Source organism: Giraffa tippelskirchi, chromosome 6 (genome assembly GCF_054371585.1).
Source record: "Giraffa tippelskirchi isolate mGirTip1 chromosome 6, T2T-mGirTip1v1.2.pri, whole genome shotgun sequence".
Classification (NCBI taxonomy): Eukaryota; Metazoa; Chordata; class Mammalia; order Artiodactyla; family Giraffidae; genus Giraffa; species Giraffa tippelskirchi.
Genome location: NC_137280.1, coordinates 117,654,501 through 117,898,293, shown reverse-complemented (window position 1 = coordinate 117,898,293; position 243,793 = coordinate 117,654,501). Strand labels below are relative to the sequence as shown.

Here is a 243,793-nt window from a genome sequence, read left to right as displayed (position 1 = left end):
ACTACCCTAATGGCAGAAAATGAAGAGGAGCTAAAGAGCCTCTTGATAAAGGTGAGAGGAGAGTGAAAAGCACACTAAAAACATAACATTCAAAAAACTAAAATCATGGCATCTGGTCCCATCACCTCATGGCAAATAGAAGGGGGAAAAGCAGAAGCAGTGACAGATTTTATTTTCTTGGGCTTCAAAATCATTGCAGATGGTGGCTGCAGCCATGAAATTAAAAAATACTTGCTACTTGGAAGGAAAGCTATGACAAACCTAGACAGTGTGCTAAAAAGCAGAGACATTACTTGGCTGAGAAAGGTCCATAGAGTCAAAGCTATGGTTTTTCCAGTACTCATGTACAGATATGGAGAGTTGGGCCATAAAGAAGTCTGAGTGCCAAAGAATTCTTCATTTTGAATTGTGGTGCTGGAGAAGACTCTTTAGAGTCTTGGACTGCGAGATCAAGCCAGTCAATCCTAAAGGAAATCAACCCTGAGTATTCATCGGAAGGATTGTTGCTGAAGCTGAAGCTCTAATACTTTGACCACCTGATGAGAAGAGCTGACTCATTGGAAACAACCCTGATGATGGGAAAGATTGAAGACAAAAGGAAAAAGAGGAGGCAGAGGATAAGATGGTTAGGTAGCATCACTGACTCAAGGGACTTGAATCTGAGCAAACTCTGGGAGATGGTAAAGGACAGAGGAGCCTGGCTTGCTGCAGTCCATGAGGTAACAAAGAATCAGACATGACTTAGCAGCTGAACAACAACAACAAACCAGCAAATCCTGGACTCACAAGCACACAGCTTTATATCACAGCAAGTCACTGCATCAAGGCCCAAGGATTTAGTTTTCAAGCCCTCTTGGGAAGTGGAAATAATCAAAGAATGTAGTTCTTACCCCTTTCCAGGGGGCCTTAGGCACCACTCTCACCCCCAAACCCAGAGGTGAATGGAATTTTTTTTTTTTTTTTTAAAGAAAAGAGCTTTTTCATTTGGAGAACCAGAGCTTCATATCCACAGAGGCCCAAATGCCTTTCCACCAATCCCCTTGCATGATCATTCCCCTTTACAAAACAAATCATCTCCTATTCTGAACCTTTCCCTTACTTAGCCAAGTTAGTCAAATTCTCTTGTCTGACTAGAAGGAGAAGAGCTCTTTTTGTTGTATGCAAAAGCATGTTAGGAAGAACCCACATTTGATTTTGCACCAGAGTCCAATCTTACAACACTAAAATTTCCTGAATAGTTACAATAACTAGTTGTAAAGCATAATTAAAGAGCAAAAAACTTAAAAGTGTATCCATTCTCTCCCCTCTTCTCATGCTGGTGGAGCTAGTTTCCATTGTGGTTAGTCTCACAATCTTGTGAAAACACTTTCACCAACTTCTGGTGCCAGATCAGCTATATATTGTATAGGACCCAGGGCAAAATTAAAATGTGCACTGTTCAAAAGTTATTAAGAATTTAAGGACTTCCCTGGTGGTCCAATAGTTAAGAATCTGCCTGCCAATGCGAGGGACATGGGTTCCCTCCCCGGTCCAGGAGATTCCACATGCCATGATGCAACTAAGCCCATGTACCACAACTGGAGAAAGCCCACTTACAGCAGTGAAGACCCAGTGCAGCCAAAAAAATAAATATATAATTTTTTTTTTTCAAAGTTTCAAGACAGCAATAGCAGAACATTAACCCAAGTGTGGCATTTTTCTAAGGACAGGGCCCTGTGGACTGTATAGTTTGCCTGTTCATGTTCTGTGCTCAGCTCTCTAACCGCAGATGCTTACCATCAGGGCAGGAAACAACCATCCTGACCAAAACCAACTCAGTTCAGAGAGATGCAAATCTCTCTCCAGCACATGACTTTTACATCCATCTTTCCCCATGTGTAATATAAGTGGAAGACACTTGACAGAAGCTTTCCTAGAGTAAAAGAATAGTCTGCTTAAGTCTTGGTATTCATTTTTAAATTTTTTAAATTGAAGTATAGTTGATATACAATATTACATGTTACAGATGTACAGTATAGTGATTCACAAATTTTAAAGGTTATATTCCATTTGTATTTACAAGTATTTACTTATATTCCCCATGTTGTATAATATATTCTTGTAGCTTATCTTATACATAATAGTTTGTGTCTCTTAATCCCCTACCTCTATCTTGCTCATTCTTCCCTCCTTTCCTCCTAAAGCATTCATTCTTGCCAGTAGAAATTACTTGCAGCTTTCACAAGAGTTTTAATTTTTTTTCAGCTCGTATCCATTAAGGTTTACAATACTTAGTGTCCGAATTTTAGCCTGGTCCCTACAGACAAAGTTGAGAGGCTCACAAGCCCATGGGCCTCAACGGGAAAAAGCCACATTGGCCTGGTCTTACCATTGAAAAAGCAAGATATTATTGTACTGTGTGTGTTTGTATCTGTCTCCTATGTCTAGATGCTTTAATTAGCTCTTGTAGGTTTTCCAGGTGTCCAAACCAAATCACAAAAAAATGTCATGTGCTTTCTCCTTTCTGTTTGTTATATATTATCCTGTCTCTTGACATTCCACATTTACTATAGTGCATTTCTTTTAAAATTAACCGACAAATGGGAATTCCATGGCACTCCAGGGACTCCATGCTTTCATTGCCAGGGGCCTGGGTTTTCTTTTTTTCCTTAAGATTTATTTATTTATTTGGCTATGTCAGGTCTTAGTTTCAGCATGTGAGATATTTTTTAGTTGTGTGATGCAAACTTAGTTGTGGCATGTGGGATCTAGTTCCCTGACCAGAAATCAAACTCGGGCTCCCTGCACTGGGAGTCTTAGCCACTGGACCACCAGAGAAGTCCAGGGAGTTCAAGGGTCTGGGTTTGACCCCTGGTCAGGAAACTAAGGTCCTGCAAGCTGCATGGCACAGCCATGAATAAATAAATAAATATTTAGCTGACAAATACATCTTAATATTTCTTTGTGGGAAACTTGAAAGTTTGAGAATAAAGTTCATCTAGAAAAATAAATGCCTAGGAGCAATAAAGAAAACTGAGAAAAAGAAGAATTATTTGGGAGGGACTGGCCCTACCAGATATCAAGATATTCTATAAAATCATTGAAATTAAAGAAATACAAATACCGGGACAAATAGATCTTTGGAAGAAAATAGAATATACAAATAAATTAAACTTGTACCTATTTAGTTATAGTTCAGTTCAGTTCAGTCACTCAGTCGTGTCCGACTCTTTGCAACCCCATGAATCGCAGCACGCCAGGCCTCCCTGTCCATCACTAACTCCCGGAGTTTACCCAAACCCATGTCCATCGAGTCGGTGATGCCATCCAACCATCTCATCCTCTGTCATCCCCTTCTCTTCCTGCCCTCAATCTTTCCCAGCTTTAGGGTCTTTTCCAATGAGGCAACTCTTCGCACGAGGCAGCCAAAGTATAAGGGAGTGGCAATTCAACTCAGTAAAGAAGTGATTAATTATGTAGTAAATGGTGTTTCAAAAGTTAAAAATTAGTATTAAAAATATAACCATAATTGTAATGGAGGAAATGCAATAAAATACAAAATACATTTTAAATAATTTGGGGATTCTAAGCATGAGCCAAATCTAGGAACCATAAAGAAAACGACTGTTAAAAATGCCTATGTAACAGGAATTCACTGGGGATCCAGTGGTTAAGACTTGGTGTTTTCACTGTGGTGGCTTGGGTTCAACCTCTGGTCCAGAAACTAAAATTCTGCAAATAGCATGATGTGGCCAGGAAAAGAGAAAAGACAACAGACAAAATAGGAAAAAATTAGTAAAATATAAAACAAAAGTTTTATATTAAATAGTCAAAGTTTCCACAAATAAGTGTTAAAAAGATAAAAATCCAATAGAAAAATAAAAGTTGAACAATTTATGAAAGAAGTACAGTCTTCAATGATCACATGAAAGACACTTAACTTCATCAATAATACATCATATTACCTTATTAGGTATACAAAAGTTTAAAATTTGACCATTCTTAGCTCTGGTGAGGAAGTAGGTTTGGGTACTACCTATTTAAGGAGCAATAGGTATAAATCTAGTCATCTTACAGAAACATGAGTTAATGCTAGAAAAATCTATTCATTCCATTTTTGTACTCATTGCTGTGCATGAGCTTTCTCTAGTTGCAGTGAGCAGGGGCTTCTCTTATTGCAGAGCATAGCCTCTATGGCACTCGGGCTTCAGTAGTTGGGGCAAACAGACTCAATAGTTGCAGCTCCTAGACTCTAGAGCACAGGCTCAATAGTTGCAGCACATGGGCTTAGTTGCTCTGTCGCATGTGGAATCTTCTCCCATCAGGGATCAAACCCATGTCTCCTGCATTGGCATGTGTATTCTTTACCACTGAGCCAGCAGGGAAGCCCCGGTCTTTTTCAACTGATAGTCAATCTTGTTCAACTTATTCCTTTAAACTTTGCTATCCAGACTACTTATAGTTTCTGAAAACTGCAGTGGGGCTTCCCTGGTGACTCAGACTGTAAAGAATCTGCCTGTAATGAGGGAGACCTGGGTTTGATCCCTGGGTTGGGAAGATCCCCTGGAGAAGGGAATGGTTACCCAGTCCAGTATTCTTGCCTGGAGAATTTCATGGACAGAGGAGCCTGGTGGGCTACAATTCATAAGGTCCCGAAAGAGTCAGACGCGACTGAGCAATTAACTTTATTCGTTCATGTATATAAAAATGGATTCGTATATAAAGATGGATAGATAGATCCCTCATTCTACAATGTTCTTCCCTGCTTCTCCAAGCAATATACGTGGACTCGTCCTTCAAAACCCTTGTTCAGACTAGTCAACTGGCTTCATTCCTCTCCCTCAAACTATAGACTATGCAGGAAACACAACACACCAGGCCCCAACCCACTGTTGCCCCAAAAGCAGCTCCAGAGCCTAGCCAGGACCACTGGCTCCGCCCACGCCTACGCCCTTCAGGGTTCGAAGTCCCCGCCCACTTCGAGGAGTTTCCCAAAACCCAGCGCGGCCGTCGCCAGCCGCGCTAAGATGGCGACTCCCATGCATCGTCTCATAGCCCGAAGACAAGCGTAAGTTAGGGCCGGAGTTGGGCGGCGGGGCGGGCTGGGGGCGGAGAGAAGCGCGTCAGCGGGCTAGTGAGCGGTGCCGGCAAGCAGGGTCGGTGTCGGATCCTCAGCTTGATCTGGCGGAGGGTGGCCGTTTTTCTTACACGTCGCCTGCCCACAAGGGGCTCGGGCCGGGGCGAGAAGTTTGATGTCTGTGCACTAGCGATTTCGTGGAAGACGGCTGTGTAAGGCCGCTGGGCGGGACCTAGGGGTGACTGAAGAGAGTCTCGCGTTTGGTTCCCGCGAAGGGGACGTCCAGGAATTGGTTACTAAGTGATTTATGCCGATTTGCCCAACCCAGCCGGTGGGCAGCGGTGGGCGCACCCCACGAGTAACCAGGCGAAGCTTGTAGCCGGCGTCCATCACCCCTTATTCTCGCCGACGTAAACCTTCAGATTCCTGTTCAACCTCCAGGCCAGCTGGCTTTTCCTGCCCCATTGTAATCGCCTTACCTAGGAACAGCCTGACTTTTCTCCCAAGCTATCTTCTCACATTCTGCCATTCATTCTCTAACAGATAGTAATGTATGCATTACCTATCGCTTTATTGGGGTGTAAGAAAGTGTTCAAGACAGAATATCTGCTTTCAGGAAACTTACATTCTGTTGGTGGAAAGAGTCGATAAACGAAACATTTTAAGCAAATGCAGTTGATAGTAAGAGCTTTGAAGGAAATGAGATGGTGGGAAAAGAGAACGGTCCTGGTTAGGTTGGTTGGACTGGAAAGGCATCTCTGAAGAGGTGAGATTTGAACAGAGATGAAAAGTGTGAGAAGGGAGTCAGTCGTGAGAAGATTGGGGGAAAGAGCATCCAGAACGGCATAATTAATTTGAGACAGGAGAGAACTTACTTTCTAAGAACTGAAAGATACCCATTGTGGCGGCTAATGAGCGAGAGAAGGGAACAAGAGGTTTGCTGGGAACAGATAATGCAGGAGTTCGTGTCATATGCCCCTTTATTGTACAGCCTTTTTTTTTTCTTCTACCAATCTGCACACCCAAACAACATTCACCAGTTATTCACTCTCAGCCTTTCATGCCATCACTGTTTGCCTTTTTATAATACATCACTCAGTCTGCTCCAGTGTGTATATTTATATTCCTTTTTGTATTTATAGTTTTATTTTGGGGGGCTCCAATCTGCAGATGGTGTTTGCAGCCATAAAATTAAAAGACGCTTACTCCTTGGAAGGAAAGTTATGACCAACCTAGATAGCATATTTAAAAGCAGAGACATTACTTTGCCAACAAAGGTCCATCTAGTCAAGGTTATGGTTTTTCCAGTAGTCATGTATGGATGTGAGAGTTGGACGGTGAAGAAAGCTGAGCGCCAAAGAATTGATGCTTTTGAACTGTGGTGTTGGAGAAGACTCTTGAGAGTCCCTTGGACTGCAAGGAGATCCAACCAGTCCATCCTAAAGGAGATCAGTCCTGGGTGTTCATCGGAAGGACTGGTGTTGAAGCTGAAACTCCAATACTTTGGCCACGTCATGCGAAGAGTTGACTCTTTGGAAAAGACCCTAATGCTAGGAAGGATTGGGGGCAGGAGGAGAAGGGGATGACAGAGGATGAGATGGCTGGATAGCATCACCGACTTGATGGGCATGGGTTTGGGTAGACTCTGGGAGTTGGTGATGGACAGGGAGGCCTGGCGTGCTGCAATTCATGGGGTCGCAAAGAGTCTGACACGACTGAGTGACTAAACTGAACTGAACCGAACTGATTCTAGGAATCCTGATCCTTTTCTTCTCTCTTTGATCAGACTCTGCCTCTCATGTTGGATGAAAAGAGTTCCTTGATCATAAAGATAAAGACTTAGGGAATCAGAGTGAAGTAGTAGTATGCTTGGTGGAGGAAGAAGGCTTTTCCAAGATGGTTCTGAGATCAAGAATGGAGTAACAGTTCTACTTAAAGAGATATCCATTAAATGGTGTTACCAGGGTCTAATGTCTCTCAGGTTTGCTCTTTAGGATGTTGGTTCCATACTTGGATAGATCACTCCTTTGGTCCTAAAATGGCTGCAATATCTAGGGTTCTTTATATCATCTCAGCTTCAGGTTGATAGCATCTCATTGTCTAGATTGGATTACATGCCCTACCCTAAACCATGCCTATGGGAATATGAAGTTCTGATTAATTTGGATCTCATTCTCTTCCCTTGTGGCTCAGCTGGTAAAGAATCTGCCTGCAATGAAGGAGACCCCGGGTTGATTCCTGAGTTGGGAAGATCCCCTGGAGAAGGGAAAGGCTACCCACTCCAGTATTCTGGCCCGGAGAATTCCATGGACTGTATAGTCCATGGGGTCCCAAAGAGTGTGACGCAACTGAGAGACTTTCACTTTCCCTTTCTCTTCCCAGCATAATTGAATGGGTCTTTATAAACAATGGGTGGATAGGTCAGAGGAGGTGATGATGGCTAGATTGACTAAATCAGTGTCCACTTTTGAAAGTAAGACTTTTAGTGCTTTTAGCATAAGTTTTAGAGTATCACAGAGTTAAACAAATGTTCCATTTCTTCAGTATGCTTGGATTCCATACATGAGCTACACAGAAGTAAAAAACAAAGCTTTAGGGGCTTCTGGTGTTACTGGGAAGAAAACATGGTGTGTAACAAAACCTGTCATGGTTTAAAGGCTGTCAGGACAACTCCCAGGGAGTTGGAGACCGAGGGCCATTAGCGGCAAGGAGAGTGCAGGAAAATTTAGGGAATATTTTGGGAGAGAAGATAAAAGAGGAGGCTTTGCTTTTTATTTTATATTCATCAAAAAAATTTGTTTATAAAGAGCAGATAGCTCTTCCATCAGAACAATTTTTAAGCTACAAGTTATGAGAAGTGAGAAAGTACTATTGACATTGTTTTTAAAAGTCTTTGGACCAAAGGAGGAAAGGGGAGAAATTTGAACTTCCCATTCAGCAGATCTTTCAGGGACTTAACTCTGAATCATATTTAACTCAAACCAATTATATGCAGAATGAGAAGAGTAGAACTGATGCCCAGGATACTTGAGGAGTGGGTATTAGAGCCCTAAGCCACTCTGAATGTGTTTAAGGCACTTGACCCAGGTGATTTGGTCCCCAACATAACAGAAAATTTCCAAGTGAAATGGCTGTAGTGCTGCTGGTAATCTGAGGACCTCTGGCCAACAGGAGTGACGCTAAAGGACTGCTGCTGCTGCTGCTGCTGCTAAGTCGCTTCAGTCGTGTCCGACTCTGTGCGACCCCATAGACGGCAGCCCACCAGGCTCCGCCGTCCCTGGGATTCTCCAGGCAAGAATACTGAAGTGGGTTGCCATTTCCTTCTCCAGTGCATGAAAGAGAAAAGTGAAAGTGAAGTCGCTCAGTCGTGTCCGACTCTTAGCGACCCCATGGACTGAAGCCTACTAGGCTCCTCCGTCCATGCGATTTTCCAGGCAAGAGTACTGGAGTGGGGTGCCATTGCCTTCTCCGGCTAAAGGACTAGAAGTAGGCAAATGTTGTTTTGATTTTCAAAGTGAGAAGGGTAGATTCCACAAACTAGACTTGTGAACTTGGTATCCATTCCAGGCAAAATTCTGACTGGATATATTAAATCTGTTCAGAAATAAAAGCCAAGTTCATCAGGTATCAAATCATTACAGACTGATACCCTTATTGCCTTTTTTAGGTATTTGGATTTCAATAAGGCATCTTGGAAAGTCTCTCACAGTATCCTTGTGAACAAAAGAGAACTATTAGGTACATCAGTTGAACATCATGAACTAAGAGTATTGTTTAATGGGTTTAAGTAAATATACAGAGGTATCCCATGGTGGCTTCAGTGTGGTACTCAGTTTGATCTTGTCAACAATTTTTATAAATGACTTGGATGAGGACACGTGTGTGTTTATCAAATCTGCAGTTAACACAAAGCTAAGAGGGGTGACTTAATACAATGGATAACGAGATCCCAATCCAGAAAGGTCTTTACAGATGAACTCTATGTTGAGTCTAATGGGAAGAAATTTAACACGGGCAAAATTAAGTATTGTAGTAGTATTTTTTTATTTCAATTTCCAGTTGTTCATTGCTAGTATATTGACTTTTGTATACTGACCTTATATCCTATGACTTTATTAAACTCATTTATTAGTTTAATAATAAATGGAACTCTTGGGGATCCTCTAGATAGATAATCATTATTGATATTATATTTTTTGTTTATTTGATATGTACATTTTTAAGATTTTTGTTGCATGTTACCACATAGCCCTTCAGAAAGTTTCTGCAACTTACATACTCACCAGCATTTAAAAATGTATATTTTACTATATTCAGAGAGCCCTTCTCCACCTCTGTCAACCATAGGCTTAAAGTTTTGCCAATCTGGCAGACATGTCTTAATATTTCAGGTATCAAAGAAGGTTGTTTCACATAAAAAGGCTGTACTGTTAAAAACACTTCCTTAAACCTTAGCTTAAGCTATAGAAAAGGAATGTTATTAAATAGGGTATTCATTTGAAAAGAAATGCTTACTGGTCTTGTTTATGTTGAAATTATAGGTCTGTCTCAGCATTCTATATAGAATAGAAGATAGCATTCTATATAGAATATATAGAAGATATAAGTATTTTTAAGAATGATTAGTTAGTAAATGTTGATCTATTTACTTATTTTTGGCTGTGCCTCATGACATGTGGGATATTAACTCCCTGACCAGAGATCGAGTCTGTGCCTCTGTCACGGAAGCTTGGAGTTTTAACCACTGAACTATCAGAGAAGTCTCTAGTTAATGTTTAGAACATCATAAGTGGGCTTCAGATATTAGTGAAAGTTCTGTTTATAACAACAAAAAACAAACCCCACAGTGCTGGCCAATAATATTTTTAATAACAGATTCCATGCTATAAATTTCTTACAATATTGGGAAAACAAACTGTAAGTTGGAGAAGAAGACTTTAATTCCTTGATTCTGAAAGGATTCCATCCTCCCCCATAATTTCATTATTATGAAATATTGTGAAAGACTTTGAAATGGATTAAAAAAAAAAATAGATTACTGGCTCAGTTGTCTAATTCCCTATCCTGGCTATGTGACCCTATCAGGGCCTGTGCCTCATTGTCTTTGACCTATTTTAAAACTCTGTAAATTGGAGAAAAATCGAAGAGAAGATTCTTACCCATGCAAAGCAGTACAACTGATTCTTGTCCTGTGACTGTTGACCAGTTTTTAACTATTAGTAAATTTGTTTCCTGCATTTCTGACTACCCATATATGTGTGTTGTTTCGGTACTGTTCTAAACCAGTTCCACCATCTTGATTCCAACTGTCATGATTTTACATTTTTTACTAATTATCCTTTAATGTTTTTGATTTTATCATTTCTGGGATGCATATTACAATAGTTGTTGTTTAGTCACTAAGTCATGTCCGACTCTTTTGTGACCCCATAGACTGTAGCCCTGGAGAAGGCAATGGCACCCCACTCTAGTACTCTTGCCTGGAAAATCCCATGGATGGAGGAGCCTCGTAGGCTGCAGTCCATGAGGTTGCGAAGATTCGGACATGACTGAGCGACTTCACTTTCACTTTTCACTTTCATCCATTGGAGAAGGAAATGGCAGCCCACTCCAGTGTTCTTGCCTGGAGAATCCCAGGGATGGTGGAGCCTGGTGGGCTGCCGTCTGTGGGGTCACACTGAGTCGGACACAACTGAAGTGACTTAGCAGCAGCAGCAGACTGTAGCCCACAAAGCTTCTCTGTCCATAGGATTTCCCAGGCAAGAAATACTGGAGTGGGTTACCATTTCCGTTTCCAGGGGGTCTTCCCGACACAGGAGTTGAACCCATGTCTCTTGCTTGGCAGGTGGATTCTTTACCACTGAGCCACCTGGGAAGCCCTACATTACAATGTGTGTGCTAAGTCGCTTCAGTCATATCCAACTGTTTGCCACCATATGGACTGAAGGCTGTCAGGCTCCTCTGTCCATGGGGTTCTCCAGGCAAGAATACTGGAGTGGATTTCCACGCCCTCTTCCAGGGGATCTTTCCAACCCAAGGATCAAACCTATGTGTCTTACGTCTCCTGCGTTGGCAGGTGGATACTTTACCACTGGCACCACCTGTATATGTTAAATGTTAGTGATTCTTTTTACCTGAAAAGTGGGCAACTTAATATTAAGTCCGTAAAGTCTTTTATTATAGAAAGCCTTAACAATTTGCTGCACTATTACATATTGAGATAAACTCTGAAGTTATAGTCATGGTACTAGCAGTTGTTTACGGAAATTTATGAACTATTACTAGGCAAAAAGCTGACTCTTCTTTATTATCTTTTAATACTACTGCTGGATCTTAGTTCCTTACTTGAAACATTGATTTTTCACATTAGGATTGGCTTATTTTGGACAGGTGCTAAAAATAAGTTTTTTTAAATTAATTAATTTATTTTTGGCTTCACTGGGTCCTCCTTGCTGCATGTGGACTTTCTCTAGTTGCACTGAGCGGGGACTGCTCTCTAATTGTACACAGGCTTCTTATTGTGGTGGCTTCTCTTGTTGCAGAGCACGGGCTCTGCAGCACTTGGACTTCAGTAGTTGTGGTGTATGGGCTCAGTAGTTGCGGCTCCAGGGCTTAGTTGTCCCAAGACATGTGGATCTTCCCTGACCAGGGATCAAACTGTGTGTCCCCTGCATTGGCAGGCAGATTCTTAACCACTGGACCACCAGGGAAGTCCAAAATAAATTATTGTCAAAATTACAGAAGCTGGCCCACAATGTGGGAATTAATTAATGAAAAGCATACTATAAACAATATATGTTCTCTTAAACCCTTGCCTACTTTAACAGTCATTCATTTTACAAGCATTTACTGAACACCAATTATGTGTCCTCCAGGGATAAAAAGGTGACTGCTCTATGTCGAAATTAAAAGTCCAGCATCTCATGATGCACCCATGTTTGAGGAATTGCCAAGTATCATTAGTCCACATAGTTGATTAGCCTAATATGTAGACTGATAGTCACAGCTCCCATTTTTATATTATTTTATGCCAGATTCCTTGTTGCTTGCTATACAAACATCCCAGTTTGTAGAATGAGGATATTGTTCTCAAACTCGTTGGGTTGTCATGGGGATTAGATGTATTTATGCATAAGTAGTATTTAGCTAACTTCCTGACACACAGTAAGTATAAACCATGGTTATGGTCTTGTCTAATTCTCATAATAATCTAGTGAAGTAGATATTGTCCCATTTTTTAGAATAAGAAACTTAAGTTCAAAAATCAGCTTTCTAAAGAGCCTAAAACTATGTAGTGAAAGAGCCAAGATTTAAAAAAAATTTTATTGTGACCTATAACACGATCTACGAAAAAGTTCAGACAACATAAATATGTCCTTAATAAACGGTTATAAAAAGAACATCTCAAGCTACAGTAATAAAGACAGTACTGGCACAAAAACTGAACTATAGATCAGTGGAACAAGATAGAAAACCCAGAGATAAACCCACGCATCTACGGACACCTTATCTTTGACAAAGGAGGCAAGAATATACAGTGGAGAAAAAACAGTCTCTTCAATAAGTGGTCCTGGGAAAACTGGACAGCTACATGTAAAAGAATGAAATTAGAACATTTCCTAATACCATACACAAAAATAAACTCAAAATGGATTAAAGGCCAGAAACTATAACACTCCTAGAGGAAAGCATAGGCAAAACACTCTGATGTAAATCACAGCAATATCCTCTTTGACCCACCTCCTAAAGTAATGGAAATAAAAACAAAAATAAACAAGTGGGACCTAATTAAACTTAAAAGCTTTTGCACAGCGAAGAAAGCTATAAACAAGATGAAAAGACAACCCTTAGAATGGCAGGTAATAATTGCAAATGAAACAACTGACAGAAGATTAATCTCCAAAATATACAGTTCATATAGCTCAATACCAGAAAAACAAACAACCCAATCAAAAAGTGGGAGGAAGACCTAACAGTCATTTCTTCAAAGAGAAGTTTGCTGATCCCAATATAAAACCTTTCTAAACTCACTTATGAAAAAGTTGGCTTAAAACTCAACATTCAGAAAACCAAGATCATGGCATCCGGTCCCATCACTTCATGGCAAATAGCTGGGGAAACAACGGAAACAGTGAGAGACTTTATTTTGGGGGCTCCAAAATCACTGCAGATGGTGGCTATAGCCATGAAATTAAAAGACCCTTACTCCTTGTAAGAAAAGCTATGACCAACCTAGACAGCATATTAAAAAGCAGAGACATTACTTTGCCAACAAAGGTCCATCTAGTCAAAGCTATGGTTTTTCCAGTAGCCATGTATGGATGCGAGAGTTGGACTATAAAGAAAGCTAGCGCCGAAGAATTGATGCTTTTGAACTGTGGTGTTGGAGAAGATTCTTTTTTTTTTTTTTTTAAATACTTTATTTATTTATCTGACTGCACCGGGTTGTAGTTGCAGCACGCAGGATCTTTTTTCGTTTGTTTTAGCTGCAGCATGTGGGATCTTACTTCCCCAACCAGGAATTGAACCCAGGCCCCCGAATGCAGGCCCCCTGCATTGGGAACGCAGCATTTTAGCCACTGGACCACCAGGGAAGTCCCCGGGAGAAGATTCTTGAGAGTCCCCTGGACTGCAACGAGATCCAACCAGTCCATCCTAAAGGAAGTCAGTCCTGGGTGTTCATTGAAAGGACTGATGCTGAAGCCGAAACTCCAGTACTTTGGCCACCTGATTGGAAAAGCTGACTCATTGGAAAAGACCCTGATGCTGGGAAAGATTGAAGGTGGGAGGAGGGGGGATGACAGAGGATGAGATGGTTGGATGGCATCACCGAGTTGATGGACATGAGTTTGAATAGGCTCTGGGAGTTAGTGATGGGCAGGGAAGCCTGGCATGCTGCAGTCCATGGGGTCGCAAAGAGTTGGACATGGCTGAGTGACTGAACTGAAACTCACTTATGAATTCTAATTATTAAAAAAAATATTTGTGGACTTCCATGGTAGTCAGTGGTTAGGACTCCACACTCCCAATGCAGGGGGCACAGGTTTCAATCCTAGGTTGGGGAACTAAGATCCCACATTTCACACAGCATGGCCAAAGAATAAAATAAAAATTTATCTATAGAGTCTTTTGGATTTGCAATGCACATGATACATCATCAGTAAGGAATGACAGTTTTATTTCTTCCTTTCCAATTCTTTTATCTGTTTTTCTCCACTTGTCAATCTTAATTCAATCTCAGGGATTGAGATTTTTCTTTATCTCCTAGGTGACTAGAAGTTGGGCAGCACTTTAAACACCATTGCTTTATTCTTAGGGTAAAGCTCTTCAGAGTCCTAACTCTGAATGCATAATTTGTCTCCCTTGCTTGTTATAAGTGATGCTTGCTTACTCTCCTGAGTTGGGAGAAGGCCCCAGGACAAGAGTTGAGCTGACCACTCTGGGTTTCCCTCCTCTTCCATATCTTGGCTTGGTGATTTTTTAACCTCTTTGCTCTCTGATCCTTGAGCAGATTATTAAAAATGTTTTGGCTGTCTTTTCTAATTCTAAGCTGAAGAGTTGGTCTGAATTACCTAGTCTGCTGTTACTGGAATGGAATTGAGGAAACAAGATTTGAACTCAGTTCTGTCTAACTCTAAGGTCCAAGCCCTTAACCACTTACTATATTGCCTAGCAATTAAATCTAACAAATAATTTAAAGTGTAAAATGATGTTTATTTTTGAATTGTACCTTAAACATAAACATCATTTTATGCTTATATTGTTTATGTTTCTCACAGCAGAAAATGTCAAGTCAAAAATTTAAGGCCTATATTCTTATTTTTTATCCTGTAGTGAAGCAAATAAGCAACATGTAAGATGTCAAAAATGCTTGGAATTTGGACATTGGACTTATGAATGCACAGGAAAAAGAAAGTACCTACATAGGCCTTCAAGAACAGCAGAACTAAAGAAAGCTTTAAAAGAAAAGGAAAACAGATTATTATTACAACAAAGGTAAGGTTACATATGGTGTCCAAAGGAATATTTATTTTTATTTATAAAATTTATTAAGGGACTAAATATCTTATGATGGTTATCCAGATTTAGATTATAAATACTAGCTAATGTTTAATGAGTGTTACTGATGCAAGGCACCATGCTAAGCTCTTTGCGAGACCCAGCACAACCAAAATAAATAAAATTATTTTTAAAAACTTATTTCAAAAAGTGTATTTTAATGATACATCATTATGTGACTTGTGGAATTTATTTAGCATGGGAAGAATTCAAAGAACTAAGTGACATTGCTACACCATCTATCTGTCCAGGTTAACAAGCTTTCTCGGGGTTAAATCTGTAAAAATTAAATATAGGAATTAACTTGATACTGAATTCTGTCATAGTCAAGCAGTAAGATCCATGGATACAAAAACTAGAAAAAAAAGTGATGTCTTTAAAAGATACAGTTCCAGTAGAATATTTTATGTATGTGTGTGTGTTAGTTGCTCAGTCGTGTCCAACTCTTTGTGATCCTATCAGCTGTAGCCCGCCAGGCTCCTCTGTCCATGTAATTCTCCAAGCAAGAATACTGGAGTGGGTAGCCATTCCATAATAGTTACTAAAATTTATAATATATTTTACATTGTTTTAATCAATTTGCATAGTAGTAGTGATGATGGTAATTCAGCTCAGAATTTTTAAGCACTTTTAAAACTTTATGATCACATGTAATTAAAAGATACAATTTCAAGTTATGTTATGTCTGTTTTTACTGTAGACAAATATAAATGATCACTAAAATTTTCAGACATAAAAATATATTAGGATACATTCTGTGGGGAAAGGAAAATAAAAACACAGGTTCAAAGAGGAAAAGGGATAATGTAAAAGTACCAGTTGTTTAAAGATAAGCTTGTTCATATTTTTTAAAATTAATTATTATAGGTATCAAATTTTGTGGTATTTACAATTACCAAAATTATATAACAATTTTCTTTTTAAAATGTCAATATTTTATATAATATGCCAGAGTTTATACCCTCTGCAAATATTGAAACTTAGGATAGAAAAAAGATGAGGAGAAAACATAATTTTTTAAAATTCATTTGTTAGGAATGTAAGCAAAAAATGATAAGAGTTATGAATAATTTCATTTCAACATCTACTTTTGTTTTTCTAGTTGTATTACACAAGTATCTTGGTCTTAAAAAATACACACAACTGCATGAATTTGAGTTTTGGCTCTGTTACACAGACTGCTAATTATTTTGGTTCAGTGATAAAATTATGGAAGTGTGTGAATTTTAGTGATCTTGAATTCTTGTGGTATGACTTAACAAATGTACTTCTACCATTTATTTTAATTGCAAAAATGACAATTCTTTAGTAAGTAATTCCATCGTGTGAAACAACTTTACGTAAATACATATTTATATTTGAAGATCTGGGAAATAAGGATAGAAGCATTATCTAGGATATGCAGAGAAGTTCAGAATATAACAATGTTAAATATATAGGACAGTGTAGAGTAATAGAAGTAATTCTGTAATTTGAAAGCCTGATTTAGTAGGCATGTTGTTTGGCAGCTGTGTAGCAGCAAGCCATTTGTATATTTAAAATCACTCAGAAATCACCAGACTTTTTTCTTTATAAATAATGTAAGGGAGCATAATCTTAAAGTATTAAGTCTCTGGTTTTAAAACTGAACATTTGGAGGACATGCAGAAAAATCAATGGTTTGGGAGGTTTTTTGGTTTTCTGTTTTTAAAATTTTTTTGCCTGTGCCTAGTGGCATGTGGGATCTTAATTCCCCAGCAAAGAATAGAACCCACGCCCCCTACAGTGGAAGCACAGAGTCTTAACTACTAGACCGCCAGGGAAGTCTCAAGAAATGGGGCTTTTTAATTTTTATTGGAGTATAGTTGATTCGGGCTTCCCTGGTAGCTCACAGTGGTAAAGAATCTGCCTGACAATGCAGGAGACTTGAGTTCGATCCCTGGGTTGGGAAGATCCCCTGGAGAAGGAAATGGCAATCCACTCCAGTATTCTTGCCTGGGAAATCCCATGGACAGAGGAGCCTGGTGGGCTATAGTCCATGGGGTCACAAAGAGTCAGATAGGACTTAGTGACAAAGAACAACAATTGTTGATTTACAATGTTGTGTTAGTTTTAAGTATACACAAAATGAATCATTTAATAAAAATTTTTTTAATTAATAGTTGCTTTTCTTTTTATATAAAATGACCACTTATAATACCATTCTAGAAAACCAAATTATGAATTACAATTGTTCTGCTATTATTTGCTTTGTTCTATTGTTCACTGAGTAGTTGATTTAGCTGTGTCAACCTAAGTTCAAAATTAAAAAAGAAGCAAATTAGTGTGTTTGCTCATCTTAACTATTAACTTACCTGACTTTTAAAATACAGTTGATACCATCAGTCTTAAGAGCTAGTTAATTTAACTGCATGTATCACACATGCGTGCTCATTTGTGTCCTATTCTTTGTGACCTTATGGCCAGTAGCCCACCAGGCTCCTCTGTCCATGGGATTTTTCAAGCAAGAATACTGGAGTGGGTTGCTATTTCTTCCTCTAGGGGATCTTCCCAACCTAGGGATAGAACCCCCATCTCTGTGTCTCCTGCATTGGCATGCAGATTCTTTACCACTGAGCCACCTGAGGAGCTCATGCATGTACCGTATACACCCTCAGTAGAAAACTTTTCTCTTGGTTATAATAAGAAACACTGGACTCTCAGTACATGTTACAAAAGACAAAGTTTTTCTCCAGTGTAAGACAGTTTTGGGGATATCAGAAGGGTTTGTCTGAGCTGTTTATAATCACTCTATTAACAAGAGCTCCTCCCCCCTTTCCCTGTTGCTTATCAGCATTGGAGAAGCTAATGTAGAAAGAAAGACCAAGAAGAAAAGGTATGTGTGGCTTTAATATTATATAGGTAATATATAATAATAGTTGGAGGGATAGGGTGGTTGATTTTAAAATAATAGTTACAAGATTTGGATCTGAAGTCTCTTGTTTGCGATTTATGATTAAACATCATCCTGTTTTCTGATACCGTCCTCTGTTTACTTGTCTCGAGTTTCTTCCTTTGTTTCTCCTTTTTCTCCAACTTTCCAGGGTCCTTATACCTGGGAATTGTAAGTAATTTCTCTTGTCTTAGATTAGGAAATGTTATTAGAAATTATTGGTGAGAAATTATTGACCAGCTGTATCTTGTCTAAAATAGTTAAGGTTATGAAACATTTACCACTGTACATGAGGTTTAAATAAACCCAGTTGTTAAACTGCAACTGTATTCGAACATTCACTCTGAAGCATAATATATTATGTTCACTTTTCTCAAATTGCATCCAAGAGATTTAAAGACCTTGTGGTTGGAGTGAAAGGGTGGACACGTTAGAGTTACTAACAGTTAGGCAATCCATAAAGCATCAAATCTTAGAGATACCATACTGGCAAAGCTTCAGTATACATATATATATGCATAACACTCAAGTGAAATTGCTTTTAAACATTCTATTAAATGTCGTCTTCTCATGTATATAATTGTTTAATAGGTCTAAGAGTGTAACCAGTTCCAGTAGCAATAGCAGCGACAGTTCAGCCAGTGATTCTTCATCAGAGAGTGAAGAGACATCTACCTCATCTTCCTCAGAGGACAGTGACTCTGATGAAAGCTCCTCCAGTTCATCATCTTCCGCTTCCTCCACAAGCTCCTCCTCATCCTCTGATTCAGACTCAGATTCCAGCTCTTCCAGTAGTAGCAGCACCAGCACAGATAGTAGTTCTGATGATGAACCACCAAAGAAGAAAAAAAAGAAATAGAATTGCTCCATCCATATTGGACTAATGGACTGAAAACAATGTGATTCTCAGAAGGGAATTCAGAATGTGTTATGGCCAAATAGGTTAACTGGCCAACATTTCTAGAGTTCAGGAGTTTCTAAATGTTTTACATTGTAAGAGCATAAAAAAGTATTAATAATGGATTTTATATATATATATATATATATATATATATATTAAAAGACTTTTTTTATTTTAGGGGTGAATCTTGTTTTTCTTTTTTATCTTTAAAATATATCTCTAAAATTAAAAAAATAAAATAAAATAAAAATAAAATATATCTCTAAAATTAATCAAAGCTAAAATCTAGTAAATCTGTTTTTGTGATGAAACCTATCTTTTCTCCCTGTGAAATAACGCCATACTCTGTTCCATGTTAGTGCTGTGTATCAGACATTTTTCAGGATAATGCATCAGAATATCTGGCAGTGAATTTCTAATGGTTTTGGCTGTATGTTATTATGTAAGATTTAATACATTAGAAGCTTAGGAGTTTTCCTACTGTTACTAAATGTGCTCTATTTTTGTGTTTATGTTCGGAAAGTTGTTCTGACTTCTTGTCCTAAATGAAAAGTTAAAGAAACCTATTAATAAATTTATACCTTTTGGATGGTACAAATTTCAGGTTACTGTGTTTTATCATTCATTTTCTTCTGGTTCTTAGAGTTACCCTTTTCTGAAGAAAATTATTCTAGAGGAACTTAAAAAAGAACAAAAATTCTGAAACTACATAGGAGTCTAGTCTTGGTGCCTTTGGATAAATTCAATGTGTCAGAAAAGAAAACCGTCATTTAAAAAGCTAACTTATGTAAAAGGGATATAAATACTTTTGTGTGTCAATATACTATAAAAGATACCATTCAAAGGGGTAGGAGGAAGAGATGTAACTTTTACAGAAAATTAGAGTAATGTTGGCTGCCTTTTACTAAATTTTTTTATAAATTTTTCATAACGATTGCCTTTTACCATTTTGCAATTGTGGTATGATTGCTTATATGATAACTCATCATATATGAGTCTACTGCATAAATATGAGTGACTTGGATTAATCTAGTGTGTTTACATAGCATATACACAGTTGAAATCTAGCATGCAAGTCTAAAAAGAAATACTGTCAAGTATTTCTTAAAAGTAAAATACTCTGTCATGATGAAATTATTTGATTTAACATCACATTATTTTGTGATGTGGTTTAAACTTTTTGGAAAGATGTATCATTTGTAGAAAAATCTTGATTTAGGTTAAATATAGGTTTTTAAAACTACAGATGTTGTCTTTTTATATTTTTATGAAAAAGCAGTAGAAAATTACTTTTGAAGGAAACGAACTTCTATTTAAAAGTTTAAATATATGTATGTTGTCAGTTTAAAGATCTGTTATTACCTGTTTTACAGAATCATCTGCTTTCAGTGATTATAAATACTCTCAAAACATCATTTTAAGGCTCTATACAGAATGTGTCAGTTGACAGGCAGATTTGATGAACTACTAATGAAATGCAGTTTACAATGTTTGTAATCTCTGTAAGGGCAATTTTAGCAGTGAAAAAACTTGGAAGGGAAACGTGTACATAGATTATATCACTTGCAATTAAATAAAACTCAGTTTGTGCTGATGAGCTTAAGCTTCTTTAATGTCTCTGTTATTTTTCTTAATGCCATTTCTTATCCATTTAGATAGTAAGAACATTTAAATTCTAATTATTTTTACTATTACAACTATTCAAAGGCATACCTGGAAAAGTATAGAGGTCAGGATCCTTACTCCAGTCACACAGTTTACTCAAAAAAGGAGACTCAATGGCACAGTGGAGAGTAACTTCCAAAGAATTTACTCTATCCTGCCTAAAAGCAGAGCTCTGGAAGTTGAATCCTCGGAAAACGTAATAAATGTATTATTTCTCAGAACCATATCAAAAGGAGTCATAATCAGATCATAGGTTTTTACTCCTCAAACGTTTGTTGTATGACTGTACAATGTAGTAAATTTGTCTTGACATTAGGCCACAAGTTAGCACTGGAAGTGGAAAAAAAGTACAGAGAAGGTGTACTTCATAGTTATGGTTTTATTTATTTTTTTAACTTGCTAATTTGAACTAACCATAGGTTTACAGAAAATCTATAAAATTACAATTTCCTTGTATACCTCACCTAGGTTCCCCTAATGTTAGCATCTTACATAACCACAGTACAATGATCAGAACCAAGAAATTAATATTTGATAAAATAACTGTTAGTTAAACCAAAAACTTTACTCACATTTCACCAGTTTTCCCAGTTGTGTACTATTTCTGTTCCATTATATTATCCAAAAATGCATTTAGTTACTTCTAAATCTACTACTGTCTCTAAGTTCCTTTGTCGTTCCTTATCTTTCATGCCCTTGTCACTTTTGAAGAGTATTGATCAGTTATTTTGTCTAATGTCCCTCAATTTGGATTTGTCAGATGTTTTCTCATGGCTGAACTGATGTTATGCTTTTTGAAATAATATCACAGAAATGAAAAATTCCCAATGTTGATAGTCATTTATTATTGGTGATACTGACCTTGATCGCTAGGTTAAGGTGGTTTCATCAGATTTTGCCATTACAAAGACTGTCTTTCCATTTTTAATTGATAGATATCTTGGAGGAGATACTTTGAGACTGCAAATTGTCCTCACAGTCACCCACTACTTTTAGTGTAGATAACAATAGTTATTACTGTGATGTTTGACAAATAGTAATTTTCCACTTTCATCTTTACTTCTACACTAATTGGAATTATACTATAAGGAAGAGCTGTTTCTTCTCTCCCATTCATTTAATCGATGGTACTGTGGACTCGTGAATGTTTCTTCTGTGGGTTAAAATTCAATAATAGCATTGGTTTTTGGCTCAGATTATTCCACCTTTGACTATTAGAAGCATTCCTTCAGGTTGGCTCCTTTGTTGTTGTTGTTTTTTTAATCCTCATCTTTTTGTAAGTAAGTAGTAAGTACTCCCTTACTTTTTGAAATCACAAGATGTTCTGCGTTCCATCTTGTGATCTCCTTGCCCTGTCTTTGAACCAACCACTTCTCAAAGAGACCTAGCCTGATTTTTAATTGGAGAATGATGTTTAGAATCCATGATCTGGGTGCTGTCTTTGTAGATTTTTTATGCATTTTGAATAATAGTGCTCTAAGGTAGTTAAGACATGAAGACCTGCCATTAGTAGGAAGAAATTAGGTTTCATCACCTTCAACATTTCTCAGCCTAGCTTTCCTTAATTTCACAGTACTCTTCAAGCAGCAAAGTTCTTTGGCAACAAATGGAAGAGACAATGTCTTTAATTAAAAATTGTCATTACATCCTCCCTTCCCCTTTACAGTATATCTAAATTGATAATAGGCCAAATATATATTCAGACCTTGGATTATGGTGCCTTAATTGAAAGGGGTCGCATGGTGTCTGTCCGTGGGGTCACAGAGTCAGACATGGCTTAGTGACTAAACAATGACAACAAATTGAAAGAAGTTGGCCCAAAGGAATATTTCAAATTGTATTTTTGTATGCTGTCCTTCAGGTTTTTACATCTTGGTAAAACTATGCCATAAAAAGGTGTAGGTGTGGTGGTGATGGTGGTGATGGTGTGTGTGTGTGAGAGAGAGAAAGAAAAAGATAGTATGAAAGAGGAAGAGAGAAAGGAAAGCCAGGATGACACCTCGGCAGCAGACATTCCTCAGATGCATTTTAGGAGAGGGTACGGATGGAAGCTGAGGACCTGGAAACTGCCAATGTCCTTGGAAAGTCTTTTGTATCCTCCCAAGGATACTTGTGCATGCTTTTCAAGGTTATCAGTAATAACCACAAACATCAGTATAACTCCTATTTGGAAGGTGCTATACTACAATATATAAAAACACTTCAACAGTGATTTCCTTAGAGTTCACTATCAGCTGGGGAGACACACACAAAAACACTACGAACAAAGGAAAAAAGGCTTTCATTAAAGTATAGCAAACTGAAACCATATTTATTACCATTCCTCCTGACACCTAATAAAATGGTAGAAAAGAAACAGACACAGTGCTCGCTTTGGCAGCACATATACTAAAATTGGAACGATACAGGGAAGATTAGCATGGCCCCTGCGCAAGGATGACACGCAAATTCGTGAAGCATTCCATATTAAAAAAAAAAGACACAAAAGTATAAACCCATAAGGCAAAGAGAAAAGAAAAGAAGATGAAATATGAGAAACTGCAATTCTTTTGGAAGCTGGAAAAATTGATGGAATCGTGGATGCCTACTTAAACAACCAAATCATTTTAAGGGCCCAATCGTAACCCTACGGTGAAGGAAAGTCAATAGGAAGCAAGTGAATTTATGCCATGGAACTCTGCAAAGGCTCCAAACTCGATGACAGCATGCACTCATCAGCCAAGGTCAGGGAGGGCTCAAGGACAGAAAGAGTGATGGTAAGTTTATGTAAGAAGCTACGCCCCTGTGTACTCCTCTCCCATTTGTGCTGTCTTAGAGGGTTTATGATTTTTTTTTTTCATTACTTGAATGTGACATTTTGCGAGTAGTAGTAAACACCTGTGTTCAACCCTCTATGATTATGAGTATTATGTTAATTTAAAATTAAGTAAGACACAGTACAAGTTGCCATGTGCTACAAGCTACTTCAGTTCAGTTCAGTCGCTCAGTCGTGTCCGACTCTCTGCGACCTCATGAATTGCAGTACGCCAGGCCTCTCTGTCCATCACCAACTCCCAGATTCTACCCAAACCCATGTTCATTGAGTCGGTGATGCCATCCAACCATCTCATCCTCTGTCGTCCCCTTCTCCTCCCGCCCCCAATCCTACCCAGCATTAGGGTCTTTTCCAATGAGTCAACCCTTCGCATGAGGTGGCCAAAGTATTGGAGCTTCAGCTTCAACATCAGACCTTCCAATGAACACCCAGAATTGATCTCTTTTAGGATGGATTGATTGGATCTCCTTGCAGTCCAAGAAACTCTCAAGAGTCTTCTCCAACACCACATTTCAAAAGCATCAATTCTGCGGCGCTCAGCTTTCTTCACCGTCCAACTCTCACATCCATACATGACCACTGGAAAAACCATAGTCTTGACTAGATGGACTTTTGTTGGCAAAGTAATGTCTCTGCTTTTAAACATGCTATCTAGGTTGGCCATAACCTTCCTTCCAAGTAGTAAGCATCTTTTAATTTCATGGCTGCAGTCACCATCAGCAGTGATTCTGGAGCCCAAAAAAGTAAAGTCTGACACTGTTTCCACTGTTTCCCCATCTATTTCCCATGGAGTGATGGGACCAGATGCCATGATCTTAGTTTTCTGAACGTTGAGCTTTAAGCCAACTTTTTCACTCTCCTCCTTCACCTTCATCAAGAGGCTCTTTAGTTCTTCTTCACTTTCTGCCCTAAGGGTGGTGTCATCCGCATATCTGAGGTTATTGATATTTCTCCCGGCAATCTTGATTCCAGCTTGTGTTTCCTCCAGCCCAGCGTTTCTCATGATGTACTCTGCATATAAGTTAAATAAGCAGGGTGACAATATACAGCCTTGACGTACTCCTTTTCCTATTTGGAACCAGTCTGTTGTTCCATGTCCAGTTCTGACTGTTGCTTCCTGACCTGCATACAGGTTTCTCAAGAGACAGGTCAGATGGTCTGGTATTCCCATCTCTTGAAGAATTTTCCACAGTTAATTGTGATCCACACAGTCCAAGGCTTTGGCATAGTCAATAAAGCAGAAATAGATGTTTTTCTGGAACTCTCTTGCTTTTTCGATGATCCAGCGGATATTGGCAATTTGATCTCTGGTTCCTCTGCCTTTTCTAAAACCAGCTTGAACATCTGGAAGTTCACGGTTCACATATTGCTGAAGCCTGGCTTGGAGAATTTTGAGCATTACTTTTCTAGCATGTGAGATGAGTGCAATTGTGCGGTAGTTTGAGCATTCTTTGGCATTGCCTTTCTTTGGGATTGGAACGAAGACTGACCTCTTCCAGTCCTGTGGCCACTGCTGAGTTTTCCAAATTTGCTGGCATATCGAGTGCAGCACTTTCACAGCATCACCTTTGAGGATTTGAAATAGCTCAACTGGAATTCCATCACCTCCACTAGCTTTGTTCCTAGTGGTGCTACCTAAGGCCCACTTGACTTCACATTCCAAGATGTCTGGCTCTAGGTGAGTGATCACACCATCGTGATTATCTGGGTCGTGAAGATCTTTTTTGTACAGTTCTTCTGTGTATTCTTGCCACCTCTTCTTAATATCTTCTGCTTCTGTTAGGTCCATACCATTTCTGTCCTTTATCGAGCCTATCTTTGCGTGAAATGTTCCCTTGGTATCTCTAATTTTCTTGAAGAGGTCTCTAGTCTTTCCCAATCTGTTGTTTTCCTCTATTTGTTTGCACTGATCGCTGAGGAAGGCTTTCTTATCTCTCCTTGCTATTCTTTGGAACTCTGCATTCAGATGAGAATATCTTTCCTTTTCTCCTTTGCTTTTCGCTTCTCTTCTCTTCCCAGCTATCTGTAAGGCCTCCTCAGACAGCCATTTTGCTTTTTTGCATTTCTTTTCCATGGGGATTTTCTTGATCCCTGTCTCCTGTACAATGTCATGAACCTCTGTCCATAGTTCATCAGGCATTCTGTCTATCAGGTCTAGTCCCTTAAATCTATTTTTCACTTCCACTGTATACTCATAAGGGATTTGATCTAGGTCATACCTGAATGGTCTAGTGGTTTTCCCTACTTTCTTCAATTTAAGTCTGAATTTGGCAATAAGCAGTTCATGATCTGAGCCACAGTCTGCTCCCGGTCTTGTTTTTGCTGACTGTATAGAGCTTCTCCATCTTTGGCTGCAAAGAATATAATCAATCTGATTTCGGTGTTGACCATCTGGTGACGTCCACGTGTAGAGTCTTCTCTTGTGTTGTTGGAATAGGGTGTTTGCTATTACCTGTGCGTTCTCGTGGCAAAACTCTATTAGCCTTTGCCCTGCTTCATTCTGTACTCCAAGGCCAAACCTGCCTGTTACACCAGGTGTTTCTTGACTTCCTACTTTTGCATTCCAGTCCCCTATAATGAAAAGGACATCTTTTTTGGGTGTTAGTTCTAAAAGGTCTTGTAGGTCTTCATAGAATCGTTCAACTTCAGCTTCTTCGGCGTTACTGGTCGGGGCATAGACTTGGATTACCGTGATATTGAACGGTTTGCCTTGGAAGCGAACAGAGATCATTCTGTTCTCGGCGGCCGAGAGGGCCTAGGCCAGGCCGGGCCGGGGCCCGGGGGCCGGGGGCGGCGGCCGACAGGGGTTAGGGCGGGCCGGGGCCGGCAACCGAGAGGGGCTAGGCCGGGCCGGGGGCCGGGGGCCGGGGGCCGGGAGCCGGGGGCGGCGGCCGAGAGGGCCTAGGCCGGGCCGGGGGCCGGGGGCCGGGGGCGGCAACCGAGAGGAGCTAGGCGGGGCCGGGGGCCGGGAGCCGGGGGCGGCAACCGAGAGGGGCTAGGCCGGGGGCCGGGGGCCGGGGGCGGCGGCCGACAGGGGCTAGGCCGGGCCGGGGCCTGGGGGCTGGGGGCAGCGGCCGAGAGGGCCTAGGCCGGGCCGGGGGCCGGGGGCGGCGGCCAACAGGGCCTAGGCCTGGCCGGCGGCTAGGAGCCGGGGGCGGCGGCCGAGAGGGCCTAGGCCGGGCCGGGGGCCGGGGGCGGCGGCCGACAGGGGTTAGGGCGGGCCGGGGCCCGGGAGCTGGGGGCGGCGACCGAGAGGGCCTAGGCCGGGCCGGGGGCCAGGGGCGGCGGCCGACAGGGGCTAGCCCGGGCCGGGGGCCGGGGGCAGAGGCTGACAGGGCCTAGGCCGGGCCGGGGGCTGGGGGCTGGGGGCTGAGGGCCGGGGGCGGCAGTCGAGAGGGGCTAGGCCAGGCCGGGGGCTGGGGCCGGCGGCAGCGGTGGCGGCGGCAAGAGGAATTACCCAAGGCCCAAGGTAAGAGAAACCCAAGTAAGACGGTAAGTGTTACGAGAGGGCATCAGAGGGCAGACACACTAAAACTAAAACAACAGAAAACTAGCTAATCTGATCACACGGACCACAGCCTTGTCTATCTCAATGAAACTAAGCCATGCCGTGTGGGGCCACCCAAGAGGGATGGGTCATGGTGGAGAGGTCTGACAGATTGTGGTCCACTGGAGAAGGGCATGGCAAACCACTTCAGTATTCTTGCCTTGAGAACCCCATGAACAGTATGAAAAGGCAAAAAGGATAGGACACTGAAAGATGAACTCCCCAGGTCAGTAGGTGCCCAATATGCTAATGGAGATCAGTGGAGAAATAACTCCAGAAAGAATGATGGGATGGAGCCAAAGCAAAAACGATACCCAACTGTGGATGTGATTGGTGATAGACGCAAAGTCCGATGCTGTAAAGAGCAATATTGCATAGGAACCTGGAATGTTAGGTCCATGAATCAAGGCAAACTGGAAGTGGTCAAACAGGAGATGGCAAGAGTGAACGTCGACATTCTAGGAATCAGCGAACTAAGATGGACTGGAATGGGTGAATTTAACTCAGATGACCATTGTATCTACTACTGTGGGCAAGAATCCCTTAGAAGAAATGGAGTAGCCATCATGGTCAACAGAAGAGTCCGAAATGCAGTACTTGGATGCAATCTCAAAAACGACAAGCTATTTAGGTTATAGATAATAAATACTATGAGGCCACATTGATAAATCCCTAGCACTGGATCTTACTCTCCCCAAAATTCTGGACAAAATCAAGAATGAAAAACCAGCAACTATTGGGTAATATTTTTACACGAACATTTTGGTATACATTTGATAAAACAATTCCCTTCCTTAAGAAGTCCTGAGGGCATTCTGAGATTATTTCTGTACTAGGCAAATCCATAGGGTCACTAAACAAGTAAGCCAATGTAACTAGATACTTGTACAAAGAAAATCATCCCTAACTAGTTAGCTGCCCTGAAAAGAATCAGTGAGTATGTGGACAAAGGAGAAAACACTCATTTATGCAAGATTTAACAGCCAGTATTAAGTATCTGTCTTTGTCCTCTGAGGATTAATAGGCTATTAATAAACACTTATAGACATGTGTTAAGTAGTACAAGCTTAAGTCACTAGAGAGCTTAGAGTCTTAACCACAGGGAGAGTTTGGTAAAGCCTTCCAAGGGAGATGTACATGGCTGAGAAAGAGTTGTTGAACCCATGTAAACATATATATAGATGTGTAATTAATATTCAGATATATAAAAGTTATTAAATTAATTGATCAGCTTGTAACAACATATAAATGTTCAAGAAAATTGTTTTTTCACATTTTAGATTTATTGCTTTAATTTACATTTAGATTTATTGTTTTAGTATCTTTAGCATAAAGATAAAAAAATGAAATATTTCAATTTTTTCAGAAGAGAAATGAGGGTCACTCTTGGTGACGTTGGTCCCCAGAGCTTTGACACAGTGACTCATCCCCATCACTCTTTGCAAGGCCGGAGGGAACACATCTCCTTACAGCAGATCATATGTTGTGTGATTTTTGTGCAAGCCTAACACAATTAGACTAACTTAACACATTAAAGATGGGAGTGGAAAGGAGGTGACAAATATGAGAGATACTGAGAAGGTAGAAATGACAGAACTCAGTGATCACTTGATTTTGTGGTGAAAGAGGTGAACCCAGGAAGGTTTCAAGATCTGTTGTTTGGATGATTGGTAATAAAAGTATTCATTTCAGTATAATTATAACAATAGTAGCAACCACTACCTTGGCAAATATAAATTGACCCTAGAAATTAGAGAAAGGTAAAATAATTTTTAACACAATGGAATACTACAGTTTTTGAAAATTTTCAGATACCACTTGGGGTGTCTGAAAATTTGTCTGTAGAGTTTGATAGTGACGAAATTGCTAATAGTTATCATATTTGGGTGCCAAGATTGTAATTTACACTTTTTATTTCCCTACTTTCTAATTTTCTTTTTTCTTTGCTTTCTTTCATCCTTTTTTCTTTTGGCTACAGGGCTTGCAGATTCCTGACCAGGGATTAAATCCCAGCTATAGCAGTGAAAGTGCCGAGTCCTAACCACTGGACTGCCAGGAAATTCCTGCCAATATTTTCCTTTTAGAACTTTATGAGGTGCCATTGACCTACAATGATCTTCACGTATTTAAAGTATATAATTTGATGGATTTTGACATCTATATACACCCATGAAGTCATAACCACAAGCAAGATAATTAAACCTTGCCCCACAAAGCTTCCGTGTGCCCTTTCATAATCCTTCCCACCCATTCCTCTTTGCTTACCCTATCTGCCATTAGTCCCCAGGAAACTACAAATATAGCTTACTTAACTATAGAATAGTTTGCATTTTTTGAATGTATATAAATAGAATTATATAGTATATACTTTCTTGGTCTGCCTTCTTTCCACATAATTATTTTGGGACTCATTCTTGTTTTTTCTTTTTTTAAGATTTTTTTTATGTGGACCATTTTAAAGTCTTTATTGAATTTATTACAATAGTCTTTCTGTTTTATATTTTTGTTTTTTGGCCATGAGGTATGTGGGATCTTAGCTCCCTGACCAGGTATGGAACCAGCACCTGCTGCATGGGAAGGCAAAGTCTTAACTGCTGGACTGCCAGAGAAGTCCCTCATTCTTGTTGTCATGTTTATCAACAGTTTATTCCTTTTTACTAATAGTAGTATTCTACTGTATGGATATACCAAATTTGTTTATCCACTCATGTATTGATGGATATTTAGACTATTCCCAGTTTTTGGCTACTACAAATAAAGCTGCTATGAACATTCACATATAGGTCTTTGTGTGGATATGTGCTTTCATTTATCTTGAGGAGAGTCCTAGAGGAAATAATCAAATATACTATGAACCCTCTAAACCAGCAAAATAACAAAACAAATCACTAGCTAATAACACAACAAGGGAAATAAATGGAATTTTTTTAAAAAAGTAAAAGAGAAAAAAAAAAAACAAAATGGGACAAATAGACAATAAATATCAACATGACAGATTTAAACCAAATCATGTCTGTAATCTCATTGTTCAGTCACTAAGTTGTGTGTGACTCTTTTTGACCCCATGGACTACAGCCTGCCAGGCTTCCCTGTCCTTCATTATCTCCCTGAGTTTGCTCAAACTCATGTCCACTGAGTCGGTGATGCCATCCAGCCATCTCATTCTCTGCCATCCCTTTCTCCTCCTGTCTTCAATCTTTCCCAGCATCAGGCTCTAAGTCGTTTCTTTGCATCAGGTGGCCAAAGTATTGGAGATTCAGCTTCAGCATCAGTCCTTCCAAGGAATATTCAGGACTGATTTCCTTTAGGATTGACCGGTTTAATCTTGCAGTCTAAGGGACTCTCAAGAGTCTTCTCCAATACCACAGTTTAAAAGCATCAATTCTTCAGCACCCAGCCTTCTTTATGATCCAACTCTCGCATCCATACATGACTACTGGAAAACCAGAGCTTTGACTATAAAGACTTTTGTCAGCAAAGGGATGTTTCTGCTTTTTAATAGGCTATCTAGGTTTCTCATAGCTTTTCTTCCAAGGAGCAAATATCTTTTAATTTCATGATTACAGTCATCTTCCACAGTGATTTTGGAGCTCAAGAAAATAAAATCTGTCACTTTTTCCACATTATACATAATCTCATTACATATAATCTATTTTTTGACGTATATGCACTGCTTTATTTATTTATTTATATTTGGCTACACTGGGTGTTTCTCTAATTTTGGTGCACGGGCTTCCCATTGCATTGGCTTCTCTCGTTGTGGAGCACAGGCTCTAGGACCACAGGTTTCAGTAGCTGGGACTTGCTGGCTCTAGGGTGTGGGCTTCGATAGTTGTAGTACACAAGCTCAGTTGCTCCACAGCGCTGGGAGCACATGGAATGCTCCCAGACCAGGAACTGAACTTGTGTCCCCTTCATTGACAGGTGGAAACCTAACCTCTGCACCACCAGGGAAGCCCTATACATAAAAAATCAAAAAGCTTCAATTAAAAGTTAAGGATTATTGGATTGGATAAAAGAGTAAGAAGTACTGCCAACCAGAAATGTACCTTAAATAAAATAGGCACACAGGTATACTAACACTAATAAAAAGAAAACTAGAGAGGCTATATTAATATCAGACCAGTAGATTTCAGAAAAAAGAATATTATGAGGATCAAAGAAAGCTCTTGAGTATGATAATGTAGTCAATTCATCAGGAGGATATAATGATCCTAAACATTTATACATAATAGAAGATTTTGAAAATAAGTGAAGTAAAACTGATGGAAATAATAAAATGAGAAATAAATCCACAACTATAGTCAGAGAGTTCAATACCCATACTTGTTAACTGGCACAACAAGTAGACAGAAAATAAGTAAGGGTATAGAAGACTTGAACAACATAACCAACAAATTTGACAAAATAACCACTTACAGAACAATTTACCCAACAATAGCAGAATATACATTCTTTTGAAAGTGCATCAAGAATATTTACCTAAGTAGCCCATATTCCAGATTGTAAAACAAATCTTAATAAAGGTAATAGAATTTAAGTCAACTGATAGAAAAATTCATGATATAAGAGCTTTAATTTTTTAATTCATTTTTATTGGAGTATAGTTGATTTACAAGGTAGTATTAATTTCTGCTGTACTGCAAAATGAATTAGAGCTGTGAGTTTTATTCAGGGTCTTACTGAGGACTATAGCCCAGCGGATAGTCACTCAATGAAAGTGAAAGCCGCTCAGTCGTGTCCAACTCTTTGTGACCCTATGGATCATATAGTCCATGGAATTCTCCAGGCCAGAATACTGGAGTGGGTAGCCTTTCCCTTCACCAGGGGCTATTCCCAACCCAAGGATCAAACCCAGATCTCCCACATTGCAGGCAGATTCTTTACCAACTGAGCTACCAGGCAAGCCCAGGGAAGTCATTCAGTAGTTCTGAGTAAACTGCTCCCAAGAGGTGGGAGAGAATCCAGTTTATATGTGACAGTTTTGGCAATCAGGTATATATCTTGGTAAAAGATTTCTAGAGCTTCCCTGGTGGCTCAGTGGTAAAGAATCCACCTGCCAATGCAGGAGATGTGGATTCAATTCTTGGATTGGGAAGATCTCCTGGAGAAGGAAATGGCAACCTAGCCCAGTATTCTTGCCTGGAAAATCCTGTGGAGAGTGGAGCCTGGTGGGCTACAGTCCATGGAGCCACAAAAAAGTTGGACATGACTTAGCAACTAAAGAACAACAACAGAAGATTACTGCTCAGTTCAGTTCAGTTGCTCAGTTGTGTCCGACTGTGACTCCATGGACAGCAGCATGCCAGGTTTCCCTGTCTATCAGCAACTTCTGGAGCTTACTGTCCCTTGAGTCGCTGATGCCATCCAACCATCTCATCCTCTGTCCTCCTCTTCTCCTCCCATCTTCAGTCTTTCCCAGCATCAGGGTCTTTTCCAATGAGTCAGTTCTTCACATCAGGTGGCCAAAGTATTGGAGTTTCAGCTTCAGCATCAGTCCTTCCAATGACTATTCAGGACTGATTACCTTTAGGATGGACTGACTGGATCTCCTTGCCCTCCAAGGGACTTGCAAGAGTCCACAGACTTAACTCTTTAACCACAGTTTAAAAACATCAATACTTCGGTGCTCAGACTTCTTTATGGTCCAAATCTCTCATCCATACATGACTACTGGAAAAATCATAGCTTTGACTAGATGGACTGTTGTTGGCAAAGCAATGTCTCTGCTTTTTAATATGTTGTCTAGGTTGGTCATAGCTTTTCTTCCAAGGAGCAAGCGTCTTTTAATTTCATGGCTGCAATCACCATCTGCAGTGATTTTGGAGCCCAATAAAATAAAGTCTCTCACTGTTTCCATTGTCTCCCCATCTATTTGCCATGAAGTGATGGGACTGGATGCCATGATCTTAGTTTTCTGAATGTTGAGTTTTAAGCCAAATTTTTCACTCTCCTCTGAAAGAGGAGAGGCTTTCATCAAGAGGCTCTTTAGTTCCTCACTTTCTGCCATAAGGGTGGTATAATCTGCATATCTGAGGTTATTGATATTTCTCCCAGCAATCTTGATTCCACCTTGTGCTTCATCCAGCCTGGCATTTCAAATGATGTACTCTGCATATACATCAGGTATTCCCTGTAGCTCAAATGGTAAAAAGTTTGCCTGCAATGCAGGAGACCTGTGTTCAGTCTGTGGGTTGGGAAGATCCTCTGGAGAAGGGAATGGTAATCCACTCTAGTATTCTTGCCTGGAGAATCCCATGGACAGAGGAGATTGGCAGGCTACAGTCCGTGGGGTCGCAAAGAGTTGGACATGACTGAGCAACTAACACTATTACTACTACTTTGCATATAAGTTAAATAAGCAGGCTGACAGTATACAGCCTTGACATATTCCTTTCCCGATCTGGAGCCAGTCTGTTGTTCCATGTCCAGTTGTAACTGTTGCTTCTTGACCTGGATACAGATTTCTCAGGAGGCAGGTCAGATGGTCTGGTATTCCCATTTCTTTCAGAATTTTCCACAGTTTGTTGTGATCCACATAGTCAAAGGCTTTGGCGTAGTCAATAAAGCAGAAATAGATGCTTTTCTGGAACTCTTTTGCATTTTCAATGATCCAGCAGATGTTGGCAATTTGATCTTTGGCTTCTCTGCCTTTTCTAAATCCAGCTTGAATATCTGGAAGTTCACAGTTCACATACTGTTGAAGCCTGGCTTGGAGAATTTTGAGCATTACTTTGCTAGCATGTGAGATGAGTGCAAGTGTGCAGTAGTTTGAACACTCTTTGGCATCGCCTTTGTTTGGGATTGGAATGAAAACTGACCTTTTCCAGTCCTGTGGCCACTGCTGAGTTTTCCAAATTTGCTGGCATATTGAGTGCAACACTTTCACAACATCATCTTTTAGGATTTGAAATAGCTCAACTGGAATTCCATCACCTCCACTAGCTTTGTTCCTAGTGGTGCTACCTAAGGCCCACTTGACTTCTCATTCCAGGCTGTCTGGCTCTAGGTGAGTGATCACACCATCGTGGTTATCTGGGTCATGAAGATCTTTTTTGTATAGTTCTTATGTGTATTCTTGCCACCTCTTCTTAATATCTTCTGCTTCTGTTAGGTCCATACCATTTCTGTCCTTTATTGAGCCCATCTCTGCATGAAATGTTCCCTTGGTATCTCTAACTTTCTTGAAGAGATCTCTAGTCTTTCCCATTCTATTATTTTCCTCTATTTCTTTGCATTGATCACTGAGGAAGGCTTTCTTATCTCTCCTTGCTATTCTTTAGTCACAAAGAATAGATATCTCAGGTTAATGATTTCAGTGGTTTCCTATATGGGGAAAGAGGCAAGAATCTGAGTTCATTAAAAATCTTCCTGAGATATACATCTAAGGGGCCTGCTTGTCCAAAGCACAGAGCATCCTTAGATCATCCTTTCCTCTGTGTGAAGCAGAGTGCACTGTTGGTGAGCATCCGCAGGTTATTCCCTGTAGAATTGGCTGGTGAGCAAAAATGCAAAAATGCTCTTTTGCTCTTTGTTTACAGTACATACAAGGTATATCTGACCACAGTGAAGTTAAACTAGAAATCAGTATCAGAAACATCTCTGGAAAATCCCTCAACATATGGAAGCTGAATAACAACACTTCTATATAACTCACAGATCAAAAATGAACTCAAAAGGAAAATTACAAAATATTTTTAACAAACTAAAGATGGAAGCAAAATATTTGTGGAATGTCATGAATGAACACTTTGGGAAAATTAATAGCACTAAATATTAGAGAAAAATGTCTCAAAACAGTGACTTCAGCTTGCACCTTAATAAACTAGAAAAAGAAGAGCAAATAAATCCTGAAACAACTGGAAGAAAGGAAATAATAAAGATCAAGGGCAGAGATCAGTGAAATAGAAAACAAATAATAGAGAAAGTCAGTGAACCTAGAAGGTGGTTCTATGGGAATTTTCTGGTGGTCCAGTGGTTAGGACTCTGTGCTCTCACTGCTAAGGGCCTGGATTCAGTTCCTGGTCACAGAAATAAGAACCCATAAGCCCCATGGCACAGCCAATAAATAAATAAAAAGTAGTTCTATGAGAAGCTTAATAAAAATCAGTAAATCTCTAGCCAGACTGCTCAGGACAAAAGAGAGGAGACAAATTACCAATATCAGAAATGAGTGAGATGCTATCACTACAGATTCCACATATATTAAAAAGATACTAGGAAATAGCAAGACAACTTTACTCATTTAATAAAATAGAAAAATTCATTGGAACCCAAATGAACAAGTTTCACTCGAGAATAAACAAATGACCCAAAGGCCTGTATATTTATAAAGAAATTGAATTTTTATTTAAAAATTTTCCCACAGAGAGAACTCACATTTTCAAAACTATGATTTTATACTTTTATAAACATAGAAACTTATAAACTGAAAAGGTAAATATTATCTAGTTTTTCCTTTGGAATTCTTCTTTGACCAATGGGTTATATAGATATGTATTACTCAGTTTCTATATATTGAGGGATTCTCCAGAGATGTTTCTATTACTGATTTCTACCTTACCTCTGCCGTGATCAGATATACCTGGAGCCCCAAGGCCAGGTATATGGGTGTTCATGAATGAATAAGATACCATATTCAAAACCTTATATGCCTTGAATCCTTCTACCTTTATTGAGACTAATTTTATGATCTGGAATATGGGTTACCTTAGTAAATACACCCTAGTGAATGTTCTGAGTGCACTTGGAAAAGAATGTGTATTCTGCTATTGTTGGGTGGAGTGTTCTGTGATGTTAATGTACACAGGTTATCCATGTAAATAAGGACTAGAAAGGAAATTGAGCCACTATTTTAAAAGTAGATTTTACTGTTCGTTAGTGGAGTTTTTTTTTCCTATGTAAACTGCTTGAGATCACGTGAAGGAAAATTATGGTTTGGATTGGTGTAACTACCCTTCCAAGATAATTCTTAAAGATCGTATTCCCTGTTGTTTATGTCCTTGTATAGTCTCTTCCCACACTGCATATGGGCTAACCTCTGTGATTTGTAGAATAATACAGAAGCAACTGTTTGTGACTTCAGATGCGAGGTCATAAAAGTTTCTGCCTTGTCTCTTGAAACATTCACTCTAGGATGACCCAGCCTCTGTGGTATGAGCAGCCTTGTAGAGAGACCCCTGTGGAGAGGAACTGAGTCCTCCAAACAACAGTCAGCAAGCAGCAACCTTCCAGGTACATCAGGGAGCCTCCTGGGAAGGAGAGCCTCCAATCCCAGTTAAGTGTTCATATGACTACAGCCTGTTAAGAGACCCAAGCGAGAACTGCCTAGCAAAGCCACACCTGAATTTCTGACCCATAGAAATTGTGAGAGACAATAAATGGTTATTGTTGTGTTAAGCCACTGAGTTTTGAGCAATTTGTTATGGAATAATTTTAAAAACCTCATGCTCATATGTTTTAAAGTATATGTTTATTAAAAGATCTCATTCAAGCTTCTTCTCAAAGTTAATCTTCTTTGAGAAGTTTTTCCTAGCCAACCTAGTGGAAATAGCCCCTGAACTGATTCTATCCCTTTGCTATGCTTTTTCCTCTTAATGTTTATACCTGGAAGTAGTTTAGAGTTGTATGTGTGTGTGTATCTTTCTTCTCTTTCTTTTACACTAAAGTGGAAGCTCCATGAGAATAAGGACCATTTGTTCATTACTGCCTAGAACCTAGATGTTTAGAATACTACCTGGTATATCAGTGGCACTCTACCAATAACTGCTGAAAGAGTGAACAAATTAATAATAACAAAATCATTAATATTCTCATTTGCATTAATAGTATACTTGGATTTTATTTCAAGAATGTGGGTATGTATAGAGACTATGAACCACGTGTGGATTTGTACTAACTACTTTTCTTAATGTTTGCATTAGAATCATTTTTATTATAGCAACAGTTTTTGTTGATTCCTTTCTCTTAACAAGGCATTGTGGTAGGTAGCCTCTAAAATGGCTCTCAATGATTTCTGAGTCCTGGTGCTCGTGTCCTTGTACAGTCCCCTCCCACACTGAATAGGGTTGACTTGCGCAACCAATAGAATATTACAGAAACGAATGTGACTTCTGAGGTTAGATCATAGAAAACATTGGAGATTTTGCTTGTTTAAAAGACATCTGGAATTTGATAGACAATACCTCACTACAAATTAATTTCTTCCAAAAATGTTTAAAAATGAAAAGGAGGCTGTAACTAAAGTTTCTGAGTGATTCATTACGTAAGTGAGGAAAGTCATTTAATGATGACAAGTTCATTAAATTATGTTTGACAGTAGCAGCCAAAGAAATATATCCAGAGCAAATAAACTTGCTTAAGAGTATTAACCTTTCTGTGAGAACAGTTGCTCAGAGTTAAAGACATTGAGAGCAATATCAATAGTCAATTAAAAAACAAAGGGGTATCAAATGGTTTTCCTTGACTTTTATTTTTTGTAATATTAATAGCTTCTTGAGTTATAAGGAATATACCATATAATTCACCCATTGAAAGTGTACAATTGAGAGTTCTACAACCCCCACCAGAATCAATTCTTATTACCCCCTAAAGAAATCTTGTACTCATTAGCAGTCATTACCCATTCCCCATCAAGCATCCAGCCATAGGTAATCACTAATTTCTATCTATCTCTATAGATTTCCATATTATGAACATTTCATACAAATGGAATCATACTGTGTATTGTCCTTTGTGACTGACTTCTTTCAGTCAGCATAAGGTTTTCAAGGTTCATTTACAGTGTATCATATTGCCAAATAATATTCTATTGTATGGACATGCCACAATGTTTATCCATTCACCTGCTGGACTTTCACATTGTTTTCCATCTTTTGGCTATTACGAATAATGCTACTGTGGATATTCATGTGCAAGATTTTGTGAGGACCTTTTTTTTTGTAATTTTCTTGGGTGTATACCTAGGACTCTGGGTTATATGATAGCATTATGTTTAAACTTTTGAGGAAGGCAAGAAAAAAAAAGAACCTCTATTTATATTTTAAAAATTGGGATTTGTCTTTTGTCTTTTCACTTTCTTTTTATTTATTTTTTTAATATCTATTTACTTATTTATTTATTGGCTGGCTGGGTCTTTGTTGCTGCAAGAAGTCTTTCTCTAGCTGCAGTGCACTGGCTTCTCATTGCAACGATTTCTCTCATTGAAAAGCACAGACTCTAGGCACATGGGCTTCAGTAGGTGCTGCATATGGGCTCAGTAGTGGTGGAGCATGGACTCCAGAGCAATGGCTCACTAGCTGTGGTGCATGGGCTTAGTTGTTCCTCGCCATGTGGGATCTTCCCAATCCAGGGGATCAAATCCATGTCTTCTGCAGCTCCTGCATTGGCAGGCAGATTCTTTACCATTGAGTCACCAGGAAAGTCCTGTCTATTCACTTTCTTGATGTTGTCTTTTCAAAGCACAAAATATCTTAATTTTGATGAAGCCCAGTTCATGTTTTTCTTTTGTTGCTTGTACGTTTGGTGTCATATCTAATGAACCGTAGCTATTCCAGATCTTGAAGCTTTATGCCTTTGTTCTCTTTTAAGAGTTTTATAGGTTTAGCTCTTACAATTAGGGCTTGGATAATTTTGAGCTGATTTTTGCTGTGTTGTGAGGTAGGAATCCAACATAATTCTTTTACATATGGATATCCAGTTGTCCCAGAACAATTTGTTGAAAGACTATTGTTTGCCCATTGAAAATTGTCTTAGATCCTTGTTGAATTTTTCAACTAACCATAAATATCAGGATTTACTTTTAGACTTTCAATGCTATTCCATTTAGATATACGTACTTGAATCTTGATGAATAGACAGTTGTCACTGATATCAGTCTATTGTTTACTTGAGGAATCAATATTGAGTTTGAAGTGACTAAAGAATTACCACTAAGAGTAGTCTGTGTGGAACAACTACAAAAGAGAATGTTTTCAAAGAAGTTGTGAAAACCCTAATTCCCTACAACCTGCAGCTGAGTTGAATAAGATATGTTAAATTGATGGTGGTACTGGTGGCTCAGTGGTAGAGAATTCACCTGCCAATGCAGGAGACATGGGTTTGATCCCTGGGTCGAGAAGATCCCCTGGAAAAGGAAATGGCAACCCACTCCAGTATTCTTGCCTGAGAAATCCTATGGACAGAGGAGCCTGGCAGGCTACAATCCATAGTGGCACAAAAGAGTCAGAAACGACTTAGTGACGAAAACAACAACAACAAACGAACATGTGTGGGGGAGAAAAAACTTATTTGAACAGATTTACAAAGATTTGGAAAATGTAAGGTGTTTAAAGCCTTGTTGTAAATATTTGAATTTGCCGTGTATCATCTTACTAACAGCATCAAGAGTGAACTTTATTTCCTCTTCTGGATTTAACCATCATGTGTTCCAGGAATTTTTTTTCAGAAATATACCTGAATATCCTCACTTGCTATACCACATAGCAGTTTGATGGCTTAGTAATGGTAAAGTATTATTGTGATTATTTGAGCTCTGGACTGAGACGGAAACTTTTTTTAATGGTGGTAAAATACATATAACATAAAATTTAATATTTGGCCAATTTTTAGTGTACCATTCAGTGATACTAAGCACAATCATCACCCCTATTCATTTCCAAAATTTGTTTCATCTTGCAAAATTGAAATGCTATACCCATTAAACAATAATTCCCCATTCCCTTCACTCCAGCCCCTGAAAACTACATTGTACTGTCTCTGTGAATTTAACTACTTTTGGTATCTCTTATAAGTAGAATCATACAATATTTGTCTTTTTGTGACTGGCTTATTTCACTTAGCAGAATATCCTCAAGTATCATTCATGTTGTAGCATGTATAAATTTTTCTTCCTTTTTAAGGTTGAATAATATTTTGTTAATGAATATACCACATTTTGCTTATCCATTCATCTGGGTTGCTTCCACGTTTTGGCTATTGTAAATAATGTTGTCAGATGGATTTTTGTGAATGAGAAGTGCCCTCAGCCACTGTTGAACACTAAATGGCTTGGAAATCAGCTTTTACTGAAGACTCAATCACGTTTCTTAACAAGTTCAACCTAATTACAAAGCAAACTGTATATATGTGAAATTTTACTACAGTCAGTTCATTTCAGCAACAATAATTTTTTTGAATCACAAATAATATCAAGTTGCTTTATATACTTCCTATGTTGTCCAAAGATACAAGTAAAATGTCTATTACCATACAAATTTGTAGCATATGTCTTTTCTGAGCTCAAACTACAGTGCCTATGGAAGTTTCTGGACTTTACAGCAGTGAAGCACGGAGTCCTAAACACTAGACCATCAGGGAATTCCCAGTAATTAATATTCTTAAGTAATATTACCTATCTATATTTGGCAATACCTACCTGTGAAAAGATGGTTTTGAAAATGAAATACATGAAACTTTACTACAGCTAAGCTCTAACAGAAGTATATCTGGCAAAGTAGAAGTGGGGAAAAAAAATATCTGAAATCACATTTGATGATAGGAAATAACAACTTTGAATTCCAAGTAAATGAAATGTTACCCTCATTCCCTGCCCAAAAAGAAAAATTATTATTCTCATTGCAAATAATTCTTTATAATTACTTGAATTACAGAGCTTAATTACTACATTTTGAATTTCATGAAAAATTTATGGAAAAACTTTTAATCTACTATTTTCTACCTACACAAAATCCTTGATTTTGCCACTTGGCCTGTAAAGCCTGAAGTATTTACTACGTGGCCTTTACAGAAAATTGCCAATCCCAGAAAGAAAGAGAGAGAAAAGAGCTAAAGATCAAGTGTTCAGACATCTTGGAGAGTGTGGCATCTGAAAAACCAACAGAGGAAAGTGTCTCAAACAAGAGAAAATGGTTCATTGTGTAAAACACAAAGGTAAAGACAAAGATTCAACTTTTGGATTCGACAGTATGGGAATTGATGGTTACATTGGTGATTGGTTTCAGCATGGTGGTAGCACACAAGATAGAGAACACGAGGTAAAAAAAAAGTAAATAATGCATCTCAAAATGTTTAGCATTTGCCTGATACATAATGTGTACAGTAATTATCACTGAAGCAGAAATTGTTGGTGCCCACCCATGTCCCTCACCTCCACTATTTCAGAAATGTCAGTGTAACTTTAGTCATGCAGATGTTCCTGATTTTATTTGCCCCCAAAACATTTCTGGCTGCTATAGTTTGCTCTACTTACATACAACAGGCCAGAGTTGCTAGAAAGCCTTCAACAGTGATCAACAGGAGTAGTTATATAAATAATTCCCCAGCTCTCAGGCCTCTCAAATGCAGTAACTAGTATAAGTGTTCTCTAGTTTTCCTGAGCATTCCCCAGAAGGATCAAGAATGGGAAAACCTGGTACTTGTGCAATCTGAAACAACCACTCCCCAGAAATTTGATTCTTAATCATGATGATGCTGGGAAAGACTGAAAGCAAAAGGAGAAGAGGGTGGCAGGGGATGAGAGGGTTAGAGAGCATCACTGACTCAATGGACCTGAATTTGAGCAAACTCTGGGAGACAGTGGAGGACAGAGGAGCCTGGCATGCTGCAGTCCATGGGGTCATAAAGAGTCTGTCACGACTTAGCCACTGAAAAACAAAAATCATGATACCACAAGTGACAGTGAAGATTTGGATTGATCATGGCCAGATGTTAACATTCTCCAACTCAGACTGAAAAATGGCTCCAAAGTGAGACACAGAATTGAAGCTATCTGTGGAAAATTCTTAAAGAGATGAGAATACCAGACCATCTGACCTGTCTCTTGAGAAACCTGTATGCAGGTCAGGAAGCAACAGTTAGAACTGGACATGGAACAACAGACTGGTTCCAAATAGGAAAAGGAGTACATCAAGGCTGTATATTGTCACCCTGCATATTTAACTTATATGCAGAGTACATCATGAGAAGTGCTGGGCTGGAGGAAGCACAAGCTGGAATCAAGATTGCTTGGAGAAATATCAATAACTTCAGATATGCAGATGCCACCACCCTTATGGCAGAAAGCGAAAAGAACTCAAGAGCCTCTTGATGAGAGAGTGAAAAAGCTGGCTTAAAGCTGAACATTCAGAAAACTAAGATCATGGCATCTGGTCCCATCACTTCATGGGAACTAGATGGGGAAACAGTGGAAACAGTGTCAGACGTTATTTTTGGGGGCTCCAAAATCACTGCAGATGATGCTTGCAGCCATGAAGTTAAAAGACGCTTACTCCTTGGAAGGAAAGTCATGACCAACCTAGATAGCATATTTAAAAGCAGAGACATTACTTTGCCAACAAAGGTCCATCTAGTCAAGGCTATGGTTTTTCCAGTGATCATGTATGGATGTGAGAGTTGGACGGTGAAGAAAGCTGAGGGCCGAAGAATTGATGCTTTTGAACTGTGGTGTTGGAGAAGACTCATGAGAGTCCCTTGGACTGCAAAGAGATTCAATCAATCCATCCTAAAAGAGATCAATCCTGGGTGTTCATTGGAAGGTCTGATATTGAAGCTGAAACTCCAATACTTTGGCCACCTCATGCGAAGAGTTGACTCATTGGAAAAGACCCTAATGCTGGGAAGGATTGGGGGCAGGAGGAGAAGGGGACGACAGAGGATGAGATAGCTGGATGGCATCACCGACTCGATGGGCATGGGTTTGGGTAGACTCCAGGAGTTGGTGATCGACAGGGAGGCCTGGCGTGCTGCAATTCATGGGGTCCCAAAGAGTCGGACACGACTGAGCGACTGAACTGAACTGATACCCACATAGATTACTGTCAATATTGACATAATTTTATTATTTCATTGTCATCTTCAACATTACTACTATTCCAGAACCATTCAACCAGGAACAGAAAAATTGCAACTTTCCATTTCAGAAATTTCTCAAAGTCCCATTTTAATGAACATTGAACTATTCAACTTTTCAGCTTAATTTTATTTGTTTATTTGCCATGCCACTTAGCTTGTGGAATCTTAGTTCCTCCTCCAGGAATTGAATCCCAGGCCCCTTGAAGTGGAAGCTTGGAGTCCTAACCATTGGACTGCTGGGGAATTCCCTATTTATTTATTTTTACTGAGGTATAGTTGATTTAAAATGTTTGTGGTAATTTGTTAAAGCAGCAATAAAAACTAATACACACTCAAGATTCTTAAAAACCTTTGCCTTGCTATGTCTGCTAATCCTAACCTACTATATCATGATTCTTACCCAATCCCAATCAAGCCTCCTAAACTGAAAAACCCCCTTAGTCCAGAACCCAAAATCTTATAAATATCCCGAATTCCCCTTGGAAATGCTACTGAAACCATCAAGGTACCAGTCTCTTTTACTAGTAAGCTATAAACTCAGCTTTGACTTATCAACACATCATTTTGGTGATATTTTGAGGGATGCCAACATTTGACAATTGTTTTATTCATTGCCTAGAACAGTACTTGGTATAAAGTAGGTGTTTAATAAACAAAGTTTGATAAATAATGAATAATTTATTTGAGTTTCTTAAATAACGCAGAATAATATTTATGTAGGTATATTTATGACTTAGCAATTCGTATATCTAGAAGTGCCTTTCAGAAAATCAGTTTAAAGACTGAATGCAATCTTGTACATAGGTGTTTATATAAATTTTATTGTCATTAAAGTAGAAACCACCCAAATGCTCTTCAACTGATGAATGCCTAAACAGTCTCTGTCATATAATAGAATACTACTCAGCAATCAGTTCAGTTCAGTCACTCAGTCGTGTCTGACTCTTTGCGACCCCATGAATTGCAGCACGCCAGGCCTCCCTGTCCATCACCAACTCCTGGAGTCTACCCAAACCCATGTCAATCGAGTCAGTGATGCCATCCAGCCATCTCATCCTCTGTCGTCCCCTTCTCCTCCCGCCCCCAATCCTACCCAGCATTAGGGTCTTTTCCAATGAGTCAACCCTTCGCATGAGGTGGCCAAAGTATTGGACTTTCAGCTTCAATATCAGACCTTCCAATGAACACCCAGGATTGATCTCTTTTAGGATGGATTGATTGGATCTCCTTGCAGTCCAAGGGACTCTCAAGAGTCTTCTCCAACACCACAGTTCAAAAGCATCAATTCTGCGGCGCTCAGCTTTCTTCACCGTCCAACTCTCACATCCATACATGACCACTGGAAAAACCATAGCCTTGACTAGACGGACTTTCGTTGGCAAAGTAATGTCTCTGCTTTTAAATATGCTATCTAGGTTGGCCATAACCTTCCTTCCAAGGAGTAAGCATCTTTTAATTTCATGGCTGCAGTCACCGTCAGCAGTGATTCTGGAGCCCCAAAAAATAAAGTCTGACACTGTTTCCACTGTTTCCCCATCTATTTCCCATGGAGTGATGGGACCAGATGCCATGATCTTAGTTTTCTGAACGTTGAGCTTTAAGCCAACTTTTTCACTCTCCTCCTTCACCTTCATCAAGAGGCTCTTTAGTTCTTCTTCACTCTCTGCCATAAGGGTGGTGTCATCCGCATATCTGAGGTTATTGATATTTCTCCCAGCAATCTTGATTCCAGCTTGTGTTTCTTCCAGCCCAGCGTTTCTCATGATGTACTCTGCATATAAGTTAAATAAGCAGGGTGATAATATACAGCCTTGACGTACTCCTTTTCCTATTTGGAACCAGTCTGTTGTTCCATGTCCAGTTCTAACTGTTGCTTCCTGACCTGCATACAGGTTTCTCAAGAGGCAGGTCAGATGGTCTGGTATTCCCATCTCTTGAAGAATTTTCCACAGTTAATTGTGATCCACACAGTCCAAGGCTTTGGCATAGTCAATAAAGCAGAAATAGATGTTTTTCTGGAACTCTCTTGCTTTTTTGATGATCCAGCGGATATTGGCAATTTAATCTCCGGTTCCTCTGCCTTTTCTAAAACCAGCTTGAACATCTGGAAGTTCACGGTTCACGTATTGCTGAAGCCTGGCTTGGAGAATTTTGAGCATTACTTTTCTAGCATGTGAGATGAGTGCAATTGTGTGGTAGTTTGAGCATTCTTTGGCATTGCCTTTCTTTGGGATTGGAACGAAAACTGATCTTTTCCAGTCCTGTGGTAAAAAGGGATAAATTACTGAGATATGCAATGACAATAGATAGATCTCAAAGGCATGCTAAGCAAAGGAAGCCAGATTTAAAAGGCTACTTACTACATGATTCCATTCACGTGATATTCTGGAAAAGGTGAAGTATAGGGACAGAAAGTACATCAGTGGTTGACAGGAACTGGGATTGAATTGAGGGGTTCATTATAAAGGAGCAAGAGGAAATGCTTCGGGGTAAAGGAAATGTTCTATATCTTGATTAGAGTGGTGGTCACATAGCTGCACACATTCGTTAGAACTCATAGAATCAAACATTGAAAAGGATAAATTTTACTGTATATAAATTTTATTATTTAAAAAAAATATTTGATTGATTGATTTGTAGCTGCGCTGGGTCTTCATTGCTACACTGTGTCTTCATTGCTGCGCTGTGGATTTCTCCAGTAGTAGAGAGTGGGGGATTTGTTGGGATTTCTCTAGTTTCAGCAAGCAGGGGCTACTCTTCCTTGCAGAGCCCGGAATCTAGGCACATGTGAGGGCTCAGCAGTTGTGGCTCAGGGGCTTAGCTACCCTGTGGCATGTGGGATCCTCCCCATCAGGGATCGAACCCATGTCCCCTGCATTAGCAGGGAGATTCTTAACCACTAGATCACCAGAGAAGACCCTATTTTTTCAACTTTCTTATTGAACTATAGTTGATTTACAATGTTGGGTTGGTTTCTAGTGTTCAGCAAAGGGATTCAGTTTTATATATATGTTTTTTCACTGTATGTCAATTATACCTCCACAAAAATCTGACTTAAAAAACCCCAGACCTCTACTAAGAATTGCTATTGCAACAATGTATACTAAATACCTTGTTCAGATATTGCCTGTGAATAAAATAGTCATATTTTTCTCAGAGATTTTTTTCTCTTAAAGCTTTATGGTTGGTGTTTTCTGCTATTACGCCAATCAGTGCAGTTGACTTACATTGCTCTAGAATATGAAGTTAAAGACAGAAAATTCATTTTGTTAAAATGGATGCATCTGATTAAAATATTATGAGTTGAGAAATAATTTTAGGAATGTTTTGTCTCACTGCTAAACGGGACGGACATCCTTATTTGCAGAAAAATGCCAAAGATAAGTCATTTTTTCCACCCCTAACCCCCCTTTTAGTAAGGTCTCATTTATATCATAAAACTGTCATGATACTTTATGGAACAAAAAGCATATTATCTTTTAATTTAGCCAAACATTTACTCCAAAATAAATAAAGGAATTTTCTTGTAAAATTTTATTGTCAGTGCTTTAATACTTCTTAAATTATTGTATAAAATGATAATCTTTCTTGTTGTCATTCTTCATCATTACTCCTTTCCTATACGGACTTGTAAAGTCTTCCTAGGCAAAATGAAATTGGCACTGCATCTATGGAGGCAATTTAACAATCTCTATTCAAATTGAAGGGACTTCCCAGGTCCCTCAGTGGTGAAAGAATCCTTCTGCCAAAGGCAAGGGGCTCAGGAGACTTAGGTTCCACCCCTCAGCTGTGAAGATTCTCTGGAGGAGGAAATGGCAACCCACTCCGATATTCTTGCCTGGAGAATCCCATGGACAGAGGAGCCTGAGGGCTACAGTCCACGCGGTCCCAAAGAGTCAGACATGACTTAACGACTGAGCATGCATGCATTCATTCAAATTGAAAATACCTTTCCATCTTAAGATTGTGGTCTAATGAGTTACTGGTATAGTTGTCTATCTTGTGAGATTATTAGTTGCAGCTTGGTTTGTAATTTAGTAATGGCTTGGCAGCAACCTAAACGTCCACCTGTAAGGGATTGATTAAATTATTATATTTTCATATAATGAAATATTATACTGTCCTTACGAAGAATGAGGCAGTTCATTATGTAGTGACATGAGAAGATATCCAGGATATTTAACTGAGGAAAAGAACTTAACAGTATATACAGTATGTTGTCTTTTGCATAAAAAGAAGTACATGTAAGTGTATTTTAATATGTAATTATGACACATCTTGGGAGGGTTAAGGGATTGCCTCCAGAAATGGAGTAGTTGAAGAGACGCGAATGCTAATTATTTTTCACTCTACTTTATCATAGTTCATTTTGGGTTTTGCATGACTACATTTCCTAATTTATCTATATAAATAAGATTTTATCTAGATAAAATCTATATAATAGCTTAGCTTAAAAGAATATGTGGTCATTTCAGAATTTTATAAAGAAAAAATAATGACGCTGATGAATTTAGGACTAATAAATTCATTAGTCCTAATAAGTTTAGGACCAGCTTTTAGGACTAATAAAAACATTTTCATATGCACATTCTTTATAGTTTATCAAAAACCTCCTCAAAATCCTTGAATTTTATTTTAAAAAATCTTTAAAATGCTTCCTTCAAAATTAGTAGAAAGTGAAAGGAAAAAAAAACCCAGCTTTCCATGAAGGCCCTTGGTGGAAAGAAAACAGAGAAGAATCAGGAAGTTATAAAGTGTTTTCCAAATAATCAACCCAAAGTAGTTTCTCTGGATAGTTACCATATTGATGTAACTATGTGTTGTATGAGACGCTTTGAAAATCCTGTCTAGTCTCAAGTTGGATTTAGAAAAGGCAGAGGAACCAGAGATCAAATTGCCAACATCCGCTGGATCATAGAAAAAGCAAGAGAGTTCCAGAAAAACATCTACTTTTACTTTATTGACTACACCAAAGCCTTTGACTGTGTGGATCACAACAAACTGGAAAATTCTTAAAGAGACAGGAATACCAGACCACCTGACCGGCCTCTTGAGAAATCTGTATGCAGGTCAAGAAGCAACAGTTAGAACTGGACATGGGACAACAGACTGGTTCCAAATCGGGAAAGGAGTTTGTAAAAGCTGTATATTGTCACCCTGCTTATTTAACTTATATGCAGAGTACATCATGAGAAACGCTGGGCTGGATGAAGCACAAGCTGGAATCAAGATTGCCTGGAGAAATATCAATAACCTCAGATATGCAGGTAACACCACCCTCATGGCACAAAGCAAAAAAGAACTAAAGAGCCTCTTGATGAAAGCCTCCCGTTTTTCAGAGGAGAGTGAAAAAGTTGGCTTTAAACTCAACATTCAGAAAACTAAGATCATGGCATCCAGTCCCATCACTTCATGGCAAATAGATGGGGAAACAATGGAAACAGTGACAAACTCTTTTTGGATGGGGCTCCAAAATCACTGCAAGATGGTGACTGCAGCCAAAAGACGATTGCTCTTTGGAAGACAAGCTATGACCAACCTAGACAGCATATTAAAAAAGCAGAGACATTACTTGACCAACAAACCTTCCTCTAGTCAAAGCTACAGTTTTTCCAGTAGTCATGTATGGATGTGAGAGTTGGACTATAAAGAAAGCTGAGCACCGAAGAATTGATGCTTTTGAACTGTGATGGAGAAGACTCTTGAGAGTCCCTTGGACAGCAAGGAGATCCAACCAGTCAATCCTAAAGGAAATCGGCCCTGAATACTCATTGGAAGGACTGATGCTGAAGCTGAAACTCCAATACTTTGGCCACTTGATTGGAAAAGCTGACTCACTGGAAAAGACCCTGATGCTGAGAAAGATGGAAGGCGGGAGGAAGAAGCGGAGGACAGAGGATGAGATGGTTGGATGGCATCACCGAGGCGATGGACATGAGTTTGAGTAGTCTCTGGGTGTTGGTGATGGACAGGGAAGCCTGGCGTGCTGCAGTCCATGGGGTTGCGAGCAGTCGGACACGACTGAGCTACTGAACTGAACTGAGTCTGTAACTATGACTTTACTCTCAATAAAATTATAGCTTGCCCTGACTGGCACGGATGTTAAGAACTGAAGGAAAGTGTTTGGAATGTCCTGAAAAAAAGTACTACTGGTAGAAGCTGTTGAGATGACGAAGAAAAAAGGGCTGGCTTGGCTTCGAGGGAGTTCACGCAAGGTTCTAGGCGGCCTCGTGCACAGAAACTCCCGGCAGACTTCCCTTTTCGGCCGGAGCCGTGGAGGATCTTGGAACTGACCCCGGGCTTAGACGTCAGCACCTGACAGAGGGTCTGGGGGCTTCAGCCACACCCTTAGCAGGGGCTGACAGACTGCTCTCCAGAGCCCCAGAACCGGTAGATCCGGCTCGGCCCGGCCCCGCCCTTCTGAACCTCACTAGCGGCTAGGCGCCGGGGTGTGCAGCCAGGCCCTGCCCAGCTCGACCTGTCAGACGCGGCCGCCGGCCTCGGGACTCTGGCCTAGGCCATCTGAGCCAGTACCCGGCTTGCCCCGGGTCTTCGGATCCGACCGCCGCGCACGTCACCACCGTCAGCGTCACCCCCAGCGCAGCAGGCCCCGTAGCCCTCCGTTTTTCTGGCGGAGAGGGGCGCGGCGTCCCCACGTGACGCTGTTGTCCCCGCCCGGCCCTGGTCACATGGGTGGCGCGGCCGCTGCGTCAGTCACAGTCCTGGCTGCGGTAGTCGAGCCGCCGTCGCCAGCGGACGGGGCGGGGGAGCCTGGTGCCAGGTCCTCATCAGCCTGCCCCTGTCGCCTCAGCCGGCCGTCGGGGGCTAGGCCCGACAGTCATGGAGCTGGGCGGGACCTCCGCCTGTGGTGTGTGAGGTGCGTCGCCGCCGCCTGCGCTTTTCGAGACCTCTCAAACCCCCGCCGCCGCCGCCGCCCGGAGCTCCTCGCCCTTGGCAGCCTGTCGCTGCCCCCCCGGCGGGCTCGAATGCGCGTCCCGTGAAGGTGCAGGCTCGGCGCCGCCTCTGCCGCAACCGGGAAATGGTTCGGGCCTAGCGGAGCCGGGACTGGAGGTGAGAACAGCCGACTGACTGACTTGAGGGCCGGGCCGGCCGCGGGGAGGGAGTGGGGGGAGGGGAGAACAGGGTTCGCCTGGGGGCTCGGAGAGACCTTCCAGGCTACGGCTGCTCGATCCGGCTTCTTCCCTCGTCTCCGCCTTGCACCCCCGACCCTCAAAAAAAAAAAAAAAAGAAAGAAAAGAAAAGATATTAATTAAAAAGGCTAACCCAATCCTAACAAAAATTCCCAGAAATCCATCTTTTCACCGTTTCTCCTTTCGTCCCTTAATCCGTTCCTTCCCTCAGAAATTCATCATCGACTGATCTGTTACTTTTTAATATCTTCCTCAATTTCAAGTTATTTCTAGTTAAAAGAGAGAATAGGCCTAGGTTCTGGCTATCATTACCCAACTAGTTCTCGCTTTCCTTCTCGCGATCCTGCGCACGTCCTCCTCCTCCTCCTCCCCCGCCCCCCCCGCAAAAAAAAAAAAAAAAGGAAAAAAAATTTCCGCCTTCGACTGGCGGAGGGGATTGACTAAAAATGGGAATATGGGGGTGTAATACTTGAATACCCCCCATAACTTCTGAATCGCTCTGCTAGCTAGTTACCCCGATAGCTTGTATTTAGGTATTGATGTGTAGGCCTTTCCCTCCAGCTGCCTGTGCCCTGGGTTAATCTCGTAATTGACGTCAGTGCTTTGTTCCTTCCACTTTGCTGTTCCTTCCACTCTTTGAGGATGGATCATGGGGTATAAGAGTTTGAGGAGTATCCTTATTGTCTTTTCTTTCACAAACGATTCATTTATAGGAAGTTGAAGGTACAGATGTGAAATACTTGCGTATAGAGTTCAACCTAGGACGAAGAGTTCGATTTAGGGTTCTCAGACACTTGCAATTCAGAATTGTGCGATTTCTTTTCTGCTGACCTGTTGGAGATTTTAAACTAAGGCCAGTCCCTTTTCCAGTTACCAGTACTTTTCCTGACGGAATTTAGGCTATAGTTGTTTGTGAATAGGATGTTTGTAAATGTGACGTTTAAAATGTGTCTTGTGTTTGAGGGCTCAGATGTTAAAAGCACAGAGCTTTGTTTCCATATTGATTCTGCAACGCTTAGTAAAGTGCTCCTTTTATTTAACTATTCTTTATCTTACTAAAATTTAAATATTTATGAGGACTTTCTTGATTTTGTGTTTAATAAAGAGCCTCTGTGGCCTGTGAATCTTGCCTAGAATTGTCTTTGGTCTTATGTTCCTGAAGAAATGTTGGCAAGTGGCCATCTGGTTTTTAACAAAGCTGGCTTCTTTAAATTGCTCAGGTTTATTTTACTTTTTCATCACTGCCTCTTTCAGTGTCCAAACACACAAAAAAATCTTAAGCTATTTTAAATTCTCTTTTAGCCTTAACTTACCTGAAGCAGTTAAAAAATTGTGTGTGTGTGTGCTTTTTTTTTTAACACCAGCAGTTTCATTTAGTTTATGGTGGCTTGCAGGCTCACGACTTTGGTTTTTGTTAGCTCTACAGGAACAGTAGCCAGATTTTGCTTTAAATAAAATTCTGTGTCAGATGGGGACAAGATAGGATGTTTGTGAATGACCAAACCGTTATCGTTTGATTAAAAAAAGAACTTAGCTGTATTCATTGGAAAATAGTCTACCATTTTGAGGTGTAAAGGTGATTCTGCAGTGCTCTGAAGCTGTGTGATTAAGAATTCTTAAAGATAGCACATTTTCATTTAGATTCAGTTTCTGCTTGTCAGATGATGTACATTCCCTTCTCTGTGCTCTTAAGATGTTGTACCTCTTTGTGACAGTTGATGCATTCTGCTGTTTATTGTAATTTTTTTATAGGTCTGTCGTGTTTTTAGAGCAAGGATTATATATCTTTGTGTCCTCCGCAATATTTTATACAGTTATTAGGTTGAATTTGAATGGGATATCCAACCCAAGATTTCACAAAAGGGTACTCCTAAAAAAATCATATGAGCAAGTGACCAGTATTTGAAGGGGAAAAAGTAACTATCAGCTACAGAAGATGACAGAAGGTGAAGACTTCTAAAATTATGTATCTTTTGTTTTTAAGTGTTAAGGTAAATGTCATAGTTTTATGTGTACCTGAGAGGAACAAAGAAAACAGGTGTTTCTTTTGTGGCCATCTACTGGTTTAGAATGGAGTCCAGAATGTATGAGGCCTTCTCTTCAAATTTTTTTTCATAAAAATCAAAGAGGTGTTCTTAAGTATCAAACGAAGGTATACCTGGACAGTGACCCAGAAGTGAAGTGTGTATTATAAGAATAGATGACTTAGATTTTATTTGATTTTATTAGTTTTTAAAATTTATTTTTTATTGTAGTATGTTGTGTTAATTTCTACTGTATAGCAGTGCCTCAGTTATACACATACATACATTATCTTTTTATATTCTTTTACATTATGGTTTACCCCAGGATATTAAATATACTTCTTTGTGCTGTATGGTAGGACCTTTGTGCTGTACAGGAGGATAAACATACAGAATGTTTAGCCATTCTGTATGTAATAGCCTGCATCTACTAACCCTAAACTCCCAGTTCATCCCCCACCCTAACTGCCACCTCCCCAACCACAAGTCTGTTCTCTATGTCTTTTGAGTCTGTTTCTGTTTTGTGGATAGGTTCATTTGTGCCATAGTTTAGATTCCACATAAGTGGTATCATATGTTATTTGCCTTTCTCTTTCTGACTTCACCTAGAATGATAACCTCTAGTTGCTTCCATGTTGCTGCAAATGGCATTATTTTGTTCTTTTTTATGACCAAGTAGTATTCCATTGTATCTGTATGCACTGCATCTTCATCCATGCATCTGTCAATGGATGTTTAGGTTGTTTCCGTGTCTTGGCAATTGTGAATAGTGTTGCAGTGAACATAAGGTGCCTGTATCATTTTGAATTCGTTTTTTGTCAAGAGTGTGGTTGTTGGATCATATGGTAGATTTTATTTTTTATTTCAGCTTTATTCTATAGGTATCTTACTATAAAAACTTTTCTGTATAATATAAAGGTTTTTCAACTTTTTAACCCCCCAGTCTTCATTATGCTTTTCCCACTTCCTTTTTTATTTCCTCTAAGTTGGAACAATTATATTTGATCTCTGGGATGGTGTTTGCCAGTCTCAGTTATTGTGAAATGAGGTGTAGTCAGTGACTGAAAACCGCTTAAAGCTAACTTGACTTGTTACCTTGCTACCTTTCCCTTTGGCTTAAGAAAAGTACCCCTACACTTGTGGTTAACTCCTCACACCCAGAAATTGACTATATAAATAGATTGCTCTGGATAAAGCCAGTATGGTTTGGCTACCCAGATACTGTCGTGATCTGTCCTGGAACTGGGCTTCCTCAGCTTTTTTGACTTTTTCTTTTTGTCATCATTAGGGTGGGGACAATTTTATGGAAAGGTGAGTACAGTCAGTGCTCTTCATAGATAGGTCTTCCCACCTCTTTCCAGTTGCTATCATTTCTTCTATCTGGAATATCACTTTTCCTCTCTTATTCCTACCACTTTACATTTCACCATCTTTTAAGGCACAATGCAAATACCATTACCTTAAGTTTTGCTTGACTCCACCCTACCCTAATTGTGCCCTATCTCCTTTGAGTCTTTGTGTCACTTTATATCTCTCTTAATTATGTGTTATACATTAACTATGGAACTGTAGCATGTTGGATGACTTCAAGCACAGTCAGGGAAGACTCACTAGTAGAATAAAGACTGTTATACTGTATTATTGTGTAGCTCTTTAAGATTTTACTTAAAAAATTAATACTGATGCTAATGCATATATATGGAATTTGAAAGATGGCAACGATAACCCTATATGCGAGACAGAATAAGAGACACAGATGCATAGAACAATTTTATGGACTCTGAGGGAGAAGGTGAGGATGGGACGTTCTGGGAGAATAGCACTGAAACATGTATATTATCATATGTGAAACAGAACACCATTCCATGTTCAATGCATGAGACAAGGGCTCAGGGCCGGGGCAATGGGATGACCCAGAGGGATGGGATGGGGAGGGAGGTGGGTGGGGGGTCCAGGAAGGGGAACACAGGTAAACCCATGGCTGATTCATGTCAATGTATGGCAAAAACTATTACAATATTGTAAAGTAATTAGCCCCCAACTAAAATAAATAAATTTATTAAAAAAATAAAAATAAAAAAAATAAAGCAGCAATTAAAACTTAAAAAAAAATAAATAAAGCAAAGGTAAAAAAAAAAATTAATACTGATTGCTTAATGTCATCACATATTGTAGTCATTGTTCAAATTTCCCTTATTGGAGTTTTTGTTTTAAAGAGCTTGTCTGAATTAGGATCCAAATAAGATTCATACATTATATTGGATTGATGTGTGTCTCAACCCTCTTTTCTTTTTTCCTCTATGGGTTCCTTACTGTCTTTTTGTTTTTATTCCTATGCAATTGGTTTGTTAAAGAAACCAAGCCTTTGCCCATGAGATTTCTCACAGTGTGGATTTTGCTGATTACATCCCTGTGGTTTCATGTAATATGTTCCTCTGGCCACTGTTTTTCCTGTAAATTGGTAGTTACATCTAGAAGCTTGATCCAGTTCAGACATGAATTTTCTTTTTAATGGGAAGAATACTTCGTAGGTAGAGTTGTGTACTTCCCATGTATTCTTGAACTCTCAGCCTGGCTTCTCATCCTAGCATGCCAGTAAAATTGCTCTTACCAAGGCCACCTGTAACTTCTGCATTGTCAAATTGTATAGTCATTGCTTACTCGTTTACCTCTTTCTATACTTGATATTGTTACCCATTGTCTCCTTGATAGCTATTTTTTAACTTGACTTTTATGACTCTGTCCCTTTCCTGCCTTTCTTAGTACTAGCTGCCTTTTTGCAGATGCTTAGTTCTCTGCTAATCATATTGATAGTTACGAATTTTCACCTTGACCTGTTTTCACTTTTCTGGGTGATTTCATCCATTTTTATTGCTGTAGCTACCATCTTTAAGTGTTTTAAACTCACCAGAACTCTTTGATCCAACTGACTGTCCCTCTTTAGATTGTCCAATAGTTACCTTGTTTTAGTCAGGAAAGTGACACATTCCTAACTTAAGCAAAAAGAATTTATTGGAATTCACATGAATTCTCAGGAAGGCAGTCAAACCATAGAAGGACAGCTGGAAGTCAGGAACAACTAGATCCAGAGGCTCCATGTGAGGTCAGGAGTATCGTCTATATCTCACAAGATACTCTTTTTTTTTTTCTCTCTCTACAAGATGCTATTTGTGTGTTCAGTTCTCTTTTGCTGCAGATCAACTTTAATACTTACTAGTATCTTTTGAATTTTAAATCTTGTATCTTCTGCCATCAGAGAGGCTGACCTTTAATCTCAGATCTCAATAAAGGGACTCCTTAGGTTATATGTCCATCTCTGGACCACAGCTTTGGCTACGGGGTTGCATCCTGCAGAGAAGAGGAGTAAAGGACATGCTAAAACAGTTGTCCAGTTCATTCATTCCATGGCTATTTAGTACACACAAAGTCCTACTTTTCTTATATATATTTAATATTTTCTTTAACATAATATCACTATATATACCAGCAAACACTCTCATCTCTGCTATGGAAATAACCCAAATCATATCTACTTACCACATCCAGAGGTCATTGTTCTCTGAGTCCAGATTCTAAAGGTGATACTCTTTGTTAATCAGGCCTAGATAGGCTTTGTCACAGGTCTGAAAATTGTGGACTAAATACTAAATTTAAGCATTCCTAACATAACTGATACACAGTGATAGGGGAAAAAAAAAAACCACTGAAACTCTTAGGAGGGGAAAGGAAAGGAAGGTATCATTGTTCCAAAACTTACACTATGTCTTGCTGGACAGGTACAGTATAAGGTGAATGATAGAACCAGCAAATTACATGGGCCTTCATTTGTTGACTTATTTCCTTGCAAATGAAGTGAGTTCTTTGATGAGCCAAATGAAGATTTTCAGTTCTGTCACTAGAAAGATTTTCCTTTTCTATTGTTTTAGGTTGAGGCTTATACTTAGAGGGCATTTGAAAGAATTTTAGGAGAGGGCAGTTCTGTTGCCTTAGCACAAGGATTGACACATTATGGTTGGTAGGTCCAGTGCTGCCTGCTCTTGTATGGCCTGAGAGCTAAGAGTGGTTTTTACATTTTTAAAATGGTGAGAAAAAAATCAAAAGAATATTTTGTGGTATATGGGAATTATAGGAAGCTCAAAATTCAGTGTCCATGAATAAAGTCTTCACAGACAGCACACCCATTTGTTCATGTATTATATGTAAGTGCTTTTGCTACTACAGTGGCAGAGTTGAGTAGTCCTAACTTTATGCCTGTAAAGCCAAAAATATTTACTTTAAAAAAGTTTGTCAACTTCTGTCTTAGCAGATCAAATGGCCCTTAGTGGATATTTTAGTCTGAGGATTGCCTTAGGGTTAAGCAGTTAATTACAAGGTCCTATTTACTGTGATGACTGTTAGCGTATTTTTTGTTTGATTGTATGTATATGTATCTATTTGTATGTATGTATGTGTTTAGATATATGTATATGTGTGTATACGTGTGTGTTTATACACACACACTTACATATATAGATAGATATTTAAATAAAACAGGTGAGGTCTGCACATTGGCCTAGCTTTAGTTAAAAATTCAAACTTGACCTGTCAACTGTACCCTGAAGGTAGGATCACACTCTAGCTTATGTTGTAACATGGTTGCTCTTAGTACATCTGTGTGAATGGGGGAGAGAATTTTGAGAACAACTGGGTGTGAGTGAGCTTCTAGGACTAGAAGCTGATCAGATAGTCCCCATAAGTGTTGATTATGTTGAAATTAACTATTCTACTACTTCTCAATCCCCTCACTCCTAAATTCTGTTTTCCTTGCCTTAGAGATTATACCACTATCATTGTTTTTTTCTAGAAACCTGCAGGCTGTCCTTGATTCCTCTGTTTTACTACTCACATCTGTCTATCCCCAAGATTCTACCTCCTTAAAATCTTTGAATACAAACCCTTTATCTACATTATCAACACTCCTACCATTACTGTCTTAATCCAGGCTTTCATTTCTTACCTGGGTTATTGCAATAGTCTTCTCATTTGTTACCTTGTAACCTACTTCATCCTGTACCAGGGTGATTAATTTTTTTCCCTCAAATTGCGAATTCACTTCTCCTTGAACTCCTTAATAGTGTGGCATTTTCTGTAGTATTCTCCTAATTGGGGATTCTTGTACGTTAGTGAATTTTATGTTAACTTTTAAAGGACTGATTTATAGCCAAGTAATCACTTGGGAGTTTAGATTTTGTTTATTTATTATGTTTTGTTTATTAACGTGTTTGTGCCAAGTTATAAAGCATTATACTAATGATGCTCAGGCAGGGCAAGACATTGGATCATGTATATGTTAATATAAACCTGGGCTAGTAGTTAGTATTATATTTTCACTGTGAGGTGTGTCTGGTAGATCCCATCTTGTAATTAATCAATGTGAAACAGTTTATTTGCAGTATGAGTGTTTTATTCAAACTTCAGCAGTCATTATACTAAATACACATTTAACATAGTTTTCATTAAGGTGCATGCATGCTCAGTCATGTCTGACTCTTTGCGACCCCATGGACTATAGCCCACCAGGCTCCTCTGTACCTGGGATTATCCCTTCAAGAGTGCTAGAGTGGATTGCCGTGAAGGTACTAAACCACAAATGAATGAGGAAGATTGCCAGAGTTAACAAGTAAGGCCTCTTTAAAATTGACATTTAAGGATTACTAGCTTGTATGGTAGTATGTTGTTGTATTTGCCTCAATTAGCAAATAAACAGTTAAAGTTATTAAGTCTACTTAGTATGACATATTTATAAGCATTTTCTACACTATGTTCTTGTAGTCAAATTACAGAAATGGTTTAAAACTGTAGAAAACTGTGGGAATTCCCTGGTTGTCCAGTGGTTAGAACTGTGTACTCTCATTGATGAGAGCCTGAATTCAATCCCTGGTCATGAAACTAAAATTCCACAAGCTCTGTGGTGCAACTAAAAAAAACAGTATCTCTGTATCTACCTGTATATCTATATCTATCTATCTATCTGTTGTTGTTTAGTTGCTATGTCGTGTCCAACTCTTCTGCAACTCCATGGACGATAGCCCGCAATGCTCCACTGTCCATGAGATTTCCCAGGCAAGCATATTGGAGCGGGTTGCCATTTCCTTCTCCATCTATCTGTCTGTATATCAAACTAAACCTGAGGCTACATATTTTCAGGATCGAATACATCATTGGTTTAGTTTATGTAAAATAGCATAATCTGTAACAATAGTGTTATGCAGGATGTGGGATCCTAGTTCCCCAACCAGGGATTGAACCTGTGCCCCCTGAAGTGGAAGTGTGGAGTTCCAACCACTGGACCACCAGGGAAATCCCACATTAGTGTTATTTAAAGTTGTTTTAGTGTTACAGTTCCATAGAGCTATAAACAAAATTAGTTCATACCTAATTTTATATTCATACCAAATTCTTAGTATTATAATTTTTAAAAGGTCATCACTCAAGATCTGAGAGATATAATTTTTTCTGAAAAGATATCTTTATGTCTTTCAGATTTCAGAAACAAACCCACAGGTCTAGTCTGATCCCATGTATTTCTCCAGTCTTATCTTTCATTTTCACTCCCCCAACCCTATTATCCAACTACTCTTGATCCTATCTCTCTTCCTTGGGTGTATGCTGTCTTCACTCTTCAGGGCTGTTCCACAAGATGTTCTTTCTGCTCAAAACTAACCTTTCTCCCTCCCTCTTCTTTCCTTCCTTCCCTTCTCCTGCCCTTGTGCCACTTTTCTGTAGTTAATCTAGCTGCAACCAAATCTTAGGAAATGATGGCTAACTTTTGTTTTTATATCCTTAGCCTTAGTGCAGTGTCTGATACAACATATGCCCTGGTTAACTACAATGTTAATGTACCTTATAAATAGTATTGGTTTATACCGAAGAGACATTTTAAAATCAGAGTTATAAACCTTCAGAATTCCTTCTGAATTCTGTTTAAATATGTTACAAGTCTGAATTAGAGAATATTTTGAAAGTACATTTACTCATCCCTTTATACATTGATTTTTCAAAGTAAATATGCTCTGTGTCATAATAAATAACTAATTTATAGTTTGTAAGTTTACATTCCAGTGATTTAAGAGAAGTAACCTTAAATGACCTTGCTACTGCTAAGTTGCTTCAGTCGTGTCCGACTCTGTGCGACCCCATAGACGGCAGCCCATGAGGCTCCGCCGTCCCTGGGATTCTCCAGGCAAGAATACTGGAGTGGGTTGCCATTTCTTTCTCCAGTGCATGAAAGGGAAAAGTGAAAGTGAAGTCGCTCAGTCGTGTCCGACTCTTAGCGACCCCATGGACTGTAGCCTACCAGGCTCCTCCATCCATGGGATTTTCCAGGCAAGAGTACTGGAGTGGGGTGCCATTGCCTTCTCCGTAAATGACCTTAGCTACCTTTAAAAGTAGTATTCTTATTTACATTTTTAAAAAATTTATTTGATTGCACTAGGTCTCAGTTGCAGCATGTGGGCTTAGTTGTGGCATGCAGGATCTAGTTCGCTGACCAGGGATGGAACAGAGGCCCGCTGCTTTGGGAGCTCAGAGTCTCAACCACTAGACCACCAGTGAAGTCTCCTTATTTACATTTTAATAGAACCTATTAAACAAGAATTTAGGGTAATTAGGGTAGGGGCTGATGTAAGTTCACAAGCCTTGAGTATATACCTTCATTCAGTATGTTAGCATTTTTTCTCTCACCTTTTTTTTTTTAAAGTATTCTAAGGCACTAAATGGACTTCCCAGGTGCAGGCGGGAAGTATAGAACCCGCCTGCCAATGCAGGAGACGTAAGAGACACAGATTCGATCCATGGGTCCAGAAGATCCCCTAGAGGAGGGCATGCAAACCAATTCAGTATTCTTGCCTGGAGAATCCCCACAGACAAGAGGAGCACGGTGGGCTACAGTCCATGAGGTCGCAAAGAGTCGGACATGAATGAAGCAACAGCACTCAGACAAAGCACTAAAATATATTTCAGGAAATTCAGACACTTTTTTACCACTTGTCTTTGAAATAAGCAAGTGAAGATGAAATTGATTAGAAAGAATTTCTTCTTAGTGTTAACTCTAAAGAACCTTTGCTATGTAATGCTTTTTAACTTTTGCTGAATTTGCTATATGCATTTTTAAGTAATAAAACTTTTATTTAGCCTTTTGGACCTGTGTTATTTTCTCTTGGCTTCCTCAGTTCCTATAAATGAAAGCAGTCTTGCAGTACTTTTGAGCTGATCATTTCTTTCTGAGTGTTGTTACTGAAACACTCAGTTTTCATACTGTCTCAGTTTGCCAAGTATGATGCTGAGATTTTATAGTCTAGCACTTATATTTGGTGAACATTTGAGAGTACAGGGTTTAAGTAAAAATAGAAATTAATTATTTCTATACTTGTGGTTTTTTTTTCTCTTTTGCATATGTTGTTTTTTCTTTTAGAGAAATTGCTTTAAAGAAAATAGAATTCGTTTAGTATCAATCAGTTCAGTTCAGCCGCTCAGTCGTGTCCGACTCTTTGCGACCCCATGAATCGCAGCACGCCAGGCCTCCCTGTCCATCACCAACTCCTGGAGTTTACCCAAACTCATGTCCATCGAGTCGGTGATGCCATCCAGCCATCTCATCCTTTGTCGTCCCCTTCTCCTCCTGCCCCCAATCCTTCCCACTATTAGGGTCTTTTCCAATGAGTCAACTCTTCGCATGAGGTGGCCAAAGTATTGGAGTTTCAGCTTCAACATCAGTCCTTCCAATGAACACCCAGGACTGATCTCCTTTAGGATGGACTGGTTGGATTTCCTTGCAGTCCAAGGAACTCTCAAGAGTCTTCTCCAACACCACAGTTCAAAAGCATCAATTCTTCGGCACTCAGTTTTCTTCATTGTCCAACTCTCACATCCATACATGACCACTGGAAAAACCATAGCCTTGACTAGACGGACCTTTGTTGACAAAGTAATGTCTCTGCTTTTTAATACGCTATCTAGGTTGGTTATAACTTTCCTTCTAAGGAGTAAGCGTCTTTTAATTTCATGGCTGCAATCACCATCTGCAGTGATTTTGGAGCCCCCAAAATAATGATTTATTGGGTTTATAATGTATTGAATGTGGGAAAAAGAAAACCTACTGTCTTATTGTTGTGAAATGTAAGCAGGTCTTAGAGACTATATGGGTGAAAAAATAATGGGAGACATATCTGAAACACAACTTTTAGTGAATACTCTCACTGACTCTGACTCTTGAGGATGTAAGACTTTAGTGTTACCTTTATAAAATTTATCAAGTGTTTTGAGTATATATGTGTTGTATGCCAGCCATTACCTTAAGTGCTGGAGAGGAGATGGGGAAGTTAAATGATATCTTTAGTTCTTTCTAGAGGCTTATAATATGGAGATGAGTAGAGAAAGCAGGTAGAAGAATAACAATAATGTGAGGCAAGTGTTAGTGCCAAATAAAATACAAAGAAATGCTTCGGGAAGTAAACGAGTTTAGTTCCCAGAGGGTTCTTAGAGACCTCCTTGGAGGAAGGGTGCTACATGATAAACTCTCAAATGGATGTATTTGGAAATGGAGAGAAGGAAGGACGTTATATGTAGAGGGACTAGTTTGAGCAGAGACCTGGATCTGAATATATGTACGTTATTTTCGGGCTCAGATAAGTCCTGAAGTCTTTATAAAAGTAGACAGAAATTGGACTTTGGACAGCTTTGCAACCTGAGATAAGATTGTTAGATTTCCATAGAGAGGACAGTTATTAATGACTTTTAAGCAGAAAATGTCTTAATTAGATCTGTTTTATAAAGTTGTGAAGATAATTATTGGTTCATATCTTACATAAGTTTCCAATAAGACACTTTTGCAGGTTTTAGATATTTGTATGCTTTCAAAGTAAGAAACTGAGTCAAAAGATTTTCTTCTTTATAAAGAGATTTCTAAAATTTGACTTTTAACTATTTCCACCCATTTATTTATCTTTAAAGATAAAGGTGGACTTCTCAGTTTGATTTGTTTATATGCTTTTAGAGTTTGGTAGCACAGTTTTTTGAGATAAATTTAAAGGAATTAAGTATGGTTTAAACATTTCTCAAGTATTAATAAATGCCCAAGAAGTATAATTTTATTTCATTATGTTTCTAAAACAGCTTCAGGGCATGTAACCATGCAGGATTACTTACTAAGGGAAGCAGGAGCATTTAGTTTTAGTACTGAGAGAAACATTATCTAAAGAAAGGCAGCTGGCTACAAGTAATATGAATACTCATATTCTAATGCTTACCACTTAACTGTGAGCATACTTGTGTATGTAATAAGCATTTCTGCTCTTCTTTTAAATTGTCTAATATTTTAAAAAGAGCAACTCAGTTAATCAGTAATCAGTTTGGCAAATAGTGTTTCAGACTGGACACTGCTTAATAACATAATAAACCTTGATTGTGATACTGTTTGATTTCTAAGGTGAGAAAGTAAAGTTTTGCTTTATCAAAAGAAGCTTCACAGAGAGGAAGTGAATTGAGTTATCATTAAAGTATCAGAGTTGTATATATAGCTTAACACATTAGTAAAGAAATACATTTCAGTTCTTGTCAATCTGAAATCATTAAATGCAAATGTTAAGAATCTACTAAGTTAAAATGTGTTGCAGAATAGTGTCTGATTTTAGTGTGATACAAAGTACTAATTGTTTCAATTTTGAAATGTTAGTATTTTAAAAAATTATTTATTTGGCTGCATCAGTCATGTCTTAGTTGCCGCACCCAGGGTCGTGTTACAGTGCACAAACTCTCGTTGTGGCGTGTGGACTCGGTAGTTGCGGTGCTCTGTCCTCGTTGCGCCAAGGCATGTGGGATCTTAGTTACCTGACCAGGGATTGAACCTGCATCCACTACACAGCATGGTGGATTCTTAACCACTGGACCACCAGGAAAGTCCCCAAATAATAGTATTTTGTGGTATTAGGTAAAGGATATCATGATCTCAAGATACTATCTCCTAATAAATGAGATAATCACTCCTTTTTAATCAGGTTGTGAAGTTCATTAGCTTACTTATTTGATTGTCTGCTAGGTTATGTTCAGGTATGTGATGCTGAAAAACACATTCACAAATTATTGTCTAGTGGAAGAGGAAATACTAATGAACATCAAAATAAGTTTATACTTAATTGTGATTGGGTACTTTAAAGAATGGTCTGCATGAATTTCCTCAAACTGGAAGGAGTACCACAAGGTCAAGAAACCCGAAAACAGCCCTTGGTGGGAGCTGGGAGGGGAGGGTGTCAGGATATAAAATGAATCTGATCATATAGATAGGCAGGAGTCACATCAGGAGAAAGTCAAGTCCTGGCTTTGCAGGCCGATGTTAAGTACCTTAAAGTTTATCCTACAGGTGAAAAGCTTACTAAAAGTTTTTAATCAGGGTTTGAGTGACATAATCTAGTTTGTATTTTAAAAAGGTCAGTTTGCTGTATAAAATATGGATTAGAGAGAGAAGAGGAAAACTAGGAGTCCCAATTAGAAGGCTCTAGCATTTGTCCAAGTCAGAGATAAAATGGTGGCTTGTTTAAACAGTGGCAGTAGAGGAGGAAGTGAACTGATAAATATAAGATATATTTTGGAGGCTATGATTATGGATTGGATGTGGGGAGAGATTGAAGGGAGGGTTCAGCAAGAGCAGTTTGTTGGTAGAATGAGGATCACTGGAGCAGGAGTTGTTGAGGTTAAGTAAGGGAAAAGAGATCAAGAAATCAGTTTTAGATGTACTGAGATTGATATTCCTCAGACAAAGGACATGATCAAATAGGTCCCTGAATTTGTGGTTCTCTGTCTCAGAAGAGAAAGGTGTGATGTGGAGCATATCTTGGTATTTGTAGTGTAGGCATATAGTTGGTATTTTAAGCCATGAGAATGTAGGAAAAGAATGTAAACTTAATCAGACTGAATAAGACCCACGACTAAGTGCAGAGGAGCACCAGTGTTTAAGAGGGTCTGGTAGATAGAATGGTAAGAACCTGATGCTAGGAAAACTGGGAGGTTATAGAGGCCAAAAGTATGTTAAGGAGCCGTTGGTGGTAGGTCAACTAAAATGATACGGTGTCTGTTGAATTTAGCAACTTGCAGGTAAGTGTGATCTTGGCAAAGGAGCATAATGTGGGAAGCTGGAAACAGAATGTTGCAAGGTTGGAAACAGAATGTGGAATAGTGATTGGATACATTTTGGAAAGCAGTTTGTGTGTATCAGTTAAAATAGGAGATACTCATTCCCTGAAACCTAGCAATTCCACTTGTAGGTATCTGTTCCAGAAAAACTCACTCAGTCATTGGTACAAAGAGAAGTGTATAAAAATGATCATTACAGCATTGTTTGTAATGGCAGAAAAATAGGAAACAAATATCTATCATCTGGAGAATGGGTAACACAGTAGTGGAAATAAATGAACTACAGCCACATGTGTCAGGATGGATTAACTTCAACATAATATTGAAAATTTAAAAGGCTCAGAGTCTTTATAGAGTGTACCATTTTTAAAGGTTGAAAAATATGGATAACAATTCAATGTCTTATTTAGGGATTCATACATATATAGTAAAAATATAAAGAAATTTATGAGAAAATGATTAACACCAAAATCAGAGTAGTGGCTGTCAGGAAGGGTGGGGTACACAGTAGCCTTCGTTGGCAATGCTGTATTTCCCAGGCAGTTCGATAACACAGGTGTTCATTATATTGCTCCGAACACCTTTTGGGTAACTTTTAAATAAAACAAATGGTTGCAGAAAAAGTGGAGAATCACCAAGAGTCCTGGCCATGGAGGATATTAGAGGAGAGGTAGAATGGCCTCTTGAGAGGTCTATGGGATCAGGAAAGACTTTCTTTTTTTTAAAGAAAAATAAGTTTGAATGATGATAGAAAGGATTAATTAAAGAGAGAAAAGTTGATGTTGCTGTAGAGAAGTCGGTTACTGATAAAAGTCGAGAAGATAGCAAAATGGGCATAATTGTTCTTTGATAGACGCTTTTTCTTTTTTAGCCAGAGGAAAGAAGAAAATGGGTGCCGTGCTGATAGTTTGAAAGTTGATGGTTGATTGATGAGAAGATTTCTCTCTGATCTTTAATCTTTTTCATCTTTGTTCAGTAAGATAAGGTCATTTGTGGAAGGGAAGTTAGGAGGAAGAGTCATAGAACTCCATGAAAATTCCTGTGAGGAATAGGAAAGAGCATTTGTCAGAGAAAGATAGTAAAATTTCTGGGAAGCTTTGAGGGCCTAGTTGAAAGTGATTTATGAAACGTTATTATGAGAAGTTAGATGATATGTAAAGATATGATAAAGAAAGCAAAAATGGTATGGAATTGTCTTTGCTTCCTTTTTTTTTTTTTTTACTATGTTATTTTTATTTTTTGGCCGTGTGGCATGGCATGTGGGATCTTAGTTCCCTGGCCAGGGATCGACCCCTCTTACTCTCCCCCCCTACGTTGGAACTGCAGAGCCCTAACCACTGGAACACCGGAGAAGTCCCTGTACTACGTTAATTTAAACCTGGAGGCTATAGAAGTCTCTTCAGGTGAAAGGTCCTTTCATGCAAAATTCTATTTTGGTACCTGATTTTTTTTTTTTTTTTTTTTTTAATGTGTGCTGGGAAGATAAGCCCAGCTTAGTTTTTATTTATTTTTAAATTGAAGGATAATTACTTTAGAGAATTTTGTTGTTTTCTGTCAACCATCAACATGAATCAGCCTTAGGTATACATATGTCCCTTCCCTCTTGAACCTCCCTTTCATCTCCCTCCCCATCACAGGTACCTGATATTTTGTTATTGTTGGCTTTGATCTCCACGTATACAACCTGTTTCCCTTGCTTGTAGCAAATGACCTCTTCAGACTCTGGGTGGAGAAATCCTGTCAAATGAGGCAAGAGGAGTTTCTTCACCAGTGAGGCTTTTTGCTTTAACATAAAGTTACAGTTTAATATCAGTTGTAATAAACTGGATTCTGAAATAATTGAAATCTTAGCTCAATTCTCATTTTGACTTTTGAAGTGTAAATCATTTAATAATCGACACTAGTTAAAAAAAATTGCAACATTGCAGACGCTAGTTCTGAACATTTGAAAAAGGCAAGTTAAAGGTCACATTTTACTCTTTCAACCATTTTTGAGGTTTTAAATTTTAAAAGGTTATAAAGCTACATGTTTTTATTTAAAAAATTAGAGGTGATGAATTTCTGGTTCACTGGGAATGCACCCTTTTTTAAACTATGAGTACTGTATTTTTTATTGTGGTTATATATATATATATATAAAATGAGATTTATTTTAATCATTTTAAATGTACAGCTCAATGGCATTATGTACATTTATAGTGTTGTGCAACCATCACTACTGTCCATTTTCAGAACTTTTTCATCATCTTGAACAAAAGCTCCATACCCATTAAATGATAATTCCCTATTCCATTATGCCCAGTGTCTTGCAACCACCATTCTGCTTTCTGTCAGTTTGCCTTTTTTACATACCTCATGTAAGTGACTGGCTTATTTCACTTATCCTTGATATCCTCAAGCTTTATTCACGTTGTAGCATGTGTCAAAATTTCTTTCCTTTTTCAGGCTAAATTACATTTCTTTGTATGTGTATACCACACTTTGTCCATTCATCTGTTGGTGAGCACTTGGGTTGCTTCCACCTCTTGACTTCTGTGGCTAATGCTGCTATGAACATGGGGTGTACAAATACCTATTTTGAGTTCCTGCTTTCAGTTCTTTTGGCTGTATACGTAAGCGTATGATTGCTGGATCATATGGTAATTCTATGTTATACTCTTTGAGCAGCAAACTTTTCCACAACAGCTGCACCATTTTACATTTTCTCCAGCACTGCTCAGGGTTCTAATTTCTTCATATTCTTGCCAACATTTTTTAAACAAGATTTTAAAATGTTGATAATAGCCATCCTAATGGGTGTGATGTTGTATCTCTTAGTTTTGATTTACATTTCCTAAAGACTGATGATGTTAGGGGTCACTTTATGTGTTTATTGGCCATTTGTACATTTTCTTTGGAGAAAAGCTTGTTCAAGTCCTTTCCCCATGATTTGGTTGAGTTGTCTTGGCATTTTTGTGGAAAATCTGTTACAAATGTGAAGTATTAATATATTTCCGGACTCCTGGTTCTTTTTTGAGGTTTTTAGTAAATTTTGAAATTGAGAAGTGTATGTCTTCCAGCTTCTTTTGCAAGATTGTTTCGACTATTCTGGAACCTTTGAATTTCCATGTGAATTTTAGTATCATCTCATCAATTTCTGTAAAGATGTCAGCTGGGATATTGATAGGGACTCTGTAGAATCTGTGGATCAATTAAAGGAGTATTTTCATCTTAATAAATTCTCAAATCCATGAATAAGATTATTCCCATTTTTTTAGATCTTCTTTAATATCTTTCAATAATGTTTTGTAGTTTTCAGAGTTTGAATTTTGCTGTTCTTTTGTTAATTTTTTTCTAAGTATTTTTGTGTGTGTGTGTGTGATATTGTAAATGGAATTGTTTTCTTAATTTCATTTTTGGTTTGTTTATTGTACTTTATAGAAGTGGAATTCATTTTTTTGTGTATATTGATCTTATGTCCTACAACTTTGTTGAGCTCATTTATTAGCTCTCACAGATTTTTAGTGGATTCTTGATGGTTTTCTACGTATAATATCATTATTCTACTTTTCTTTTCCAGTTCAGAGCCTTTTATTTTTGTTTCTTGCCTGATTGACTTGACTAGAACCTCTATACAGTATGAATTAGAAGTGGTGAAAGGAAATCCTTGTCTTGTTCTTTTCTTGATCTTAAGGGGAAAGCATTCAGTTTCTCACTATTAAATATGATAGCTCTGTTTTCCTTGTAGATATACCTTGTTAGCTTTAGGAAATTTCCTTCTATTCCTAGTTTGTTGAGTGGTTTTATCAAGAAGGGATGTTGCAGCTTGTCAGATGCATTTTCTACATCCATTGAGATGGTCATCTGGTTTTTGTCCTGTATTCTATTGTTATGGTGTGTTACTTGAACTGATTTTGGGATGTTAAGCCAATCTTGCAGTCCTCACTTGGTCATGGTATATAATCCTTTGTAATATTGCTGGATTTGGTTTGTTAGTATTTTGTTGGGGACTTTTGTATAAATATAAGGTTTGTATTGATCTGTAGTTGTTTTTTTTTTTAGGTAAACTTGGACATAGCTGGTAGTAGTGGATGGATAAGACTTACAAAAACTGCAATGAGTAGCAACTCTATTAAAGGGCTATTAAAGCCAACCCTTTCCTTTGTTGAGTACCCCAGTCCCATGTAGTCCATAATATAGTTCACTTTTAGTCTCTCAGTACAGGTAACTGAGAAGTAAAGATACAGATAGCACATAGTCTATAGTAAAAATATTTAAAACTATTTATTTAGATTGATTATAGTTACTCCATTGATATAAAGAATGGAAAACTCCAGAGAGGTTGAATGAATGCAGATCAAGGTGAAAGTCAAAAAGACAGAAAGAAATCAAGAGACTTGGAGAGAGTATTGACAAATTTCAAAAACTGCAGTGTAAGGTTTGCATTTTAGATTGAGGAGAGTGTAGGCCTGCCTGTAGAGTTTGGAAGTAGTCCTGAAGGAGGAGCCAGAAGATTTGAAGAGGTGGTCAGTAGAGTTAGGATGCAGTTTAGCATAAGATTTAATCCTAACCTCATATTTCTCAGCTAAGATATAGTGCAGATTGGAAAAGCATTGTTCTTATGTAATCAAAAGACTATCACTCTAACAGGAAAATGGACAAAAGATGTAAATAGGCAATTCACAGAAAAAGAAATATGAAATATGAATGGCTAAGCAGCTCATGAAGATGTGCAGTCTTAACTACCAGAGAAATTGAGTAGAATGCAACTATGAACTTTCAAGATCAAGGACCATCTAGGAGTCATTCTTTATTTTTTCCCTGGCTTCTCGAACAGTGCCTAGAAGTAGCAAACAGGTTCCTGTATTTGTTGAATAAATAAAACAAGTAACGTTGGAATAATTTTTTTAAAATTTCTTAGGTGATTCAATTAAAAAAGACTCATAATGCCTGGATTGAAAATGGCATGGTTAAAGGGCAGTGTCACACTCTATTAGTAGGCTGTCAATTAAAACAATCGTTTTGAAAAGCAGTTTAGTGGTATACATTAAAGTGGTGTAGCATATATCCTTTCACTCAGCAATTTCACATGGAGAAATTTATCTGAAACGAAAATAGTGTGCACACACATGTACAATCATAATGTTTGTCATACAGAATTCCAGATACAACCTCTTCAGGGGCTTTCTGGTTAAATGAATACTATTCAGGCAGTAAAATAATGAAATTGTTATGGAACTATGTTCATTACTTCTTAAATGAAATAAGAATTGTATGTGTAATAATTTTCACCTTTACTCTCTGTGACTTCTTGGAATATGATTTATTTCAGGGAAGTGAAACTATTGGTGACTTTACTTTCTACTTTATAGTGATCATATTAGAGTTTTGGGGCAAAGAGCAAGTATTACTTGTGTAATTGGAAAAACAGACCCATCAAGGTTTATCTTTTTGAAAAAGGAACCCTTTTACACTGTTTGTGGGAATGTAAATTGGTGTAGCCACTATGGAGAACAGATGGAGGTTCCTTAAAAAACTAAAATAAAAGTTACTGTATGATGCAGCAGTCCCACTTGTGAGCATATATCTGGAGAAAACTATGGTTCAAAGAGATACATGTGCCCCGGTGTTCATAGCAACACTATTTACAGTCGCCAAGACATGGAATGTCCTCATGGGCTTCCCTGGTGGCTCAGACGGTAAAGTGTCTGCCTACAAAGCAGGAGACCCGGGTTCAATCCCTGGGTCTGGAAGATCTCCTGGAGAAGGAAATGGCAACCCACTCCAGTATTCTTGCCTGGAAAATCCCATGGACGGAGGATCCTGTTAGGCTACAGTCCATAGGGTCTCAGAGTCGGACATGACTGAGCAACTTCACTTCACTCACTTCTTCACTCACTCAAGACATGGAAGCAACCTGTGTCCATCAACAAATGAACGGAGAAAGATAATGTGGTATGTATACACAATAGAATATTACTTAGCCGTAGAAAATAATGAAATAATGCAATTTGCAGCCACATGGATGGACCTAGAGATTATCATACTAAGTAAAGTAAATCAGAGAAAGACAAATGTCATATGATAGTGCTTATATGTGAAATCTAAAAAAAAAAGATACCAAGAACTTATTTATAAAACAGAAATAGATTCAAAGACATAGAAAACAAACTTACAGTTACCAGAGGGGAAAAAAGGGAGGGATAAATTAGGAGTTGGGGTTTAAAATATACGAACTACTGTATATAAAATAGATAACCAGCAAGGACCTACTATATAGCACAGGGAACTATAGTCAGTATCTTGTAATGACCTATAATAGAAAGAAATCCAAATATATATATGTCTATAACTGAATCACTTTGCTGTATACCTGAAACTAAAACAATGTTGTAAACAACTATATTTTACTAAAAAAATTTATTTTAAAAGGTTTGTCTTTTTTGGAAAATACATAGGTGGAAGACTATTCCCTATTAACATTTGCAGGAATGGCAAAATATTTACTGAGGGATAAGAAAGATTTAACTAAATAGGGAGACTTCTTTCACATTATGCATGAAAACTGGATATTCAGATTTTCAGTTTTCTTGTGTTTAGCTTATGAGAATGGTGGTGGGCATGTTTTCCTATTAGTTGAGTTAGTTGTATTTCTATATACTCAGCACTTAACAATTCTACTTCCAAGTTTAAGCTGAAGAAATAATGAGGCTGTCAGTCATATGGCATACATTGTGTTGTATCTACTTTTCCCTACGTAACAGCATTTATGGAAATTCCCCAAGTTAATTGGAAATTATCTACTTCATTTGTTTTAATAAATCATGGTTTATTTAACCATCTCTTTGTTCTTGGGCATTCGATTATTTTAAATTGTTTTACCACTAAAAACAGTGCTGCAGTGAACATCTTTGTAGCCTATAGCTGTGCTTTTAGTTCTGTGGAATACACTCCCACAAGTAAGGCTACTGGGCTGAAACGTTTGTCTTTATTCTGGCTGAGTTTGAAATGTCTTCACCATTTTAATAGCTGTCATTTTAGAAAAGTACATGGCTCTTAACTGTTATTAAATAAAACATTTTATTATTGAATTGGGCTTTTTAAACTGTTAAAATCCCACATGTTGGGGGATTTATTTCTTGCTTCTGTTTTACTGATCAATTTGTTCATTTCTTTACCATGCTATTTTGATAATGGTAATGGATTATAAGTTTTAATCTAGTATGGCAAGTTATTCTTGTTCTCCCCAATGCTAAGTATGTAATAGACGCTTGTTGCATATTAATAGTACACTTAATAATAAATGTTAAATTTTGCTTTAGATAAATTTTGTATGTTCATTTACTTTTATTGAACTCTGAAGCTTGGCCTGTGGATGTTGTCCCCTTCTTGCAAGTAATAAGTGTAGTTTTTTTCTGAAATGTGATAAATCATGACACAGAGGAGTTGAGGAGAACTGTATATCAGAGTGGATTTGGAGGTACACCTTAGTCATGAGAGAAATACTGTAAGCCCTAGAGGAGAAATAGTTTGATGGTAGTCCCAAGGCTGAAAAATGTTGGAAAGCACCCATCGTGCTCTAATATTTTAATCACTTTTAACCTTTCATATTTTATTTTTAAAATCTCAAACCTAAGAAAAGTATAATACAGATCTCTGTACCCTTCACCTAGATTAACATTTTTACTGTTAACATTTAGTTGCTGCTGCTGCTGTTGCCTGACTCTTTCCTTTACCTCTCTCTTTCCCTCCTTCCTTTGTCCATCCCTCTCTGTCTTGTCTCTCCCCCCAACACCACATACAATACTTTCTATAGACATACTATCTATACATACTAGGTATAGATTCCAATGGGCATTGAACCATTTGAGAGTTGGCAAACATAACATTCCGCCTGTGTGTTGTATATGTCCTAAGTAAGAATCAAGGCTTTTCTCCTACATAATGAAATAGAGTTATCACAGTTGAGGGACTTAGTATTGCTATGTTATCTGAAATACCATCCATAAAAACAGAACTACCATATGATCCAGCAAACAAAAGAAAACAAAAACACTTGAGATATATACACCCTTATGTTAGTTGTGGCATTATTTGCAATAGCCAGGATATGGAAGCAGCCGGAATTCCACTGGTAGATGAATGGATAAAGAAGATGTGATATATAAATATGTATAATGGAATATTACTCAGCCATCACAAAGAATGAAATCTTTCCATTTGCAACAATATGGATGGACCTAGAAGGTATTATCCTAAAAAGTTAAATAAGTCAGACAGAGAAAGACAAATACTACATGATCTCACTTATATGTGGAATCTTAAAAAAAAAAAAAAGAGCAAGCACAATAAAACAGAAACAGTTTTCGATACAGAGAATGAACAGATGATTGCCAGAGGGGAGGGTTTGAGGTTGAAGGAAAGAAACAGGTGAGGATGATGAAGAGGTACAAATTTCAGTTAGGAAGTAAATGAGTCAAGGGTTTGAAATGTACCGTGTGAGGAATATGGTCAGTAACTATGTATTATCTTTGTATGGTGAGGCATTCTTACTAGATTTATTGTGGTGATCAGTTTCAAATGTATAGAGGTAAATCAGGTTGTATAACAGGAACTAACATAATGTTGCAGATCAATTACACTTCAGAAACAAACTCAGAAAAAGGCAGCGTTAAGATCTGTGGTTACGAGAGATCAGGGGGGATCAGGGTCAGGGGAAATGGATGAAGGCAGTCAAAAGGTACAAACTTCCAGTTATAAAGATAAGTGCTAGGGAGGTGCTGGACAATACAATTTAATAAAATTAACAGTGCTGTATGTTTTACTTACAAGTTGAGAATCAACCATTGAGTTCTCATCAAAAATGATGTTTTTCTATTTTTTTAATTTTGCATCTGTATGAGATGATGCATGTTTACTAAACTTAATGTGATGATGACTTTATGATACATATCAAACCATTATGCTATTAACTTTCAACAGTGCTGTGTATTAAATCTCAATAAAACTAGAAGAAAAAATTTGTAATTAGTATATCAACTTAAAATAAGTACTAGATAGATACTTAAACAATTTACCTTAAGTAATTAAAAATTTTAGAAGAAGAACCTTCTTTCTACTTACTAATTTTCTTTTAGAAATTATTTTTTCTAGTAGATTGGCTGTGATATAGCAGTTTGTTATTTTTTACTGAATTCCGTTTCAGTATAGTAGTTGCAAATATGGAAGGAATATAGTTTTGCCTATACAACAGAAATATACTTCAAATTGAGTCATTTGAATTTCATATTAATTTTGGGTCAGCTCAAGTGGAATTATTGGAATTACTGCTTTAGGGAAAACTTTATTTTGGGCAGAGATACTGATATTGAAAGACACAGAAGGAAAAAAATAAAACCAATGTATCAGATGTGAAAATAAGTCAAATCAGAAAAAAGCTAGAGAATAAGAACTGTAACTGGGATATTAGTTCTTATTAGCAATCATTTAATTTCATCATGAGCTTCTTGGCAGTTTTGTTAAAAGAGAAAATATTCAGTGTGATGACTTTTACTGTTTAAGAAAACAAAGTTTTATTATTGAATTATAGGAAGAATTTTATTGTGGGAACAAAACATTTTTGCAGTAAATGTTCACATGTTTCTTGCATGATTATGTTAGTGCTGTTGAATACATAAAGTTAAATTATAATTTAAATAAGGCATGTCTGTTGTTTTCTGCAAGAATTTGGGGGTGGGGACTGCTCTGGGTCTCCATTGTGTTGAGCAGGCTTTCTCTAGTTGTGCACAGGCTTCTTGTTGCAGTGGGTGAGCTTCTCTAGTTGGGGCACATGGGCTTAGTTGCCCTGCTGTATGGGATATTAGTTCCCCAACCAGGGATTGAACCCGCGCCCCTTGCAGTGGAAGGTTGGAGTCTTAACCGCTGGATCACTGGAGAAGTCTCTGAGCTTTCAAGAATTAAACTTAGGAAATTAGAGGAAATTGGTAGTTAATGCAGAAACGGATATAGACAAGTTCGTGTGTTGTGGCACCGTAGCTCTAGAGGTCTATTTGAAGTTTGATTGTTAGTGATACACAGTTATTAGTTGGCACAAGTGTGCTAGGGGATAATAAATGTTCTTTTGTTTTAATTTCTGAATACCAAAGTGTAGATGATTTGTGGTGTTTATTAAAGAAAGAATGAAATACTTTTTGTAGTACTGATGGGAGACCAAAGAAAGCACACACTGTTCCCATAACCTCAAAATAGTTTATATTCTTTTCTAAGTTTATTATACATAAAAGAAAGAACTTGAATATACATTTGGATACCTGGAACACATTTTTAAACACTGCTGCTAAGTCACTTCAGTCGTGTCCAACTCTGTGCGACCCCATAGACGGCAGCCCACCAGGCTCCGCCATCCCTGGGATTCTCCAGGCAAGAATACTGGAGTGGGTTGCCATTTCCTTCTCCAATGCGTGAAAGTGAAAAGTGAAAGTGAAGTCGCTCAGTCGTGTCCGACTCTTAGCAACCCCATGGACTGCAGCCTACCAGGCTCCTCCGTCCATGGGATTTTCCAGGCAAGAGTACTGGAGTGGGGTGCCATTGCCTTCTCCTAAACACTAAGTTGCTTTATTTGAATGATAGTAAATTGCAAATCAGGAAGTTTTATATTTAAATGTTTATTTGTGCTTATAAAAGTCCTTATATTGGTTTTGCTGTCCTTTGTCATTTTACAATTATAGTTTCTACCAGTCTTGATTGACTTTAATTTTCTGATTTAATTTAATTTCTGAATCTTATCATAAGGCTGGAAATACTCCACTGTATAACCTGGTCTTTCTGTTTGACCTCCAACAGAACTTTCAAAACAAAACAAAGCATAACTAGGACAGATGATTAAATCTATCTCCAGGGAAGAGTGTGTTGCAGAGTCCCTGATAATCCCTTGTCCCAGGATTAGACAACAGTTTTCATTATTATCTATTAACCAAAAATCCCACTGATATAAACTATTTTCCTTGGTTTCTTCTTAGTGAAAACAGAACTTACTGTCATGATTATAGAAATGACACCCTCATTTACCCCTTCTCCCAAAAGACTTTTTCTTTTTCTGTAAAATTTCAACTACTGTTACTAACTCAAGTTAATTTTAGATTCTGCTGCTGAAAGCCTCAGTTTTGGCATTTATTGAGGTGTTAATTGAAATATTAATGTATTTAGAGCAGAAATGTCGTTTTTTAGGGAATCTAGAGCAACAGCAAAGCTGAGATCAAACTGCCATAAGGATGGACACCAAGGAAGCTGTGTTTGGGACAAAAAGAAATCAAGATAAGGTAGATGGAAAGTAGAGAAAAGCACTGGACCCTGGGGGGAGGGGGTGGTAGGTAGGAGTGGGTTGTATGTTTCTAATGACAAAGAATAGTTAGATTTCTGAAGAAGAAGCCACAGAAGGCTTATAGGAAATACTAAGAATTATGGGTTTAAGTACTACTTTCCCTCTGAATACGTAAGTTTTAGCTGACTTTTAGCTAGCAGAAAACTTAAAAAATTCAGAAGGCTAAGTGTTTAAATGGGATGGATCCTAATATCCTGGGCCAGTGTTTCCTATCTGGATAGTTGTGGGAAGACACTTGGTTTTTAGTTGATAAAACCATTGCCAAAACCCAACTTCAGTGCTAATGCCTGTTATCACTTGAAAGTTAAAAGGGAATCTCCGATTGAAGCATTAAACTGACAAAATGAGTACAGAACATTTAATTTTTCTTTTTTTTGTGTGATGCAAAGGTTGTGTTTCTCTTCATAGCAACATGAACCGTGAAGACCGGAATGTGCTGCGTATGAAAGAACGGGAAAGGCGGAATCAGGAAATTCAGCAGGGCGACGACGCCTTCCCACCTAGCTCTCCTCTCTTTGCTGAGCCATACAAAGTTGTAAGTTGTCCTTGGAATGTTTTTTCCCCTATAATGTGACATATTTTGCTTTTAAAATGTTTAAACTTGAGTTTTTATATTAGAAAGAGTTACTATGTTATGCCCTTTAACATTTTTGCCTTTCCTCATAATAGAATGTACTTCTTTGGTATAAATTTTTCATTGCTATATAACATACGTACAGAAAAGTACACAAGGTAAGTGTTATAGGTGAAAGAATTTTCATTCACCATATGAGCAACCTCACATAATTAATACCCAAATCAAGAAATATAACATCACTAGTGCCCTAAAGTCATCCTCACAACCCCTCACTCCACCACCATCCCATCTCTGTCCTATAACTCCTTAAGTATGGATAAGCTCAAACATTCCTATCTTTATTCCTAGCTCTACCACTAGCCCTTAGCAGGCATTTTACCTTTCTGAGCCTTGAACTAAATTAAAAGTTTCTTTATCAATGCACATCATCTGCTGTTTCCTTGGCTGTTTGGGTATAACATGAATCAAAGAGAAATATTTCATAGATTCTTTTTTTCCCTGTTTCTTGCCATTTGCTTACTAGTTTATCAAGTTTCAGTGACTATTAGTATATTTGAATAAAAGTGTTTTCAGTATCAGTCTGATTCTTTTTCTGTTATCATATGCTAGATTCTCTGATTTTCTTTTTATATGTTTAATGCTTAATTAACCATGTCAAATTTAGATTAAAGCATGTTGCCAGATGTGTTCAATAAGTTGAACTAATTGCCTTTTTTAAAAAACTATCATTATATTTGATTTGCATGGTGTGCATGCTCAGTTGCTTTAGTAATGTCCAATTCTTTGTGACCCTATGGACTATAGCCCTCTAGGCTCCTCTGTCCATAGACTTTTCCTGGCAAGAATACTGGAGTGGGTTGCCATGCCTTCCTCCAGGGGATCTTCCAGACCCAGGGATCCAACCTAAACTGAATCTGATGACTTTAATGTAACTGTAGTGGCCACAAATGTTTCTCTCATATTTGATTTGGCTTTGGATTTCATTGGAAGTAAGCTTTCCTGATGGCTTAGTGGTAAAGAATCTGCCTGCAGTGCAGCAGATGCAGGTTTGATCCCTGGGTCAGGAAGATCCCCTGGAGAAGGGAATGGCTTCCCACTCCAGTGTTCTTGCCAGGAAAATTCCATGGACAGAGGAGTTTGACAGGCTATGGTCCATGGAGTTACAAAGAGTTGGACACAATTGAGTGACTAACACATTCACACTTTCTAACACTTTCATTGAAAGTATTACTACAATTTAAAGGCTTATATTGTGTAGAATAGCTATAATAATATGTATTACAGCACTAGTGATCATTGTTGGCTTTATCATATGATGTGGAAAGTATGTTAGATTTTTTCTCATGAAATACAAATCAACAACATATCCTGGGTTTACTCTTACAACATTTGGTGTTTGTAGAAACCATTTGTGAGATCTATAAGTAGCCATTTATTCAGAGCTTTTAAGATTTGTCCAATGAAGGGCAGTTAGACTGACATCATTTATGAGTATAACCCAATACTTTGGGATTAAAGACATTTTGAAAAGAACAGGAGTTGGTCCAGAATCTTTGACCCATACTACCATTTATTTTGTAGTATGGTACGTAGTATGTAAATATCCGATGGATAGGATTTGATTTCTGACCTTGATGTGAATAAATTGCTGTACGTTTACCTCTCAGACTGATTTTCATATAATCTAAAGTCCTTACTGATTCGTACCAACCTCAGAATAAATACTGGTGCTTCGGGATCTTCTGTTTGTTTTTCAGTTTTGATTTCCTTTTTATGTAATCAGTTAACTTTTTTCTTTCACGTATATGAATGTGAAAGAGTCCTAAAGCTTGTAGACCTCTTGGATCTTATTATTCAAAAATAATTTTTGAAACTCAGAGTATACACTTTTGACTTCAAAAGATGGAGAACTTTATGGTCACAATTAATAGCCAAAATTTAAAAATTTATCACTGGATCTTCCATGATTAACTTATTGTTGACTTTTGTTAACTTGATGTGTCCCAGTAACAGAAGGAATTATTAATTAAAAAAAGACAGTTGCGTATATATAGCTTGTTTCATTCGGCCTTTTACTTCTGCGTCTAACTATAACATTGAATTGTAAGGAATATGTTGTTTTCCTTGACTGCCAAAAGTATGAGTATTGGCTAATCTGCTGATTTGGAACTTAATTACATAACGGCATAATTACTTTTCCTGCTCTTCAAAATATTTTTACTACAGTTCTAGTATATTTATTAGTGAAATTTGGATTTTTAAAAGATCTCCTATAGTCTATTGTATATATATTTCTCAGTGTACTCTAGAATATTAGTGTTTTAACTTGAAGGTTTTTCACTTCCAGTGCATTTTTTTTCACCATAAAAAAATATGTATTTGGAGTTTACTTTGAGATTTTAACCCTAACATATGAGACGAGACCTCCTTTTGAAAAGTCCCTTTCCATTTAAAGTTTGTGAAGTTAGTTTGGAAGCATCTTTTATTTCTAGTTATGTTAATTTTACAGTTTTTTTTTTTTTTGTAGACTAGCAAAGAAGATAAGCTGTCAAGTCGTATTCAGAGTATGCTTGGAAACTACGATGAAATGAAGGATTTCATAGGAGACAGATCTATACCAAAGCTTGTTGCAATTCCCAAGCCTACGGTACCGCCGACAGCAGATGAAAAATCTAACCCAAATTTCTTTGAACAGAGACATGGGAGCTCTCATCAGAGTAGCAAATGGACTCCAGTAGGACCTGCACCCAGCACTTCTCAGTCTCAGAAACGGTCCTCAGGCTTACAGAGTGGACACAGTAGCCAGCGGGCCAGTGCAGGTGCCAGTGGTGGCACTAATAGTAGTGGTCAGAGACATGACCGTGACTCATACAGCAGTGGTGGGAGCAGTAGCCGAAAAAAAGGCCAGCATGGATCAGAACACTCCAAATCACGCTCTTCCAGCCCTGGAAAACCCCAGGCTGTTTCTTCGTTAAGCTCCAGTCATTCCAGGTCTCATGGGAATGATCACCATAGCAAAGAACATCAGCGTTCCAAATCACCTCGGGACCCTGATGCAAACTGGGATTCTCCTTCCCGTGTACCTTTTTCAAGTGGGCAGCACTCAAATCAGTCTTTCCCACCTTCATTGATGTCAAAGTCCAACTCAATGCTACAGAAACCCACTGCCTATGTGCGGCCCATGGATGGACAGGAGTCCATGGAACCAAAGCTTTCCTCTGAACACTACAGCAGCCAGTCTCATGGCAACAGCATGACTGAACTGAAGCCCAGCAGTAAAGCACATCTCACCAAGCTGAAAATACCTTCCCAACCATTGGATGTAAGTCACACATTTAGAGCTTTTTAACATTGTAACTATATGAAACAATTCACCCTGAAATTATGATTGAACTTGAACTCTTTGTCTTAACAGTAAGGAATGTAAAAGTTTAAGGAAAAACTTGTGACTGACTCCCAAGTGAATCCATAGAGCTCTTAGATACTTCTCTTGAGCAGTAGAAAAAAGGTCATTCGTTGTTCTCAAATATTAAAATGACAAGTCAGTTCTAGATCTAAAACATGATCTCTCAATACCTTAGGTTTGCTCATTTTGGTTTTGTGGGATAATACATTTTGTTTCTTTTGTTTAAAAAAAATTACTTCTCATTGCAATACTCATCAATAAGATGTGGGCATGGTTCATTGTGGTAAATGTTGAAACTTTTTTGGTTGCATGGAGATGGTAATGTTTTATGATTTGGATGCCACGATCCTTTTCTCTGGGTACACTTAAAGGTTTGTGGCGACTGCTTCAGGGATAGTGGTGGCTTGAAATTTAAGGTATTTAGAACTATGTACCAAAACATTCTGTTCAAAATAGTGAGCATTCTTTGTGAAATAGATGAAATTTTATCCTTTCATCTAGTTTTTGCAATAAAAATTTTTTAAGCCATATCAGTAGCTGAAAATTACACCTCATAGCTTAAAACAGTGGGGGAAAGGATGGGGGGGTAGGTAAAATGCTGTTTTGAGGACATTTAAAAATCTTTCTTGTGGCCTTGGGAAATGCATTGTTCCTGGCATTTGTCATCTAATTACTCCTCTCAAGAGAACAGTAAAGTGGTGATTTGTTCTTTCTTTACACATTATAATGTGATCCTTAGAGCTAGACTTCACCATAACTCTTCAATTGTTGTTTGTGCTTCAGAATAAACTTAACTTTCATGATTTAAGAAATGTTATGTAAAATGTCCATTGTGTTCCAGACAGCTAATCTTTCAATAATACTGGTTTTATTCTGTTTGTTAGTTTATATGAAATTATGATCTCAGTATCATAGTATATTTTGTATATAAATCGACTTTTAAATTTTGACATCTTGTTCAGCTGAAAAAACTACATTTTAAAAGTTATTTCTAATCCAAGTGTAAGAAAGATAAGATTTCTTGGAAAACTTTTTAAAAAATTTCCTATCATGTACAGTTTGGTGATTAAAATTTTTTAGTGCTTGAAATTTTGTATTTAAGGAAATTAGTCCAAAGATTCTAATTAGTGTTCTGGCTTTGAGTAGTGGGATACCAAATATATCTTTAATATTAGTTTTATTTCTAATAATGTTAAATCTGTACAACAAATGATAAAAACCTAATAAGAAATGACTTCAGACCTAATATATGTTTTCCTCTTTTTTTAGGCATCTGCTTCTGGGGATGTGAGTTGTGTGGATGAAATTCTTAAAGTAAGTTTATGGTTTTTTTTTAAATAGTTTGTCTCTTCAATTATGATGCTCTGCTACCCTCTTACCCTCCTCCCCCCTGTATTTCACAAAGTATCTGAAGCTGTAGCAGACTGATGATATGTATAACCTGATTGTGTCCATCAAAAATAACTGACTCTTTTCTGTTTATATTCATCCTTAAGTTCTGAACTACTTGGTTTGTTTACTGTTTGCCCTCAAAAAGCTGGGGGTTTTGTTTGTAAGTAAAAACAAATTCTGGTCTTAACAGTTTGCTTTGAAAAGAGGAAGAAACCAAATATAGCTATACCTTCTTAGGTTTATCAGTTAATAATTTGAAATGCTTAAAATCTCAGTAGTTATCAAACCATTGTGTTGAAAATAGCTTGCTTTGTAGTTCATCTGTATATACTGGTCAGATATACATAAAAAGTCTTCTCTGAATACTACACATTTTGAGTGTTTAATGGAATATGTTTAAACTTGACACTTGACTAAAGAATACATTCTTCTGTTGGGAAAAGAAAATGTCTGTTGGAAAAAGAAACTTTTTGGCTCAATAGACAAAAACCATCAGTCACATATTAATTGTACTTTTTGTGCACACCTGAATTTTTGTGTCTATACTTGTATTTCACTGTATGTACTTTTTTAAAATTTTTATTTATTTATTTTTGACTGCTCTGGTTCTTTGTTGCTTTGCACAGGCTTTCTGTAGTTGTGGCGAGTGGGAGCTACTCTTTGGTTTGGTGCATGGGCTTCTCTCGTTGCAGAGCACAGGTTCTAGGGCACGTGGGCTTCAGTAGTTGCAGCTCTAGAGTGCGGGCCCAGTAGTTGTGGCACATGGGCTTAGTTGCTGCGAGGTATGTGGGACCTTCCTGGATCAGAATCAAACCTATGTCCCCTGCATTTTGGCAGACGGACTCTTATCCACTGCACCACCAGGGAAGTCCCCTTCACTGTGTATACTTTTGAAAGACTGCTTGCATTGGCTGCTGCCACTTATTTTCTCCTTCTTTTCTTTTGTTGTTTTTCAGCCGCTAAGTTGTGTTTGACTCTTTGAGACCCCATGGACTGCAGCACACCAGGCTTCCCTGTCCTTCCATTAGCCTACTAAAATCTCTTTTACCTCCGCCATTCTCCTGAACTTGTTTCTCCAAGGTCATTACCTCCCATGCCATTAGAGGCTTCATTTGAGTTCTCTACTCTTTCTGCTGTTTTAAAGAATTTTTATTTTTTCCTTCTGGAAACACCATTTTTTTCTTCCTTGACTGTTGTTACGTTGTTTTTATTTTCTACACACCTTTTCTTGTCTCACATTCTCAACATTACAAAGTTGCCCTTTGGGAAAGTTTGTGTCTTCTTTTATCTCTTAAACTTGAGTGCATTTTTTAAGCCAGTGCTCCTCTCTTCTTTTTCTTCTTTGATGAGATTTTCCTCCATCCTTTGGGCTTTAGCTGTTAGACAGCTATTCAATCTTTCTCTCCTGCCTTGGCCTCCTTTGGGTTTTGGTTTTTGTCTCTTCATTGCTTCTTAGGTGGGTCTCTGTTTGGGTTTCTCGCTGCCTCTTCAGATATGTCTGAAGCCATATTTATCAGACTTAACTTCTGTTAGTAGTATCACTGTTCTTCCTGGCTAATTTTAGAATCCTAATTATCTTTCACTTTTTTCTCTCATGTTTAACCACAAAACTACATGCAAGACTTTGAAAATTTCTTGCAAATGTTTGTTCCTTTGTTTCCATTTCTGCCACTTTGAGCTTCAGTAATTGTAATATACAGTCCTTACCCTGCCTTTCTGGAGTCTCCCTGCTCATCTGTCTTCTGTATTGACACCATATTCTTTGCTTTAATCCTTTGTCTTCATAATATCCTTCTAAGAAGTTTTCAGGCTCTTTAAGGCCCCTGAAAAGAACAGTGTGCAAATTTAACATTTTAAATGTTAGTCTGTATACAGGCCAGTTTCAGCCTCTCCCACTACAAATTGACCACTTTTCCCAAACTGATTTCCCTAAGCCATACACTTTCTTATTCTTTCATCTCTGTAAACATTCATAGAATGTGTTTCTCCTTCCTCTTCAGTTATATACAGATTCTGTTTTTTCTTAGAATCCCACTGAAATCCTTTTCCCCCCTGTATCAGGTCATCAGACCACAATGATGACTCATTGCTTCCATTTTTCAGTTGCCATGTACGTAAAAAGTCTAAGAGAGCATATATCTTTACTCTTAAATCCTCAGAAATGCATGGCACGTAAATACTTGGAAGAAATCTTAAGATTTTCTTGTGTTTAATTATTTCTATGATGTTACTCACCATTTATTATAGTGAGTGAAAGTCGTTCAGTCATGTCTAACTCTTTGCGACCCCATGGACTATACAGTCCACGGAATTCTCCAGGCCAGAATACTAGAGTGGATCTTCCCAAACCGGGGATCGAACCCAGGTCTCCTTCATTGCAGGCAGATTCTTTACCAGCTAAGCCAAAAGGGAAGCCATTTATTATATATTTTATGTATGTATAAGACTTGGCACATGGCCTTGGGTGTAATAGATGCTCAGTCCTTTGACAACAGGGAGTTAAATAGATTTTTTATTGAGAGGATTTTGGTGTTTAAGGTGTCAAATGCCAACATGGAAAACCTAGGGCACACAAGTGTCTGTTTCTTTTCCCTCCCCTATGTGCAGCATATAAGGAAGTTCAGGTTCACATTGCCTTCGTGTTTTCTTCATACTTGTAGCCATATTTTTTCTGGGAACCCCATCACAAACTTAAAGGAAATAAAAAGGTTTTTTTAGTCGAAAAGTAATATATTTATTGTAAAAAAATGATTTATTAATGCAGAGCTTACTGTGTACCTACTGTGTGTCAAGCACCAGGGATATAGTGGTGATAATAGTGTTAGTGTTGCACCCTTTGAGCTGACATTTTCAAGCACAATGTAGGAAATAATCAACTATATACAAGTACTTCAGAAAGTGAAATACTATTAAAGACATGAAGCATTGTAAGAGGATAAAGAGTAAGCTGAGTGCAGGTGACTATTTCAAGAGATTCAAGTGGTAGAAGCTGTATCAAGTGTTCTCGTCTCTTTTTCCTTCAGTCATTCTGTTGTCCAAAGGTTAACTATCTCTCAGATTTTTCCATAGATAAACATTTATGAGGACATACACTGATTTGTATTTGGCATTTAACAGTAACTGTGGGTATCATTTCATTTCAGAAGGTAACTTTCTCATTTTTCTGTTTGCTTGGTGTTCCATTGTATGAGTGTCTGGTAATTTAATTAATCCTATGTTGTTGATGTTTAGGTTGTTTTCATTTTTTTAGTGTGAATCCCTTGAACATGTATCTTTATATAACTGTGTGGGTATAGCTATAGGATAAATTCCTAAAGGTTATACCACCTTTAATTCATTGTATTTTCTCAATCTATTTGATGGCTGGCTTTGAACTACATGCCAGAGATAAAACACTTCTTTCTTATTCTGGGTCTGATACCTGTTTCCTGCTTCTCTATCATATACATTGTGATTGTATCCAAACTTCCACTTGGACATACTTGGCATATGATTAGACAGAAGGCATTGAATGAAATCAGACATGTAGTCTTACTTGTCTGTCTTCCTCTATGTGTGCATTTGATACCTTTCTTCTGATTTTCTCCACTTGACCAAAATTTCGTATCAGTGAATGGATTCTGTAGAGAGACTACCCAGGATCAAATTCTGTGTCCATTACTTACTAAGTGTATGACCGTGAGTAAGTAGCTTAATCTCTGTGCTTCAGTTTTATCCTACAAAGAGTCAGGATAATAATGGTATCTACCTCATAATGTCATTATGACTACTAGCTGAGTAACAGACATAAAATAGCACAGTATCTGCCCATTAAAGGTACACAGTAAAAGCTGGCTGCTTTTCTGCTGTTATCCCCCTTTTCCCACTCCCACAGCAAGCTCTTCCTTAATAGCATTTTACTGTGTGCCCTGTATTTGGTTACAGGCTGATTTCTGTAACTATTCACAGGTCTTATCACCTTAAGTATAACCTCCTTGAAGTCAGAGTATAAACTATCTTCCTGTTACCTACCCCATAGTGCCTTGCACACATTGTGCTTAATTAATATTTATTGATTAAATATGTACAACTTTGGAGGAGCAGTCACAAAACCAGCATTTATAATACAGATCTGGTTTTTAGCTGTGTAATTTTTATCCTTGACCTGCTTGAAAACAAACTGTAATAATTACATTTCAGGAGATGACGCATTCATGGCCTCCCCCTCTAACGGCTATTCATACACCATGCAAAACAGAACCTTCCAAATTTCCTTTTCCAACTAAGGTAAGTAAATAAAATGTGTCTTTATACTGTAAGAAAACTCTAAATGGCTTGACTAAAATCATGTGAATTCAGAATTATCTTGCCATTCCCATTTTAGTGGGAGATAGGTAAATAAATAAGTGAATGAATAGGTAACTTCAGATAGTGATAATTACTATGAAGAAAGTAAAACTAGACCATAGAATTGAGATTGACTTAGATTGAGAGAAACTTGGAAAATCTTTGAAGGCAACTTGTGATAGAGACTTTGAGGTCATCACTGCTTGTTGTGAACTATTATGATGTTCTCGGCCACAGATGGTAAGGGTTTCCCAAACTGTTTGTATGAGGAACTACTTTCCAGAGGGTGCAACAACCATACTTATAGCCTGTGGTAACAGTTCTTAGACGATAATTCTAAGCTCATCTAAAATCAACAGATTTGTTTTTTTAAACATTAATTTATACTTACACCAATCATGCAAAAAGGACCCCTAATAATAGCCTTCTCCATATTCTGCCTCCTCCATCTCACCAGAGCTACTTCATGCATACCTTTACAAGTCTTTTCAAATGCATTTGTATGTACATATAATAGAATCATTACATAAAAACATTTTCTCGTTTAATTTCTGTACAAATATATTATTCTATATTTTTAATCAGTCAGCAATAGATCTTAGATACTTTTTCATGTTATTATATATAATATATTACATATAGAGGTATTCAGTTCTTTTAATTGCATCCATTTTATATCTTAACTTAAATTCATTTAGCCATTTCTCTTTGATATTTATCTTGTTGCCAAGTTTTCATTTCTGTAAACATTGCTGTAGTGGATAACTTTTATTCATGCCTTCTTGTGTGCATATGAGTTTCTTTTGTGTAAAAAGCAAGAAATAAAATTGTTGAATATTGAGAGTATATAGTTAATATATATTCTCAAATTCCCTCTATGGTAATTGTGCTAGTCAAAATCTGCACTTGTATTTCCTTTTATTCCTTACATGCACACTGCAATTTGTTATTTTAATCACCAACCTTTGAGTAGGAAATAGTATTCTATTGCCTAGATTGCTGGGGAGGTTCATCATCTTTGCAGATTTGTCATCCATTTAATGTCTATGTGGATTAATTGGCCTATTTCTTCTGCCCTTTAGGCTATACCTTTTGCCTAATGAGTTTTAGGAAAATTTCTGGTTTTGTTTTATGTTGTTTTGTTTGAATTCTTGATTTGAATAATTTATTCCACATACTGCAAATGTTTCTCCCCCTTAGTGCCCATATAAGTTTTATGGTCTAAAAGATTTTGTTGGTGAATAAATTTATCTTTCTCTTGTATAAAGCTTTTGATCTTTAATGTCTTGTTAAAGAAGGTTTTTCCATCTCCAGGATCATAAACATAACTTCTTATTTTTCTTTTAATGTGATTACAGTTTTATTTCCTTTGTTTATATTTAGCTCCATTTATTTTTGTGAGTGTTATGAGGTAGAGATAAAATTTGCTGCATGTATGTGTGTCATACCACTTTTTTACTTTGTAAGTCAGCTATGTTTACACATAAAAATGCACATTTAATGTACAGCCTGAGTTTTGATAGACATATGCACCTTTGTAATCACCATGTTAATTAAGAATTAGAACATTTCCTTCAACCCACAAAGTTCCCTCAAGTTCCTTTCCAGTCCGCCTCCCCCACCACTGGCCCCACACAATTGCTCTCTGTTCTGTGTCACTATAGGTAAGTTTTGCTTTCTCTTGAATTTCATATAAATGTAATCCATACAATGTATATATATTTTTGGCATATATATTTGCATTCTTCTGCTCAGTATATACTTTTGGAATTCTTCCATGTTCTTGAATGTATCAGTAATGTTTTTCTTTATATTCATAGTTCATTTTTATTTCCATTGTATAAAAATACCAAAATTTATTCATTCATTCACCTGTTGATAAACATTGAGTTGTTTCTAGATTTGACCTATTAAGAATTGAGTATTTGTAAACATTGACTAACAGTTCTTTGTGTGAACTTGTATTTTCTTGTCTTACGGGTATACTGAGTCATACAGAAAAAAGTAGAATTTCTGGATTATGTATCAAGTGCGTGCTAAATTGGTTGTATCACTCCTACCTTACCCACTCCCATTTCCCAGCCAAGTGTGATAGTTTCATTTGTTTTCAGTTCAGTTCAGTCGCTCAGTCGTGTCTGACTCTTTGTGACCCCGTGGACTGCAGCATACCAGGCTTCCCTGTCCATCACCAACTCCTGGAGCTTACTCAAACTCATGTCCATTGAGTCACTGATGCCATCCAACCATCTCATCCTCTGTCGTCCCCTTCTCCTCCCACCTTCAATCTTTCCCATCCACAGAGTCTTTTCTAGTGAGTCAGTTCTTTGTATCAGGTGGCCAAAGTATTGGAGTTTCAGCTTCAGCATCAGTCCTTCCAATGAATATTCAGGACTGATTTCATTTGTTTTACATCCTACATTTGGTATTGTCATTCTTTTTAGTTTCACCCATTTTACTGGGCATTACCAGTATCTCATACTGGTTTTAATTTATATTTCCCTGATGTCTAATGATGCTGAACCTCTTTATGAGCTTATTGGCCATTCTTCTTTTTGAAATATTAGTTCAGATTTTTCACCTTTGCCCTGTGGGGGTGTGGGGGGGCGGTGATGCCAGCGTTGAGTGGGTGATGTTTATAGGTTTCTTTTTTCTTTTTTTTCTAATAGTGTCTTTGGTTTGATATCAGGATAGTGCAGGCTTCTTAAAAGGAGCAAGGAAATGTTCCCTTCATCTCTATTTTCTGAAATAGTTTGTGAAATATTAACATTAATTCTTCCTTGTGTGTTTAATATAACTCAACAGTGAAGCTATCTGTACCCCTAGTATTCTGTACTGGAAGATTTTAAATTACAAATTAAATTTCCTTATTATTTCTTTATTAAATATAAAGCTATTCAAATTTTCTATTTCTTATGTCAGTTTTGGTAATATTTTTCTTTTCAGTCAGATTTATTGGCACAGTGTCATTAATAAGCTATGCTTATTCTTTAATGTCTGTAAGATCTATAGTAAAGTTCTCTTTCCCCTGCTATTGGTTATTTGTAGTTTCTCTTTTTGTTTTCCTTGATCTGTCTAGCTAGTCATTTATCAGTTTTATTGTCAGTTCCATCGTTTAGCTTTTTCAGTTTTCCTATTTCTTTGATTTTTGCTTTTATTGTGATTATTTTCTTCTTTCTGCCTATTTTGGGTTTCACTTGCTTTTCTTCTGACTTATGAATTTGGAAGCTTAGATCATGGATTATAAACATTTCTTTTTTTAAGTGTTTAAAACTATCCATTTCCCTCCAGTTCAGTTCAGTCACTTAGTCTTGTCCGACTCTTTGCGACCCCATGAATTGCAGCACGCCGGGCCTCTCTGTCCATCACCAACTCCCGGAGTCTACCCAAACCCATGTCCATCGAGTCAGTGATGCCATCCAACCATCTCATCCTCTGTCGTCCCCTTCTCCTCCTGCCGCCAATCCTACCCAGCATTAGGGTCTTTTCCAATGAGTCAACTCTTCGCATGAGGTGGCCAAAGTCTAAGCCCTTTTTTAAAATGTATCTCACAAATAGTGATATACTGTGTTTTTATTATCATTCAGTGCAAAATATTTCCCTAATTTCCTCTGTGACTTCTTCTTAGACCCATGGGTTATTTAGAACCATGTAGTTTTATTTTCAAGTATTTGAGGATTTTCCAGGGGGGAAATGGCAACTCACTCTGGTATTCTTGCCTAGGAAATTTCATGGATAGAGGAGTCTGATGGGCTACAGTCCAAACTGATTCAGTTTTATATACATTCATCTTCATATTCTTTTCCATTATGGTTTATCATGGGATATTGAATATAGTTCCCTGTGCTATACAGTAGGACCTTGTTGTTTATCCATTCTGTTTATAATAGTTCGTATCTGCTAATCCCAAACTCCCAGTCCATCCCTCTCCTGTCCCCTCCCCCCTTCCCCTTGGCAACCACAATGCTGTTCTTTATGTCTGTGATTTGGTTCCTGTTTCTTAGATAAGTTCATTTGTTTCATGTTTTAGGTTTCACATGTAAGTGATATCATACAGTGTTTGACAGTGTATTCTTTTTTAAAATTTTTATTCATTTGACTGCATCTGGTCATAGTTGTGGCACGTGGGACCTTTGTTGCAACATGCGGTGCTTGGACTCTATTAATTGTGGCGGGAGTGGGGGGCTCAGTAGTTGTAGCACGTGAGCTTAGTTGCCATGCAGCATGAGGGATCTTAGTTCCCTGACCAGGGATTGAACCCATGTCCACTGCTTTGCAAGGGGGATTCTGAACCTCTGGACCACCAGGGAAATTTTGACAATGTATTCTCTATTGGTGATATTTTTAGTTAACAAAGATGAGGGCAAGAGAAGGTTGCAGTGGGCTAAAAAGGTATTAGAGGCAGTGATTATATAAACGAAGATTTTATGTTGAGGCACTATCTGTAGAAGGGAGCAGAGAAATGTGGTGGTGCCAAAAAAGGGTATGATGATATTGTCTGGGGAGTATTTTTTATAAGATGAGGGCATTTTATCATACTTAGATGCTTATGAAAGTGATTTTGTTAAAAAGGAAAAGCAAGCGATAAGTGGGAAAGAAAGAAGGTAATCTTAGGAAATCTTCACAAGAGGAATTGAAATTTGTGCCCAAGTAGAGAATATTTGCCTTGGAGCACAATTAGAACTTCCCAGGTGGCTCAGTGGGTATAAAATCCACCTGCAATGCAGGAGATCCCTGAGTCAGGACGATCCCCTGGAGGACAGCATGGCAACCTGTCCTCCAGTATTCTTGCCTGGAAAATCCCATGGACAAAGGAGCCTGGTGGGCTATATAGTGTCCATATGGTCGCAGAGTTGGACACAACTGAAGTGCCTGAGCACGCATGCACAGAGCATAATTATGTCATTCTTTTTCAAAGGAGGGAAAGCAGAGTGAATGAGTGTGCTTAGGGATAAGTTGGTAGATTTTCCAGTAATAGTTTGAAGTGAACTAAAGCTTTTGACTACCTTTACTCATATTCAACTGTATGTTTTGAACAATCCCTGGCAATGTTCTTCGTGCTGTAAATATACCACTGAGCCATTTAGATGGTACCAATAGAATAGTTTCTGGCACATAATAGCTATTCAGTAAATGTTCGCTGGGAGAAGGCAATGGCACCCCACTCCAGTACTCTTGCCTGGAAAATCCCATGGACGGAGGAGCCTGGTAGGCTGCAGTCCATGGGATCACTAAGAGTCAGACACGACTGAGCGACTTCACTTTCACTTTTCCCTTTCATGCACTGGAGAAGGAAATGGCAACCCACTCCAGTATTCTTGCCTGGAGAATCCCAGGGACGGGGGAGCCTGCTGGGCTGCCGTCTATGGGGTCGCACAGAGTCGGACACGACTGAAGTGACTTAGCAGCAAATGTTCGTTGACTGAATTTAGATATATTAATATATACTCAGGTAACTCTATTTACCTGAGTAAACAATGAAAACAGTGGGAACAGTGAGAGAGATTCTTTTCTTGGGCTCCAAAATCACTGCATATGGTGACTATAGCCATGAAATTGAAAGACGCTTGCTCCTTGGAAGAAAAGCTATGACAAATCTAGACAGCATATTAAAAAGCAGAGACATTACTTTGCCAACAAAGGTCCACCTAGTCAAAGCTATGGTTTCTGTAGTAGTCATGTATGGATGAAAGAGTTGGACCATAAAGAAAGCTGAGCACTGAAGAATTGATGCTTTTGAACTGTGGTGTTGGAGAAGACTCTTGAGAGTCCCTTGGACTGCAGGGAGATCCAACCAGTCAATCCTAAAGGAAATCAGTCCTGAATATTCATTGGAAGGATGATGCTGAAGCGCCAATACTTTAGCCACCTCATGCGAAAAACAGACTCATTAGAAAAGACCCTGATATGGGAAAAATTGAAGCCAGGGGTCGAAGGGGATGACAGAGGATGAGATTGTTGGATGGCATCACCAACTTGATGGACATGAGTTTGAGCAAGCTCTGGGTGTTGGTGATGGACAGGGAAGCCTGGCATGCTACATTCCATGGGGTCGCAAAGAGTTGGACACAACTGAACTGAACTGAACTGTGTTTAGATTTTTTATCTTTCTGAAACAGCTCAGTTAGCTACTTACTGATTATTGCTTTGGCTAAGTTGCTTATACAGGGTTTTGCTTTTTTTTTTTGGCCCCACCACGTGACATGCTGGATCTTAAGTTCCCTGACCAAGAATCAAACCCTCACCCCCTGAAGTAGAGTCTTAACCACTGGACCACCAAGGAAGTCCAGGGTTTGGCTTTTTTGTAGCATGTTTCATTCTCTGAATTTTCAGTAGTTTCATGTGTAATATAGCTTAAAGCTTTATGTGAAGCTTCAATAGGTATTTATTCTCCTTGTGTACTAACCATATGGGCTAGGTCTAATGAAAAGACAGAGAAGGGACAAGTGATGGCACTTGAGAAGGTGACAATAACTGGGGTTACAAAGGAAGTAAGTGCCGAAAGTAAGTTCCCATAATCACATGGGAAGATGAGGAGTACAACAGAGAGGATTTCCTACCCATTAACAGGTCTCCGGTGGCTTAGTGGGTAAAGAATCTGCCTGCAGTGTAGGAGACACGGGTGATGTGGGTTCAATCCCTGGGTCAGAAAGATTCCCTAGAGGGAGAAAATGGCAACCCACTCCAGTATTCTTGCCTTGGAAATTCCAGGACAGAGGAGGCTGATGGGCTATAGTCCAAAGAGTCAGACATGACTTAGCAGCTAAGCAACAGGTCTGAACAGCTTCCCAGGTGGTTTAGTGATAAAGAATCTACCAGCCAGTGCAGGAGACTCCGGAGACATGGGTTTGATTCCTGGAGCAGGAAATGGCAGCCCACTCCAGTATTCTTTCCTGGAAATCCCATGAACAGAGGAACATGGTGGGCTGCATTCCATGGGGTCACAAAGAGTTGAACACAACTGAGTGACTGAGCACACATACAACAGTTCTGAAAGAGCAGTTGATGGTGATGGGTGAGAAGCTGAATTTAAGAACATATTTGGAGAGCTCGTTTATTAGTGAATCACTGTCATTTACTTGTTAAGTTAAGCTTAACTAGCCACTCCACTTATTAATGGAGAAGACAGTGGCAACCCACTCCAGTACTCTTGCCTAGAGACTCCCAGGGACGGCAGAGCCTGGTGGGCTGCCACCTATGGGGTCGCACAGAGTCGGACACGACTAAAGCGACTTAGCAGCAGCAGCCACTTATTAAGTTAAGCTTATTAAAGAGTGTTTCATATTTGCTGTCTGTTTATTAATACTTTCCTTCTCTCAATCCTCAGTCCGATCTGATCTTGCTTTTCACTCTCAATGCCTTACTAAAGCCATTAAGATCATCAGTGGCCCATTTTGGAAGTTCCTGTTAACATTTTTCATTTTTTATCTTCATTGGAATTTTTGTGAGCATTGAATATTGTTTAACTATTTCTTGTCTTCCACTATACACTACTCATCCAGATCAAGAAATTACATGTTAGTTGGTGTTTAATTGGAGGCATAGTTAAACATGAGGAGAACTCTTGATTCTCCCAATCAAAAAGCAGAGAGAACAAACATGGTTCTCTTCTACTGTTCCATATCTTAGTGAAGCTAGAAAGGATTATATGAGTTATGTTTGACATTTCCCTCTTTATCACACCTCACAGACTGTCACCAAGTCCTAATGATTTTAACTCCTTTAATGTGTTTCAATTTCATTCATTTTTCTCTCTTTGTTGTTACCACTGTAGTAAGTCAACAGTCTCCAGAGTGGAAAATATATATCCCAGTGTTGTGTGCATTGGAGAATGGGAGGTGGGAGATGAAAACTTTATTCTTATATTTTAGTTCTAAAAACCCAATTTTTTTTTTGTCTCAAAAATGAAATAAGTACATATTTCTATTCCTTGATCTGAATGACAGATGATCACATTTTATGTCTGGTATATGAGGAATCCAAAGAGAAATTTAGGTCTTTTCAATGTGGAAAAGTTGATAGAGTTATTCTTGTTCATTTGTTCTTCCTAGCTGTGGCATATTGCAGTTTTAAGTGTGCTCTGTTAAGATTATTTATGGATTGTGTTAACTGATTTTAATTCAGGTAATCTTCACCAATGCACAAATGGCTTAAAAGACATACCTGCAGTGAAACTATCAAAAGGAAATAACACACAAATCCTTTTCTGACCAAACAAGAAAATGGCAAAGTTGAGATTGTCCATCTCCAAGTATGAGCTCTTTATCTGCCACTGCATAGTGGAAACAAAGATGCCATAAGCAGAAAAAAAAAGAAAAAATCCAGATTATCAGCAGTAATTTGACACGCATTTTTATCATTTATCTTGCTTTTAGTGTATATAGCATATACCTTGAGATAGTAACTGATAAAATGATGAAAGCATCATAATTTGTACTTAGTGACATTTTGAATTATGTGGTATTCAGTACAACCTTTAACATAAATCAAGTCTAATAAGATTTTATTAAAAACCTCTTTTGTTGTTTCTCCCAGTGTTCTCCCTTTGTTTAAAAACTTGGTCTTTTTATTGCAAAGAAAATGACTGAAATCCAGTACAGAGAGAGCACAGAGAAAACATACTAAAATGCATTCCTTTGTCAGGAAACACTATTGAAACAGACTTAGAAAGCAAAACTAAAGATTTAAGAAACAAATATTAGAAGAAACCATGTAGTGTACAAAGTTATCTCTATATAGATGGATGAAAGTGTAGGTGCTTCTAGTAGTAGTATCAGTTTAAGATATTGTTTGCTTCTCTTTTCAGTTACGTGTGTGTGTGTTAGTCCCTTAGTTGTGTCCAACTCTTTGCGACCCCATGGATTGTAGCCCGCAGACTCCTCTGTCCATGCAATTCTCCAGGCAAGAATACTGGAGTGGGTTGCCGTTTCCTCCTCCAGGAGATCTTCCCGACCCAGGAATCAAACCTGTGTCTTCTGCATTGCAGGCATATTCTTTACCATCTGAGCCACCAGGCTCCTGGTAACTTCAGTTATAAAATACTTGAAAAGCTATTTTTGTGTGTGTACTTATATCAAAGAAAGATACAACAGAGAAAAGTTAAGTCCTAAAGTATAGATAATTTCTCCTCCCCTTCCTTCATGGAGAACTGGTGTGGCACTCCTAGATACCTTTTATATTAACCCAGAAGTTCACTGATTATTTGTTTAATGACAATAAGAGTTGGCGCACTTAAAAGTGAATTAGATACCTCTTTCCCTTCCTTTCTATCCCTCCTTCCCTCTTCTCCTTCCCTCCGTCCTTCCTTTTTCCCTTTCCTTCCCCTCCCTCTCTTTCACACATAAGTCCCAAATAGATTAGATCTTTTCATAGCATATTTAAAATGATAATAATAAATTAAACCCTCTTCTTAGAATAAAAGTGATGTCCTAACAATGAATGAAAAAGTAACTGCCTCAAGTTAGGAAGGCAACGTTTTAAAAATAATGTCATTACTATGTGTTTCCATTGTTATTTATTTATAGCTGCTCTGGGTCTTTGTTGCTGCACAGACTTTCTCTAGTTGTGGTGCATGGGTTTCTCATTGTATTGCTGTGGCTTCTCTTTTTGCGGAGTACAGACTCTAGGGTACATGGGCTTAAGTTGCATGTGGAATCTTCCTGGATGAAGGATCAAACCTGGGCCACCTGCATTGGCAGGCGGATTCTTAACCACTGAACCACCAGGAAAGTCCTGTATTTTTTATTGTTGTTGACAAAAACTGTGATGATTGTCATATGTGCAAGCTTTAAAGACTTGGAAACAGAATTTTCTAACTTCGGTGAGTTTTGAACCCATTTCCTAAAAATACTAAACCATAACCTTTTATTTTCTTGTGAAATTGTTTTGTGTCAGTGACCATTGGAAATCTGTTAGCTAAATTTCAACAGAAACTTTTGCATATTAATCTACACAATTGAAATTTTGGTATCATGATTTACTCAGTATAGCACCTCTTCCATTTGTCTAGCTGTATCTTTGTGATACCCGGTGGAGCAATTATCAAACCAGTTTTAGTGTCAGACTGTATTTTTGTGTGTATGTAAGGAAAGCATTGTTGCCATTGATAAATATAATTTTTAATTACTCTAGAATATTATTTTATCTGAGCCCTTTAAAATTTTAATATTTTGGTCTTACATAATATATACTAGTTAAATAATAATGCAAATGGCAACCCATTTCAATATGCTTGTCTAGAAAATTCCATGGACAGAGAAGCTTGACGGGCTATGGTTCATGGGGTCACAAAAGTCAGACGCAACTGAGCACACACATACTTGGGAGATACAAATGCAAGAATGTCTTGGTGGTGGGGAGTACATGATCAAAAAAGCTTGGAGACCAGTATCTTTAAGCTGTAGTCATCTCCTATTTGTACTACTGCAGTTATCTCCTAACAAAAATATCTTTACTTCCATTCTAGATTTCTCAAAGCTGTTCTCTACTTAATAGCCAAGGTAATCATCACAGTATGCAGATGTACTTGTATAATTCTTCAGCTTAGTAAACTGCACACACACCCACACACACACAAATCTTTAATATGGTCTGTAAAAATCAGCTATGTGATTTAGCCTCTCTGGTCCTGAGTTTAATTTCTTAACCCTCTTCCTTCTATACCTTTTCCTCTCATGGGCTGCCTTGAAGTTCTTTATACTAGCTATGCTCCTATTCTTTCTTGCCTTTACACATGTTTTTCTGTCTACCCTGAACACTTATGTTTTTCATCCTTTCCCAGTTTACTTCCTACATATTCTTCAAATTTCATCCTGAGCAGTACCTACTCAGGGAAGCCTTTGCTCATTTTCCTGGTCAGGGGTGTGTGTGTGTATGTGTATCTGTATGTTTGTTTCTCATGTGCACGTGCATGTACACACACATAATAATATAATTGTTATTTTTATATTACTTTATAATACTGTGTAAGCATTTGCCCTTTGTTGTACTTAACACAGTTGCTATTTTATCTTGATTTGCATGAGTAGTTGTAAAAATACTCATTGATATTAAGTTCCATGAAGACAAAGGCCGTGTCAGTTTTTGCTTATTGTGTTTTTCCAGTTCTTAGATATGTGAGTGAATGTGTATCAAGGAGTTTGGGTTTCAGCCTTAGGAAAAATGAAGAGCCATTGTACACTCTGTGAAAAATAGGGGAGTATTAATAATATATACTAAGACTTGGACTTTAGAAAGGTCAACTAGAGGCTATAGTTGAGTGAAAGAGAGAAAAACTAGAGCCAGGAAGATCCGTTAGATGACCATTGTAAATGAAAAAAGGTAAGAACCTATGTCTTTGCAGTACAGATGGAGAGGAGAAGGTGTTGCATATAAGTAGATAGTCTAGACATAACCCAGTCATATTTGCTTATTTATTTGATAGTTTTTGTGTTTTTTTTTAGGCCACCTGTGTGGCACATAGGATCTTAATTCCCCAAACAGGGATCAAACTCATGTCCCCTGCATTGGAAACATGGAGTCTTAACCGCTGGACCACCAGGGAAGTCCCTCCAGTTGCTTTTGGTCACTAGCTGACTGACTATTGTCAGAGGTGAGAAAAAGGAATCAAGTGACTACTTAAAAGCTTAGGTTATTAAACTGTTAGACCATTTACAGGTAGATGAGTATAAGACAATTAGTCATTCAAGGCCAGGTAGAGAATTCTTTACATATAAAAAAATAAATGTTTGGCTGCGCTGGGTCATAGTTGGGACATGCAGGATCTAGTTTCCTGACCAGAGATTGAACCCAGACCCCCTATATTGGGAGCACAGAGTCGTAGCCACTGGACCACCAAGGAAATCCTTCTTTTCATTTTTAATAAGATTCACAGGAATGACCTCTTGGTCACTGATGTATTTAAAGACTTTTTTAGAATAGCTTTGTTGAGATAGAATTCACATATCATGCAAATCACCCATTCAGAGTATACAGTTAAATGGTATTGAGCATATTTATAGATATGAACAGCCATTATAGCAGTGAATTTTTAAACATTTTGGGAAATCTGTGGTGATCCAATGCTTAGGACTCTGCACTTTCACTGACAAGGGCCCGAATTCAATCCCAGGTCAGGGAACTAAGATCCCACAAACCACGTGACATGGAGAAAAAGAATTTTTTTTTAATGTTTAGAACATTTTTATCACCTCAAAAGGAAGCTCCCTAAATTTAGCTATCAACCTTTTTCCTTCTGTTCCCCTCCCTGTCCTACCCAACCAATATGTCCTCTCTGTTGATTTCCCCTTTCTGGACATTTCATGTAAATGAAGTCATATCATATATGGTCTCTTGCAACTGGATTCTTTCTCTTCACATAATGTTCAAGGTTCTTCCAAGTTATAGCACGTATCAGTTCCTTCATTTTTTTTTTATGGTCAAATAATAATCCATTGTTTAGATGTATATCATTTTGTTTATACATTCATCACCTGATGGAGGGCTTCCCTAGTGGCTCAGACAGTAAAGAATCTGCCTGCAATGAAGGAGACCCAGGTTTGATCCCTGGGTTGTGAAGATCTCTTGGAGAAGGAAATAGCAACCCATTCCAGTATTCTTGCCTGGAGAATCCCAGGGACAGAGGAGCCTGGTGGGCTGCAGTCCATGGAGTCACAAAGAGTCGGACACGACTGAGTGTCTAACACAACAACAGCTGATGGAAATTTGGGTTGTTTTGGGCTTTTGGCTACTATGACTATTACTTCTGTAAACCTTTGGGCACAATTTTTTGTGTGGACATGTTTTCAGTTCGCTCGGTTATATAGCTGGGGCAGAATTGATGGATCATGTTGTAACTCTTATGTTTAATTATCTGAGGAACTGCCAGAATGCTTTCCAAAGCAGCTAGATGTACCATTTAGTATTTCCCATCAGGCTTTCAGTTTCTCCACATTCTTATCAACACTGTGGTTATCTATCTTTTTGATTCTAGTCATCCTAGTGAGTGTGAAATGATATTTCATTGTCAATTTGATTTGCATTTCCTCCCAATGACAAATGAAGTCAAACATCTTTTTATATGCTTTCTGGCCACATTTCTTGGGAAAATGTATAGTCAGATCCTTTACCCAATTTTTTCATTGGGTTACTTGACTTTTAGCATTGAGTTATAACGGCTTTTTATATATTGTAGATACCAGTCTCTTATCAGATGTATGATTTGCAAATATTTTCTCCTCAATTTGTTTGTTGTCTTTTCACTTTCTTGATGGTGTCCTTTAAAGCACAAAAGTTCTTAATTTTTATGAAATCCAATTATCTATTTCTTTCATGTCATGCGCTTTTGGTGTCATATATAAGAATTCTTTGCTAAATCCAAGGTCATTAAGATTTGGCACTGCATTTTGTTCCAAGAGTTTGTAGTTTTATCTCTTAGATATAGGTCTTTGATCTATTCCAGGTTAATTTTTTTAATATTGTCTGTGGTAAGGACCCGACTTCATTCTTTTGCTTATGACTATTCACTTGTCCTAGCACCTTTTGTTGAAAAGAGTATTCTTTCTGTGTTGGAAGATCTTCACACCCTTGTTGAAAATCAGTTGACAGCTGATGTAGGTTTAAAGTATTTTTAAACAGCAAAACTATATGTTAGGTTTGATACTGCTTGGATTTCTCTTTCACAGATAATTCTGTCATTCTTAGATTATACTTATTTTTAAGTAAGCTTTTGAGGAGATTAGGGATGTTTGTGTAATCTTCGTGTGCTGCACTGTGTACCACAGACTTAACCTAGAAAAATGTACAACTTGCACTTGTGAAACAGCTGTTCTCATCTTGAAAGTTGAGTTTGAAAAGTTTCTTTCCTGGACATTTTGGCTTTCTTTTTACTGATGCTTGCTGAGTACCAGGCACAGTGCTAGTATAGGGCTTACAAAGAAGTATGTAAAATGAGTATGGCAAATCTCTTCCTCAAGTTGCTGATTATGAGATATTGGGAGCAGGGAGGGGGAGTAAAATGACATGGAAATAACTGTGAAGGGGTTACTAGTTCATAATAGTGGTATGTTTTGAGTATATGTAGTTTGCATAACTATTTTCACTTTAATATATCATTATTAGTATTCTTTAAAAAATAACATTTTCTTAAGACCAAGAATTAAATTAGGATATGAGTGCTAAGGATGCTGCTAAAAACAAATGACTGTTACATAGATTGGTACTTTTCTGTATTAAGGCTCTGGGAAGCTCTGCTACTGACCATTGAATTGGTGAAGCTGATCAGATGGGATCATTAAATTCTTTCGGTGTTTTTTTTTCTTTTATGCATTCTGTTTTTGTTTGTTTTGTTTTTGCTTTTGTATTTTATGCATTCTTAGTAACTCAACAGAATCTTCCATTGAATTAGTTGGAATTGAGTAGTTTAATGTGAAGTATTTTTCTCTAATGAACCTTTTTCTCTTAATGTCACTATATAATTTTATGTCCCTTTTTCGCAGGAGTCTCAGCAGTCCAGTTTTGGCCCTGGAGAACAAAGTGAGTATTTCTTTTCCTCTTGGTTTTTATGTTAAGCTGTTCATTGCACATTCATTTCTTGTGGTCACATCATATGTTTCTTTAATAACTCTTTTGTGTATCTTATCCCAGTGTTTATGATCTGATGATTAGTAATGGGTTGAACTGAATCTTAGCTTAAAAAATGAAGAATTATAAATCACTTGGTATCAAATAAGCTATGTTTATTAAGTATTTGAACTAATAGTTCAGACCTCATGAGTTCAATTTGATGGCCACCTCATATCCCCAAGAGCCATTCTATTCTTTCTGGGTCTTTTTAGCTGGGAAGAAAGTCTGATGTCTGCTACAAAATCCCTGTCTACCTCCACTCTCTTGGTCTCTCAGAAGAACTTGAGGGGAAGATAGCTTTGGGGAATTTCAGTGTGGTTCCACAAATTGATGGCTGTATGAATTGGTAGTGGTAAGGTCAGGAACCTTGCAAATGTCTGGGCTTCACCATAAAGCTCTCTAAAAAAAACCAAATGTTCTTTTGCCAAGAGCAGTAACTTCTCAGATACATTTACTCTGGTAATAAGCTATTTAGAGAGATTAAAATGTGGAGCTTTTTAGTCCTTAGTTTGTTGACTTTAGTGATCTTAAAGCAGAGGTTAAACTAGAAGAATATCCATTTTAAGGTTAACAAATCTTATGTAACTATTTCTTTGTTCTGTCTTAAAGCTACAAATAGGAAAAAAGGACCCAGCATTATAAATATATAGTAAATAACTAACTGTAGGCCAGAAAGTATTCATTTTCTCTTAAAATCTTTTAAAAGTATCTCTTTTCTTCTACTCCTCTTCCCCCATTCTCTCTGCCCATAGCTAACTATGGGCAAATGGGACCATAAGCTGCACCTACTCTTTATTACCTGTGTTTTTCACTTAATTTGTTTTAAAACTGTCTTTATATCAGTATGGGCTTCCCTGGTGGCTCAGACAGTAAAGAATCTGCCTGCAATGCAGGAGACCTGGGTTTTTGATCCCTGGGTTGGGAAGATCCCCTGGAGGAGGGCATGGCAACCCACTCCTGTATTCTTGCCTGGTGTCTCCCTATGGATAGGGGAGCCTGGCGGGCTACAGTCCATGGGCTCACAAAGAGTCGGACATGACTGAGTGACTAACACTGTCACTTTTTTTTTTAATATCAGTATAAAGCTCTAGTTTATTCTTTTTAAAAACAAAAAGGTGTTATATTATTGAAACTATCCTAATGTATTTATGTAATCCCCTGTAGATGGGCATCGGTTTCCAGTTTTGCTGTTGCAAACCATACTATAATAAACTGTGTGAGTGTTTATTTGTGTGTATGTATTCCTCCAGATGTACTTGTAGTGTAAATTCATTTCCTTTTAACCACTAGGTCAGTGGATATGTGCATTTACAGTATTGGTAAGATAATATTATCAAATTGCCCTCCAGAAAGATTGTATGAATTTACAGTCCTACCAATAACATGTGACAAGCCTGTTTCCACCAGTATTGCATATTATGTACATTACTACTACTACTACTAAGTCGCTTCAGTCGTGTCCGACTCTGTGCGACCCCATAGACGGCAGCCCACCAGGCTCCGCCGTCCCTGGGATTCTCCAGGCAAGAACACCAGAGTGGGTTGCCATTTCCTTCTCCAATGCGTGAAAGTCAAAAGTGAAAGTGAAGTCGCTCAGTCGTGTCTGACTCTTCACGACCCCATGGACTGCAGCCTACCAGGCTCCTCCGTCCGTGGGATTGTCCAGGCAAGAGTACTGGAGTGGGGTGCCATTGCCTTCTCCTATTATGTACATTAAAGTGTTACCAATTTCATGGGTGAAGAATTATATCCCATTGTTTTGATTTATATTTCTTTGAGGTTATATAGGTAGACATTTTAAAATATAAGTAGCCATACTATAGTTGCTGATGTCTGCATTTCTTTTTGCTCCAGAAAGATATAATCCTTCTTCTAAAACTTCAAATGCACACCAGTCTAAATCGTAAGTTTATTGCTTAATAAGTTTAATGTTTGTCTTTTTTTTGCTCAAAGTCTAACTAGTAGTATCTGGATACCTAGAACACTTAGAAATATGTGTTTAATCTTTTAAGGCATGGGTAGGCAAACTTTTATGTAAAGGACCAGATAGTGAAATAGTTTATTAGACTTTAGGGTCCAGATGGTTTCTATCTCAACTACTCAACTTTGCTGTTGTACCATAAAAGCAGCCAGAGACTGTGGCTGCAGTTATGTTCCAGTTAAAACTTTCTTTACAAAACAGGCCTAGATTTGGCTTGTGGGGCCATAGTTTACCTACCCCTGCTCTATGATTACACTTTTTTCTTATCTTTCAGAAGTGTTCATGTTGATAGTTTGTTTAAAAAAACAAACAAAAAAACACGTGAAAAAATACAGGATTCTTCTTAGTAAAGCCCTCTATTTGACCACAAAATGTAGAATGTTAAAGTAGCGTAGTTCATACTGTCTGTGTTGTTTTCCTACTTTTATTTTATAGGTAGACCCAGAAATATGTATCAAAATGTAGTAGAGTGGTATATTGGATGAATAAATTCCAACTTAAAGAATGAACTTCTACTGAATTCCTGAGACCACAAGTTAATCCAGTGATTGAAACAAAATTCTAAAGGAAGTGAATAAACAGTATAACCACAGTCTATACTGATAACTTCAACCTCTTCAGCTGAACATAGTGGGAATTGAGTGAGAATGAAAATACATGAATGCAAGAAATTTCACCTGACTGCTGAAGAGTTCAAATTATGTAAATTTCTATTTATCATATTTATTCATATGCAGAAAACCGATGTGAGCTTACCATATATGTGTAGATTACTTTGGTTTCTGAGGGAACAAGAGCATCCAGTACCTTAAGCAGTATGGTAAAAGCTTTGACATATTCACATGTGTAAACAGGTTCATTGACCTGCCATTATTAAATCATAAGGGCTGAGAGAATTCAGAGTAAGTACATTTCTTTATAGGAAATCAGTCATAGAGATGTACTGAGACCTTGACCAAATGAAGACTTTTTTTTATCTGTCCCACTTATTTGGTCATCCTTAGAACAGATTTCATTGTTCTATAATCATCTGGTTACTTTGTATCAAGGTGGTCTTTTATGTGAAACTCTGAATTTGGGATCAGATTTAGAAACTCAAATTAAGCTTTGAGGGGAGAGTACTAGTAGTAGTAGGAGTGAAAGAAGAGCTCCTTTCCATTCATTGGAGACTGTCAGGAAATTTTGAGAAGAAAGGTAATGTAACTAGTGGTGATAGAAATCAAACATTTTCTAGTTTTCCCTAAGGTTTGTGTTAATTTTTCCTTTCTTATAAAAAAGCAAGGAGTGTTTTGTGATTCATTACTCAGTTTTTAATTTTGATTTTGATTCTGTGGCCTTAAGGAAAATTTAAATTTGTAATTTTACTTTTAAAAATTAATTCCAGGAACTGTTAACTTAAAATATTTATTTGTGTTTTTTTAATAGTTGATTTGAATTTTGATTAAGAAAGATTTGGACTGTGGAGTTATTTTTAATTCATACATGGTTATTTCTCTTGTATAACCAAGGTTCTTACCCAAAATTGTACACCTCTGAAGAGCACTCATCTTTCATAGCAAGGCATTTATGAACTAGCACTTTGTGTGTTCTGATTTTCACAATTACCCAAGTGTACATATCTCTTCATAAAACATTGGGGATAGTGAAAGAGAATTGCTGATGCTTTCATTTTATCTTCCTTCTTTTTGAGAGTCATATTCCTCTAGTGGACTATTGGGTATGAGTACGGTAATTTGTTTTAATAATGAATGAGTTTGTATATAAGCAATTAGAGAAAAATTAGAGATAACAGAAGTGAGTATAAGAGTTTTATTTAATTAGAAAAGAAAGATGAATTTTTACTTATGGAAAAGTTAGAGCTTCCAAAATTGAAATTGTTAAATTTCATCTTTCTCAGTTTTTTACTCTGGATATAAACCAAACCAGACAGAGTAAGATTTACTGGGTCTTTTCTTTATTTTTCAATTAAATCTTTGGCTACCATGGTGATTATTTCTAGAATTATTGTTGAATATCTAATACTCTGCTATGCCATGATGAAATTCCCAAAATAATTATCCTTTCTGTCTTTTCCTTCTAGTATGTTAAAAGATGACTTAAAACTAAGCAGCAGTGAAGACAGTGATGGGGAACAGGTATGTCTACTTATGATTTACTAGTTTCATACAGTGTTTGTTTTTATTGTATTTTACAAGAATTATAATTGAATAATATATTTATGATCCAGGTATTTAAAATAAGTTCATTCCTGCTCTTCTAACACCAGAATGTTACAGTTTCCCGCTCTGTCTTTAAACCTCCATTTTTTCCCCTTATTTTTTTTCAAAAATGGCTTTTCTTTATTACTTACCATATATCAGAACATCCTCATGAAGCATGAGATTGTTGACAAGAAGAACTATTAACACAGCTTTTAATCTTATCCTGGCAATTCGTTATTCTTCAGGTAAATACAGTGTTTCATAAGTGTTAAGTGACCATTGATGCATATATTAGAGAAGAAAGTTTTTCTATTAAGATTTCACGTATTGTTCACATTAAGCAGATAAAGTACTATTGATTCATTTATAGATTTCCTCTCATGTTTTAATTTTAGGATTGTGATAAGACAATGCCAAGGAGTACACCAGGAAGGTAGGCATCCTTTTATTTTTTGTTTTATTTAGAGTGGAAGGGTCAATCTAATAACAGTGTGTAGTGATAAAGTAATTGACCTTATAAAGTAAATATTATTATTACAACTCTGTAAATTAACTAAAAATCATTGTGAGTTGTGTGCTTAAAATAAATGGATTTTAGAGTATTTTGTACCCCAGTAAAGCTTTTTTTTAAAGGTGAGTACTAATGGCTAATGCTGCATTTCAGAAACTTTTTAAGGAAGTATTTATTTCATTTATAATGAAGTTCTAGAATCATAGAATTTGAAGAGCTTAACAAATAGTAAACATTTTAAATAAAGTGGAGTGTCAACTTTGAATGCTTACCTGTTGTCATTCTTAAAAAAAATATCTTTTGGTCATTTATATTTTTTATTTCTTTTAGTAACTCTGAACCTTCACACCATAATAGTGAAGGGGCAGATAACTCCAGGGATGATTCTAGCAGCCACAGTGGATCTGAAAGCAGCTCTGGATCTGACTCAGAGAGTGAAAGTAGTTCCAGTGACAGTGAGGCAAATGAGCCATCCCAGAGTGCATCTCCTGAGGTGAGAGGGAAGCAAGAGGGTCCCTTCTGTAGGCACTCTGAAGGCCCTTGGTGATGCCCAGTATTTACTTTGAGCTTTATTTTTGTTTCAACCTGATGACTCATGTTATTTAGTTATGGTGAAAAGAAGTCTTAAATAGTATAAATTCACTATAGCTTGATAAAATGTGGTTTAAAATCTCTGTTGGTGCCTACATCGTTTGTTTGCTTTCTGGAATTAAATGTACTGTATGGTTCCTGACAGGGCTATTTAATATTAAAGGCTATATATATAATAATTAGCTTATCTTCTCATTCAAGTGATTAGAACTATTATTATTATTAGCCTTTTGCTTTGGTTCAGTTAGAACTATGAAAAACAAATGCTTTTGTGGTATTAGGCATTATGTTTTTTCCTCTTCCTTGAGATTATAAAGAAAGGAGAAAGTTTCAGTACTGAAAAAGCATACTTCTTTCCCTGTTTTTCAGCCTGAACCACCTCCCACAAATAAATGGCAACTTGATAACTGGCTGAATAAAGTAAATCCACATAAAGTGTCACCAGCTTCTTCTGTGGACAGTAATATCCCATCATCTCAAGGCTATAAAAAGGAAGGCCGAGAACAGGGCACAGGGAATAGCTACACAGATCCAGGTGGTCCTAAAGAAACAAGTTCTGCTACTCCTGGACGAGACTCCAAAACTGTCCAAAAGGGATCAGAAAGTGGGCGTGGGAGGCAAAAGTCTCCTGCCCAGAGTGACAGCACAGCACAGAGGAGAACTGTAGGAAAAAAACAACCCAAAAAGACTGAGAAGGCAGCTGCTGAAGAGCCCCGTGGAGGCCTGAAGATAGAGAGTGAAACTCCTGTAGACATGGCTACCAGCATGCCCTCCAGCAGACACAAAGCAGCCACCAAAGGCTCAAGAAAACCCAATATAAAAAAGGAGTCCAAATCTTCCCCTCGACCTTCAGCAGAGAAAAAGAAATACAAGTCAACAAGTAAATCTTCCCAGAAATCAAGGGAAATTATAGAAACAGATACCTCATCCTCAGATTCGGATGAAAGCGAGAGCCTTCCTCCTTCCTCACAAACTCCTAAGTACCCTGAGAGTAATAGGACTCCCGTTAAACCCTCCTCGGTGGAGGAAGAAGATAGCTTTTTTCGGCAACGAATGTTCTCTCCTATGGAAGAGAAGGAACTTCTTTCACCCCTCAGTGAGCCTGATGACAGGTATCCACTTATTGTGAAGATTGACCTGAATCTCTTGACTAGAATACCAGGAAAGCCTTACAAAGAAACAGAGCCACCCAAGGGGGAAAAGAAAAATGTGCCAGAAAAGCACACAAGAGAGGCTCAGAAACAAGCCTCAGAGAAAGTTTCCAACAAAGGCAAGAGGAAACATAAGGTTTGTAATGGGTTTTTTGTTGTTCTTGTTGTTGTTGTTGTGTGAATATCATCCTCTAAAATGCATTGGAAATCTCATTAAGCCAAAAACTAGCTAGTTGATTCATAGCTATGAGGGAAAATAGAGGTGAGCCTAAAGCCCTGATGAGGCAGTAGACATAAGAGTCTCTTGAGGACCACTGTCCCTCTCTCTGTCTCCTTTAGTAAAGAATTATAGTTTCTAATCAGATAAGAAATGAACCAGTGCATCTGTTCATAGTGTGTGCTGGCCAGTATAGAGGTGAGAATGAAGCAAAGATTGCAAACTGGCCTTCTCAACATTCTTAAAATTTTGGTTTTAAATGTCTTTAGTTGGGATATGTACTCTCCAGGTTGTCACACTTCATAACACTTTCTTCTGTCTTATATGCAGACCAAGTCACATGTTTTAGATCACAAATTCCAGCTAGTAAATTGATTCACCAATGTTAACATGTCCTTAAGAATTTCACCAATCCATTGTACATAGCTGTGCCATAGCTTTTCTGCTTTTTCAGATACCCATATATGCAAGTTCAGAATTAAAAACATCTGCTGGCACATAGCCAGCTCTCATCCCTAAATAATTCCAAGATAATTTGGATTTACAGACAAAGCTTGGTATATACTTTTAAGGTCAGCTTTTTTTAGACCTAGGAAATGTGAAAATTCATGGATATTTGTGCTGGACAATAATGGACATATAACGGAGCTGAAAAACTTACGTATAGAGACAGATTTTTTGGAAAGAAGTGTGATCTCTCAACTTTAGTGAGAAATCTTTAGAGGAGAGTACATTTTACTAATTTGTATTGAAGAATAGTATAATTTCCCTTGATACACATGTGTGAATGCGATTGTAAGAGATTGAAAACATGAGCAGGTGAACGGGATACCAGGTGGACTCAGAACAAAATCCCAGTCCCAGTTAACCTTGAGAACCTCCTATAGGAGGACAGGAGGAATGTAGCATTTTCTTAAAATGAAATGAGCCTGTGATTTTCCCTCTTTTTTCCTTAAAACCACAGTACTGTGTGCTGTTGCTGATATATTTGGACAAATGAGAATAACACTTCTGGTTTTTTTGCATCTTCAAAAGTTGAAGATTTTTTAAAATTTGAATTTCTAGAAAACTGAAGCTTCCTACTTTCAGTACTGTAGCTAAGAGCTTCCATTATTGTAGTAAAGGGATGCTTTATTCAACTGGTAAACTCTTCAGGGCTGCTGGATTCTAGAGCCCACAGTCTCAGATTGCTGGACTTAGTTATGAGATTTTATATTATTCTATATAATTCATAGAAATTATACGACATAAGAGCTTGTATATGATAGATTCTGCTCCTTAAAAAAATAAAATGTTTCTTATGGAATAAAAAAAACGTTTTTTTTATCTTTTAAAAGGTATTACAAATTCTTTGTAAACTTTTTCAGATATTTAAAACATAATATACTGAGTGTATTTTACTCTTGTTTAAAATTTTACAATATGCATAACTTGTAATTAAAAAAAAATCCCCTTCCTCTAAAAGGAGTGTCCCGTATCTCCTTTGGAGAAGGAAATGGCAACCCACTCCAGTATTCTTGCCTGGAGAATCCCATGGACAGAGGAGCCTGGAGGGCTACAGTCCCATGGAGTCGCCAACAGCTGGACACAACTGAGCGACGAAGCATATCTCCTTACCTCCCCCACATCTCATTGGCATATAGTCCTCACAAGTTTTTTTATAGCAATACCTGTAAATGAAATTTTGATTTTATAAAATGTATATCACCAGGAAACTTGGTGATGATTATTTTTTTCCCCTAGAATGCCATACAACTTGCAGGATCTTAGTTCCCTCACCAGGGATTGATCCCAGGCCCCAACAGTGAAAGCACTGAGTCCTAACCACTGGACCACCAGGGTATTTCCCAGTGATCATTTTTGAGATTTGTTGCTTTGGTAAAATTATTCTTGAAGATAAAGCAGATAATACTGAGAAAAAGACCAGCCAAGGATAATGAAAGATGTGGATTCCTTTTTCTCATGTTCTCACATGTCCAACTCTAATCATTTGTGTATGGGAACTAATTCTTTTGTTTGGCAGGATGTTTGCAATATTTGTGCCCTGATATTTAAATCAATAGGAAAACTTAAATTCCCCAAGCATAGTAGCTTGGTGATTATAGATAGGTCCATAGCTTTTGTTTCAGCAAAAAAGTTTTTCAAAAATCATTAGTCTTGGCTAAAAGCAAAAAGATGGACAGTAACAAGTGTTGGTGAAGATGTGGAGAACAACAGTGCCGGTGGGAATGTAAAGTAATGTAGCCACTTTGGGACAGAGTTTAGCAGTTCCTCAAAAAGTAAATAGACGGTATTACCTTATGACTCAGAAATTTCATTCCTACGTACATACCCAAGAACAATGAAAACATGTCCACACAAAAACCTATACTTGAAAAGTAGGAAAAATTCGAATGATGAATGGATAAATAAAAGGTGGTATATCCATACAAGGGAATATATTCATTCATTAAAAAGAAATAAAATATTGACAAATAATCTTACAACATAGATGAATTTTATGGTATGTGAATTATCTTAATTATCTCATCCCCCCTCCTCAAATCATTAGGCTGAAAAGTTGCCATCTAAAAGACTGTTTCAACATTTCAGCTCTTCTTATCTAAAATAGGAGACTTCTCAGACTTAAAAACCTAATTTATTTAACACTGTTTAAATGAGTTCTTTCACTTCACATTTATCTTCTTTCTGAAGTATATCAGAGATAAACTGTTTGAGGGTGACTAACACTGAAAACTGAAATTAGATGAGTAAAAATCAAAACCTAACTGCTTTTTTCCCTATTTTTCATCCAGAATGAAGATGATAACCGAGCCAATGAGAGCAAGAAACCTAAAACAGAGGACAAGAATCTGGCAGGCCACAAGCCATCCAGCAACAAAGAGTATGTCTGCAAAACATGTAACATGTGTGTTGATCTATGTGTGTTATTTGCTGCTGGGTACTTTCTAATGTGCTCTTAGAATATTCCATTTAGTATGTATATGTTATACATTTCTGTACACAGTAATATACCAAATAGTGGGAGCTTTTGCTTTTAGTTAACTGGGATGAAAAGCAAGATTCAGTCACTTTATCTCTCTTTTTAGGAGAATAGAAAGTATTCGTAGGATAAGAATTAAAGTAAAGCGTTACCACTTTCAGGCTAGATGGCAAGCTTATGTATAGCTTGCAGGAGACATATGAGCATTAGTATCTTCATTCACCATTCCTCTTTTTGTTCTTTTATTCAATCACTATTTATTGAATACTTCTGTGTGGCAGACCAAGGTTTAGGCACTGAGTATACAACCATAATGGGGAGGAAACACTGGAGAAGATATCTGCCATAGTGAAATATATAGTTTTATTTTGTTTTATAGAAATCATATGTTCTAATAATCAAATAGGGAAAAACAAATTTGTCTTGAAATCAGGCAAAGTCAAATGGGAAAAGTCCATCACTCTTACATGACTGTGTGGAGAAATGAGGGCATTTGTTTGGTTTGGCAGGTCATCTAAACAGAGTGCTGCTAAAGAAAAAGATTTATTGCCTTCTCCTGCTGGGCCTGTTCCTTCAAAAGATCCAAAAACAGAGCATGGCTCTCGGAAGAGGACTATTAGTCAGTCTTCTTCCTTAAAGTCAAGTAATAACAGCAACAAGGAAAATAGTGGCAGCAGCAAAAACAGTTCCTCCGCATCAAAGCAGAAGAGGACTGAAGGGAAGACTTCCAGTAGCTCTAAGGAGGTCAAGGTAAGGCACTGGGGGACCTGAGCCTTTTGAAAAAAACTCCTTGCCATGTGACTTCTCCAGGGTAACTATGCTTTGAAAATTTTGTAAGCATCTTACTAATCTTACAGACCTGTTCCTATTTATTCTCAAAATGTCATAGTCTGATAATAAACTTGTGCTGTGATCTGAGACCATGAAAGGAATGAAGTCATCTGGACACATGCATATTAGTTAAGGTAGAAATTGGAAAAGTTGGTTTTCCATAATTGGAAAAATTAGTTATGGAAGAACAATTGATTATGATCAAATTTATAAATAACTCCAGTTGTTCTGATTGAGTTCTTATCTATGGTTTTAAATTGTCTTTGGATCATTTAGAGTTAGATTTTACAAGCTAGTTATACTACATAAAGTGCTAAAGCAACCTTTTGGCTTCATGAAGAAGAAAAATATTCTTTAGCTGAGCTAGCACTAGAATTAGCCCTAGGGCATGATCACCAGGTAGGGGAATATTCTTAATGTTTCTGGGTGCATAACTAGATCAGGGAAGTTTTTTCAAGGCTATACTTAGGCTCTAATCCTGAATTTATTTATCAGGTTTTTTCATTGCTTTCTAAAGTGATCTGATCAGGAGCAAACTCCCTGACAAAATTAAGAAAATACCTAGATTTTTAAGCATATAATTTACTGCATTATTATCTGTGACTTAAAATAAGCAACTGTTTAACAGTTGAAAAAATTGACAAAGGCAGTGCCTATTAAATGTGGTGATTAAATCTTTTAAATTTTGAGGTAATTTAAATTGTGAACAATGTCTCAAATTGAGATATACCGAAAGCTTTTTCTCCAGCTGGACCACTTCCATAGCAGTTTAGATAGTGTTAGTGTCCTTGAGGAACCTGTTCTGTGGGCCTCCTTCACTGACCCAGTTCTCTGTCTACCTGTTGGCTGGCTCTTTCTCCATTTCCCATCCTTGAACTATAGGATTTGAGACTTGTATACTTCTTCTTTTAAACCTCTTCTCTCTCTTTCTTTCTTTTTAAAATACACTCATTAAGTGAGCTCTTCTGCTCATTTGGTTTCTGTTATCTCATAGGTAAAATTCAATGTCTATGTCTCTTCTCTTGTCAGCTTCTTGAAAGCAGGGATTTGTATCTCACTTGTTTGCACTTTATCCAGTGTTTAACTTACTGGATAAAATTAGATAATATGAAAAACTAAAATTACGTATAATTTTTATTTTCTGTTTCTCCAGATATTTGCTGATACCAAATTTTTGAAATATGTTGGCATAAATTTTATTCAGTACAGTCTTTTATTTTTAATATCTTTAATATTGCTTCTTATATTGTCTTTTATTTTTAATTTTAGTTTTCTGTACTGTCTTTCTCTTTTCTTTCATCAATTTCATGAGAGGCTTATCACTTTTACTTGTCTTTTTCAAAAAAAACAGCCTTTCTTTGTTTTTATTCACTATAGTTTATTTTTGTTTTCTATATCATTTAACTTATACTCTTTCTAATTTCCGTTCTTATGTCTTTTTGTTTTGCTGTTCTGTTTATTAACTTTTAAAGATGGATACTAAGCTCGTTTTTCAAAATTAATTGTAAGCCCTTTTTCTCTAATATTCAAATATAAGCAGTTAGACTATATATTTTCCTCTAATTACTGCTTTAGCTGCATCTTCAAGACTTGGTATGTAGTATTTTTATAACTCAGTTCAAAATGTTTTTTAATTTCTTATATGATTCCATCTTTGATCCAAGAATTACGTAAGTGTGTTACTCAGTTTCCAAACATACAGAGATTTTCTGGTTGTCTTTTGATGAGTACTTCTCCTTTGTAGAAGGCACTAGAAAGTGATCCTCATGCAGTGCTGTAATCTTTTGAAATTTGTTGAGCTGCTTTGTAAAACAGCATAGTATATGGTATATTTTTGTAATGAAAAGACTGTGTCTTCCACATGAATTAGAGACAGCGACCTGTATAATTCAGTTAGATTAATGATATTTTCACACCTTCTGTATGCTGACTAATATTTTGTTAGTCGTTTTCTACCAGTTTTTTTAATTAATTGAGATAAAGTTGATATATAACATTGTATCAGTTTCAGGTATACAACAGAATGATTTCCTATATGTATATATTACAAAAACTTCCTCAACCACAGTAAGTCTAGATAGCATTTCTTACCACACATAGCAATTTTTCTTTACTTTCAGAAACTTCAGTATTCCTTCAATAAATTTAAACTTAGGCACTTATGATTAAGTTGGTGCAAATGTAATTGAGGTTTTTGCATTGTTGAAATTTGCCACTTGATATTGGAATACATTCTTAAATTATGATTATGTTATACATTATTTTAATGCACACTTCTCACTCTATGTTTTTTTGCTAGTGACTTTTATTACTTGCTGTTCATTTTAAACTTATTTTATGCTATGGAAATGATGTTAGACAAAAAACAAATTCGAGTGATTTTCTTATTTGAGTTCAAAATGGGTGGTAAAGCAGCAGAGACAACTCACAACATCAACAATGCATTTGGCCCTGAAACTGCTAATGAACATACAGTGCAGTGGCGGTTCAAAAAGTTTTATGAAGGACATGAGAGCCTTGAAGATGAGCAAGTGGCCGGCCATCGGAAGTTATCAACAATGGACTGAGAGCCATCATTGAAGCTGATCCTCTTACAACAACACAAAAGATTGCCGAAGAACTCAACATCAACCATTCCACAGTCATTTGGCATTTGAAGCAAATTATGGAGGAGAAAAAGCTCGATAAGTGGGTGGCTCGTGAGCTGACTGAAAATCAAAAATATCATCGTTTTGAAGTGTCATCTCTTTTTCTGTGCAACAACAACGAACCATTTCTCAATCAGGTGCTATGAAAAGTGGATCTTATACAACAACCAGCAGCAGCAGTGATTGGACCGATAAGAAGCTCCAAAGCACTTCTCAAAGCCAAACTTGCACCCAAAAAAAGTCATGGTCATTGTTTAGTGGTCTGCTGCCAGTCTGATCCACCATAGCTTCCTAAATCCCGGCAAAACTATTAACATCTGAGAAATATGCTCAGCAAATTGATGAGACGCACCAAAAACCGCAGTGCCTGCAGCTAGCATTAGTTAACAGAAAGGGCCTAATTCTTCTCCATGACAGTTCCCAACTGCATGTTGAACAACCAACGCTTCAAAAGTTGAACAAATTGGGCTACGAAGTTTTGCCTCATCCGCCATATTCACCTTACCTCTCACCAACCGACTACCACTTCTTCAAGCATCTCAACAACTTTTTGCAGGGAAAATGCTTCCATAGCCAGTAGGACGAAGAAAATGCTTTCCAAGAGTTCGTGGAATCCCGAAGCATGGATTTTTTTTCACTACAGGAATAGACAAATTTATTTCTCATTGGCAAGAACATGTTGACTGTAATGGTTCCTATTTTGATTAATAAAGATATGTTTGAGCCTAGTTGTGATGATTTAAAATTCATGATCTGGAACCACAATTACTTTTGTGCCAACCTTAATAGATCTGTTTATAAAACACAGGGGGAAAGCTGTCCAAGTAATGTTAGATTGCAGTAGTATTCAGGAAGCCATTTGATAAATGTGCAGATTTTACCATAGAGAGTTCAGTATTTTCAAATTTCAGGGCTTTTATTTTCCTTCTTGAAGAAAGCTGTAATAGGTGGAACTTGAAAGGACTCTTTTACAAGAAAAGAAAAAAAAATGGTTACATGGTTTCTGTTAAACATAAGTAATAAAAAATATATATATTTTTGGGTTTTCTAATGTTGAGACATTTATGAATTTGTAGGATAAATTCTACTTATTCATGATTTTTTTTAATGGAAAAAAATGTGTATTCAATTTATTGAAGATAGGACTAGAGGGGAAGCTGTTGGGAGGACAGGGTCATAGCTCTTGCATTAAAGGTCTCTGTTGTTAGGAGACAGAATGGACATGTTGATAGGAGGCAGAATAAAATTTAAGGAAGTGTCTAGGCTTTTGAAATCTGACAGATCTGGACTTAAAACCCAAATTCCAGGAATACTACTTTAAAGCTGTTTGGACTTGGGCAAGTTGCTCAGCTTCCTTAAGACTACTTTTTATTCTATCCTAATAGCAGTACATATTTCATAGGGTTGTTAAAGGATTAATGATTATGCTAAGTACTTGGTTAACTTAGTGCCTAGTAAATAGTAAGCACATAGTAAATGTTAGATGTTGTAATTGTTTTCATTGACCAGTTATTACCAGTAAATTTTGTCTGAAGTAATACTGCTATATTGATGTTAGACTTGTGTATTCCTTAAGTTTTTACAAGTGTCAGTGTCATTGCCTCCCACATAGTAGACCCCTAATAGAAGGCTCTTGAGAGTCCCTTGGGCTGCAAGGAGATCCAACCAGTCCATCCTAAAGGAGATCGGTCCTGGGTGTTCATTGGAAGCACTGATGTTGAAGCTGAAACTCCAATACTTTGGCCACCTGATGTGAAGAGCTGACTCATTTGAAAAGACTCTGATGCTGGGAAAGATTGAGGGCAGGAGGAGAAGGGGATGACAGAGGATGAGATGGTTGGATGGCATCACCGACTCAATGGACATGAGTTTGGGTAAACTCCGGCAGTTAGTGATGGACAGGGAGGCCTGGTGTGCTGCAGTTCATGGGGTTGCAAAGAGTCGGACACGAATGAGTGACTGAACTGAACTGAATATGATAAAGAATATTCTTGGTTATTTAAAATGCGCTCATTCCATAAAAAGGACATTTACATTATGAAATTTAAAATTTTTATAACAAAGGGGTTAACTACCACAGACAATGGAATTTTGTTTGCTTTTTAACCATGGGCTAAGAAATACTTTTAGTTTAATTTTAATTTCATAATTTTCAACGTAGTTTTTATTTTTCTGGTCAGGAAAAGGCTCCAAATAGTTCTTCTAACTGTCCTCCATCTACACCAACTCCTGATGCTTCTAAGCCTCGGAGAACAAAGCTTGCCTTTGACGACAGGTAAGATAAGTAAGATTTTTTATGCATTTAAGAAATCATTCCAGTCAGCATATAAGAAACTCATTTTAATGTCTGTCAGTGACCAGAAAAATTGGTTGTATTGTGATATTGTTGTATTGCGATACTGTGACAGAATATTCAGATTTTTAATTTTAAAGGCACCCTCAAGTCCAAGTGTTGCTCCTTTTAACTTAATTTACCTTCATGATTCTCATGGGAAATGTGAATAATGTACCTTCCAGTAGTCCACCTTTGCTGACTTTACTGTTTAAAGGCTTTCTTAAGTAAAAACAGTGTAGGTTTAAAATAAAGACTGTCTCAAATAAGTAAATAACGTAGGGTTTTTTTCCCTCCCTTTTGATAAAGGTTATTTTTCCTACCTACATTCAGTTTTCTCTCAATCTTTCGAATGATTTATGCTCTTAACCTAATATAAACATTTGTCAGGGAAAAAAATGAATCAAATGTTTAGTAATAGCTCATTTTCTTTACTTGAGGACATAAAAACTGAGGGCTATAAAACTAATATTACCTTATGAAAATATTTCCCATTTTACTTAAAATAAAAATTTACATTGCAGAAATTATTCAGCAGACCATTATTTACAAGAAGCAAAAAAGCTAAAGCACAATGCAGATGCATTGGTATGTAAATATTTATATATTTAATCAAATTAACTTAAATCTTCATTTCTTCTTGTAGTACATCAGTGTGGCTCTCATTTACCTTTATTCTCCTTTCTTCAGTCTGATAGGTTTGAGAAAGCTGTATACTATCTTGATGCTGTGGTATCTTTCATTGAATGTGGGAATGCATTAGAGAAAAATGCTCAGGAATCCAAATCCCCATTCCTTATGTATTCAGAAACGGTGGAGCTCATCAAGTAAGTGGGGAAACTTGCCGCATCGTTGGCCATAATATTTCTCTGTTCCTTCTTGGAAAGGACTAATTTATAAAATAATAGCTAAAGAGGATCTTTAATGCTTTACTGTCCTTGGATAAGGAGAAGTAGACACTTTAGTGGGTATTTTTGTCTTTGATTCTAATGTTTAGAGGCCTGAGGAGGTCATAAAACAGATGAAGTATTATATTTTGTGCCCTTTGTTTCTTCTCTTATCTCACAGATACACTATGAAGCTAAAGAATTACTTGGCACCAGATGCTACAGCTGCAGATAAAAGACTTACAGTGCTTTGGTCAGTGTTGTATGTTAGCCTCTGCTAGATGACAAAGCAGTTTCGTAAGGAACTGTGCTGTCTGTGTTATTCTGAAAGTTATCCTTGAATCGGCCTTCCATAACCCAGTCATAAATCTATTCTTGATGGGTCAAGAAGAAAACAACAGAATTCCTACTGAAAATTTTTAGTTGTTGTGAGCCTCTCCTCCATTGCCCTCTTGACAAAAGCCTTGATAGAGAGACTGATATTAGAACTTTCTACCAAGTGATCACTTTTTTAGGCTTTTTTTTTGGATTTGACTATAGTTTACTTTTTTTTTTTTTTTAACTCTGAGGCTTCTGTTGTGTATTTCAGTAAAGATGGACACTATAAAAAATCCAGGCTCTTCTTTTGGTATCCTCTCCCTCCATTTACATATACATATACCTTACCTTTGGGGCTTCCCTGGCAGCTCAGCAGTAAAGAATCCACCTGCAATGCAGGAGTTGCAGAAGATGTAGGTTTGATCCCCAGGTTGGGAAGATCCCCTAAAGGAAGGCATGGCAACCCGTTACAATATTTTTGCCTGGAGAATCTCATGAACAGAGGAATCTTGCAGGCTACAGTCTATAGGGTTGCAAAGAATTAGACACAACTGAAGCAACTTCGCACGCACGCATACCTTACCTCAGGTAGCAAACATCTAGCTTGCTCAGAATGAAGAAATGGCTTGTTTGCTTATCCCCTGAGAGAGAGTTTATTTATCATGGTTATTTACTTTACCTGGCACTGGGTTTAACAACTGGGAGAGCAGCTATAGAAAAAAACTGGCACAGTCCTATTTTTCATGGAGTCTAGGGTCTAGTGTGAAGAGACAGAAATTAATCAAATAACCACACAAGTACATGAATTAAGTACTTTGAAGGAAAAGTTTATATAACTGTAAAGGTAAACTGTAGGGATACTTAGTCCTTAGGTAGAGGAAACATTTACAAGGGCTGGATAGTGAAAAGAATCTGGAAACCTCGTGTCGGGAAACTAAAAGACGCAGGAGAAGTAAGTGAAAGTGACTGGAGAGGTAGGCAGTGATGACCATGTAGGGCCTTTGTAAGCCATGTTGGTTTTACATATGTTACTTCAGAGTTGTAATATTTACAGTTGAGTTCCTAGTTTTGTTGTTTTAGATTGTTTTTAGTTTGATGAAGAGATTATGCTCTGAAGTTTTGTTTTGGGGGGGGCGGGGTTGAGGGGAGGGGTGGCTGTGCCGTACGGCTTATAGGATCTTAGTTTCCTGACCAGGGATTGAACCCGGACCACAGCAGAGAAAGATGAAGCACTGAATCCTAACCACTGGACTGCCAGGAAATTCCCCCACAATGATTTTTTAGTCCCTGTGTTATAAATGACACTTTGGTGTCCTGGGGGTGAGGTTTTGATTTTTGAATGTCAACAAATAAGAGGCTAGTCCTAGGTCTCTTCCCCTTCCTTTCCCTCCCTAGGTTTTATACCGTAATAAGATCACATCTTTTGGTTTTGCCTAAGAGTTAGTGTTATTGACCTTATGCCATGGTCTGCTCACATGAATCACTTGTGTACTCTGGCGCAATGTGAAGCTTGTCTATGCGATGTGGCCAGAGTCTGTTGTCCTGGTAAATAAGCTGTCCTTTTCCATTGGCTAGCCTGCGATGCCAGTCTTTGCTGTACCTGAGGCTCTTCAAACTGAAAAAAGAAACTGCTTTGAAGTATTCAAAGACGCTGACAGAGCATCTGAAGGTAAGTGCACAGTAGGAGTATCTGTTTCCCAGGAGACAAAATTTGTAAAGTCTCCTATTCCCACCTCAAAAGCGCCCTCATGTTTTTCCTGCCAGAAGAGAGGAAGAGCTACTATTTGGGAACTTACAAATAGTTTGAGGTTTAAACTGCACACATATCTGATTGTGGAACCTATGTAGCCATATACAGTAGCTCTTAGTAATATTTCAATGTATATAATCTATTTTTATCACAAAACGTAATGTTTTTTCATGATAGCCCTATATAAGTCTTCCTAAAATTCTGCCCTGATAATGACTTGGAATGCTTTAATAGCTTAGCATTGCCTGCAGGGTCAAGTGAAAGATTCTTACTGTAACCTACAAGGCCCTCAAGATCGATCTCTCTCCCACTCTCCCTCTTTATTTTCTGAAGTTTACTCCAGGTAAATTGTCTGGGTCATATACACTCTCTTGTCTGCAGCCTTTGTACATAGGATGACTTGCCTTGCTCTATGCCTTCTCCCCTCTTCTTTATCCATCTGCATGATATTCATTCTTCGTCTCTCCCTTTTCAGTCTTCCAGAACACTCCAGCTCTTATCTAAATAACTTCCTTCTGTTGCACATTTTACACACACACACACACATTTTGGTTTCTTAAGATCAGTACTGGCCCAATGCTTTTGAATATGTTTATTACATCATAAATAAATATTACTTCGTAAATTATTTTTTGTTTGTTTTTTTTTTAATTATTAAGTACATTCCTCTTTTCTCCACAGAATTCTTACAATAACTCTCAAGCACCATCACCAGGCTTGGGAAGGTAGGTACATTTTATTCTATAAAATTTTATGTGACAAGTTTATTTTTATGTGAAAGTGGAATGGGTTTGGCCACTTTTCAAAAAAGGTATTTTTTGTGAAAGTGAAAGTCGTTCAGTCATGTCCAACTCTTTGTGACCCCATGGACTGCAGCTTGCCAGGCTCCTCTGTCCACGGAATTCTCCAGGCCAGAATACTGAAGTGGGTAGCCATTCCCTTCTCCAGGGGATCTTCCCAACCCAGGGATCAAACCCAGGTCTCCAACATTACAGGCAGATTCTTTACCGTTATCTTTTTTTTTTTTTTTTTTACCACAGACACAAAAGAATTTTATTAAAGATAAGAAAATGGTTTGGAGAGGGTCTTCCTTGGTGGTCCAGTGGTTCAGACTCTGCATTTTCACCATAGGGGCACAGGTTTGATCCCTTGGTCAGGGCACTAAGATCCTTCAAGCAGGGAGCTCAAACCTGGTGCTTGGTGACAACCTAGACAGATGGGATAGAGTGGGAGGTAGGAGGGAGGTTCAAGAGGGAGGGGACAGATGTATGCCTATGACTAATTGTCTTAAACATGCTCTTAGAAAGAGAAGAAACATCTCATCTGTAGAAGTCTGAGTTTTGTTTTTTTTTACAAGTCCTCAACCTTTCTCAGCTTGAGTTCTGTGGCTAGTTGGAGTTTTATCACCTTGCATTTATCTTTTTTCATGTCTGGACACTGCCAAAATTTAATAACAGTGGCATGATTATGGTTTGTCCTCCAGTCCCACATCACTTCCATCCCACTCACCCACAGAAAGGATGAAAAATACCATGAAATCTTTTTTTTGTAAGCTTATGTGTTAAATTATTTTAATTGACAGTCTGTTTTTGCCTTTATGTATATTCTTAACCATATTTATACTGCTAAAAGTGCAGATAAAAATATTCTTAACAAATAGTTTTTCTAATTATTTGATTTTCCTTTATTAATAGTCTTGGACCTTTCAGAAATTTTAGTACTGCTGAAATGAAGCTACCAGATTTTAACATGTGCTTTCTAAGAATTGCTTAATTAACAGGAAGCTTGAGAAGACAGCAGTTAATTGAGAAAGCTGTTCCTCTTTGTCAGCTCTGCATAAGTTGGTCAAACTAGGAAAGTACCAGAAATTAAGGAGTTCAGAATGTTTCCATCTACTACTACAATTTTTTTGTGTTGGTAATCGCATTCAACTTTCTATAAAACAATTGGAAAGTACCTAATTATATGCCCAGATAGGTGGAAAGTATATTGAGCTGAGAGTGAGATGATCTAGCTTCTAAGTCTTGGAACAGCTCTTACCAAAGTATGTGACTTCCTCACTTCTTTCCCATCTTTTGTACTGTTGCCATTGGTTAAACCAAAGAGTCTTGATAAAATGATGACTCACAATAAACACTTTAGTGAACCAAGTATTTATTTAAAAGAACTTGTACCTCTTTGGAAGTACAGTTCCCTTTTAGTTTAAAAGAACCTTTAAATTTTAAAAGCCTTCATGTAGGAAGAGCCAGTCGTAGATTAATTTCCTCACATTCATCATGTTCTATATGAATAAACTTCCTGTTTCTCTGTGTGTAGCAAAGCTGTTGGGATGCCTTCCCCTGTTTCTCCAAAGCTGTCACCAGGCAATTCAGGAAATTATTCTTCTGGAGCCAGTAGTGCTTCAGCAAGTGGTTCTTCAGTGACCATTCCACAGAGGATCCACCACATGGCAGCCAGCTATGTTCAGGTTACATCCAACTTCCTCTATGCCACTGAAATTTGGGACCAAGCCGAACAGCTTTCCAAAGAGCAAAAAGGTAGGGAGGTCTCTGGAGAGACTCTGAAGGATGGAATTGTTAAAAAGAGCTTTTATGGAATAGTTAAATTAAGTGTCTGTTGTACATTTAGTTTATTATCTAGTCTAGAGTTAATGACAGTCAGTTGGCTGATCTCCATTGCTTATCAATCATGTAAATGTACTGAATTTTGTCAAAAAATACCTTGCACTATAGTGGTGACACAAACTAAACAAAAAATAGTTTTGGTGTAAGACAAATATGCCTTTGTTCAGCCACATTTAATTGCAGCTTATACTATAAAAGTAATAAAATGTATATTCTCTCCTGGGATGGTTAAGGTAAATTTGGCTATGGGCATAGGATTATATCCAGACATCTTAAACATATGAGATATTTAATATATAAGAAAACATGTTCATACTGGATTTTTAAAGATATGTTGGGAGAAACTTAGGTGATAAAAGAGACTATAAAATGAATAGTCTTCTGTCTAGCATTCTTTAATATTAGGTCACTGAGGGCCTTGCACCTTGTTATCTCCCAAACTAAGAACACTAAGAATTAGGAAGTATTAAAGATCTTTGAAAAAATACAGAATAAACACTTTAGTAGATATTTTTTAGCAAATATGTGTATGTAGCATCTATTCAGGCAGCTCCTTAGTAGAGAACTTAAAGTAGCCAATCAAGCAAGTATACTTTTGTCACAGAGTATATTTAAATATAATGCTTACAGCATCAGACACAAATGAAAAATTCTGATCCCTAAAGAGGGGTAATGGTGGGAGGAAGGTTGTGTTTTTAAAAACCTGATTTGTTTCTAAAATTTTAAATATTGTCAGTACAACTCAGGAAAGGTTGCAAAGCTGAAATTCTTCAGTCATCTCTATATTACATTCTTCTCCCTGATGCCAGTTTTCTAGCATCATTTTTCCTTTCCTTTCCCTTCATCTCTCCATTCCTCCCTTTCCTTCTTCCTTCCCCCACTATTGCTTACATTCTTACTTGCCTGCCTGCCTACCTACATATTTTATGCTAATTTTCAAACACTGACTAAAGAAAAGAGAATGGTATAATGAACCTATGTACCTTTTACTCAACTCCAGTTTCAGCAATGTAGCATTTTGCTAATCTTGTTTTCTTTTCCCCCCACCATCCCTCGTCATCGCCCCCCATCATATTTTTCTTTACCCTGGTATATTTTAAAGCTAACTCCTTTATGTCTTCTAAGACATAAGCTCCCCTTAGATTTCCTATTGTTTGAAATATGCCTTTTTTCTTTAAACAATTGGGTTTGTTTCAAACAGGATCCAAACATTCAGTGATCAATTTCTTAAGTATCTTCCATTCTTCTATTTCTTTGGCGGGGAGGGGCATGCCATTGACATCAAGGAGAAACTGTACCATAGAATGCATCAAATTCTGGATTCTGCTGATTACTTCCTCATGGTATTGTTTAGCTTGCTCTTCTGTCCCCCTCATTCATACTGATAGTTGTATCTTGAGACTTGATTAGAGTCAAGTTCATTATTTTAGGTAAGAATTTTTCATAGGTGGTACTCTATATTTCCTATTAAATCATATTATGAGTTATATAATGGTTATTCCCTTCTTACTGTTAGTAGTATTTGACCATTCAGTTGGTGTTGGCCTGATTCAGTTTGATGTAAACTTTAAAATTTTAAACTATTTAACTTAGGCTTTTAGCATCCATTGATGATTATCACCTATATGTGTTATTCCATTAGGAAATAGAAAATTCATCAGGAGTTTATTAGCTGGAGTTCTGTAAAGGAAATCCTTTTCTCCTCAACTGTTTGATTACTTCTTATCTTATTTACATATACTAAGGTCTTGATTATCATTGTGCGTATAAAAACTGTCCTTACTGAGTCCTACATCCCTCTGTTTTCTCCCAGAATGGTGTTGGGATCAAATGTTAGGATACTGTCAATCTTTCCTCTTCTCTATACCTTGCCTTACATACACATCAGTCTGATTTTGTTCGCATAGAAAGAATCATGTCATTTCTATCTCTTATATTTTTAAACTACTGTTTAAAACATGAGATTCAGTTCATCAGAGTTGCATGGCATGATTACAGCAGAAAGCTTAGACACAGGCTATTGTTAAGTATCTAATTCACAGGGGTTCTTATGGGGGAAACATGTGGATAACAACATCCTGCTTTTTCATACCACTTGCTTCTTATACAAAAACTGTTCACAGAGAATGTTTTGAGTAATAGTATAGTGTCAATACCTTGTATAATTAGGTCTCCATTTTAATCATGTTTGCTTTGTAGTAGCAATTTCCATTGGTGACATTTTGTTTATATGTGTAACTCTTAATTCCTGAACGTATAGTCTTTTTAAAATGTTTCATGACTTAGAGAAAAAATATAACTTGATTGACTATGGGATGATTTGTTCTAAAGCATGAACAGTTATCATTTTAGTGCAGGAGGAAATGTTTCTTACTTTATATGAATAGTTTTTTTACAGTCTAGACTAAAAACTTTAAAGCACTGATTGAAAAGTGTGTGCATCATTTAATGAGTGTTTTTGGTTTTCTAGAATTCTTTGCTGAACTGGATAAAGTAATGGGCCCTCTCATCTTTAATGCAAGCATCATGACAGACCTAGTTCGTTACACCCGGCAGGGACTGCACTGGCTTCGCCAGGATGCCAAGTTGATATCCTGAACTGAACACAATCTCGTTGCCTCTGATTTTCTCCACAACACTGTGTCATGTCATGAGGAAAACTGCCATAACACGCCACCTAGTTGACACTAAGAATGAGGAATGGTTTTCTCTTCCCTGGTTCCTGCGTTGTTTTCTATAACCCAAAGTCATCGTGTCATTTGACCCTTCAATGTTCCCAATATGAAACATTATTTAAATGCTTTTAAATCTGCAGCATGTTGATAGTTGGTTTCAATGATCTATAATAAGATTGAAATTTCAGTTGCAATTCATTACTAATTTGTTGAAATTCTATTTATTTTAATCTTTTTAAGTTCCCAGATTGGGGCTAGTTTAAAACTTAGTTATTTCTGCCTATAAATTTACTCTGTTGAATATTTTATGTAAATTTAATGTAGACTTTATTTATATACTTTGGGAGCTTTGTTACCTAAAAGTAATGTCTTTTTGTGGTAGCTCTTCTAAGAGTAAGAGTTGGTTTATCTAGAATATGGACATGTTCTTTCTACACCTACTACCTGATATTACTTCAGATCTTAAGTACAATTTTATTATTACAGAATTTATACTTAGTACAATATTAAGGATATTCTTCTACACATTGAAAATCACTTAAATATGAGAAGATGGCAGTCCACGTGAATGTAAAGTGAAATGTTTCTGATTTGGTATGCATTATTTCAAGAACTGTGAACATGTGTTAATAACACTATAGCAATCACAAGGTGACTGTAACTTGCATTTAATGCATTACAAAAGAGGGCAGGCAAACTTTCTAGGAGAAGCATATCATGTGAAGGATTTCATAAAAGGACAATCTTGAACCTTATGGGTTTTATTAAACCATATGTTTTGTTGTTGTTGTTGTTACTAATAATTTGACACTTAACTGAAACAGAATAAGTTACTGTTGAACAAGGGATGATCCAACTCCTGAGTGTTGCCGCCTGTATCTCTTTCATTGATGATGTTTGTAGGGTAAAATCTCTCTTCAGAATTTTAATTAAAAAAATTTTTTCCCACACTAGATTGTGATGCTCCGGTAGGAGCATGCGGTGACTGATGCAGAATGGCCTGGAGCTTTGGTGTGTGTGCTTTTTGCTATACAACTTAGGGTTCTAATGCCTGATATAGAGATGATGAATTTCACCTTTTAAACCTATCTTATGTTTACTACCTTTGTATTTTGAAAGCCTTCATCAATGATATATGTTTCTGATGGGATCAGAAAATTCGCACTAGAAAAGTACCTAACTTGGTTCAGTGTGAGCTCTCTTGGGAAGGGGAGGGAAGCAGGAGTAGAGCTTAATAAGCCAGCTCTGATAAGAGTTGTATATCAAAGTACCTTTCCCTTATAAGGTGCAGATAGGAGTTAAAGGTGAGAAATATACCTTCTGTCTTTTGTTTTAGTGCCCCTATCATGTCTGGTGTGCCTTAAATCTTACCTTTAAATGAAGACTCTATGGATTGTTTACAGATGAAGTTTTACACTAGGAGCAGATCACCCGTATGGTTGGTCTTCTGTAGTAATAATGTTAAATTCTCCTTCCTTTTCAGTCGTCCTTTAGGGTCACATAAAGATTAATTCTTTCTGAAAAGCTAATGCTTTGGTACATGACTTAGTCTAACCTATTGGGTAATGCTGCTTCAAAAAATAGTTTGTCCTCCCAATTCCAAAAATGAATCCATCCAGTCAGAAAAAAAGGATTGCCCTGTTATTTATAGATGATTGCTAAAGTTTGAAATGAGAAAGACGGGATAGAAAATCTCTAAGCCCAGTGGTGTAGTGGCCCCTCTGTGTCCGAATCTACACTTATGAAGCTAGTTAACTTTTCTTGTCCTATGGCCTCATCTCGAGCTTCTTAATGGTTTTGTACCTCGTTGTTTTTTTGCATATCACTGAAGATTCAGATCCTCAATTTATGTTGAATTTAACAATTTTCCCTTGGAGAAAATTACCTCTAATATCTTGCTAATTTTATCTTAGTGTGTTTTAGGAACAGTTTTCCTTAAGAAGACAGCTTCTCTATGATCCATGGTGGTTATTCAGTAAGAAACTTGCCACAGTTACTCAAAGTAAATGTTTGTCCTTTTCTTCTCTGATTTCTCTGACTCTGATTCATTAATTTTCTGTGATATCTTGGAAATGGAAAAAGTATCCTTTGAGCTTTTAGACTTTAAGCAACAGCAGCCAGTGGGGCACTTCTGAGTTCCAGTGTGTTCTAGTCTCTTGTGAGTCCTGAGAGATAGCAGGAACATTTATTTCCCAGGTCACACTGATAATTTGTTAAAGCAGAATTTCCTGCATGTTTTATGGTGCTGTGCTAAAATATTCTGTCTCTAAAACTGTGTTAATTCTTGGGAAATTAGTTTTTCAAGCTTTTAATTGTGGAAGGTTTTTCCCACTAGGTGGTAATGGGCAATGGATCAAACTCCTTTTCTAAACAATTGAATTTTCAGTGTAAAAGTCTGTGGAACCACCACTCCCTCTCCTCTGTCCATCTCCTCAGAAGTTCTGTCTGTCTACATCTGTTCCAGCACATACTTTGGACTCCTTTACAGGCGACCATTCCTCCTTCCTCAATAGGTGTCTTCAGTGTTCTCTAAATACTTACAACTGATTTTGACAAGTGGCTAAAACTTCCTTAGCCTAAGACTTGTGTTTAATATAGTTAATTATAAAAATAGCAACTATTTTAAAAATTGTTCTGTTGACTGCTCTTAAGACCACACTTGTATGCCAGGAGACAGCAGCCACACCACTGGCAACCAGCGAACAGATTACAGTGGCGGAAGTTGTCACGTGGTATAATATTGCCCAGCCTAGGCTGGGCTGTAGGGAACACTCCCCTCCAGGTGATTCAAGTTTCCACAGTCCAGTCTAGGCCCAGCCTGACTAGGGAGCATTCAGCCCATTTCTTGACTCAGTGCCACCTTTTTCTGGGCAAGTAGTTAACTGATTTTATAAGCAATGAATACTTCAGATAAATTCACAGCTGTAGTGGCTGAAGAGTAGAGAAGGTTGACCATCACTAGTTTAATTCTCCAATGTAAAAGCTGTCTAGAGTAATGTGTGCACATGCCCACACATGCCTGTGCTCTGGGGGGCTCTCGCACTGATGGATGCACAGGTGTCTGGGTTGCACTTTGAACGACACACTTGTGGCTTTATTAGGTTTGCTGTTGTTTGTTGTTTTTTAATCGTTGTTTGTTTCTTTTCATTAAAGAAAGGTCTAATCAGCTAGATCAGACAGCATCATTTTTGTATTTAATGACAATGACTTTGAGAAATTACCTTATTGAATAAGCTTGTGTTGTGAAGCAAGAGCCTGCAAAACACACCTGTTGTAAATGAACATTCTGGCTCTGGAGGCCAGCAGCACTCTGTGGAGTTTCAGAACAGTCTGTAGTTGCTCCAGTCAGTGATGCCTAGTTGTGTAGAGGAGAGGTACACTGTGCACTCTTCTAAGTGTGAGGGTATGCAACTTTGGATTTTAAAATTATATACACATACACACTTTATATATATGTATGTATGTATGAAAACATGAAATTAGTTTGTCAGAAATGTGTGTGCTTAGTATTTTAGCTTAGTGCAACTATTTCCACATTATTTATTGATCTAAGACACTTTCTTGTTGACACCTTGAATATTAATGTTCAAGGGTGCAATGTGTATTCCTTTTAGATTGTTAAAGCTTAATTACTATGATTTGTAGTAAATTAACTTTTAAAATATATTTGAGCCCTTCCATAGTATTATAGGGCTCACACAGGGTGGGAAGGATTTTAATTTTCCAGTTGCTAATTGAACAAAAGGGCCTCACTATGTATTTTGAATTATAGAAGTTTGCCTCTGGGTCCCAGGAATATCTACTGGGAAGGATGTTTTAGGCAGATTGTGAAGATCGTTTTTTAATCCTAAGTAAATTGCAAAGCAAAACATTTCAAATCCATCTAGATTCCTATAACTCATATTCCGTAATTATGTGGAACAGATTTCATTTCAATTTCATGTATCTATGTGTTGGAGAGGCAGAATTTTTTCCAATAATAAATAATATTGCACATCTAAGGTTGCTATTCAGTAATAGAAGAGATAAGTATTGAATGACTTAGAATATATAGTGACAAGAGGCCAAATTGTTCATGTTTGTGAGCATTTCTTTCACATGTTCACTAATAGATAAATTCATTTTAGACCCCTAGACCCTATAACTAAGCCGACAAGTGATAGAAAGTAAGTTATTAATAGTTGGTAATGCAAATGCAGATTCTGTTCACTCGAACCATATGATTAATTAAAAAGAACTTACAGTCTCCTGAAAAGTGAATGGAAAGAATATCTTCTTTTTTTCTTTTTGATGGCATTTGGTCACAGAATAAGGCATTAGAGTTAAGTCTAAACCAATCTTTAAGCAACCTGAAATAGCAACCCAAGTAATCGTCATATAATGAAGTTGACTTTGGGGAATGTCAGCTTTGACCTCTCCTTGCCACCGTTCCTCAGCTAAGCATAAATTGCCATTCTTAAACAGAAACAGCCAAAAGGTGCTCTAATTTAGAGCATGGGGGAAAGCTCCCACCCAGAAATTCTAGTAGTACTCTGTTTTGACCTCTTACTGCTCCCACATGGAGTTTCTTTTCAGCTCTTTACCACTGGAATTTTCTACCTGCTATGTTCCTCTCTGGAAAACATCTATTTGGAAATGCTGCCTTTCAGATCAATGCCATAATTATCCATACTGTTGAGTTTGTTGTTGCTGTTCAAGAAGTGTCCCCATTCTACAACTTCATGCACACACCTGGCAAATCATTGACATGAGCATTCAACAGTACTGGGGTCGAGGTAGGGTGGGGATGGGCAGGGCTCACCAACAGAGCTGGCCCAGGTGGCAGTGCCTGAAAAGGCGTCACCTTTGAGGACCAGATGTGGGGTTGGTAAGCACAGTTATGAAAATTTCTATCTAGCCTCCGTTTTGAATGGTTTTAAGAAATTTTGTATGTGGAGGACATAAATGCTTATATATTTATTGAAAATCCTTTTTTTTTTAATTAAAATTATTTGATGAATAATGGTTTGATATTTGGGGAGGGTTTTGGAGGGGAGGTAATGCCACTGATAAATTAAAAGCCTCGTTGATTCTGCAGAAAGGTACTGTTAGTGTCTGATAGGATGCCTTTGTTTTATACATGATCCAAATCTTTGTTTTACTTTCTTTTATCCAAAATATTTAGGCATCTGACATTTTCAACCAAAATTTCAATTATATACTGTGATTTTTCTTTGTTGCAATACATTAAAATTTCAGAGGTACTTTGGGGCTCAAAAGCTAGGATTTCTAAGTCAGTATGTGCATTTCACATAATAAAGCTGTTAATGGTGAGCAAAGTATTATATACTAACTAGATTTTTCCACATCTGTATAGTATATTATATGTATTTTGTGGTATTGAGATTATAGAAAGTTTAGAGTGTCAAACATGCGTTTAATGTGTATTTTTAAACAAATTTATGGCAATTAAAATATTTGGAGACAAGGGTATCACATTTCAATTTGTAAAGATCTTTTTAACTCTACTGTGTCATTAAGATGCTTTGTATAATGCCAAACCATAGCTGGAGAAACTAAGTTTAATAAATATCAAATAGATTTTCTGTATTAAAGTTTATAAACACTGTGCTCTCTATACTTTTTCAACTCTTACTTTGCCCTTTTTGTGTACTTTCTGTTTTGTATATTAGGGTCCAGTGCTACTCTTCTTTAAAAGTCTGGTCCCACCAGTCCAGGTCTTGATTTCTGATTACCAAAATTCTGAACTGGCTGGCCATGGGTCCCTCTGCATAGATCATAATTCTCCCTGCTCCAGCAGAAATCTCATACACATCCTTTCTGTTATTCTTGGTGGCTTGAGCTTTAATTGTTTCATTTAACTAGGTTTTTCTTCTGGTTCTCTCTGTCCATAGACAAACCAATATTGCCTGTCTTTGTACCTCACTGATAGGTTCTTTACATGCAATGAAGGGTTAAGATCCAGGGCCATAGTTTATGAACTTGCTGAGGTTAATCACTAGCTATTACTAAACTTTTGCCTTTAGCCTGCCATTGTGTTTTTATTACCTGAAGAAATGTTAACTCTCACTGCAGTTTCCAGGTTAAGAAGTTAACACATTATCATTAGGCAATGCTGGGTTTTCTGTAGTATACAAAATGAATCCTTCCCCTCGAAAGTGTGAATTCCAGGCTGCCAAAATTTCAGTTTGAGACATTTAATAGTATCCATAGAAAAATAAACTCTTAAGTTAACAAGTTTAGTTATGCTTATCTACATATCAACATTCTAAGAAGAAACAGAGACCAATTTAAAGCATATATCTGTCTTCAAACATTTAAAAGCAAGATTGCTTTACTTAAGTGTCTCCAGCCAAATGCAGTCAATCAATATTCCATAGAACGGAGCATTGTTGTAGGTAATTGCTGTCCTCTTTTTCCCCTACTGTGTACATCATTCCTGGGCCACACTTAGGGAGCAGCGTCTTTTTCTAAGGGAAAAGAAAGGTGATTTTTAACACAAAGGTCTAACAGTGCCCAGAGCCAGGTCTACTGCATTTCCTTCCTGTGCTTGATATCCAATCAGGGTAGAGCAAAGAAAGGAAAGGTACTACTCTATCAGGGTACCTGTGCGGAGCTGTTCTTGGCTCTTAACTCTTGACTGTCCTCCATGGAGCCCCTATCCTTAGCCCAGGCAGTCCTCCACCCCAGTTGCATTATTAGGTCTGTATGTGCTGATCTCTTCTCTGCCCAGCTTCCCAGGTCTCTTGGGTCCAGCCAGCCCTGCTCGCAGGTTTGCGGAGTACCTGCATAGCCTCGTGATACATTCAGAATCATCCCGACAGGAGGCTCCAATGGGCCTGAGGGAAACCCCTCTCCAAAATGGGGTCATTCTCCTCGGCCTTCTCTTTGCTGAAGTCAGTTCTGGTATTGGAGAGCCATCTACCTGTAAGGCAAAGACAGAGCCACCTCAGGTGTAGAAGAATTGAAACCTTACTATTTACCTTAGAATAATGATCACCACCACCCCCACCCCCACCCCCAGATGCTGTAGCAGGAATGTAGGTCCATTCTTCAGGACTGTGTGTGGCTCTCAAGTTCTGCCTACAGTTCCACCTCCACCGCTACCATCCCCACACACCCACATATGTATCCTGTCCTTACCTGGGCTAACAGCAACAGGCAGATCATGAGTACTGCAAAGAGTTTGAGGTGCCACATCTTGATCGAGGGGATCCAGGAGCCTGAAGGCCGGGCACAGTACCCACTTCTTTTTATAGACAGACCCACCTCCTTTTTGGTTGTCAGGTAAGATGGGGGCAAAGTTTATATTTGCAGTCAAGGTCAGTTTAATAAGTTAATGTCTACCAGAGAGGAATATGTTCAAGGCCTGCCTCTCAGGCATGTATTTACTGATCCCTCATCTGGACTTTGATTGTGTTGCTGGCTCAGACTTTTTAAACCCATTTTACCAAAAGTCAGCACTACTTCCTCCCCTTTGAAAAGCCACGTGAAGCCATTGAGGGAGACCAGGCACCTAGCCACATTTTCATTCCAAAATAGCTCAATGAAATTACTAATCAAAATAGAATTCTCATAATGAGGTCTTTAGAAACAGTGTTGAATCCTTTCGGCTTATTTAGGAAAGAAGCACTGATCTCTTGTTACAGGCAATTGGATATGGCCCTTATCTCCCTTCTGTGGAAAGATGTATGTGAGAGGATGCTTCAGCCAGACTTGCCTACAGTGCCCCAAATCCTTGTTTGTATAGATTTACTGTCACCCTAATTATTTGTTCCCCATCATTTGTCTAGAAAATGGAAACCCAGCAGCAGAAAATTCAAAGTCCAACCTACCTGCTATCTCCCAGGGGAAGGGCAATCAGGACTGACATGTTTCAATCATGGACAAATTGAATAAGTATTGGTTGACTTTGTTTCGATCTTTAAAATTTGAGGAAATAGCAGGGCCTCCTAAGTCAGTGAAAGCTTGACAGTGGTGACAGATATTGCAAATCTTGAATTACTGCCTTTCCTGCCAGTACATGAGGAAGCCTTTTACAGAGCACATCCATCAACTTCAGGGAAGCAGGCATAGGGCTGAGATCTCTCCAAAGCCCAAACCATCTGTCACCTTAAGTAGGAACCACTGCAAGTCCCTAAACCAGAAAGAGCATGTACCTAAGCCATGAGTAATTATGGGTACTCATTAAATGACAGCTATTTTAATAAGTTTGTAGAGAAAGGTGTGAATTTGAATTCTGTGAAAAAGATATATAGGACTTCAGATCTTCCTTTGATCTGGAAGAAAAAGCCAACAAAGGCAAAAAGATTTTTATTTTCTGCCTTGTGTCTCCCTGAATATTTGGCTGATACCTCTTCCCTAAGCCCTTCTCATCTTCACAGGTTGGATATGTGGTGAGAGCCTGCCTGTTCCCCAAGAAAAAAGTGGTGGAGATGTGGCACAGCTGAAGGTACTACAGGACAGTCACCAATCCTCTTGGCAAGGGAGTAAAGGGTAGTATGGTAGACCTCAGAGCTGGGGTTGGGTAGGGTAGGACCACAGATCATCCATCTGCCTGTTCCCAGTCCTTTCAGGACCAGGCTAGGCCTGGAGACAGACGCCATTGCTTGCACTTAAGGAACGTGGAGAAGCAGACCTATGCCAAACTCACCTAACCAATCCTGCAAGTTTGAGACTAATTAGCTGTTCCTTCACTCCTGAGCTTCGATACAGAATGACCTCAAGTAGGGGCTTAACTAGGAACTCCTGTGGGATGGAGAAGAGGCTGTGAGGTGACCTAGTGAACATTAGGTAAGAACAGAAATCTGATGAAGTAAGCAAAAGCCTGAACAACGTGATAGCCTAGAGCCAGTTGGGTCTGTGGGCTGAGGGCCAACCTCCCCTTAACAAGCCTACAGTGATGTGCCAAGTGGGATGTGGAAAGGGCTTATTCCCAAGATGGATGCTTTCTCCTAGTCCTCCATTTCTGCCATCCTGTACTTCAGGCAAAATCAAAGTAGCCTGTTGTGCTAACTTACAAAGCCAATACTACAGCCAAGGGAAAGGCCTGGGGCTTTGGGGCCCCTCTTTGTAGGGAGAATAAAGGACTGGCTATTCATCATCATGGGTGTGACAACACTGCAGAAGCCTTTGTGGCCCAAGCCTCTATCCTGTATGCCATCCCTCCTACCAAAAGAAAAGATCCATTAGTTACTGCCCATGGAGGAATCACTGTGAGGGAGAGTATTTCAATGTGTCTATACTAACTCGGTAGTTGTTTTATTTAAAATCAAACGTTTAAAAGCAAAGTGGCATCCAGACAGCATTCAGCTGAAGTGACAGAATTGTCCAGATGTGGGCATGGCCATCCCACATCCCTTGAGTAGCTGTGAAGGCCTAGTCTTGAAATTAAAAAATTAACATTTTAAAAGTGCAGGGGCTCTCTACAATCAAGTATTTTGCTGAATGAATCAACATAAAAGTACATGTCCCTTTCTCCAGCAGAAAGGTGCAAGCAGCCATAAGGAGAAGAAATGCTTGGCTGGAAAGCAGAAGCCAGGGACCTACGTAGGGTAGGGTAGCTGACCAGAGGCCAGCCCTGCCCCTCTTTGGGCTTTAGTCTGTTGTGTCAATGAGACGGATGGGAGCACCTCTGTGAGGCCTCTCAGGCACTGACATGTGGGGTTTCAAATGATTAATTTACAAGAAGAAAGTGAGACTGAAGCCCGGTTGATAGCTTACAGCTTGGTAACTCTGAATACAACTCCGAGGGATTTTCTGTTTCTGAAGTTAAGTGCCTAGGATGAAATGGGAGACCGAGGGGGTAGCTACATGAGCAGCTGTTTGAAACACATTCCAGGTGGAGGGAAGATCATGAAGGGCTTGACAGTAATTGGAAACTTTTTTGCTGTCCCTGAGTAGGAGATGCCTAATGAAAAATGAAAGACTGAAATGGAAAAACTTTTCCGGGTAAAACTTCAACAGAGTGTATTTTTGCTCAATTGCTGGCTAGAACTGGCATGGACTTCTGGGCCTGCATCTCTGGGAACGTGTTGGCTGATGGAAGTGTCCCCTTTACAGCATTCTGCAGACCAGAGATAAATGCCTTTGTGGGAGCAGGAGCATTGGTGGGGAAAAGGAGGGCTAAATGAAAACGTGATTGTGCCCCAACAGCAGGTGAAGGAGCCACACCCGGGCTGGAGGTTCCAAGTGAGTGGGTTATAGGGATAGAGGCCCACAACAGTGGTCCCTCTTAAGAGACCACCCATTTTCAGTTTATGAATTTCTACAGATAGAATAGTCCATAAAATGATCCCAGATCCCAGTCATGTACAGGTGTACTGAGCTATAATTCATATTCCACACCATTCACCACCACCACTACCCCCACCCTCCAGGACCCTACTACACAGAGCTCTAGTCACCAAACATAGAGAGGGAGATCCTTTAGTGACGGACAGGCTTAAAGCAGCGCTTAACAATTTTATCTGGAAGTAGAAGCTTAGCACATGGAAAGGTTTATAGGACAGTCGTCTCAGTAGAGCACTACTGGGATAAAAGATTTCAGGCCAGAAGGCTCAGTACCTGGTCTAGACTAAGAAAGGGTTAAGTTTGATTTGGGGCTGGACTCTCCAAAGCACTCAAAGAACCAGGAATAAAAGTCTAAAATGAAGCAAAGATGGGACAAGGGTGGCCATGCCACCTAGGAACCTTGGGGCTAAAATTGGAGGGAAAAAAGAAACAGAGATCAATAGCCTGTCAAGGCAGTAATCGATCCTCCCCTGGCCCATGAACCTGTTTGGGCTACGCAAGATTAAGAATGGGTACATTTACACCTTTAAGTTCACAGCTTTCATCAGATTCTCAAAGGAGGCTATGACCCAAATATGTTGCATATCAGGCAGCGAGCCCTGGGAATAAACTTGGACAAGAAGCCAAACAGGAAAATTACAGTTTGGTGAGGCTAGTTTTCATCACACCACAGTTCTGTTAGGCCTGCACTACCTTATCAGACTCGTACATGTCACTCATTTCAGTTACCTCAGCCCTATGGCTTTGTCTTAATATACCTATTTTATGGGTAAGCAGGTCATAGCTCAAGAATGAGGGTTTCTTGCCTTTACCACACATTAGGGAAGCAAGTTAAAAGGATATGGGCCCCAGGTCTATTAGTCTTCTCAGCTGTACCTCCTTATCCTGCCTCACAATCAATGCAATCTACTGATACGTTACAGATTTTTGAGGTAGTTTTGGTTCATGAAAGGCAGGAATAATACAATAAGAAGGAAAGACACAGCCTGAGCCATAAGTTGACCTACCCTGTGAAAGCTGCTGCTCTGGACCAACAGGAGAGCTCCTTAGAAGATAGGAAGTTTCTAGAAATGGAGTAGGGAACCACAAGCATAAACTGCCAACACCTACCCATGCCATCTCCTGGTGAAGGGAAAAGGGTACTTTTTCCACTAGAAAGATAATTCAAAGGCTCTAAGACAGGGATAAACATTTTCCATAAAGGGTCAGAGAGTAAATATTTTAGGTTTTATGGGTCATACATAGCTAAAAAGCACTGTTAGCAACCTGGTACAAACACAGCCAGTCTGCTGACCGCAGTTCTAGAGGCAAAGGAGTCACCTCACCTCTTCCTTTGATAGCTATCATGTAGTACAGCATAGCTTTAAGAACAGAAACTTTAGTGTCAGATTCTACCATTCACTAGTTGTATAATTTGGGGCCAATTATTTAACCTCCCTGCCTGTGTCATCTGCAAAATGAGTGTAATGGTGATACGTCAAAGGTACTTGTGAAGGAAAAAACACCAAAGGTAGCTGTTAGGTTTAAAAGACATTATTTGTGTAAAGGGCTAACAATAGCTGACACATAGTAATTACTAGATTTTACTATCAATGTGGAAGCAGTGGGCAGGGAGCTAACATCCCCTACAGTTGATACTATCCACAACCGTTCAGTTGCAGCTACAGTCTTGTAGGTTACAGAACAAGGGGTGAGCCACACTCCTTCCCAAACTCAGACTAGCCAAAATGGTTCAGGAATCATGCTGGGGTGGGGAATTCATGAACTTGAAAACTGGTAGTCACATCCAAGGACTCTGCTTACACAACACACAAAATCACAACAGTGCAGCCCATAATAAGTTTATTGTGTCTTCAAGACACTACAATATACACTCCTCTCCCAGAAAAGGGGCTTTCAGAGACAAGGAACCATTATCCAGATGAGTTGCTTATTTGTCATTTTCATAGGCAGCTGGATTCTTCCTCTTCGATTTCTCAAACTCCTGCATTCCCCATGTGTAGAGAAGATAAAACACTACGAACGCTATAAAAATAATAAATGAGAGTAAGCAGTGAGCACATACAAGACACATGGATCCCAGTCCTCTTTTCTGATTCACCTTATATTCTGCTTTCCTGTCTCTAGTTCTTAAGAAATCATTCTTAAACCAGATGATCAAAAAGCTTACCCTACAAACCCATTCATTTTTCAGCTGTGTAAAAGAAAGGGGTTTATCCAGGAAAATTGTGAATTGTGACCAAATCTTCCCTATCGCTCCCCTGTTGCACATTTTAAAATGCTTTAAAAACTGAGGTCAAATTCACATAGCATAAACTTCATCATTCAACCATTTTGAAATGTACACTTCTGTGGGTTTTAGCAAAGTCAAAATGTGCAACTATCATCACTATCTGCTGCACCTTTAACACAAAACAGTTCACTGCTAAGAAAGAAGTGGGTAAAGATGACCTCAGAGGGAGACACTGGAATCACACAAGTGACCTTGAACCACTCTGTGACCCAAATCCCTCATCTGTAAGATGGGGAGGATATGACCAGTTCAACGGCATTCAGGACTATTGAAAGAGAAAGCGTGTGTATGGCGAGCTGCAGAGTGCTCAGTGAGGGGACCGCAGTACCCTCTGTGGATGGGAATCTAGACCCTCCGCCCGGCCAGGGCACTCACGCGGCGCGACGCGAAAGATGCACGCCCGAGTTCGGCGCAGCACGTTGGGGATGCCCTTGCTGAAGTAGTGGGGAAAGGCGCGCTGCTCGAAGGGCGACAAGCTGTAGGTGATCACATGCCGCACCCGTGTCAGATGCCCAAATTCGCGGCCCATGGTCGCGGCGGCCTCTGCAAGACGGATGGTGGACAGATGTTGGGCTCAGGCCCGGGACTTGCCGCCGTCAACCCGAGACCTTGCGCGGCACTCCTCATCCTTCCAACCTAGAACGCAACCCCACCCTCCAGAGATCCCCGAGACCGCGCGACGCGGCCCCACTCACACACCGAGGTCACCTCGCCCTCCGCAGCACAAGACCCTCCGGCTTCCGTCCGCCACTTCCGGTAAGATCGAACGCCGCGCTAGGAGACGGTGAGGTCACTTCCTGGAGAACTAGTTCCCGACTGTCTCCAGGTGACGGCGCCATTGCCCCCAGTGCCGAAGAGACGTGCCCCCGCCGCGTGACGTGAGGTGGGCGGTCCCTGCTCTGGGGTGGGGCCAAGCGCCTCTGGACTGGCTCTGGGGTCCCGGGGCGACCCCCATCGGATCCCCTCAATCTTCTCCTCTGTTCCCGGCTTTCCTCGGAGCCTCAGGAAGCGGCCGGAACCGGACGGACTAAGAGTAGAAGAGCGAGGGGCCTGTCAACCTCGAGAGCTGCCCTAGGGTCGGGTGTCCTGGCGCGGTGGAAAGCGTCTTTGAGGCCGCCGCCTGGCAGTCAACACGCGACGTTTTGTACTGTCATGTCTAGTAAGCTGGAACCGGAATCGGCTATGGTCAGGCCCTCAGCGACCCCAGGACCCGAATCAGGGACACGTATCTGAGACGTCTCTTGTCAGCCACCGGATTAGAAGCCACTGGCAGGGTGTAGACTTTCCCAAGAGATAATAAAACTGTTGCCATTTTATTGGCTAAAATGTTTTCATTTAGCCACAAGAGTCCTCAGGTAATAGTCCAGCAAGTGATGAGCAGCTGTTAGTGATTGTAGGAGGGAAGAGGCGATCTCCACCGCAGCAGGCTTCGCCCTGACAGGGTTCTGCCTGGGGCCGAATGTCAAGTTGCCCGCTGTTCACTCCACTGCCCAGGAGGGAGGCAGGAACGTCGCCTGTGAGGCGATTCCATTTTCAGAAAGTGCTTTCTGCTTCAGGATACTGCTGTCCTGTACAGCTGACTGACTTTTCCACTTGATGCAACGTGTCTGTAAATGTGTTTTTCATGGAATTGCTGGCCATGTGTAATCTAGGACTAAGTTCTCATTAAGCAGTTTGGGTGTTTTATGACCCTCCTTGCCAGATCCGGGCCAGGGAGATTTGGCAGACCATGAACTTAAAATGTACCGATATACCTCGGTTTTATCAGCCTGGGTACTGCACAGACTGGTGCTGTATCTTACACGTTGAGTATATTCAGCTCTTCTTAGTACACCCATGTCTCATTTCTCTGAAACATAATCTCTAACCTGATCTTAGCTTAGAGGCAAGAACATAAATAGTGATACAGGTAAGAACAAAAATACCTAGCAAATTCTCTCACCATTTGAGTGACTATTAAAAAGCAACCCTTTCATTTATTTTCTAGCACCTGAAAACGTCTTTAAACCTTTCAATTAAAGTATGCATAGATGAAAGTGCAGACCAAAGTAAAGACATCAAGATATTATATTTTAAAATGAGTCAAGATTAAATATGATGTCCTCCTTTTTTAAAGCATATTGCAGTATTCCAAGTACATATCTTTATAAAGCTACCTGAGAGAACTAGGCAGAATAACAGTTCTCTGCTCTCTGGAATCTCAATTGCAGTTGTCAATTTCTCTCACCCTTCAAATCAACATGCAGTAGATAAACATTCTAAGCACCTGGAAGTGGGAGAGGTGGTGCAGATGCAGGGAGAAGAGTAAACCCAATACCATAAGTTGCATACCAACAGATCTGGGTATCATCATGAATAATTAGCTTTTCCACATGCCTTGGAAGTTTCAGCAAGCACCTAGGGAACATTTTAAGAATCCTAATCTCTCTCAAGAAATGGGCGGCTTTTTTTTTTTTTTAAAGATCATTCCTCACTTTCTCTTAGCCTTTCAGCTACATAGCTAGTCCATTAACTTAAGAGATTTTAAATAAATGCCAGGGGAAAGGAAAACTATATGACCAAGTAAATCTGTATCTAATTAGGACAAACTGGATGAATAGGGTGTTGTCAGCTGATAAAAATTATCCTCAGCTAAGCATCCTTGAGGTCTGATTACAGAAGTGAACCTAGCCCACCCACACACCTAAAGTTTATTTAAGAGACCAACCGAGGCTCTTCCTGGTTTTTAGGAAGAAGACTGGTATGGGGAAGTGCGTTCCTTGCTAGTTCTTCCAAGACATGGCGCTTCCCAACAAATTCTTCCTTTGGTTTTGCTGCTTTGCCTGGCTCTGTTTTCCTATTAGCCTTGATTCTCAGCCTTCTAGGGGAGAAGCTCAGATTGTATCTAGAACTAAGTTGGAATCTGAGGCTGAGACTTGGTCCTTGCTGAAGCATCTAAATGGGAGACACAGACCTGGTCTCCTTTCTCCTCTCTTAAAGGTTCTGTATGATGGGCAAGGGGGACCCCCCAGGCTGCAGCCAGATGACAGAGCTTTGCGCTACATGAAGAGGCTCTATAAGACATATGCTACCAAGGAGGGGACCCCTAAATCCAACAGAAGCCACCTCTACAACACTGTTCGGCTCTTCACCCCCTGTGCTCAGCACAAGCCGGTTCCCGGGGACCAGGCGACAGGTGTGTAGGAGCAGATTGGTTAATGGGTGGAGGGAAGAAGAAAACCCTTTTGCATTTCAGTTACAGAAAGGAGTTGGCCCTTGCTCCTTGACTTGCATTTTACTTTGCATGGTATTCAATATCCAAATCCAAACAAACCTGGTACTTGATCTTACTGTTTATTCCTAATGCCCTCATGGGTTGATGTAGGCTAAATCTCTTGCTAGAAGAGGTTTAATGGCCCTAAAGCCTGGGGAGAGTGCTGCTTGAAGTTAGCATCTTGTCCAGGGTCACAAAATCAGGACTGGAAAAAAAGGTATTTTGACTTCATTGCATATTCTTTCTAGTCTACCAATGTTGGCCTGGACATGAACCTACAGTACCTCTTTCAGCTGTTGGTGTGCTTTAGTAAACAGGATATTTTCCCCACGTTTGTTGCTCTCTATGAAAGGAAAGCTTAAGTCCTTATGTGGAACAGTAGATCCATACAAGGACAATGTGTTAGTCAACAATCTTGTGTGTGTGAGAGATGGGAGCAGTGCTATTTAAAAAAAAAAAAAATTATATTCATTAGCTTGTGACTTACAGAAAACCCTTCTAACCCAGCAGGTCATTTGTGGCTATCTTAAACCCTTCCTCCTTCCTTGATGTCCTGTTTCCTCACAGTGCATTTAGAGCTTCCATTTGTTGTCAGTCTCAAGTGTTCCAAATTAACTTAGACAAGTACTTTTTCTTTATTGATTCTGCTGGTAAGAACTTAGAATGTTTTCTTAACAAGCCTGGCAAGTGTCTTTTGATAGTTTTCCTCTTAAAGACTTTCCAAGAGAAAAATACTGCTTTCCTTTTTAGCTTCTTCATTGTTTGGAGCAAGTTATTAAGATTCTAAAACTTCAAAATATAATGATTCCCTCTTTTAATTCACCACCAAAGCTATTCTGAATTTCTGGTGATCCAGCAGTAAGTGGTACAGATAATGGTACAGATAATCTGCTTTTTCTTTACAACCCCTATCCCACCCTGACTTTTAAGGCTTAAGAAAGTGGGAAAAAAAGGGACAGAAGCACATTCTGAGGTACTAATTCCTTGATTTGACTCCCCGTTACATATGGCATTACTGTTGGATTGTTTTTCTTCTCAGGAACCCTTCCATCAATGGACCTGCTGTTTAACCTGGATCGTGTTACTGTTGTGGAACATTTATTCAAGTCAGTCTTGCTATATACTTTCAACAACTCCATTTCTTTTTCCTTTCCTGTTAAATGTGTATGCAACCTGGTGATAAAAGAGACCGAGTTTTCCAGCAAGACTCTCCCTAGAGCTCCATACTCATTTACTTTCAACTCACAGTTTGAATTTAGAAAGAAATACAAATGGATTGAGATTGATGTGACAGCTCCTCTTGAGCCTCTGGTGGCCTCCCACAAGAAGAATATTCACATGTCTGTAAATTTTACATGTGTAAAAGACCAGCTGCAGCATCCTTCAGCACAGGACAACCTGTTTAACATGACTCTTCTTGTAGCGCCCTCACTGCTTTTATATCTGAATGACACAAGTGCTCAGGCTTTTCACAGGTGGCATTCCCTCCACCCTAAAAGGAGGCCTTCACAGGGTTCTGACCAGAAGAGAGGGCTGTCTGCCTATCCCATGAGAGAAGAAGCTGCTGAGGGTATAAGATCGTCCCGTCACCGGAGAGAACAGGAAAGTGTCAGCTCTGAATTGAAGAAGCCTCTGGTTCCAGCTTCATTCAATCTGAGTGAATACTTCAAACAGTTTCTTTTTCCCCAAAATGAATGTGAGCTCCATGACTTTAGACTTAGCTTTAATCAGCTGAAGTGGGACAACTGGATTGTGGCCCCACACAAATACAACCCTCGATACTGTAAAGGGGACTGTCCCAGGGCTGTTGGACATCGGTATGGCTCTCCGGTTCACACCATGGTGCAGAACATCATCCATGAGAAACTCGACTCCTCAGTGCCGAGACCATCCTGTGTACCTGCCAAGTATAGTCCTTTGAGTGTTTTGGCCATCGAGCCTGATGGCTCAATCGCTTATAAAGAATATGAAGATATGATAGCAACTAAGTGTACTTGTCGTTAACACAGACTCCTGTCAAGTAAAACCGTGAGTCTCCTGGCCAATGTAAATGCCATGCACCTGTCTATGCATTTGGGAGGAAGTTTCATGTGTCAAATCTCTATACTACAGTGTGTGTGGTGTGTAAGGAGGAGCCTGTGTAGATTAGCATATTCTGTGGCATCTATCAATGTAAAGGGATAACAGCTGCCTTCCTCATGGCCAAATGTTTAAATGAAATGTATTTCCTTTTTTTTTTTTTAAGCGAATCAGCTACTTCCGACAGAAATGTATTTCTTTCACTTGCACTTTTGTTTCTTTAAAAATGTTTTGTAGTTTTCAAATACGTTTTGAACTTTATATTGTTAAATTTATTTCTAAGTTTGTTTTTTTTTTTGCTATTGGGAATGAAATATTTATTTTTGAGTTGTCTCCTGCTGTTATCTTGCATACACTTTATAAACCCGCACACACTGTCATAAATGCTCCTATCTCCTCATGATTTTTTTCCCTCCAAAACCCTTTTTTTTAAAAAAAAATACAACAAAATGTTTAATGAGCAAATTCGTCTTAGCAAATATGAAACTGCCACAAAGAAGAGGAGAGGGACAGGGGCCACGGGGTGGGGGGAAGGTCCGGGAGACTAGAGAGAATCAACTACATAAAAAACCAGGACGACACTGGGGGGAGGACCAGAGGCCAGGAGGACCGGAGCTGTGGTCCTGAGAGGGAAGGGGCAGGATACTGGGCCGGACAGCAAAATTCAAGAGTTTGGCCATAAAATATAAACATGCTGTTTCTACCGTGGGGAAGGGTAAGAGAAAGGGGGTGTCCGGGAGAAGACTGCTTCAGGGAGGGGCTGTGGGGGCCCGACCCCGCCCTGCTGTCACCCCCTCCCCGCCCTTCCCTGTGTGGGTCTGTGTGCGCGGGTCCCCAGTCCCCGCCCCGCCCCCACCCTTAACTGCTGCCACTCCAGTTGCTGCCGGCTGTCATTCGGCTATCACTCCTCTGCTCTTCGTCTTCAGAGGGGGAAAACCGAGGGAGCAGGAGCGGGGAAAGCCCCCAGCCAGCTCCGCCCCTGCCCTCCCCCGCCGCCTCTACCAGAAGTCCCGGCGGTGATAACAGTCGGGGTCACAGTATTTTGTGACGACCACTCTGTTGGCGAACTTGCGACCCGTCAGGCCCTGCATGGCTTTCTGGCAGTCAAACACAGAGGAGAACTCCACGAAGATCTTCCCGCAGCCGGGCACCTCCACGCCGTCCACGGGCCGCGGGATCTCGATGGATTTGACGAGCCCGTACTTGCCACATTCGTCGCGCACGTCTTCCACGATCTCCTCGTACTCCTCGTCGTCCAGCAGCTCCTTGGGCAGCACCATGTTCATCAGGCACAGCACCTCCGTTGGGTGCCCGCCCATCTGCACCTGCGAGCTCATCAGGCCGGGCACTTGCAAGGTCACGAGGGTCTGGTTGATGGTGCTCAGCGTGGCATTCTTGGAGCCCACACTCGCCCTCTGGGCAAGCAGCTTCTTATCTCCCAGCTGCATCCCGTTCAGCCCCGCGATGGCCTGGTCCGTGACGGTGATGTCCACGTACTCGCAGAAGGCATAGCCCTTGGAGAGCCCAGTGGCGCTGTCCTTGACCAGGTTGAAGGCCTTGAGCGGCCCGAACGACGTCAGCAGCTCTTTCACCTGGTCATCGTTCAGGTAGTTGGGCAAGCCCCCGATGAACAGCTTGTGTGCAGAGTCCGGGACCACGGTGGACACGACTCCAGGCACGTAGACAGAGGGGTTCTCCGACATGCCCGGCAGGGGTTGGTAGTCATGAGGCCTGCGGATCTTCAGCGACTGGCCCTGGAAGATGATGCCGTCGAAGGCCATGGCCTGGGTGGTCTCGTCCACTGAGCGGAACTCTAAGAAGGCAAAGTTCTTGTCCTGGTTAATCTGCACGGCCAAGACGGGGCTGCCGGGGGCCTGCGTCAGCACCCCCAGGCGCATATGAGCGTTGAAGAAATCCATCATGGCCTCCTCAGTGATGCCGAAGGGGATGTTGCCCACGTAGAGGCGCCGGGCCTGTCTAGTCATCTGGCTCCCGACCACAGGCACTGGCGTCGGAGTCACAGCCAGACCGTCGGAGGTCATGGTGGGGAGGAGGGCGGTGGCTGGAATCTGACCCGCAGCTTGCATGGCCTTGTACTGCACGGGGGTGATGTACTCGAAGCCCGGCGGCGGCACGTCCCAGTATTTGCGGACCTTCTTCTTCTCGTGGCAGGGGGAGCGAATCCGTCCACCGTGCTCCTCTTTAGCGCCTCTGGTTAAAGGTTTGCTGCGGCGCCGCCTGTCCCGGGAGGCGCTGCGCTGGTCCCGGTTGCGGCGGTCGCGGCCCTGGCTGCGGCGCTTGCGGTCTCGGCTCCGGGAGCGGCCGTGGCTGCGCTTGCGGTACCGGTTCTCCTTGTCGCGTTCTTGCTTATTCTCGTTGAGCTGCCGCTCGAACTCGTCGAAGCCCGACATGCTGAGGCGGCCGCGTAGAGCGCTGTGCAGCTTTCGCCTCGCCTTGCCGCGTGCCCGCTCCGGCCGCTTCCGCTACTTCCGGCCGCGGCCGGCGCTCCGCAGTCTCCTACCTAATTAAGGCCTGGCTGCCCGCCGCGCCACGCCACGCCACGCCACGCCCCCGCTCCGCCCCGCTCCGCCCCGCCCCCGCTCCGCCCCGCTCCGCCCCGCCCCCGCTCCGCCCCGGTTCCGCCCCTCCCCGCCTGCGCGCCCGCGAGGTGCCCCTCCCCCCAGGGTCTGGCTCCGAAACGCGGGCTGCACTCAATATGCCAGCAAATATGGAAAACTCAGCAGTGGCCACAGAACTGGAAAAGGTCAGTTTTCATTCCAACCCCAAAGAAAGGCAATACCAAAGCATGCTCAAACTACCGCACAATTGCACTCATCTCACACGCTAGTAAGTAATGCTCAAAATTCTCCAAGCCAGGCTTCAGCAATACCTGAACCTTGAACTTCCAGATGTTCAAGCTGGTTTTAGAATAGGCAGAGGAACCAGAGATCAAATTGCCAACATCCGCTGGATCATGGAAAAAGCAAGAGAGTTCCAGAAAAACACCTATTTCTGCTTTATTGACTATGCCAAAGCCTTTGACTGTGTGGATCACAATAAACTGTGGAAAATCCTGAAAGAGATGGGCATATCAGACCATCTGACCTGTCTCTTGAGAAACCTGTATGCAGATCAGGAAGCAACAGTTGGAACTGGACATGGAACAACAGACTGGTTCCAAATAGGAGAAGTACGTCAAGGCTGTATATTGTCACCCTGCTTATTTAACTTATATGCAGAGTACATCATGAGAAACGCTGGGCTGGAGGAAGCACAAGCGGGAATCAAGGTTGCTGGAAGAAATATCAATAACCTCAGATATGCAGATGACACCACCCTTATGGCAGAAAGTGAAGAACTAAAGAGCCTCTTGATGAAAGTGAAAGAGGAGCATGAAAAAGTTGGCTTAAAGTTCAACATTCAGAAAACTAACATCATGGCATCCAGTCCCATCACTTCATGGCAGATAGATGGGCAAGCAGTGGAAACAGTTGCTGACTTTATTTTTCTGGGCTTCAAAATCACTGCAGATGGTGCTTGCAGCCATGAAATTAAAAGACGCTTACTCCTTGGAAGGAAAGTTATGACCAACCTAGATAGCATATTAACAAGCAGAGACATTACTTTGCCAACAAAGGTCCATCTAGTCAAGGCTGTGGTTTTTCCAGTAGTCATATATGGATGTGAGAGTTGGACTATAAAGAAAGCTGAGCGCTGAAGAATTGATGCTTTTAAACTGTGGAGCTGGAGCAGACTCTTGAGAGTCCCTTGGCCTGCAAGGAGATCCAACCAGTCCATCCTAAAGGAGATCAGTCCTGGGTGTTCATTGGAAGGACTGATCATTTGAGAGGGAGAGGAAGTGTGTCTAAAAGCTAATCTTTACTTAACTTAACTTACTATCCCTTTTTCAGAGTTAGAGAGACTAACTCTCTACCTAAATTAGAGTAGAGAGTATACAATATATTGGGCTTCCCTAGTGGCTAAGTGGTAAAGAATCTGCCTGCCAATGCAGTAGATGTAGGTTGAACCACTGGAGAAGGAGATGGCAATTCATCCAGTGTTCTTGCCTGGCAAACCCCACAGACCGAGAAACCCGGCAGGCTTATATAGTCCATGGGGTCACAAAAGAGTCAGGCACGACTTAGCAACTAAACAGCATACAGTATAACCCATTTCTGTTGTATTAGTGATTGGTACTAACTCTTCGCCTTGGATGGCTTTATTTAAACGAAACAGCCTTGCAAATTTTCCCAAGAAATTGCAGGGTTTAAAATTTTTAAGACGTATTTTCTCCTCTGTATCTTCAAAACTCTGAACCTTTGGAAGGCGGTCAAGACCGTTTTTTTTGTTTTTCTTAGTTTGGTTTTGCTGCTTTCCCTCAGCTCCCATCACCCCACCCCTGCAGGTTTTTTCCAGGTGAGTTTAGCACTGTTAGCACTAAATTAAGCTGGCAGTGACTGGGTTATATTACAGAGCAGGCCTTGTTTGGATATGAGGGCTTTTATGTGGGTTTTCAGTAAATCTGGTAGGGGAAGCACACTGATTGAAACCGCTCACCCTGGCCAGACACCACAGTAACCATTTGCATGAGGTGTTTTATGACAGAGATCCTGTTAAGGAGTAGGAAACTAATAAGCCACCACCAACCAGAAGAGTTCGGGAAAGGTCAAAAGGAGACACCGCGTGTCCATCCACTTCCCAGAATACCTCTTGCTAGCATCCATCTTGGCTGAGCGATGCGTGCGTCACCAGGAAAGACTCTGAATTAGAATGATTGACCAAAGACAACCTGGAAACTAATCCCATCACCATAAAACCCAAGACTGTGAGCCACGTGACGGAGCTGTTCTCCTGGGTTCCCTTACCCTACTGCTCTCCACCCGGGTGCCCTTTCCCAGTAAAATCTCTTGCTTTGTCAGCACATGTTGTCTCCTCGGACAATTCATTTCCAGGTGTTAGACAAGAGCCCACTTTTGGGTCCTGGAAGGGGTCCCCCTTCCTGCAACAAATCTACCTTGAGAGAGAGAGCCCTGGAGGCGGGGAGTCCAGGGCTGAGCAGTGATTTCTGTTTCAGAGTTTGTAAAACCCTCATCTACAAATCAAAAGTACCTCCAAGATGCAAGTACTTCTCATTCTTGTAAGTGATCTTTGTTTGGTGCCTAGTGTCTAAAGACCGAGAAGGCAATGGCAGCCCACTCCAGTACTCTTGCCTGGAGACTCCCATGGACGGAGGAGCCTGGTGGGCTGCAGTCCATGGGGTCGCTAGGAGTCGGACACGACTGAACGACTTCCCTTTCACTTTTCTCTTTCATGCATTGGAGAAGGCAATGCCACCCCACTCCAATGTTCTTGCCTGGAGAATCCCAGGAATGGGGGAGCCTGGTGGGCTGCCATCTATGGGGTCGTACAGACTCAGACACGACTGAAGTGACTTAGCAGCAGCAGCAGCAGCAGTGTCTAAAGAAGTCAGCTGGGATTTTGATAGGGATTGTGGTGAATCTGTAGATTAGTTTGGGGTGTATTGCTATCTTAACAACATCAAGACTTCCAATCCATGGGTGTGGATCCATTTATTTAGATCTTCAGCTGGTAAAGAATCTGCCTGCAATGTGGGAGACCTGGGTTTGATCCCTGGGTTGGGAAGATCCCCTAGAGAAGGGAAAGGCTACCCACTCCAGTATTCTGGCCTGGAGAACTTCATGGACTGAGTTGTCCATGGGGTAGCAAAAGAGTTGGACATGACTGAGCAACTTTGACTTTCACTTTTGTTTCTTTAAAAATGTTTTGTGGTTTTCAAATACGTTTTGAACTTTATATTGTTAAATTTATTTCTAAGTATTTTTTTTGCTATTGTGAATGAAATATTTATTTATTTATTTATTTTGAAATATTTATTTTTGAGTTGTTTCCTGGTGTTATCTTGCATACACTTTATAAACCCGCACACACTGTCATAAATACTCTTACCTCCTCATGATTTTTTTCCCTCCAAAACACTTTTTTTTCTTTTCTTTTTCTTTTTTTTCAGAAAAATGGGACTGAAAAGTTTCAGGTGGCCCAGTTTCCAATAACTTTGCCATCTTGTTGTATAACTTGGAGTCATTATTCTTGGGTAAATGAGGCTGCAAGTGTAAGAGAGAAATAGTGTTTTGTTATTCTGTTATTCTTAGGATTAAAAAATATTTGGAATGGTCAAGCCACAAGTGATGGTGGCAGAGTACAACTGAACTTATTAAATCTCCCTTAATAGCCTAAAGGGAGCCAGGAGAGTTGCTTGAGCCCACACAGTGTGCAGTGGAAGCTGGGGATTGATATTCCAGGGTTGACAAGAGTAATAGTGGAAACTTTTTGCCCCTAGGGTGAAATGGTTTGGAGTTGAATTATGTGCTCCAAAAGAGGTCCCTTGTTAAATGCTTTTGTGTTCAACTTTTTGTGTCGACTTTTTGAAGGCATAATGCACTGAACCCTGAAGTTCTAGAACATAGAAATCATCGGATTTCCATTTTAGTTGGAAACTTCCTTTCTGTATAAAGAAGCAAATTAAGCATACTTTGATATCATTTAGGCACCAGCTCAATTCTTTGGGAAATTGAAAACTTTGTCTTACAAATCTCTGAAAATCATAACCTCTTTAAGATTATTTATCAAAAAAAAAAAAAGATTATTTATCAAAATATAGTTTACCCTTAAACAACACAACGGTTTGAGGCGCTGATCCCTTGCACAGTCAAAAATCCAAATGTAGGGACTTCCCTGGGGGTCTAGTGGTTAAGACTTCCACTGCAGGTTCATCGTTGATCGGGGAACTAAAGATCTCACATGTGGCAAGGCCAAAAAAACTAACAATTCGCATGTAACTTCTGATTCCCCACAAAATTTAACTACTAACAAACTGTTGACCAGAAGCCTTACTGATATGAACAGTCAATTAACACATATTTTGTTTGTTATATGTACTATAGGGCTTCCCTGTTGGCTCAGTGGTAAAGAACCCACCTGCCAATGCAGCAGACCCAGGTTTAATCCCTGAATCAGGAAGATCCCCTGGAGAAGGAAATGGCAACCCACTCCAGCATTCTTGCCTGGGAAATTCCATGGACAGATTTGGTGGGCTACAGTCCATAAGGTTGCAAAAGAGTTGGACACAACTTAGCTGCTAAAAAACAAACAAGAAAATGTACTATATCCTGTATTCTTACAATAAAGTAACTTAGAGGAAAGAAAAAAAAAATCTCCCTTAAGTATGGCTATTTTTAAATGGATCACATGAGATCTATCCACTTTAAGGATCCCTTATATTTCCCCAATTGCCCTAAACCGGCATTTATTTCCTCAAACAAGGGAATTTGTTTTGCTTTATTGTTTGTTTTGTTTTGTTTTTTTATCATGGTTTAGTTCTGTGGCTGAGTATGAAATTTGGTCTGCAATTGGAAGGTTTTGAAAATGGTAGGGGAGTTTGATGGAAGTTAAGTATTAGAGTCAGTGCCAAAATTAGGAGTAGATAAATAGTTCATCTATATAGGTAAGTTCTAAAATTGTCTGACTTAAAACAGTTTTGCGTAGTGTTTTGATGCTATAACTGAGTAACTGTAGCTTGAAGATCTGTGAGCTTGGCTTCCTCCCATCCCCTTAGGCTTTATTTGTAAATTTAGTCTCTTTCATAGGGCTTCATTAATATTCATGGCTTATGTTTGCAAAATTTAAACTTCAGAGAGTCTCTTCTACACAATTGAGGAGGATATGCTAGTCTCCCAGCTGCCTCCTCCATATGAAACCTGTTTTTCTTCAGTTACTCTTAAAAAGCTGCCAATTTAGAAAACAAATGAGAAAGGACAACAGTGATTTAGATCTGGAAATTCAAGGATGAGACTACATCTGCCTTAAATAGATGCATTCAGCTTTGGTATTTAGCCCAGATAAGATACGAGGTCACTTAATGTGATGAGTGCCTTAGTGTGCCAAGAGACAATGGGCCATGTCATGAGCTGGGTTCACCTTCAGCTCCGAGTTTCCTGCTCTTTATCGGTTTAAATCAACTCCTCTGTTACGCTGAATACTTTGTTTTACTGATCAGCTTCAAGGGTAGCAGCCGCTCAAGTTGGTTCAGAACTCAATTTAGCCAATCTGTGGGAAAAATTAGTTACTCTTTCATGAGGTAAAAGATGTACTCATGGTTATTTAAGTGACAAAAGAAAAATGCTCAGGCAAAAGAACCTGGTTTATATCAAAATTTTAAGTAGTCAATTTTAATTTGTAACTTTGGAGGGATTGTAACTTGTAAAATGATCATTGAAGTGAAATTAAAACATTTAAAATATTCTTTCAAATATTTAGAGGATGTAAATCCCCCCAAATATTTCTTAGGTATAAAGATTGGCTGAATGATTCATAGCGTAGAAAAGTATGCTGTTTTATACATTAACTGTTCTCTAAGAAGGAAAAATAAACACAACCAGGAGATTCAGACACTTCATCCTTAACCAGAAATGACAAGCCAAGTATGTTCTCTTTATGTGGTTAATTACTTCCAGATGGAGTTGTGCTTCCCAAACCCTATACATACTATACAATTTTTGGAAAGGGTCTTGATTTGTCAGTAAGACTAGGACTATTTCAATATTCATTTAAAGAACAGGATTTTGTAGATGGCCTGACAGTATTCCTTTGTCTTACCCTACTATGTAATACAACTTGTTTGGAAGAACTGAGTAACTAGATAAATGTGGATAAGAGTCAACTGTACATTTTCGAAATCTCATTAAGAATAAGTACCTTGTGAACAGTTCAGAGTCATTTGTAGAACTGTGTTTTGTGCTGGTGTCTTTCCACATTGAAGTGCTATGACTGGCAGTGTTAAGAGTTCACAGCCTGTGCCTGGATGTCATTTCAGTATTCTCAGAAATAATTAGCTCATTGAATAAATATTTATTGAACACTGACTATGGGCTGGGTGCTGTGTGTGCTTAAGAACAGTTTGATATCCTCAGCTTCACCTGCCAGAAAAGGAGACATCCTATATTCCCCTAAGTTCCATCAGTGAGCATTTATCACTACAGATTGTTCTGTGAAGGAATACATTTGGGTCAAAGGAAATGTTGACCCTAAAATCAATATAGTTTTTATCTCTGGATGGAATTAATGGTTCAGTATGTTTTCATCTGAGACCATTTTGCCTCTACCTTTGAAACAGCATGGAGAAGGCAATGGCACCCCACTCCAGTACTCTTGCCTGGGAAACCCCATGGATGGAGGAGCCTGGTAGGCTACAGTCCATGGGGTCGCGAAGAGTCAGACACGACTGAACGACTTCACTTTCTCTTTTCCCTTTCATGCGCTGGAGAAGGAAATGGCAACCCACTCCAATATTCTTGCCTGGAGAATCCCAGGGACAAAGGAGCCTGGTGGGCTGCCGTCTATGGGGTCGCACAGAGTCGGACACGACTAAAGCGACTTAGCAGCAGCAGTAGCAGTTGAAACAGCATACCCACATTTTCTTTATCTATTCATCTGTTGATGGTCACTTAGTTTCCTTCCATATCTTGGCAGCTATAAATAATGCTGCTATGAACATCGGGGCACATTTACTGTTTCAAATTAGTACTTTTGTTTCTTGTAGATATATACCCAGGAGCAGAGTAACTGGGTCATATGGTAGTTTGGGGCTTCCCCGGTCGCTCAGCGGTAAAGAATCTGCCTGCAATGCAGGAGCCACAGCAGACGTCAGTTCGATCCCTGGGCCGAGAAGATCTCCTGGAGGAAGGCATAGTAACCCACTCCAGTATTCTAGCCTGGAGAATACCATGGACAGAGGAGCCTGGCAGGCTACTGTCCATAGGGTCACAAACAGTCAGACATGACTGAACTGACTAGCATGGTAGTTTTATGTTTAGTGTTTTTGTAAAACTTCATACTCTTTTCCACAGTAGCTGCACCAGTTTACATTTCCACCAGTGGTGTATGAGAGTTCTCTTTTCTCTATATCCTCACCAACATTTCTCATTTGTGTTCTTTTTGATGCTAGCCATTCTGATAGATGTGAGATGATACCTCATTGTGGTTTTAATTTGCATTGTTGAGAATGTTATCAATAGCTGTGGGTTTGTCATATATGGCCTTTATTATCCTGTGAGGTATGTTCTTCTATACTTCTATACCCCCTATCTAGGGAGTTTTAAAAAATTTTTGTTTATCTTTGGTTATACTGGATCTTCACTGCTGTGCAGGCTTTTCTCTACTTTCGGTGAGCAAGGGCTACTCCCCAGTTGTAGTGTGCATGCTTCTCATTGTGGTGGCTTCTCCTGTTGTGAAGCAGGATCTCTAGGGCACAGGGATTCAGTAGTTGCAGCTTGTGGGCTCAGCAGTTTTGGCTCCCAGGCGCTATAGCACAGGCACTCGGGCTTAGTTGCTCCGTAGCATGAAAGATCTTCCCTGAAAGTGAAAGTCATTCAGTCGTGTACAACTCTTTGTGGATCCCATGGACTATACAGTCCATGGAATTCTCCAGGCCAGGATACTGGAGTGGGTAGCTGTTTCCTTCTCCAGGGGATCTTCCCAGACCAGGGATTGAACCCAAGTCTCCTGCATTGCAGGCAGATTTTTTATCATCTGAGCCACCAGGAAATCAGCTATAAGTAAGCATATATTCCCTCCCTCTTGAGCCTCCCTTCCACCCCATCCCACCCATCTAGGTCATCATAGAGCACCGAGCTGAATTCCCTGTGCTATATGGCTGCTTCCCACTAGCTATATTTTACACTTGGTAGTGTATATATGTGGAGAAGGAAATGGCAATCCATTCCACTATTCTTGCCTAGAGAATCTCGTGGTCAGAGGAGCCTGGTGGGCTGCTGTCCATAGGGTCGCACAGAGTCGGATGCGACTGAAGCAACTTAGCATGCATGCATGCATTGGAGAAGGAAATGGCAACCCACTCCAGTGTTCTTGCCTGGAGAATCCCAGGGACAGAGGAGCCTGGTGGGCTGCCGTCTATGGGGTCTCACAGAGTCGGACACGACTGAAGCGACTTAGCAGCAGCAGCAGCAGCAGCGTATATATGTCAATGCTACTCTCTCAACTTGTCCCACCTTCTTTCCCCGCTGTGTCCACAAGTCTGAGAAACATGGAGACTTTTAAACTACAATTTTACTTATTCAATAAATATTTACTGGGCACACCCTATATGTAAGGGACTCTTCTAGATGCTGATATGAGTGGTAAACAAGATAATCATGGCGCTTGATCTCATAGAGTGTCTATTACATGGGAAAGAGACCGACAATAAGCAATTAAACAACACAAGTAGATATATACAGGAACTTCTAGGCAGAACAAATGGATGTGAGAAGAAACTTATGTTCCAAGAACAGAAAGAACTGAGTGTGATTGGCAAGTGGGAAAGGAGAAAGAATGGGTAGAAGGCAAGTGGAGTGGGAAGAGATGAGACTGAAGAAGCAGACAGACCAGATGATACAAGACCTTGTTGACCAGTGCAAGGGGATTAGACTTATATATCTTGTTCAATAGGAAGCCCTTGAGAGTGTTTAACTGGGGGCCTGAAAGGGTTAGATTCATTGTTTTTTAAAGATCATATCAGTATTCTATGTAGAGTTGTTTGACAGAGATGAGTCTGAAACAGGGAGAACTTTGGGCTTTAGGGGGCTATTGTCATGGTCCAGGTGAGAGATGATGCTGACTTGGAATATGGCAGTGGAGATGGACATGCAAAGATGTGAAGAAACTTGGAATTTACTTTTGTGACCTCCATTTGTTACTTGGCCTATCTCTCTGAGCTTGTAGGCTGGCAGTCTTCTACTAAAAGAAACTTAGGTTCTTATGGTGAAATGAGGAGGTAAAACTTATCCTATTCCTTGGCTTTATATTCCCATCCATGTGAGCTGCTTTTAATTAAAATTTTTTCATTGTTCTGTTTGTTTTCTTATTCCATTGTTTCTTCAGTTTTGTTTCTGTTTGTTTGGGTTTTGCCTTTCACATTGGAGGCTTTTCTCAAATGTCTTTTGTCCATTTGTAAGTATAAGGCTCTAGAAAACTGTTGGAAGCTCTGCATGGGAGGGTGAGATGTGTTCATTTATGAGCTCTTTAGTTTGAGGCTCCTCTGTTTCTCTAAGTTTTTGCGCAAAAAAAATTATCCATTCTTCTGGTTGGAGGAAGATGGGGCAAAGATATATGCTTAGCTGCTGGTAGTATTAGAGCCCAGCAATGCAAAAGACAGTAAACTTTTACCTAATCCCTTTTTAATACAATACTGACTGTATCTCTTCCCCCAACCTCCACTATGCCTCTTTGTTTTAACTCTTCTGTCTGGAACTGTTTTGACTCAACTCCTACATAAAGTCAGGGTTTCCCTCATAGCTCAGTTGGTAAAGAATCCGCCTGAAATGTAGGAGACCCCGGTTCGATTTCTGGGTCGGGAAGATCCCCTGGAGAAGGGATAGACTACCCACTCTAGTATTCTTGGGCTTCCCTTGTGGCTCAGATGGTAAAGAGTACTCCTGCAATGCAGGAGACCTGGGTTCGATCTCTGGGTTGGGAAGATCCCCTGGAGAAGGGAAAGGCTACCCACTCCAGTATTCTGACCTAGAGAATTCCATGGACTTCATAGTCCATGGGGTCGCAAAGAGTCAGACATGACTGGGTGACTTTCACTTACATAAAGTCAACTCCTAGTCTCCTGCTGAGTTGGATAAGGAGTGATCCTCTTTCTGCTTGGAATGGGGAGTATGCACTGGGTCCAACTGTTCCATCTACAGATTTGGGCAATATCCACTTAGTTGTAGCTGGTACTGCTGCCTTCCATGGCATGTGGCATCATTCCCTGAGCTTCCCAGGATTCTGTTCAATGTCTCACCTAGCTTCTCATTGACATCCCCACTCCCCACAGGTTTAGATTTCCTTTTTAATTAGCTCTGTTCACTCTGCTAGACAATTTTCAGTGCAAAACTTTGTTCACACATCTGCTGTGCTCTCTTCACCTGTTCTTTGCCCTATGGGTATATTTAATAATCACTTTTAATGTCAGTGGGAGGAACTAGAGACAAGTTTGTGTCCTCAGCTCTTCAAATCAAAAGGGTAGATCTTTAAGCAACATGTAAAGTCCTGTACAAGGCTCTGCTTAGAGAAAGTGAGCAAGAAAGTCTATTGTGAATTCCCTTTGTGATCTGAAAATAACTTTCCACATGTTCTCTATTTGATGGCTTCCATAAACTTCACCACTCAATCCTTGTCCAATCAGTTTTGGGTATGGAAAACTGTCTAAAACAGGAGCATACCCAATATTTGGACTGTAAACCATATTTAACAAAAAAGTACTTCGTTAGATAGTATTGACTAGCAGGACTAATATTGACTACCTGCTAGTAAATTATCTGAAGTTGTGTCTAAATGTAGTAAAACTGAGTTCAATATAAGGAAAATTGAGTTCAGTTGTACCTATAGAAATGGGGAAAACATGCTTAACAATTTATTAAAGTCAAAATAAAGGTGAATAGGCCTAGCTTCCATTGCATCATTTGCCAGGAAATTTTGCACTGCAAACTGCAATCACTGCAAGATAGGAGAAGAAAGTAATCAGAATCATAGGTTTTCATTGTGTTCATGACCTTGACCAGTACCAGTCTGTGAAACATTTGTAAAGGGCTAAAGAAGGCTTGTGGAAATTAATGAATCTCAGGGGTTTTCTGAGATGATGTCACACACTGAGAACTTCCTGCAACTGAAGGGTTCATGGGTTAATCTTATCCAGTTCCTCCTTCATCAAAACTATAGGCAGATGAGATAAAAAAGAATCCCCAACAGAGTAGTACTTGGTTTATTACTACTCATCAGATTATACTAGAGAGAGAATGGTAGAGATGCCCCCAGGGAATATAGTAGAGCAACTAAAGGCATGAGTTCTGCAACTACCCTGGCTATAACTTAAGGCAAGTGAGTTAACCTCTCTGAACCCAGCTTCCTCATCTGTAAAATGGGCAAAAAATAGTACCTATTTCATAGAGCTGTTGTGTGGATTAAGTTAATACATCCAAAGAGCTTAAAACAATGTCAGGCAAATAGATTCTCACTAAGTGCTGCTTTATTAATACCACCGTAACAAAGATGCTCTGAACATGTGCTGTCCAATACAGGAGTCACTATCTAGTCACAATAACCCGTGGCTATTGAGCATTTAAAATGGGGCTTATCAAAGTTGAGGTGAGCTGTGAATGTATAATACACACAAAATCTCAAAGACTTAGTTAAAAAAAAAAGTAAAACATTTAATTTTGTTATATTGGTTACATGTTGAATACATTTGGATATGTCAAGGATGTGTACATATTTAATGTATATTAACATTTATTTCACCTGTTTCTCTTAATTTTTTATGTGGCTATTAGATAACTTCAGACTACACATGGGGTTCATATTCTCTGTTTCTTTTGGACAGCACCAGAGTCTCTTCCTCATGTGACTTCACTCCAACCTCCACCTTGATATTGCCCCTCTGCCAAGGTAGAGTTCCTGACACTTAGAAAGTATACATATTATACGATTGGCCCTCAGTATGGACTGGGCTCTGCACCTGGATTCAACCCACCTCAGGGTGTGCAAACTGCAGGTAGGGAGGGCTGACTGTACTACTCTGCTTGATACAAGGGACTTGAGCAATGTGGATTTTGATATCCATAAGGGGTCGTGGAATCAATCCCCTCAATACTGAAGGACAATGGTATATTTATCACTTAATCTGATACAGCTCCTTCCTGCCAGCTCTTTTGAATAATGACACTTGAATGTGCATCTTTCCCACTATGGAACTGCCCAAGCCTTGTAGAATCACTGTTGGTAAAAATGAAGTCACAGCTCTCACTGGCGAGAACAGTGACAGCAGTTTGAGGAGAGAGGCACACGTTGAGACACATGTGAAGCTTGCATTAGTTTTCTGTAGCTGCCTTTGGAGTGTAGTTCTCAGGGGCATTCTAATTATCTGCCCCATCCAAGTGAGAGGAACTGATAGAACTCTGTCCACCCTAAAGACCTTGGACCTAATTCTGCCAAAGTTCTTTTTCTTTGATGAAACTGCACATGTGAGGCTGACAGCTACCGTACAGATACACATACAGTGTCAGGATTGGAGTATGCCTTCACTTAATAAGTCCTGACAATAATTTAAGTATTCTGATTATAATTTCAAGTCAGACAACATTTGTTAACAGGTAGCACTAGGCTATATACTCTTGTTCAGACTCCTTTTGTATTACTGCTAAAGACTTATTTTAATAATTAGTAGACTTTAATTCATCCTCAATAGTTTCCTTTTTAAAAATTTTATTATTGTTTACTCATTTACTTAACTGCATCAGGTCTTAGTTGCAGTATGCAGGATCTTTCATTGTGGCACACAGAGTCTCTAGTTGTGGCACATAATCTCAGTTGCTCTGTGGCATGTGGAATCTTAGTTCCCCACCCAGGCATCAAACTGGCATCCCCTGCATTGCAAGACAGATTCTTAACCACTGGACCACCAGGGAAGTCCCCTCAATAGTAACTTAAAAGTCATGTGACCTCCATGCACGTGAATATTGAGATTTGTGGCCCACAGATAAACCTGAGATTTCCTGACATGCATGCTTTTAGGTCTGTGGGAAGATGGTGCTCTGAGATAGTGGGTAAATTAGTGCAAGAATACATGAGTTTTCTTTTTGGGTTTAGACACACACTTTAAATATCAGAGTGATTACAGCCCTTAGAGACTATTTGTTGCTTATGTATGAAGATCTTGGGCAAGAATGGACCAATGTCAGCAACTATTGTTAACTCTTTGAATATATGTGTGCATCTGTAATACATAAACATACAGAGAGAAAAGTTCACATACCATAAAATTCACCACTTTACATCATACACTTTAGTGATTTTTAGTATACTCACAAGGTGGTATAACTATCACCGATCTCTAATTCCAGAACATTTCCATAGTTCCAAAACAGAAGTTCATACAAATTAATACTCCCCATGCCCACACCTTCCAGCCTCTAACAGTTAGCAATCTGTTTTCTGTCTCTATGGATTTGCCTCTTCTAGACATTTCATTTAAGTAGAATCATACAATACGCGGTCTTTTGTATGGTTTCTTCTTCTTAGCAGAATGTTTTCAAGGTTTATGATTGTTGTAACAAGTATCAGTACTTAATTTCTTTTTATGGCTAAATACTATGCTGTGTTATAGATATACAGCATTTTGTTTAACCATTCCTCTATTGATGGCCATTTGGGTTGTTTCTAGTTACTGGCTATTATGAATAATGCTGCTATAAACAGCTACGTGTTCAGATACATGTTTTTGCATGTAACATACATTTTAAATTCTTTTGATTATATACTAAGAGTGGAATTTCTGGCTCATATGGTAACTATGTTTAATTGTTTGATGAACTGACAAATTGTTTCCAAAGTAGCTGTACCATATTACATTCCCAACAGCAGTGCACAAAGATTCTGACTTATCGACATCCTTGCCAATACTTAATGTCAGTCTTTTTGATTATAGCCATTCCAGTGGATGTAAAGTGGTACCTTGTGGTTTTGATTTGCATTTGATGTTGAGCATCTGTTCATGTGCTTATTGGCTATTTGTATATCTTCATGGGAGATATGTCTTTTTGAATACTTTGCCCACTAAAAAATTGGATTCTTTGTCTTTTTATTGTTGAATTGTAAGCTGTTAAGCATGCTAAGGTAAATCTAATTTAGATAAACCACTCACTGTTCCAGGAAGACCAGCAGGTTGTAGTTTGGCTTTATTTCTAATACTTTTCATGCACTTGCTGCATTTTTCAGAAAGAACCGTTGTTCACAGACTGTATGTGAACTAGGACCTATTGCCATCACTAAAAAAGATATTAATCTACTTCTAAGAACCAATGCAGAGGATTGGAAAACACAAATGAACTCAGAAGTCCTTGGTTCCATCCATAGCAGCAGCTCCCAGACCTTTATCTGCTGTGCCCAAGTGAGTGACAGAGGCAATGTACTCTGAAAAGAACATAGCTCCTTACAGTATATTAAATGACATCTTTTTGTTAAAACCACCAACAGGAGAAAGTGAAACAAGAATTGTAGGTAAACTTTAAAGTGTGTACACACAGGCTAATCGCTGAGTCCTGGGTACCAAGGCCATCCTGAGGATGTTGCTACCAGTTGTGAATTCAGAAAATGGAGGAATGACCCAGCTGTTCACCTGGGTCTCCCACTTGCATTCATTCAACAATCACTGATGATAGTTCTGAGCCTGGTACTTCCTTTCCTTCAAGAGTTCTCAATCTGTCTTATGGGACAGACACACAAGTAAATGAGAATGTGTGTATATTCTACAATGTAATGTAAAGTGCAGCAGGGAACAATGAACTCTCCCTAGAGATAGCAAGGATGTTTCCCCGAGGAAGTGGTTCTTGACTCAGGGGTTGTGTAACTCAGCATCACGATGGGTCCTTCCTGAGGACATTTGCTAGCAGGAGGGGGAAGAAAAAAAAAAACTTCAGCATGTGCCCAACCCTCTGTAGGGAGGGGGGCAGCTATGGGATGGAAGCCTCTGCTTCTAGGTCTCCAGGCAGGCGCTCCTTGGCCTGACATTTGCTTAGTCTTTTGGTCCATGCTAAAAAAAAAAACAAAACAGGTAGAATCTGGGCTACTCTCTTTAGTGCAAGAATAGGAAAAAGGAACCAATCTCCAAACTTTCTTGTCTTTGATTTTATGTTTATCAAGGGAAATTTTGTTTTCATTTTCTTAGCAAATGTTTATTACTTTGAACCAGGAACTTGCCTGCCTTGTATTTCTCCTGCACTGCTTTATCCTGTTTCCTGAGTTGCTAGTTTTGAGCTTGTGTAAGCCTTATTAGAGGATCTCCAGCCACATCAAAGGGCAGGGACCACATCCCCTTAGCCCCAGGGCAGCTGTGGGAGAGCTTTCTCGCTTCTTGCCTAGTGGTTGCTTCTTCCAGGGATAGAATAACTCTGAACACCCAAATCTGGCCAGATTTTCCTCCAGCCTAACATTGGCATCCCAGTATTAAAAGGTGTCTTAGCTCTATTTCTGAAATTTCTTAGATTCAGGCAGCAGCAGCCAGCTCCTACAACTCCAGAAAGGAATGCATCGGAAGGAGGACTTGTGGCCCACAGAATTGACTAAAAGGCAGGAGGACCAGGCAATGAAAATAGACAGGAGCCAAAGGAGGCTGGACAGCAAGAGCAGGAGGCAGGTTAGGACCACCACCACATCACACCACCCAACTCCTAGTGATTTCTCACCTGTCCCTACATCTCCATGTCACCCACACGAGAGGTCCGGTCCCTGGCAGGAGCATCACATTGGTCAAGTCCAGGTCTCAAGGTCTGCACTGTGGCAAGCTGTCTTTCAAAATGGGAGAAGGGGCTCTGTCTCCCCAAGACCTACACAATATGGGTTCCCCCAGGAAGGAAGTGTTCAGATGTCCCCCACAGCCCAGTTTGAGGGAGTAGTAAGTAAAGCTTCGGAGGGGAGCAACATTCATGGGAGACCTCTGGTATATAAACCAATCCTCAGAAATCAAATTGAGGCTGTGATTTAGTCAGTATTGTCTTCCCTACAGGAGAAGCTGAAGTGAGGAGTAATGATAACTAACGCCACTTGTTGATGGCCTCCGGTGAGCCCGTGCTGAGCAGATTTGATGAAATCTCATTTAATCTTTACCTGGCAAACATGTAGTCATATCCATTTTGCAGATGAGGAAATGAATTGTTCAGGAAGGCTGGGGTATCTCCAGGGTCAGGCTGGCATTCACTTAAGTCTGCCAGGCTGTGGACTCAACGCTCGCTCTCTCACTGCTGGTTTTTGTATACCCAGGATACAGTGAATTGGAGGAGAGCTCTCTGTCCTCCTTATTTATTTTTTTAAATTGTGGTATTTTATTTTTGTTTGTTGTAGCTCAGCAGCAGACTAGCAGGCAGCATGATCTTGTGGGAAGACCTTGCGGCTGGGGTGTCTGCAGAACTGATTTCTAGGCTGTCATCCACCCTGAAGTAGTTAAATATAAGTGTAGACACTTGCATCTCTACACAAACCAGGCAGGGCTTCAGAGAATGTTCCACTTATGGGAGCTGTGTTGGAGAATTTTATTGTCCTCTTTTTTTAAACTTCCCTTGATGCTTCCCTTGGAGTACAAAAAGCTGCCAACTAAACTGCGTGTGTGTGCTGTCACATTCACTCCTGGCAGGGTCCCAAAAACTCATGCACCATGATGGATGCCAGACACACACTCTCAGGTTTTAGAACAAAGTCTCCTCCTTGTGAGTAACTGACCAGACACATCAGTTAAGATCAGCAAGTTTCTTGGTGAATGTTAAGGACATGCATTATCTGCTTCCAGAGCTAATGACCAGAATCCATTCTATGTGCATGTGGCATGCTGTGACCTAATCCTGTACCGAGGCTTCCGTGTAGCCTGAGGCCCAAAGCTCTAGGGTTGGAACATCCTCTCATTGAAAATGCTTATCAGATGACTCCTGATGACACCAGAGACCTGGCGGATTTAGCTCAATTAGAAGGTACTTTTAGAAGAGGGGCCTTTGTAGACCATTTCACCCCTTTGTTAGGACCTGAACACAGGGCCACTCCTGGACCTGAGCCTGCTTTTGCCCTCCCTGGGGATGCTATTGGGGGTCTGGTTCAGAATCTTGAGTTAATTTCTATTCTTGAGGACCAAAATGACATGTAAGAGACATTTTTTCATCTAGATCCTGGGAGGCCAGCAAAGCAAAAGTGGAAAAGCTCACATGACCACCACTTATCTGTCTTGGGTCCATTGGAGTTGGTAGAAGAGGAGAGAGGCCTGTATCCAGCTATCTCCTTTAATCTCTCTTGGCCAGGGATGTGTGGGTAACAATGAGGGCAGACGAGGAGGATGGAATGGTCTCAGCTCTGGGGTTTGTAAACCAGGCTAGAGGAGTTAACAAAGCTGAGTTATTATGGCCAAAGCAAACAGAGGCTGAGGAGTCACCCAGCATCTGTAGGGAAAAGGTGATATACGTGTACTCAGTAGGAATGTGACAGACCAGCATTCTTTAACAGGAACTGCTGATCTGAAAGGAAACTTTGATTCAATCGCTGGGACAACCAGTCCCTACACAGCCTCGCCCAAAGGCCTTCCTGCCAGACACCCTCATATGGGGGGGGGGGGGCTTCCATTCTCCCTGAATTTTTCTTGTGGCTGACTTCCTATAAAGCCCTATCTTTGGACAAGTGTGGTGAATTCAGTGCATAATTAAAAAGCAAACAAACTTACTCTAAAGGAACACTTACAATTTAAGTAGACACTTGTGTAAAAACAGTGATTCATGCTTTGTTGGATTTCCAGAAATAGACAACATAATTCATTGAAAGATTTCTGGCCTTTAGTGTATTTGAACCAATATATGATGGTCTCTGAATTACTAAAATACCTCTGTAGTTGCTATTTACAAGAAAGAAATTTCCTTTTTTTGCCTTAACCATGGGTTATAAATTCACTCCCACCACAAACAAAGTCAGAAGACACAAACTTGGGAAATTATTTGCCACACATAAAAAAAAGTAAATTACCTTGATATATAAAGAGATCTTATAAGTCAGTAAGAAAAAGACCAATAATCCAATAGAAACATGGGCAAAGGAAGTTGACAGATCACAGAAGTGAATACGAGTGGCCTTAAAATGTACAAAATGATATGCAATTTTATATATAAAAAATTAAAACATTTTCACCTTTCAGGTTTCAGAGATCAAAAGTCTGATAATGTACTATGTTAGTGAGGATGTGGGAAAATGTGTACCCATTAATGGGGATACAAATAGTACAACCTCTTTGTAAGAAATTTGAGAAGATTAACCAAATTTGAAATTTTACATACCCTGTTACAGTTATCTATTACTGTTTAACAGAGTATCCCTAAACTTAGTGGCTTACCCATTTACAATTATTTTGCTTGGGTAACTGAGGAAGGGCTAGGTTGGGTGGTTCTTGGCTAATTCACACGGTGTCAGATGTCCTCTCCCAGGCCTGGAAAAATACTGAGATACTGAGGGGCACAAGCATGTCTTTTTATGTAGCAGAAAAACATGATGAACACGGGCATGTGTCCATCTTCTCCATGGGCCCTGCTCCCTAACCACTGCCAGGAAGGGAGGCTCCAACTTGGTTGTAGTTTTTTCCCCTTCTTCCCCTCTAAGACTTTTTGGGCTTTTGCACTAAAGAGATGCCCTCCAGTCAAAGATCATGTGGGACACACCTGTAGTTGAAAAAATGGAGTATATTAGTTGTTACAGTGAGGGGAACCATGAAGCATCTTGGTAAGAGGGCATTAGAAAGGACTTAAAGGATTTAGTGATTTTGGAGAGAGTTAAAGAAGTAGGACTTTTCTCAGTGTTTGATGCTTCAGGAAGCAAGAGTAATTCTATGATTAGTTACCTTAAAATCTTATTAGAAAGAGGAATGACTAAAGCAAAGCTAAAGCCACAATTGGTAAGGAAGCAGCAGTCACGCATATTATCCAGGACAGAAAGACATTTGGTCATTTTTTTGACTTGGACAATATTCATGGTTTGTCTGTGTTCAGATATGATTACAGAATGGTCTTGTTTTTATCTTGGCCCATCATGGTTACAGATGGTCTTGTCTGATGTCTATGTCCTATGAAATTGTTTACGTGCAACAGGAGAACTCCATGGCCTTGTCTGTGACTGTCAGATCAACTCCTATAACACCAAGGTCTAGCTGATAGTCCCAGGCCAACTTCCAGATGTCAGGAGCTGCTTTCTCTTTCGCAGAAGAGAAGAGGCAAGCGGAGAAGTGGGTGGATGGGATTTCTTTTGGGGAATTTAGGCAAAGAGTTTCTATAGTCTACGCAAGAGAAATAAGGGGAAAGAGAAGAGGATTCTCAAGAATGACTGAGGATGCTGTGTCCACTTCATAGTTGTCAAGAAATACACTTTTTAAAAAAATATATAAATTAAGGAACTTCCCTGATGGTTCAGTGGTTAAGACTCCATGCTCTCAATGCAGGGGGCCTGGGTTCGATCCCTGCTTAGGAAACTACAGCGCACATGCTGCAACTATTAATAAAAAGATCCCGCATGTCACAATGAAGATCAAAGATCCCAACTAAGATCTGGTGCAGCCAAATAAATAAAAATAAATTTTAAAATATATATACATATATTTTAAAATATATGGACTATAGCCTTCCAGGCTCCTCTGTCCATGGGATTTCTCAGGCAAGAATACTTGAATGGGTTGCCATTTCCTCCTCCAGGGGATCTTCCTGACCCAGGGATCAAACCCATGTCACCTGCATCTCCTGCATTACAGGCAGATTCTTTATCGTCTGAGCTACCAGGGACTTGTAGTTTCATATATATATATATAAATTAAAATCCTGAACATTTTTGAACTGACTTTTGGTTGCTGGGTTTTGTTTCCTCTATTGTGATACTGCTCTGAGACCAACCATGTAGATCAGAGTTGGTGTTAAAAGGGCAGGTGTTCAAAACCAAGAAGTTCTGAGCCATTGTCTGAGTCCAGAGCTCCAGCTCCTGCTGATGCTTGGATCAGGATAGCATTTGAAGAAAAATCAGTGCCAGGAATGTCCCAATCAGAAGCCAGGCTCAGGTGCCTGCTGCCTCCATCCCCTAGAAGACCCAAGCAGTCCGAGTTCCCCAGGCTCTTATTCCCCCTAGAAGGTGGTAGCCTTGACCCCCAGTCTGAGTTCCAGCTTCTGGTTATTATCACCAACAAACCTTGTCAGCCAAGGATGCCAAGATATGGGGATATGGTCTCTGCCCCCAGGCAGGCTGATTCTGTGGGACAGTGAGGGAAGCCACAACAATAACAGAAAGACCAAGCACTGACTGGGTTCAGGAAAAAGGCCCCCAGCCCCTTCCAGGGATAGAGCATTTCTTGGTAGAGCCAGTACTCATAGGATACAGGTTTGGAAAGTGGGGGCAGGGAAGGCTAAGGACAGAGCAGTGACCAGTGTACAGTGGCTGATGAATTCAGATCATTCTTTGGAGCCTTGAGATCCCCGAAGGTGAAAAGAGCCAGATTCTATGGCTGGAGTAAACTTTATTCAGGCCACAGGGGACATGCATAGTCCAGCACCTTAAAATGCTGAGCACCACTGAGAAGAGCCCGAGTGAATACACAAGTCAGCAGCGGCCCAGCTTCCCTTCCCCCTTTTCAGGTGGCCGGCCAGAGGGCCCAGACTATGCGAGATGTGAGAGAAATGAAAAGGGGCAAAGTGGGAAGAAAAGAGCCCATATTGGGAATCAGAGAGCTGCAAGAGTTCTGGAAATGGAAGTTCTGGAGGGAGAGTTGGTCAAGGGAGGATGCATTAGCATCCGAACTGTACTCAGAGTCGGACAGGGACAGGGGCGGGTCTGTTTACTTGGCCAAACTGGGATGAGGCGGCTGTCTGGAGCTCTTGGGACCTGGCCTGGGCTTCCCTACTGAGGGGGTGGTTTGAATCCGTGGGACTCCGGCTGAGCACTACAGGCTGTGAGAACACACCGGGTGGAGGCGGGCGGGCAAGCGCCCTGGGAGCCCTACCCCTACTTTCCCGCTTCTCCAGCCGGAGCAAGAGGCCTGTGCCCGGCGGGGTAACGAGCGCCCAACCCCGACTGGGGTCTAAGCCTACAAGCGGACGCTAGGAAGGGGCGGTCGGATTTGGCGCCTCCCCCGCGGCGGCTGGAGCCTGGAGGTGGGGTCGGGAGCCAGAGCCCGGGGCTCTGATGTCACCGCGCGGCCGCAGTCCAGGAGCGCGTCTCGGGTTGGAGCTCAGGTACGCGGCGAGGCCGGGGACCAGGCGGCGGAATCGCTGTTCCTCTGGGCGGTAGGGCGAGCCCTGCGGCCAGGAGCGGGTGGGAGTGGCTGAGCCTCTGCGGAGCAGCCCGTGCGTTGTTGGGTCTGGAGGTGTTGGGCTCCACACCACGTCTGGTCTGCTCGAGTTGGGTCTGGCTTCTGCGCTCCTGTCCCCCACTCCGGCAGAGGGGTGGTGGGCGCAGAACCGGTAGCGGCGGGAGCTGCTGGGGGAGCACGCTGGGAGCTGGCGAACACGCAGTGGGGTCTCACCGCACCCGACCACCGGCTCATGCCCTTCGGCAGCGGAGCCGCTAGGGAATCCAGCCTCCCCCACACCCCGCTCCCGCGTCCAGGACCGCGTGGTCCCCTGCGCGCGGTTTGAGCCCTCCTTCCCCGACGGTGAACCCAACAGGAAAGGCCGAGAAATGCGCCGCCCGGGGGCCATCCACTCTGCCAGTGTCCGCGAGGCGTCGCTCTCCTGCCGCACTGCGTGACTTTGTCGCCCCCTGTGGCCACCAGGCCTGTGCTTCTTGCCTCCCTGACGCACCTCAACTCAGCCTGAAGCCCCAGGTATGTGGTCCGACCTCGATCGCGGCCTCCTTTCCCCATGTGCCCCAGCATCTCTAGTTTCCTGCCTGCGGCATGGAGCTAGCGCCTATGGAGACTCTACGGGTGGGCGGCAGCAGTGGAGAGCAGATGCTTCGCAGGGTGCGTTGTGGGGCGGACAGGCTTGGAGAATGGGGAGCCGTAAGGGGCTGGGAGAGCCAAGGAACTTACCCCCAAATGCCTGCTCTTCCAGACCGTGTCTGGAGAGCTGGGATTCAAGACAGGCCCAGGACCCAGAAACTCAGTCTGGGTGACATGGAGGCAACACCCTACAGTGAGCCTACCACTGAGGAAGATCATCCCAGATATGATTTAATTCCTGATCTTTATTGATCATTTGAGGTTGTCTGTCTTTCTGGTCACTTTACCTGGATCTGTTTCTGTTGCCTTTGTGTGACTTTAGTCACTGGAAGCAGTCTTCATCGGTTTCCCCGAGAATCTCTAACTAAAAACCTGGGTCTGTCTGCTTGCCTGGTCCAACCTCTATGCTGAGGTCCAGACCCACATCTCAAGCTACTCAACTGCTCACCAGACTGGCCACAAACACTGCAAAGACCACAGGCCCCATACCGGGCCTGGAACCCTTGGCCAGTCCGCATCTCAGCTTCCTCATTCCTGAGACCGGCACCTCCACCTCCTCAGCTCCTAGCTCTGAACGTTGAAGTCATCCTTGTCTCCTTTTCCTCCCTTGCTCTTTGATTCAGATGATGTTTATTGCAAATGACGCCAATACCATATGATCCTAACTAATCTAGCAGTTTTTCCAGCAGGGATTCCATGCTGCTCCCCCTGGGCTGATGGGGCTTGAGAAAGCTTTAGTTCTGACTTACATTCAATTCAGGCATTGGCTCTGCGGCCCAGCCCCCAGCTGACATTAGTGCTGATTCTAGGGCTCCTGGGGTGTGGCCACTCCTAGCCACAGGGGCTGCTTGGACTGCAAGAGGCTCCCTGCAGCCAGACAAAAACTCTTTGCTCTTTGGGCTGAAGCCCCAAAACACACTAATGGAGCTGGACTTTCCTAGCCTATCTTGCATAGGTATCGAGTGCTCAGGTTACCACTGAAAAAGCATTCTTAACACAAGTTAAGATCAAGATTATCCATTTGAGCTGTTTTTATTGGGCAAACTCAGAACCCTTTGTCATTCAGTAACTCACAAATAAGAATTTTCGAGGCCTTTTTTGAGGAAACATCTTTGTATTTGAACAGTTACTCATGCCTATAGATGGAGTGAAAGTCAACATGGGTAGGCCTGGGTGGCATGAGCCAGGATAAACAGTGCTCCCTAGTTGGGCTCAGAAGGATAGCAGGAGAGGGGGCCAGTGTCTGGGTAGCTGGAGGGGTTCCCTAGAGGAGGTGAGTCTTCCCAGGGGCTGCTACTCAGAGTAGCTTCTTTTCTTTTTGAAATATAGCAAGTATAAACTACTTTGCAAAAGTGGTCCCCAAGCCTGAGTGTGAGGACCAGCCTTCAGAGCTGACTTTAGTAGGCACAATGATGCCTCCAGGTGGGTGATGTCAAGATGTTCTGGTACCAGATCAGCTGAGAGCCCCTCCTGGGAATGTTGGAAGTACTGCTGCTCCCTTTAAGGAAACACCGTATCTTCCCACCACTAACCTCTCTACCTGCCCGAGACAGCAATCTGTAGAATCTAGGGTCTCAGGGAATGGGGTAGAGGGTGATCCTCAGCTCCAAAATGTGTCTAGGAGGCTCACCAAAGTCAGTATTTTGTTTCCACCCAGCTATGGGCCACCCTGCTCTGCAGTCCCAACCAAGCAGCTCAGGGAAGGCAAACCTGCTTTCTCCCCACCATCCACCCCCACACACAAAAGTCCCTATAGCCCACACTGAACCCTTAGTTCCCAAGACTCAAAGCTACTTTCACCCCTGATCCAGGTACACTCCCCCAGCTCCTCCCCTTGCTCCCCCTCCTGGCACTGGGAAGGTATTGATTTCTGGCCATTCCTGTTCCAAGCTATGCTTGCCTGCTTTTCTTAATAACCTGAGTAACCTGGTCAGTGTCCATGAGAAGGCAACTGTCTCACCCATTCTGTCCCCCTCTTCAAAAAGACTAATAGGGAGAGAAGAGTAGGTGGAAGCAAAGAAGCCCTCAACCTTCTCCACCAAAGCCACCCCCCCCAATCTAGTCCCTGCAATGCTGCTCCTTTCCTTGTCATTCAACAAATACTTCACATCAACTATATGCCAGACATTGAGGGTACAGAGATGAGTCAGTGCAGGGCCTGTCCTCAGGAAGTTCATGGGTGGGAACGGGGAGAGGGAATCACAGGCAAACCAACAATCACCATGCAAGGTGCTGAGTGCTGTGATGGAGGAAGCTAGGATACTAGAGGGATCCCAAAGGGCCAGAAAACCTCTAAGCTGAGCCTTATAGGAGGAGCAAGAGTGGCACAAAGGGGTGAGCCTGTCACTCCTAGACAAAAGGCAGAGTCTCCTAAGCAGGGAACATATTATCCTGGGATCTGACAGTATTTTGAAGGGGGGGAAGGGCAGATTGTTTCCCACAGAGGAGTCTGAGCTTTGTTGGGGGTGGGGGTGGGGGGTAAAACTGGCTTTCAGCAGAGTCTGCTTCTAGGAAATTGATTCTGGCTTCAGTAAGCTTGGAGGCAAGCCCAGATTCCAGGCAGGGCTCTGCCTCTTACTAGCTGTGTGCCTCTGGGCAAATCATTCCCTGGTTCAGAACCTCACTGTCCTCCTCTGTAAAATGCAGGCAACAGTTGTGAGGTTCAAGATAAATATTTATTCAGAGCACCTGGAACATAACTGGCCCAGAGGAAGGCTGTGAAGCTGCCCCTACCACCTGACCTGGGTCTTTCCTCCCCTCCTTTCTTGGCTCCCCTCTGATCTCAGATCGTACCCTACCGTTGTTTATGAGGGAAAGCTCACCCGGAGAAGTTAACAAAGCAGCCAGGAAGCGGCCAGGGTGGGACAGGGTTGGGGAGGGAAGGAGCATGGGTACGTTTCCCAGCGCTCCAGGAGGTGCCAGGGTGGAGGCTTGGCCAGAAGAGCCCCAGTAGGGAATGGACTAGTCGCCGCTTCCTTCCCCTGAGCTAAGGCCCTCAACCTCCAGAAGTGCTCCCCTGGTCCTCCGGCCTTTGCCATCCCAGACTAGGGAGGTACAGGATGTTAGGGCTATGGGTCCCGTGGCCAGGGAGGCGATGTGTAAGCATGTCGTGTTGGAGGGGCCAGCAGGCTGTCCTAACCCATAGTCGGAGCGCCTCACCTACCACGCCGCCTATGCTTTTCCAGGCCTCACAGAGCTGGCCAGCCTCCGCCCTCGTCCGAGCAGCCATGGAGGCCCTTGGTCCTGGAGGTGACCGCACCTCCCCGGCCTCGTCCACTCGCAGCCTGGACTCGCAGCGGTTGTCCGCGCCCACAGACTCGGCCTACAGCTCTCTCTCCGCCGTCTCGGGCGGTCCTGAGCCTCCTGAGACGCCCACGCCTTCGCCGGAGACCCAGCAACTTCCCTACCTGGACTGGGACTACGTGCGCGTGGTGTGGGGCGGCCCAGTCCCCGCCGCCGGGCTTCGCACGTCCCCGCAGCCCCGGCCCGCGGCCACCGCACGCAGTGGGCCTCGTCCCCCCGAAAAGGGGACCCCGGGACCGCTCAGCCGCCAGACCACCCCGCTGCTGTACGCGCTGGCGGCCGAGGCTGAGGCCGCGGCGCGGGCCGCCGAGCCGCCCAGCCCGCCCGCCTCGCGGGCCGCCTACCGCCAGCGGCTGCAGGGCGCACAGCGGCGAGTGCTCCGGGAGACGTCCTTCCAGCGCAAGGAGTTCCGCATGAGCCTGCCCTCCCGCCTGCGGCCCGCGGCCCCCGCGCGGCCCTCCGCCGAGCACCCGCGCTCAGCCTCGCTCAGCCACCCCGGCGGGGAAGTAGAACCGGCGCGCTCGGGGGCTGCCACCCAGCAGCGGAAGTGGTGCTTCTCGGAGCCAGGGAAACTGGATCGTCTGGGTAGGGGCGCTGGGTTGGCGAGGCAGTGCTCGGGAGAGGCCTGCTCCAGCTCTGGCTTCATCAGGCCGGAGCCTCGGGAATGGCAGCAGAGGACGCTGGCTGAGTTCGAAGGTCACCAGATCAGATGGCTGCCTGCGACCCAGGCCCCAAGCATAGAGGACCCGAAACCCCGGTCCCTGAAGCTTGGCAATGCCTATAGGCCTGGCAGTCGGAATCGGAGGGCTTCCGGGGAAGTCTTGGCCCCTTGGGGAAGTCCAGGAGGTGTCCTGCCCATTGCCCAGGTATGGAAGATAGGGGCTGCCACCTTGGGGTGGGGGAACTTAGAGGACTGAAAACTTGAGCAACGTTTCACCCAGCTGCTTGCCTTTCCAGGCTGTTCCCCAAGGAGCAGAAACCCCTAGACCACCGTTGCAGACTAAACTTAACAGGTGAGAGACACGGACCACTCTGGGAACTGAAAGTTGGGGGAGGCAGCTTTCATGGCTCTTGCTCAAGAAAGAAGGGCTCCAACCACCCTCAGTTTGAGCCTTATGTCTCAAGGCAGAGTGCAGACCACACCCCCTAATCCCACCCTCAACACCCCACTGTGTCTCTGGTGTAGAACCAGAATCTTCCTTCCTGGTCACCATGGTCAGTGTGGGGTCCTTGCCTCCAGGTTCCTGAATCTGAAGGAAGCTGCAGAAGTGTGTCCTGCAGAGGGTCCCCAGAGCAGCCCCTCTGAGTGTGAGCAGAGGGGCTCAGAGAACTGCATTGTGTCTGCTCGGCTCCCATCCCTTCCTGATGATGAAGTTTTCCTGGAAGAAGCCCCCCTGGTCAGAGCAAGATCACCTGCAGACTCCCATACTCCCCTGGGGCTCCCAACCTGGTGAGTTCCCTCAGACTTTCAAGCAGAGTGAGATACACCTTTCCTACTGCTGCTGCTGCTGCTAAGTCGCATCAGTCGTGTCCGACTCTGTGCGACCCCATAGACGGCAGCCCACCAGGCTCCGCCGTCCCTGGGATTCTCCAGGCAAGAACACCGGAGTGGGTTGTCATTTCCTTCTCCAATGCATGAAAGTGAAAAGTGAAAGTGAAGTCGCTCAGTCGTGTCCGACTCTTCGCGACCCCATGGGCTGCAGCCTACCAGGCTCCTCCGTCCATGGGGTTTCCCAGGCAAGAGTACTGGAGTGGGATGCCATTGCTTTCTCCGACCTTGCCTACACATGTCTATAAAATGCTGGAGAGGCAGGGAACTCTCTCTTGACCAAAGGCTCAGGGGTGGGGGGGAGAGGAGGGTGGTTGGAAGGGAGGGGGAGAGGGGGGCCCTTGGCCAGAGCTTTTTCTGATTTAGTGTCTTTTCCACTTCCAGTGTCCATGTCTCTGACCAGGAGTACGGAGCTGGCTTGAGTCAAAGGACTGACCAAGCTATAATCCCCCCAGAGCTGCCCCTCCATGAGGACCCAGAAACTGCAAGGGTGGATGAGTGTTGGCAGGGGTTAAACGGTTCTGTGAATGTTTCCAGGCCTACATGCTGTAGCCCCTCTGAGACTGCAAATGGTGACATCCTTACATCTGACCCCACTGGACTGCTGACCACTGTTCCCCCCACAGCTTCAGAGACTGACCCTCTGAAACCTTTCCAAGGTGATACCCTGGGACCTTCAGACAATGATACCCCAGGGCCCCCTGACCACAGTGCCCTGGCTTGGGGCCCTGGGGAGCCTGGTCCCAGGTCAACATGGCCCAGTCCACGCCTCGAGGAGCTGGTTCAGGAGCTGGCCAGATTGGATCCCTCTCAGAGTGACACTCTCACCTCCTATCCCAGCCCAGAGCCATCCCTGGGCCTGCTAGATGGACTGATTCCTTTAGCCGAGGTCTGGGCTGCAATGAGACCAGCCTGTAGGGAGGCTGGAGAGGAGGCTGCTGGTAATTCTGAGCCAGGGTGAGTGAGGGGCATCAGGGACTCAGAGGACTTGAAGCCCCTGTTCTCTGGGGCAGGACAACCCAAGGAGCTCTGGTTTTGTCCCCAGGTCCTATCTACTTAACTCCACCCAGCACCTGCCAACTTCTCAGGAGGAGACAAGGCCTGAAAACCTTACCACCCCGGTTGTGCCTGACCAACCATGTGACCAGGGTGCACCAAAGCCAAATAACAGCATCCAAGCCAAGAAAGTGAGTATGGAAGGGGCCATTGGTGGCTGAGTGGGGCCAGAACCCAGAGTCTGGTCTGAGGAATCAGGGGCCTGGCCCCAGACTTAAGTGCCTACGCACTCCCGGCAGGCAGAGCTGGCGGACCTCCTCCAAAAGATGCTAAGGGACCTTCAGGCCGAGCAGAAGCAGCTGCAGGGAGTGGCCCAGATTTGGGCCAGGCGCGGAGCTGCTCTGGAGGCCGCTGTCGGCCAGGCCTGTGCACCCCACGAGCTGGAGCGGTTCAGCCGGTTCATGGCCGACCTAGAGCGCGTGCTTGGCCTCCTGCTGTTGCTGGGCAGTCGCCTGGCCCGCGTGCACCGCGCCCTGGCCCGGACGGGTGCAGACAGCGACCCTGAAGAGCAGGTAATGGTTCGGGCTGAGGGGGACGGGGAGACGGGAAGGGCAATGAGGGGCCTGCATCGGGCCTGGCTCACAGCATCCTCGCCCTGCATCTCCAGGCCTCTCTGCTGCAGCGACTGGGGCTCCTGCAACGGCAGGAGGAAGATGCTAAGGAGCTGAAGCAGCACGTGGCGCGGCGGGAGCGGGCCCTACGCGAGCTGCTGGCGCGCGCACTGCCCGCAGAGGAGCTGAGCGCCTACCGCACCCTGTTGGCCGGCAAGGCCGCCGTCCTGGCCCAGCAGCGCAGTTTGGACGAGCGGGTCCGCCTTATTCAGGACCAACTGGACGCAATCAGGAACGACCTTGGCCTTCATCCCTTGCCTCCCAGGCCGGCCTGGCCCTCAGGGACCCATGCTCCGGATAAACCGCCCTTCTACTCTCCCCTCATCTAGTTACCGGCGGTGAGGGTGGGGATCATTGCCCTTGCCTCTCACCCACGTGATTCCGGATGAGGCTGGTTTATTGGGTGCTTTTCCCTTGGGGTGGGGAGGACCCAGGCCCGGCTTTGCCGGGGTACTTCTTCCAAGTGTTCTCATGTGGTCTTACCCAAGTGTTGTGGATTATCTGGTAGTTAACTGAGAAATTTAAAATCTACAGTATTCTCTCCTGTGATGAGAAAGAGTTTCAGTAAGGGTCGGTTGGTGGGAGATGAGACAAGTCAGAGAAGCACTTCAACTTAAGATTCAAAATGGCCATTTCTTTTCCCTCTCAATAAAAAAATTGATAAGCGAAGTATGCTGGGAGTCTGGCTTGGAGGCAGGGTCTTGTTTGCAAATTTCAGACACCTCCCTGAGCAGAATAGCTGTTTGTCAGAGGACATCAGTCAGGTCTGGGGATTCCTAGGAAGACTGAAGAAACAGGCTTGAAAACAAGAGGGGCCAGGCAGGTGCTGTCACCAGTAGTCCCTAACTCTTCTGGTGACTGCATTTTTACCACAAAACTCGACCTGATTGGCTGAGTTCAGGTCTCTTTTGCTGGTTTCTACCCGAGCCCCTAACCTCAGTGATATAGTGGAAGTGGGTAGGGCTGCCTCCCTTCAAGATTCAAGGCACAGGGAACTTCCCCAAATGGAAAATGGATTCAGATGCTTTGTCTAAAAACCCTGATGAGTGTCAAATACACTTGGACATTTGGGGAAATTCATTCTGAGGCCCAAAAAGAAATGTCTCCCTCATCCAGTTGTGTTATCAAAACTGAATTTGTCCACCTCTCCTTTGGAAGACCCTATGGGGTCAACCAGGCTTGAGAAGGGCAGTTGGGAGGATGGGAGCTGAATGGGGATGAGTCATGGGGCATCTGGAGACCTATTATGCTGGGGGGCTTATGTCCTGGAGTTGCCAGTTTGGGGTTGGGCTGGAGCTGGGAGTGGGGAGTTAAGGGCTAGAGTGAAATGAAACAAATGACACACACACCCTCTGTGTATCATCCCTGTGTACATAGACTCAATGTTCTCCAATATACATGTGAAAATCTGCCTTAGTATTTGGAGCTGCAAAGGCTGGGGACCAGAACATTGTTCATGCAAATACTGAGTGTATTTTTGGAAGCCAGGCACCTTAATAATAATGGTATCTAAAGCCAGCTTACCTCTAAGTGAGAAATCTCTGCTTCTGAGCTCGTTTTCTGATGCATAGTGTCACTAAGTGCAACTGGTTGGGAATTTTAAATGGTCGTATTCATGCTAAAAGCATTAGTTATAACAGTCGCGCTATTGAGCACAGAACAATGCTCACATTGTGCCTTTTTATAAAAAACATATGGGGCTCCCGCTGAGGCGGTTGCAGGTTCTAACTTTATGCTTTGCTTCTCCCCTTTGAACTCCGTGGGCGGGGCCTCCGCTCCAAGGTCCTCTGCCCCGCGGGGCAGCTTGCTGCCAGACGCCTTCTGGAGGGATCTACTTATTTCTGCCTTTTGACCTGTACAGTGCTCATTGCTTTCTCCTATTGTGATATCCTCCCCACTCCAGTATTCTTTCCTGAAAAATCCTATGGACAGAGGAGCTTGGAGGCTACAGTCCATGGGGTCGCAGAGTGGACACGACTCAGCGGACACTGTAATATTCTTAGAAATACACTTAACCTCGTCCATTAGGCCAGTGGAAATTGTGTATTTCAGACGAAACACTCCCAGCCCTGAATGGTCATGGGAAGCAGCGTCTGCCCTTGTCCGGTTAAACTGCACTTTGGTTCTTGGCTGGTTTTTGCCATGGGGAAATAGGAGGCTGCTGTACTTGTCTCTACCAGATCGAGAGCGCCCACCAAAGTGGGGCCCCAACTGAGCAGGTCCTTCCATTTGTCTCCTTCTCCTTCCTGCTGCCCCAGTTTATCTTGCTTCCACACCCCGTTGTTCCTTCAGAGGACAAGAAGGAGCCCAGCATAGGTGTTGGATATTGGCACCACAGGCTGACTTGGGGGTGGGGGGAGGCAGTGAGTACGAGAAGCCAGGTGACTTCCACACTTCTGGACGCTGCCAGCAGAGGGCGCTGTTCTTTTTATGACACTTCACCACCTCTCCAGCTACCAGGCCTTCCGGGCTAGCCCCAGGGACGCTGCCTTGTCCTGAGCAGTGTCCCTGTTGGGCCTGAAGGTGGGGGCTAAGCCTTTGCTTCTGTCGGAAAGAACTTCTAGCCAGCCGGCTGTGGGAAGGTTGGCTCGCTTTCCTTTGCCACCTCCTTCGACATTTGTTGGTTAATGAGGAGTGGGGAGGGGAAAGCTGGGGGTTGGGTGGGGGTTGATCTTGAGGATCAATATCCAGAAGAGCCTTACTTAGTTCCCCACGGTGGAAAAGAGGGTTCCTTGGGTCCCTACTGGGGTTTCTGTCCGCTCCTCCCCAAGCTGCCTGCACCCCAGCCTGCCGGTCCCACCACCCCAAACCCGGCGGCCTGAGGCGCTGAGCCCCACAGCTTAGCAGAGTGCCCTTGTTGCTGGGCAACAGGCAGCCGCGAGGCCTCCTCTCCCACTCGCCTCATCCCGCCCCCGCGATTCCTCCTAATATGGATTTAATTAGTGTACTTTTTACCTTCTGACTGTAAATTGGAAACTGAGTAGGGAAGCAATGTTCCGCGGTGCCCCAAGCCGGCACTCAATCTGGCTGGAACAGTCTGCTCTGCACACCGCCTACCTCGGCAAGCGGCTGGAGTGAACCTCAGAGATCCTCAGGGGAACAAACTACCTCGCTGTTGAGTCACGAGTAATTCAGAAGCTTACGAGGACATTTAGGTCAAATGCGGTTGAGGACCACCGCAGAGAGAAGAGATGAAAGGGAAATGTGGGGGGCGGGACGCAGGCAAATGCTGTAAAGCAACCCTCCCAACTAACCCATAACGTTACTTACATGGCCTAGCTGCAGTTTAGAAAATCACCATGGGTGTTTACCTGCTGTCTTTGAAATTGAAGTCAGCACTAAGTTCTCACTAGGAGAACTTTTTCCCTCTTCTGAAGGAGAGGTCCAGAGATCTCTCTCTCAATCACTCCCTCCCCACCTTTCTTCCTCCCACTCCCTCTCTCACTATCTGGTCCCTCTTTCCACTTCCCTGCAGTAATATCTGAGGCCACCTCTGCTCTACAGGTTCAAGTCCAGAGGTGGGGCAGTTCTGCAAGTGTGAAGCCAGCCATAGAGGTTCAAGGCAACAAGCTACCTGGAGAGTGACCAAGTCTACTTATTAAACCATTTTAAAAGGTCAGATAATTTCCTCCAGGATAAGGCAAAGAAAAGGGGAAGAATATAGGTCCTGGGTAGGCCCAACCTTAAAGCCATGTGTGCAGAGGGGTGCTTTCAATCCAGAAGGCTGAATGACTGCTTGTTTAGGACTGGAAGGTGAGGCTGGGTATTCTAGAGGTATGTGGGGTAAGAAAGGCATTGTGGAGACTTCCCTGATGGTTCAGTAGTTAAGAATCTTGCCTGCCAACAAAGGGGACATTGGTTCAATCCCTGGTGAGGGAAGATTCCACACACCTCAGAGCAATTAAGCCCCTGTGCCACAACTACTGAGCCCACATGAGCCTAGAGCCTGTGCTGCGTAACAAGAGAAGCCATTGCAATGAGAAGCCTCAGCACTGCAACTAGAGAGTAGTCCCCACTCATCCCAACTAGAGAAAGCCCACTTGCAGCAACGAAGACCCAGCAAGCCAAAAATAAATTAATAAATTAAAAAAAAAATCCACCTGCCAATGCAGGAGACAAGGGTTAGATCCCTGACCAGGAAAGATTCCACATGCCACTGGGCAGCTAAGCCTGTGTCCCACAACTACTGAGCTGCATGAGCCTAGAGCTCTGCAACAAGAGAAGCCATCACAATGAGAAGCCCACTCGCCACAACTAGAGAAAGCCGACACACAGCAACGAAAACCCTGTGCAGCCAAAAATAAATAAATAAATAAAAGGCATTGTGAAATTTGAAATAATGTGATATCACTTACAGAATACAGGATAGTTTCCCTTTTGTGGGAATATATTTTTCCTAGTAGTATCAATGTTGTTGTTTATATATACAGGTACTAACATGGTAAAAGAATGGTGATCAGGTAGAGCGACACCACAAATCAGAGCTATTTGGTTTTGGAATGCATCCAGATATCCCTTTGGGACCAATGTGGTCCTCCTAGTAATATTTCAGGATGGTGTTGCAGTTCACAGACAAGTCTACCTACTCATTCCATGTGCTCCTCCCTCCCCACAGCCTGTAGGACAGGTACTGCCAATTCCACAGAGAGAGAGATGGAGCTTGGAGAATTGGGTGACTTGCTTAAGGTCACCAAATGAATAAAGAGCTGAGATGAGACCACCTTGCTTTTCTGTAACAGGATGCTTTACTGGAAAAGAGCACCAGGATGCCATCCTGACCGTGACAGTTACTAGCTTGAGGCCCATACAGGTTACTTACAGTTTCTCTAGGCTTTTTCACTTTAAAAATCAAGATACTAACAGTATATACATTGTAAGGTGGTGGTGGATACCTTCAAAGTGTTTAGAACCGTGCTTAGCAGTTAGTAAACACAGGTTGTATACGCATTCCGCATAGCCTGGTCAAAATTGGGAAAGGAGTACGTCAAGGCTGTATACTGTCACCCTGTTTATTTAACTTATATGCAGAGTACATCATGCAAAATGCTGGGCTGGATGAAGCACAAACTGGAATCAAGATTGCAGGGAGAAATACCAATAACCTCAGATATGCAGATGACACCATCCTTACGGCAGAAAGTAAGGAGGAACTAAAAAGCTTCTTGATGAAGATGAAAAAGGACAGTGAAAAAGCTGTCTTAAAACTCAACATTCAAAAAACTAAGATCGTGGCATCTGGTCCCATCACTTCATGCCAAAGAGATGGGGAAACAATGGAAACATGACGGAATTTATTTTCTTGGGCTCCAAAATCACTGCAGCCATGAAATTAAAAGATGCTTGCTCCTTGGAAGAAAAACTATGACAAACCTAGACAGCATATCAAAATGCTGTTAAATGTGACAGCATATTAAGAAGCAGAGCCATTACTTTGCCTACAAAATCTGTCTAGTCAAAGCTATGGTTTTTCCAGTAGTCATGTATGGATGTGAGAGCTGGACCATAAAAAGGTTGAGTGCCAAAGAATTGATGCCTTTGAACTGTGGTGATGGAGAAGACTCTTGACAGTCCCTTTTACCACAAGGAGATCAAGCCAGTCAATCCTAAAGGAAATCAACCCTGAATATTCACTGGAAGGATTGATGCTGAAGCTGAAGTTCCAAAAGTTTGGCCACCTGATGGGCTGAGCCAACTCACTCGAAAAGACCCTGATGCTGGGAAAGATTGAAGGCAAGAGGAGAAGGGGACAACAGAGGATGGGATGGTTGGGTGGCATCACAAACTCAATGTACATGAGTTTGAGTAAACTCCGGGAGATTGTGAAGAACAGGGAAGCCTGTCTTGTTGCAGTCCATGGGGTCGCAAAGAGTCGGACACGACTGAGCAACTGAACAACAACAATAACATACCCTGGTCTCTATTAGGTATGTAACACATACTCAAGAACAGCCTCCATCCTCCTGAGAGGAAATGTACAATTGTATTAAAAAGCTTGCTGGGGATATGAGTCATACACATCTACATCAGCAATTAACTCTTTCCCCATTAAGAGGAATGATTCTGTTTCTGGTGATAATTTTAACCAGGTAAATTGCCTTAACCGATGAACAACTATTTTTTTTTTTGCTAGATTGTTGGAAATACCCTTCCACAGGTATGCCTCCTGTTAACCAAATATTCTTCTTGAAAACTTCCCATATGCATATGAAATTGTAATTTCCTACTAACTTCCCTTATAGTTTCAGATGGTGTTAGCCTGCAAGGGAAAAGCAGTGGTTTCTTACACCTGCATGTTAGGCTTATTGATCCTAAACTCTTGCCAAATGTTTTTACTTCACTTGGAAGGTTTGCAGCACACCCTTGTGAAACATAGATTCTTCCATAGTTTAAGAATCTTCCTCTGATTTAAATGTGCCATAAACATTAGTTATTGTTATCGCTACCATGCTGGTTTACATTTTGTCTTTCTCAAAGCCAGTCATACCTGTGTGTGTGACCTTTGTTACCCTCAGTCAAGTTTCTCTTTTATTATGAAAAATTTCTAATGTTTATTCTTAGACCTTCAGCTACTCGGATTGCTTTAATTATTGCCTCTTGTCATTTATTTTTTCACAGAGGCAGAGGATTTGATGTGCATTTTGAAATAATTTATGCAGCTTAGCTAGAATTCCAGGCAAGGAAGATGGGAGAGGCCAGATCAGGGCCTACATTTACCTACAGTTTTTGGCTGTCATATCCATGTTTGGTTGATTCCTTTACTTTGCAGAGAAATCCAGATTCTTTCAATAGTAGAATGCTTGAAAGAAGCAAAAGGATGGGGATAAAAGTAATGAAAAGAAAGGCAAATACAGTAGCAAGTGCTATAGAATGTTTAAGGGAAGTACAGCATCACACAAGCAGGAAAAAAATGGGAAAATGTTTATTTCACTATTTAAATCAAAAACATTCCAGGAAGGACTGCCTTAAATAATTTCAGAGGCCTCACTGATACATATATGGGAGGGGAGCCCCACTACCCTGGCCACAAAAACTATTTGGTATAACTAATCACATGCAAACCCAATTTGCAAAAGCAGAGCATTATTACAATATGATATTTTTTAAAAAGATTGGTTGAGCAAATAGACTCCATATCTTTAAAATGGGAAAAGAGCCATTACAATTACGCTGGGTTGAACCTGAGAAATCCTGGCAATGCTTAAAACCTTCTTAATTACAAATAGGAGCAAAGATACAGGTGAATTAAGCTACCCCTCTCTAAGGTCGCTGAGCAAGGAGACTCTGCATTTGCAATTTTGGAATAAGTTGTTTGCTTTCAGATACCTTTTTAAAATGGCTACCACATAAGTTTTGCTTGTATAGAACTTTCCTATAAAATAGTTGCTCCTTAATTGTATCTGTTATTATTTAACCAGTTATTTTTCTGGTGTTAGGCTATGACAATTGTTTTTTCTTTGACTATTCACCTACTGCAGTGAAAGGCTCAGCCAGATTTGAAAGCCACAGATTCAGGAACATGGCACAATGGTGCAATTCACAAATAAATCAAATTTTAAAAAGTTAAATATTCATGCCATATCAAAGTAGCCAGCGACCAGTGCTAAAGATACATGTTTGTATTTCACCATAAAGACAACCACAAATTAAAAGTATTTGCCAAAAATGTCGCTTTCCTCTCATTGTTAAATCACTTTTACTCCCAAGATGCACTTGTTTTCTAATATTTAGCATTCACAGTATAACTGAAATTAATTACATTCACAATGGTCACTTTCTGTGTTCAAGACTGTCTGGCATCTTGATTGCTTAAAATGAGGTAGATAACCATTCAAGGGTTTTGTTGGTTGGGACTAAATTTCTTTAGATCTTGATGGTCTGTTTTTTTTAATATAGAATTCCAAAATATTTAGCAAAAGATTGAAAATGAGCATTTTGGAAAAATATAATTTCAAGAGGTTATTTTATGAAAGTCGTTTTACCTCATTTCAACTTAAAAACAGGATAAGAGCATCAATTTACAAATGCACTGCATATCTTAAAGCTGACAAATAATCTATCATCACACAAAGCTGTAATTCTGCTTTGGAAGTATATAGATGCAGAGGCATTAGGTTAAAGCATTCAGGGGCCAGACCAGCTGCTGCCCCTGAACCTTTGATACTAAATTGCAAATCTCCTCCAAGGTTCAAGCCTGATTTCCAGAGTTCTTCATAGGAGGCTCTCACTGAGATCTTGAATCCCACCTCTGGAGAAAGATTAAGACGTTGGAGGCAAAGGCCCACTTGGGTAAAACAGGCTGCACTGAACAAGGCTGGAGACACGATAGAGCCCAAAGGGTTGGACCATGGTCTTGGGCAGGCTTTGACTGTGAGAGGGAGGGGCGATTGAGCGACCAAGTCGTCACCTTGGGAACCGTCAGGTTGCTGGGGGTAGGCTGGGCACTAGACCAGCCAAGGGCCCCGGAGTGGGTCGACGAGAGATTTCTGAAAAGGCTGGCAGACTGCCGCGGATCTTTGTCTTTTTACGAGGAGCCATGGGCGAGGCTCCCAAGAATTTGCTTAAGGAGCTTGACTTCCTCATGCCTCGAGCCAGATCCTGGAGCATCAGGTCATCAGCCAGGACGCCCAGAAACGCGCTGGTGGTGGAACTGAGGATGGTGGCCGCCACCTGCACGGGGCGCCGGGCCGCAAAACTGCCGCTACCACCAGCAGCCCCGTCGGGTTCGGTCGAACCTCGCAGGCCAGGGTCGCCAAGTAGGCGACGCAGAGCATACGAGGCGCCGGACTGCAGGTACTGGTAAGCGCGCCGTCCGCTGTGGTCGCGCACGTGCACCTGCGCACCCAGGCGGACTACCAAGAGCACGGCCGCATCCTCGTGGCCGTGCAGCGCCGCCAAGTGCAGCGGCGTGTAGCCGCCGTGCGAGCGCGCGTTGACGTCGACCCGCGCGCCCCCACGCCGCGCGACCTCCACCAGCTGCTGCACCATCTCGAGGTCGCCGCTCTTGGCGGCCCAGTGCAGGGCCGTGAAACCAGACATGAAGTCGCGTTTGGCTGCCAGGCCGAGGTCGCGCAGCAGCAGCCCGTGCAGCTGGTGGGTCCAGCGGCCCCCAGCCGCCCGCACTAGCCACTCGTGTTCGGCCGGCTCCAGGGGCACGGCGGACGGCGGCGGGGCAGCTGGCGCCTCCTCGGTGTCGGGGCTCAGCAGGCGCGGGCCGGCGCGCGACAAGCGCCTCAGGTGAGGGGAGCGACCAGAGCCCAGACCGAGGCCCAGGCCGGACTCCTCAACCGAGAGCCGCCGCAGCAGCATCGGGGAGCTCCGCGGGCTGGGCTCCTCCGACAGCTGCCTGCGCAGGCCCTGCTCCTCAGCCCGGATCCGCAGCGCCGAGGGGCCGGGGACGCAGCGCACAGGCAGCATGCAGGGCTTCTGAGGCGGCGGGCGCGGAGCGGGTGGTGGTGGCCCCCGAGGCGTAGCTTCTGGGTCCGGCGGTTCTACGTGGGGCGAGGGTGCCTCCGACGGCGCCGTGGACGGTGGGGTCACATCTTCAGAGAGACCCTCGGAGGGCTGGGCCAGCTCGAAGGCTGGAATCTGGGGGTCTGAGGGCACCCCTGACTGCCAGGCCGGGTCTAACAACAGCCCCTGAGTGGGCTCTGAGGCCGGAGCCCCGGCGGTGTTCTGCGGCTCTGATGGCGGGGCCGGGTCCTCAGCCGGTTCCGCCGCCCTCGGTGCCGAGGACGAGCACGGAGCCCCCGAGGCCGCGGTTTCCTCCTGTGAGTCAGAAGTGACCTTCGACGGCGAGGCTGGTGCCCCGGGGGCGCTTTGGAAGCAGCAGGGCGGGGGTTCGGGTCCGTCGCGGGACCGCGGCTTCTTCCTCAGCACCACGAATTTGACGCCGTCGAGCTCCTTCACCACGGCCACGTCGTTGACGAACTGCTTGAAGCGGTCCCTGCGGGCGGCGCGGCCGCGTGGGTCGCCGGCCTCCAGCAGCGGTTTGAAGCGGCTCAGCAGCTCCGAGTTGCGCACCTTCCCGCCGTTCTCCTGCAGGAAGCCCAGCACCGCCGCCTGGCTCACCCCGGCGGCCGCAGCGGCCGCGGCCGCAGCCAGCGCCATGGTCACTCACCGCCCCTCAAGGGGAGAGCCAGGCCGCCCGCTCCCACCAACTCCGCGGTTCCCGGTTGCTGGGCTAGGTGGACGTCGCGGCGCCGCCGGAGGAGGCAGCCGGGGTTCCGGGAGTCAGGTCCGCCTCGGCCAGGCTCACCTGATCTTTTTCACCGAGGCGTGACGGGCGTGTCCCCGAAGCTGGACCTCGGTCATGCCAGCGCAGCGGGGCCCGGCAGTCTCCCGGAGAAAAGAGCCGGGGGCCGCGGAGCGCGACCCCCGCCGCCGCCCCACGGGGTCCGCAGTCTTCGGGGTAGGTGTCTGCCTTTACATTCTGTCCAATGGGCGCCGGACTCCATCCCCCATGCGCGGTGCTCGCCTTACAGGTGACAGCTGCCGCCTGGGCCGCGGTGGGAGTGGGGGAGCGGAAATTCTCCACCGCCCCTCCCAACCCGGGAATTAAAGGCGCAGTGCCAGGCTTCAGCTCCGCTCCCGGTTGCTAGGTGGGTGTGTTCCCCAGGGATAACGCGGTCGCCCGCCGAAGCAAGGTTTCTTATTCCTTTAAGAAATGTTTAACCACCACAAAATACCGGGCGATTGCTTAAACCAGTAATTTATTTAAAGACCGTCAATGCCTTCTGAATTGTTGATTACAGAAAAATGGCTTCGTGCAACCTGCAGTAGACCCAATTCTCTGTGCGTGGCAATGTATGTCACCCGAGATTTAGAAGAGACCTTTTAAAAAGCAGTTTTCTTACGATGAGACAGTACATTTTCACATCGAGTTTGGGGAATAAAACCACAGGGAAACATAAAGCAGGAAAAATATCACTTAAAATCACCATTAACATTTTGACTGTTTTTCTTCGCCCTCCTCCTACACATGTGTATACATGTTTATGCTTTAAAATAAGAAAGTAAAATTGGAATCATGCTATGTTTTTAAAAATTCACTTCCTCCACAAATATTTGCTGCGCACCTAGTTTGTGCCAGTACCTTTTCAGATTGTGATACACGGCTTAGTGAAGTGAAGTGAAGTGGCTCAGTCGTGTCGGACTCTTTGCGATCTCATGGACTGTAGCCTACCAGGTTCCTCTGTCCATGGGATTTTCCAGGCAAGAGTACTGGAGTGGTTTGCCATTTGCTTCTCCACAAGATCTTCCTGACCCAGGGATTGAACCTGGGTCTCCCACATTGTAGGCAGACGCTTTACCATTTGAGCCACCAGGGAAGTCCTTAGAAAGACAGATAGACATGGCTTAGAAAGACAGATAAAAACCCCTGATTTAGTGGAGCTCTTATAGTAGAATGGGGGAAGGTTTTTGTTGTTCAGTCACTAAGTCCTTTGGGGGTCTTTGTGACCCCATGGGCTGAAGCATGCCAGGCTTCCCTGTCAGGGGATGGTGAGAATCGACAAACAGAAGTGATATGGTGAATCTGCAAATTGTATAATATACTAGAGGAATACTATGGGTATTTAAAGTAAAATAAAATACTATGGGTATTTAGAGTAAAATAGAGGGGCAGGTTGCAAGTTTGAACCCTGTATTCAGGGTAGGACTCACTATGAAGGCCGTTTAAGGGATCAGAGATTTATGTAGGAGGTAAGTAGAAGAAACTTTCAGCAGAAGAAACAGCCAGGGCAGAGGTGTGATCAATTTCTTAATTTACAAACACAATACTACAAATACATAAACAAAGACACTCTGGTAGGTAAAGAGAGCAAGACTCTTGAATCAAAATTCCACACTTGAGTCCTATCTCTACCTTGAGTACTTGCTTGACCTCTCTGTGCCTCAATTTTCTTATCTGTGAAGGGAGAAATGGATAGTAATTACACTTATCTCATCAAATTGTTGTGAGGATTCTGTGAGAAAGTAAACATAAAGCTCTTAGAACATGCTTGGCCCACAGTAAATATTCAAATTATTATTAGTAGTATGTTGTTGTTGTTCGGTCACTCAGTCATGTCCCACTGTTTGCGACCCCATGGACTGCCGCATGCCAGGCTTCCCTCTCCTTCACCACCTCCCAGAGTTTGCTCAAACTCATGTTCATTGAGTCAGTGATGCCATCCAAGCACCTCATCCTCTTTGGATGAGATTTGGGCTCCATTTCCTCATTTGAGCTCCAAAATCACTGTAGATGGTGACTGCAGCCATGAAATTAAAAGACGCTTACTCCTTGGAAGAAAAGTTATGACCAACCTAGACAGCATATTAAAAAGCAGAGGATCTTTTTTAAAGCTCCTCCAAATTGTTCTTTCTAGTGAAATGAACCAATGGAGATTTTTAGTAATCCCATCCAAATTAATTTCTTGATGGGAGTTTATATTCCTCAACTTTTCCCATTTTTATTTTGTGAAATTTCATTCTTGAGTATTATTTCTTGTGTTCGTCGCCATCCATCCACTCTTTCTTTTTCAGTTGAGGTACAGTTGATTCACATTACTCTATTTGCTTTGGGATACAACAGAGTGATTCAATATTTTCATGAAATATATACCATTTAAAGATACTGCAAAATCGTGGCTATATTTCTCTCTGCTGTATGGTATCCTATTATTTTTCTTACATTATACATAGTGACTTTTATTTCTTAACTACTACTTCAGTCTGGCAATACCCAAACCAAATCTCCACAGACATCTGTAAGTTTCTGGGTTTGTGAATCTCTTTCTGTTTTATAGATAAGTTCATTTGTGTCTTATTTTAGATGGAAATTAAACTGATTTCTTATGACAGTTTTCTCTGTGTTTCTGACAACCTTGCCTTAGATGAGAATATGTAAATAAATTATCCTGAAAGGAGTATAATTTTCAGGAATAGTGTAACATCAAACGGACTTTTGCGCACCTTTAAGCCTGCAGAGTTTCTGGCCTGAAAATGGAACTTTTCCCTGTTTCAGTCTGGGCACTTGGGGCACAGAATTTCCTGCCTGAAATAGGAACTTACCTGTATATCAGCCCGGCTGCAAAAGTCCTGGCCCCAGTACAAACAGGGGGACCAAAACAAAAAGGCCTCTGAATGGCATACCAGCTTTTGCCAAACGCAGGGAAGAGACTCAGAATTTTCTTACGTTCAGTCCTTCATGGTCCTCAGTCAGAATCCGGATTTGAGGGCCTCATGCCACGAGTGTCTTTCTGTTGCTTCCCTATCTCCTGTCCCCCTCTGTCTCTCTCCATCAGATTTCCTAGATGACCCCTACTTGAGCTTTCATATCCACATGACCTCTAGGAAAGAATTCTGAGGTTCCCTTTGGTCCAGGTCTTTCTCCTATTTTCAAAAGCCTAAGGGATCAAAAACCCTCCTAACATTCTAAAGAATTTTCTTCTAACTACTCTGGTTTCTCAGGGTGGGGAAGGACCAAGCTTCTCCCACTCCTGCAAATTCCCTTAACCCTTCAGAGTCTTCTGATGGGACCCCGACCTCACTTCCCACCAGAGGAACAATCCAAGATTTTTATCAGCTGATCTGCTCCTGATATCAGAGTCAATTTGAGCACTATTTGATCTATATTTTAGCTATAAAACTATGACTACAGAAAGGAAAGATGACTTTTTGACACAGGATGGCCATGATATTCTTTAGACTCTGGAGAAAACTGGTTAAAGTCAATTTTTTTTTTCTTGGAAACTGCAAAACCAGTTGTTTTTGCATATGCAATTAAAAACAACTAGCTTGTTAAAGGCCAGCCTAGGGAAAAGCTTGAAGTCAACCCTTTCCATGTCCTTGAAATACACAGCCCACTTTGCCTGAGACCTCAGCCTTGGGCAAATTAGAACTTCAAGCAAAAAAAAAGGGGGGAGGTGGTCAAAGAAACATTTTGAACCTCAAGCGGAAAAACTATGAGATCTCTGTCTGTCTGTCTGGATTTATATATGTCTCCATGTGTGTGTTTTGGCTTTTTTTTTTTAATATTGCTGAAGTTGTAAATGAGTTCTAATTGGCCTAAAGAAAAGTAAGCGCTTACAAATCAGACAATTCTTAATATAAGAGAAATTAACCTAAATGAATTTCAGATTCACATGAACTGGGAAATAGTATTAAATATCTAGTATTAATGTTTGTTTGCTAATCTGATATAGACATGTCTAAGAGTTGTTAACATTAAGCATAATATTTTCATTGTGCCCAGGTTTATTATAAATTAAATATTGTAATATTGTAATATCTGTTATAAGTTTGTCAGCAAGGAAAGTACCTCGAGTGAAGAAACTTCAAAAAATATATGTAAATGAGATATTATCTTTTAGATAAACTATTAAGAATAATTATACTTTAGAAATGTCTGTCTAAAACAGTCTGTCTAGATTTTGGTAACCTGAATTTCTAGAGTTCTGCTAAACTAAGTGATTGAAGTTTATTGAATAGCTATATCATTTCCAAATAAAGTAAGATTTTGAAACATGAATTCAGTTCAGTTCAGTTCAGTCACTAGTCGTGTCTGACTCTTTGCAACCCCATGGACTGCAGCACACCAGGCCTCCCTGGTATCCATCACCAACTTCCGGAGTTGACTCAAACTTATGTCCATTGAGTTGGTAATGCCATCCAACCATCTCATCCTCTGTCATCCCCTTCTCCTCCTGCCTTCAATCTTTCCCAGCATCAGGGTCTTTTCAAATGAGTCAGTTCTTGGTATCAGGTGGCCAAAGTATTGGAGTTCCAGCTTCAGCATCAGTCCTTCCAATGAATATTCAGGACTGATTTCCTTTAGGATGGACTAGTTGGATCTCTTTGCAGTCCAAGGGACACTCAAGAGTCTTCTCCAACACCACAGTTCAAAAGCATCAATTCTGTGGCGCTCAGCTTTCTTTATAGTCCAACTCTCACATCCATACATGACTACTGGAAAAACCATAGCCTTTACTAGATGGACCTTTGTTGGCAAAGTAATGTCTCTGCTTTGTAATACGCTGTCTAGGTTGGTCATAACTTTTCTTCCAAGGAGCAAGCGTCTTTTAATTTCATGGCTGCAGTCACCATCTGCAGTGATTTTTTGAGCCCCCCAAAATAAAGTCTGTCACTGTTTTCACTGTTTCCCCATCTATCTGCCATGAAGCGAAGGGACCAGATGTCATGATCTTAGTTTTCTGAATGTTGAGTTTTAAGCCAACTTTTTCACTGTCCTCTTTCACTTTCATCAAGAGGCTCTTTAGTTCTTAACTTTCTGCCATAAGTGTGGTGTCATCTGCGTATCTGAGGTTATTGATATTTCTCCCCTCAATTTTGATTCCAGCTTGTGCTTCATCCAGCCTGGCATTTTGCAGATGTCTGCAGAGAAGTTAAATAAGCAGGATGACAATATACATCCTTGACGTACTCCTTTCAAATTTGGAACCAGTCCGTTGTTCCATGTCCGGTTCTAACTGTTACTTCTTGACCTGCATACAGAGTTCTCAGGAGGCAGGTAAGGTGGTCTGCTCTTCCCATCTCTTTCAGAATTTTCCTCAGCTTGTTGTGATCCACACAGTCAAAGGCTTTGGCATAGTCAATGAAGCAGAAGTAGATGTTTTTCTGGAACTCTCTTGCTTTTTCTATGATCCAGTGGATGTTGGCGATTTGATCTTTGGTTCCTCTGCCTTTTCTAAATCCAGCTTGAACATCTGGAAGTTCACAGTTCATGTACTGTTGAAGCCTGGCTTGGAGAATTTTGAGCATTACTTTACTAGCGTGTGAGATGAGTGCAATTGTGTGGTAGTTTGAGCATTCTTTGGCATTGCCTTTCATTGGGATTGGAATGAAAGCTGACCTTTTCCAGTTCTGTGGCCACTGCTGAGGTTTCCAAATTTGCTGGCATATTGAGTGCAGCACTTTCACAGCATCATCTTTTAGGATCTGAAATAGCTCAACTGGAATTCCATCACTTCCACTAGCTTTGTTCATAGTGATGCTTCCTAAGGCCCACTTGACTTTGCATTCAAGGATGTCTGGCTCTAGGTGAGTGATCATACCATTGTGATTATCTGGGTCATGAAGATCTTTTTTGTACAGTTCTTCTGTGTATTCTTGCCACCTCTTCTTAATATCTTCTGATTCTGTTAGATCCATACCATTTCTGTCCTTTTTTGAGCCCATCTTTGCATGAAATGTTCCCTTGGTATCTCTAATTTTCTTGATGACCATTATATCTACTACTGTGGGCAAGAATCCCTTAGAAGAAATGGAGTAGCCATCATAGTCAACAAAAGAGTCCAAACTGCAGTACTTGGATGCAGTCTCAAAAACGACAGAATGATCTCTGTTCATTTCCAAGGCAAACCATTCAATATCAAGGTAATCCAAGTCTGTGCCCCGACCACTAATGCTGAAGAAGCTGAAGTTGAATGGTTCTATGAAGACCTACAAGACCTTCTAGAATTAACACCCAAAAAAGATGTCCTTTTCATTATAGGGAACTGGAATGCAAAAGTAGGAAGTCAAGAAACACCTGGAGTAACAGGCAAATTTGGTCTTGAAGTACAGAATGAAGCAGGGCAAAGGCTAATAGAGTTCTGCCAAGAGAAGGCACTGCTCATAGCAAACACCCTTAAAGATTTTGGACTATTAATGAATAGTGTTTGGTGCCATCCTGAGATATTCTCTATGAGAAAGCAAATTTTTTTTTAGAAATTATCACTGGTATTTATGTTCACCAATCTATAGAATGCTAATATAAAGGTCAGTTCTTGGTTGCTAAAGGAAAGTAGGAAGTGTGTTTTCAGTAAAGAATGTATGAGGAATGAAATTACATTTTATGAAAGGAAAAGGAAGTAGGTCTAACTTACAGGTGGCTGTTTCAGGATGGGAGAACTAAGTAATGGGTATAAAAAGTGATAAGGTTTTATAGAAAGTGGACCCCAAGGGAAGAGTTTTGTGCATAAATACAAGTTTTCTTGAAATGTTGAAATGCCTTTGATAATGGATTTTAAGTTTCTTTACCTCTGAAGTGATCTGTTCTATGTTTACCTTTGAAATCTTCTTTGTTACTTTGGCTAAGTGAATATATTGTTCACGGTGATCTATATGATTTTATCTGACTGAGTGTTATAAACCCTTTTGATATTTACCGACAAAACTTCCTAAATAACTTGACTTCTAGCTAACTTTGGGATGCTTCAGAGGGCCCCTGAGACATCCCAAAGAGGTATTAAACTACCTGGGTTCACTGGACATGTTAAATTACATGGGAAGTACTGTTGAAGGGGTGATAAATCTTCTCAGGTTATATACTATTATGGCTGATGTTACTAATATAGATATACTAAAATTATGTGGAATTCATGAAAATCTAATATGTCCTGGTATAATGTTGTCAGTTATAATTCTAGTTATCATGTTAAAGTGTTAAAAGTCACAGCAATGACCAGGTTACTTTGTCAATTGCAATTTAATCAGATTTTAAACATGCCTTCTATGGTTTCACTCTGATGTCTTTGCAAGAATACTGCTACTTCAAGATTTATGGAAAAGACTTTTCTAAGATTAACCAATAACCAAATTTTGTTTGTTTGTTATCTGGTAAACTGGTAACAGACTGGAATTTAGTCTACTCTCTCTGTTAAGAGAACAAAGTTTTCTTAGACTGAAGCTTTCGATAACAGATTATGAATTTCTTTGCCTTTAAGTGATTTATATTCATTTTTAAAATCTTTTGTTACTTTGGTAAAGCAGATAAACATTATTTAAGACTATAGTACCTGTATACAAAGCTCTTTCTGCTTCTACAAAATATAAGCCCTCACTGTTAGACTTTTGCTATTCTGATGTTCTTAAAACATGGTAACAGTCTACTCCTAAATCAGGGAATTAAAAATTGGTGAAGAAAAGCCATAAATCAAAGAGTCAGGGCTATTGGAAATCCAGGATGGCCGCTTGGATTTTCCTGGCTCCCTGACAAACCTCGTTTTTATTTGATGGGTTAAAGGGTTAATGCCCTCATAATGAAAAAATCATGTTTCACTGAATATTAAGTTTTGTTAATTGTTAAACTAAGTTTCTAGTTTTGTTAATTAAGGTCTAGTGTTCACTAAGACTCACTTCTGAGATAGTTCCTTGTTGTTATATTGCTAAAAGATTCAATTAAGTTATTAAGAAAGACACTCTAAGTTTGTTTCTAAAGCTTATCTCAGTAACCAGTCTTCAGATAATGTCAGATGCTCCATGATGTACAACCAGGAGATTAACAAGTGGCTATAATCATTTAACTAAGTCAGATGACCTGGGGTATACTGGGCTATACCTAATGAAAATTCTTGACTTAAATTCTTTTTTTTTCTCTTAAATTTTATCAGAGTATGATTGATTTACAGTGTTGTGTTAGTTTCAGGTATACAACAAAGTGATTCAGTTATACATATATTCATTCTTTTTCAGATTCTTTTTTTTTTTTTTCAGATTCTTTTCTCATGTAGGTTATTACACAATACTGAGTAGAGTTCCTTGTGCGGTACGGTAGGTTCTGGTTGGTTATCTATTTTAAATATAGTAGTGTGTGCATGTGCAGCCTAAGCTCCTGATTTATCCCTCCCACCACATTTCCCATTTTGTAACCAAAGCTTGTTTTGTAATTGACTTAAATTCTTGCTTGTGACCTTACTAATAACTGCTAGCTGTATTATTTTCTATGTCGCTTGTTTCAGAAGATTGTTTCTTATGTTACTAAATGTGTGACTGAGCCTGTGATAAAATGCTGATATGCAGTTCCATATGAGATCAATGATTATAATAATGTAACTCTAGATATAGGAAGAAGCAACAAGAGGGAATATTTCCCTGGACCAAGAGGCTAGTAAGACAGGAATGGTCCAGAGACTTTTGTCACTTGCCAAGGCCTAGTCTGCTGCTGCTGCTGCTGCTAAGTCGCTTCAGTCGTGTCCGACTCTGTGCGACCCCATAGACGGCAGCCCACCAGGCTCCGCCGCCCCTGGGATTCTCCAGGCAAGAGTACTGGAGTGGGTTGCCATTTCCTTCTCCAGTGCATGAAAGGGAAAAGTGAAAGTGAAGTCGCTCAGTCGTGTCCGACTCTTAGCGACCCCATGGACTGTAGCCTACCAAGCTCCTCCATCCATGGGATTTTCCAGGCAAGAGTACTGGAGTGGGGTGCCATTGCCTTCTCCGAGGCCTAGTCTAGTAATAGCATATTGAGTGGACTGTCAATGGAATCTTCGGTAGATCTGGGAATGAGCCTTCCCAGCACCGTGGGACACAATGGCCATGAAATGCCCCAAAGCATAGTCAAATATGGGGCTATGAAGGGACCCTGCTGACTGGAAGTTGGCACTGGCCAGCTGCCTCTACAAAGATTAAATCATGACCACTGCAAGCTGCTGACCTTCAACACCCCCTGAAAGGAGTTCAAGGTGGAGATCAGAAATAAGGCACTCTATGCTCTGGGAAAAACCCCGAAGAACCGGCCTTCAGATAGTCAGATGGTTTTCAGGTAAATATTTTATGAGCCCAAATTCTTGCATCTTCTCATACCTAGAGAAACACTAATGTCACGAACCAATGTCTAGTCCTGGTTTTCCTGGCTAGCCCCTGAGCAGGTTTTCTATTTCTATTAATCTTTGGGCCATGTACCCTTGACTTTCTTGTTAAGTTTTGTTTCTTCTAGAATACAACAAATCTAAAGCTGTAGTACGACAAGAATATTCCCTGACCAACACCTAGACAATGCTGAAACAAGTCACCTTATCATTCCATGGACTCTCATCTCCCTCTGTAAATGCGCCCTGACAGAGAGCAGGCAAAGAGAACCTAGAACCCCATGAAGCCCCTGTGCAGCCTGAAGAAGTCAGAGCGGTCATTGCCCCTTTTCCTTTGAGACTGGGTTCCAAAATGCCTGAGAAGGGAAATAGGTAGATAGTTAGACATTAGCAGGGTATCAACAGGGGCCAAAGAATTAGCCCTAAAAATAAACAGAGGGAGGAATGTGGTGACCCAAGGACAAAAGAGCAGATAAAACCAAGGAGGATCTCGGAATGCAGAAACGGAAAAACCAGACCCTTATCGTTCTTCCCTCCCTCATGTTGTAACTATTAATGGAACAGTATAACCTGTCTCCCCTCCTACCCTACAGGGAGAAGTTATTTGCCCTATTCTTCCCCCACCCAGTATACATGCCTCATCCAATCAGCAAATGACCCGCAAAACCTCTAACCCACTCCTTGTACCCTGGCTATAAAAGTGAACTAAGGACCCCTGTTCAACGTCGGTTCTCCCTTGAGCTGGCCCTCTGTTCTGACAGCGTCTCGCACTCTAATAAACTTTATCTCCCTCTCATTCTATCTCACGTCTGGAAATTCTTTTCCAACCCATGCCTGCACCATGACAGGGCACAGAGTTTCTGGCCTGTGGACACCACCCTTATGGCAGAAAGCAAAGAGGAACTAAAGAACCTCTTGATGAAAGTGAAAGAGGAGTGTGAAAAAGCTGACCTGAAACTCAACATTCAGAAGACTAAAATCATGGCATCCAGTCCCAACACTTCATGGCAAATAGATGGGGAAACAATCGAAACAGTGACAGACTTTATTTTCTTGGTCTCCAAAATTGCTGCAGATGATGACTGCAACGATGAAATTTAAAAATGCTTGCTCCTTGGGAAAAAAGCAATGACAGACCTAGACGGCATATTAAAAAGCAGAGATATTATTTTACCGACAAAGGTCTGTACAGTCGAAGTTATGGTTTTTCCAGTAGTCATGTATGGATGTGAGCGTTGGACCATAAAGAGAGCTGAGTGCAGAAGAATTGATGCTTTTGAACTGTGGTGTTGGAGAAGACTCTTGAGAGTCCTTTTGACTGCAAGGAGATCAAACCAGTCAATCCTAAAGGAAATCAGTCTTGAATATTCATTGGAAGGACTGATGCTGAAGCTGAAACTCCAATACTTTGGCCACCTGATTTGAAAGGCTGACTTATTAGAAGAGACCCTGATACTGGGAAAGATTGAAGGCAGGAGGAGAAGGGGACAACAGAGGATGAGATGTTTGGGTGACATGACCGACTCGATGGACATGAGTTTGAGCAAGCTCTGGGAGTTGGTGATGCACAGGGAAGCCTGGTTTGCTGCAGTTCATGGGGTCCCAAAGAGTGGGACAGGACTGAGTGACTGAACTGAACTGACTGATAAAGCAAAAGTCTAATTAACCTGAGAAGGAGAGATACTGGTTTGTGAAAGAAAGAAAGTGCTGGTCACTCAGTCGTGTCCTCCTGTTTGTGACCCCATGTATAGTCCATGGAATTCTCCAGGCCAGAATACTGGAGTGGGTAGCCTTTGCCTTCTCCAGGGGAGCCTCCCAAACCAGGTCTCCCGCATTGCAGGTGTATTTTTTACCAGCTGAGCCACAAGGGAAGCCCAGGAATACTGGAGTGGGTAGCCTATCCCTTCTCCAGGGGATCTTCCTGACCCAGGAATTGAACCAGGGTCTCCTGTCAAACCGGGGTCTCCTGCATTGCAGGTGGATTCTTTACCAAGTGAGCTACCAGGGAAGCCTGAGATACTGGTTTAGATAGTGTCATTGTGATGTTCCCCTCAATGTCTCTTACAGATGCTAATAAGAACAATTAAGACTATCAACAGGAAGAATTTGGAAGGAAAATCTAGCTACTATTGCAAGGAGGTAAGGTAAAAAAAAAAAGATTCTCCACAAATTAAAAAAAAAATCTTTTTATGTTTATTTGGTATGAGATAAATAGAATGGACATTTATGTAATTAAAACAAAATTTGACATTATTACACTACCTAAAGCTAATGAACCAAGAGAGGCTCCCTACTGGTCCCCAACAGTAAAATCCAAACAAGTGTGTTCTATTTACCCTAGTTTTAAGTTATATATTTAAGGGGCTAGAAAAATTTACACTGAGATATCTGTCCAGCAATAATTTTGGAACAGTTAGGCAAAAAGGGCCTGACTTCCTCAGCTCTACCTGACTCTGGGGATCCCAGAAACTCTTATTTAAAAATAGGAATTTTGCTTTGGCTCAATTTATAAATTCAGAAAGGTCTGTGCTGAATACCTTATATAAACTTTGAAGGCATAATAATTTAACTCTGAAGTTATAGAACATAGACCTTCCTAAATCAGTTTGATTAAAAATCTTGTCCCTAATTTTAGTAACTTTAGGCAGCAGAACTGTTCTTTGAAATAGCAAATAGTGTCTTTGTCTTGCAAATGTCTAAGCCAGAATATAAATACAGGCCTCAAGGACCTGCAACCAAGGAAAAAAGGACACTTCTAAATGTAAAAGACTAAAATGTTCCTCAGCCAGATTTACAGATAGCTGACCTCAGTCATCTGAACATACAACCTTGATGTATACCAACTGCTTATAAACTAGTAAGTTTATATGGTAATTCCTGATTCATAACTAAGCTTTTAAATGAAGCCATGAGATCTCTCGAAGGAGGGAGGGAAGATGAAATACCAGACCACCTTACCTGCTTCCTGGGAAACTTTTATGCAGGTCAAGAAGCAACAGTTAGAACCAGACATGGAACAATGGACTGGTTCAAAAATGGGAAAGGAGTACATCAAGGTGTTGCAGAGAGGAAACCAATTCTGACTCCATGTTGGAAACTGTTTCTTTGACTTGCTTTTAATATTACAGTCATACTCAATGGCTTGCCTAGAGGATCCTGCCCCTCTTCTGGACTGTAAACTAAAGTGCCTTTGTTCAGCTCTTGGAGAGATAGTTTGTCCCTGCCCACCTGTGAATAGAAGAGATTAACACCTCTTCTGAAGGCTGGACATTCCCTTGGAGATGTTTTACAAGACTGAGGATCCTTTTACTGTACTTCCCTACTGCATCTCCCTCTCCTGCCTTTTGACTTTAGCTCCTCATTGCTTCTTTCTCTCTGACCTATAAAAGAACCTGGCATCCAGGCCCCAATAAGATGGTTATTTTGGGGTGCACCTAGAGCCAGACATCCTGGAATGTGAAGTCAAGTGGGCCTTAGAAAGCATCACTACAAAGCTAGTGGAGGTGATGGAATTCCAGTTGAGCTATTTCAAATCCTCAAAGGTGATGCTGTGAAAGTGCTGCACTCAATATGCCAGCAAATCTGGAAAACTCAGCAGTGGCCACAGGACTGGAAAAGATCAGTTTTCATTCCAATCCCAAAGAAAGGCAATGCCAAAGAATGCTCAAACTACCACGCAATTGCATTCATCTCACACGCTAATAAAGTAATGCTCAAAATTCTCCAAGCCAGGCTTCAGCAATATGTGAACCGTGAACTTCCAGATGTTCAAGCTGGATTTAGAAAAGGCAGAGGAACCAGAGATCAAATTGCCAACATCCGCTGGATCATCAAAAAAGCAAGAGAGTTCCAGAAAAACATCTATTTCTGCTTTATTGACTATGCCAAAGCCTTTGACTGTGTGGATCACAATAAACTGTGGAAAATTCTGAAAGAGATGGACATACCAGACCATCTGACCTGTCTCTTGAGAAACCTGTATGCAGGTCAGGAAGCAACAGTTAGAACTGGACATGGAACAACAGACTGGTTCCAAATAGGAAAAGGAGTACGTCAAGGCTGTATATTGTCACCCTGCTTATTTAACTTATATACAGAGTACATCATGAGAAACACTGGGCTGGAGGAAGCACAAGCTGGAATCAAGATTGCCGGGAGAAATATCAATAACCTCAGATATGCAGATGACACCACCCTTATGGCAGAAAGTGAAGAAGAACTAAAGAGCCTCTTGAAGAAAGTGAAAGAGGAGCGTGAAAAAGTTGGCTTAAAGCTCAATGTTCAGAAAACTAAGATCATGGCATCTGGTTCCATCACTTCATGGGAAATAGATGGGCAAACAGTGGAAACAGTGTCAGACTTTATTTTTTGGGGCTCCAAAATCACTGCTGATGGTGATTGCAGCCATGAAATTAAAAGACGCTTACTCCTTGGAAGGAAGGTTATGACCAACCTAGATAGCATATTTAAAAGCAGAGACATCACTTTGCCAACAAAGGTCCATCTAGTCAAGGCTATGGTTTTTCCAGTGGTCATGTATGGATGTGAGAGTTGGACGGTGAAGAAAGCTGAGCGCTGAAGAATTGATGTTTTTGAACTGTGGTGTTGGAGAAGACTCTTGAGAGTCCCTTGGACTGCAAGGAGATCCAACCAGTCCATCCTAAAGGAGATCAGTCCTGGATGTTCATTGGAAGGACTGAAGTTGAAGCTGAAAATCCAATACTTTGGCCACCTCATGCAAAGAGTTGACTCATTGGAAAAGACTCTAATGCTGGGAAGGATTGGGGGCAGGAGGAGAAGGGAATGACAGAGGATGAGATGATTGGATGGCATCACTGACTCAATGGACATGGGTTTGGGTAAACTCTGGGAGTTGGTGATGGACAGGGAGGCCTGGCGTGCTGCGATTCATGGGGTCGCAAAGAGTCAGACACTACTGAGCGACTGAACTGAACTGACTGAGCCTGCCATCTTCTCAGTCTTCAACTCCCTGATTAAAGTATCTTCCTTGCCTCAACAGTTTGTCTCTTGGATTCATTGGCCTATCGTGCAGCAAGCAGAGTGAGATTTGACTTGGTAACAATAGATGTATATTGTCACCTTACTTATTTAACTTTTATGCAGAGTACATCATGAGAAATGCAGGGCTGGTTGAAGCACAAGCTGGAATCAAGTTTGCTGGGAGAGATATCAGTAGCCTCAGATATGCAGATGACAACACTCTTATGGCAGAAAGCAAAGAGGAATTAAAAAGAGCCCCTTGATGAAAGTGAAAAAGGAGAGTGAAAAGGCTGTCTTAAAACTCAACATTCAAAAAATGAAGATTATGGAATCTGATCTCATCACTTCATGGCATATAGATAGGGAAACAATGGAAGCAGAGACAGACTTTATTTTCTTGGGCTCCAAAATCACTCCAGGTGGTGGTGACTGCAGCTATGAAATTAAAAGACTCTTCTCCTTGGAAGAAAACCTATGATAAACCTAGACAGAATATTAAAAACGCAAAGACATTACTTTGCCAACAAAGGTCTGTCTAGTCAACGCTACAGTTTTTCCAGTAGTCATGTATGGACATGAGAGTTGGACCGTAAAGAAGGCTGAGTGCCGAAGAATTGATGCTTTTGAACTATGGTGTTGGAGAAGACTCTTGAGAGTCCCTTGGACTGCAAGGAGATCCAACCAGTCCATCCTAAAGGAGATCAGACCTGAATATTCATTGGAAGGACTGATGTTGAAGCTGAAGCTCCCATACTTTGGCCACCTGATACAAAGAGCAGACTCATTAAAAAAAAGACCCTGAGGCTAGGAAAGAGTGAAGGCAAGAGGTGAAGGGGACAACAGAGGACGAGATGGTTGGATGACATCACTGACCTAATGGTCGTGAGTTTGAGCAAGCTCCAGGAGATGGTGAAGAACAGGGAAGCCTGCGTGCTATAGTTTATGGGATCACAAAGACTGGACATGACTGAGTGACTGAAAACCAACAACGAGAACTCTAGTCTGCCTCTTTATATCTGTGTACATATTATATATGAAGTACCTCTACTTCTAAAAGGTAATATCAATATTAACAACACTGAAAGAGAAAAGACAGTGTTGAAGAATCCAGAGTCACAAAACACACCTCAGAGGACACTCAAGACAGTGGAGTACAGTTTACTACCCCAGAGGATACAAGGGGAATTGGTTCCTAACAAGGACCCCGATGATTTTGGAGGACTTGGTTCTATGCCCTCTGCTACATGACTGGTTACACGTTAGTGATTATTTTTACAACATGCAGGTGTGGAAGAATTAACAATTACAATATGCAGGTTGCAGGCGCGCTATCGTTTATCTACTGAGACAACCTGACCTTTACTTCCAATCTTTGTTTGCCATCTGTGAGGAGGGGGTTTCCTGGTTTTTCTTTAACGATGGTTAACAGGGTTCAGGCCCAGTTCACATCCTGCCTTAAGATGGCTGACAATCTTCAAGATGGAATCCCTCTTGCCCTCCTCCCAGCGGCCCCAACAACAGTGTGGCTGCAATATTCTTTAGACTCTGGAGAAAATTGGCTAAGAGAAAATTTCTTTCAAAATTATAAAACCGGTTATTTTTGCATATGCAAGTAAAACCCTCTAGCATGTTAAAAACTTGCCTAAAAAAAAAGTTTGAAGTTAACTCTTATCATGTCCTTGAGATACCCAGTCCTCATTGCCTTGGATTTAAAACCAAAAAAAAAAAGAGGGGTGGGGAAGGGAGAGGTGGGGGAAGTAAGTCTGGCTTACAGGCAACTGTTTCTGAATGGAGAAAGATACAGAAAGTAAAAAGAAGTTTTGTGGAAAGTAGAATCTAAGAAAAGAATTTCGTGCATGGTACAAGTTTAATTAAGATGTTGTACTACTTTTGAAGTCTTCCATGGTTATGTTGCAGGAAGAGGGACCGACCCTTTCCAGGGCCCAAATGGGGTTCTTGTCTAACATTCAGAAATGAATTGTCGGAGGAGACACATGTGCTGACAAAGCAAGAGACTTTATTGGGAAGGGGCGCCTGGGTGGAGAGCAGCAGGCTAAGGGAACCCAGGAGGACTGCTCTGCCACGTGGCTCACAGTCTCAGATTTTATGGTGATGGGCTTAGTTTCTGGGTTGTCTTTGGCCAATCATTCTGACTCATAGTCCTTCCTGGTGGCACACGCATTGCTCAGCCAAGATGGATGTCAACGAGAAGGATTCTTGGAGTTGGCTAGACACGTGGTGTCACCTTTTGACCTTTCCTGATCTCTTCCAGTTGGTGGTGGCTTATTACTTCCGTGTTCCTTTTGACCTCCTGTCGTAAAACAACTCATGCAAATGGTTACATGGTTCGATGGTGCCTGGCCAGGGTGAGTGGTTTCCTCAGTGTACTTCCCCTAACAGTTACTTTAGCTAAGTGAATAATAACTATTGTTGAAATCAAACAGTCAGGGACACTTTGCTTTTCTTGGCCCCTTGACGAATCTAACTTTTATTTCAATAAAGCCTTCTCAGGCTGCGAGATTAATGTTCTCACAATGAAAAAAAAATTTTTTTTTGTTTCACTAAATATTAAATTCCAGTCTTGTTAGGTTTGTGTTTGACAAACCTTAATTCCCAATTAGTTCCTTGCTGTTGTGTTATATTGCTAAAAAGTTTACTTCAGCTATTATAGACCTAAGTTTGTTCCTAAAGCTTATCTCACTAATCTATCTTCAGATAGACATCAGATGCCTTGTGACCTGCAACCAGAGAATTACACATTGTGAAAAAGACATAGTTCAAAGGGCTGTCACCAACCTGAACAGACTGTAATGGAGAAGGGTTAACTTTAAATTTGCACTGCATCTGCTCTTGTGACTTGAACCCTTTTTTGTTATTATAAACATACATAATGGCCTGCCTGAGGGAGATGACTTGAGCAGCCCACCGGTGAAGGACTGTTAGAAGTGAAACTAACACATTCCCCTGCCTAAAGGCTTGCCCCATTCTAGGGGACATTTGCAAGGATTGAATAGTTTTACTTTGCCTCCTTTCCTCACTCCCCCCACTCCCATCTCTGATCCATAAAAGAACCTGGGTATCAAGACGTGTTTATTTTGAGACACTAGCCTGCTATCATTTTGGTCAGGCGGCTTTGAATAAAAAAGCTTCTTCCTTACCTCATCCCCTCATCTGTCAGATTCATTGGCCTGTCGTGTGGCAAGCAGAGCGAGCTTGGACTCAGTAACAATTTGGCTTAGCCAGCCAGGAGCCTGCCGCTGGTGGCTAGCTGGCCCTGATCAGGGAATATTGGGACCATTTGTCCTGAGGGTCTTTTCTTTAAGATTCTCTGTAGTGGCACCGGCTGCCCCCAGTGCTTGGCAGTTGAGACGAGGAAACAACAAACTTCCAAGAGTTGACTGTAGGGTAAGGGAGTTAGAGAAGGCACTTTACAGGAACAGATCACCTTTAATGAGACGAGAAGGGGCAGCAGTCAGATTAGTGAGCTGCTGCACTAACCCAAGAAAAGAGTAAGTATATATAGGCATATATGTGGAAAGCTACTGTCTTAAGGGGGCGTGTTCTCCAAGGTTGTCCGGAGTGGTTCTCTCTTAAACGGCTGGGGCAAGAAATTCTGGAGATAGGCCAAAGGCTGGACTGGCTGGTCGTAATCAACCTTAATGTCCATTTTTTTTTCTTCCTGTGAGAGAGTTCTTTGTTTTGCATAAAATGGTGGGGAGGACTTGGAGGGGAGTTTTAACTCCAGGCTATTTTGAGCCATGTAACTTTCCTTCATTGACTGACAGACTCGATTTCATTTGTAGGGTAAGTCTACCCAATCCAATAGCCTATTCAGCCAGTTTGCTTGTTTTGTGTGCCTGTTCGTGTTAAGAGCCTGCGGGCTCAGTTATGGAGGGTAAGTCACTCCGGTGTGCACACTGGGAACATTTCCCCCCCTCAATTTGTGTTTTTCCTTTGTGGAACAAAAATGGGAAATATTTCACCTATCCAGAAGGAAAGATCTTTGGGTTGCATATTAGATATGTTAAGATCAGAAGAGCAATTGCTCACAATAAAACAATCTGGCAGTCAGAAGCGCTGTACAAAGGTGAGGAACACTCTGATAGTGAATAGGCCTGCAGGCTTCCTTGAATGTGAGGCATCCAATTCTAACTTCCCCTACAGGAGCCCGGGGATAACTTTGACAGTGGGAAACAAGTTGACTGACTCTGTGATAGACACTACTCTCCTTTGTGAATTAAAAGCTCAAATAACCCTTTCCCCAGAACAGCTTGACATCAGGGTCCCATTGGGGCCTTTTTTGACCTTGTCTAATCTGGGGAGGTTTGGCTTCCGTCTGGGAGCTTCGACTCCAATTAAGGGTGTTCTCCCTGTGAAGGGAAACTCCGTTTACAAGGCACTTTGGAGAAAGGCCACTGGTTTAATGGGACTGGAAAGTCATGTTAATGTGACTTTCCGGCTGGCTAGGTTTTGGTTTATTCTGGTTACTTTGGTAATGTGCAGACAGCTGGTACTAACTGCCTACTCTAAGGCTTCCTCTACGATTTTCTCATTTCTTTCTTCTCAAACCCTCTGCAAACAGGCGAGTGGCTGTGGAAACAACTGAGAAACTCTGGCCAGAGTTACTCTCTGGTGTGTTCTAAAGGCCCACAGCCCACTGTGCCCCAGTAACTGCCACCCAAGTGGAGGATGTCCTGGCATGCTGCAGTCCATGGGGTCGCAAAGAGTCAGAGACGACTGAGCGACTAAACGGAATTGCAGTAAGCTGTGGTGGTCAAGTTGTAGTTACAGGAAATGTCCACAAGTCGGCAGCAGTTCTCCATACCCAGCTTTGGTTACTGGGGCGATCAGAGCCTTAGGGAAAGGCAGCTTCCTGCCTGCGAAATAGAGTGCGATGTTCCTGGGCTTGTGTCTCACTATTTCTCCCCCCCTAAAATTTCACACCTTGTTTGCAGCCGCATTCCAACCGGGGCCACAGCACCCAGTTAAGGGTGCTCAGGTGCCTAGGAGGATGCACTGGCAGGAAGGAGGCTTGAGCTGGGAACTTTCTCCCAAAGGTCCTTGAGGCCAGAGGCCCCAGCACCATCCTTTGGGTGCATCAGGTACTCTGGTCCCAGAGAGGTAACCAGACAGTGCAGGTTTAACAGGGAGCTCAACTAAGTGCACCTAGCCTGGTATGTCGACACCATCCCAGTGCAGCCACGGGACCCAAGCCTGCCCAGACTCCAGGAATGGGATAGCAACCCAAGTCAGGGAGGTCAGAGATAATACAGTAGGGACTGCTTTTCTGTCCTTAACATTATGCCAGTGTTACGCTGGAGTATAGCTGACCTGCAGTGTTGTGTTCAGTGTACAGCCACCCAATTCAGGTATTATTTATCCACGGGATATCCTTTTTTTTTGGATTTTTTGCCATAGAAGGTTGAACAGAGTGCTGAGCATCAGGTCCTTGTGAATTATTTATCTCAGATACACTTTTCTGTGTATACAACGGAGAAAGGAACAAAATAATTGCTGTAGATTATCTCTTAGAGATACAGATGTTCGTGTATAGGTAGTGATACAGATTTTTGTGTATATGTGGAAGGAAGGAAGACAGGAAGAGGATAATCCTTGTGGGTTTTATTACAGATACAGGTTTCTATGTTTATGTTAGTCTAGAGATCCTAATTCATTCTAGGCCCTTCACTTTTTTTTTTTTTCCTGGAACCCTTTGTTTGAATTCTCTGAATCTCTTTTTGGATTATAAATTTGTTGCCTTGTATGTCTTTATTTACTTTGCCTGGAAGGTGCCTCACATATTACAGTCTTCATCTGCCTGACTGACTACCCTTAGTATGTGATCCTTCAAGGTCCATCCCTGTGGCTACCAGTCTCATAATTCCCTAATTTCAGTGGTAGCTTTTTATGAGTGAGAAAAATCCACTGTATGTATATACCACATCTTGTTTGAGCTTTAATCTCTCAGTGGAGATTTTGCTGGTTGTGTGTCTTGGCTATTGGATGTAGTGCTGTAGTGGTGTTCCTTGGGGTGCATGCACCTTTGCCTCAGCGGTTTTCTTGGGATATAGGCCCCAGTGTGGGAATTCAAATCCTAGGCTTTGTTCCCCTTGATAGTTTTTTTTTCACGCGTTCGGAAACTGTCCAGTATACTGACTGCTGCTACAGATAGAGTAGGGGGATTCTTTTGCCCCTAGACCCTCTCCTACCTGTATTGTTTGTAGACTTGTGAGGATGTCTATTGTGACTTGTGGGTTTTGATATCTCATTGTCATTTTGTTGACCTTCCTACAACAATTAGGGATGCTGAGCATCTTGTCCTGTGGTGGACATATGAGTTTTTTTTTTCTTAAAAGGTTTGAGCAAAAGTTACCTTTGGCAATTGGCTTCCTGAAAGTCAGTTGTATTTGGGATATATTTCTGCAATTCCCATCCCAGGACGTTAATTACCCGAGGGTAGCAGTCATTAACAGAACCCCAGGCCTTGTGAATCAGAGGTGGCAATGAGCACTGCTGGTCATATTGTAGTTACAGAGAATGTCCACAAGGGGCAGCACTTTTCCATGCCCACCTCTGTTCCCAGGTAGCTCAGTTGATAAAGAATCCACCTGCAATGCTGGAGACACCGGTTTGATTCCTGGGGTGGGGAAGATGCACTGGAAAAGGGATAGGCTACCCACTCCAGTATTTTTTGGCTTCCCTTATGGCTCAGCTGATAAAGAATTCGCCTGCAATGCGGGAGACCGGGGTTCGATCCCTGGGTTGGGAAGATCCCCTGGAGAAGGGAAAGGCTACCCACTTCAGTATTCTGGCCTAGAGAATTCCATGGACTGTATAGCACGACTGAGCAACTTTCAAATCTTAAAAAAAAATCTGTTTCCTGGGGCAACCAAAGCCTTAGGGAAAGTATGCTTCCTATCACTGTGAATAGAGTGGAGGGTGCCTGAGCAAACACTAAACAGCTTGAATCTCACTACTTTTCCCCCCTAAAGCGTCACACAAACACCCTGTCCAGACTAATCCCTTCCAGACCCATTGCACCCTGCTGAATGTGCTGAGGTGCTAGGAGGCTGCACTTTCAGGTAAGAGGCTTGAGCTGGAACCGCAGCACCAGAAGAGGTCGTAGCTAGCTGAATCTTGCCTTCAAATTTCTCCAGGCTTTGATGCCACGTAGGACTCTTGTCACAACCAGATCATAGCAGACAGTGGATCTTTAAAAAGGGTCAGTGAATGGAGAAGGAAATGGCAACCCACTCCAGTATTCTTGCCTGGAAAAGTCCATGGACAGAGGAGCCTGGTGGGCTGCAGTCCATGGGGTTGCATGACTGAGCATGCATGCATGAGGGTGGAGGGAGATGGGTTGGTAGCAATAAACTGGTAGAACTAAAAAAAAAGGGGGTCAATGAAGGGCATCGTGCCAGGCTCTATCAACCCCACCCCAGCCCAGCAGTAGGACCTAAGCCTGCTCAGCTTCCAGGCATGGGATAGCATCCCAAGTCAGATTTCAGAGATAATAAAATAGGCACTGATTTTCTTTCCTTTTATTTAACATCATGCAGTATAGACAAAATACAATGTAGTGATTGTTGTCTGTATATAGCCACCCTAATTGGGGTATTACGAATCTATGGAGTATCTCGATTCTTTTTTTTTTCCATAAATTTTCTATCAGAGTGTTGAGCATCAGCTGTCTGTGTATATGAGGAAGTTCAGTTCAGTTCAGTTGCGTCCGACTCTTTGCAACCCCATGGACTGCAGCACGCCAGGCTTCCCTGTCCATCACCAACTCCCGGAGCTTGCTCAAACTCATGTCCATCAAGTCACTGATGCCATCCAGCCATCTCATCCTCTGTCATGCCCTTCTCCTCTTGCCTTCAATCTTTCCCAGCATCAGAGTCTTTTCCAATGAGTTAGTTTTTCTCATCAGGTGGCCAAAGTATTGGAGCCTCAGTATGAGGAAGGAAGGAGATAAACATTGCAGATTATCTCTCAGAGATACAGGTATCTATATATACATGACAGACAGGCAGGAAGGAAGAAAGGAAGGAAGCAGATAATCCTTTGTTGTTGTTAGTAGCTCAGTCGAATCTGACTCTTTGCGACCCCATGGACTGCAGCATGCCAGCTTTCCCTGTCGTTCACTATACCAGAAACGCTGATTTTTTTCAAACAAAAGATTAAAAAATAAAAAGAAAGAGTTTATTGTCTTGGAAAAATAGAACAAGTCTCTTTGGCAAACAGTAGGCCAAACAGCAACAACAAGGTCGTGGAGTAGGATGTACGCTCATCTTCTCCTGTGAGAACTCCAAAATTGCAACTCACTGCTGAGCAACCATCAACAGGAGAATGTTGGATCCCACCAAAAAAAGATACCCTGTGTCCGACGGCAAAGGAGAAGCCCCAGCAAGATGCAGGAGGGGCGAAATCGCATTTAGAATCAAACCCCATACCCACCAGAGACACTCATCAGAGGGCTATGTGTTCATGCTCATCAAGTAGGTAACTTCTTCCATTCGGTGGGGGTTTTAGCATCTGTATAACAACCCAGGGAGTATGCATCAGATACCATTACCTCTGTACTTCAGAGAGGAGCTACAGCAGAGGATACCGGATGCGGTCTGTCTGGGAAGGCCCTATAGGCTCCTGCTGTATTACACCAGGTGTCTGGGCTCAGCAGCCAGGGAAGATGGGGCTCCCTCCTGGGTGTGGGGAGCAGCAGGATCACAGTCCCCTGAGGGGCCTGTTAGCCCCCAAGGTGAAATGGTGAAGCAGTGGATAGACAGATGCATCTGGTCTGGGAGAGGGATCCAGGCTGGAAATGTCACTGGAATCATCATCGGGAGAAAGAGGAAAGGCCGGGGTCGGTGGGGCGGTGGGGAGCAGGTGGGTCACAGCCAACCCTATGCAAGTGATGGTGGTCCTGTTGGAAGCAACTCAGAGCTGGAAGGACTGGCCCTCAGGAGCACAGCTTCATTCTCTGGTTCTTTTGTAAAACACTGTGTCAGAGTTTGAGACACCCTCAGGAGACTTCTGACCCCAGTGCTGCTGTGGCTTCATCAAAGGGTCTCAGGCCACGCCCATATCCCCACTGGGGATGAAGCCCATCAGGGCACCAGGGAACCCCAGGGCACAGAAGACTTCAGGGAACCCCTGCCCTCAGAACTGGTCTCCCTTCTTCCAACCAGCTGCTGGTCAGAGGCCTGCATTCTCCCATCCTGATTCCACCCCCAGAGCCTGAGGAGTACTCCCGTGTATAGATGGACCACTCAGTCTTCCTGTTCCTGTTGCTGGACACTTTGGTGGACTCTATGTCTTGGCTATCGTAGATAGTGCTTCCCTGAAAACAGGGTGCACGTATCATTTCAAATTGTGATGTTCTCTAGATCTGAGCCCAGAAGTGGGGTTGCAGGATCCCATGGCTCCTCTGTGTTTACTTTTTTCAGGAATCTCCATGTTGTTTTCCAATGTGGCTGCACCCTTGTGCATCCCCAGAGTGTAGGGAGGATTCCACTTTCTCTATATCCTCTGCAGCATTTATTCTTTGGAGATCTTTCTGATGATGGCCATTCTGACTGGCGGCGGCGGGGGGGGGGGGGTGTCATTCCTCAGTGTAGGTTTGATTTGCATTGATTTAATAATGAGTGGGTCTTCCCTGGTGTGGCTCAGGAGTCAAGAATCTGCCTGCAGTGCAGGAGATGCAGATTTGATCCCTGAGACAGGGCGATCCCCTGGAGAAGGAAATGGCAACCCACTCCAGTATTCTTTCCTGGAAAATTCCAAGGACAGAGGAGACTGGAAGGCTACAGTCCATGGGTTGCAAAGAGTCGGACATGACTGAGCAACTGAGCACAGTAATGAGTGAGGGGGGTGTCTTTCCAGGTGCTTGACTCATGTATAGCTAGACATATACCTGTTCTTTTTCAGGTTCTCTTCCCATATAAATTATTATGGAGTGTTGAGAAGGGTTTCTTGCGCTATGCAGTGGGTCCTTGCGGGTGATTTTATAAAGAGTAGTGTGTTAATCTGAACCAGCTCATTTCTCACTGCCCTCCTCTTCTCCTTTTTGGGAACCATACGTTTCTTCTTGAGAACCATAAGTATGTGAGGCCATTTCTCTTTGGTAAAGAAGTTCATCTGTCTCCATTTTTAGATTGCGCCTAGAAGTGATACCATATGATTCTTGTCTTGCCCTGTCTCCCCTACTTCACTTAGAATGAGCACCTCTACTTTCCTCCTTGTGGATGGAAATGTCATTATTTGATCCTTTTTAATGACTGAGTAACATTGTACTGTGTCTAGGTACCCCGTCTTCTTTATCCATTCATCTGTGTCCTGCACTTGGTTTGTTTCCACGTCTTGTTTGCGGTACCTAGTACAGCTGTGATCATAGGGCTGCAGGTATCTTTTCAAATTTTGGTTTTCTCCATATCTACACCCAGGTGTGGGATTGTTGGATCCTATGGTACTTCTATATTTAGTTTTTTTTAAAAGAAACTTCATACTCTTTGGGCTTCCTTTGTGGCTCAGCTGGTAAAGAATCCGCCTGCAATGCGGGAGACCTGGGTTCAATACCTGGGTTGGGAAGATCCCCTAGAGAAGGGAAAGGCTACCCACTCTAGTATTCTGGCCTGGAGAATTCCATGGACTGTATAGTCCATGGGGTCGAAAAGAGTCAGATGCAACTGAGCGACTTTCACTTTCACCTTCATACTCTTTGCCTAATGGATATACCAATTTACATTCCCACCAAGAGTGCAGGGAAGTTCTCTTCTCTTCACATCCTCTGCAACATGTTTGTTGGAGATTCTCTGAGATGGCCATTCTGACTGGTGTGAGATGATAGCTCATTGGACTTTTGATTTGCCTTCCTCTAATAATTAGTGATGCTGAGCATCTATTTAAGTGCTTAATGATCATGAGTATGCCTTCTTCATAGAATGTCCATTGAGATCTTTGTTTCATTTCCTAGTTTTGGTTCATTTTATTTTTGATATTGAGCTTCTTGAGCTGTTTGTATGTTTTGGAGATGAATTCTTTGTGGGGATCTTTGTTTTGAAATATATTTTTTTCCCTATTCTGAGTGTGTTTTTCTTTAATCTAGGGTTTCCTTTGCTGTGAAAATGGTGCTAAGGTTAATTATGTCCCTTTGGCTTATTTTTTTCCTTTTTCATATTTTCTCATTATGGTTTATTATAAGGTAATGAATATAGTTCCCTGTGCTATACAGTAGGTCCTTGTTTATCCATTTCACATATAGTAGTGTGTGTGTGTCAATCCCAAACTCTTAATGTCTTCCTCCCTCCCCCTCTTTCCCTTTTGGCAACCACAAAGTTTGTTCTCCGTGTCTGTGAGCCTATTTCTGTAATAAGTTCATTTGTATCATCTGTTAAAGACTCCAACATAAGCAATACCATATGATATTTGTATTTCTCTGTCTTGTTTATTTTACTTAGTATGAAAATCTCTAGGCCCATCCATGTTGCTTCAAATGGCAATACTTCATCCTTTTTATGGTTGAGTAATATTCCACTGTGTATATATACCACATTATCCATTCATCTGTTGATGGACATGTAGGTTGCTTCCATGTCTTGGCTATTGTGAATAGTACTGCTATGAACAGTGGGATCCATGTATCTTTTCATCTTTTCCAGATATATGCCCAGGAGTGGGACTGCAGGATCACATGGTAGTTTCACTTTTAGTTTCTTAAGGATCCTCCATACCATTCTCCACCATGGCTGAACCAATTCACATTCCCACCGTCAGTGTGGGAGGGTTGCCTTTTCTCCACACCTCTCCAGCAGTTATTATCTGTAGACTTTTTAATGATGAAGCTGTGTTCCTTCTAAAGTGCCCTGGCCTCCAGGAAATAAACAGTAGGTGAAAAAGGCTGGTGCAGAAAAGTATGTAGCACACTCCACTCTTTGTGTTAAAACGTGTAAAGCTGCTGTGGACTGAAAGTATGTGTCAGTATGTCTCCCTGAAATGTGTGTGTATATTGACACCCCAACCCCCCAGTGTGGCTGCATTTGCAGACGGGCCCCCAAGAACACCATCAAGGTTAAATGAGGTCAAAAGGGTGCAGCCCTGATCCCCTAGAAGCAGCGAGTCCGAAGAGTCCCCAGAGAGTTTCCCTGCTCTCAGATCAAGGAAAGACTACATGAGGACATGGTGAGGAGGTGGCTGAACCAGGAACCAAGCCTGTCAGAAGCAAGCTCAGGCTCCAGCCTCCAGAAGCAGGAGAGGCTCACTGTAGCCTCGGCGGCTGGGCCTCTGTTCTGTGGTGGCAGCCCAGGCAGAGTCATGAGGTGGCTGTTTTCACAGAGAGGATGTTTCTAGCCTCCTCTGGGACTTGGCAGGTGTTACACAGTCCATCCTCCTGCACCTGCTCATGTCCGTATCTGTGCCTATACAGATAGGTTCTCAGGTGCCTCCCTTCAAGACACAGAGCCTAGTTCTCCCTCTGAATGAGATGTGGAGGAGATGGCCTGAGACTTCTGAGTGGCTTGTAAAAGGCAACTCCCCCAACCTCGCCCACCATGTAGTAAGGAGGCTCAAGTCACACCTGAGAGGTCCACATGGCAAGGAGCCACATGAGGGGGCCTCATGGAAGCCCCAACACCTGCCCACCCCCACCCCCACCATGAAGCTGATGCCTCTGCTGCAACTTCGTGAGGGACCCTCAGCCAGCACCCCTCAGACAGATCACTCTCAAACTCTCACAGTGAGGTAATGTTTGTCCTAAGCCACCAAGTCAGGAGTAACGTGTTTAGGCAGCAAGAGATAAAAACACCATGCAAGTATCACCCACCACCCATCTGAAATGATCAAACCATGTCTGCCAGCCCCTGGGAGCCCCGGACCTGCGCTGGCGCCGAAGGGACCCCCAGGTCACCGCACCCCGGCATGAGCACGTGCAGGCGGGCAGGTTTCAGAGCGAGGTTTAATGCCACGTGTGTCCACACATGAAAGCTATTTCCACCAAAAGAGGAAATGAACTCGTGCCAGGGACTTCCTAGAGTCCATCCAGAGAGCCTGGGCCGTTCCAGATGCAGATGGCAGGAGGCAGCACAGCAGACACCACAGGGGCCTGAGGAGGTGAGTTTAATTAGTCATCCCTCTTGAACTTGCCGTTGATATTCGGGCACCCAGTCCAGAATCAGCCACCAGTCAGTGGCCCATACCAGCCGCACGGCGCCCATGGTACCCCACGTGCTTGCTGGGGGGACCCAGTTTCTGGCCAGCCGGTGGTAGCGTGGGCCCAGGAACCTGGTCAACATCGTGGCACCATCCCAGCTCAGAGTGTCCCTTTGGCTCATTTTTGTCTCATTTTTTGTTACTCTAAGATGTGGATCCAAAATGAACTTGCTGCGATCTACAACAGCATTTTCTGCCTATATTTTCCTCAAGGGTTTTAGAGTGTCCATCCTCATACTGAGATCTGTAAATTATTTAGAGTTTACTTTTGTGTATGGTGTTAGGGAGTGAGAAATGGACTATTTCCTGCTCTATCAATAAACAAGGATGTCAACAGTTCAGTTCAATTGCTCAGTCGTGTCCAACTCAGCACATCAACAGTTCAATTGCTCAACACGTGTTCAGTGGACTGCAGCACACCTTCCTTGTCCAAGCTCCCGGAGCTTGCTCAAACTCATGTCCATTGAGTTGGTGATGCCATCCAACCATCACATCCTCTGTTGTCCCCTTGATTGAAAGATGCATTCAATCTTTCCCAGCATCAGGGTCTTTTCCAATGAGTCCATTCTTCGCATCAGATGGCCAAAGTATTGGAGTTTCAGCTTCAACATCAGTCCTACCAATGAACATCCAGGCTGATCTCCTTTAGGATGGACTGGTTGGATCTCCTTGCAGTCCAAGGGACTCTCAAGGGTCTTCTCCACCACCACAGTTCAAAAGCATCAATTCTTCGGTGTTCAGCTTTCTTTATGGTCCAACTCTCACATCCATACATGACTACTGGAAAAACCATAATTTTGACTAGACAGACCTTTGTCAGCAAAGTAATGTCTCTGCTTTTTAATATGCTGTCTAGGTTGCTTTTCTTCCAGGGAGCAAGCGTCTTTTAATTTCATGGCTGCAGTCACCATCTGCAGTGATTTTTGTGCCCCCCAAAAATAAAGTCTGTCATATTTCCATTATTTCCCCATCTATTTGCCATGAAGTGATGGGACCAGATGCCATGATCTTAGGTTTTGAATGTTAAATTTTAAGCCAGCTTTTTCACTCTCCTCTTTCACTTTCATCAAGAGGCTCTTTAGTTCTTCTCTTTCTGCCATAAGGGTGATACCATCTGCGTATGTAAGGTTATTGATATTTCTCCCAGCAATCTTGATTCCAGCTTCTGCTTCATCCAGCTGGCATTTTGCAGATGTCTGCATAGAAGTTCAATAAGCAGAGTGACAACATACAGCCTTGACGTACTCCTTTCCCAATTTGGAACCAGTCCATTGTTCCATGTCCAGTTCTAACTGTTGTTTCTTGACCTGCATATAGATTTCTCAGGAGGCAGATAAGGTGGTCTGGTATTCCCATCTCTTTCAGAATTTTCCTCAGCTTGTTGTGATCCACACAGTCAAAGGCTTTGGCATAGTCAATGAAGCAGAAGTAGATGTTTTTCTGGAACTCTCTTGCTTTTTTTATGATCCAACAGATGTTGCCCATTTGATCTCTGGTTCCTCTCCTTTTTCTAAATCCTGTTTGAACATCTGGAAGTTCTCAGTTCACGTACTATTGAAGCCTTGCTTGTAGAATTTTGAGCATTACTTTGCTAGCGTGTGAGATGAGTGCAATTGTGTGGTAGTTTGAACATTCTTTGGCATTGCCTTTCATTGGGATTGGAATGAAAACTGACCTTTTCAAGTCTTGTGGCCACTGCTGAGTTTTCTAAATTTGCTGGCATATTGAGTGCAGCACTTTCACAGCATCTTTTAGGCAATGCCAAAGGATATCATAGTCATCAGCAATTGCAGCCCTCCAGTGTGAGCTGGTGAGCCCTCAGGGAACTCAGGAAGGAAAAGAATATCTGCTCTCTAGCAGCCATCAGACTGCACATACTCCCTAAGGTGAGCCCTGAGGAAAGGAAGCTCAGGATGTGAAAACAGGATGCTGGTCCCAGATAGGTGAGGTGCATATGAAAGGAATGATTTCAGTGAGCCTGACTCTTGCATCTTCCCATACACAGAAAAGCACTAAATTCCCTGACTGAGGATATCTGGTTTTCTTTAACAATACTCTCTCTCGATAGTCAGACTACTTGCCCTTTGTTACAAAGTTCTATGTAACCTGGCTCCTTCCCTCACCTCCTGGGAGCAGTTCTCTCAGGGTTATTTGAGAAGGTGTCTCCTGCGCTAGTCCTAAAAATTCCCACCGAATCAAACATGACTCTCAACTTTTAGGTTGTGAATATTTTTTAAGTCGACAGGAATACTGTAATTTCATTCCCATTTTCATTGTTTAAGGCGCCTCCACACTGTCTCCATGGGCTTCCCAAGTGGCTCTAGTGGTAAAGAACCCACCTGCCAATGCAGGAAACATAAGAGATGCAGGTTTGATCCCTAGGTGGGGAAGATCCCCTGGAGGAGGACATGGCTACCCACTCCAGTACTCTTGCCTGAAGAATCCCATGGACAGAGGAGTCTGGCAGGTTACAGACCACAGAGTCAAAAAGAGTCGGACACAACTGAAATGACTTAGCACACATGCATACTGTCTCCACAGCGGCTGTTCCCAATTGACATTCCAGCATCGATGGAGGAGGGTTCTCGTTTCTCCACACCCGCTCCAGCCTTGGTTCTTTGTAGAGTGTTTGACAATGGTCATTCTGACTGGTATGAGGTGATACCTCCTTGTAGTTTTGATTTGGAGTTCTCTAATATTTAGCAAAGTTGACAGCATTTCCTGTGATTTTTTTTTAAAGAGTATGAGTGAAACATCTTGCAATTGACTCTTGAATGTCTGCCCTGTGTTTTGATGAACACTGCTAGAACATTCCTTGAAGGCGGGTGTTGTTTATTCACAACTGCTCGGGCCTTCTGAATATTAAGTGTCCATCAGCACAGCTTTGTTATGGCCACAAGGAGGCAGCATTTCTTCACGCCTCCTTTTTTTCTTTTCTTTCTGTGCAATTTCATTTTGACCTTATGTTGGAATAGAGTTGATTTCCAATGTTGTGTCAGTTCAGTTCAGTTCAGTCGCTCAGTCGTGTCCAACTCTTTGCAACCCGATGAACCGCAGCACTCCAGGCCTCCCTGTCCATCACCAACTCCTGGAGTCCACCCAAACCCATGTCCATTGAGTCGGTGATGCCATCCAACCATCTCATCCTCTGTCATCCCCTTCTCCTGCCCTCAATCTTTCCCAGCATCAGGGTCTTTTCCAAAGAGTCAGCTCCTCGCATCAGGTGGCCAAAGTATTGGAGTTTCAGCTCCAACATCAGTCCTTCCAATGAACACCCAGGACTTATCTCCTTTAAGATGGACAGGTTGGATCTCCTTGCAGCCCAAGGGACTCTCAAGAGTCTTCTCCAACACCACAGTTCAAAAGCATCAATTCTTCGGTGCTCAGCTTTCTTTATAGTCCAACTCTCACATCCATACATGACCACTGGAAAAACCATAGCCTTGACTAGACAGACCTTTGTTGACAAAGTAATGTCTCTTTGTCCTGTACAATGTTGTGTACAGGAAGTTAATTCAGTTATGCATAAATACATACCTATTCTTTTTCAGCTTCTTTTTCCCATATACAGAAGATCCTAAAAAGTACTGAGAAGCTAGAGTCAGAGAAGGGAATAAAAATGCAGCAAGAGTTGGTGGAGGTGTTGGAAAAGTGAAAGTGAAGTCGCTAAGTCATGTCTGACTCTTTGCGACCCCATGGACTGTAGCATACCAGGGTCCTCCGTCCATGGTATTTTCCAGGCAAGAGTACTGGAGTGGGGTGCCATTTCCTTCTCCACGGGATCTTCTCGACCCAGGGATCAAACCCGGGTCTCCCACATTGTAGGCAGATGCTTTTACCATCTGAGCCATGAGGGAAGTTGCATGTGTTGGAAACTAATGCAAAATCCAAGAAATGTAATCCTGTAGAAGCAGGGCTCTACAAATTTAAAGCACAAAAACTGGATTCCAGAATGCCTTACAGGGGGTACATTTTCCCCCAAGAAACTGCCAGAGAAGCCACCCACCGTTCCTATTGGCTTTGATTTTGAAATGGAGAACAGAACCAAACAGCGAAAAGCAAAGAGGGTATTGGAGGATAAACACTTTAAATTTATGCAAAGCCTTGCCCTTATCTATCTTGTTAGGTGTTGTGGGTGTCCCTGAAAAGAAAGAAATTCCACTCACTATCCCAGGACTCCTGCCTTTGTTCGGAGGAAGAGAACCCAAAACCCACTCAAGAAGATGAGGATGAGGAGAAGCCAGGAGTGATAAGAGGTCAATAATTACCCCATGACGGAGTACCTGTTAAGCCCAAAATCCCGGTGAGGAGAACTGTGGAAATACTCCCTTTCTCTTTTGATTCAAAAAAGTTACTTACAGAAGGAGAAGAAAATAAAACAACTGCAGAAAGGGGAGTTGCCTAAGTTCTAGGCGCTTCCTTCACCTCATTTTCCTACCATTAACCTGCAGGAGAAGAAGATGAAGGACACACTCAGGTTGAGCCTTCTGCTTGGAGCCTGGCAGAAGAGGTGCCTGAGGGCACAGACTCGAGTTCTCTCCGTGCCCTGGTGACAAGAAGGCTCCTCCTGGTGTGATGGAAAGAGCAGCTCTGGTTCCTGGACGGTGTCTGTAGCCGAGTCTAGCAGTGGAGTCGGCTGGAGAACTGGGTGGTACCCACGTAGTCAAGGGCCGCTCACTTACAGTAATTTGTGTGGCTTCCATCCTCCTCCTCTTTTTTACATATGTCAGAATATATAGTTGATTTAGTTTGTAATTTATTCACTTGAAGTATAATTTTTGCTGCTTTTATCCTTCCCTCCTTATATTTAAATTTAAAAATATAGATACTATTGATTTAGTTCATAGTTTATGTCTGATTCTTTCCTCTTCTCCATGCAAAATGAATTTAGAATTAAGGAGCCCTTTGCTCTGAGGAGGGAGTCTCATTATGCACCTGATGAGGAAGAGACTTGACTGATATGTCCCTCGCTGAGGCTGTCTGCCAACTTCAAGCAGAGCTGCTGTTCAGGCACCTTCTTCCCTTGTTGGGAACGCTGAGCAGAATGTGCTTTAAGTCTTCCTGTGACCTGGGCTGGAATCAATATGTTTGTCTTACTAAAAATTTAAAAAGGCCTTTCCATACTCTTCTCAAAAGTGATTCTTAGCATTTACATCTCAGCAGCACCGTAAGTGTTCACAAGGAGACGTGATTTCTTCACACCCTACTCCTGTTAACCAGAATAACCAGAGCCTTAGGGTTTCTCCCAGTACGTGGGTTCTTCTGGCACATGCCCGAAGCCTATCTCATTAATCCTTGTTGTTGTTGTTTTTTTAAAGAAACTTAATGTTTACTTCTTTTGGAGGATAGCTGACTTACAATGTTGTGTTTGTAGGTGTAGAGATTCTTCATCAGTTATCCCCATACACCTATTGATTCATTTTTGTTTTCTTCCACATACACGTTATTATAGAGTGTGTAGTACACTACCCTTTCTAAAGGAGGTCCGTGTTGATTCTATATTCTGTATGTATTTGTGAGTGTAAATTAATCCCAACCTCCTAATTTATCCCTTCCACCCACTACTCCCCTTCAGTAACCATGTCTGTTTCCTAAGACTGTGTGTGTATTTCACTTTTATAAAATAGCTCACTGATATCAGTTTCACCTTCTGAAGTATTCCACTTACTATGATTGTTCTAGATTAATCTATGGTTGTTCTAGATTATTCCTGTAAATGGAATATTTATTTTTTCATGGCTGAATCATATTCCATTCTGTGCATATATGACTTTTTTATTCATTCACCTGTCCATGTACATTTTGGTTGCTTTCGTGTCTCAGCTGTTGTAAATGCTACTGCAGTGCATTCTTGTTGTTGTTCAGTCCTTACTTCTATCTTGAAAAACCAAGACAGTCCCCATGAGGCAGGCAGTCCCCATTCCCCTCCCTCAGCCCCTGGCACCTACTATCCTGTTTTCCGAGTCTAGGGCGCCGACTGCTCTAGGGACCTTCTATGAGTGGGCTCACACATCATTTGTTCTTCTGTGTCTGGCTTATGTCACTGAGCATAATGCCCTTAGGCTTCATCCAGGCTGTAGCCTGTGTTGCAACTGCCTTCCTTTCATGCTGGACAATGTTCATGGTCTGCTTGTCCGTTTTTCTCTCGAGGGAAACGTGGAATATCTACATTCATCTCTCAAGTCTTATAATGTTTGTGGAACAACTTCAGAAAGTCCCATGACCCAAAAGTCATTCATCATTAGCTACTTTATAAACTTTTTTATTTTGAAATCCATCAAAGCTCAGAAGAAGGGAAGAATGTAGGTGAGCTTCACCTGTGTTTAGGGTATTCATTTTATTCCTGGTGTATGCTTTGCGTGTGCGTGCGCCTGTTTGCGGACATGTGCTGTACGTGTGCACGGTGTGTGTAGGTGCGAAGCGGCATATGTGTGGGGGGTGGGGGGCGGGGAGCTGGTAATGGGTCACGGGCTGGGGACTTGGGGCCCGAAGTGGGCAGGCGGGTGCAGGTGCGAGCTCCCCGTGGGTTCTCTGGCTCTGATGGAGTCTATGTCCCACCTCTTTCCTCATTCCCGCTTGGACGCAGCGCGGTGCCCTGTGGGCGTCAGCTCCGGCACGAAGTCACCTACCAGGCGCCTAGGAGGTGTCAGACCCTCTTCCCCCCACCCTGCGGGGAAGCAGGACCTGAGCGCACTCCACCCCTAATTGACCATCAGGATAGTCGGACCCGCTCTCCCCGCCCGACCCTGCAGGACTGTCCTTCCTGGGGGCATGGCGCAGCGCCTCCTGCTGGAAGCCTGGGACGCTGCAGCCGGGCCACTTCCCGTCCGTCCTTGCAGGACACTGGCTCTCCCCTGGGCCCTGACCACCACGTGGCCGCAGAACCTGGTCACAGTTTTGTTCTGCCCGTTGAAATTTTTAGTGACAAAGCTTTTGTTCCATTTCCTGATGTGGATGAAGTGTGGAGCCCAGTGATGATTTCTTCTTCAAGAAAGGTACATCCTAGTTCCCACACGCGGGTGAGCCCCCTGTCCAACGATGAGAGACCCCAAGTGTGCCTCCTGGGAGCACAGCCCTAAGCTACTTTGAACCTGACCAAGTTCTGTCTACATGGTAGATTCAGACCTCTCCAAGTCCTGTCTACACTGATTATGTTTAGATAAGACCATGTGCATCTGCAATGAGAACATTTACACCTGACCCTGTTCTCTGTGCAGTAGGACATGAAGACCTGGGTAGAGACCCGGCCTGGCCTCTGTCCTGGGAAACTTCGTGCCTGCGTCTGAATGTCAGTGCTCAGATGTCTGGGGTCTGGAGCTGAGGTGGGTTTCCCTGAGTGGGATTCCATGGCCCTCCCAGGGGTCAGTGCTGAGGTAGGGCTCTTAGTCTTTCCCTCTGACAAGTTCACCTTCCCTGGGGCTCATCGAGACACCTCAGGTAGGCTACCTGGCTGTTGTTGTTCAGTCTCTAAGTCATGTCCAACTCTTTGTGACCCGATGGACGGCAGCGCGCCAGGCTTCTCTGTCCTCCACTATCTCCTGGTGTTTGCTCAAACTCACTTCCATTGAGTCGGTGATGCCATCCAACCATCTCATCCTCTGTCGTCCCCTTCTCCTCCTTTCTTCAATCTTTCCCAGCATCCAGGTCTTTTCCAATGAGTCAGCTTTTCCCATCAGGTGGCCAAAATATTGGAGCTTCAGCTTCAGCATCAGTCCTTCCAATGAACACCCAGGACTGATCTCCTTTAGGATGGACTGGTTGGATCTCCTTGCAGTCCAAGGGACTCTCAAGAGTCTTCTCCAACACCACAGTTCAAAAGCATCAATTCTTCACGCTCAGCTTTCTTTATGGTCCAACTCTCACATCCATACATGACCACTGGAAAAACCGTAGCTGTGACTATATGGACCTGGCTTGTTTACACATTGGAGGCCCGCCGACCACAGCCATGGTGTCCTGACTAAGGGGGCGTGTGACCCCAGGTGGGGGTGTCTGGGGACTGTGTGAGTCTCACCCCATCTGAGTGGGTCAGAATCATGTGCAGAGGGAGACCATACACACAAAACTAAAATACATGTGAGCTTCACTAATGTTAGGAATTAATGCTTTACAATATCATTTTATACAGACCTGTGCCTATTCCCTCTTTACCCTTGTGAGATTCCCCATCCCTGGGGCTCCTGGAGACTCCTCAGGTGAGCTACCTGGTAATTGTTCCAATTCACCAGCAAGAGCATCGCAAGAAGAGAGCGGGTTTACTTGGGCAATTGATTGCAGGGCACATGGATCAGGCAAAAAGCCAGTGGGCAGCAGGTGAGGTTGCTGCTGTGATCTCTTTCCAATAGACCGTCCATGCTCATCGGAGACCAGACCTGCCCCTCGTCTTCCAGCCCAGCATCTGGTGTGTTTTCGCAGCACCTCAGCGGGACAAGAAAAGACTAAGACTGCCAGAAGCAAGGTAGTGTGTTCAACATTATCATGACAGCTGTAAAAACAGTTAATATCACACAGAACCAAAGAGAAAAGAGGAGGACTTCTCTGGGACAGGTGTAGGGGAAGGAGACTGACCCAACACTCCTATCTACCAAGTCAGGAGGTTACAGGAACTCACTTGTTTCCATCATAGGGGCCCAACCAGCAGAGACCTGGTGTCCTAACCAAGGGTCTTATCACCCCAGGTGCAGGGTCTGGGAAGGGGGAGTCATCCTAGAGACTGTGGACGTGTGACCTTAGGCACAGGACCTGGGAGGTGGGGTTACCCTGGAGACTGTGGATGTGTGACCCCAGGTGCAGGGTCTGGGGACTGTGTGGGTCTCACCCCATCCACAGGGGCCTGGATCCTGTACCCGGAGACCCCATATGTGCTCTTTACCTCAATGTGTCTTGTCCCCTCTGAGATTTCCAACATCTGAATGGAGGGAATTGCCCTGACTAACCTGTGGTCCTTTTTCTTCTCTTCATGTTGTCGCATTCACATGAGGCAGGCACCTTTGAGTGAGTTGCTGCTGTGCATTCCACTGAGTGAAAGAAAACCTTTGGTGGTGTCATATTAATATCACAGCATGTCATATAACTAATTCATAGGGTCACCACTGTCTGGTTTCCTCTAGACCGAGTTTATGTAATTTAATTGTAATTTATTCTTGTTTTATATTGGGGTAGAGTTATTGCCAATGTTTTGTTTGTTTTAGGTGTACATGAACTTGATTCAGTTATGCATAGATGTGTATCTATTCTTTCTCTGTTTTTTTTCTCATATAGGTTATTACAGTTTGTTCAGTAGAGTTCCCAGTTCTATTCAGTAGGTCCTTTTTCTTTATCCACTTGATATATATTAGTGTGTATATTTTCATCCCAAACTCTTAATTTATCTGTCCCTTCTAACTTTCCTTTGATAATCATAATTTGATTTTCTCGGTCTGTGAATCTGTTTCTATTTTGTAGATTAGTCCATTGGTATGAACTTATAGATTCCACCTGTATGTGATATCTTAGGATATTTGTCCTTTTCTCTCTGAAAAGTATTTATAGTATGATAAGTTTTTGGTGTATCTAAGCTGCTGCCAATATCATTATTTTGTTCTGTTTTATGGCTGAGTAGCATTCCAGTGTATAGATGAACCACATAGTCTTCATTTTTCTGTCAGTGGACATTTTGGTGGATTCTGTGTCTTGGCTATTGCAGTAGTGCTGCCCTGAAAATCAAGGTGCACATGTCATTTTTTTTTTTTTTTTTGCACATGTCATTTTGAATGGTGATTTTCTCTGGATCTAAGTGAGGAATGGGATTGCAGGATCATATGATACCTCTATGTTTAGTGTTTCAAGGAATCTCCGTGCTGTTTTCCATCATGGCTTTACCACTTACATTCCCACCAAGACTGAGAGAGGATTTTGTTTTCTGTACATTCTCTGCAGTAATTATTCTTTATAGATCTTTTCGATGATGACTATTGTGGCCAGTGTATGCGAGGTATCATCTCGTCGTTTTGTTTGGCGTTCATTTAATAATTACTGATGTGAAGTATCTTTCCATGTGCTTTTATTATTATTTTACATATTGTGAGGACAATTTACTTCTTCAATCTGGCTTCTTGAAAGTTGGCCCTGTTTGGAATTTTTTTTCCAGTGATTTACCCCAGGACATTTCTTGAGGGCAGGTGTCATTTACCTGCCCTATTGGACTGTCATTTACAAGCCTTCTCGAACTTGTGACTATTATGAGCCCTTTAACATCTGTTTTAAAGTGTATATATTATCTGAACTAGCTAATTACTTCCTGTCCCTCCGCCTTAATTTTTTGGTAACTGTGAGTTTTTTTTCTAAGTCTATGAGGCTGTTTCTCTTTTGTAAGGAGGTTTATTTGTATCCATGTTTAGATTCCACAGAAAGTAATATCCTATACTTGTCTTTCTCTGGCTCACTTACTTCACTTAGTATGATCATCTCTAGTTTCTTCCCGGCATATTTCATCCTTCTTTACATCTGAGTAATATTGCATTGTGTACCTGTACCCCATTTTCTGCCTTTATTCATCTGTCCTTGTGCACTTTAGTTGCTTCCGTGTCTTGGTTATTGTACCTAGTGCTGCCATGATCCTTTGCTGCAGGTATCTTTTTAAATTTTGGTTTTCTCTGGATCTATGCCTAGGTATGGGATTGCTGGGTCCCTGGGTACTTCTATGTTTAGTTTTTTTAAAACCTCCATAATGTTCTCCCTAGTGGGTGTACTGACTTGCATTCCTCCCAACAGTATAGGAGGGTTCCCTTTTCTCCATACCCTCTGCAGGCTTGATTGTTGTAGGATTTTCGATGTGGCCATTCTGATCAATGTGAGGTGATACCTCATTGTATATTTGATTTGCCTTTCTCTAAGAACTAGTGATGCTGGGCATCGTTTCATGTGCTTTATGGCCATCTCTATGACTTCTTTGGAGAAATTTGTATTTATTCTTTGACCGATTTTTTATTGTGGTTTTGTTTTGTTTGTTTTTTTTTTGATATTGAGCTGTACTAGTGGTTTGTATGTGTTGAAGAGAAATTCCCTATAGGTATCTTTGTTTGCAAGAATTTTTTTCCATTCTGAGGGTTGTCTTTTTATTTTATTGATGGTTTCCTTTGCTGTGGAGATGGTTTTAATGTTTATTAGGTCCCATTTGTTTATTTTTGTTTTCTTTTCATGATTCTATGAGGTGGATCAAAAAAGAACTTACTGCATTTTTATGTCAAGGTGTGTGCTCTTTTCCTCAAGAGTTTCATAGTATTTGTCCTTTTATTTAGGTCTTTAACCTATTCTGAGTTTATTTTTGTGTATAGTTTTAGGGAGCATTCTAAATTCATTCTCATTTTCATTGCTAAGGAACCTGCCCTGTTGTCCTCCACAGTGGCTGCTCCCAATTTCCATTGCCCGCATCAGTGTAGGAGGGCTCCCTTTGCTCCACACCCTCTCCAGCATTTATTGTTTGTAGTTTTCATCTATGGCCATTGTGACTGGTGTGAGGTGTTACCTCCTTGAAATTTTGATTTGCATTTCTCTCATGTTTAGTCATGTTGACATCTTTACATGTGATGTTTTAAGACAATGTGAGTTAAACTTACTTATTCAAATTGGCTTCTTGAACGCCTGCTCTGTTTTTAATATTTTTCTGTTGACCTCCCCTAGGACACTTCTTGAGGGCAGGTGCTTTTTACTTACAGCCCACAGGCCTACTGAATGTTGAGTGAATATTAAATGAGCAAAGGTTTCAGTTGTTGTTATGGAAAATGGCCTCAAGGTGGCAGCATGTCTTTGTGCCCCTACCCTGGTTACTGGGGGAACCAGAGCCTTCCGGAAAGTCCTGTTCCTGGATTGTCAATTAGAGTGGAATGTGCCAGAAGTGAGTTCACTTTCACTTTTCCCTTTCATGCACTGGAGAAGGAAATGGCAACCCACTCCAGTATTCTTGCCTGGAGAATCCCAGGGACGGCGGAACCTGGTGGGCTGCCGTCTATGGGGTCGCACAGAGTCGGACACGACTGAAGCGACTTAGCAGCAGCAGCAGCAGTGCCAGAAGAAACACCCAAGGCTTGTGTCCCATTCCTTCTTCCGTCCTTACCCCTATCCCCTGGACACATCCCAGTTCCTGCAACACCACTTTATGGAGGGTGCTTTCATCCATAGGTGGGGTGACCCTAAGGAAGGAAGCTGGAGGTGGGAACCCCATCGCCTGGAAACATGGAACCCAGGGGGCTTTTCAAAGCTCTTCCAGCCCAGAGGCTCCACATCCTTTGGGTGAAATAGGTTTAGTTTCACTGCAGGAGGACCTGCCTAGATCTGGAGGTTGTGGGCCGGTGCAGAGGGGAACAGGCACACCAGGGCCATGGGGAAGGGCTCATTGGCTGGCATATCCTTCCCACCTTCCTCAGTCCCAAGACAGTCCATCCAAGGGACCCAAGCCTGCCCAGGCTTCAGGGATGTGACAGCAGCCCAGGTCACTAAGGCCTGAAGGGAATAGAGTCAGCGTTCTGTTTTTGTAATTTGTATTTTGTATTGGTGTAGAGGTGACTTACAATGTTGTAGGGTGTGTTTATTTGTTTGTTTCAGGTCGACAGCAACATGATTCACTTAAGCATAGCTGTGCACATGTCCTTTTTTTTGGTTCTCTTCCCATAGAGTTTATTATGCAGTGTTGATTAGGAGTCCTCATCCTAGAGTGGGTTTTTGTTGATTATTTTACAGAGTCGTGTGTGTATGTTCATCTCCACCTTCTCATTTCCTTTGCCCACCACCTTTTCCTTTTGGTAACCATAAGACGCTTTGCTATGTTGTGAGGCCGGTTCTGTTTGGTAAAGAAGTTCATTTGTATCCATTTTTAGCATCCACCTCCAAGAGATATCATATGATAGTTGCCTTCCTTTGTCTCACTTACTTCACTTAGCGTGATGTCTCTACTTCCTTCCTTGTTGCTGGACATGGGGTAATGTCACCCTTTTTATGGCTGAGTGATATTGCTGTGTGTGTACCCCATCTTGTTTACCCATTCATCTGTCCTCACCCATTTAGGCTTCATCCACGTCTTGGCTATTGTATACAAGCTACATATATTGTATTGGCTACAGTATTGGCTACATAATACTGCCATGAACATTGGGGTGCACCTGTCTTTTAAAATTATGGTTTTCTCTGGACCTGTGCCCAGGAATGGGATTGTTGGGTCCTCTGGTACTTCTCTGCTCAGTTTTTCATGACCCTTTGTGCTGTTCTCCTGTGTGGATTTCCTGACTTTCATTCCCACCAACAGCTAGGAGGGTTCTTTTCCTCCATTTGTTCTCCAGCATTTATTGTTGTCGATTTTCTATGATGACCTTTCTGACCTGTGTGAGATGATGCCCCATGGTACTTCTGATTCACAGCTCTAATACTTACAGATGCTGAACATCTTTTCATGTGCTTCATGGCCATCTCTATGTCTTCTCTGGAGAAAGGTCCCTTTAAATCTTGTGCCCCATTTGACTGGGTTGTTTCTTTGAGACAAGGTGCATCAAGGTGCATAAGCTGTTTGTGTGTTTTGGAGATAAACTCCTTGAGGGTGTCTTTGTTTGCACATATTAGTTCCATTACGAGGTTTGTCTTTTTGTTGTGTTTATTGTTTCCTCTGCTGTGCCAGCTCTTTTAAGGGGAGTTAGGTACCATTTCTTTATTTTTGTTTTATTTTTCATGATTCTAAGAGGTGGGTCGAGAAAAACTTGCCGCATTTTATGTCAAAGTATGTTCTGCTTTTTCCCTTAAGAGTTTCGTATTATCTGTCCTTTTATTTAGGTCTTGAATCTATTTGGAGTTTATTTTTGCGTATGCTGTTAGGCAGTGTTCTAATTTCATTCTCATGACCATTTCTTAAAAAAACCTGCACCCTGTTCTTCACAGTGGCTGTTACTAGTTCATTTTTTTCACTAACAGTGTGGGAAGTTCCCCTTTTTCCACACTTTCTCCAGCATTTATTGTCAACTTTTGGACAACGGTCATTGTGAACCATGTGAGGAAATACCTCATTGTAGTTTTGATTTGCATGTCTCTAATATTTAGTAAGGTTGACATCTTTTCGTGTGATTCTTTTAAAGGGCGTGAGTTAAACTTACCTCTTGAAATTGGCCACCTGAATGCCTGCCTTGTTTTGAATTTTTTTTCAGTGACACCTAGGACATTTCTTGAAAGCAGGTATTTTTTACTTACAGCCTCTTGACCCTTGTGCATATTAAATACCCAGCAGCACTGCTTTTCATGGTGTTGGTAAATTAGAAGGAGCGGCACTTCTTCATGTTCCACTCTTCTTTTTTTTTGCCCTGTAATTTCCTTGTTATTTTGTGTTGGAATATTGTCGATTTCTGATGTGTTTGTTTCAGTTGTACAGATACATGATTCAGTTATGCACAGATGTTTATTTATTCTCTTTGGGTTCATTTTCATGTATAGGTGATTACAGTGTGTTCATCAACTTTCCTATGCTATTCGGTAGTTACTTTTTGACCATCTATTTTATATATATTACTGTGTATATGTTAATTCCAAACTCGTAATTTCTCCCACTTGTTTCTGAAGTTTGGGAGTTCTGCAGAGGGCAAGAGGCACTCCAGGTCCATTGTGGAGGCACACTGCCTGCCACCTGCTCCCAGCTCCCTCAGCCCCGGGGCACTCCAGTCAGTCAGGCTCCAGGGATGTGACACCAGCCCAGGTCACTATGGCCTGAGGGGAACAGAACCAGCATTTCTCTTTCTATATTTTTCTGTTTTTATCCTACAGTTTGAACTGGAGTATAGAGGTGAATTACAATCTTGTGGGTTTTTTTTTCCTTTTCCATCTCATGCAACTTGATTTTCTTGGTGACCAGAAGTTTCTTTTCTAAATCTGTTAGGCTGTGTTTCTTTGGGAAAGAACTTCATTTGTATCCATTTTTAGATTACACCTAGAGGGGATATCATATGATATTTCTCTCTCCCTGTCTCCCTTACTTCACTTGGAATGATCATCTCTACTTTATTTCCCGTGGCCAGACTTGGCATTATTTCCTACTTCCTTATCGTTGAGAAATATTGCATTGTATATATGTGCCCCATTGTCTGTTTCCATTCATCTGCAATTCCTACATTTAGCTTGCTTCCCAGACTTGACTACTGTACGTTGTTGGGCTGAGGTTGCAGGGGTTCCCATGTCTTTAAAATTTTTCATTTTCTCTGGGTTTATGCCCAAGTGTGGGACTGCTGGGTCCTAAGGTACTTGTGTTGCAGTGAAAAGGGAAAAAAGAGGAATTTGTTGCAGTAAAAAGAAAAAAAAAAGAAATGAGTTTTTTCTCTTTCCCCTTCCTGAGAACAAAGAAGATAAAGAGAACAGTGAGCAGACCTGAACATTCCTTTAGTCACTCCTAGCTCTGCATGTCTGTAACTAAGTTTACTTTCCAGCCCCCTAACTCTGCAGGAGCTACACTTTGCACCTATTTAAAGTCTCCTCTATACTGGGAACAATTAAATCATACTAAGGATAATCAGTCTAATAATACTAGAAAACTAGGCTGGGTGCCTTATGGACAATGCCAGTATATAGTTTCCCTAAAAAATAAGGATTGGTAATGCGGGAGACCTGGCTTCGATCCTTGGGAAGATTCCCTGGAGAAGGGAAAGGGTACCCACTCCAGTATTCTGGCCTGGAAAATTCCACGGACTGTATAGTTCATGGGGTCACAGAGTCAGACACGACTGAGCGACTCTCACTGTACTTGACTATGGAACAAGCGAAGTCAGATGACAGGGATACACTGGGCTACACGTAATGGGAGTTCTTGACTTCAGTTCTTACTAATGACATTATTATTATTGCTAGCTATATTGTTTTCCATATTGCCTGTTTCAAAAGTGTTGGCCGTAGCCTATTATACAGAGTGAAATAGTCATAAAGAGAAACACCAATACAGTATATTAACACATATGTGTGGAATTTAGAAAGACAGTAACGATGACCCTATATGCAAGGCAGCAAAAGAGACACAGATTTAAAAACAGATTTTTGGACTCTGTGGGAGAGGGTGAGGGTGGGATGATTTGAGAGAATGGCATTGAAACTTGTATATTACCATATGTAAAACAGATGAACAGTGCAAGTTCAATGGATGAAACAGGACACTCAAAGCTAGTGCTCAGGGACAATCCAGAGGGATGGGGTGGGGAGGGAGCTTGGGAGAGGGGTTCAAGATGGGGGGTCACACGTGCACCCATGGCTGATTCATGTTGATGTATGGCAAAAACCACTACAATATTGTAAAGCAATTATACTCCAATTAAATTAATTATAAAAAAATTTTAAGTGTTTTCGCTTACATTACCAAGTGTGTGACAAAACAGTTATGTAATGCCCCCAAACTATGGTCAGATTCATGACTCTGAAGGGGCTCTGCCATCTACCTCTACACAGATTAAATCATGATGACTGAAGCCACTGACCTTCAACACCCCCTGAAGGAGTTCGGTGGAAATTAGGAATGAGGCACTCTGTGCTCCGGAAAAAACTGCAGAAGAGGCCTTCAGATAGTTAGACACTTTTGGGAGGAGATTTTTATGACTCTTGATTCTTGTATCTTCTCAAATCTAGATAAACACTAACATCACTGACAGTGACAGCTGCTTTGGCTATTAAGAAAAAAAATTTACAATTAAAGTCAAAATAGAGTAGCTATGCAAATAACTAGGTGACACTATGGTGTGATTTCAGACAAGTCCTTGTACTGTTGAGAACTTGAGTTTTCTGAGTTGTGTCAGATTTAAGATGCCATCAGCCATTCCGAAAACCAAGTCTGCTAGCAGCAGGTGACTACAACCTTACTTTTTAAAGGTCTCTTCTTGTAACTGTTATATGTGTAGACAAGGAAATTGCTCTGGATCATATGTTGACAAGAAAAGAAAATGTGTAATGACCAATAGGCACAGTTAAGACCTATGCAGATAAACCTAGACAACTGGCTACCTGGCTACAAGTTCCCTCAAGGTGTTAAGTCTAAATTAGGATTCAGGCTTAATTTTTTCTAATTTGTCTGTTAATGTTCAGGTTGTCATTCCTCCAACTATTTCTGAGTCTGAATGGCTCCATCCATTTGGACAGGATGACCCAAGCACTGACCCTATCTGGACCACAATCAAAATCATCATCAAACGTAACTTGGCTCTTGCTCCTTCTTTGACCCCTAGTTACAATAACTCTTTTACTGATCTATGACCTCTGTTTTCTTAAACTACCTGTTAAGACTTGTCTCCTCCAGCTGACAACTGTTGCATCAAGATAATAATGATGTGGAGAGAAAACCCACACCCCCAAAGAGATTACAGCCACTCCTCCAAACAGATCCTGTGGGAATAACCACAAAAGTCACTCTGGGGCCCCTTAATAAAACAGGGCAAGAGCTCCGTGACCCCAATTAGATAGGGTCTATGAGTCCCATGTCAGCATTGAAGAAGTTACAAAACATTACCATCTGTCCCTCATCACCCCAATAAAGATTTCTTGGAGTTCATATCTCTCAAGAAAAATTTGAGGTAGGAGATAGATGGGCCCCTGGGCTTAACAGCTGGTGATTGTCAAACAGAGCAAACTGAGGGTTTGTCCTCAGCCAGACAAGAACAAGAACGACACCTATTTCCCTTTCTCCGTTGATATGGAGGAAATAAAATGATGGGGGAATTTGTTGCAGTGAAAAGGAAAAAAAAAAGAAGAGTTTTTAAAATTTTCTTTCCTGAGAACAAAGAAGATAAAGAGGACAGTGAGCAGGCCTGAGCATTCCTAGTTTTTTTCTTTTTTACTTTTGCTGCTCCTAACTCTGCGTGTCTGTAACTTAGTTTGTTTTTCTGCTCCCTAACTCTGCAGGAGCTACACTTCGCACCTACTGTCCTTTGCTTACCCTTACAACACCCTTCCCTTTGCAGTTACACATCAGAAAGAAGGCTGCAGAGCCAGCGAACTGCCAGACTCAATTACTGGGTTACTGATGCCAACCTATGACTGTTTTTGAGAAGATTCTAATACATTTGTTCCTTGTCACCAACCCCTCACTGGGAGCCCTTGCCTTATATAAGCCCCTAGACTCCTCATGGCGGGGGGCGAGGCACAGTTCTTGGGGCATTAGCCTACTGTGTTCCCCTCTCCACTAGCTGAGGATTAAAGCCACCTTTCTATTTCCCTCAAGCTCTGTCTCCTTATTTTTTTATTCAGCTTCGGTAGACAGAGAAAGCTAAGATTTTGGCTGGCAACACCTCTATGTTATTTTTAAGTGACCATACATTCTCCTAAGTATGCTGTGAACAACAGTGCAGGAGTGTTCCTTTCTCTCCACACCTTCTCTAGCATTGACTCTTCAAGATGTTATGAGATCACCAATCTGATGAATGTGAATGCTTAGCTCATTGGACTTTTGATTTGCATTTCTCTAGTCATTAGTGATGCTAAGCATCTTTTTACATGCCTATCTGCTATCTGTAGGCTTTCCTAGGAGAAATATCCATTTCCATCTTTGGCCCATTTTTTTTTCTTGGTTTGTTTGTATTTTTGATATTGAGCTGCATGAGCTGTTTGTATGTTTTGGAGATGAATTCATTGTGGGTTTCTTCTTTTGCAAATATTTCTTCCTATCCTGAGGGTTGTCCTTGCCTTTCCTTGAGGGTTTTCTTTTGGTATGCAAAACTTTTAAGGTTAATTTGGTCCCATTTTCTGATTTGTGGTTTATTTTTCATTCTTCTAAGAGGTGGATCCACAAAAAACTTGCTGCATTCATGTCAAATTGTGTCCTGTTTATATTTTTCTCAAGAATTTCATAGTATCCTTCCTTACAATTAGATTTTTTAAATCTATTTGGAGTTTATTTTTGTGTGTAGTGTTAAGGAGTATTCTAACCCCATTCTTATTTTCATGGCTAAAGGAAGCTTCACAATGCCCTCCACAGGGGCTGTTACCCATTTACATCCCAAGCATCGGTAGAGGAGGGTTCCTTTGTTTCCACACCCTCTCCAGCAGTTACTGTTTTTAGAGTGTTTGGCCATGGCCATTCTGACTGGTGTGATGTGATACCTCGCTGTAGTTTAGCTTTGTATTTCTCTAATAAATAGTGATGTTGACATCTTTTCTCGTGATTATTTTAAATGGTGTGAGTTAAACTTCTTGAAATTGGCTTCATTATTGCCTGCCTTGTTTTGAATTCTTTTCCGATGATCACCCCTAAGGCATTTCTTCATGCCTTAGGAGGGCAGATGTTTTTTACTTTGTGAAATGAAAATATCTCCTGCCATATTAATTAACAAGAAATGTCACAGCCATCACTGATTTCTGGCCTCCAAATGTGAATGAGGGCTCCCCAAACTGCGACCCAGCGGATGCTCCCACCCCCCCATGACGATTGCTGAGGAACTGGGGGAATGCAAGAAGCAAGGTGAACAAGGAAACACGACTGGCCCCAGATAGCTGAGGTGCACAAGAAATGAGTGAAGGCAGGGAGCCCAGAGGCTTGCATCTTCCCATACATAGAAAGCTAAATTCCTTAACTTGATATCTGATCTTTGCTGTTCAGACTGCCTGCTCCCTTTGTTGCAAACTTGTATATATCCTGACTCCCCCTCCTGCCTCCTTGGAGCAGTCTTCTCAGAGCTACTGAGATGCTGTCTCCCAGGCTTGGAGTTGTAAACATTCCCACCAAGTAAAATAGCTTTCTACTTTCAGGTTGTGACTATATTTTTTAGTTGACAACTTACAGACCTTGAATTCTTGTGAATGTTAAATGTCCAGCAGGCCCTCTCTTCATGGTGCTGTTACACAGTGCTGGCCACAAGGGGCAGCACTCCTTCATGCAGCACTCTTTTTTTTTCTTTTAACTGTAATTTCCTTGTTTTCTATTAGAATATAATTGATTTCTAATGTTGTGTTAGTTTCAGATGTACAGGAACTCGGGTTATAATATATATAATATATATATATAATATATATAATATAACTCGGGTTATAATATTCAGTTATATTAATACATAGAAATTTATCTATTTTTTTGTTTCTTTTTCACGTATAAATGATCACAGTGTGTTCAATAAACTTCGCTATGCTATTCAGTACTTTTTGATCATCTATTTGATATATATTAATGTGTGTGTATATATATATATATATATATATATATATATATATTTGAGGGATTGTTAATTCCAGTCCCTTAAATTATCCCACCTACATCTGTAGGGCAACAGGCACTCCAGGATCATTGTGTAGGCACACTGCCTGCCACATGCCCCCAGCTCCCTCAGCCCCAGGACACTCCAGCCTTCAAACCCAAGCTAATCAGGCTCCAGGGATGTGACACCAGCCCAGGACACAATGTCCTGAGGGAAACTGAGTCAGCATTTCTTTTTTGCTTGTGCTGTTTTTATCTCATCGTTTAAACTGGAGTGTATAGGTGAATTACAGTCTTGTGGGTGGTTTTTTTTCCCTTCTACCACAACTAGTTTCACTTCTACTAATACATATTGAGTTTTTTTCCATATAGGTTATTACAGAGTGTGGAGTAAGTGTCCTTGTGTTATACAGTGGGTCCTGGTCATTTATTTTATAAATAGTAATGTGCATATATTAGTCTGAAGCAACTCATTTCTCCATGCCGTACATCTTTATATCTTGGTGATTAGAAGTTTCTTTTCTAAGTCGGTGAGGCTCTGTCTCCGGGCAAGAAGTTCAATGGTATTCATCTTTAGATTATACCTAGAGGTGATATCATAAGATACTGATACTTGTCTCTTCCTGTGTCCCTTACTTCACTCGGAATGATCATCTCCACTTTCTTTGGATTATCTATTATACGTACAGATTTCTGTGTATATGTAAGTCCCTACCTCCAAATTCATCCTGCCCTTTTTTTTTTTTCTTCCTTTTTTTTTCTTTTTTTTTCACTGGAACCCTCTGTGTTTGAATTCTCAGAATCTCTTTTTGGGTTGTAACTTAGTTCCTTTGTATTGCTTTTAAAATTTTTCCTACAAGGGACATCAAAGACTGTTGTCTTCCTCAGTCTGACTGATTTTACTTAGTGTATGATTCTTCAAGGTCCATCCTCTTAGCGACCAGTGGCATAATTTCATAATTTCAGTGGTGCTTTTTCATGGCTGAGTAATGGTCCATTGTCTATAAGTAACACACCTTCTTTAACCTTTAATCTGTCAGTGGACATTTTGCAGGTTCTGTTTTAGCTGTCGCAAGTAAAGCTGCAGTGAGTGTTGGGGTGCACATGTTTTTATCGAATGATGACTTTCTCAGGATATTCGCCCAGGTGTGGGAATATCTGATCCTAGGACTGACTCTCTTGAGAGATTTTTTTTTTTTTGACATTTGGAGGCTATGTTTTCTAGTGGCTATTGTCAATGTCCATTTCCACTGAACATGTAATAGGGTTACCTCACCTGCCGACTCTCTCCTACATTTATTGTTTGTAGACTTGTGAGGATGGCCAGTCTGACTGGTGGAATTTGATTTGCCATTATTGTTTTGATTGGTATTCCTGCAGCAATTAGGGATGCTGTGCATCTACTCCGGTGGTAGAGGTTTGCTTTTGTTTTTTCTTGTTTCCTTTACATTAAAGTGTGTGAGGAAAATTTACTGTGGCAGTTGACTTCTTGAGACTCTGCTGTGTTTGAAATTTATTTCTGCAACCCTGGGAGATTTTCCTGAGGGCAGCTGTCATTAAAAGAAACCCCAGGGCTTGTGAATTACAGGTGCTGGTCAGCCTCTTTGGTCAAGTTGTAGTTACAGGAAATGTTTACAGGCGACTGCACTTTTTAAAGCACATCTCTGGTTCCTGGGAAAGTCAGCATCCTGGGCTATGGATTAGAGTGAATTGTACCTGAGCAAACACCTAGGGGCTTGTGTTTCACTACTTTCCCCCCATAAAGTATCTCACACACACATATACACCAGACAAATTACTTCTGGGTCCACAGCACCCTGCTGAGTGTGCTTCCTTGCCTAGGAAGCTGCACTCCAGAAAGGAGGCTTGAGTTGGAAGGCCCAGCATCAGGGCATGTGCAGGGTTCATAATATTTGCTCTCTAGTCCCTGGAGGCCTGGATCCTGCTGGGGAGTCTGGTCCAAGCCAGAACATAGCAGACAGTAGATGTTTAAAAAGGGTTCAATGAAGGGCACCTTGCTAAGCTGTGTGAAACCAACCCTAGTCCAGCACTGGGACCTAAGTCTGCTTGGGCTCCAGGGATGGGGTAGCAGCCCCAGTCAGGGAGGTCAGGGGGAATAAAGTAGCCACTGCTTCTTTTTCCTTCTCTTTAATATTATGCCAATGTTATATTGCAGTATAGTCGATTTGCAATGTTCTGATTGTTGTCATATACAGCCGCCTGATTCAGGACGGTGATTGCAGCCATGAAATTAAAAGATGCTTACTCCTTGGAAGGAAGGTTATGACCAACCTAGATAGCATATTTAAAAGCAGAGACATTACTTTGCCAACAAAGGTCCGTCTAGTCAAGGCTATGATTTTTCCAGTGGTCATGTATGGGTGTGAGAGTTGGACGGTGAATCAAGCTGAGCATCGAAGAATTGATGCTTTTGAACTGTGGTGTTGGAGAAGACTCTTGAGAGTCCCTTGGACTGCAAGGAGATCCAACCAGTCCATCCTAAAGGAGATCAGTCCTGGGTGTTCATTGGAAGGACTGATGTTGAAGCTGAAACTCCGATACTTTGGCCACCTGATGCAAAGAGTTGACTCATTGGAAAAGACCCTAATGCTGGGAAGGATTGGGGGCAGGAGGAGAAGGGGATGACAGAGGATGAGATGGTTGGATGGCATCACCGACTCGATGGACATGGGTTTGGGTAAACTCTAGGAGTTGGTGATGGACAGGGAGGCCTGGCGTGCTACGGTTCATGGGGTTGCAAAGAGTCGGACACGACTGAGCGACTGAACTGAACTGATTCAGGTATAACGTATCTATGAGATATGTCTATTCTTTTTTGGATTTTTTGCCATAGAAGGTCAAACAGAGTGGTTAGCATCAGGTACTGGTGGATTATGTATGTCAGATAGTTTTCTGTGTATACAAAAAGAAAGGTAGGAGATAATTTCTGTGGATTCTCTCCTAGAGATACAGATTTCTGTGTATAAGTTAGAGGTATAGGTTCCCATGTATGTGGGAAAGGAAGGAAGGAAGGGAGAAAGGAAGAGGATAATCCTTGGGAATTATTGATTACACATACAGGTTTCTATGTCTATGATAGTTCAGATCTCCTAATTCATTTTCAGGCCCTTCACATTCTTTTCTTTTCTTTTTTCTTTTTCTTGGAACCCTTTGTGTTTGAAATCTCAGAGTTCCTTTGGGCTTGTAAATTTGATACTTTGTATGTCTATTGATATTTTGCCTAGAAGGTACATCATACACTATTGTCTTCCTATGCCTGACTGACTTCTCTTAGAAATGATCCTTTAAGGTCCATCCCTGTGGTTACCTGTGGACATGTGACCCCAGTTTCAAGGTCTGGGGAGGAGGGTCACCCTGGAGACTGTGGACATGTGACCCCAGGTGCAGGCTCTGGGAGGGGGGTCACCCTGGAGACTGTGGACGTGTGACCCCAGGTACAGGGTCTAGGAGTGGGGTCACCTTCGAGAGTGTCCACATGTGACTTCGGATGCAGGGTCTGGGGGTTGTGTAGGTCTCACCCCTCAGCACAAATCAGGATCGTGTGTACCCGGAGACCTCCTCTCTCTCCTTTTCCAGTAGCCTGTCTTGTTCCCCTGAGATTTCTGACGTCTGAGTTGAGGGTGTTGCCCTGATTTACCTGTGGTCCTTTGTCTCCTCTTGTTGCATTCATATGAGGTCAGGCGCCTTGGGGCAGCTGTGCTCCGTGTTCTGCTAAATGACCGATAACCCTTGGTATGCAGTTTCTGAACCCCACTTGAGATTCTGGCCCTGGCAGAGTGCAGCCCGTCCACTGACCCCGCGTTGTGGTGAAGGAAAGGAAGCATGTGTTGCCGGTGCTGAGCAAGGAGCCCAGGGCAGACTGTGCTTAAAGGGCTCACACTCCCTGAAGGCTTTCATGGGAAGTTTAACGCCAAGCTTAAGGAGGGGGTCATGGAGTGGGTGATCTGCTCAGGGACCTTCTCCTGATTGGCTGGTGGTGAGGTCACTGGGAGTTAGCATCTTCACCTTCTGGTTCTAACAGGTCTGGAGTCTGTGTGCTTGTGGAGCCTGCAGTCAACTTCTCCACCTGGTGGGGGTTTCAGCGTGTATAAGACAGCTCACAGGTCATGGCTCAGAATATTATCTACAGCCCTTGAGGAGGGACATAGGTCCTTGACTTTGGTGGTGGTTTAGTCGCATCCGACTATTGCAACCCCATGGACTGTAGCCCGCCAGCCTCCTCTATCCCTGGGGTTCTCCAGGCAAGAATACTGGAGTGGGTTGCCATTTCCTTCTCCAGGGGATCTTCCCTGGGGATCGAACCTGGGTCTCCTGCACTGCAGGCAGATTCTTTAGCAACCGAGCTACGAGGGAAGCCCAAAGTCCTTGACTTTGTTTAATGGCTAAGTTATTGTTTTGTCTTCTTTGACAGTTTTCCTTCCTTTCTGCTTGTTCTCATTTCTCATGTTAAATGTACTCTTTGGAACTCAGAGAAGCCTGGGAGTCTAAAGGTTTTCTACAGACAGAAGGCAGGCAGAGGACATGCTATGTTTTCCCTTAAAATTTGATTATATTTTGGATTAATGGATTAATCAATGCTTTGTAGGATCTTCTCCTCTTGTTTTATTCCCACCTCTTCCCAGGAAGGTCAATTTCAGTGATTAAAGGATGCGGTAGGGACTTCCCTGGTGGTCCAGTGGCCAATAGTCTGTGCTTACAATGCAGGGGCCCCTGGTTCATTCCCTGCTCAGAGAACTAGATCCCACATGCCACAGCTAAATGATCCCATGTGCCAGACCGACCCTGCCAAATATTATGATAAATACATTACAAATATAAAAAACAAAAATTTTTAATTAAAATATTTGGTAAAACCCATATGTGGCCATTCTTGCAAGTCTTTATTCAGAGAATACATGGCCATGATACATGTCTGCAGACAGGATCCTGTGACATTAGAGAGATGTCACCAGACAGGCCGTGCCTCTGATGCCAGAACTGTGAGAGGCAGTGTTCTTGGTAAACAGGCAGGATTTGTGATTGCTGAGTTCATTCACTTGTTTTACTCTTTCCTTGAATGTATGTCTGTGCTTGAAACAGAGCAGGACCCTGTTGTCCTCCCCGCCCCCGCACCGTGTCCTCCACCTGCCTTTTGTCTGTGGAAAGTCTTAGTCAAAAAGTAAGTTTAACCAGAGAAATGAGAAATGCTGAGACAAAGGAAAACAGTCAAAGGAGACTAAACAATAATAATTCTGCCATTAAGCATGGTCAAGGACATTTAGTTCTTTCTCAAGGTCTATAGATAATATTCTGAGCCACATCCTGTGAGCTGTCTTATAGATACCAAAACACCAGGTGGAGAAGTTAACTACATGATGGCCAGACTGAACCCAGGACATGAGCTGCCACAGTTCAGAGAACTAGCCACAAAGAAATGGGAACAAACTGACCCAGGAACTGAAGATTAACTGTACTTAAAACAGGATGACGCTGGTCAGACCACCGATGACCAGTTTCAAGATGACTCTCAGAGCTGACTGTGCTGTTTCTGCGGGTAGCCCCCTCTCCCCCTGCCCCCATCTATAAGAGCTCTCACCCCCTGCTTGTCGGTGGTGGGAACGGCCTTTGGACAGACGTACACCACCCCGATCCATCCCCGCAGTTTCAGTATCTAAAATAAAGCACACTTGCCTTTCCGCCAACCTGGGCTGTTTATTGGCTTTTGAGCATCGAGCAGCCAGACCCCACATACTGTTTCAGCAACATGCTAATGAACAATTGTTTTAATAATAATTAGGTATTGGTTTAGGTTTATTTCACCGTTGACTATCAGTGGGTTTATGGATTCTGATATAAGCTTTATGCAAGGGGAAACATTTCTTGTTACTAATATGAACAGTATTGCTTCTATTAATTAATAAATCCAGTTTAGTTCAGTCACTCTGTCCTGTCCCACTCTTTGCGACCCCATGGACTGCAGCGCACCAGGCCTCTCTGTCTATCACCAACTCCCAGAGCTTGCTCAAAATAATGTCCATTGAGTTGGTGATGCCATCCAACCATCTCATCCTCTGTCCCCTCCTCCTGCTTTCAATCTTTCCCAGCATCAGGGTCTTTTCCAATGAGTCTGCTCTTCGCATCAAGCGGCCAAAGTATTGGAGCTTCAGTTTCAGCATCAGTCCTTCCAATGAATGTTCAGGACTGATTTCCTTTAGGATGCGCTGGTTGGATCTCCTTGCAGTCCAAGGGACTCTCAAGAGTCTTCTCCAACATAACAGTTCAAAAGCATCAATTCTTCGGCACTCAGCTTTCTTTATGGTCCAATTCTCACATCCATACACGACTACTGGAAAAACCATAGCTTTGACTAGACAGACCTTTGTCAGCAAAGTAATGTCTCTGCTTTTTAATATGCTGTCTAGGTTGGTCATAGGTTTTCTTCCAAGGAGCAAACGTCTTTTAATTTCATGGCTGCAGTCACCATCATCTGCAGTGATTTTGGAGCCCAAGAAAATAAACTGTCACTGTTTCCATTGTTTCCCCATCTATTTGCCATGAGTTTATGGGACCAAATGCCATGATCTTTGTTTTTTGAATGTTGAGCTTTAAGCCAACTTTTTCACTCTCCTCTTTCACTTTCATCAAGAGGCTCTTCAGTTTCTCTTCACTTTCTGCCATAAGGGTGATGTCATCTGCATATCTGAGGTTAATTGATATTTCTCTTGCCAATCTTGACTCCAGCTCATGCTTCATCTAGCCCAGTGTTTCTCATGATGTACTCTGCATAAAAGTTAAATAAGCAGGGTGACAATATACAGCCTTGACGTACTCCTTTTCCTATTTGGAATCAGTCTGTTGTTCCATGTCCAGTTCTAACTGTTGCTTCCTGACCTGTATACAGGTTTCTCAAGAGGCAGGTCAGGTGGTCTGGTATTCCCATCTCTTTAATAATTTTCCACAGTTTATTGTGATCCACACAGTCAAAGGCTTTGGCATAGTCAATAAAGCAGAAATAGATGTTTTTCTGGAACTCTCTTGCTTTTTCAATGATCCAATGGATGTTGGCAATTTGATCTCTGGTTCCTCTGCCTTTTCTAAAACCACCTCCACTAGCTTTGTTCATAGTGATGCTTCCTAAGGCCCACCTGATTTCAGACTCCAGGATGTCTGGCTCTAGGTGAGTTATCACACCATCGTGGTTACCTGGGTCATTAAGATCTTTTTGGTATAGTTCTGCTGTGTATTTGTATATAATTAATAAATTATTCTGGTATTAATTAGTAGTTGATGTATTTATTATTGGTATTTAGATGATTGTGCAGTTGACCTTGAATGCTTTCTTAATTGATGACTGCTTTTAAACTAACTATGGTATTGTATATGCTTATTCTCTAGAGACATTTACTGTTGTTTAGTTGCCCAGTCATATCTGACTCTTTGCTGCCCGTGGACTCATGGCCCGCAAGGCTCTGGCCCTCCAGGCTCCTCTGACCATGGAGATTCTCCAGGCAAGAACACTGGAGTGGGTAGCCATGCCCTCCTCCAGGGGATCTTCCCGACCCAGGGATCTTCAAGTCCCCTGCATTGGCAGGCGATTCTTTACCACTGAGCCACCAGGGAAGCCCAGAGACATTTGTACCCTGTAACTAAAAACCTGTATCTAAAAACTTATATCTTTTAAAACAACACTGAAAGTTATGTTAAAAGTTACGTTTTTAAGTAATATTTAAAGTTGAACTAAAGTTCTTTTCTGGACAACCAGCTATCACCATGCTTATAAGGTTTATTAGCTCTACTCATAAATCATAGGATGAGTTCTTGTAAACTGTCCATAAGCAGCTCCTCTGGCTCCAGGAAATTTAACTTCTTTCATCATCCTTTATGGTACTTTGTCCATAGCCCCAGCTTTAAATTTCTATCTTCTACACAGAGATGCTAAGTGAGTCTTTTATTTATTCATGAGAGTTGAATCTGGTGGGAAGTTTTGTCTGGTTTTAGCCTAAAGTGTTCTGAGATTTAAAATCTCCTCTAGGCTTCACTTTGATCCATCCAAGCACACTTTCCGGGATGCTGATCTTGTCAGGACTAATCTCCTCTTGTGTGTTAGGAGCTTATTAATGGGTTATGAAGTTACTGATATTGGAGGGGATGACTGTGTGTGCTTAATGGCTCAATCAAGCTCTCTATTCTTTCTTTACCACTAAATTCTCCTTTGGTTTTTGTATTTCCTAAAAACTTTTGTGTAAGTTATGTTCCTGAGGTACAAAATGTAGCCTCCATCTTCCCTTCCCATGGGCTATGCCTTGACTGATAATTATGGTAATTATGCTTCCTGCTGTTCTTCACCAGGGTTCCCCGAGGGTGGGGTTTACCAGAGTCTGTCAATTATCAAACAGGCTCCTCTAGAGGAGGGTGAATCACTGCCAAGTTCTCTGACTTTTAAGCTGATGCACATCCTATTCTGTTGAATAATTTTGTTGTTATAATTATGTTAATGTAGGGCTAAGCATAGAGGGATATCTAATCCCAATGTGGATCTTCACTGTGGTATAATCAGAAGTGTTAAAGTCAGCTTCATAACTTATTTATATATTTTTATTATTTTATTTTTATTTAAAAACTTGTCTTCTACTTTTATTGATATGTAATTGACATATAGAGCCTGTATAATTTTAAAATATGCATACCATAATAAGTCGACTTACATACATGATGAAATGATTACCACAAAAAAATTTAGTGAACATCCAATCTTATATAAATACAGAATTAAATAAATAGGAAAAGAATTTTTCTTTGTGTTGAGAACTCTCAAGATTCTCTTAACTTTCATATGTAACATATACAGTGTTAATTTTATTTCATAGCTTATTTTCTTTTAGCTATGGATTTTTATATCTCCACTAGGATTTAACTTTATTTTGAGGGAATCCTTAACATGCTCTACACTGGATTTCTCCTGATATGAGTTAATCTTAGGACCAAAGTGACTGACACACAATGTGCCAACCCTACTTAGTTAGTGTGACTTCCTCAGACTTCCTCTTGCGTGTGCTTGGTTGCTCAGTCGTGTCCGACTCTTTGCAACCCCATGGACTGTAGCCCGCCAGGCTTCTCTGTCCATGGGATTCTCCAGGCAAGAAAACTGGAATGGGTTGCCATTTCCTTCTCCAAGGGATCTTCCCAACCCTGGGATGGAAGCTGCGTCTTCTGTGTCTCCTGCATTTCAGGCGGGTTCTCTACCTGCTGAGCCTCCTCTTGCTGCTGCTGCTGCTAAGTCGCGTCAGTCGTGTCCGACTCTGTGCGACCCCATAGACGGCAGCCCACCAGGCTCCTTCATCCCTGCCGTTTCCCACGGGGCAGGGTTACACAAGGCATAGTTTTTGTGCATCTGGTGTCTGCTTCTTTTAATCTTGTATGTTTACAGACCATTCTCACCAGATGCAGATAATTGCATGTGTAATTGTATCAATATTAGACATTAGTAGACTGGAACTTGTGTGTTTATGGGGTTATTAAATCCATCCAGGTATTTACAGGGCTTCACATTAATTATTAAGCTACATCACCGGGTTGAGTAGGACTTTGTATGTATAAGATTTATGCATTTAAGTGATATATTGGTATTCGGTGTAGTAGTTTGTGTTGGGTTAAAATTAAAATGGAAATATTTAACATTTTTTTCTTTTGAAGATTATTAAAATGTACTTTATTGCTTATTTTGTTTGAGGTACATGGCAGGTCCAGAGGGATGTCTTTTTTTTTTTGTAACATACATTGCCTTTTTTATTGGGGTATAGTTGCTTTACAATCTTGTGTTGGTTTCTGCTGTACAACGAAGTGAATCAGCTAAGGTATACATATATCCTCTCCCACTTGAGCCTCCCTACTCCCCATCCCACCCCTGAAAGTCATCACAGAGCACAGAGCTGAGCTCCCTGTGCTAGGCAGCAGCTTCCCACTAGCTGTCTGTTTTACACATGGTAGTGTATATATGACAATGCTACTCTCTCAATTTGTCCCACCTTCTCCTTCCCGCACGGTGTCCACACGTCTGTTCTCTAAGTCTGTGTCTCTACTGTTGCTCTGCAAATAGGCTCATCAGTACCTTGAGTCAGCATTTTACTTCAGTAGACAAGGACACGGGGGCTCGTACACAGTTTCATTAGCTGGAGCGCAATTAGCTCCTCATGCTATCTACTCCTTGCCCAGTGGCCAAAGACAGACTGGTCTGGAGGGGGAGGGGCATGTATTCAGCAAAACTAACTGGAAAATGGGACATCAGGGAAGGCAAAATTGTGATAATTCAAAGTGGCTCTACACGGTGGCTTTTGTTAAAAAACAAAAACAAAAACTCAGTTCCAGGAGCCTCTCCAGGATCCAAGCCTGCAGCTGACACAGAGTATCTGTATTAAAACCAGCCACGCCACTCTCAGCATGTTGCCACACAATCATTTACATGGAGTTTGTCAATTTATTGGGCTTCCCTGGTGGCTCAGCTGGTAAAGAATCTGCCTGCAATGCAGGAGACCTGGGTTCTATCCTTGGGTTGGGAAGATCCCCTAGAGAAAGGAACAGCCTACTCCATTATTCTGGCCTGGAGAATTCCATGGACTGTATAGTCCATGTGGTTGCAAAGAATCGGATACGACTGAGCGACTTTCACTTTGGCTTTGTCAATTTATTACAGCTGCTATACTCAACAACACTTTGACATACTATGGGTATCTCTGCTGTTTGCTATTGTAAAATCACACAGAATCTATGGTGATACAGCTCAGTTCAAGTGTGGCTTTCCATTAAACAGCTTCAATTTACTCATCCATATGATAAACTTTTAACCATGGTCAGAGTGGGCCTACCCAGCTCACAAGATGGTTTTAAAAATCAAATGAAGTAATTCATTTTTCATTAATTAATTTGTTTGTTATTTTGGGCTGTGCTGGGTCTTCATCACTGCTCAGGCTTCCCTCTAGTTGTGGCAAGCGGAGACTACGCTCTAGCTGTGGTGTGTGGACTTCTCATTGCGGTGGCTTCTTTGTTGCGGAGCACGGGCTCTGGGCGCAGGTTCAGTAGTTGTGGTGCACAGGCTTAGTTACTCCATGGCATGTAGGATATTCCTGGACCAGGGATCGAACCTGTGTCCCCTGCACTGGCAGTCAGTCTCTTCACCACTGGACCACCAAGGGAACCCATGAGGTAATTTTTACACAAAGAAAATTTTACGGAAGCCATACATGCAAACAATTCCAGTAGTTAGAATTCTTCAGAAGGAAGTAATGAACGTATCACTTCAGTTTTATATTTAAAGCTTTGCTTGCATAATAGTTTAAAACTGTTTCTTAAAAACACGGCAATACACATGCTTCTAAGCAGGAAGTTGATGTAGTGGAATGCTGTGGAGAGACAGCAAGGAACTGTGTGTATATCTACACACACACTCATTGGAAATATCATTAGTGACTGTTTTCTCTGGGTAATGGAATCACAGAAAATGTTTAAAACTTTCTGTTTGCTTTGCAGTAAGTTATGAATTTTCTCCCATATATGTATAACTTTGATAATTTTTTTAAAAGATAATATTTGGAAAAAAAAAAGATAATATTTGAAGGAAAAAAATCAATGTTTCCCTATAAGATAGCATTTAGATAGCTCTCCCCAGAATTTTCATTCTACAGAATTCCATTATTCAAGGCTTGCGGTATAACAGTAAGTGCAAGGCCATTCCTGAGTGCTATCAGAAAAGTCTGTTTAGCAAAATTAGTGCCTTTCCAAGTAACCACACCAGCAAAAGGATTTCTTTTCCAGTTCCCGTCATTATAAGTTAAATTAAATTCTCTCTTCTCTTTGTTTCCTTGTTCTCTTGTCTGTGTTGTTTCTCTGTGGCTTAGAAGAGGATCATTTTGTGACACTGTCTTGTCTCTATGGAAACTCTAAGAAAATACAGAAAGAATTGGCCAAGTTGGAATGAACACAGTGAAATCCATTTCATAGTCCTTTTGTGGACTGCGATTGTCCAGCGCATCTGTCTTTTCTGGTTCTGATGCCGAAATGCTTCACCTCTCATTTTGTACGGCCTCAGCCACCTCAGAGACACAGTGTCCCTCCTAGCTGAGGAAGAAGGATTTACTCCCAACATAACAGCACCAGCAGGAAAATTGTTCTCATCCCTGCTAATGTGTCTAGGGGTCCGAGATAACAGAAAGGATGCTTCACTTGCTTTGTTCGCTCCTGTTTCTCCTTCAAGGCTCCTCAATGTTATTGTGTTCTGCTTATTCTATAAGGGCTACTTAGCAAAAGGTTACTTTCTTCTCTACTAAACCTCAAATGAGAGCTTTTCAAAATGTAACCTCTCTCTTCAGGTCATGCAACAGTAACATATATTGATGTGTGTGTGATATAGCATACACTTTGCCCAGATGGGCTTATAATAGCAGAAATCTCAATGAAATTATTTATTATGTACTGTTTTCCAAAATATGCACTGTTGAAGACCAGCTCAGTGGATGGACTGAGTAGAAGCTCCAAAGCACTTCCCAAAGCCACACTTGCAAGAAAAAAATGTCATGGTGAATGTTTGGTGGTCTGCTGCCCAAATTGATCCACTATGTCTTTCTGAATCCTAGCGAAACTATTACATCTGAGAAGTATGCTCAGCAAGTCAATGAGATGCACTGAAAACTGAAAGGCTTGCAGCCAGCACTGATCCACAGAATGGGCCCAATTCTTCTCCATGACAATGTCCCACTGCATGTCACACAGCTAACACTTCAAAAGTTGAACGAATTGGGCTACGACGTTTTGCCTCAACTGCGTATCCACCTGACCTCTCGCCAATCAACTACCACTTCTTCAAGCATCTTGATGACTTTTTGCAGGGAAAACATTTCCACAACCAGCAGGATACAAAAAATGCTGTTCAAGAGTTCATCATATCCTGAAGCACGATTTTTTTTTTTGGTACAGGAGTAAACAAACTTATTTCTCATTGGCAAAAATGTGTTGATTCTAATGGTTCCTATTTTGATTAGTAAAGATATGTTTGAGCCTAGTTATGATGATTTAAAACTCACGGTTTGAAACCACAGTTAAGTTTGCCCCCCAACTAGTAGATGGACAACAGGCACATAAGATGCTCAGCATCACTAATTATTAGAAATGGAAATCACAATGAAGTACCACCTCACACCAGTCAGAATGGCCATCGTCCAGCCCTTCTTGTAGGCAAGACACAAGTCAGGGATCTTTTTGTGTCTTTTACTCATAAAAATGATTAATAACAGAGAGGCAGAAAGTAGCATGATGTTTTGAAAGGTTCTTAATTCTCATCAAATGAGAATTTCTAGCAAAGTATTTATTTTAGATAAAACTGAAA

General features: G+C 41.2%; 7 protein-coding genes, 2 long non-coding RNA genes, 1 other non-coding gene and 2 pseudogenes across 43 annotated transcripts; 5 read left to right on the top strand and 7 right to left on the bottom strand.

The window, feature by feature from the left end:
* Nucleotides 1-4,988: 4,988 nt before the first annotated feature.
* ZCCHC10 (zinc finger CCHC-type containing 10) lies at nt 4,989-19,099 on the top strand. 2 transcript variants are annotated; one of them, XM_081500282.1, is made up of 4 exons: nt 4,989-5,047; nt 14,891-15,052; nt 17,928-17,969; nt 18,618-19,099. In XM_081500282.1, the coding sequence occupies exons 1-4, from the start codon at nt 5,007-5,009 to the stop codon at nt 18,883-18,885; spliced, it is 513 nt and encodes a 170-aa protein (XP_081356408.1). In that variant the 5' UTR covers nt 4,989-5,006; the 3' UTR covers nt 18,886-19,099. The 2 variants fall into 2 exon arrangements, with proteins under 2 accessions (XP_081356408.1, XP_081356409.1); XM_081500283.1 differs by lacking the exon at nt 17,928-17,969.
* Nucleotides 19,100-22,956: 3,857 nt separating this feature from the next.
* LOC145511749 (U6 spliceosomal RNA) lies at nt 22,957-23,063 on the top strand. The gene has a single exon (XR_014058130.1). It is a non-coding gene; the product is annotated as a U6 spliceosomal RNA (small nuclear RNA).
* Nucleotides 23,064-36,082: 13,019 nt separating this feature from the next.
* On the top strand, nt 36,083-129,118 carry AFF4 (ALF transcription elongation factor 4). Of its 28 annotated transcripts, none has more exons than XM_081502792.1 (23): nt 36,083-36,188; nt 57,530-57,637; nt 75,349-75,440; nt 75,892-76,037; nt 78,607-79,401; nt 80,755-80,799; nt 85,057-85,143; nt 99,675-99,711; nt 101,656-101,704; nt 103,863-103,917; nt 104,379-104,416; nt 104,825-104,987; nt 105,455-106,372; nt 109,249-109,337; nt 109,946-110,186; nt 115,096-115,190; nt 115,772-115,835; nt 115,938-116,074; nt 116,316-116,387; nt 118,028-118,121; nt 118,884-118,927; nt 120,519-120,739; nt 123,297-129,118. In XM_081502792.1, exons 4-23 carry the CDS (start codon nt 75,915-75,917, stop codon nt 123,422-123,424), a joined length of 3,495 nt encoding a protein of 1,164 aa, XP_081358918.1. In that variant the 5' UTR covers nt 36,083-36,188; nt 57,530-57,637; nt 75,349-75,440; nt 75,892-75,914; the 3' UTR covers nt 123,425-129,118. The 28 variants fall into 28 exon arrangements, with proteins under 28 accessions (XP_081358918.1, XP_081358910.1, XP_081358917.1 ...); XM_081502789.1 differs by lacking the exon at nt 36,083-36,188 and adding an exon at nt 49,537-49,874 and having other exon boundaries at nt 57,468-57,637; nt 75,911-76,037; XM_081502794.1 differs by lacking the exon at nt 36,083-36,188 and adding an exon at nt 49,537-49,874 and having other exon boundaries at nt 57,468-57,637.
* LOC145510718 (uncharacterized) lies at nt 81,813-84,561 on the bottom strand. The gene is made up of 2 exons (XR_014057232.1): nt 84,413-84,561; nt 81,813-82,700 (listed from the first exon to the last, which is right to left on the bottom strand). It is a non-coding gene; the product is annotated as an uncharacterized LOC145510718 (long non-coding RNA).
* On the bottom strand, nt 88,637-93,520 carry LOC145510719 (uncharacterized). Its single transcript, XR_014057233.1, has 2 exons — nt 91,271-93,520; nt 88,637-90,063 (listed from the first exon to the last, which is right to left on the bottom strand). It is a non-coding gene; the product is annotated as an uncharacterized LOC145510719 (long non-coding RNA).
* An 816-nt stretch (nt 129,119-129,934) lies between the features above and the next one.
* LEAP2 (liver enriched antimicrobial peptide 2) lies at nt 129,935-130,701 on the bottom strand. The gene is made up of 3 exons (XM_081502820.1): nt 130,645-130,701; nt 130,287-130,426; nt 129,935-129,971 (listed from the first exon to the last, which is right to left on the bottom strand). The coding sequence occupies exons 1-3, from the start codon at nt 130,699-130,701 to the stop codon at nt 129,935-129,937; spliced, it is 234 nt and encodes a 77-aa protein (XP_081358946.1).
* A 1,190-nt stretch (nt 130,702-131,891) lies between these two features.
* Nucleotides 131,892-141,884, top strand: GDF9 (growth differentiation factor 9). Of its 4 annotated transcripts, none has more exons than XM_081502815.1 (3): nt 131,892-131,953; nt 139,067-139,262; nt 140,380-141,884. In XM_081502815.1, exons 2-3 carry the CDS (start codon nt 139,130-139,132, stop codon nt 141,342-141,344), a joined length of 1,098 nt encoding a protein of 365 aa, XP_081358941.1. In that variant the 5' UTR covers nt 131,892-131,953; nt 139,067-139,129; the 3' UTR covers nt 141,345-141,884. The 4 variants fall into 4 exon arrangements, with proteins under 4 accessions (XP_081358941.1, XP_081358939.1, XP_081358940.1 ...); XM_081502813.1 differs by lacking the exon at nt 131,892-131,953 and adding an exon at nt 136,934-137,442; XM_081502814.1 differs by lacking the exon at nt 131,892-131,953 and adding an exon at nt 136,934-137,996.
* On the bottom strand, nt 135,620-136,833 carry UQCRQ (ubiquinol-cytochrome c reductase complex III subunit VII). 2 transcript variants are annotated; one of them, XM_081502818.1, is made up of 3 exons: nt 136,787-136,833; nt 136,463-136,630; nt 135,620-135,819 (listed from the first exon to the last, which is right to left on the bottom strand). In XM_081502818.1, exons 2-3 carry the CDS (start codon nt 136,614-136,616, stop codon nt 135,725-135,727), a joined length of 249 nt encoding a protein of 82 aa, XP_081358944.1. In that variant the 5' UTR covers nt 136,617-136,630; nt 136,787-136,833; the 3' UTR covers nt 135,620-135,724. The 2 variants fall into 2 exon arrangements, with proteins under 2 accessions (XP_081358944.1, XP_081358945.1); XM_081502819.1 differs by having other exon boundaries at nt 136,796-136,833.
* LOC145510714 (splicing factor U2AF 65 kDa subunit pseudogene) lies at nt 141,872-143,920 on the bottom strand (annotated as a pseudogene). The gene has a single exon (XR_014057231.1). The product of XR_014057231.1 is annotated as a splicing factor U2AF 65 kDa subunit pseudogene (transcript).
* Nucleotides 143,921-165,161: 21,241 nt separating this feature from the next.
* Nucleotides 165,162-173,157, top strand: SHROOM1 (shroom family member 1). The gene is made up of 9 exons (XM_081502779.1): nt 165,162-165,262; nt 165,695-165,852; nt 169,155-170,138; nt 170,230-170,285; nt 170,513-170,722; nt 171,206-171,778; nt 171,867-172,008; nt 172,117-172,389; nt 172,485-173,157. Exons 3-9 carry the CDS (start codon nt 169,197-169,199, stop codon nt 172,815-172,817), a joined length of 2,529 nt encoding a protein of 842 aa, XP_081358905.1. The 5' UTR covers nt 165,162-165,262; nt 165,695-165,852; nt 169,155-169,196; the 3' UTR covers nt 172,818-173,157.
* A 6,234-nt stretch (nt 173,158-179,391) lies between these two features.
* Nucleotides 179,392-183,001, bottom strand: SOWAHA (sosondowah ankyrin repeat domain family member A). The gene is made up of 2 exons (XM_081502780.1): nt 182,744-183,001; nt 179,392-182,523 (listed from the first exon to the last, which is right to left on the bottom strand). Exon 2 carries the CDS (start codon nt 181,900-181,902, stop codon nt 180,904-180,906), a length of 999 nt encoding a protein of 332 aa, XP_081358906.1. The 5' UTR covers nt 181,903-182,523; nt 182,744-183,001; the 3' UTR covers nt 179,392-180,903.
* Nucleotides 183,002-209,986: 26,985 nt separating this feature from the next.
* Nucleotides 209,987-210,337, bottom strand: LOC145509085 (cytochrome b-c1 complex subunit 10 pseudogene; annotated as a pseudogene).
* Between the last annotated feature and the right edge of the window lie 33,456 nt (nt 210,338-243,793).

Excerpts from the sequence above, each read along its gene's own strand:
- UQCRQ (XM_081502818.1), bottom strand. The coding sequence starts at position 136,616 with ATGGGCCGCGAATTTGGGCATCTGACACGGGTGCGGCATGTGATCACC. Across the intron at positions 135,820-136,462 it reads CATCTTTCGCGTCGCGCCGC|CGTTCGTAGTGTTTTATCTT; the intron begins GTGAGTGCCCTG and ends TTATTTTTATAG.
- SOWAHA (XM_081502780.1), bottom strand. The coding sequence starts at position 181,902 with ATGCTGCCTGTGCGCTGCGTCCCCGGCCCCTCGGCGCTGCGGATCCGG.
- AFF4 (XM_081502782.1), top strand. The coding sequence starts at position 57,612 with ATGAGGAAGATTGCCAGAGTTAACAA. Across the intron at positions 80,800-85,056 it reads GTGTGGATGAAATTCTTAAA|GAGATGACGCATTCATGGCC; the intron begins GTAAGTTTATGG and ends ATTACATTTCAG. Across the intron at positions 99,712-101,655 it reads TTTTGGCCCTGGAGAACAAA|AAAGATATAATCCTTCTTCT; the intron begins GTGAGTATTTCT and ends TTTTTGCTCCAG.
- LEAP2 (XM_081502820.1), bottom strand. The coding sequence starts at position 130,701 with ATGTGGCACCTCAAACTCTTTGCAGTACTCATGATCTGCCTGTTGCTG. Across the intron at positions 130,427-130,644 it reads GCCTGTTGCTGTTAGCCCAG|GTAGATGGCTCTCCAATACC; the intron begins GTAAGGACAGGA and ends TTTGCCTTACAG. Across the intron at positions 129,972-130,286 it reads TGTATCACGAGGCTATGCAG|AAAAAGACGCTGCTCCCTAA; the intron begins GTACTCCGCAAA and ends CTTTTCCCTTAG.
- GDF9 (XM_081502816.1), top strand. The coding sequence starts at position 138,866 with ATGGCGCTTCCCAACAAATTCTTCCTTTGGTTTTGCTGCTTTGCCTGG. Across the intron at positions 139,263-140,379 it reads TCCCGGGGACCAGGCGACAG|GAACCCTTCCATCAATGGAC; the intron begins GTGTGTAGGAGC and ends TTTTCTTCTCAG.
- ZCCHC10 (XM_081500282.1), top strand. The coding sequence starts at position 5,007 with ATGGCGACTCCCATGCATCGTCTCATAGCCCGAAGACAAGC. Across the intron at positions 15,053-17,927 it reads AGATTATTATTACAACAAAG|CATTGGAGAAGCTAATGTAG; the intron begins GTAAGGTTACAT and ends GTTGCTTATCAG. Across the intron at positions 17,970-18,617 it reads AGAAAGACCAAGAAGAAAAG|GTCTAAGAGTGTAACCAGTT; the intron begins GTATGTGTGGCT and ends ATTGTTTAATAG.
- SHROOM1 (XM_081502779.1), top strand. The coding sequence starts at position 169,197 with ATGGAGGCCCTTGGTCCTGGAGGTGACCGCACCTCCCCGGCCTCGTCC. Across the intron at positions 170,139-170,229 it reads GTGTCCTGCCCATTGCCCAG|GCTGTTCCCCAAGGAGCAGA; the intron begins GTATGGAAGATA and ends TTGCCTTTCCAG. Across the intron at positions 170,723-171,205 it reads CCCCTGGGGCTCCCAACCTG|TGTCCATGTCTCTGACCAGG; the intron begins GTGAGTTCCCTC and ends TTCCACTTCCAG.